Here is a 288,358-nt window from a genome sequence, read left to right as displayed (position 1 = left end):
ATGGAATGAGAGTGCCCACACCAGGCTAAAAAGGGTCCCCAGTTTAGAATAGTTTGGGGTGATTCCAGGAAGATTACTGACAGTACAGAATCAGTAAAGTCTCATTAGGAAAACAGAAATTGTGCTAAATAGTTCAAACAGAGAGTATTTACTACAAGGAACCCTTACAGAAAATGATCAAAGGACTGAAGGATCAAAAAGTTTCAAGTGAGGAAAACCAGAGAATGAGAACGACAAAAGCTGCTACAACCCCTTGGGCTCAAATAACAGAAGGGAGGAGAGGAGATTACCAGAATCCAGAACACACTGACTGCTAAAATGCTACGGACCGCTGCCACCCCTGAAACATCTCCATCTCTGCCTGAACCATCAAAAGCCACTGGGAACAGTAGTCACCTCTGGCCTCTGTTTTGGTACCACTGAAACCCAGGAGTCCCTTTGACAACTGGTGGTACTACCTGTGTGTGCATGCTAAGTCGCCCTTACAAGTAACTGTACCTGAAATAATTTAAACACTTACAAATTACAGAAATTACACCCATACCAGCTTTTTGACTCCAGCAACCAAACAGCAATTAACATACTCACTAATGATTCAAAAGTTTTACAATAAAAAATGAATCACTGTATTCCTAAAGGCTTATTTTTAGTTGGCCCAGCTATTTATTGCTAAGTATATTATAATTTAATTAATCTAGATTTTATGGTGTTCTCTAACTTTTGGATATTCCATATTTAAGACAAAGTCTAGGCTTCCTGAGTAGTAACGAATCCCTTGGTAGAAAAGAATCTGCCTGCCAGTGCAGGAGACGCTGGTTCAGTCCCCTGGTTTGAGAAGATCCCACTTGCCGGGCAATAATTAAGCTCATGAGCTACAACTATCAAGCCTGTGCTCTAGAGTCCAAGAACCACAGCTACTGAAGCCCTGCATGCCCTAGAGCTGGTGCTTAGCAGCAAGAGAAGCCACAGCAACGAAAAGCCTGGGCACCACAGCTAGAGAGTAGCCTCCTCTCACTGCAGCTGGAGAAAAGCCCACACATCAACAAGACCCTGCGCAGCTGAAAAATAAGCAAATCTATCAATAAAACTACAAAACAAAGCCTGGTCTATTGGGTATTAACACTGACGTCACAGTAACTCATAAAATTACCATTATATTCTAAGAAAATATAACCAAATAATAGAAATCTTTTATTCTTTAATGTATACAGTAACAAAAAATTCAGTTGATTGAAAAAAAAAACATTTTGTTTGATATATCAGGACATTTTCTAATATATAAAATGTCATCTACCAGGTGTAAATGTAAAATGATGCCCTACTTTCTAAAATTCCCATTCACCCATTGTGTAATATATCATGCTTCATGCTGTTTTACATTATGTAAAATAAACAATGAATACAGACTCTGGATTTTAATGCCTGAGGTGTGAAATTAGTTCTCTGCCAAGTGTGTTTTTGATCGTTAGAGATTTAAAACATTCAGAAGTGTGTCAGTCTGAGACACATTTCTTCAGTTCACTTACAAGAAATGAAAAGCAATCTAGATATTTAAAAGAAGAGAATGAGACTGTGTAATAGAATGCACTGTGTTGTGATTTTGCACACGGTCTTTGGTATTCATTGGATTTTATGCATACTACTCACACGGGCAATAAATAGTTCGCATACTCAGTTTTGCTAATTTTTCCTCTGAGGCTCCTTTACATTGCAGTTACCACAAATCCTCCATTATAACAAGATCATCTTGTTTACAAAAGTATAATCTCAAAAAACATTTGCATCTCTAATGTAATTAAGTACTTGTTCACATGGTAATACATCCCACCTAATCTTCTATTTACAAATTTCCATATCTGCACAATGAATAGAAATATTTTTGCGGTTAATAAAAATCATTGGGGACTTCTGAGCTAAGATGGTGTAATAAAACTGATGCACAGAATTTCCTTTCCCAACATTCAATTTAGTGAAATAAAAATAGCAAAACCCAGGAAAAATTCAGGAGCAGCAACTAGGCAATCTAATGCCATGAACCTCAAAAAACAGCAGCCTAGAGGGGGAAAAAAGATGAGGATCTGGAGCAGAGTGGCAGGTATTTTATAGTGAAGGACTTAGTCTTATCCCTCAAAAGCCAAACTGTAAGTTGTCTCTGAATACCTCCAAATCTGGGGAAAATGAACTGAGTGATATTCTGATGGGGAGTAGACTCAGATACAGAGAACAGACGAGGTCGCCAAGGGGAAGGAAAAATGGGGAAGGAATGGACTGAGGGTCTGGATTAGTAGATGCAAACTGAACAAGAAACAAAATCCTATTGTACAGCACATACGCAGTATGAAAATAATATAAAAAAGAATGTATATATGTATATAATAATCACTTCACCGTATAGCAGAAATCAATACATTATAAGTCAGTTATATGCTTCAATAAAAAATAAATTAAGATAAAAGAAATACACAGCCATTGATTATAATTTGTTGAATAAAATCACTGCCTCTCATGGAATCAAAGTGAGTCAACTCTGCTTTTGTTTATTTGAATTTTCTTTGTTTCCTTCTTAGTAAATTTGGCTACAGGTTTTTTAGGTTTGGTTATCTTTTCAAAAAAACAACTCTTGGCTTTGTTGATTTTTAATGTTTTTCCACTCTGTTTTATTTCTGCTAACTAGGTTTGTTCTTTTTCTAGTTCCTTGAGGTACACAGTTAAATTGAGATTTTTTTTCTTTTTTATTGTAGGTGTTTATTGCTATACACGTTCCTCATTAATGCTTTTGCTGCAGTACATGTTTTGGTATGTTATCCTTCCATTTTTATTTGTCTTGAGGGTTTTTTTTCCCCCTTTTGATGTCTTCTTTGACCCACTGGTTGTTCAAGAGTGTGCTGTTTAATTTTCATATATTTGTGAATTTTCCACTTTTCCTTCTGCTATTGATTTCTAAAATGGCCAACAGTTATGTGAAAAGATGCTCAATATTACTATCATCAAGGAAATGCAAATCAAAACCACAATATGTTTTGCTCAAAAATGGACAATGAGTGTTAGCAAGGATGCAGGAGAAATTGAAACCTTTGCACCCTGATGGTGGGAATGCAAACTGGCACAGCCACTGTAGACAGGAGCATGGAGATTCAATTCAAACAACTGAAACTAGAACTACCATTTAATTCAGTAACGCCACTTCTATGTATTCACCCAACAGAATTGAAATCAGGATCTCAAAGAGATATCTACACACTCATGTTCACTGAACTATTCATAACAGCCAAGATGTAGAAAAAAAAACTAAACGTTTATCAACAGATGAATGAACAAAGAAAATGTGCTATCTACAAACAATGCAATATTCCCAGACTTTAAAAAGTGGGGGAGGTGGCAGAATTCTGCAATTTGTGACAATGCTACCGAAAGCTCGGCCTCTTTGTACACCGGTGCCGAATCAGATCCTGGAGACAATTTTGGGTGAAGTAGACAAGGACAGCTTTATTGTGTTGCCAGGAAAAGCGTTTCAAGGCAGCCTGGATATAAAGTCATTTCTTCTTCTGGTGACCTTGCTCTTTTCTCCTAAAGACTTCAACTGATTAGAAACCTACCCACATTCTTGAGGGTAATATACTTTACTCTAAGTCCACTGATTTAAATGTTAATTATGCCTAAAAAAATACCTTCAGGTCAACATCTAGATTTGTGTTTGACAAAACAACTGCGTACCATAGCCTAGCTATGTTAACACATAAAATCAGTTAAGAGAGAAATAGTGTGAAGGAGAGAGAAAGGAAGAGACAGAGGTCACGAGTCTAGGGAAAAAATTGAGAATCAAAGCAGCTTAATAAAGTTTAATAGCTATTAGAAACTATAAGTAACAGGATATATATAGCTAACAATTCAATTATTAGTCTAGAGAAAAAAGGAAAGGACAGCCGACTCCAGTACTCTTGCCTGGAAAATCCCATGGAAAGAGGAGCCTGGTGGGCTATAGTCCATGGGGTCACAAGAGTCAGATACGGCTTGATGACTAAACCACCACGGAGCTGTTAAAAGGACCCTGGCTCCTTATGTTCATTCTGTCTTGGCTCTGTTGTCCCAGGTAACTGTCACCTAAGACACACCCATGACCACAGGAAGGAGGAGGGTGGTACCTGAGAACTCATTACTCTAGAGTCAGGCTGCCTGGAATTAAATCCTGGTTCCAACACTCACTAGCTGTTTGACCCTTGACAAGTTTCTTCACCACTCTATACTGCAGAGACTTCATCTATAAAATGAGAGATAATAGTACCTAACCCAAGAAAGTTGAATGGGTTATTTTATTTAAAGCACTTAGAATTAACAGTGCCTGGCAGTGGCAAGTGGAGAAGGCAATGGCACCCCACTCCAGTACTCTTGCCTGGAAAATCCCATGGATGGAGGAGCCTGGTGGGCTGCAGTCCATGGCGTCGCTAAGAGTCGGACACGACTGAGCGACTTCACTTTCACTTTTCACTTTCACTTTTCACTTTCACGCATTGGAGAAGGAAATGGCAACCCACTCCAGTGTTCTTGCCTGGAGAATCCCAGGGATGGGGGAGCCTGGTGGGCTGCCGTCTATGGGGTTGCACAGAGTCGGACATGACTGAAGCAACTTAGCAGCAGTAGCAGCAGAGAAAAAAACCTGATAAAATCATAGTAATAACAGATTTTAAAATGCAAACATATTAAAAAGATAAAAGTAAAGCAAATAATATGAAGGAGAAATAAGGATGATTCAAAATAAAGTTAACTGATGTCCTTTAAGTAGAAGGCTTAATAAATAAATTTCCATGGGGAGAAAAGAATTAACCTTCAAATCAAAAAAGCGTATCAGATTTCAGGAAAATCCTAGTTAAGTTATTGAACTTCAGTCAGGCTGGCCTTGGATTTCAACACAATATTTTATGCCATAAGCACAAGAACAATATGTACAGAATTCTATTACAACATGTAGCCATGATATTGCTATTGCTAAGTCACTTCAGTCGTGTCCTACCCTGTGTGACCCCATAGACGGCAGCCCACCAGGCTTCCCCGTCCCTGGGATTCTCCAGGCAAGAACACTGGAGTGGGTTGCCATTTCCTTCTCCAATGCATGAAAGTGAAAAGTGAAAGTGAAGTTGCTCAGTCGTGTCCGACCCTCAGCGACCCCATGGACTGCAGCCCTCCAGGCTCCTCCATCCATGGGATTTTCCAGACAAGAGTACTGAAGTGGGGTGCCATTGCCTTCTCTGAGCCATGATATTAGTCAAGTATAAAATCAACAGTCTGTCATTCTAAAGCACGAAAGAATCTATGGACCACAAAACTCATGAGCAGTTCAGAAACTGCTTTGTAAAATATATCAAAATGTAAAGCTACTTTTATAGAATGAATGAAAATAACAAACTCAGGGTTGGTAAAACAGTGTAAAAACAAGTGATGAACTGTGTCTCCATTTAAGTAGAATATAAATAAAAGCATATAGATTATGCTTATAGAATAGAATGTAAATGCCAGAAACCTGGACAGTATGAAAATAATGTTACTGACATATACCAGTAGATTAAAGAAAAATATTATAAAAGAAAACATGAGAGTACTAATTCCCCATCATCAAAAAGAAGTCAATCAACACCCTCTTGAATTGAAGATGTGGTTTTAAAAAGCCTCCAAATTCTTAATGATTTTCTTCATCTTTTTATTTAATCTTAAAAGGATCCTTTAAGAAGTAATGACTCAAAACATTTGAGTTTTAGCAAATTTTTTTTTTTTTTTAGAAATGGTTTATTTTCTGTTAACCAAATTTCCATTTTAAGAGTGTGTGGAAGAACAGCTAAAGACCACTCAGTGGTCGTTCCTACCCATTCAGTGGCCTAAGCAGTGGGAACTGCAGAGCAGTCTTCAGTGGAAGGCCAAGTACTCCAGTCTTCAATGGGGAGCTGCTGAATAGGCAGAGAAGGCAGCTGCACTCCTTTGGACCAGCCCACCACCTCAGGTTGAGTAGCAGTGAACTCTGGAGCTGGAGCAGTCCGTTCCGCCTGAAGTTCCTCCTTGGTTACAGCCTTCTCAGCTGCAGCCTGCTCTTCCATTTCAGTCTCTTCAGGGTCTGGAGTGGAAATCAGGCATGACCTCCCATGCGTGTTCTTGGAAGATGGTGCCACGCACAAACAGAACTTCTCGGCATAGCATCCACTACATCAGACCCACTGAGTGAGTTCCCTTTTTAGGATCTTACAGCAGGATACATCAACTCAATCTTAAAATAATACTTCTGTAGCAAGTATTACTATTAAATTCCACTCATTGGGCCAGAAACCCTTGTGGTGTTTTCAAAAAACTTGCCCCTCGTGGAGCACACTGCCTATACTTGTGAGTTCATTGGCCAGTGGCCTCAACTCCAAATGTTAACAATGTGCAGTTAGCAACTTCTTTCACTCCATCTTATTTTCATTTGCTACCTCTTGTTGTTGTTCAGTCACTAAGTTGTGTCCAACTCTTTGCCACTCCGTGGATTGCAACATGCCAGGCTTACCTGTCCTTCTCCTTACCTTATCTATCTCCTGGAGTTTGCTCAAACTCATGTCCATTGAGTTAGTGATGCCAACCACCCATCTCATCTTCTGTCATCCTCTTCACCTCCTGCCTTCAATCTTTCCCAGGGGTCTTTTCCAATGAGTCAGCTCTTTGCATCAGGTGGCCAAAGTATTGGGGCTTCAGCATCAGTCCTTCTAATTTGCTACCTCTAAATTCAAATAAAACAATGCATTTCATTCTTAAGATATCACAACATGATCCTGTTTCATGAAAAATATTTTTCAAAGCTTTCTTTCTAGCCTCTATTTATATACATACATAGAAAAATTATGGAATAATGTTCACTTAACATTGTTTGTTGGGGGTAGTGAGACCGGAGATAATATTTATCACTTTCTTTTCTGCAGTTTTTTTGAATTCTTAAATTCTTCATTACACAAATAAAAAAGCAATTTTTCTATGAAAAGAAGTTTTGGTATCAAATGACAAGAATGAGTTCCACGGACATAATGTCTTCTAGATATATACGAAAACTACAATACATTGACATAAGGATTAGCTTTTCAAAGGCATGTGTACCTTATTTCCAGAATTATATAATAACTGTCTTTCAGAGAAAAGTGAAAGTTCATAGCTGTTAATGATGCCTACCAAATCACTAAGCACTTAAAAATTACATGTTTATAATTCCATGCCTTGCATGCATACATTCTCAGTTGGGTCTGCCTCTTTGTGACCCTATGGACTGTAGCCCACCAGGCCCCTCTGTCCATGGAATTTTCCAGGCAAGAATACTGGAGTGGGTTGCCATTTCCTCCTCCAGAGGATCTTCCAGACTCACAGATCCAAACCCTGTCTCCTGTGTCTGCTGCATTGGCAAGTGTGTCCTTTATCACTGAGCCACTTGGGAAATCCTTATAAATATACATTTGTACACAAAAAATAAAGATTAAGTTTTGTTTTTTTTGTCTTTATTTTTGCATTTTGAACCATCATTCTGTTAGCAATCAAAAATAAGTCTAGTATGCAAATATATGCCTGGTTTTTTTTAAACACACGTAAAATTTTTGAAACATAAAACACAGAATAATCTTATATCATGATTTCTTTGAAGGAAGAAAATTAAAAGATATTTACATTTGCATCTATAAAGAACCTCTGGAAGAATACAGAATAACAGAGTTAGTAGTATATTACCTTAAATTTGTTAATCAGACATACTTCCATTTTCCCTCCCTATTCTTTTTGTCAAGATTTTTTAAAAATATCTAAAGTGATCAAAACCATTTTTTTCAACAATGCTTATTACTCAGACCTCCATGAATCTAAGTGGCAGCTGCAGTAAAGCAAAACTCTCTGATCATTCCTTCTAACCTTATTGGTTCTCTTGCTAGTAAAAAGGGTGTGAAAAGGGATTAAACTCTCAGTTACCCAAGAACCCTCTCAAGTGATGTTCAACTCAAGGTGTCTGGACTACAGCCGCCGACAACTGCCATAAGAGGGGGGAAGATGCACGTGAAAAGAAGGATAGAAAATTATGCACAAGCAAAGTATACATATAAATACTTCCTCTTCAAGCTGAAAGGGAAGACATAGAAATGCACATTAGGAAATAAATATTTAAATAAAATAATTGATTAATTATGCCCTGTTAACTCCTTATTTGACTTCAAGGAGGAGGATATATGATAAATATATAATAGTAATCTGGCAATTTTTTAAATTAGTTTGAAAGTGGGGACAGTAGGAGGGGAGAAGCAAATATTCTTTACATTTCCTCTACTTTGGACTTAGAGCCTCATTTTACAAACCAGGGCTCCGAAGTTGAGACTCAGAAAACTTAGGATGAAAAGACAGCAGTTACCTAGGCCATATCTTTCCCCATGTATTCACTCAATGTGTTACATTTAACAGAACTAATGTACGTTAAGCAGGAATGGCAGTCAAGCCACAATAAAAGCAGCTTTGTCTTCAGTCTGAATATTCTTTAAAGGAGAGCAGAATTTTTTTAAACTAATTTATTAAGCGATGGCATAGTGAGTCGTTTAGGTAAAGCAGGGTCTATTCTCAGAAACTGGGGGTACCTTAGCAAGGCCATTAATGAAGTGACTACAAAGATATATTGCTGGAATAATTGATTCGGATCATTAAGAAGGTCAAGTTGGACACATCAGTATTTCGTGATCCTATTAGTCAGTTAAAGATAAACTAGCACTTTAATAAGATTGAATTAAATTTATTGCTGTAACTCCAAGTCTTAATAACCATAGCCAAAATGCCGGTTGAGCCACAGAAAATTATCCTAAGTGTTTAAAAACCTCAAAACACTGTCCTGTAAATTAAATGAAATTCTTTTCATGTTTGTACCCAAGTGTCAGTGTCAATGTATTTATGGGTATGTCTGTATGTCTATACTGGAGAAGCAAACGGCAACCCACTCCAGTATTCATGCCTGGAAAATCCCATGGACTGAGGAGCCTGGTGGGCTACAACCCATGGGGTCGCAGAGTCGGACACGACTGAGCGACTTCTGTGTGTGTGTGTGTATGTCTATATGGAGTTAGAGTCTGAAAAATGGTGTATGGTATATATGAAAAATGATATAATGATATATGGCTTTATGACGATAACATATATGTATGATTTATAAAAATATACAGTCTGAAAAATCACTTATAAAAATGTATATATAGTCTGAACTGAAATATGATTTTCTCATTCTTCAATATAACTGAGTTCCTTTCTTTATGTTTTATAATTAGGCTTATTTCTTATCCCCACAAATAGAAAATTTTACTGTACTACAGTTTAGTTTTCCATTATTGTTTAATTAAAGGTAAGCAATAAAAAAATCCTTCGGGAGGGACTTCCTTGGTGATCCAGTGGTTAAAAATCTGCCTACCAATGGGATATGGGTTCGAGCCCTGGTCTGGGAAGATCCCACCTGCTTTGGAGCAACTAAGCCTGTGCACCACAGCTACTGAGCCATACTCTAGAGCCAAGGAGCCACAACTATTCAGCCCGTGGGCTGCCACTAATGAAGCCCGCGGCATAGAGCCCCGTGCTGCACAACAAAAGAAGCCATGACAATGAGAAGCCCATGCCTCACAGCTAGAGTAGCCTCCACTCGCCACGACGAGAGGAAACCAGCACACAGCAATGAAGACCCAGCACAGCCAAAAATGAATTAGTAGAATAATTAAATGTTAAAAAGCCTTAGAGAAAAATAAATTCTAATCAGTTCTTTTATCTACATAACTGATTCACATGTGTATCCTTTAGCTCAGCTGGTAAAGAATCTGCCTGCAATGCAGGAGACGATGGTTTGATTCCTGGGTTGGGGAGTTCCTCTGGAGAAGGGATAGGCTACCCACTCCAATATTCCTGGGCTTCCCTGGTGGCTCAGACAGTAAAGAATCCGCTTGCAATAGGGCAGACCTGGGTTCAATCGCTAGGTTGGGAAGATCCCCTGGAGGAGGGCAAGGCAATCCACTCCAGTATCCTTGCCTGGACAATCCCCATGGACAGAGGTGCCTGGCAGACTATACAATTCATGGGGGTCACAAAGTTAGACACAACTGAAGCAACTTAGCAGCAGCAGCGGCAGCATAGTGCATTTAACACAAAGCAGATAAAACTTGGGTTACCGATGTTATTACAATGTGGCATTCTGTTTCATGTTTCATATTGTTTGACTTTCTTTCTTATAATACCTGTTTAGCAGTTGTTAGATGCTAATTATAAATTCGAAGAACTCCCAATCATCCAAACAGACATGTAGACACTGATTTGTATTAAAATAGAAATTGTGCTCTTTAAGCTTTAATCATATAAATGTATAAACGTGAATGCTAATCTATTAATGTTCAAATTGTACAGATTAACATGCTCCTAATGTTATAACTCATGGGTGTTTTGAAAGCTAACCAAATTGAAAACACCACTCCTGACAATGCGAGGATGCTTTTGCTATTGCTGTTAAACCAGAGTCTTGTTTCTAAATATATATAACACAACAATTTGAAAGACTTAAAATCCTATGAAAATGTAGATTAGTAACACATAAATGACCTTCTAAATCTCTTTTTAAGCCATGCTCAATTGTTTATGAGAAACTGGTAATCAAAATATGGAAAAATGGAACACCCCACTCTAACACGTTGATTACAGCTCCTCCCTGATCTCTACCAACAGTCTAGTTTAGTTTATTTTTTTAAAGCTCATAATTTATATGAAAAGACACGGGTTGAAATGAAAATGTGTGGAAGAAAACAAGCCTCATAAAATGAAAGAAGTGCTGGCTTGCTTAAGGATGACACAGCATCTATCAGTAAAATGAAACAGCTGTCTCCAAAAACAAAGATAAAAGTGGAAGACTTCCACAAGGAAAAGGAGAGGGAAACCATGCTATCTCATTCGAACTCAAGAGTCCTGAAGACAAAGAAAGGTCAGTCATTGACGGGCACATCAGCTGTGGTAGAACTACTCACGCTGAACGCTGAGGTCCAGGGGGTCAACCTTGCTCTGAGTGGTTTCAGTCTAAATGCCAACTGCTCAGAGATCTTTCCCAGCCACCCTCCCTTATTTAGTCGCAACTCATTCAACCAGCCCAGCAGCACTATTATTTATCCCTCACCCTGTTCATTTCCTTCAAGGCACTTAGTACTTTACTATTTTTCCCACTGTTCCAACAGGGCAGGCTTCACTTAGAATTTGTCCACCACTATATGCGCAGCATCTCTCACACAGTGCCTAGCACACACAGTAGGCACGCAAAAAAACAGTCATTGAATAAATCAACAAATGTTCCACTGCAACAGAGAGAATACCAAGGCCCAACTAGTCCTAAAAAAGATGAGCTGTGACTCCCTAAAGATGGATTCTGGATCTTCTATCTCTCTTCCTAACTGACTTCTTAGTTACACTGAACTCATCATTGTAAAAAATGTTAACAGATTTTTTAACAGACTCACAAAATTCAACACAAAAATTCTTCTCCAAAACTAAAGTGCTGGTCTATGCCTCCAAGGAGACTCTATGAACCTGTAAGAGAGTTTTGAACTATGGGTACTAGTTTTTTTTGTATTGTCTGTATGCTAAAGACATTATAATTTGTTATAGAAAGAAATATTCATTTACTGACAAAATTTAGATACTTTATACTTATTGCAGAACCAAAAAGAAAATGTGCTGTGAACTACACTTCAAAGATAGATATAATTTTTCTTTTTATGCTGGTCATAGCAAACACCCTTTTCCAACAACACAAGAGATGACTTCTCACATGAACATCACCCAATGGTCAGTACTGAAGTAAGACTGATTATATTCTTTGCAGCCAAAGATGAAGAAACTCTATATAGACAGTAAAAGCAAGACCTGGAGCTGACTGTGGCTCAGACTACAAGATTCATATTGCAAAATTCAGGCTTGACTTGAAGAAAGTTGGGAAAATACTAGGCCATTCAGGTATGAACTAAATCAAATCCCTTATAATTATACAGTAGAGGTGACAAATAGATTCAAGGGATTAGATCTGGTAGACAAAGTACCTGAAGAACTATGGACAGTGGTTCATAACATTGTACAAGAGGCAGTGATCACAACCATCCCAAAGAAAAAGAAATGCAAGAAGGCAAAGTGGTTGTCTGCAGAGGCCTTATAAATAGCTGAGGAAAGAAGAGAAGCAAAAGGCAAAGGAGAAAGAGAAAGATATTTCCAACTGAATGCAGAGTTCCCAGAGAACAGCAAGGAGAGATAAGAAAGCCTTCTTAAATTAACAGTGCAAAGAAATAAAATAAAACAATAGAATGGGAAAGACTAGAGATCTCTTCAAGAAAATTGAAGATATCAAAGGAACATTTCATGCAAGGATGGACACAATAAGGGACAGAAATGGTAAAGACCTAAAAGAAGCAGAAGAGATTAAGAGGTGGCAAGAATACACAGAAGAACTGTACAAAAAAGGTATTAACGACCCAGATAACCACGATAGTGTGGTCACTCACCTAGAGCCAGACATCCAGGAGTGTGAAGTCAATTGGATCTTAGGAAGTATTACTATAAACAATGGTAGTGGAGGTGATAGAATTCCAGCTAAGCTCTTTCAAATCCTAAAAGATGATGCTGTGAAAGTGCTGTACTCAATAAGTCAGCAAATTTGGAAAATTCAGCACTGACCACAGGATTGGAAAAGATTAGCTTTCATTCCAGTCCCAAAAAGAGCAAAGCCAAAGAATGTTCAAACTACTGTACAACTGTGTTCATTTCCATCCTAGCGAGGTTAAACTTAAAATCCTTCAAACTGGTTTCAGTAGTATGTGAACCAAGAACTTCCAGATGTACAATTTGGGTTTCAAAGAGGCAGCGGAACCAGAGACCAAATTACCCACATTCATTGGATCATGGAGAAAGCAAGGGAGTTCCAGAAAAACATACTTCTGCTTCACTGACTACGCTAAAGCCTTTGACTGTGTGGATCACAAAAAAAATGTGGGAAATTCCTGACAATATGGGAGTAACAGACCACCTTCCCTGTCTCCTGAGAAACCTGTATGCAGGTAAACAGTTCAAACCAGACATGGAACAACTAACTGGTTGAAATAGGGAAAGGAGTCCATCAAGGCTGTTTATTGTCACCCTGTTTATTTAACTTATATGCAGAGTACCTCAGGGCTTCCAAAGTGGCTCAGTAATAGAGAATCCACCTGCCAATGCAGAAGATGCAGGAGATTCAGGTTCAACACCTGGGTCAGGAAAGTCCCCAGGAGGAGGAAATGGCAAACCTCTCCAGTATTCTTGCCTGGAAAATCCCATGAACAGAGGAACCTGTCAGTCCATGGGGTCGCAAAGAGTCAGATACAACTGAGCAGCTGAGCACACACGAAGAGTACATCATGTGAAATACCAGGCTGGATGACTCACAAGCTGGAATCAAGATTGCGGGGATCAATGTCAACAACATCAGATATGCAGATGATACCACTCTAATGGCAGAAAGTGAGGAGGAACTAAAGAGCCTCTTGATGAAAGTGGAGAGTGAAAAAGTTGGCTTAAAACTCAACATTCAAAAAACTAAGATCATGGAATCTGGTCCCATCACTTCATGGCAAATAGATGGGGAAACAATGGAAACAGTGACAGACTTTATTTCCTTGGGCTCCAAAATCACTGCAGATGGTGACTGCAGCCATGAAATTAAAAGATGCTTGCTCCTTGGAAGAAAAGCTATGACCAACCAAGACAGCATATTAAAAATCAGAGACATTACTTTGCCAGCAAAGGTCTATCTAGTCAAACCTATGGTTTTTCCAGCAGTCATGTATAGGTGTGAGAGTTGGACCATAAAGAAGCCTGAGCACCAAAGAACTGATGCTTTTGAACTGTGGTGCTGGAGAAGACTCTTGAGAGTCCCTTGGACTGCAAAGGAAGATCAAACCAGTCAATCCTAAAGGCAATCATACCCTGAGAAAAACATGATCCAAAATGATACATGCAACCCACTTTTATTGCAGCACTGTTTACAATGGCCAAGACATAGAAGCAACTTAAATGTCCATTGACAGAGGAATGGATAAAGATGTGGTACATATATACAGTGGAATATTATTCAACCATTAAAAAGAATAAAATAATGCCATTTGCTGCAATACATATTGACACAGAGAGTGTCATACTGAGTGAAGTAAGTCAAACAGAAGGAGAAATATATCACATTCCTCATAAGTGGAATCTTAAAAAAAAATAAAAAATTGATACAAAGGAACTTACCTACATAACAGAAAGAGACTCAGAGAACAAACTTAGAGATGCAGGGAAAAGGGGAAAGTTAGGGATTTTTGGAAGGTCATGTACACCTTGCTATATTTAAAATGGGTAACCAACATAGACTTATTGGAACACTGCTCAATGTTATGTGCCAACCTGGATGGCAGGGAGGTTTGGGGGAGAATGGATACATGCATATGTACAGCTGAGTCCCTTCACAACATTATTAATTGGCTTATACTCCCAATACAAAAAATGTTTAAAGTTAAAAAAATAGAATAAAAAATAAAGGAAAGTAACCCTGAATATTCGTTGGAAGGACTGATGATAAAGCTGAAGCTCCAATACTTTGGTCACCTGATGTGAAGAACTGACTTAGAAAAGACTCTGATGCTAAGAAAGATTGAAGGCAAAAGAGTAAGGGGGCAGCAGAGGATGAGATGGTTACCTAGCATCACCGACTCAATGTACATGAATTTGAGCAAACTGCGGGAGACAGTGGAGGTTAGAGGAACCTGGCGAGCTGCAGTCCACGGGGTCACAAACAGTCAGACACGACTTAGCAAATGAACAATATTTTTTTTAAACTTCAGTGTAATGACTATTTCAGTTTCAGTTAAATGTGTTTAATTAAAAAAAAAACTTCACAAAAAACATGAGTTAATGTACTTTCCCATTTAAAAATCATTGTGCCCTTATAGACAAAATGCAATAATCCTACTTAGAATACTTTGTTCTAATAGTCTATGCCATAAATAATAATAATTATCGGCTTCCTAGGTGGCTCAGTGGGTAAAGAATCTGCTTGCAATACAGGAGACACAGGAGCTGCAGGTATAATTCCTGGCTCAGGAAGACCCCTGGAGAAGAGCATGGCAACTCACTCCAGTATTCTTGCCTGGAGAGTCCTGTAGACAGAGAAGCCTGGTGGGCTCCAGTCCATGGGGTCACAAAGAGTCAGACATGACTGAAGCAACTGAGCACACATGCATGCAACTTAAAACATACTATCCACTAGGTATTTTATATAACTATTAATTCATAAAATTATCACAATTCTATGAGAGGATTATTTATAGCTCTGTTTTACAGTCAAGAAAATTGGAGGCTGAAATGAGTTTAAAAAAACTTTCTAAGGTCAAGTTGCCAGTAAATGGTACTATAGAGGCATTCCGATTAAAAAAAGAAAAACTAGCACATAATGAAATGCTGTGATGGGCCAAACAATAATCTCATATCAGAAGAAAAATATTTATCTACACAAAATACTGAAGAAAAATCATCAGCGATTTTTAGATACTGAACATATAATTTCTGCAAAGTGAATATCATAATTTTTCCACACTCTGTGCCTTGGATAGCTTTATTACACTTAGCCCAAAACCTATCCCATGCCTCTCTGCTTTGACAAAGCTCTTTTCTACGTTACAAAGTTCATATCGTAAAATGTCGTATTGAAGAAAGATGTAAAAGAGGATTATAAGTAATTTTCTTATTATCAATAAAATTCCACATTCCAAAGGTACACTGCAGACTCCCCTGCTGTTGGAAGGCTCACGGCACGTACTGTTAAGGTTATTACATCCCATAGATAGTCACGGTGTTCTGAAGGTAGATCCTGGGAAGTGAGAATAATTCAAAGAAAATGTCATTTATTTTCTTTGTCCTTCCTGTCTGCTGGGATTGAATGTTGATTTTTTTTTACCTATTTAATTGTTCCCCTAAGCACATCTGCAAAAAGATACATCATATCCTGAAACCATTATACGTTCATCCAAGGAGCTTTTTCTTGAATCCAACAAAATAGTTTTTTTTCATTTACGATCTAATGTGTCTGGAGTGAGCATTGGCTTTGTGTCCTTTCTAACAGATGACCATGAAGTCTGACACAGGTTGCTTAGCAACTCCTTATGCCCAGAAGTAGAAATAACTCTTTGATATACTCACTATGTGTATTTCTACTGATTTATTTCATTTGCGTTTAGCATGGGAGATCAAACAGAATCATTAGAATCCTACTAACACCCCCAAGGGTAGAAGAGCTCTTGGTCCACTTTAAGCTAAAGTACCCAGAGATCAAAACAGCTTATGTGGCATCACAGAACAGCACCGCGGAGCAAAAAGGACAATAAATACACTGTGCTGTCCATTAGCAAAGACAAGGTGTGTCCATTCTCATCAGTGCTGGCACTACACTGGTCTGTGAAACTTGAAAATAATTCTCAAAACTGTTATTTATAAGCTCACTTTTTTTTTTGAAATGATAAAGGACTGCATACTTCCCATTATATGGTTTGCTAAAAAGTCTTTGATATCCTGAAGGACAAGCCATTGTTTTAATGCATGACATAATATAATTCATCTTGCAGCAGGAACAATACTAATCACTTCACTTGTTTGCATCAACCATCACTCTTCGACCCTCATTGTATCTGATCCAATCTAAGCTCATTTATATTATTCGTGACTTGTTTATATAGAAAGAATTCAACCAAACACGCAGTGGTACTGCACTTCAGAACAATAATCCATGCAGATGAGTCCTGGGTCTTAAATCCAAAAAGGAAAAGCTTAAAAGCTTTTAAAATAGAATTTTGGAGAGGAAATATGTAGCTAGTATTATGACGTAATGAATGTGAAAACATACGATATTGGCAAGGATAAAGAATTTTAATACAGGAAACCAGTTAGGTTTTTAAAAGCCTACTGTTTTCAGCACGAGTTTTCAAATTTCAGTATTCTGGAAATCTGCAAACTTTTTTATACTAAATCAAATAACAAGTAGAAAATCTTTTTAAATGGTAAAACATTAGTATAGAAACCTCAAATTTATCAATATAATAACATCAAGGCAAAATTTACCCCATAACAAGACTAATATTTAAGGAGTTATTTTGTTTTACACAATTATTTAAACATCACCTAAGTGTCTATGAAATGGAGACTAAACTATAATAATCTATACAGTGGAATATAAACAGATAAATTTAACAATATATATAATGGAATACATTGCAATAGCTTTAATTCCTTTTTTCTTTTTTGTTAATTATGTAGATCTCTATAAACTGATATAGAAAGATTCCCAAAATAAATTGCAAAGTGAATAAAGTGTGGTGCGGTAGAATAGTTTGCTATTACATTTTTTACATTGTGTTCACAAAAGGAAGTTTTATATGTGTTCAGTTCAGTTCAGTTCAGTCGCTCAGTCGTGTCCGACTCTTTGCGACCCCATGAATCACAGCACGCCAGGCCTCCCTGTCCATCACCAACTCCCGGAGTTCACTCAGACTCACGCCCATCGAGTCAGTGATGCCATCCAGCCATCTCATCCTCTGTCGTCCCCTTCTCCTCCTGCCCCCAATCCCTCCCAGCATCAGTCTTTTCTAATGAGTCAACTCTTCGCATGAGGTGGCCAAAGTACTGGAGTTTTAGCTTTAGCATCGTTCCTTCCAAAGAACACCCAGGGCTGATCTCCTTTAATATAAGTGCAAATGTATCTGAGTGTAAATACTATAAATATGTGTGATATATTATATATAGTATCTCTAGAAGAATGTACAAGGAACTGGTAGTAATTTTTGCCCTTGATAATTGTATGTATCAGTGACATTTTTCACTGTACATTTATGCAAAACTTCAGAAACTCAAGGGCAGGGCCCCCAGCCCAGCCTGCCCTGTTGTCACAGGGGTGTGTGAACCCAGAGCCTCCTGTCTCACTCATATATACCCATTTAGCATTCCCTCCAGAGAGGGCCCTCCCGCCCCCAACCTAGGTAAATGCAAGATCCACCTTTCCCACCAGGGCTGCCAAAACTGGTCTGCTTTCCCCACCAGAATGATGTTGTTATTGTGAACCAGGGAAACAGGAAAAAAGGCACAGTCTTTATCCTCACAGAGAAGGCGATGGCACCCACTCCAGTGCTCTTGCCTGGAAATCCCATGGACGGAGGAGCCTGGTAGGCTGCAGTCCATGGGATCGAGAAGAGTCAGACACGACTGAGCGACTTCACTTCACTTTATGTCTCTTTATGTTCTATCCATGTGATATGGCAGAGATAGAAAGGTGGACTCTCTTTTTCTTATTGATAGAGAAAGAATACATAACACATAGTGCCCAACAGATCCCAACAGTAGCACAGGTTGATCAAGAAAGACTGAACCATAAAAATAAAACAAGCATGGGAAAAAAATCAGAATATTTAGTCCCACTAACCCAAACTCCAGCAAACAGAATTAACAAGACTTCAGAATATGAAAGAATAGCACTTTTCTATGAAATGTTATTTCTCTTAGATCTGAATTCTAACAACAAAGGAGAATTTAATAAGGAATTACTCTAAGTCAATGCAAAAGATCAAAACTTCTTTTAAATGAGCTAATAATTATGGCAACCCAGTAGCGCCGCAAATGTGCTGTGCTAAAAAAGAAACAGAGATAGCTCTAATGGAATACATTTCAAAGTGGGGTCCGCATAATACAACTCTCATGAGAAGTTGTCACAAGAGAAAGTTCCATGGTCAAATAAGTTTAAAATATTGTACACTACATTTTTTGCCAGAAAAAAAAATCACTGATGTATTGGAAACTCCGGGTGACTGATGTTGCTAGAAACTTGTTTCAAACTCCTTTGACCACAAAAATATTTTCATACATACACAACTATTAAAATTCCTGGGAATTAGTACTTCATTTATCCCATTTTGGGAAACACTTCTTTAAGAATATAAAGAATATAAAAGCACTTCTTTGATGACTTCCCAATAAGCAAACACATACCTTATCAATAAACCAGAAAGACTATTAGTAAAAGGCTATGATTAAACTGATTATTCTGCTTTAGTTAGTCAGATGAAGTTATTAAATAAGACATTGCAATGAACTTTCAAGAATAATTAACCTAATGTTAATCCATACGTAGACCACTCTTTTATTTACAACATAACATTTATCACTACCCTTTTTTTGTTTGTTTATTTATGTGCTTATTTGTTATTATCTATTTATTCCCACTACAATGTAAACGCCATAAGAATTGGGATCCTGTCTGTCTTACTCAGTGCTGTATCTCCAGCACTTTGAATAGCTGTTGTTTATACCAGTTTCTCAGGGCACATACTAGTTTCTCAACAAATGTTGACAGAATACTTGAATAAATCTAGTACTTTTCTCTTTGTTCCTTCAAGTCAAAAAAGGACTTCTCACTTTTTCTCCTAAGACAGGAGCAGTTAAAGGAATTTCTGCTTTGTTTTACTAGATGTGTCACCTTGAACAGGTCATGTCACTGCTCTACACCTCAGCCTCCCTGGCAATAACAACACTGTTGTGGCAATGAGTTAACATATACAAAGTACTTAGAACAGTGTCTACTGTATGGTAAGCCCTCCGTAAGCGTTAACTGTGATGGTGATGGTGGTGGTGGTGATGGTGGTGGTAATATGTTCTAAGGAAAAAGTCTTAAATTTAAATGAATTTGGGAAATGCCTGACATAAAATTAAACATATTTTATTTCATTTTTAACATCTTTTAATATGCATCTGTGAATCTTCAAGTAGACTCAATTAGAACAATACCAAAAATTGACCCTTAGGTTGTCTTTTATAGAAAACATACGAATACCTCCTAAAATACCAGCATTTCCAAAACACACAGTTTAGGAAGAACTCAATTAGAAGTCTTTCCATAAAGCAAATACATACATAAGACCTCACTCCATCCACCTCAGAACACATAGAAATTCCCAAGAATGATAAATTAGAAAATGAGTGGATGCGAAAGGCACCTAGATCCATGGTCCAATTTATTATTAATCTTTTACCTTACGCTATGGAAGTCAAACATGCTCTGGCTGTCAGTGTTGTCTTTTCCTGAAGCTCGCTGACATTATTCCCTTATCATGTTAGCAGTTGGCTGGATGGTTTCATTGAAGCTTAATGCTTGGGCTCTCATCTTCAGTCTTCTGCACCCTGGTGCTAGCTTGGGACTGTTGCCATTCTTGTCTCCCAGCTACCTTATTTTGCAAAAGATCTAAGTTAACATTCTTTACCACAGTCTTTTCAGTCAATGAGACTTCAAAGGATAAAAGAGAATTTTACCATGATCAAAAGAGTAAAGTTGTAGTAAAAGAAAATCTGAAGGTCTTTCACCTAACAAGCTGCTACATAAATGAAAAAGATTAACAGTTGATTTTTAATGCTGTTTAAAGGAAAAGAATTTTTATTTAAACACGTGAAAGTGAAGTCGCTCAGTCATGTCCGACTCTTTGCAACCCCATGGACTGTAGCCGACCAGGCTCCTCCGTCATGGGATTCTTCAGGCAAGAGTACTGGAGTGGGTTACCATTGCCTTCTCCAGGGGATCTTCCCGACCCAGGGATGGAGCCCGGGTCTCCCGCATTGCATGCAGACGCTTTACCCTCTGAGCCACCAGGGAAGCCATAGATCAAGAAAAAATTAGAATCCCAAGGGCCAATACAGGCACCCCCTGACAGGGAAGCAATGGTGATGAGTCAAAGCGTAGTAGTATGGTGTAGTAAAAACATGGGCTCTGGAGCATAATAAGCCTGAACTGGAAATACAGCACCACATCCTCCCAGCTTTCGGCCCTCTCTGAGTTTCCATATCACTATCTACAAAATTATAAAACACTATATAGATAATATTCATTGAACAATTACTTGGAGCCAGGCACTATTTTAAGTTCTTTATGTGGATTAACTCATTCATTCCTCATGTCAATGCCCTCTAGCCCAGGACCACCAAGAACATACCTTTGGTCAAATGAGGTTGGGTTTATTGACTTGTGACAATGAGGGAGACCATATATTAGGGAGAACTGTGAGGCATCTCAGTAGGTGGGTGTTAGAAAGGACTAGGATTCAGGACTGTATTAGTAATTTAGGGAAAGTTCAAAAGAGTGGAAAATAGCTTTGTATTTGACCCCATGATTTTCCATGGGGTCACAAAGAATCAAACATGACTAAGCAAGTGAGCACGCACACACAAACCTGTTTATGTTCATCAGGCAAAATGCCACAACCGAGCTGCCAGTGTCAAGCTAGCATCTAGAATGCCAAGCCCTAGCTGATAGAGCTGGGCCAGCTTCTGATTCTCAGGTGCTGCTCTCCTCTTTCTCATTTACAGCAACATTATAGGATAGGTACTACTTATCACTGGAAGAGACCCTGATGGTGGAAAGAGTGAAGGCAAATGGAGAAGGGGGCAGCAGAGGATGAGATGGTTAGATAGCATCACCAACTCAATGGACATGAATTTGAGCAAACTCTGGGAGAGAGTGGAGGTCAGAGAAGCCTGGCGTGGTGCAGGCCATGAGGTCGCAAGGAGTCGGACACGACTTAGTGATTGAACAACAAAAACAACAACTACTTATCTAGATTGTGAAGACGAAGAAATGAAGTTTACCTGACCATTAAGCAAGAGTGTGGAATTCAAATCCAGATAGGTGACAGGCACTATTCCTTGCGATCCATAACCAGCACTCCTAAACTCTGTACTATTCCACCTCTCAGTGTTAGTTATCACCACCTTACAGGATGGCTGTGAAGACTGCAGCCGATTCATGTAAACACCTGGCTCATGACAAAACTTTCATGAAAAGTGGTACCTCTTATTATTAAACAGAGAAACTAAAACATTCTTAATTTAGGTTTACTTTCAGTTGCACAGAAGGTCCTACTTTGTGGACTGAGCATATCAAGAGGAGCAGGAAATCTGACTCTAGGCCAGATTTTGTCACTAACACACCATGCAAGTATGAGCCACAAGACTTTATAAAACCATACAATGGTCTGTCCCCAAGGAGTTCTGAGTGTTTTTTTTAACAGTTGCCATTGAAGAGTTCTAATTGTTTGACTCAAAATATTTAATCCTGTTTCTAGAAATGCCCTTCTCTAAGTGTTCTCTGGAGGCAAGTAAAAATACAAATATAATGCATTTTTTATGCATAAGACTGGAGTCATTTTTTAAATTATCTTTAAATATATATACACATACAGTTTTCATTTTACTCTATTGGTGACTGCATATTAAATGTAAAGTCTGGCAGTGAGGGTCCCAATGCTATACTAGTGTCAGAAATAGGTACAAAAATATGGCATTTTTCAAATATATTCTTAAAAGCTTGATTTTCCTCTAAACAAAATTTTGTGTATATTACTAACTTAAAATTAAGAATAAGACAAAATTCACTTATTCTTTGATTTCAACTCCAGGCCCCTGGTGCATTCATAGTAACTCTGGCTTTTATTGTCTGTCACTAGAACATTCTAAAGTCCATTGTCCTTTATCTTACCACTCTTCCAAATTTAATTTTTCCTATTTCTCATCCTTATTCTCTATTAGTTAACAAAATAGTTCAGGTTGATTTGGTTTACTGATAATAAACCATTGTCTTAACCCTCCAAGATGACATATTTGCATATTTTCATTAAGAAAAAAAGATTAATAGAGGACTTCTGACATGCTGGACCATGCAGAAGCATGGCCTAGAGGAGCTACCCCACGCCCGAGGTCAGAGGCGGTGGCCGAGAGGAGCTACCCCAGTCCAAGGAGCTGGTGGCTGCGTGGGCACAGGAGGGCTGAGAGGAGCTACTCCACGTTCAAGGTCAGGAGGGCCGGCAATGAGGAGATACCCCTCATCCAAGGTAAGGAGCGGCAGCTGCGCTTTGCTGGAGCATCTGTGAAGAGATACCCCACGTCCAAGGTAAGAGAAACCCAAGTAAGACAGTAGGTGTTGTGGGAGGGCATCAGAGGGCAGACACACTGAAACCATAATCACAGAAAATTAGTCAATCTGATCACATGGACCACAACCTTGTCTAACTCAATGAAACTAAACCATGCCATGTGGGGCCACCCAAGATGGGCGGGTCATGGTGGAGAGGTCTGACAGAATGTGGTCCACTGGAGAAGGGAATGGCAAACCACTTCAGTATTCTTGCCTTGAGAACCCCATGAACAGTATGAAAAGGCAAAAAGATACGACACTGAAAGTTGAACTCCCCAGGCCGGTAGGTGCCCAATATACTACTGGAGATCAGTGGAGAAATAACTCCAGAAAGAATGAAGGGATGGAACCAAAGCAAAAACAATACCCAGTTGTGGATGTGACTGGTGATAGAAGCAAGATCCAGTGCTGTAAAGAGCAATATTGCATAGGAACCTGGAATGTTAGGTCCATGAATCAAGGCAAATTGGAAGTGGTCAAACAGGAGATGGCAAGAGTGAACATCAACATTCTAGGAATCAGTGAACTAAAATGGACTGGAATGGGTGAATTTAACTCAGAAGACCATTATATCTACTAGTGTGGGCAGGAATCCCTTAGAAGAAATGGAGTAGCCATCACAGTCAACAAAAGAGTCCGAAATGCAGTACTTGGATGCAATCTCAAAAACAACAAAAAGATCTCTATTCAATTCCAAGGTAAACCATTCAATATCACAGTAATCCAAGACTATGCCCCAACTGGTAACACTGAAGAAGCTGAAGTTGAATGGTTCTATGAAGACCTACAAGACGTTTTAAAACTAACACCCAAAAAAGATGTCTTTTTCATTATAGGGGATTGGAATGCAAAAGTAGGAAGTCAAGAACCTGGGATAACAGGCAAATTTGGCCTTGGAGTACAGAGTGAAGCAGCACAAAGGCTAATAAAGTTCTGCCAAGAGAACGCACTGGTCATAGCAAACACCCTTTTCCAACAACACAAGAGAAGACTCTACACATGGACATCACCACATGGTCAACACCAAAATCAGATTGATTATATTCTTTGCAGCCAAAGATGGAGAAGCTCTATACAGTCAGCAAAAACAAGACCAGGAGGTGACTGTGGCTCAGATCATGAACTCCTTATTGCCAAATTCAGACTTAAATTGAAGAAAGTAGGGAAAACCACTAGACCATTCAGGTATGACCTAAATCAAATCCCTTATGATTATACAGTGGAAGTGAGAAATAGATTTAAGGGACTAGATCTGATAGATAGAGTGCCTGATGAACTATGGAAGGAGGTTCATGACATTATACAGAAGACAGGGATCAAGACCATCCCCATGGAAAAGAAATGCAAAAAAGCAAAATGGCTGTCTAGGGAGGCCTTAAAAACAGCTGTGAAAAGAAGAGAAATGAAAAGCAAAGGAGAAAAGGAAAGATATAAGCATCTGAATGCAGAGTTCCAAAGACTAGCAAGGAGAGATAAGAAAGCCTTTCTCAGCAATCAATGCAAAGAAAGAAAGGAAAACAACACAATAGGAAAGACTAGAGATCTCTCCAAGAAAATTACAGATACCAAGGGAACATTTCATGCAAAGATGGGCTCGATAAAGGACAGAAATTGTATGGACCTAACAGAAGCAGAAGATATTAAGAAGAGATGGCAAGAATACACAGAAGAACTGTACAAAAAAGAGCTTCACGACCTAGATAATCACGATGGTGTGATCCTCACCTAGAGCCAGACATCCTGGAATGTGAAGTCAAGTGGGCCTTATAAAGCATCACTACAAACAAAGCTAGTGGAGATGATGGAGTTCCAGTTGAGCTATTTCAAATCCTGAAAGATGATGCTGTGAAAGTGCTGCACTCAATATGCCAGCAAATTTGGAAAACTCAGCAGTGGCCACAGGACTGGAAAAGGTCAGTTTTCATTCCAATCCCAAAGAAAGGCAATGCCAAAGAATGCTCAAACTACCACACAATTACACTCGTCTCACACGCTAGTAAAGTAATGCTCAAAATTCTCCAAGCCAGGCTTCAGCAATACATGAGCCATGAACTTTCAGATGTTCAAGCTGGTTTTAGAAAAGGCAGAGGAACCAGAGATCAAATTGCCAGCATCTGCTGGATCATGGAAAAAGGAAGAGAGTTCCAGAAAAAACATCTACTTCTGCTTTATTGACTATGTCAAAGACTTTGACTGTGTGGATCACAATAAACTGTGGAAAATTCTGAAAGAGATGGGAATATCAGACCACCTGATCTGCCTCTTGAGAAACCTATATGCAGGTCAGGAAGCAACAGTTAGAACTGGCCATGGAACAACAGACTGGTTCCAAATAGGAAAAGGAGTACGTCAAGGCTGTATATTGTCACCCTGCTTATTTAACTTATATGCAGAGTACATCATGAGAAACACTGGGCTGGAAGAAGCACAAGCTGGAATCAAGATTGCCAGGAGAAATCTCAATAACCTCAGATATGCAGATGACACCACCCTTATGGCAGAAAGTGAAGAGGAAGTAAAAAGCCTCTGATGAAAGTGAAAGTGGAGAGATAAAAAGTTGGCTTAAAGCTCAACATTCAGAAAATGAAGATAATGGCATCTGGTCCCATCACTTCATGGGAAATAGATGGGGAAACAGTGGAAATAATGTCAGACTTTATTTTGGGGGGCTCCAAAATCACTGCAGATAGTGATTGCAGCCATGAAATTAAAAGACGCTTACTCCTTGGAATGAAAGTTATGACCAACCTAGATAGCATAGTAAAAAGCAGAGACATTACTTTGCCAACAAAGGTCCATCTAGTCAAGGCTATGGTTTTTCCAGTAGTCATGTATGTATGTGAAAGTTGGACTGTGAAGAAGGCTGAGCGCGTAAGAACTGATGCTTTTGAACTGTGGTGTTGGAGAAGACTCTTGAGGGTCCCTTGGACTGCAAGGAGATCCAATCAGTCCATTCTAAAGGAGATCAGTCCTGGGTGTTCATTGGAAGGACTGATGCTAAAGCTGAAACTCCAGTACTTTGGCCACCTCATGCAAAGAGTTGACTCATTGGAAAAGACTCTGATGCCGGGAGGGATTGGGGGCAGGAGGAGAAGGGGATGACAGAGGATAAGATGGCTGGATGGCATCACCGATTTGATGGACATGAATTTGAGTGAACTCTGCGAGTTGGTGATGGACAGAGAGGCCTGGCGTGCTGTGATTCATGGGGTCACAAAGAGTCAGACATGACTGAGCAACTGAACTGAAGTGAACTGAACTGAAGGCATCACAGAAGCAAATGTCAAGCGATAGCTTTGGCCATATATAGAGAGAGGGAGAGAGGAAGAGCTCAAGCTAGTTCCTTAAGTAGAAAGTATAGGTAACCTATACTTTGATATTTCAGGAGTACTCAGTCTTCATTCTTACTTCTAGAAAACTATACATATGTTACATGTTTATGGACAGGAAAAGGAAGGCTGATTCTGTAATCACCAAACACAAAGACACACACTCGCAAATACAGTGTCATTGTTTGGCTTCTATGGGGTCAGGATTTAAAATTTTTCTTTTTGCAACTAAGTTAGTATGCAGTAAATTTTAAGTAATGAAATTAGTCACATCAACATGCTGTCAAAACTAAATAATATCTCAACTCTTGAAGGATTCCAAAAGGAAGAACTTACATTCCAAGAAATGTCTAGAATTTAGTTCCTTAAATCTGCTACCTGGGATGCCTCCTAAATTTAAATTTGTTCAGTTTGCCATCTATGAAAAAAAAAGAAAGAAAGAATATCAACCAATCCAAATTTCTAGATTCACTTTTTTGTGAGAAGTATGAACTTAACTACATTCATTACCATAAACTGTAATGATTAATCCTATAGAAGAGGGAACACTCAGTATTGTAGATAGAGCCCTGGACTTGTATCAGGTTGACTAAACAACTGACTGAGTTACATATCTGTAAACTGGGAGAGGTAGGGAAAAGAAGTAGTTCCCCAGAGTTCTGAAACTATTTTCAAAATTTCAAAACTATAATAGAATTAATGTATTTTTTCACAGTAAGTCTGCACTAAATACTAGAATTTTTTTACATGGTAGAATTTCATTATCTCAGGATGGTGTCATTGCTGAACTCATGCTAAAGAGATCAGTAGTTCTGTGTTCAGATTAATTTAAAATGAAAAACCTAATTATCATTTAAGGAGTGCTCTTGGTGAGGAAAAATAGACAAAATATTTCAAAATGTTGAATCACTGGAGAAAAATTAATTAAAAGAGCCTTTAGCAGTGAAAAGGTCAAGAACCACTTGTTCCAGACAATGTCTATGATATCTGCCTGCTTCAAAAATCAATACAACTATGCATCACTTTTAATATTTTTTAATTCTTTATATAAATTAGATGAAAAAGCAGGTCAAATTTTATTTAAAGCAGACTTAAAGTTGTTTGAAGATTTTAAATGTCCACATTCTTCCATGTCTATTCACAAGAGTATGTTTTCAAAAATGCTTATAGTCTAACAACTATAAACCAGCCTCTTTAGAATTATCTACTTACTAAATTCTTCCATAAAGGTATAAAGTTCAAACAGCAATAATGCCCATTTTAAATAAGATTACAAATAAATTTAAGAGATTTAAAACTAAAAATGTTGTTTGTAATCCTACAGTGATAGTTAAGGAAATGATGAACATTTTGACAATGGGCTTATCATTTTCTAGTACTTTAGAATTCAAAATATAAGCTCTGATTAGAAAAGTCTAAAATATCTTAAAGATCCTAAAAGTCGCCCTAACTCAAACACAAAGTATCAGCAACTATAGTCTGAACTGCAACAGTGAGTTTATGTGCTTTCTTTTGCAGTTTGTTTTGTTTTTAAGATTTCCCAAAGACACACACCAGTGTATTTGAAACAGGATCATCAAATCCTGGGAAAGCTTGGTCCTTCTTTCTTTTTCACAAGTACACAGTATGAAACATCAAGTAGTCTGGCTTCTATCTTCACAGAAGTACAAATGAAAAACGGTGGGACTGTAACCGTCTGGCTAGCTGCGTGAGGACAGTGTGTAGACTACGGGAAGATGAATGCTGGACTGTCATCTCAGCCTACCTACACAGTGCAACTGGGCGATGGCTTTGGTGACCAATCAGTTCATCCCTAGAATTTCAAGTACCTTAGGTATCATAGAATTCATCCAATCCAACCCCCCAATTTGTCCATGATAACCCAGAAGCCAAAGAAATGTAAGACACTTTTTTATAGTCCTACAACTAGTTGATGGCTAGATCTTAAATCCAGATCTCAATTCCTGCCCAATGTTCTTTCTACTACCATAAATTAGAAACCATCTTATTAACATGTTATCTCTCAGGAGATAACCTCTTGAGATTGTTATGCCTTAACATTTGCTCAGCTGCTGCCCTCGCCTGTGGGCTCTTCAGTGGAGGGTCTGCTCGGATGATGGCATGTGGTCATAGCCCTCTGACACCCCCAGTTTCGTTCAGATGTCTTGCTTCCCTGATCCAGGCACTTGAGACCTTACCACAGCTTCACCTCTACTCTCTCCTTCGAATGCGTAACCTGGTCACCTGTGGCTTTTGGCTTACCCTTGGTGATTCCCGCTAGTCCCCATCTGTTTGTTTCAATCCTCCAAAACGTTTAAGGTTTGCCACTCTTGTTATTGCTTTATTTTGTTTTCTTCTCAAGTAACTGAAGCGGCCTTTAAGACAGACTCTTTGAACCCAATCTTCTGTCTCAACCCTGAACAGATGGTTCTCAGGTCTGGGCAGAGCCTCTTCAGTCTATTCAAGTTACTGCTTTTCCTGCCAGTTCCTGGTTTCTGCTGCCCTCTAGTAGCCATTAGTAGCATGACAGGATTTGAAACAAGAAAGGCATATTTTTGTTGAATTTAATTTCTCAGTGGGGTTGTTTCAGTATCATGCAAATACAACCCGGGAAAAAAACAAATGATGTGTAGCTGGAGCCACCGCCCTGTGATTCCTCCCCCTCCAGGCCTGAGTCAGAACACGGTTTAAAGTGAGAGCTATAATGGGGCTAGTTACCTATACATGCAATAAATTCTTTTATATGTCAGTTTATTTGCCCCAATCTGATTTCCATCGATGGTTCCTTTTAAAAGTCCAACTCTTTAATCCCCTCACCTGTTCAACTGAAATCCTAGCATTAGGAACACAGAAAAAGGAAAAAGTGACCAAAAAGCAACTTAAATTCAATCAGTCCCACTTCTTCAGGGATTACTTAGATAAATTTGGTAATATAATGTTATATATTGCGACTATTTAAAATTACATTTTATAAAAATCAAAAGTACAAAAAAATACAATATTAAGTGCAATAGCTAAACATTAAAAAAAGAACTACAGCAAGAACCCCAAAACAGAGAGAGAAATGGTCTGAAACGTTAATTGGTGGTTAGTTTTTGTATTATCTATAAACATATGTAACATTTTGTAATCATAAAAGCTGCATCTGTGGGTAACTAAATAGTGGGTCACTCATGCCTGACTATAAGACTAAGAGAGTTAGATCTGCAAATAGAACTTTTGTGGCCTGTGCCAGTCATCATAGTGATGATAATGCCATTATCATAGCCAACGACATGGATAGTAGGAATGTGGGTGGAATAAAATGTTAGTGGCAAGATAAACCAGAGGGTCAGTCACATTCTTTGGTTGCCCTTCTGCCTAGAGTATCTCTGGGAAAGACAATCATTTTGGCCAATTAAGCCCACTAAATTTTTCAACAATGTACATGGGAACAACTTCAAAAGTGAGTGACCAGATGTTCCACTACTTTGAGTCTGCGGAAGCTTGACAAATTTACATGAATTATGTAAATTTTTTAAACTAAATGTGACCTTTTGTGTAGCTAGGTTGGTGAAATAGGCCAATCCATGTATGTAAAAAACCCTAAGGGGGATATGGAGTAGGAATCATGGTGTCAACTATCACAGATGTTTAAGATTTCCAACTAAGTATATATATTTCCTATATATATATATCCTTAAGATTTCTCTTAAGTATATATTGACAGTATTTACTGTCAATATCTTTCTAGAAAGTTTGTACCAATCTACACTGTGGGTGTGGGATAAATGAGACACTGTAGTTAATGTACATTTTCCAGCATGCTTGCTGCAAATGTTCTGCTTTCTTTGGTTCAAAAAAAGGGACGATCTATTATAATAAAAATGATCATCATATGTGCTCTTATTTTATTACTTCAAGCAAATCCTACTCAAATTTTGGCTCTTCCTCACTGTAGGTAGTAAATTTCTTACCACTCATCCATGTGCACCATAATTCACATATGCATAGTGAGAACTGCTACCCTGAAGTGAACTACTGAACACAATCAGAACATTTCAGTTTCCCTTGTTTTGGTTTCTAGAAGATATTTTTAGTAACAGTAAGTATTTGAAAGTATAATTTCATTGGCCCTTTTGAGTCCTTTTCATTGTACTCATGTCACATTTTATCAGTTGACTAAATACAGGCTTCCCAATATTTTTTAGTGGTAATTTCCACACACCCCATTAAAGGAAAAAATGCAAATTCCTCAAAAAGTACAAAGACTAGGATTCCTATTTCTTTTTTTTTCATTCAACGATTATTTGTTGAATATTTGATACATGCCAAGTATAATTCTAGGAGCTGGGGCTATAACAGTAAGAAAAACTGATCAAAAACAAAAATCTCTGACTCCGCTCTTTTCCTCCCTGGCTGCTTAAAGATCAGCTGCCATCGTGAAAGACACAGTAACTATCCAGACCAGGAAGTTCATGACCAACCGACTGCTTCAGCGGAAACAAATGGTCATCGATGTTCTTCACCCTGGAAAGGCAACAGTACGTAAAACAGAAATTCGGGAAAAACTGGCCAAATGTACAAGACCACACCAGATGTCATCTTTGTATTTGGATTCAGAACCCATTTTGGTGGTGGCAAGACAATTGGCTTTGGCATGATTTACCATTCCCTGGATTATGCAAAGAAGAATGAGCGCAAACACAGGCTTGCAAGACGTGGCCTATATGAGAAGAAAAAGACCTCAAGAAAACAGTAAAAGAAATGCAAGAACAGAATGCAGAAAGTCAGGGGGAATGTAAAGGCCAATGTTGGTGCTGGCAAAAAGTGAGCTGGAGATTGGACAACAGACTGTATCTGTGGTGATTGTGCAGATTTTTCATGAAAAAGAAAATAAACTAAAACATTTTCAGTACAGTTCAGTTCAGTTCAGTTGCTCAGTCATGTCCGACTCTTTGCGAACCCATGGACTACAGCACTCCAGGCCTCCCTGTCCATCACCAACTCCCGGAGTTTACTCAAACTTATGCCCATTGAGTCGGTGATGCCATCCAACCATCTCATCCTCTGTCGTCTCCTTCTCCCGCCTTCAATCTTTCCCAGCATCAGGGTCTTTTCAAATGAGTCAGCTCTTCGCATTAGGTAGCCAAAGTACTGGAGTTTCAGCTTCAACATCAGTCCTTCCAAGGAACACCCAGGACTGATCTCCTTTAGGATGGACTGGTTGTATCTCCTTGCAGTCCAAAGGACTCTCAAGAGTCCCCTCAAACACCATAGTTCAAAAGCATCAATTCTTCTCTGCTCAGCTTTCTTTACAGTCCAACTCTCATCTCTGACTCCCTTAAGCTTACATTTCAGTGATTAAGTATGTGTTATCTATATATCTTTTATACAAAGCTCTATATCTAACCCACCACAAATCCCATCAGCTTTCCCTTCAAAATATATCCAGATCCTGACCACTTTGCATGACCTCCATAGCTAATTTCTCTTCTCATCACTCTAAGAGTATTTTTGGCTGTTTTACTTGCTTTCAACTTCCATCTCCCTCCATCCCCTCATCACCACTCACATACAGAGTTTATTCTCAACATAGGAACCAATGTCACCTTTTAAACCCAAAGTGAAATTCATTGCTCTGTTGCTCAAAGCCCTCCTATGGCACTCCAGCTTACTTAGAGAAGAGCCAAAACTGTGCATTGGTCCACAAAGTCCTACAGAATCTGGCCTCCTGATACCTCTCTGACCTGATTTATCACTCTCTCCTTTGCTCATTTGCTTCAGTGATGGTGGCCTCCTTGCCTTTAACTCACAGGATATCTTTGTGCCTCAGGGCCTTTGCACATGTTACTACCGCTGCCTGGAATACTCTTCTCCAAATACCCGCAGGATTCACTCCCTCACCAACTTCAAACCATCCCTCAAATTTAATCTTCTTAGCAAGGTGTTTCCTGACCATTCCATTAAAAATGGCAACCTAGTATTCTTCCTGCCTTCCTAAATAATTTACTCCGAAGCCCAGAAAATTAAACATTCATGCAGGGTAGAGTTAAGGGGCAGCAAACCTGTGCAATACATAAGAATCGATGGGATGAGGAAGACATCAATGAATGGACCACGGTCAGAGGAAGCTTAAAGTCAGATGTCAAGATCTAAAAAGGAAAAGATGAGTAGAGAGTGAAGAGTTCAGCCATGAGGAAGTGAGGGCTGGTAGCAGCATCAGGAAACTGGTTATATTCAGCAAGAAGTGATCTAATACAAAAACATGTTAAAGGTAATGGCAGCCAAGTTTCTACTGGGGGAGAAGGGATTTACAAATGTGGAAAAGGAGAAAATTAAAATGAACTGTGGTGTTGGACTGGAGCTGGAAGCTAATATTAACTCATGCTTTCAGTATATTAGATATAGAAATAAACATGTATGTAAATGTGTATATGTATATGTGTGTATAATCATACATATAATCCCAGCTCTGTCCATTAAAAAGATCTAGGGGCAGCAAACTCTTATTAGCCACAAGCATATCTAGCACTCAGATCTTAGTTTCCAAATATTCAGTGTTATTTTCCACTTACAGTACTTTGGCCACCTCATGCGAAGAGTTGACTCATTGGAAAAGACTGATGCTGGGAGGGATTGGGGGCAGGAGGAGAAGGGGACGACAGAGGATGAGATGGCTGGATGGCATCACTGACTCAATGGACATGAGTCTGGGTGAACTCCGGGAGTTGGTGATGGACAGGGAGGCCTGGCATGCTGCAATTCATGGGGTCGCAAAGAGTCGGACACGACTGAGCAACTGAACTGAACTGAACTAAACTTCCACTTCCAGGGATCTTTTAAAGTGATTGATTACAGGGCAGGGCAGAGAAATTACAAGATAAACCCGAAGCATCTAACATGCTAGAGAGAAAGAAAGTGCACAAAGATGAGGTTTTGTCAAAATGACATAGATGTCAGCTTGAAAGGGACCCCACTGGCCAAATCTGGGAAAATTTGAACAAAAAATTAAATAACAATGCTAAAAAAATATAACCTGCTGAATAAAACAAAATTCATGAATTCACCTTGATATAAAGATTTAAAATAACAAATAAATGGAGAGAAGGGAAAGATTTTCTCTGTAGTAGAATGATGACTAATAAATGTAGTGAAACTAATGGACCATCATAGTAGTAATCAAGCAAGAAATATAGATAGATGCTATATCTAGTGGATGAAAGTCAATGCAAAATGGGACATTTACATACTCTCAAAATACCTGCTCATAAAATGCTTTTTTAATTACAAAAGGAAAAAGAGTAATTTTACAGTGGTGATGCCTACTTCTTAATGAAGTGATCAAAGTTAACGTTATCAATTATGAGACAAACTGAAATCGCCTATCACTTGACAGGATAAAATAAGAACACAACTTTACTTATGTTGCATTTTACCAAAAATGTATAATTGGAATCTAATCATCAGGAATCATCAGATAAATCCATATACAGGGACACTTTACAAAATGTTCAGCCAGAACTCTTCACAAGTGTCAAGGTTGAAAGTCAAAGAAACATCGAAAAACTGTGCTTTTTCCCAGCTTTATTGAAATATACTTGACAAATAAAATTCTAAGATATTTAAAGTGTGCAACATAATAATTTGATACACGTATACATTGTGTAAGGATTCCCCCATCAATGAAAAACTGTTTTTGATTGAAGGACACAAAAAGGACATGACAACCAAATGTAATACGTGATCCTAGTTAGAGTCCTATTGCATAAAGAACATTACAAGAACAACTGATGAAACAAAATGAGATGGCAGTAAAGGATCGATGCTAATATCCTAATTCTTATTGCTCTGTTATGGTTGTGTAGGACAAAGTTGTTCAGGAGTGATAGCTACTTCCTCTATGGTTCATATAAACAGTAGTTTCTTGAACCCTTTTTTCCTGTAAGTTTAAAGTAATTTCTAAATAAATATGTAAACAATGGCTTCCCAGGTGATTCAGTTGTAAAGAATTCACCTGTCAATGCAGGAGACGCAAGAGACATGGGTTGGATCCCTGTGTCCGGAAGTAGAAAATGGCAACCCACTCCAGTATTCTTGCCTGGGAAATCAACATGCACAGAGGAGCCAAGTGGGCTACAGCTCATGGTTGCAAAGAGTCGATGTGACTGAGCATCCGTGTGTGTTCCATGTAAACAGCATTGGGAATCCATCTAACACATTCCCCACTCTCTGTTGCATTTATTTTTCTCCAGAGCACTTCTCAACATCTGATACACAACACATTTTACTTACCACTGTTATCTGCCTTCCTCTACTAGAATAGAGGCTACATGGATTTTTGTATCACTTTTCCTTCTGTATTCTAGCACCTTCCACAGTATCTGATCCACAAATGATGTTCTATAGGTATGTGTTCAATGAATTGACTTTTCCTGTCCACAGGAGCAGATTGCCTGTGAGCTGTTGCTAAAGCAAGTACATAATCGCAGCACACCAGTTAGCAGGCATAGATCTGCTTGATGACATATATAGAAAAAGAAACTCTTCTCCAAAGGAAACACTTTCTGCAGAAATGCAGATACACCTATTCCTAGACAAACCTTGATGCACCATAAAGGACAGTTCAGCCCCTTAGAGCCACAGATTCCCAAACTCCTCCAATTTCCTTGGTAGTTTTGTGTAACAAAATGGCCCATGGCAGTTTTTTTCCAGAACAAAGAAAGAGTCTGCTTCTGACTCACAGATATAGAGATCTAACTAATGGATATCAGTGGGAGAGGGAAGGGGGAATGGGCAAGATAAGGGTAGGGGATAAAGAGGTACAAACTAGTGTGGATAAAAATAAACTACATGGATATATTGTACAGCATAGGGAATGTAGGCTGTACTTTACACCAACTTTAAATGGAGTGTAATCTACAAAAATATTCAACATCACTATGTTGTACACCTGGAACTATTGTAAATCAACTGTACTTCAATGAAATAAAGAATTAATTTTAAAAAGAAAGCCTGAAGTCTTCTTCTAAGTCAATTCAAGCTATCCCTTTTTTAAGCCAGATTTTTATAAAAAAAAAAGTTTCTGCACTTAAATGGACAATTAACTGTTTTCTACTAATCCCATCAAACTTCTCAACATTCTTAGAGCAAATTTAAGTCAAGACATCTTGTTCAAACATCTGTTGAGACTTTGAAGTGTACACTGGGAAAAGTCATATAAAATTTCTATTTGAAAGAGCAGTATTAATCTGAAATGTTTTTTGCTTTATTCGTATTTTCTTTATTAGTCATACAGTTCTCCAGAATTTCGTTAAATATGAGAATATTATGAGAGGCAGCAGGAGTATTACAGCATGTCTTATAAGAATATGAGTTTTATAGTCAGAAAGACAGAGATTCATTTCAGCTTTACCAATCATTAGCAGCATAATCACAAGCAGGTTATTTAAATTTTCTAAGCATCTGTTTCTTTATTATAAAACTGGTATGATAATGAGAGTGCCTACCTTATAGGCTAATTTAAAGATTAAAAAGTACATAAAGCACAAGGCCAGACCATTGTGAGGAACATAGAAACGTTAGCTTTTATTTTTTGTAAATGTCATTTAAATGTAAAGTCCATATATTAAATATAAATATGCAATAAACCTAATAAAAATATATATAATTTGTGTTTTTTCCTTCTAAGTTTCATTCTGGTAAACTTTATACATGCAGTCTCATTTCCTGTAACTCATATTAACACATCCTTGAAAAACATCATAGTGATATAAAGGTAAAAATGTAGCTTTGACTACATTGTTAATATGTATGGAAAACTCCAATTGTATGTAGAAATTAAATTATTTCAGCTTGAAATTGATTTGTAAGACATGACATTTCATTTTCATTTGCACATATTTTGTCTCTAACTGATTAAATAATTTCCCAAATCAGCTTGAATTTGTCATATCTGTTTATAGCTAAAGGTAACAGCCAAATTGTTTGGGGCTAATTTACATAGTAAGTATAGTGAAATTTTTATTTTATATAAAATATCAGGTATAAACATTATTTTGACAAAATGCTAAAGAAGTTAATAATGTAACTTAACTATATGATCTATGTATATTTGTATTCAAATCTCATTAAAATGTAAAAATAATTTAAAAAAAAAAACAAGTGTTACATGGGCTGCTTTTTTCTCTTTTTCAGGTAACATGGTTAACTAGTCTTATAATATCTCTGGTTTCATAAAGCTAGCACCAGTTTTTCCAAAATCACTTAACTCTAAAGTTGGATGAAGAAAATATTTCCAATCCTGGAAAATAAGAAAAAGTAGAAAACTCACACTTTCCAATTTCCATATGTACTACAAAACAATTGTGCGGTAGTTTGAGCATTCTTTGGCATTGCCTTTCTTTGGGATTGGAATGAAAACTGACCTTTTCCAGTCCTGTGGCCACTGCTGAGTTTTCCAAATTTGCTGGCATTTTGAGTGCAGCACTTTCACAGCATCATCTTTCAGTATTTGGAATAGCTCAACTGGAATTCCATCACCTCCACTAGCTTTGTTCGTAGTGATGCTTTCTAAGGCCCACTTGACTTCACATTCCAGGATGTCTGGCTCTAGGTGAGTGATCACACCATCGTGATTATCTGGTTTGTGAAGATCTTTTTTGTACAGTTCTTCTGTGTATTCTTGCCATCTCTTAATATCTTCTGCTTCTGTTAAGTCCGTACCATTTCTGTCCTTTATCGAGCCCATCTTTGCATGAAATGTTCCTTTGGTATCTCTGATTTTCTTGAAGAGATCCCTTGTCTTTCCCATTCTGTTGTTTTCCTCTATTTCTTTGCATTGATCACTGAGGAAGGCTTTCTTATCTCTTCTTGCTATTTGCTATTGCTATTTGCTCTTCTTGCGTCTTCTTGCTATTCTTTGGAACTCTGTATTCAGATGTTTATATCTTTCCTTTTCTCCTTTGCTTTTCGCTTCTCTTCTTTTCACAGCTATTTGTAAGGCCTCCCCAGACAGCCATTTTGCTTTTTTGCATTTCTTTTCCATGGGTTAGAGTCGGACACGACTGAGCGACTGATCTGAATCTGATCTGACTACAAAGCAATGGAAATCAAGACAGTCAGTCAGTTCACTCACTCAGTTGTGTCCAACTCTTTGCGACCCCATGAACCGCAGCACGCCAGGCCTCCCTGTCCATCACCAACTCCCGGAGTTCACTCAGACTCACGTCCATCAAGTCAGTGATGCCATCCAGCCATCTCATCCTCTGTCGTCCCCTTCTCCTCCTGCCCCCAATCCCTCCCAGAATCAGTGTCTTTTCAAATGAGTCAGCTCTTCACATGAGGTGGCCAAAGTATTGGAGTTTTAGCTTCAACATCAGTCCTTCCAAGGAACACCCAGGACTGATCTTTAGGATGGACCAGTTGGATCTCCTTGCAGTCCAAGGGACTCTCAAGAGTCTTCTCCAACACCCCAGTTCAAAAGCATCAATTCTTCTGTCCTCAGCTTTCTTTATAGTCCAACTCTCTCACATCCATACATGACCACTGGAAAAACCATAGCCTTGACTAGATGGACCTTTGTTGACAAATGTCTCTGCTTTTTAATCAAGACAGTGTGGTACTAGAAAAAGATATATACTGACAGATCACTGGAATAGATCTGAGAATCCAGAACTGAACACATACATCTGTGGGACAACTGATTTTCAACAAGGTTGCCAAGACCATTCAATGGGGAAGGAATAATTTTTTCAACAAATGGTGTTGGGACAACTGGATGGCCACATACAAAAGAATTGTTTTCTGGTATTACAAAATCTGGGCTTCCCTGATAGCTCACCTGGTAAAGAATCTGCCTTCAATGCAGGGGACCCTGGTTTGATTCCTGCGTCAGGAAGACCCCCTGAAGAAGGGATAAGCTACCCACTCCAGTATTCTTGGGCTTGCCTAGTGGCTCAGATGGTAAAGAATCCCACATGCAGTGCAGGAGACTTGGGTTCCAACCCTGGGTTGTGAAGATCCCCTAGCGGAGGGCATGGCAACCCACCCCCAGACAGAGGAGCCTGACGGGTTACAGTCCATGGGGTTGCAAAGGGTCAGACACGACTGAGTGACTAAGCACAGCACATTACAAAGTCTAACATTTCCTGTGCTGCGTTGACTTCTTTGAGCCTTGCAGGGCCCCAAAGTCTTAAGCATAAGATTCCTTGTTCTTGTGAGATATGCCCCCCACCCCACAGGAAAGGTTTCCCATCTGACTAGTTCCTCTGTCAGCTGCACCAGGTACAACACACTCCATCCTCAGTCTAATGGGCTTTATCTCCTTGCCAGTCCATGAAATTTAAACAAGCCAATCACAAACAAGCCAATGATCTCCCGTGGGAGCCAGTGATCACCTCATCCTCTGGATATTCCAAAGTCTGGCTCCCACAGCCTCTGCTTATCCTTACTATTCTCAAGTGCAGCCCCCATGTGGCTCTGTATGATATGCTGTGTCCTCTCTGGGGCTGCAAGCATGATTGATTGATAATCTTCTATTGGATTTCATCTGTCCAGTGCTAGATATTATGTGTTCAGCCATCTCATACTATTTATGATAGAGGATACCTCCCTCACCAACTAGATAAATAGTAGGTAATCAAAACATCTTTACCTAACAACAGATACCAAACAATTCAAACTGGATCAAAGTCCCTAAATGTAAAAGCTGAAACTATAAAATTCATAGAAAACACAGTATTTGACAAAGAATTCTTAAATATGACACTAAAATCATGAGCAACAGAAGAAAAAAAATAACTTCATTAAAATTCAAAGGATTTTTAAATATTTATTTATTTACTTGGCTGCACCCGCTCTTAGTTGTGGCACATGGGATTTTCAATCTCCGTTATGGCATGGGGTGGCACAGGGGATCTTTAGTTGTGTCATTCGAGCTCCTAGTTGCAGCATGGGGGATCTAGTTCCCGACCAGGGATCAAACTGGGGCCTCCTGCATTGAGAGTGTGGAGTCTTAGCCACTGGACCACCAGGGAAGCCCAAAATTTAAAATTTTTGTGCTTCAAAGTGAAAGTGAAGTCGCTCAGTCGTGTCGCTCCTTGAGACCCCATGGACTATAGCCTACCCGGCTTCTCCGTCCACAGGATTTTCCAGGCAAGAGTACTGGAGGGGGTTGCCATTTCCTTCTCTAAGACACCATTAAAAAAAATAAAAAACACAATATATATAATACAACAAAAGAAAATACTTTTAAATCACATATGTGATAAGGACCTTACATCTAGGTTATGTAAAGAATTATTACAGCTCATTTAAAAAAAAAAAAGAGAGAGAACCTGGTTTTTTATTTATTTTTTTTTTTATAAAAGATTAAATTTATTGGTCTTTTTGGGGAATTTGATGCATCATTGGTATATTACAACTGAGCCATTAATCTGGTAGCTTCATCAACATTAACTGGTACATTTTCATGACACTGCTGAGGTATCAGTTGTTTCTGCAGAGGTTCAAGGGAAAGGCCTTTTGAGAAGTTTGCCAGTTCCTTCTGTATATCCATAAAAGCTTTATTCACTCTGTTAACTTTTTCATCATTTACAATGTTTATCTTCTTAAGATTAGTGGTAACTGGTTTTGCTTTATTTTTAACCTTAAAGCTTTTTTGGCTGGCTATGTGGAATACATTCCTGGACTTCTGCCCTCTTAGTTTGTTCTTGGCCATTGTCTCTCACCAGGCCTCCGACACCCTTGTATAGCCTCTCAGGTTCCAGGTAACGCCATCTGCCAGAACCTGGTTTTTTAAATGAGCATTTCTCTAAAGAAGATATACAAATAGCCAATAAGCATATGGAAAGATTCTCAATATCATTAGTCAACAGAAAGTTTGCAAATCGAAAACAAAATGAAATACCACTTCACACCCACTGAGATGGCAAGAATTAATAGGTCAGATAATAACAGGAGCTGATGAGGATGTAGAGAAATCAGAGCACCCACACACTGTTGATGAGAATATAAAATACTTCAGTCACTTTAGAAAACATTCTTGTAGTTTCTCAAATGATTAAACACAGAGCTACCACATGACCCAGCAATTCAACTTTTAGATATACACCCCAGAGCAATAAAATATATGCCAACACAAAAACTTGTGTAGGAATACTTATAGCAGCATTCATCATAGTAGACAAAATGTCGGGGGGACACCCAAATATCAGTCAGTGGACAAATGCAAAAATAAAATGTAGTATATTCATATAATGAAATATTATTTGGCCATAAAAAGAAGAAGTATTGATAAATAGTACAGCTGTTGTTGCTAAGTTGCTAAGTCATGTCTGGCTCTTTGCAACCTCACAGACTGAAGCAAGCCAGCTCCTCTGTCCTCCATTATCTCCCAGAATTTGCTCAGATTCATGTCCATTGAGTCAGTGATGCTATCTAACCATATCATCCTCTGCTATTCCCTTCTCCTTCTGCCCTCAATCCTTCCCAACATCAGGGTCTTTTCCAATGAGTCAAATCAGGTGGCCAAACTGATTGTTCAGCAACAATCCTTGCGATGAATATTCAAGGTTGATTTCCTTTAGGATTGACTGGTTTGATCTCCTTGCAGTCCAAGTGACACTCGGGAGTCTTCTCCAATACCACAATTCAAAAGCATCGATTCTTCAGCTCTCCGTCTTCTGTATGGTCCAGCTCTCATACTTGTACGTGACTACTGGAAAAACCATAGCTTTGACTATATGGACCTTTGTCAGAAAGCAATCTCTGCTTTTGAATACACTGCCTAGGTTTGTCATAGTTTTTCATCCAAGGAGCAAGAGTCTTTCCATTTCATGGCTGCAGTTACCATCTTGAGCAATTTTGGAGCCCAAGAAAATAAAACCTGTCACTGCTTCCACTTTTTCACCTTCTATTTGTCATAAAGTGATGGGACAAGATGCCATGATCTTAGTGTTTTGAATGTTATTTTCACACCAGCTTTTTCACTTTGCTCTTTCACCCTCATCGAGTGGCTCTTTAGCTACTCTTCACTTTCTGCCATTAGAGTGGTTTCATCTGCATATCTGAGTCTGTTAATATTTATCCTGGCAATCTTTATTCCAGCTTGTGAGTCATCCAGCCTCATATTTCACATGATGTACTCTGCATAGAAGTTAAACAAGCAGGGTGACATATACAGCCTTGTTGGACTCCTTTTCCAATTTTGAAGCAGTCAGTTGTTCCATGTTCAGTTCTAACTGTTGCTTCTTGACCCACTTACAGGTTTTTCAGAAGAGGGGTAAGGTAGTCTGGTACTCCCATCTTCTCAAGAATTTTTCCCCAGTTTGCTGTGATCTACACAAAGGCTTTAGCATAGTCAGTGGAGCAGAAGTAGATGTTTTTCTGGAACTCCCTTGCTGTCTCCATGTTCCAAGGAATGTTGACAATTTGATCTCTGGTTCCTCTGCCTTTTCTAAACCTAGCTTATACATCTTGAAATTCTCCATTTAAGTACTGCTGAAGTCTAGCTTGAAGGATTTACAGCATAACCTTGCCAGCATGTGAAATGAGCACAAGTGTATGGTAGTTTGTACATTTTGGGGTACAGTTTGAAAAGTGTTAGTCGCCCAGTTGTCTCCAACTCTTTGTGACTGCCTGGACTGTAGCCTGCCAGGTTCTTCTGTTCATGAGATTTCCCAGGCAAGAATTTTGGAGTGGGTTGCCATTCCCTTCTCCAGGGGATCTTCCCAACCCAAGACTGAACAAGGGTCTCCTGTACTGTGTGATTCACTGGTAGCTCAGCTGATAAAGAATCAGCCTGCAATGCAGGAGACACTGGTTCGATTCCTGTGTCGGGAAGATCCGCTGGAGAAGGGATAGGTAACCCACTCCAGTATTCTTGAGCTTCCCTAGTGGCTCAGCTGGTAAAGAATCTGCCTGCTATGTGGGAGACCTAGGTTCCATCCCTGGGTTGGGAAGATCCCCTGGAGAAGAGAAAGGCTACCCACTCCAGTATTCTGACCTGGAGAATTCCACAGACTACAGTCCATGGGGTCGCAAAGAGTCAGACTCGTCTGAGCGACTTTCACTCATGTATTGCAGGCAGATTCTTTACTGTCTGAACCACCAGGGAAGCCTTTTGGTACAACTTAGATGAATCTTATGGAGAAGGCAATGGCAACCCACTCCGGTACTCTTGCCTGGAAAATCTCATGGACGGAGGAGCCTGGTAGGCTGCAGTCCATGGGATCGCTAAGAGTCGGGCACGACTGAGCGGCTTCACTTTCACTTTTCACTTTCCTGCATTGGAGAAGGAAATGGCAACCCACTTCAGTGTTCTTGCCTGGAGAATCCCAGGGAGGGTGGAGCCTGGTGGGCTGCCGTCTATGGGGTCGCACAGAGTTGGACACGACGGAAGCGACTTACCAGCAGCAGCAGATGAATCTTAAAAAAAACATTATGCTAAGTGAAAAAAGTTAGTCACAAAAGCCTCCATATTATATGATTCCATTCATTTGAAAGGCCAGAATAGGCAATATCTACAGGCAGAAGGTAAATTACTGGTTGCTTAGAGCTAAGAAAGTTATGGGGCAGTAGGATGATAATAGCTAAAGGTTACAGAGTTATTTCCTGAGGTGAAGAAAATGCTCTAAAATTGAATGTGGTGACAGTTGCACATCTCTGTGAACATATGAAAAATCATGGAATTATACACTTTATAAGGATGAATTGCATAGTATGCAAATAATATCTCAATAAAGCTGTTTAAAATGTATATTGGCTACTACCAGACGAGTACTACATTATATTCAAGAAGACTGACACAAATACACAGATGACTTATCTACAATAGATAGCTTGCTGTTTTTTTTTTTTAACTAAGCAAATTTGGTATTATTCCTTGCTTGGAAAGAATTATGTTTTCCTATAAAATATTTCTTGGTGCTAGTATATAAAAGGATTGAGTTGGATGATCCACTGGTCTGAATAAACACATCATTTTGTGTTTTTTATATTTTAAGCACAAAGCGGGGGACATGGACAGAATTTTTAGAATGTAAGCTCTGAGTAGAATGAACCTATTCTTTTTCCTCATTACAACTTCTCCTAGTTCTTGAAACCATCATCCCTCTTCTGATTTTATTATAATTGTCTCTTTGCAAAACTTAGAGCTACCTAAAATGATGTTCTATTTAATCTTCAAGAAGTATGGTGGGGTCTGGATCGACCACTATTCCATTTGGTAAACCCTGGCAGATAGCAGCCTTCTCTGGGGCTCCTCAAGAGGCAACTCAAGTGCTGCCCACAAAAAATGAGTAACCCTTGGTGCCTCCCATTCTGTCACACAATGATGAGCATGGACAAGGATGTGTTCTATCACTTGGACATCCTCAAGTGTTTCAGCACTCAGTCACTGCCCATTCCCCACAAGTGGCTTAGGAAGCTGTTGAAGGAGTTTGTGTTCCAGTCAATCAGGTAATACAGCCCATGCTCCAGGATTTGGAGTGAAGAGGTCAGGCAGAACCCTGGGCAGGCACAGATGGAGACTACATCCCAAAATGTCCTCCTAAATAAGTCATGGTTAATTTGTCCCTTCTGCAGCCACCAAGCTAGTGACAGGAAGATTCTTCTAACAATGCAAATGCATTTAAATTCTTGGTCTGGAAAAGTTTAACTGGATTTCAATCTCTTTACTATTTTAGAGAAAGTCCAATATTACATTTGCCAGTGAAAAAAAACTTTTTAAAATCATTTTTGAAACTGATTTCAATTCCTACAAATGTCCTAAAAATTCTATTTTAATTTTTATTATATACTTACTTATTATATCAATAATGACTATCAAGAATTTAAATGTATCACCACTTAAAAGTCTTAATCAATAATGGCATATGGCTATTCTAAAGGGAAAAAATTCTGATATTAAAAATGATATGCTCAGAAAACAAACTGAAATTTTTCATTAAGACATTTTAAAGGATTTTATTTAGAATTGCAAACAAATTCAAAAGTAATATCTTCTGTAGAATTTTCTATTCATTATTCTCCCTAAGTATATGTTACTAAAATGTAAAATTGATAATATAAATTTTTTCCACCAAGACCCATATAGATGCCTCAAAATGCTACAAAAATTGTCATTGCTTTGTCATTTTCCTGCCATTGACATGAAAAAATTTAGGAAAGCGTTAGTTTAAATCCAATGGCCAACCATTTTGAAGAAGCCCACATTAACAATATTTTCTCCTGCCCACATCTCCCCCATACTCCTGGACATTCTTGTTTATGTCTACTATTCCAATTTTCAAATCTATTTAACCTCTGGCCTTTATATGAATTCCCACTCCCATGCTGCTGTCTTGCTTTGAAATGTAGTCAAACTGTAATATGGCTACACAATCCTTTCATATTTTTCAATAATTTCTATTGATTATTATCTAGTCAATAGAAAATGCATCCTCCTTTTTTAAGAGTAAAACCATTTGTTATGAACTGAATAGTGTTCCCCTCAAATTCATATGCCCAAACCCTCAAAGTGACTGTATATGGAGATAGGGCCTTTAGGTAATGAAGGTTAAATGAGATCATAAGGGTAGAACCCTTATCTGGTAGGACTAGTGTTCTTATAAGAATAGGAAAAGACATCAGAGATTTCTCGTCACACACACACACACACAAAATAAAGTTCATGAAAGGGAACAGGGAGAAGGCAATCTGCAAGCCAGGGAAAGACATATTACCAGAAACTGAATTTCCTGGCACCTTGATCTTGGATTTCCAACCTCCAGAAGTGTGAGAAAATAAATTTCTGTTGTCTAAACCATCCAGTGTGTGGTACGCTGTTATGGCAACCCAAGCTCCACACTTGGTCTGTTACTACATATTTCGCTGTGTGATTGCATACTATCTTCTTTATTTTCTTCTTAGGGAGAAAAAACAAAAATGGAAACCAGAAACATCTCATCTCCAAAATGAATCCTTCCATTCATTCTGCCTTCCATCAAAACTCCTCTTTGTTTTTCTTTCCCTTCTCTCTGGTATCAGTTACTTTGGGACACAGAATTTTATTAGTCAGATGGTTGTTTGGGAGGCAAGAAATCAAAGTAAAGAGAAATAAAATTTAACCTAATGAAGGTAATTTTCACTCAGACAATAGTGAACTATGAAGAATTCTCCTTGCTCTTCACCAAAGCCGTCTCTATGGTGATGACAGCAGTTCTCTCTAGGTTCATTGTCACCCTCCCTCTGAGACTATTGGAATAACTGGTAGATTTCTGGACTTGGGCCTCCCATTTTTAGGGCCAATTACACTATCACCTTCTGTAATTAATTTCCATCTAGAGATAAGTGATATAATTATGAATTGGTAATATTTTTGTTTACTGGGGTATATTAAGTTAACAATTTAATTATATTACTGCTGTTTATATTTGATATGATTACTTTATGCCTGGAGATTTTATCTACACCCACTGTCTCCATTTCCTCATTTTACACTCATCCCTCAACCTATTCCATAGAGATTGCTCTTGTTGCAGTTCTCATGTTGACAAATTTGATGGTTGTTTTTTTTCTTTATTGAACTTTTCAGCAGCAATAGCACAATTCACTACCACCACCACCACTCCCTTAAAACAGTCTCCTCTATCCATGTTCAGTACACTACACTCTGTGTTACAGCTGGATCTTCTCAGTCTCCTTTTCTGTTCTATCTTCTCTACAAAGTCTCTAAATCTTGGAGTGCCTCCAAATCAGCACAGGACTTATTTTCTTTCATATCTGCACATTCTCCCTATGTTTCCTTAACCACTACCTTACCTTACAATACACCAATACGTTGATGTCTCATAAGTGTCATTACGTATATCTCTCCAGGTCTCCAGAACCACGTATCTAAGTGCTTACTTGATATTTCCACTTGGATGTCCAAGTAAATCAAACTGTCTATCTAAGCAGAATTCTTGATTTTCCCACAGATCTTGTTTCTTTCCAGGTTTCTGATAGATCAGTAAAGGGTATATCCACACAGTAGATGGCTAAAGCCCAAAAACTAAAGAGTAATCTTTGATCCTATTCTTTCTTTTCCTTCTTCAGTCAATCAGTCAGTGTTAGTTGCTCAGTCGTGTCTGACTCTGCAACCCCATGGACTGTAGCTCAACAGGCTCCTCTGTTCATGGGATTCTCCTGGTGAGAACACTGGAGTGGTAGCCATTCTATTCTTCAGTGGATCTTCCCAATTCAAGAATTAAACCTAGGTCGCCTATATGGCAGGCAGATTCTTTACCATCACATTCATCATCAGATCCCACTGCTACTACCTCCACATTGTATCTAAAATCTATCCTTTTCTCTCCATACCCATTTTTGTTGTTGTTGCTGTTTGTTCACTAAGTCGTGTCTGAATCTTCATGACACCATGGACTATAGCCCATGAGGCCCCTCTGTCTATGGGATTTCCCAGGCAAGAATACTGGAGTGGATTGCCATTTCCTTCTCCAGGGCATCTTCCCAGATCAGGGATCAAACCGTGTCTCCTGCATTGGCAGGTGATTCTTAACTGCTGAGCCACCAGGGAAGCCCCACCATACCCATTGCCACCCCCTTAATTCAAAGTCCACTATGTCTCACCAAGATTGTTTAAAGTGTCTTGTAACTAGTCTCCTTGCTTTTTTTCTTGCCTTCTTCCATCCATACTCCAAACAGCAATCAGATTATTCTTTGTAAAACAAAAAGTAGATCATTTCACTTACTGAATAAAAATCTATGATCAAAATAAAGTCCAAACTCTTTACCCTGGCCTGGCTCTTACTTCTTCTTCCACTTCTTTTTGTATCAATTTTCCCAAGGCTATACTCTGACCATATTGGCTTTATTTGGTTCCTCTTTGAAGCCTCAGGGCTTCCATGGTGGTTCAGACAATAAAGAATCTGCCTGCAATGTAGGAGACCCAGGTTCGATCCCTGGGTTGGGAAGATCCCCTGGAGAAAGGAATGGCAACCCACTCCAGTATTCTTGCCTGGAGAATTCCATGGACAGAGGAGCCTGGTGGGCTACAGTCCATGGGGAAGCGAAGAGTAGGACATGACTGAGCGATTAACACTACTACTGCACTACTGCAACCTCAGCGTCTTTGTACTTGGTAACACTTGTGGCTATAAAGCTATTCCAGCTATTCCCTTGGCAGCTTATTCCTACTATATAATTCCTCACAGAGAAATTTCCCTATGATTCGAATCAAAATACTTCCTACCCGTTCTGTGCCCTCTCTCTTTGTTCTCTATCTAGTCATCCTGTTCATTCCCCTCACAGTAATTATCACAATCTAACATATTTACCTGTTTATCTGTCTCCTCCAATGAGAAGAGGGGCATTTTCTGTCTACCTCCTTACATGTTCTCTCCCTATATCCACAGTTTATGTCACTAAATAAATACTTACTGAATAAGTTGATAGATGAATAAATGATTAGACACTATTCTGCACCTATACTCTAGTAACTGGTAAATTTGGAAATTCTTAGTTCATTCTCACATTGGCAGAGCTCAGAAAGAGAAACTTTTACAAGTGACTGATTTGCATTCATTGCTCATATATTCTACAAAGTTCTCAGAGAGTAACTGAGCTTAAAATTCTACATGTATTATATCCACCACCACATGTACATGTATACATACTAACTAGAACCAAGAAAGTATTTGTTGCTAAATTTATAGTTCATAAGCAGATCTGTTATCTTTGGGATCTAATTTATTTTCTAGGTTCCTTTTTAAATACCAGCTTTTATCATATTTATATTGATTTTATGTGTATAACTTTTCATATGATTTAATATCTTAAACTGCCACCAATTTCTTTTATATGTTATGATCTAACCAGCTGCTTATTAAACTACTTTGTCTTCTTCCTGTGGTAGTTTGCGCTGTTCACCAAACATTTCTGACTCTGCCTTGTAAACACATGGTCAGTTGCTCTTCTCTGCCCACTTTGATCTGAGACAATGCCATCCGACTCACGCTGACTAATGAGAGGAAGGAACAGTGGCAGGTGTCATTTTTGGTCTGATGGCCTAAGAATAACGTTTCCTTCCCACTGCTGTACTGATTGTGTCAGGTGACCAGTTACCTCAATTTCCCCAGAACTGAGCGATTCCTAGGACACAGGAGTTCCGGACGAAAGACCAGAACAATACCAGAAACACTGTTCTGGTTTGACTGGGTTCATTGGAAGCAGGGTTTTCAGTGCTAAGACTGGGAAATATCCAAAAAAATGAGAACAGGTGGGCTACCCTATGGTTTTGGAAGAAAATATTTGGTTGAAATTTCCACTAGCCTTGATTCCTTAGTGACTACCATGAACAGAACCTCTTACCCAACTCACAGTAAGCATGTAGCATAAAAGAAAAACAAATTTGGTTTAGTAAGCCACTGATATTTAGGAGTTTCGTTTCTATGTCATAATCTAGCCTATCCTGAAAAATGTAAAAATTAGTACCTTCCAGTCAGGTGCTGCCAAAACAATTGTTGTTGTTGTTCAGTTGCCCAGTCGTGTCCAACTCTTTTCGATGCCACAGATTGCCGCACGCCAGGCCTCCCTGTCCCTCACCTTCTCCCGCAGTTTGCCCGAGTTCATTTCCATTGCATTGGTGATGCCATCCAGCCATCTCAACCCTCAATCTTTCCCAGCATCAAGGACTTTTCCAATGAGGCAGCTGTTCGCATAAGACAACTAAAATACTGGAGACTGGGCTTCAGCATCAGTCCTTCCAGTGAATATTCAGGGTTGATTTCCCTTAAGATTGACTGGTTTGATCTCCTTGCTGTCCAAGGGACTTTCAGGAGTCTTTTCCAGCACCACAGTTCGAAGGCATCAATTCTTTGGCATTCTGCCTTTTTTGTAGTCAAGCTCTCACAACTGTACATGACCACTGGGAAGACCACAGCCTTGGCTACATGGACCTTTGTTGGCAGAGTAATGTCTGTTTTTTGACACACTGTCTGGGTTTGTCACCACTTTCCTGCTGAGAAGCAATCGTCTTCTGATTGCATGGCTGCAGTCACCATCCGCAGTGATTTTAGAGCCCAAGAAGAAACTGTCACTACTTCCACCTTTTCTCCTTCTATTTGTCTTGAAATAATGGGGCTGAATGCCACGATCTTAGTTTTTTTTTAATATTTAGCTTTAAGCCAACTCTTTCACTCTCCTCCTTCACCCTCATCAAGAGGCACTTTAGTTCCTCTTCACTTTCTGCCATTAGAGTGGTAGCATCCACCTATCTGAGGTTGTTGATGTTTCTCCCGCCATTCTTGACTGTGGCTTGTAAATCATCTAGCCCAGCATTTCTCATGATGGGCTAAGTATATAGGTTAAACAAACAGGATTACAGGAGACAGCCCTATTGTACTCCTTTCTCAATCATGAACCAATCAGTTGCTCCATACAGGATTCTAACTGTTGGTACTTGACCCGCATACAGGTTTCTCAGGAGATGGGTAAGATGGTCTGGTATTCCCATCTCTTTAAGAGCTTTCCACAGTTTGTTATGATCCACACAGTCAAAGGGTTTAGCATAGTCAATGAAACAGAGGTAGATTGTTTTCTGGAATTCTCTTGCTTTCTCTATAATCCAGTGAATGTTGGCAATTTGATCTACAAATGTGGCACTGGGTTCAGGCAATAGGTGAAGAGGAAAGTCTTTTCAGAGTCTGAAAATATGTTTGTCTAAAAACTATGCCATGGCAAAACATCTGGCAGACCTGTTCCCTGAAATAACTTATATAGAAGATTACATACCTAACAAACTGTGATCCTAAAGGAAAAGTTTGGAAAATGAAGTTTAGCAACACGTTCTTGTTGGCATTGCCTACATTCAGTGAGATATCACAGGAAAATGAGAAGCTCGTGAAAAGAATTGGCTGGTAAGAAACAGAAATATATGATTTAGAGAGAATGCAGAAATTCAGTGATTTGTAGTGTTGAAAGAGGTAACTCTCTTCAAACTCAAATAGTAAAACAGAGAATTAAAACTGATTAAAACTGAGCCTCTGGCAAATATCAAAGCTAAGGTTTGTGCATAAATTGAGTTGGCACCCAGTAAATACTTTCAGTTGGACAAAATGCCCCAAGGTAAATAAATTAAGGGTATGTTTCTGCTGTTGGAGTCTGATAAGTCCAAGGTACTCCAATTAAGGTGAAATACTAAGAGATCATAATGAGATGAGAGTGAGAGTAATAGAGAGAAGAAGGTGGTTAGAAAAAAAAGATATGTAGTAAACCTATCTACGTCTTTAAAAGAGCTGCAGGTGTGTGATAGGCATGTAAAAGTCACTGGAATCAGATTAAATGCCTATTAAGTTTACAAGAGCATTTTTCTGTCAGATAAATCATGAACCTAGACTAGAAATATGTGAGACCATTAGAGTCTTAGAACAACCCCTGGCCTCTAACTTTCCTCAGACAAAAAGCAGGTTCAAAAAAATTTACTAAGTACCCAGGGAGGGCATATTCTCCAGTATTTATTTTAGGTGAGACCAAGGGGAATACTGAACAGTACTCTTTAAAAGAAAAGACCTAAGAAACATAGAGAACAATGGACTGAGATGCATCTCCCAGAAACTAGAATTACCCAATCAAGGGACACTCCCTATCCCTAGGGAAGGGGACTCTCATACCATGGAGAGATTTCAGAGCCATAATGGACCAGAGACTGATGTGTGTTCCTACTCTTCTTTCTGAATGGGTATGTTTCCTGGGATTATCTGGTATCATACACGATTATATATTATATTATTGAGTATGTGGGAGGCAGAGAGTTCATCTCATAATTCTTAAGTCTCTAATAGGAGATATGTTCAGACCTAGCATAGAAAAAACTACACTCACTCCTTGCTGTAGAAACTATTATGCATCATGCAGGGATCAATCTCAACTTTGAACATGACCCATATTGAAAACTTCCCACCAAGGAAAACATGTCAAACTTCATTAAATTCTATTCAGTTAAGCCATGAAGATGTGGGGTATAATGGAGTGAATGTTTATATTCCCCCATAATGTATATGTTGAAGCCCTAAACTCCAGTATGATAGTATTTGATATGGGGCCTTTGGGAAGTGATTAGGGTTAGAAGAGGTTAGGAGTGGGGCTCATGATGGCATTGTTGTTGTTTAGTCGCTAAGTCACGTCTGACTCTTTTGTGACTCCATGGACTGGAGCCCGCCAGGCATCTCTGTCAATGGGATTCTCCAGGCAAAAATACTGGAGTGGGTTGCATTTCCTTCTCCAGGGAATCTCCTCAAGCCAAGGATCAAACCTGCGTCCCCTGTGTCTCTTACATTGGCAAGTGGATTCTTTACCATTGAGCTACCAGGGAAGCCCTCATGATGGCGTTAGTGGCCTCATAAAGAGACACCAGGGAATTTGCTGTCTCTCCCTCGGCCATGTCATAACATAGAGAAGGTTACCTCCCAGGAAGTGTTCTCACCAGAAACCAACCCTTGCAGGCACCCTAATCTCAGTCTTCCAGCTTCCAGAACGAACTGCAAGAAAATACATTTCCTTTGTTTAAACCATTATGTGTATGGTTTTGTTATGGCAGCCTGAGATGACTAACATAGGGGGATTTTTCTGTTTTAACAAGTATTATTTCCCTAATAAATTCATGTAGTCTAAATTATTTTTTAAATAGCTTTTCAGTTGGACTTTGATCCCAATGTCTCCTCTCTCAAATTCACATGTACAGTTATGCCAGATTAATCTTCCAAAAGCAAATCTCTAATTGTATCCATCATAAATGTTTCTCTTCAACCACCATATAAAATCCACTCTTATCTTTTCTTCTTTTCTTGATCTGTCCTCAACACACATTTCAGTCTTATCTCTGACTACCAGCTTGCATACCTCATGCTAAAAGCCTTATACCTTATATTCCTATTTATCACTATCCAAATATACCTTTTGTTTTCCTGTCTCCCACAACATATATCAAAAGCAGGTAAGAGGCATGAAACAAACACCAAAGTAATTAATTAAAGAACTGCATTTGAGTTCTCTTCCGTCTACACTCCCCTCCCCACTTCGCCCCCTTATCCTCAGCCACCTTCCCATAAATCACCAGGAGATAATGAAAGCTGTGGTAGGGAGAAAGGATTATATTTCCTCTTCCATAAGGCCTGACATTTTAGCACAGTAGTTAAGTTTGTGTGCTCTGGAGTTACCATTTCTGATTTCAAATTCCATTTCAGCAATTTGTGTCCTGTGTAACCATAATTTCCTTTAACTTCTCTACTCCAATTTCTTCATCTGTTAATATAGGAATAAAAATACTCAAAGGCAAAGTTAAGCTACAGTTAAGGCAAATTTAAGTCATTCCCACCAGGCTGTAGATTCTTAATACCAGATCATTGTGCCTGTGGCGTCAGGACTCAAATTACTGGCACCCCTTGATGAGCACAGCTGAAAATAGTGGCAAGAGGAAGGACTTTGGAGCTATGTAGATCTAGATTCAAATGCCTGCTTTTATAAGATGGTAGTGCGACTTACTTAACCAGCCTCCTTGAACTTTATTTTTTTGATATTGAAATTAGTAAAACAACAGCAGCCCAAAAGGACTGATGTGAGGATAAAAAGTGAGATAACCCATGTAAACAGCCTTGCACATTTAAACAAGAGCTCCCTTCTCTCCCCTCCCTATCCATTACAGAAAGCAGAGCAAAATTAATCCTGCTAATACCTTAAGCTTTACTTTTTATCCCTAGCAGTCTGATTATTCAATGTTTCTCCATGTTCTTTGTTTTCTAAGCTTTTCTTTCCTAACATACTATTTTATTAGGTTTGTGCTTTTAAGAAGCAATACAAATTAGCTAAAATGCCTTTCTGTTTTCTTTCCAGTGAACTAATTCTCACTGCAATCTAAAAAATAAACAGCACTGTATTTCTTGCAATTTATGATCTGTGATCATGTTTACAAATTGATATGCCAGCAAATACCAAACTCATTTTCTTCTCCTGGCAACATTTAGCTGAATTCAAAAATTACACTTATTTGAAAATCAACTTTAAAACTAGAATTAAAATTATATTTTATACCAATATGGACCAGCAGTATGATCTAGTTTTGTTTCCTTGTCTATGGACCTAAAAACTAGTAATAGGCATACAGTTCTTATTTCTCCATATAGTAATTTATTCTCACTATCCATTAGGCCCTTTGTTATATTCGCCTGCAGTAAGGAAACTAAAAGAAGAGGATATTTCACGCTCATAGTCATTTTGCTTCAATATGAAAAACATGTCTATAAATTTATTCATGACTATTAGGCACTGTGGGATTCTAGTAAGAGGGGGTACATCACCATATTATAGTGATAAACTAAAAACGCCTATATACATTATTTTTCTAGAGAAATTCAAATTAGTAACTTCCACGTAGAAACATCATATAAGGTATCTACATGGTAAACTGCCAGTAATTAGGGTTTTTCAATAGCTAGTTTATTGATGTTTCATATATAAGCCCTTGGGTATTTATAAAAAACATTCTATTGCATTTTATTTTCATTTTAATAACATATAAGCACTTGAGTTTCCACTTTTAAACATTCATTCAAAATTCAACTACCATCTACAAATTAAGTTGTACTATCACTCTGAAAATGTCTATAAATCAAAAGCCTCTGCAATCACATTATGTTCTATATATTCAATCAATGAATACTTGCAGGTATATTAAGTGCAGACACTGTCAGGCCCTGGAGATACAAGGATAAACAAAACAGACACAGACACTCTTCTCGGGGATACAAAGAAAACCTCGGTGCAACAATCAAGATGTGTGAAATGGGAAGTAGATTTACTTATAAAGTTTTTGTAACCATCATAAATATAGTCCGTGGCCATGTGTTACGAGAGACGCAAAGGGGAAAAGAATTGCAGATTTATTGAAAGTCACAGTGGATTTTTTTAACCTTCCTTTCTTCTCTTCATTTTAAGATTTTAAGATTTAAAAGATTTTAAGATTTAAAAGATTTTATTTTTTAGAGCAGATTTAGGTTCACAGAAAACTTGAGGGGAAGATACAAAGATTTCCCACATAGCCCTTGCCCTACATATGCATGAACCCCCACCCCCATTATCAACACCCTCCACCAAAATGGTACATTTGTTACAACTGATGAACCTAAACTGACACATCACAATCATCCCAAGTCCACAGTTTACATTATGGTTCAGCCTTGCTATTTATCCTATGGGTCTGGACACGCGTATGATGACACATATCCATCATTATGGTACCAAGCAGAGTATTTTCAGTACCTTAAAAATCCTTTGTATTCCATTTATGTATTCTTACCTCAACCCCTGGCAACTGCTGAACTTTGAACTGTCTCTACAGCTGTCTTTTTCACAGTATCATATAGTTGGACTCATACAGTAATGGAGCCTTTCAGGACGGCTTCTTTCATTCAGTAATATGTATTCAAGATTCTTCCATGTCTTTTCATGGGTTGATAGCTCATATCTTTTTAGTGCTGAATAATATTCAATTGTTATCGGATATACCACAGTTCAATCCTTGTACCTACTGAAGGACATCTTGGCTTCTTTCAACTTTTGACAATTATTATTTGACAGCTGCTATAAATATCCACGTACAGTTTTTCTGTGGGCACAAGTTTACAACTCTTCTGGGTAAATATCAAGGAGAGAAATATCTGGCTCCTATAGTATGTTCAGTTATATAAGAAACTGCCCCCCCCACACACACACACACAGTCTGTTTTCCAAAGTAGATGTACCATTCTTTCTGGATTCTTGATTCTGTTTCATTAATCTATGTTTTCTTTTCCAGCATGAGACAATCTTGATTACTATGGCTTTCTAGTAAGCCTTGAAGATGGGTACTGTCAGTTTTCCAACTTTATTCTCCTTCAATATTGTGTTGGTGATTCTGACTCTTTTGTATCTCCATAAAAGTTTTCGAATCAATTTGTCAATATCCACAAAAATAACTTACCAAGACTTTGATTGGGGATACACTGAATCTAAAGGACGTAAATACATGGCTGCATTGAATCCACAGCATATAAATGCATTGTTAGTATTAAATTATGAAGGAAAATTAAAATTTTTATTTTACCTTCATTTATTCCTTCTTCCATGTACTCCCTTTCCTTCAAGCAAATCCAAGTTTCTGACCTACATTATTTCTCTTCTCTTAAAGAACTTCTTTTAACATTTCTTGCAAGGCAGATCTATTGGCAACGAATTCCATCAGCTTTTGTTTGAGAGTCATTATTTCTACTTCACTTTTGAACAATTTTGCAGGGCACAGAATTCTAGGGAGGTGCATTTTCTTTCTCAGAACATTTAAAATACTTCACTCCACTCTCTTCTTGCTTGCATTGTTTCTGAGGGAAGCTAAATGTAATTCTCACCTCTGTTCCTCTACAAGTAATTGTTTTTCCTCTGGCTTCTTTTAGGATTTTTTTTTTTTTATCCTTGACTTTCAGTAGGTTAAAATTAATATGCCTAGGGATAGTTTTTTTGGCATTTACCTGCTCAGTGTCCTCATGGATCTGTGAGCTAGCTTATGACATTAATTTTGGCAAATCCTCAGTCATTATTATTCAAGTATTTCTTCTGCTCCTGTCTCTCTTTTTCTCCTTCTATTTCCGTTACACTTATGTGTGAAGTTGTTCCACACAACTTGCATATTCTTTTGTTTGTTAGTCTTTGTTCTCTTTGCTTTCCAGTTTCCAAGGATCCTATTGATATATCCTCTAGCTCAGATTTTTTTCCCTCAGTTCTGTCCAGTTTACATTTGGCCCATCAAAGGCCCTCTTCGTTTCCATTATGGTGTTTTTCATCTCTTGAGTTTATTTTTGTTTTTTTTGGCTGGATAGGGACTAAAGTTCTATGTTATTCAAACCCTGTTCTCTTTTCTGTATATAATACTGATTTTTTAGTTTCTAGTGAACAATTTTTTAAAAAGCACTATGTATAAAAATCTGAAAGCATGTTGGGGACTTGATTCTGTTCAGCTAAACGGGACATCATTTGTACTGTCGTCACCCTCAAGAGTTGTTCAACGTGATCACCTCCTCCCATTCTCTTTCCCCTCCCTAGATGTCCATTTCCTTCCTTCCAGTTGCCTTAGACTCTAAGGAAAAACAAAACAAAAAAGAAAATACTAGCAAACAGCTTAATAATAGTAAGAGGTTTTCAATTAGTCACTTTTTATTGAGTTTTTTATTCTACTAGGAAATATAAGGAGAAAATGAACAAATCTTTTCCTATTTGAGTCCACTCAGTGCCGTTTTAGAATGAGTTCAACATCAGCTCTCAAGAGCTAATTCTTCTCGCATTTTTCCAACCTTCGATTGAAAATACAAGATGGTACCTTAAACTCTGCCACAGTAGATGTATTAGTTTTCCCATTGCTCCTATAACAATTTATCATGAATTTAATGGCTTAAAACACAAATTGCTATCTCACAGTTATATTAATTAGAATTCACTGGACTGAATTCCTTTTTGGAAGCACTAAGAGAATTCATTTCCATAGGTTTTCCAGCTTCTTTGAAGCTTCCCACATTTCTTGGCTCATGATCTCCTTTCTCCATCTTTGAAGCCAGCAACATTGCATTTATTTTATCATTCTTTTATAGTCACGTTTCCCTCTGACTTTCCCCGTCAGACTCCCTCTTTCACTTTTAAGGATTCTTCAATTACACTGGGCTCTGAATAATCCAGGATAATGTCCCTATTTTAAAGTCAGCTGATTACCAACAGTAATTTCATGTACAATTTCACTTCTCCTTTGCCATATAAACACATTTATTCTTAGGTTCCAGGAATTAATTTAGGGGAAGGCATTCATCTGCCAACCACAGAAATCTGCAAACGCTACAAATCAGGATTTTCCCCTCTGGAGAGCTGGTTGTTAAACATTTACCTGCACACCACTGCTTCAAGAGGGAACATGAGGCAAACTCCTTATGAAAACAATAGGATTTAACAATTTAGCAATTTGCCAAGATTCTCCTAACAAAGTTGCTTTGTAATTTAAGATATTGAAATATACTATATAACAAGAAAGGATAAATTACTTTTTGACCAGTCTAAAACAAATTAAGTTTGTAGAGTATCTTTATTTAGGATGGATCATTATGGAGTCTGAAAATATTATATAGTATTAACTCTTTTCCTAGAAAATCTTTGGTTAGAAACAAACAGAAAAGCTTTGTATAGAATATACAAGCTGCTGCCTTTTAAGATTAAAAAAACAACAGCAGGAAAAAAGACCTGAGATAAATTTTTCCAGTGCTATTTATCATTCAAACAGCATCAAAAAATTCTTTCAATATCAGGCATGGATTAACTCAGTATCATTTTCAACTGGAGAAATGACCTACATAACAAGATTTTAATTCACGGAGTCATAATGCAAATCAGAGAGGGTGGAACATTATTATGGCATGCTATGTGGGCAAGCATTGCTTGAGCAAACCTAGGGAGAAACATAAATCACACTTCTTAGACTTATAGCTCTGGTATAAAAGGGGAGTCACCTTGAAATCAGTGATATTTACAATAAAAAATTACTGGATCAGATTGTCGGTAGTTGGATAAGCTTTTACTGAACAGTTCTTTTCTTTCCTTTAAGCTTTTTATAATATGGTTTTTAAGTTTCCCATTAAATTTCTGATGGAAGGAGAGAAAGAAATGAACTCTAGGCCTTATAATACAAATTATGTAATATTTAAGTAATACTTATTTTGCCAGGAGATATATTAAGCCTCTTACATATATTATCTTATTTAATTCTAAAGACAACCCTATGAGACATGTCTAGCAGGTTCAGGGAAATGAACGTGAAGTCACACTATCTGGATTCAAAGCTTGACTCTATACCACTCCCTAGTTAAATACAGCCCTGGGCATATTTTTCTGTCTTGTTCTCTCCACTTGTCTAAAAAAGTTGGTGGGGGAGGGGGTTGAGTAGTAAGTCAGCCTTCAGTTCAGTTCAGTCACTCAGTCGTGTCCGACTCTTTGCGACCCCATGAATCGCAGCACGCCAAGCCTTCCTGTCCATCACCAACTCCCGGAGTTCACTCAGACTCACATCCATCGAGTCAGTGATGCCATCCAGCCATCTCACCCTCTGTCGCCCCCTTCTCCTCCTGCCCCCAATCCCTCCCAGCATCAGTCTTTTCCAATGAGCCAACTCTTCGCATGAGGTGCCCAAAGTACTGGAGTTTCAGCTTTAGCATCATTCCTTCCAAAGAAATCCCAGGGCTGATCTCTTCAGAATGGACTGGTTGGATCTCCTTGCAGTCCAAGGGACCCTCAAGAGTCTTCTCCAACACTACAGTTGAAAAGCATCAATTCTTCGGCACTCAGCCTTCTTCACAGTCCAACTCTCACATACATACATGACCACAGGAAAAACCATAGCCTTACAATGTTATAATTAGTAAATGAAGTAATATATATTGTCCCTGGCTCAATGATGTTATCCACTGGTGTTATCAGTTTCATCTTGATATGAGATGCCTTCTTGTAACCCTTTCTCTTGTCTTTTTTTACCTTCTACCTACTCAAGAAAAGTGGAGATTTCCTCCAAAGATGAATTCTATCAATCACCCTAGAGGAAAGGGACAAGCTGCTACAATGAGAAACACTTATGTGTAATAAATATATATATAATTTCTATGTATATTTTTACTTGAAGTTTAAATTTCAAATTTAGAGGTTCTGTTTTGCTCTACAGTAACTGCTATTTGTTCAGATAACAAAGTTCCTGCGTGCCCTATTTGAGCATTTTTGAGAAAGTGGTAACAGAGTAGCATTCCAACATATTCTCTGATACCATTGAAGGAAAGCCTTGGATATATAAAAAATGCTTTCTGTGAATTATTTTAGTTATGCTGAGCATGCATTGCTTTTATAACTGGAAAGGAGAAAAATGGGAAGAAAAGAAAATGGATATCTTTTGGAAATGGTGAATATGGTATATGGACTTTGGGGAATTTTTTTTTTTTAATGAAAGGAGGACTCATCTAGTTTTATTTGTGCTTGTACCTAACTTTTCCTTCATTCAGATTCATCCTAATTAAAATGTTGTGAAATAAGAAAATAAGCTTGAAATGTCAGGATAGATGTTTTTCAGTATAAAGACGATGCTTTAGTTGGAAATTTTAAAAGACCTATTAAAAACGTATCCACTGGGGTTGATGACGTATAGCTCAGAGCCCTTTCACTAAAAGTGTTCAATATTTCTAATTCTGGTTCTCTGCCTCTGTCAAAAATCACTTGTAGCAACTTAAGGTTAGCCAGTCTAGACACCTGATGAATTGGTCCTTTATTCATTCACTTACCAAATATTTCTTGAACACCAACTATATGCCAGGTACCATTCCAGGTGCTGAGGATATTTCAACAAACAAAATGGCCAAATATTCTTGTACTCATAGAGCTTACATTTTAGTAGAGGAAGATATTTAAAAAGTAGTCATAAAGTTTTACTGCGGTAAAGAATCTACCTGCAATTCAGGAGACTCGGGTTTGATCCCTGGGTTGGGAAGAGTCCCTGGAGAAAGAAATGGCAACCCATTCTAGTATTCTTGCCTGGGAAATCCCATAGACAGAGGAGCCTGGCAGGCTACAGTCCATGTGGTCGCAAAAGTCAGACACGACTTAGCAACAAAACAATCTAGCTTTTACTGAGTAAAACAGGAAAATGTTGGTGAATATTGAACAAAGGAATATATTAAAGATCACTTTGGCTGCTGTTGTTAAGAACAGATTGTAGACAGGGAGACCCAGTTGAGAGGTTATTTATTACTTCATGTTAGATGATGGCTTAAGGCCAAGGTGACAGTGGGGAAATTATGTGCTGAAAATAGTGAGATTCTGGGTATTATTTTGAAGGTATAGTAAACATACTCAAATATAGTAGATACTGAGTGTTGAAGAGTTAATGAAGACTCTGAGGATCTTGGACTGAACTACTAAGGATGGCATTCCTATAAACTGACAATATTGAAAACAGTGGGACTGAGGACTGTGGAGGCAGAAATTGAGATGTTTACAAGTTCATATCGGACATCTTAAAGATGCCTCTAAGAATCCACATGGAGAGGTCAAGTGAATAGAGATACACATACACAAACACACATGAAAAGAGACCTGGTCTGAAAAATTACTTTTAACAGCCAAAGGATGGTACTTGAAAACATGAAACTGGATGAAGAGTTCAGATAGTGAAAAAGTCCAGTGTTTTTTTTCTTTGGTGCACTCCAATATTAAAAGCTCATGGAAACGAAAGTGTATCACCAACAGACTGAGTAGAAAAGCCAAAGTCGTACAGAAAAACAAGCACAGCATGTCGTTCTAGACAGTGAAGGAATATTTCAAGGAGTTGGGTAAACTCTATTAGGTCAAAGTGAGCAATGATAATCGACTTTTAAATTTAGAAACGTGGAAGTCAGTGATGCCCAAAACTGAAGCATTTTTAGTTAAGTGCTAAAGGTAAAACCTGATCAGGGTGAGTTAACAGACTTGAAAAAAGCAAAATTCAGTATAATTTTTGCTTGCTTCTTGTTTCACATACCCTGTTGTTCAGTTGCAAAGTTGTGTGACTCTGACCCCATGGACTGCAGCACACCAGGCTTCCCTGTCCTTCACCATCTCCCAGAGCTTGCTCCAACTCATATCCACCGTGATGCCATACAACCATCTCGTCCTCTGTCATCCCCTTCTCCTGCCTTCAATCTTTCCCAGCATCAGGGTCTTTCCCAGTGAGTCAGCTCTTCACATCAGATGGCCAAAGTATTGGAGCTTCAGCTTCAGCATCAGTCCTCCCAGTGAATATTAACGGTTGATTCAAGTACCTCCTGGGAAGCATCTGTCAATTCTGAAAATGGCAATTTTTCAAATATACAAATATGCTACCCAAGGCAACACCTATCCTGAAACACAGTTTTGCCTGGTGACCTCATTAAGATGAGGAAATGACAAAGTAATCTGCTGTATATTTAAATAAGCAGTACAGTAAAAGTATAATTCTAAACAAATTCATTCAAGGGTAAAAAAAATGGCATGTTATTTTTCCTGGCAGCATTTGTATCTGATGCAGCAACAGTCAACTTCCATTGCCACTTCAGTGTCTGTAACAGCAGTAATTGGATGTAGTTTCTTCAAGACATGTCTCATGCCAAATTTTACATTTTTGTGTGGGCAAGTCCAGAAATACTGATTAAATACTGATTAAAGAGTCTTAAAAGACAATTTTCTAGTACTAAAAAATGTAAGGCATTTATTTGGAAATACTTCATAAAATCTTTGTCTTTCAATTATTTAGGAATTTTGACTAAATCCCTGTATCTTTTCATAATTTTAAACCTTGAGGTGATTTGTACCAAAGCATCCAGAGTGGTTCCTGACACGGGTGGGAATGGGGCAATTTTGTGCACCAAGTAACATTTGGCAATGTCTGCAAGCATTTTTAGTTTTACAACGCGGAGAGAGAATGTCACTGGCATATATGGCAGAGGACAAGCACACTACTAACCACGCTAATATAAAATAAAAACCCACCCTACTACAACAATCTGACAGCTGACTCAGAAGGTCAACAATGGCAAGGCTGAGAAACTCTGAGGATAAACATTATTGAAAGACAAGGAGCTTGAAGTGGTCAATTCTACATTCAAGACTACCTGGGTTCAAACACAAAAAGATGCATTCAAATGCATTCATGTGTTCTGCTTTCATGGATACAGAGGGTCGACTGCACTGCGCCATTTTATATAAGGAACCTGAGCGTCTGTGAATTTTGGTATCTGCGGGAAATGGGAGGAACAGTGTTCCCGAAACAAATCTCCCAGACACCAAGGGGTAACTGATTCACATTTGACTAATGGAATGAACTTGAATAATTTAATCTTGATTTAATTGGTCTTGGTTTCCTTACTATTTAAAAAAATATTTGTTAAGTATTTGAGATAATTCACATGAACATTTAATTCAGTTCCTGACAAGTAAAATGTACCATTACTTTGTAAACACAAACTATGTATAACATAGACCTATATATTAAAATCTAAAATTGTCTCACTAAATTCCTGAAGCTCCTACAATGTCATGATCTACACACACCACGTGGAAAACTGATATATGACATGGCTAATTCTTGATTAGCCACCACTGAAATGTTCTGCTCATTGGATCAAAATTGCTAGCATACTTCCTAGCCTTTGAAAACCTGCCAAAACTCAGAAGTTCTCAAGAGCTCTTCTTGGCCACTCACTCGGTGAGTAGTGATGGAGTCAGATCCAACTACAATCCCCAGCCAGACCATGGCAACTGACAACCTATAAAATTTTCAGTAGAGAGAATGAATGACACAGTAAAAACCAGTATTAACAACAGCACATACTTCAATATCAGCCAGTAACAGAAATTCAGAGGTTTTCATCTCACCAATCCCAAAGAGGCTTGAATAATCTTCCAAATCTACCTTTCATTTATAATTCCAGTTCTTAAATATGCCCCAGCACTAACAACGGCCTGTACACAAAATGAAAGTGTCTTATTAGAGCTGCTTAAAGTCTTATTTTCAAGTTACATGAATACACGGAAACTCAAGAAATTCCTTAAATTCCAATAGTTTATTTCCCATCTCCTAAGTTATGAAGTTCAGAGTAGAGTTTCAGCATTAAATAATGACACATATCAAGTTTCAGACTATTTATTCATCAGTGTAAACCCCACCACAATACACCAACGTGATTTCGTGCATTTAGAGGGGAAATATTTCCTGGTTAAGTGGAAAATTGTGCGGATGGCTTCTGGAAGACCTTCATTCAAATCAGCTTTACAGTGAAATATTTCATTTAGAAGTCTGGACCTTCTTTCTTCAGTTTGCTGTAATCTACATTCACAGAGTAGAACTTGGAAAAGAAAAAAGATATTTTAGATAATCATATACACAAAGATGATATAGAAGTTTAAGATCATTTTTATTCAGCTTTATATAGTAACAATTATAGACATGAATTATTAAAAATATTTAACAATATAAAAGTCATTCAAACAAAGACGTTAAAATTCCAGTCCTTAATAATGGTTTTCGTAAGGTAAAAATATTCAGTCTTCGGTAAAAATATTCAGTCTTCCTCAGAAAAGCAGAGTCAGTATGATCTGTTGGAACTTATAAAAAATTCTTCTTTTCAAGGTGAATAATTATGAATTCTTCTGACATATACTTCCAATTGTTACATTTTTCCTTTCATTTCCATTAGGTACAGGAGTGAATCTCCAACAGAATGAGTATCAATTATTATCCTTATTTGGTCAGCAAAGTGCTATAATTTAGATGGGAAAGGTTTAAAGCAATAAAGATCAGCTAATAATATAAAGTCATGCTTTGTTGCATGTTTGTTTCTGTTAGTTTTTAGATACAAACTGGCCTGCTTTGATGGCTTTTCTTTCCATTTTTCCCTCTCTTTCACTTAGGGGTTTCCTTAATTTCCTAACCCAGAATGCATCAAAATCAAATTTATACTTTACCACCTTTGGCACAAAAGCTTTTAAATATATTTAAATGTATTTTGGAAATTTTTAAATTTTCAAAAATGTGCCTATATTCAACTTAATTTGAAATATATTTTACTATCATTTCTTTAAAAACTGCCTCTAACTCCCAATAATTAAAAAAAATGATTTATACTTGTAACTGCTCTAACAATCCTACTAAGGAAACAGGATTCGTAATAAGCCCAGACAAGGCTATAATCTTATGCCAAAGAATACTGAAGAGGCTATGCTATAATTACTTGAAAACTGTATTATTTAACTCCAAAAGTATCCGAAGTGCAGAATTCATCATCATTTTCTTCAGTTTTTAAACAAGAAGCTCATAGATCTGTGTCCATTGTTTCTTCAAACCCTTTTATTTCTTGAAACATACCCTAACTTCTTGATCTCTAATTGAAAAATTCTTAATTTGACTTTTAAAAAAATTCCCAGGTTGTGAAGCTTATCCTTGAGATACATATGTAGACGTTTATACACTTTATAAACATTAAGGTATGAATCAGTCATAAAGTAGTATTTTTTCTTCTGACAGTATTCTCCTATGAAGTAACTGAAATAAGACAGAGACTTGAAAGAAACCAACTGTTCATCTGTAACACACTAACAAAATGTTAAACAGAGTATTTATAAAAGGAACTGCAGGTTGTATTTTAAGAAATATTTATGGGCTGTTTTAAAAGATCCCAGGCACTATCGGCAGAATCATTTATCTTAATTATCACAACCTTACTCATTCTTTAGAAAAGCAGCCACTGGGATCAAGTTATCAAGTTGTCAGAAGCAGGATCAAGCTCCTACACCCAAGCAGAGTGGAAAGTTGACAGTATTTTTGCTAATTTTCTCAAAACTAAGCAGACTTCTGATATGTTTGCTTTATTCAGCTCCATGTACCAGTATCAGAGTTCTCTGTCAAAGTAATTTTCAAATCTGCTTTATTTTTCAGCTTCCATGTCCCCAATCCTTTTCTCAATTTAATGGTAGCTACCTCGGCAGTTTCTGAAACAACAGCTGGGAAGGCACAGCATATTCTGATCTTGGCTTCAGGGTATTTTATCCAGTTGAGAAATGCTGCTAGACCTTCAATGCTTAAATGCTATCTCAGCCTACTCTCTTGTATTAGTTAGCTTTTGCTAGAATGTGAAATAGCAAAAAATAACCACCAAATCATAGCGGCTTTCAAGAAAGGTTTATTTTTCACTCACATTATCTGCCTTTCTAAGCTCACTGCTCTGTTCTTTTCATTTTAATCTGGGCTGAATGAGAAGCCCTAACTGTCAATTTGGTCTCAGGAGGGAAATGGAAAAGAACAATGGACGAACCGCACGCTTGATTATAAGTGGCAGATACCACTTTCTTTGATTTGCCAGAGCAAGTCACATAACCAAACCTGGTGTTAAAAGGGCCAGAAAAAAATTCTCTTAGGTGAGAGGAAGTGAATGACAGAGAAAGAATAACCTAGCCTACCTCAGCGTTTGGGTTTAAGAGCAGTAGTAGACATCATCCATGCCAAGCTCCCAAGTTTTTGGACTTGGCTCCCTTCTATTTCTGCTTGCAAATGTCCCAATCCTTCTAAACTCATCTCTTGGCAAGTAGAGCCAGCAATAGTCTACTAACATCCTGTTTTCCAAAATCTTTTATAATGAACTCTTTAGGCACAAGGTCTGCTTTCCAAGTTATAGCAGGTGACACTTCAGATATTTTGCCATTATATGATTCCTTTTTCCAGGCTAATACCAGTATGTTAGCTATTTACAGCCCAATCTATGCCACACACATTAGATTTCTGCTGAGGCAACGTTCCATTTCCAGCTCACATGGCCTTATCCTGGCATGTGTTACCATATTCTTGTTGCTGCTGTTCAGTCACTAAGTCGTGTCTGATTCTTTGTGACCCCATGAACATTGTATTTTAAAACACTGGTAATCAGTTTCATTATCATAATCACCTGGGGAGTTTTCTGAACTACATACCAGAGATTCCAATATGCTCTTGGGGTGAGGGGACAAAGGCCTGGGGTTTTTTGGTTGCTGCTATTTCCTTTTTCAAAGTTTATTGGATGTGGAATCATTTTCTCCAGAATGGACTTAAATTTACAGAAGAGAAAAAAACAGGATGCTTGTGTGTCATTTTTTGAGGCAAAATGTGACACAAATTAAGATGGCTCACTTCAGGTTCACCAGTACATTTTTGTTTCTTGTAGAGAAATCTGTTGAAGATTTGGAAGCCCAATTATAATCAGAAGGTTGAACATAAGGCTTGGAGTCTGCAAAAGGTGGTAATTATTTTAAAAGCTGCTGTCATCAGTAATGACAGCATATTTCTGTAATAAGGAGCTATATCTGCCAAAAGGTCCTAAACACTCCTTGCTCTGGATACTTCTCCCTAACAGTGCTCAAAGAAACTGCTAGTTTTTGATGAAAGAGCCTGGCATAGTGGAAAATTCACAGCAAGTTATATACTTTAAGTGGGTAAACTGTATGGTATATAAAGGGCTTCCCAGGTGGCCCTAGTGGTAAAGAACCCACCTGCCAATGCAGGAGACATAAGAGATGAGGGTTTGATCCCTGGATTGAGAAGATCCCTGGAGGAGGACATGGCAACTCACTCCAGTATTCTTGCCTGGAGAACCCCATGGACAGAATAGACTTGTGGGCTACAGTCCATCAGTTAAGTCACTCAGTCGTGTCCAACTCTTTGAGACCCCATGAACTGCAGTACGCCAGGCTTCCCTGTCCATCATCAACTCCTGGAGCTTGCACAAACTCATGTCCATTGAATTGGTGATGCCATCCAACCATCTCATCCTCTGTCTCACCCTTTGACTCTCTGACAGTCCATAGGGTCACAAAGAGTTGGACTCAACTGAAGTGACTTAGTACATGAATCATATCCTAATAAAACTTTGACATGCCATGGGTTTTTTCTTTGTATATGCAAAAATTTACATTCTTTATGACACTGCAAGGATTTTTTCTTTGTATATGCAAAAATTTTACATGGAAGCATAGCATCTGAGGAATAAATGGTCTTAGATTTTCAACAAGGATAGACCTTATGGGCATCATGCTAAGTGAGGTAACTGAGACAGAGAAAGACAAATATACTGTATGATCATCACTTAAATAGAATCTAAAGAGTTTGAATTTGTAAAAAGAGAAAGTAGACTGGTGACTACCAGGGGATGGAAGATGGGGAAATTGGGAAGATTTTATTAAAGGCAGAAACTTGCGACTAGTACCTCAACAAGTTCTGGAGGCTTAATGTACAATATAGTGATGATCATCAACAGTATCACAAATTTCAGAGTTGCTAAGAGACTAGCTCTTAATTATTCTCAACACAAAAATGTGATAATTATGTGACATGATAAAGGTGTTAGCTAACACTACTGTAGTAATCATAGTGTAATACATAAATGCACCCAACCAACAAGCTGTACACCTCCAACTTACACAATATTACACGTCAATTATGTATCAATTACATAAATAGAGGCAAATAGCCTCAGTCCATGAAATCATTCTTTGGAGTAGTTTCACAAACTAGTTTTGCAGAAAGATGTCAAAAAGGTGTACCCAGAAAGTTTATGGTAAAATATAAGTTTCAACTGATTTTCACATCTTTCTACTAATTCTCACCTGAAATATGTCAACCATACCAAAAAGAAAAAACCACCAACCAAACCAGCCACTAGATTCGTTACTCAAAGTGTGGCCCATGGACCAAGACCATCAATATCATCTGAAACTTTATCAGAAATGCAAATGTTCAGTTTCCACAACAGATCAAGTGAATCAGAACCGCTGGGGGTGGAGTTGAAGAATCTATTTTTAACAACCTCTCCAGAGATGCCAATGTATGCCGAGGTCTGAGAATCACTGCACTACACTAAACAAGACTGGAGAAAATGTTAACCATACTATCTCTTTCTTTCCTTAGTCAAATTAGCAGAATTGAGACATTATCTTCATTTCCTACACAGACTCTAAAGCTTGTGAATAAAGTTCTTAAAAAGATATTTATTAGAAAAATATACCATTTTAATTTCACAGAACAATCTAGCAATTTCTCAAAGTTCATTTATAATAGAGTTTTACTTGCATCTCCTATTTCAAAAAAAGACCTAGTCCATGACAAAATTTATTAAAATACACTTTCCAACAATTCTGAAACAATTTTTAGCTTACCTTGTACTGATCATTAGGACCTAGTTTGTTCCAGGGTTCTGGGTTATTCTTTCTGTCCCAACTAGAAGAAATATATAAAACATTATAATTATTAAAGTTACAAAATACTATTTAAAATAGTTTTATATTCAAGAAGCTATCATTTTGAATAGATCAAATTCCATTTCCTATCAGATGAAGTAGTGTTATTTTCATTATAGAGTTGAAATAGAGAAAAGACCCCTAATAAGCAAACCCATGGAACAAGTTAGAAAAAGGTACAACACAGAGAGCCCCTTGGGGCAGTTATCCCTGTTCCTAACCCTGTCACAGAAAACTTTATTTTAAAAAAAAAGCATTCCCTACTGTAGAAAAACAGCCCCCAAAAAACACTCAAACATACTAGCAACCCTGACTAAGTGTTTTATAAAGTTACTATTATCTCAATCCTCACAACATTACAAAACGGGTACTGGCAGTTCTATTCAACCAACGAGAAAATGCAAGTCAGAGAAATCTAGAAATAATTTCATGAACCAAAAAAAAAAAAAAAAAAACAACAACAGTAGAACTGGGATCTGAACTGGGATCTGAATCTACGACAGCCAATTTCAGCTTCTTTCTACTACTTGACGCTGCCTCTCTAGAAAGATTGAGGCTCCTAAATCAGTTTGGTAAACCATCAAAGTTCTAAAAATTTTTAAACACTTACCTGACATCGGGATTGAACAATGCCAGGCGCGTGACATACAGTGCTGCTCCAGTCCCTCCTGCTCCAATAAATATGAAGAGGGGGATCAACTGGAAGCCAAAACAAAATACATGAGAATTAACAGTCATCTTCAAATACCTACATACTGATAAAAGTAAACAAAAAAAGACTACAGTAGTTTCTTCACTGATTCCCAAATCTCTAACCATCTTTTTATTTTTTAAAAAATTCTAACAGCTTTATTGGGATTTACATGCCGTAAAATTCATTAACTTCAACAACCAACGATTTCCAGGAAATGTATAAAGTTGTGCAACCGTCCCACAATACAGTTTTAGAACATCCCCATCACCCCAAGAATCTCTCTCAGGGCCACTGCTGCCACTCACACCCCCATCTTCAGCCCCAGGCAACCACTAATCTGCGTTCTAACTCTAGATTAACCTTCTCTTCAAACCACCTTTTTTATCTGGTCTTGAAATTTGAAAAAAAAGACTTCATTTTTAAGGAAGATTACTTTTAACTATATTCAACAGTTTAAAAAAAAAAAAGGAATTTCTAAAGGATGTGAAGATAATTCTGATTTAACGTGGAAAACGTTATACTGCAATTTTAAATTTTCTAAGAAACTATATCATCTTTTTTACCTAATAGTCATACATCACTCTCATTAAATTCCAGCTTCTCGCATGCTTGAAACACAAGCTCTTGGCAAATTATTTAAGCTTGCTTCTATACAGACGTTATGAAAAACAAAAATTCTGTTAAATAAAGTCTGAATGAGCATATAGAAGCACACCTACTATAAATACCGCTATTGCACATAATTTCTGGAAACGAACTGCTAGCACACTTAATGCAGTTAGGCAATCAGATTTAAAAATACAAATTAAAAGATTGCGTAATTGAGTTTTAGGACCACCGGACGTTGACGTGCAAGGGGAAAATACGTGAAATATTTCTTTTATATTTCTATATATATTTCTCAACGCAATTAAACTCCGCACTCCTAAAATATCATAAAATATCAAGACGTCAAGAGAAACTGAGGATTCCAAACTCAGAGACCTTCACATTTTCCTGAAGGCCTGGTGGTGCAATGAAGTGAAAACAAGGCTTTTAACAGCACAACAAACAGTGTAACTGACCTTTCCTGCTGTCTAACCCACACAGCGCCCAACTATCCGTCCTGGTACCACCGACCTGCAAAAGGACGCGCGCCCACCTCACTGTTCCAACATTTTCTTTTCCCCGAGAGTATCCCTCACCTCCCCCGTGCGAGGCCAAACCCCCACAATGCAAGGCGTGCAAGGTCAGAACTCAAGGTCCTGGGGCAACTAGAAGAACAGGACAGAGTGAGGCAAGGTCCAGCCCCGAGAAACCGTAAGGGGCTGAAGGAGGAAGCTCCTAGGGGACTGACGCAGCCGCCTACCCCCACAGGATAGACAAGGGAACACTGGAAGAGGGTTTAAGAACTCACGCTAGGATGCCTCTTGGCCTGACCGATGATCTGGCGGAGCATGGTTGCAACAGAGGCCTCGAGTCCAAACCGAGAGAAAAGCTAAGCCGCAAGACCGGAGGTTAAGCACTCACCGCACCTGGGAGGAGCGGACGTCCAAAGTCACTCAGGACCTCCTACCTGAAGGACCCCTGGCTCAGAGGGCGGCCTGCGGCAGGAGGGCCCGGATGCAGCTGTCCTGGATAATGCCTGTTTGGCTCAGACCCTCTCGCGTCTGCTCTAACCTGGCTAAATCAACAGCGTTCGACTGCAAAGCAAAACAGTCTCATTACTATGCCTTGAATACTTTCAATGGGTAATTTTTTTTGCGTCAAAACTAGAACCTACGATTGACTACACGGGCACTTTCTCGGGAGGCCTCGTGTTTGAAGAGGGGGCGGGCAGGCGGACGCTAGCGCCTTGAGCTCAGAGAGCCGTGTCCTTTAGCTAGACGTCCACGAGCCTGGTCCGCGCGCCGAGACGCTGGGGGCGCGTGTGCCGGCTGCGCGCCGGCCGCCCTGACAGCCGCTCGGGGAGCTGCGCGGCGCCTCTGGCTGCTGGGCGCCGGCCGGCTGGAGGGCAGGTCGAGTCTCTAGCCGCTGAGGTCAGCGACTGCGGTTTAAAACTACTGCAGCTGCTTCCTGTCCTTGACTGTCATTGAAGAGCAGAAGTTAGAAACTAGTAAATGACTTAAAGATGGCTGTAGTCTTGTTAATATGATCTGGAAACAGTTCCTGGTCGTCGCTTAAGTGTTCAGGGCTTCCGTGGTGGCTCCAATGCGGAAGACAGGTTCGATCCCTGGAACAGGAAGATTCCCTGAAGCAGGAAATGGCAACCCACTCCAGGTATTCTTGCCTGGAGATTCCCACGGACAGAGGAGCCTGGCTACAAAGACCTTTGCGACATTGCCACTCTCTCCTCTGCCTGGGTCTGAAACTGCATTCTAAAAATATGTTTCTATCGGTCTTGTCACTACAAATAATTTTTTCCGGTATCCCAATACTGGAATTCTCATTTACCTGTTTTTTCTTTTTCTTTTTTTTAACCCAGAAGTCTTCCCAGGCATTCAAGAACACTCTGAACCCCAACCTCATATGTAGCTTAAAGCATTAATCAAATGATCACACCAGTAATTGGACCTGGAAAGAAAGTCTCCTCCAAAAAAGTAATGGGAGACCTGAAGGAGAAGACATTAACCAAACGAAATGGAGGTAGATGTATAGACAGAGGTAATAGTTGTGACTGTCAGAAACTAAAGAGACTTTTTAAGAAGGGAGGTCTGGTTTGGTTGGAACTTGAATAGTAGAGGAAGCGGGTGGTGGGAGGATCAGATCTGTTGCACCAGTGGTCATTTACACAGCATGGGTTTTATGCTGAGAGCGTTAGGGAGTTAGGCAAAAGCAAGATGTGACTTTAAGTTATTGCTTTGTCTATGAAAATTGAATTACTGGAGATAAACATGAAAAATGGGGGAATGGTTAAAGGGCCATTGCAATAGTCCATGTTAGAAAATGGTAGCTTCTACTAGTGTAGGAAATGTGATGATGAAGAAGAGATTGCAGAGATATTTAGGAGGTAGCACCAAGACACTGTGATTGGTCAAACATGGGAGTAGGAAGAAGAGGGAATCCAGGATAGTTTCAGAGGTTCCATTCTAACTCTGGATTTTGATGCCAATTATTGAGATTATGAGAATTGGACCATAAAGAAGGCTGAGCTCTGGAGAATTGATGCTTTCAAATTGTGGTGCTGGAGAAGAGGTGGTGATTATTAAAATGACATGAAGCTTATGAAGACTGGTATCTTTTTCATTCATTCAGTAAATCTTTATTAAGTACCTACTCTGAATCTGGCACTGTTTTAACTATGGCAGCTGAAAGAAAAACTTGTTCCTCACTAATGGCGTTTACAGACTGGTTGGGAAGACAAACAGGAGGGAAGAGGGGCAGGGCACAACCTTTAAAAGAATGGTATAGCCTGAAGACATGACATAAATTGATTAGAATCAAATAGGTCCAAGATGGCAGACTAGTGGACTTCCACTAGAATTTGAGCCTCAGTATATGCTGGTTGTAACACATCAGCAAGCTGAAAGACACATCCACCGGCACCAAGATGGTTCAAAGGCTGACAATAAAAGATCAAAAAATGAGCAGCAGCCCAATTCCTGGAATTCTCCACCCTTTCCCTAAAATAGTTGAAGTAATCCTCCTATTCAAGCCCATGAAATTACTCCGCCTGTAGAAGCTAACCACATCACATTTTGCGACTGCTCTTGCCTTCTGAGATGGCCCACGCTCTGTCTATGGAGTGTGTTTCTCTCTAAATAAATCCGCCTCTTATCACTTTGTCACTCATTGAATTCTTTCTGTGATGAAATATCAAGAACCTGAGCTTCATCTGAGTCACTCCAGATAATGAGTGCAGCCATGAAATTAAAAGACGCTGACTCCATGGAAGAAAAGTTATGACCAACCTAGACAGCGTATTATTTGCCAACAAAGGTCTGTCTAGTCAAGGCTATGGTTTTTCCAGCAGTCATATATAGATGTGAGAGTTGGACTATAAAGAAAGCTGAGCACAGAAGAATTGATACTTTTGAACTGTGGTGTTGGAGAAGACTCTTCAGAGTCCCCTGGACTGCAAAGAGATCCAACCAGTCCATCCTAAAGGAGATCAGTCCTGGGTATTCCTTGGAAGGACTGATGTTGAAGCTGAAACTCCAGTACTTTGGCCACCTGATGCAAAGAGCTGACTCATTTGAAAAGACCCTGATGCTGGGAAAGATTGAAGGCGGGAGGAGAAGGGGACGACAGAGGATGAGATGGTTGGATGGCATCACTGACTCAATGGGCATAAGTTTGACTAAACTCCAGGAGTTGGTGATGGACAGGGAGGCCTGGCATGCCGCAGTCCATGGGGTTGCAAAGAGTCGGTCGGACATGACTGAGCAACTGAACTGACTGACTGACTGAGCTTCATTAGGTCCTAAAAACAGGTGTGTGATCTCAGTTGGAAGCTGTGGGTCTTGGCCGGGTTTAATTCTTGCACATGGGTTCAAAGCCTAATCTGAGGTGAATGGTTTCAAAACCATAAATAAACAATTAAGATAATTTTAGAGACTTCCTGTTAGTAACTCAGTTGTGTCTGACCCTTTGTTACCCTATGGACTGTAGCACGCCAGGCTCCTCTATGCATGAGATTTCCCAGGCAAGAATACCAGAGTGGGTAGCTGTTCCCCTCTCCAGGGAGGATCTTCCTGACCCAAGGATCGAACCCTCATCTCCTGAGTTTCCTGCATTGCAGGTGGATTCTTTACCATGTAAGCCACCAGGGAAGCCCATTTTAGAGACTAATAAGACAAACAAACAAAAAGAATAATGAGTAGAGGAGGACATGGAGGCATGGAGGAAAGAAGTTTATTTTAGTAAAAATGAATGTGGAAGATTCCTCTGAGGAGGTAATATTTGAGCTGAAACCTAAATGAAAAGAAGATAACCTGCTGAAGATTGGGGGAAAAACATTCCGATTGTCAATAAAAAACAGTTTTGAGGTTTAAAAAAATAATAAAATGCTCAAGGGAGGCCAGTATGGCTGGCCCATAAAAAAATGAGATCAGAGAGGTTATAAAGGTGTCTCTGACATTTACTTTATAAATTATGGTAAGGAGTATGATTACGTTAAAAGAAAAGATCGGCACAAAAATCATGGAAGATACTTAGATGTGAACACAGAAGCCCAAGATTAGTAAGTGTAGGTAGGCTTTCAGTAAAGAAATTAGAAGGGGAAGATCTCTTCTTGCAATATTTTATTTTTAATGATAACAATTGGTAATAAGTAAGTAGGCATACAGGAATGCCATTGCTAATAAGCAAAATCGGGTGACTCTTTTCAATGATTTAGTTTCTAGAAGTAACAATAATATAGGTAGTCAAGTGATGCCTTTGGAATCATTAACAAAGCAGGGTTGTGCTGTGCTTAGTCTCTTCAGTTCAGTTCAGTTCATTCGCTCAGTCATGTCCGACTCTTTGTGACCATATGAATCGCAGCGAGCCAGGCCTCCCTGTCCATCACCAACTCCTGGAGTTCACCCAAACTCATGTCGATTGAGTCAGTGATGCCATCCAGCCGTCTCATCCTCTTGTCATCCCCTTCTCCTCCTGCCCCCAATCCCTCCCAGCATCAGGGTCTTTTCCAGTGAGTCAACTCTTTGCATGAGGTGGCCAAGGTATTGGAGTTTCAGCTTTAGCATCAGTCCTTCCAATGAACACCCAGAACTGATCTCCTTTAGGATGGACTGGTTGGAACTCCTTGCAGTCCAAGGAACTCTCAAGAGTCTTCTCCAACACCACAGTTCAAAAGCATCAATTCTTCGGCGCTCAGCTTTCTTCACAGTCCAACTTTCACATCCATACATGACCACTGGAAAAACCATAGCCTTGACTAGACAGACCTTTGTTGGCAAAGTAATGTCTCTGCTTTTGAATATGCTATCTAGGTTGGTCATAACTTTCTTTCCAAGGAGTAAGCGTCTTTTAATATCATGGCTGCAGTCACCATCTGCAGTGATTTTGGAGTCCCCCAAAATAAAGTCTGACACTGTTTCCGCATCTATTTCCCATGAAGTGATGGTACCGGATGCCATGATCTTAGTTTTCTGAATGTTGAGCTTTAAGCCAAATTTTTATTAGTCTCTTAGTCGTGTCCAACTCTGCTTCCCTATGGACTGTAGCCCACCAGGCACCTCTGTCTATGGGGATTCTCCAGGCAAGAATACTGGAGTAGCTTGCCATGTCTTCCTCCAGGGGAATCTTCCCAACCCAGGGATTGAGCCCAGGTCTTCAACAGAATTGCAGACGGATTCTGTATTAACTGAGCTCCAAGGGAAGCCCAAGAATACTGGAGTGGGTAGCCTATCCCTTCTTCAGGGGATCTCCCTGACCCAGGAATTGAACTGGGGTCTCCTGCATTGCAGGCGGATTCTTTACTAACTGAGCTACCAGGGAAGTTAAATTTCATTTTTAAAAGTTTTTTTTTTGGGGGGGAGGGGCATTTGTCTTGGGAGTTATTAGTTTCTTGGCCAGGGGTTGAACCCAGGCACCTGGCAATGGAAGCATGGGGTCCTAAACAATGGAACACCAGAGAATTTTCTAAATTTCATTAAATATTAAGCAAAATGTCTAATTGTAAAAATCTATATTTTTCACAATAAAGTTAGAGGAAAGAGTCAGTGACCAATATTTAAGCAGAGATGGGAAGATTAGAGATGACAGTCTGGGAAAAGAAGCCATAGTAGAATATACATGATGTAAAAACAAACTTCAGCTTTATAAGTAGGATTGGTGTGTGTGGCAGATTATATTATGTACAAATTCTTGCTGCTTCTCCCTGGAAGGGGTATCACCTACTTGCCTCACTAATGTCAGGCTTGATAAGATGACTTGCATTATTTGCCAATGAGATGTGACAAGTAGTATTTGTCATGCACAGGCAGAAGCTTTAAGAGCTAGCATGTGCTATGTTCTGTCTTTTCATTCTGCCACAAGATCAGCAGTGTTGTAGACAGAGCCTTTCCTGTCATGCTGAAAACTACCCGCAGCTGATATGTTGCTGAGCTATGGTGGACGTGCATTGAAAATGAAAAAGAAACAAGTCACCAGGTTTGAGAGTAGCCTGTTACTGTAGCATAACCTAATCTACTGAGATTAGTACAGAATTTGGTTCCAAAACTGTGGAGGCGTGTTACGATAAAAACCCTAAAATATGAGCCATTGGATTCAGGACTCAGCAACAGGTGACAAAGTAATTATTACTAGAGGCTAGAAGGATGGCAGTCTATGTTATGCAATGCCAGAAGGTTTGGTGAAATAGTTCGAAATTAATTAGAAGGCAGTTAATGTCCCTTGGAGAAGGCAGTGGCACCCCACTCCAGTACTCTTGCCTGGAAAATCCCATGGACGGAGGAGCCTGGTAGGCTGCAGTCCATGGGGTCACTAGGAGTCGGACACGACTGAGCGACTTCACTTTCACTTTTCACTTTCATGCATTGGAGAAGGAAATGGCAACCTACTCCAGTGTTCTTGCCTGGAGAATCCCAGGGACGGGGGAGCCTGGTGGGCTGCTGTCTATGGGGTTGCACAGAGTTGGACACGACTGAAGTGACTTAGCAGCAGCAGCAGCAGCAGCAATGTCCCTAGTGAACTCAGAGCTTTCAGTGAAATGGCAGGCAAAGGGCTTGTAGCAACGTGCGTCAGTTACTATTGGCAACAATTGACACACTTGTAGTACAATAAAAAGAAGGACTCAGAAAGTAATTGATCAGTTTGCAAGCTATAATGTTAGAGAATGTAGCATCTAGAAAGTCAGAGAAAAAAGGAGGGGAGATTTGCTTCCGTGCAGATGATATAGCATGGAAAAGGCAGAAGGAAGGAAAGTTCACAAAGTGTATAATGTGCAGAAGGAATTGAAATGAATTCAGTGTGGTGGGAGCTTAGGTTTCCTAAGGAGGAGTTATTGGAAATGAAGTGGAAAAGATTAACAGATTTTTGAGAAGTTGAGATTTGGAACTTTATCTTTTAGACGGTAAAGATTTGTAAGTTTTATATATAAATGGGATAAAACAATGGCAGGATACTATTAATATATTAATAAAGCTGTTTTTCATTAAAACCATTCCACTCTGAGACATGTGTCCTCTAGATTTCCTGTTCCTTTGTTCTATTTAATTTTGTGAACAATTTTAAAATACCAAAATATTATTCAAACTAAATGCAAGTTGTTCAGTGAATAATTATAGGCAGTATATCAATAGCATACCCCAAAAGTATTTCTTTTGCATGGTTTCTCTGAAGATTCAAGCCCAGAAAATTCTGGAAAGTATAGTAATTATGTGTTGTTATTAAATGTGTGACAGTAAAGAAATAGCTTCTTTAGAGAAGAATAATTTGATAAGTGAACCATGGAGTACAACTATATTAATGCAAATTGAAAGCAGAATCTTATATTTTTTACTCTGTTTGCATTTAGCGTTTAATTATTTTTCTAGCAGATAAGTTGACAACCAGAGTTGTTTTTCTGAAAACACAAATACAAATTATACCTTCACTTATTAATAAAGATTCTGCAGTTATCCTTAATCTAAAAATAAATGTTCTTGTAATAGTATTGTGGTTGCTTAGCATAAACTGTATTTAATTATACAACTTCTATTGGAAAAATGAAAACATATTTTGTTCTGTGAAAGTTTACTTCCACTCTTATAAATCTGAAAGCCTCACATACAGTCATCAGTTTAAATTAAATACTTGAAGCATTTTTTGAAGCATTTTATGTACAAAATTCAATGAATACTAAAAAGTAAAGAAATGCTAGCAATTTAAAATCATGGTACTTCTTTTCACTGAAAACTTCTGGTTAAATATTAATTTTAGGAAAACAGTATTTATTAAAACTTTTGGAAAATTATGCCATACACATATATCTTTAAATTATATCTTTTTGAGAATAACTATGCTCTATTCTTCTGTGTTGCCACTTGTTATTTCTCTGCAGTTTCTATCTCTTCTATGAATCCACTCATTCAGTCATTTGTTCATTCATATATTCATTCTTAAACATATGTTAAGTACCTACTGCGTACTGTTCATCATGCTAAATGCTTAGGACAAGATGAATAACACAATGCTGTCTTTCCTTAACATCTTATAATCTAGTGGGATGGGAGTATAATTATTACAAAGCTGTATGGTAAGTGCCACAGTAAATACTGATATATAGCGTAGGTTACTTGGTGTATGAATTCATTTCTGGAAATGTTGAGTCTAGCAATTTCTACTGAAATATCCAATCAGAGATGTTTTGAACGCTGGCAGAAATACCACTAGAGTTCAAGAGAAGTTTGGTCTACAAGTACAATATAAAAGGAAAGGGCGTGCATGTGAGATTTATGGAAATTGATGAGCTTGGCTACAAAGAATGTGTAAGAAGGAAAGTGTAAGGAGAGAAGAGGGTCAGTGCTGTGATTCTAGAGAATATGCACAAAATGAGGACCAGGCCAAGCAGGAGGAGTTAGAACAGAAAAAGTAGAATGAGTCAGAAATGTAGGCTGATATATCCATCAGGGTTCAATCAGAGAAACAGAGCTTCTAGGATATATGCATGTATAATAAGAGTTTTATTATAAGGAATTGACATTATGCAATTGTGGGAGTACTGTTTCTAATTGCATCTTGAAGTCAACAGGAAGGGTAGTCAGGAAAGGAAGAGGACATGAGGAACAGAAGCAAAGGCATATTAGAATCTCTGGGGATGGGTGGAACCCATGAGAACAGAGCGACCACAATGGTCTCTCATTACCTCCAAACTCTCAGGCTTAATGATATGGGTGTCCTGCCAAAGACACTGGAGCCCTTTGTCACAGAACTGGACATAAACCTAGTTTAGGAATATAGAAACTAAAGGAGGGATTTGTCAAGAACAGGAATACTAAGAGGTGCCCTGGGAGATCTGCATTTCTGACATACTCCTCCTTACCCTCACTGAGTTGTAGCTTCCTAATTTCCTCTTGATAATCAAAGTTAATTACCGAAGTTAATAGAATAACCTCCCATATGGTTGTTGATTGAAGAGCCCCAAGTGATTAGGTAGCAGTCTCAACTTCCACTTTAATTGAATCATTGCTCTATGTCCTGATAGAAAACTTTTCTTGAAGCTAGGGCTTCTAGATTAGCAAGGCTCCAGTTGCAGAAGTGATAGGAATTTCACTAGTGGATTTTTAGGGAAAATAATAAGAGCCACTTCCATATCATCTTTCACTAGTGTCCTTCAGGGTCAATGCAGAGTTGAACTAAAATACTACAGCTGTTTAATATTGACAGTATTTCATACAGAAACATCTGTTTACTGGGCTGAAATATTTCTTCCTCAATTAACAAATCAAAGAGTGTGTTCCATGTAACCATAGGTGCTGGTTGGTTGAAAGGGGATCAGGTATTATTGCAGGAGTATAGAACACAGGCATCTGTAACACTTACTCATGCAATTTACTTATACCTTCAGGACCAGCTCGGACTCATCTGGTTTCCATTGGTGATAGAATGCTGCTCTGCATATTCAGTCTTATGGCTTTGTTGATCAGACAAAACCCAGTTCATGATGGATAACTTAGTTTGCATGGTAATTTGCTTCAAGGACTGACAGATCTGCTAGGTTATTTTTTGTTTTTGTTGTTGAAGTATAGTTTGTTTCACAATGCAGTGTTAGTTTCTAGAGTAAGAGTGATTCAGTTATATATGTATATAACTGAAATATATATATATTCTTTTGCAGATTCTTTTCCATTATAGGTTATTAAAAGATATTGAATATAGTTTCCTGTGTTATACAGTAGGACCTTCTTATTTATCTATTTTATATGTAGTATTAAGAGTCGGACACGACTGAGCAACTTCACTTTCCCTTTTCACGTTCATGCATTGGAGAAGGAAATGGCAACCCACTCCAGTGTTCTTGCCTGGAGAATCCCAGGGACGGGGGAGCCTGGTGGGCTGCCATTCGCTGGGTCGCACAGAGTTGGACACGACTGAAGCGACTTAGCAGCAGCAACAGCAGCAGCAGTAGCATGAGTTTGTTAACCCCAAACTCCTAATTTATCCCTCCCCCCTTTCCTCTTTGGTAACCGTAAGTTTGTTTTCTCTATGTGAGTCTGTTTCTGTTTTGTAAATAAGTTTATTTGTATATATATTTTTAGATGTCACATATAAGTGGTGAAACTTGTCTTTCTCTTTTTGCCTTGGGAGACTGACCCACAAAAACATTTGTATGGTTTATGTAAGAGAATGCTTTGCCTGTGTTCTTTCTATTCTCTGAGTTTTGTGGTGCCATGTCTTGTATTTGTCTAAAGATGAAAATCCATTTGAGTTTATTTTTGTGTGTGGCACGAGGGAGTGTTCTAACTTCATTTATTTACATGTAGCCATCCAACTTTACCAATACCACTTGCAGAAGAGATTGTCTTTTCTCCATTGTATATTCTTGCCTCCATTTTCAAAGGTTAATTGAGTGTAGGCTGTGGGTTTATTTCTAGGCTCTCTGTTCTGTTCCATTGATCTATATATCTATTTTCGTGCCAACACCATGCTATTATGATTACTGTAGCTTTGCAGTATTTTCTAAAGTCCGGGAGGGTTATATCTCCAGCTTTGTTCTTTCTCTTCAGGATTGTTTTGGTAATTCTGGGTCTTTTGTGGTTCGATACACATTTTAGGATTATTTGCTCTAGTTCTGTGAAAAATGTCATGGATGATTGATAGGGATTACACTTAATGTGCAGATTGCTTTGGATAGTATGGCTATTTTAATTATATTAATTCTTCCAATCTAAGAGCATGGGATATCTTTCCATTTATTTTAATCATCTTCACTTTCCTTTATTAATGTTTTGTAGTCTGCATATACATTTTTCACCTCCTTGGTCAGGGTTACTCCTAAGTATTTTTTTATGGTATTTTAGAAGGGACTCTTTAAAACTTTCTATTATTTCATTGTTTATTTAAAGAAATGCAACAGATTTCTGTATATTAATCTTGTATCCTGTTACCCTGCTAAATACATTACCTGAACACATTGCTGATTAGAGTATAAATTGGGACTACGCTTTGAAAATCTACTAAAGTTAATACTTGAATACAATATGGTCCAATAATTTACTCTGATGTAAACCTAACAGAAATGTGTGCTTATGTATGCCAAGACATGAACAAGAATACATATCAAACTATTATCTATAATAGCATAAACTGAAAAGAGCCAAAGTGTTTATCAAGGGTAAATGAAAAGTGAATTGTGGTATATTCAAGCACACAATTCTGGTATATTCCACAATGCAAATGAACTACAATTACAACAACATAGATTATCCTCAGAAAAAATATTAGTCAAAGAAATCAGAAACAAAATAACATACACTGTATGGGTTCATGTACATAAAATGTGAAAAAAAAATAGTTCTAGATTCAAGATAATGACTATATTTATAGGCCACAGAGGGTACTAATTGAGGGGGCTCAAGAGAGACTTTTTTGGCCTTGGCATGGATGATGTTTAAAAGGGTGTTTTGTTCCTTGAGCCTTTCATCTGTATGTTCATTTATTTTTCACTGTCCTCTGATATTTTCCAATAAGAGTTGCTTTTTTTTAACTGAGTTGTGTAGATTTAGAACAATATTGGGGGTTTGCTTATGTTCTGTCACTTGAAGACTTGATGGATTAAAAAGAACAGAAGGTATTATTTATGCATTCTTGTTTGTTTGAAAGCTTTGCCACCTTTTGAGTTGATGACACGAAACCTCCTGTCTCTAACTAACCTTATTTGTCTGTCTAACAAACAATGTTGTACACTTTGTGATGTTGCATCAGTGATGCTGTCTTTGCCCATCTGCTTTGCTTTCTTGGGACTTGCCCCTTGTAAAACTCAGCCCCTAAGAGTGCCATTCATATGCACTGAAACATAATTAAATATCTCAGCTTGTCTAAGAGATCTAATACACAGCTACTTAGCAAATATTGAAATACCTCTTTCATCTTCTCTCCAGGCAGAACAAATACTGATAACATTTCACAGTATCAGGTTAGTTTACAAACAAGCTGTGTTACAGTGTGGATGAACCATGAAAACCCTATGCTAGATAAAAGAAGCCAGACACAGAAGACCATACATTTTTTATTTCATTTGTATACAGATCCAGAATAGGCAAATTCCAAGAGATAGAAAGTGGATTAATGACTGCCACAGTCTAGAAATAAGAAAACAGGGAGTCCCTACTAATGGGTTTGGGCTATCTTTCTGTGATGATGTTATATATGTTCTACAGTTAGATAGTGGTGATGATTGTACAACTTTTGAGTATGCTAAAAGCCATGAATTTTACACCATGGAAGTGTGGATATTATGGTATGTAAACTGTATCTCAATAAAGATATAAAAACTCAGCCCTGAGCTAAGCGTCTTTTTAAAAAAAGTTAATCCTGTTATGTCTAGAGAGATGACTGGCTAGGGCACAAAGATAAAGTGAAAATTTATTTTCATAAAAATTTTTTGTGCATTAAACATTTTTTTACTGTGTGTACATATTATCTAGAACAATTAATTTTAAAATGTCAGTATTATTCATTTTTTATATATGTGGAAAGTTTTTACTCTGTAATACTAGAGCAGATCCTTGTTGCCTTGGAGAAAATTCTGTAGTCAGTATATTTTACATAATTTGAAAACGGTGGTTATCAATGAACCCTTTGTTAGAAAACATTGAGGTGGTTTTAGAAGTTTCCAGTCATCTAGAGTTGCAGTTGAAAATTCTGATTCTAACTTGATTTCTATTCCTTTGTAGATATTCTGTCTTTTCTCTTTAGAAGCATTTAGTATTCTCTTGAAGCTCAGATATTTCAGCACCATCTTTTTATATTTCTTCAATATTGTTTTCTCCTGAATATCTCTGAAAACATTAAGTATTGTGAGATAACATGAGCCATAGACTCTACAATGAATTAAGTGATCACAAATGACAGCTGTTTGGCTAGCTGCTGGCTCCAGCCCAACTCAGTATTTCTTATTTCATCCTAATAGTGATAAAATAATAATTTTCATTCTGCCATAGCAAACATTGTCACCAAAGGTTTGCCTTCAATAGGCACCTTATTCCTGGCTACTACATTTAATACTGTAAATAACATTTTTATCACTGCATCTGTATCTATTTTCCACTGTTAATAAATTGTCTGTGCTTCCTTGGTGGCTCAGTGGGAAAGAATCTCCTTGCTAATGCAGGAGACTTGGGTTCAATCCCTGGGTTGGGAAGATCCCCTGGAGAAGGAAATGGCAAACCACTCCAGGGTTCTTGCCTGGGAAGTCCCATGGACGGAGGAGCCTGGCGGACTACAGTACACAGGGCTGTAAAACAGTCAGACTTGACTTAAGGACTAAACCACAACAACAAATGAAGGCATCACTGCCTTTTGACAAACACCAAGTCAAATAATAAATCTTTAATTCTCATGGTTGAGTTTTATTTATTTATTTTCTGAACACCTTTCTCTAGCAAGCATTCATTTCAAAGAAGATTTTAGTAGAAGAAATGGAAACCACTATAAGTATTTTATACTGAAAAAAAAATTGGTACATGCAAAATCATTAGAAGGGCTGAAAGAGTGAAAGTCAGTAATCCAAAGAGGCTGTGAGTTTCACAATCGTACAACTGTAGCTATGATCTAAAAGTCAGAAAACAAAGTGGAGCTATTGTTGCTAATCTTTTCCAGAGCTCGTTCTCCACCATGACGTTATGCATTTGAAAATGGTGAGTAAATGCCAGAACGTAGATTCTACTTTCACAGATAACGGATCTTGTTTTGCTACTGCTACCGCTGAAAGAAGGTGGCCTCTGTCTCCTTTCATCTTCTAAATCTATGATGTACATGAGACCTGATATATATGAATTATATAATTGTCTTAAAGATTTTTTAAAATCTAAATCCTCTCATTTTGTTAGTTTTACTAAAATATTCATTGATTCTTGGTTGCCTCTATGTCTATATACATAGAATAGGAGGATTTGGTAGCCCGAATTTTTATATGTTGTCTAAATAAGAAGTCCTATTCACCTGGCAGATCAAAGAATGCAAGTTCTGTTTATAGATGTCCTCACTGTGCTCATTATGGTGGGCAGGAAGAAGATCAGTGATGTAGGGAGAGTACATGTGAGTAGGCTCTTTTTCATGATTTATGAGTGATTTGTATGCTGGATCTTCCTATATCTTATGACAGCTCATGGCACTGGGTTTATTATCCTTCTTTCTTCTGTAAACCTGATGCCCGTTCTGGTAATTTCTGGAATCAGACTTCTTACTTAATAAAAATATACTTGAAGTTATATTCTGGAGAGAAACACTGTTTTCAGGCCCTCTGCAAATAGATTTCTAGGAAACTTTTTTTTCCTTCTTATGAATTAGCCAGCCTATTATCCAAGTCTTAGCTCTTCTCACAGGCCTCATTATCTGTCATTTGAGGGTTATACAAGGACTTCTGAAAAAACTCATTTCAGTGACTCATATCTTTCACCCAGATGAGATTAAGTGCTTTTTAGTCTGGTGGGTTTTGTTGGCAATCTGAGCCTACCTCCATAACTGTTAACATTTCTTCTACCCTCAAAAGTTTGCTTGTGACACTCTGCTAAGATTTATGGCAGAGTTATGGCTTTTTGGCTTTATTTATATTCATTTTTTTTCTTGTGATTTCAGTGAAATCTGGGGAGAGTAGAAATGTAACTGACATGTTCCATTATGTTTTGTGAGCCAGATCTGTTATCTTTCAGTCTGTCAGTTCAGTTGCTCAGTCGTATGACTCTTTGTGACTCCATGGAATGCAAAACGCCAGGCTTCCCTGTCCATCACAACTGCCAGACCTTGCTCAAACTCATATCCATTGAGTTGGTGATGTATGTTATCCTTAGGTTTATAACAAACTGATTTCCACTTTTCTGGTTTCTTAAAATACTAATCAGGACCTACAGCTTTTCTCTCAAACCAGATAATACAATTCAACTTTTTTCATTTCTTATTTTACTTTCCCCACACACTCCATCTTTTTATCTCCAAGTATCTTGAATTTGGTTACAAATCATTTTGAATTATGACACTTCCTGAAAGCCAACTAAGGACCAGATGCCATCTTTGGATATTGAGAAAACAAGTGGCTTCCACTTGAGGGGGTTTCATGATAACTTCCAGAGAAGGTGATGGCACCCCACTCCAGTACTCTTGCCAGGCAAATTCCGTGGACAGAGGAGCCTGGTGGGCTGCAGCCCATGTGGTCTCGAAGAGTCGGACGTGACTGAGTGATTTCACTTTCACTTTTCACTTTCATGCATTGGAGAAGGAAATGGCAACCCACTCCAGTGTTCTTGCCTGGAGAATCCCAGGGATGGGGGAGCCTGGTGGGTTGCCGTCTCTGGGGTCGCACAGAGTCGGACACAACTGAAGCGACTTAGCAGCAGCAGCAGCATGATAACTTCATACAAACTTTATACATTTTTACTTTATACAAGGAGGTACAAGAAAGATACTGAAACGGGAAAGAGTTTACTAATATTTTACAATTTTGGAATGGAAGTTTCCTCAGTATGATAGAAAGGTTTGAGTGGGTACATAGCAGTGGTGGTTTGGGTCAGGGAACTAAAGGTTTAGAGAGATCAGAGGGTCAGAGACATTGCATTTTTAGCAGTGACGTGGAACACAGAAATATGAGGTTGCAATAACTACGGTTGTGGTGGAATGTCTTGAGGCATTCGAGGTAGCCCAGCTTTCATGGAATCTGACTAGTCATCTCTATTCCTCTATTTATCCTGGTCATTTGCTTATGTCCTTTCTTTGGTCTGGAATTGGCGTCTCTTTTTCTCTCTTCTCCAGCCCAGTTCAGATACCATGTCTGGAGCTAAATGAGACTTTTGGCCTTAATCTGGTGGTCCAGTGGTTAAGAATTCATTTGCCAATGCAGGAGACACAGATTCATCCCTAGTCTTGGGAGATTCCACATGCAACTAAGCCCATGTGTCACAACTACTGAGACCAAGCTCTAGAGCCTGCAAACCTCAGCAAGAGAAGCCACTGCAATGAGAAGCCCACAGACCACAACGAGAGAGTGGCCTGCTTGCTGCAACTAGAGAAAGCTGCACAACAATGAAGACCCGGCACAGCCATAGATCAATAAAATTTTAAAAATCAAAAAGAAAAAAAAAAGCTTTCTTTAGGAAGACTTCCCTTAGCATGTGTACTTTTTCTCTGGCAGCCTTTTCACAATAGGTAGTAATTACTCACTGACTTCGGAGAGAGCAATGGCAACCCACTCCAGTACTCTTGCCTGAAAACCCCATGGACGGAGGAGCCTGGTGGGCTGCAGTTCATGGGGTCACTAAGAGTTGAACACGACTGAGCGACTTCACTTTCACTTTTCACTTTCATGCATTGGAGAAGGAAATGGCAACCCACTCCAGTGTTCTTGCCTGGAGAGTCCCAGGGACGGGGGAGCCTGGTGGGCTGCTGTCTCTGGGGTCGCACAGAGTCGGACACGACTGACTGGACTTAGCAGCAGCGGCAGCAGCAGCAGCAGCTCCTCATCAACTTATTTGTATCCTCAACTATATCTTAAGCTCTGGCAGGGAAAAGATAACTTTCTTGCTGAAGGTACAGCCTCTATGTAATCATCCCCTAAACTGCACTAGGTAAGTATTTATCAGTTCTTCAAATTTAGTATTATAAAATTCAATTACAGTTCACAAAAGAATTCAACATGTTTTCTTTAAGGAATAAGCGCCCCTACTGTATTGCATGATTTGCTTCTTATATATTTCATTTACAGTCCTTCCTAACTCTATATTTTCCCATGTTACAAACATTACCACTCAATATGTATCTGGGGAATACATAAACTGAATCAGCTTTATTCTAATCTTACTTTCTCCTTGATATAGAAACATGTAAAAAGTATTAATACTGCTCAGATTCTAACATTTTAACATTGTTTTTAAAAAATAGCTAACCTGTATTCGAATAAACGTTGCATTTGAAACTGCTGAAGGACTGAAATCCAATTGTATATACCCTCCTCATATTTTTATGGATTTAAAAGTTCATCTTAAAAAATATATTATCTAAGTGTATGCAAAGCACTATTCCACATTCATGGAGACACACACACTGCTCTGTCTTCTCAGAAACAAAAACTGACCTATTTATTTGGACTGAGGGCCCAGCATCAGGGATTGGCAGGCAGAGGGTTTGGGAGGGCTCTCTGTTCCCGCTCGGCATTACTCGCCTCCTCTCGGCTCTCCCACGGCTTTGCGTTCGTCTTCTTTCGGCTCCTCCTCTCGGAGACACAGCCGAGGCGACTCGCGCGCACGCGCTCTCAGCTTCTGCTGCTCTTAGGGCCGCTCTCTAGCTCTTGTTTTTACTTCCTTCTCTTCAGAGCTGTATCCGGGTCGTTGTTTTCTCTATTGTCTTAGGCTACCGGCCTCGGACTGTGCAGATTCTGGGTCTTTTGTTGCTTTTGTTTGCGAGATAATAAAGTTTTTCTTTCCTTTATTTTTTTATCTAAGCGTTTTAACGGGGTAAATTAACTCAGGGCTGCCGGGTTGGCCGAGCTGCCTGGGCCGAAGGGCGCCTTTGGCCGGGGAGCGCCAAAGGAAGGCGCCCGAGCGGCCGGGGTCTGTTCTGCTAGGACCGGGGGGCCGGGGGGCGGGAGGGGAGCGGCGGGGCTGCACCTGGGGCGCCCCGGGCAGGTCCGCGGCGCCGCCCATTTTTAATAGCATCTTTTGGACTTATTTCCTTGGTCTCAGTCCTCGACCTCGGCGCTGCCTGTGCTATCGCAGCCTCTCCCTAGGTCTCCTCCAAACGACCACCTCGGATTCCTTAGTAAGTGTGTCGGAGGCGTCCGCGGGGAGACAGGTCCATTTCAGCCCTTCAAGAAGTCGGGGCCGGCGGGGGCAGGGCTGGGGTGGGAGAATCCTGTGGGAAGATGTACCCTCCGCGGACGCTCCCCCTCCACGATCCGTCGGAATGGACATAGCTTTTTATATTCCCTGGGCTTTGAATTTTTTATTGATTGTTAACGATGTCTTAGGGATTAGAGAGAGCAAGTCTCAGAAGCAAGATGTTCAAGAAGGCCTGTTTTGATTTTAGTCGCCCTGGGCTCGTACTTGCTGTGCCTTGCGGCTGAACCTGCCCATGGAGCTGGCCGGCCAGCCCCAATATTCCCACCCAACCTTCCACCACACCATTTGCTAAGAACTGAATTAAGACAAAGATTTGCACCACCTGCAGGAGGTCATCTGTACCTTCTTTCAGCGCCACAGCTCTCCCTCGCGCTTGGTGTGATTATGAATGACAATGTAATGTTTTTCTTTTAACAGTGGATCGCAGCTCCAAGAGGAGGCAGGTGAAGCCTTTGGCAGCTTCTCTGCTAGAAGCTCTCGATTATGATAGTTCAGATGACAGTGATTTTAAAGTTGGAGATGCTTCAGGTAAATGTTTATTTCTTGCTTCCCTTTTCCCAGCTCTTTGGAGTTGGGCTGATTTTCAGACGTTGCTTAAAAAGAATGGATTTTAATTAAAATGTCAATATAAAGTTAAAGCACATAAACTTTATTTTGTCGATTTGATTTCCTACATTTCCCTTAGAGCGTGTCACTGGATAATACTATCACTACTTCTGTTTTTGTTGCTATTTATCAGATAACTGTCAGAGAAGGATTTTCTTCAAAGATGCAGTAATATTGTAAATCACCTATACCTCAATAAAGGCTTCCATGATAGCTCAGTTGGTAAAGAATCCGCCTGCAAAGCAGGAGACCCCGATTCCATTCCTGGGTGGAGAAGATCCGCTGCAGAAGAGACAGGCTACCCACTCCAGTATCCTTGGGCTTCCCTTGTGGCTCAGCTGGTAAAGAATCTGCCTGCAATGTGGGAGACCTGGCTCGATCCCTGGGCTGGGAAGATCTACTGGAGAAGGGAAAGGCTACCCACTCCAGTGTTCTGGCCTAGAGAATTCCATAGGCTGTATAGTCCATGGGGTCACAAAGAGTGGACAGGACTGAGCAACTTTCACTTTCATACCTCAATAAACACCAAACAAAAAGACACAATGGAAAACAAAAAGACACAAGATACAGAAGTGTTTTCTCTGTTGTTTACTTAAAGATACATTTACGTTTCTTTGATGGACAGAATAGGGAAAAATCTAGAGGTAATCTTAAAGTAGAGTACCGTTCTGAGAGTAATAGGAGCCTTGAACCACCCAGGAAGATTTTGTCTTTTCAGATTGTTCGGCACCCTCTGAAAGGAGTTTTGCTTTTTGTCTATTAACTCCCTTACCAGCGCAAAATTGACAAAAGTAAAAAGTTGTACTTTGGTAGGTGCTGGACCTTGTGGATTGGGTCTTTAAAAATCTGAGCTACAAAGCATGAATGCTTGCTCATTTTATTTTGTGATTTTAAAAATAAACTTTTAATAAAAGTCCAACGGTAATATACACAACTGAAATCATATAGTAACATTGTACACAATTGAAAAATGGAAACATATGTTTTTCCTTTTATCTTTTGTTCATTGTAATTCAACAGACATATCTACATAAAAAATTTTCATTGCAGGAATCTGAGAAATACAAATTATGTTTAAATATTTTATATGAAAAATACAAGTACACATGAACAATAAAAATTACTTAATTCTACCCCTTTTGACAGAAATTTAAATCAAGTAACAAATTAAAGCCCTTTTGATTTTATCCTTTTAACAGTTTTAAATTATTCTTCTAGAGAATTTTCAGTGCTTAGTCCTATTTCTCTCCTGATTTTTTTTTCTGCCAGATGTGGTAGGAAGGGATGAAATTTGGTTGTATTGTGTTACTATTTTACTTTTAATAGCATCAACAGGCACAGTTTGCATTGTGATTTACCAACGACTTTTTGTTTCCATAATCTCATTTAATTTTTACAATAACTTTGGAAGAGATACTACTTTACAGATAACAGGGACACTGAGTTTAAAGAATTTGCATGAAGCCACTTAGCCTAAATGGATCTAATCCAGTTCTTAACGATTCTCAGCATTTTTTAATGCTTTCACTGCTTAGGCCCTGAAAGTAAATAAATGTAGTCTTAAATTGAAACTACTGTACTTACTTATCAAGGTGACTAATTGAGATTACTCCCAGCAATCAAAAATTGTAAAGTGTATGTTGTTTAATTTTTTTGCCCCTTTATTTCTCAGCTCTTTCATCTCTCACTTGGTTTACTGTTGTTTGGTATTTCCAAAGGGGAAAAAAAGGAAGGGAAAGAAGTAAAATCTAAACCTATGTCAGTGCTCTTGTTGAAAACTGTGCAGAAAGGAATATTCTTTGCTAGAATGCAACTTTGGTTTGTCGTGTTGAGATTGTAAACTGACAAAAATGGTTGGGTCTTACAAATTATGACTTACTAGAATACCGTTAGGGAAAAACTCCAAAGCTTAATTTCTTTTACGTATTCCATAATTAGTTTTATGACAGTAAATTCTGACTTTGCATATAATTTTTCTCATTTTATTTATTGAGATGTAGCACTTCTCTTTACAAGGGTTAAAATAATCTAATGATACAAATTGCTTTCTCAAAATAACTCTTGGTATCAAGCTAAATAGAGAACCCCTCACCTTGTTAAATTTTAATCATGGTTGATGTGAATTATCTGTTATTTGTGAAAGTGGTAGAATGAGTTTTGTTAGGATGATAATTTTTTTAGTCTTCTGAAACACTTAAAAATATATACTTTCAGTTGTCTAGTCTGCTATACTTGTAATTTCCTTCCTGGGCCCCAAAGGTCACAAATTTATTTGTGCAGCTCTTGTTGTCATAACTGAGAGTTTAGTAGAAAATAATTTTTTTTTTTAATGGGTAATAGTAGAAATTGAATTGTATTTTCCAGTCTTGGTTAAGGTGTATTGTCTCCCATTGCTGACATACTGGCTTATCTAGACTACCAGTGCTTCCTGTTTGAATCCTTTCTCTTCTCTTTGTAAGATAGTTGGACTCTTAAAGACATTTGAGTTATCACTGTTTTTCAAACATGTTGAAGTTGTGGAATCCCAACCCTACTTAGTAATAGGTGATTAACCTGGAAGTGGAAAAATAGTAACTGAATAGTAATAATCTTTAATAATAGTCTTTCTGATCATAGCTTCTTTCAAAGCAGTCTTTAGAAATCACTAACTCTGGACTTCCTTGGTGGTCCAGTGGTGAAGACTCTGCCCTTTCAATGCAGGGGTTGCTGTTTCAGTCTTTGATTGGGGAACTAAGATCCCATATGTTTCGTGGCCAAAAAAAGACCCCCACAAACTTGTTAAAAGTGACTAACTCAATGAACTGTTGAGTTTATTGAGTTAAAGACTTAATGTTACAATGGTTAGAGTGGTGGGCCTCAGTTTTTTAATTGGATTCTATGCCTCAATTTCTTCTGGTATTGACTACAAAACTTTGTGTTTCTGTCTGGCTTTAAGAATAAATATTGAAATTTCTGAAAACTGACTACCCTTGCAGATAGACATAATTTTTATGCTTCTCAGATAAAATAGAAAAAGGTAAAATTCAGAAAAGACCTGCCAATAAACTTGGCAAGTTATTATCAACAGTTAAGTGTTACTAGCTTCTACCTTTAGAAAAGTATGAACTGAAAAGAGACCATCTTTTATTTTATCTCTGATGTAAAAGTAGGACTGAATCTATCATTTTTGATTGAGGACAATACTAAATACATGTTTAAGTTAATCCTAAAATAATGTGTAAGCGTATCAGATTTATGGTGGTTACCACCAGAAGAACCATATATAGAAATGTTAGCTGGTACCCTATGAAATTAATCCGCTTTATAGGACTAAAGGCAGTTGATTATTGGCAGTTTCATAGTTTGGCTTAAAGTGATTATATCTGAGACTGTGACTTAAGACAGGGGATAGGAGACATTTAAAATAGGATTGAATCTGCCTGCAGTGCAGGAGACCTGGGTTTGATCCCTGGGTTGGGAAGATCCCCAGGAGAAGGAAATGGCAACCCACTCCAATATTCTTGCCTGGAAAATCTCATGGACAGAAGAGCCTGGTGGGCTACAATCAATGGGGTAGCAAGAGTCGGACACAACTTAGTGACTAAACTACCACATGTAACTGGAATGATGTTGAAGATAAATGCATGTACTACTTTTATTAAACAAGGTGAAATAGCAGTGCTGTGTCTCCCCAACCCTTAGCCAAAGTAAGATGGTTAACTTTAGCTCTTGAGCCATAGTTAGTTTTGTTGTTTAGTTGTTCAGTTGTGTTTGACTTTGTGACCCCATGACTGTAACCTGCCAGGCTCCTCTGCCCGTGGGATTTTCCAGGCAAGAATACTGGAGTGAGTTGCTGTTTACTTCTCTAGGGGATCTTCCCTACCCAGGGATTGAACCTGCATCCTCTGCATTGGCAGGCAGATGCTTTACCACTGATCCACCAGGGAAGCCCATCGTTAGTTTGGTTGGTCCAAATTGCCAGAAAGCAGTTTAACCGAAAGATTGAGACTAGATTTTGCCTTGGTAGTATTTTCTGCTTAATTGACTTTGGCTAATAATGAGTAGATCTGGTTTTTCATTAGGCGACTGTTGTTTTGCTTAAAAGCTCTTTGCTGGATGTTATGGTGAATTCACAAAGAAATAATGAATACTGGAATAATTAAATACAAAAGCAGATAGATGTTATAAAGCATGATCTAGTTCCAGTCTTTCAAAGGAGATGGGATGACTTTAGACTGGCTTGATTTAGAACGATTCATTGAGGAGATGAGAGTTGAACTAGGAAGTGAAAGAGTCCCAACCTGAGGGAAACATTAGGTGTTAAAGAGTGTTGAGGATGGTAAATATTATTTATATATGGAGATCAGAATTTGAATAAAAGAACAGTGGAAGAGACGAGCCTGAGAAAATAGAATGAGGTCAAATTGAGGTCTTACATGTCAGTAACATGTAACAAGTAACATGTAAGTAACATGTTACTTAATCTCAGTAACATTGGCGTTTTGTTTTGGTTAATTCTTTGTTGTGGAGGCTTGCCCTTTGTATTGGAGGATATTTAGCAGCCTCTCTGGCTTCTACTAACTGCCTTCAACATCTACCCTACCTAACTCTACCCCAGCCCTGCCCTTTTGTGGCAACCATTATGTCTAGTCATTGCCACATGTTTTCTGTGGGACAAAATTGTACCCACTTGAGAACCACCGGTCTAGATTTACCCAGAAAATATAAAGTGACACAACTAGAACTACAGCAAGCAGTAGAAGATGAGTTGTGTTGACTGGCTTTTTAAAAAGAGATATACTAGATTAGCTTACAGTGTCCCCAGGATGGTAACTGAATGACTACTAGACTGGTGATGTGTCTGTTATCTGTTGTATATGTGTATAATCCTAATTATTGTTACATCAGCTCAATAAACAGAATAGTTAAATAATTAAGATTGATGAGCAAAGATGATTCTTTATATTGCAAAGCTACCATAAAACTGAATCAAATCATTCTGATTTAATTATTAATATTTATTAACTGATTCTATTATTTAATATTTATCATGGGGAAAACTTAAGCATTGAATATTGTGAAGGGATTCTTTAAGGTTGATTTCTAATTTCTTTATCTGTAAAACATTTAACTGTCTGTTAGTGGAAATAACTGTTGCTTGGAGAGGTTTTGGTATATTGTATTTGAGAAAGGTTACCATTAATTTAGGGCTTCCCTGGTGGCTCAGAGGTTAAAGTGTCTGCCTGCAATGCAGGAGACCTGGGTTTGATCCCTGGGTCGGGAAGATGCCCTTGAGAAGGCAATGGCAACCTACTCCAGTATTCTTACCTGGAGAATCCCATGGACGGAGGAGCCTGGTGGGCTACAGTCCACGGGGTCTCAAAATAGTCGGACATGACTGAGCGACTTGACTTCACTTCACCTCACCATTAATTTAACTGACTAGGAGATAGGGATTTCAATTTTAAAGATTTTTTTTCTAATTAAAATTTTTTTATTGTAGAATTAGAATTTATTCTATTCTTATGTTCACAATAGCTGTATTTGAGATATCTGGTTTATTTCTCTAGTCATTATTGCTTTTTTCTTTTTTTTTAATGGTTGTAAGAGGGATGGACTTGGAACATTGTTTGAATTTGTAGGAATAGGAAAATTTTCATTGCAGTCTATAAAATACAATTATAGATAGCCCAGGACTCTGATTTTTCTCGTCATTATTACTAAATAATGCCTGTGACTAAACATTGTTTGTCTCCATCCCCCAAGTGCATATGTACCAAAAAGAAGTTATGACTAATCAGTTGAGTTATTTTTCAGAAATCAGAGAAAAGTAAAATTTGAAAATTCCTGATCCTCTGCAGTTGGAGTATGGCTAATGTGTCATATTTGGAGAATGGAGGGTTGGGTAAGCTACTAGGATTGAAATTTGTGGGAAAATCTCAGATTCTTCTAATAATGTTAGCAAATGTAAAACATTTAATTAATCTATTTAAGATTTTGCTTTCTATTCAGGCATGATAAGAAAACAAAAACAGATTCAAAGAGTACTTTTAAAAAGAATTTATTGGCATTGGCAAAAACAACCAAAACAAAATTGCAGAAATTCTTGACATTTTGAAAAATTTCCAAGTAATGTTTACCACAGTTGGATTGGTCTTGGTTTTGATCAGGAGTCCACATTTGTGCCTCACTTGATCATTTTTTTTTTCTATCTACTATTATGTTTTTACTGGTAAAAATTATTAGGAGTACTTTTTAATTAAGAAAAAATTCTACAAGGTTAATCCAGAAGAAAAGTACCTTTTCTCCATTTCCCAGCTCTCTTAATTATAATTAATTATATCTACTTATAATTAATTATAATTAATCTGCATTGCTTGCAGGATGTTCCAGTTTTCTTCAGTCAGTATGCACAAAGATCCGTCTTTGCCTCTGAAGCATTTGGTTAACTCTTCTTATTTTTTATTATATCTTTACCTGAAAATGAGCTTCACTGGTGGCTCAGAAGGTCAAGAATCTGTCTGAAATGCAGGAGACCTGGGTTTGATCCCTGGATCAGGAAGATCTCTGAAGAAGGGAATGGCTAGTATTCTTGCTTGGAGAATCTCATGGAGAGAGGAACCTGGCGGGCTACAATCCATGGGGTCGCAGAGTTGGAAGCTACTGAGCAGCTTTCACTTTACTTTCACTTTTATCTAAAATTACCTAGGAACTATTTTTTTTTTTTTTTAATCAGAGGTATTTTTTCTTGGTAGTTTGAGTCTAAGAGTTATGAGTGGTTTGGAAAGATCACCATTTTTTTTTTTTTTTTTTTTCACCATTTTTTTTCTTTTTTTTTTACCAGATGGGGAGCACGTCTCCTCCTCCCCATAAAATGCCTGCTTGTAACCACTCAGCTTTGTGGGGGGCTTTTGAGGACCCAGGAGGGTCAGGGACTTTATCTTATGTTAAGGCTTCAGAAGATCCAGCTTCAGCTAAGAGAGGCCCAGATCCCCAGCTTGCCCTTCAGGGCTCCCCATAAGAGAGGCCCAGATCCTCAGCTTGCCCTTCAGGGCTCCCCATTCTTTCTACCGCCCATCCTGAGACCCTAGGGATTGGAGGAGGGAAGTCAGTGGCCCTGGCCTCTGTGCTGGGAGCCCAGTGGGGAACCTTCATGCCTTATCTGTTTCTAAGGGGTTTTTTTTTTTCTTTTTCTTTTTTTTTCTTTAATAGAAAATTATTTAATTAGTATTTTTCTTTAATGATTTGTAGAGCTGTTGGACTTCCCCTGTTTGTAAGTGATACTGGGTCTACACTCTTCTTAAAATTTGCTTGCAAATTCAAAGATGTTTCCTGTGTTTGACATAAACTTATTTGATGATAAAATCTGACTGGAACTGATAGGGGTTTATTTGTAGTGTTTACTTATCATACTTATAAATCTTCATACTTTTCACTGCAGAAAGAGTGTATTTGATTATACTGTAGTACCATAGACCCCACTGGCGGTGTTAGTGTAATATATTGTGCATGCACCATGCTACGTTTGCAAAATCTGGGGAAAAAAAAATCTAAATTCTGAAACACATCTGGCTCCAAAAGTTTCAAACAAAGGATTGTTGGCTTACATTATATTACTCTTGTGGCCTTTGCAAGATTGTTCAGGTTGAGAATGCTTTTTTCACTGCAGTCCTGAATGAGATATAGGCAATGTATGATAATCCTGAGATTGACAGTACTTTTACAGGCTCCATCAGCATCGATTAAATGTTAGTCTGTGTTTTTTATGTGATTTAACTTTCAGGATTTTTCTTCATCAGCTGTTTGTAAAGGATTTCTGAGATATTTTAGAAACCAGATACTAATAACAGACAACTTTCTTTACTTTGAATGGCCAGGTAATTATAGAGGCTAATGCTGGTTGAGTTAACAGAAATAAAAATGGTGCGAAAATATGCATTTTTTCGATGATTTTATGATTACCCTTTTCTTGGTTATAGGTACAAAATATTCATCACCCCACAGATTTTACTATTGATGTTGGCTACAACCTGATTATTGACTGGTTTGTTTCCTACTTCTTCCTGCTCTCCTTCCACAAATATTTTAGATTCTTATTTATTTGATTATATGAAAAGAGGCTTGGAATGCTACTGAATAGTGTTGGTCTAACCGGGTGTGGACTGCCCTAGGCAGGAATGGATAGCACTTGCTAGGAAGCTTGTGGTCCTGCATGAACTCTTAATATCCTCAGCCTATCTTTTTAGTGACAACTGTGCTTGCTGTTGTCTAAGACGGATTAGTTTTTTTAAAATGCACTAATTTCTTTCAATCTAGGGGCTCTAGTAGTTAATGCCTAGAACCTTAGGAAAGTCAGGTGACTCTTTTGTTGATATGAACAGTATCCTAATAAACAAAAAAATTGATAACTTAAATCTTGCAACCTCTATTTTCTGTGCCATTGCTATTGTCTGTTTTTCCCTTGTGTATTTGGTGCTCCTAAATTTGATTGATAGATTAGAGATGTGGTACAAGTTGACGGTCATAAATACCTGGGTTCACTTTTGCTAGGTAAAGAGTGAGATAAATGAAACAGTTTTTTTTTTTTTTTTTTCTGGGTCAGATTTTTCTTGCTCTGAATGTGACTCCATCCTTGCCAGTCAGTGTAATTTATGAAAGAAAGATGTAAGAGAAGAAGAATGTAATCTGTATTATAAAGTTAAAATCAAGTGCTCAATTTAAAAAAAACACATTTACTTTTAGAAAAAAAAAATGCCTTTAAAGTACCAAGTATAGTGTGACGTATGACACAAAATAGTGGTCCTCGTTTTAAAGCATGTTTTAATTTAGAGATACATATATTCATCTTCATTGGTGCTATACTAAACTAGAATCATTATATCAACTTCATTGATTTATTATTTAATCAGGTTGGGAATGTCTACCATTCTTTGACTTAAATTTGTTTATATTGTTTTGCGAGTTATTCACAAATTTTGGTGGTTTCATTTGTGTCAGCGTTGTGTGTGTGTGTGTGTATGTATATACATATGTGTGGTTTTTTTTCTCATATTTTCAACAGATTCTGAAGGGAGTGGTAATGGAAGCGAAGATCCTTCAAAGGACAGTGGAGAAGGTTCCTGTAGTGATTCTGAAGAAAATATTTTAGAGGAAGAACTGAATGAAGACGTTAAAGTAAAAGAAGAACAACTTAAAAATTCTGCAGAGGAAGAAGTACTGTCATCAGAAAAACAGTTAATTAAGGTGGAAAAGAAAGAGGAAGAAGAGAATGGAGAAAGACCTAGGAAGAAAAAGGAAAAAGAGAAGGAGAGAGAGAAAGAGAAAGAGAAGGAGAGAGAGAAGGAGAAAGAGAAAGCAACAGTATCTGATAACGTGGCTGCTGCTGCCTCCACCACGCCAGCCACAAGCCCTCCTGCTGCTCACACGTGTCCTTCAGGCCCCACGGCCACAGCTGCAGAGGAGCAGGTCAGCGAGCCAAAAAAGTGGAACCTTCGTCGGAACCGACCACTTTTGGATTTCGTATCCATGGAAGAGCTGAATGACATGGATGACTATGACAGTGAAGATGACAATGATTGGCGACCCACTGTAGTAAAAAGAAAGGGACGATCTGCATCTCAGAAGGAAGGAAGTGACGGGGACAACGAGGACGATGAAGATGAGGGAAGCGGGAGTGATGAGGACGAGAACGATGAAGGCAACGATGAAGAGCATAGCAGTCCTGCCAGTGAAGGGGGCTGCAAGAAGAAGAAGAGTAAAGTTCTTAGCAGAAACAGTGCTGATGATGAGGAACTGACCAATGATAGCCTGACACTATCTCAGAGCAAGAGTAATGAGGTAGATCAACCCAATTTTTATGATATCTGTCTGTCTGGGGAAAAGGGAATTCTTCTCTAAACCGTTCTACCCATTATATTAAGTGGCTTCCTTGAAAGCCTGTTCTTAGCTATGGGAGTGAATGAGCACCCTAACTGTAACATTTATTCATTTGGTCAGCCCACTTTTATTGAGTATCTCCTATTTGTCACCGTCCTCAAGGAGCTCATAATCACCGTTCTCAAGGAGCTCAGTCTATACTTAAAGAAATATTTTTATGTCCATACCCTTGGGAAATGGTAGAGTTTTTTTGGACTGCTAAATGGTTCTGAGTGGGTTATGAAAACAAGATCACCTTCCTTTCAACTTAGTTGTATCCATATCTGCATAAAAATGTAGAGTACTTCTAAGAGTACTTTCAAGTAGAGCAACAAAGAATTTAATTGTCTCAGGCTTTTAGAGATTCATTTTAAAGGTAATTCCTTTTTCAGTTGTAGCACCCACCTGAATAGTCACCAGATCATTGCTTTAAGTGTGTGGAAGTAAATACAAATTATATATTTACATATGTTTAGCGAATAAGGTCTCTCTACAAAGAAATGAAAACAAACATTCTATGCTAAACAAACATTACTATCATAAAACTACAATTATGACTCAGTTCTTCCACTTGAAGTTCTACTACTGAAAGTTAGGTTTATCCATTGGGCCCAAGATGCAACATTCAAGACTCTTCAAACACATTTGTATCTCGTTGTCTGTGTGTTTATGTATATGTTTTTCTTCAAAAGAAAGACTGAATTGTTGTCTTACATGTAGATGTACCTGTTACATCACATGAAAGAACTATAATGATTGTCTGTCATTCCATTAATATGTTGATGGTCATGAAAATTCACTTTAACAAGCACTTAGTTTTTGTTTTTTCATGTTATTGAAGTAGATTAAACTGGTAGAAAGATTTTCCTTTTGTGCTTTATTTGTTCTTTTACATTTCTTCTGTTTACAAGTTTTACATAACAGTGATTTTCTATTTTAAGTTTCATTTGAAAATTTGATGTTTAACCAAAATAATATGTAGCAGATTAGGAGGTGTTAAATGTCAGCAGAGATGAAGCAGTAGTTGATGTTTTAGATTATAACATTGGTTAACTTCTAGGTTGCCCATTTTCCTAAGAAGAATGTTGCCTGGTTCCAGTGCTTTCCTAATTCCTATCTTTAGGTAAAGGAAAATCGTCATTTGGAATATAGTATACTATTCATAATGATGTAGCAAGACAGTCTGTATTTCCAGTTTAAGGAAACAGAAGTATGGAAAATCCAGTTGTTCGTAATTGATTTAAGCATGTATCCAATTTATTTTATAGCACTTTATGCTAATCTGTATCTCCTGACTAAGTTTACCTTTGGCAGTATCACTTTCTTCATTTTTCTTAGCATAACAATCACACAAGAGGCTGGCTAGTGATAGGGGCAGTATAAATTGGATTTATGCTAAGGTGTGAGGGAATGTCTAGAAATTTGCCATGTAAAATCTATGTAAATTATTCAGTTGTTAATAATCTGTACTACGTAACAAATTGCTTGAGAGATTGTAGACTATATTTTTTGATACATGTAAAGGTGACGTGCTGTTTAATTTTTTTCTACTAAACAGAAGAGATTTTGGTAAATAATGGGGCTTTATTTAGGTTAACAGTCCCTAAGGAATGAGATTCCAGAGCATTTCTTGGATAAGTGCTTTGATAAAGTTGTAAAGAAAGTTCTTAGAGTAACTAAATTAATCCTTTGTGTTAATTTATGTTAATTTTCCTTTTGCTCCACTCTGTATAGAAATGTAGGAGAACTTATGGAAGATTAATTTTCCCTCAATAATATTCTACCTGAAAGCTTGATAACTGTTTTTTTCCAAGACTGTTTTTCAAACTCCTCAATTATTTTTGATGATTCTGGTTCTACATAAATGTCATTCAAATTAATGTTAAATTTTAATAGAAAACTAATAAATTCAGTTTGTTATATATTTTTAAATTTCCTATTTGTATAATCTTGATTTTGTAAAAAGATGACCAAAAATAATCCTTGTTGTCTGACCAGTGTTTGAATTTTAATCTTCCTGGTTAATTTAGGTAGTGATACCTTGCCGAGTATTCATTAGTTAATACCTATATATCTGTATAGGTATTATACTTTTATATTTGAAGTTTTATTTTTCTATGCTTTTACTTTGTTTCAAATACTACTTTGTAGTAGAGATAGCTGAAAATATAGTTTTAGAATACATAATAGAATTGTATTTAGCCTATAAGCAGGCAGATTTTTTTTTCCCTTGGCTTCTGTCAGGTGCTTTTTTTAGGGCTGTGATATTGGGTATTATGTAAATGATGCCCAGGAACTTTTATAATTTTGAAAATGTTTAGGGGAATTTGACATTCTTTTTGGAGGCATTTTATAATTATTTGGCTCTTAATGGTCTTACCATGTGCATGCTGTAGGCCTTGAAATGCTCTAGAGCAGTGATTCTCAAGCTTTTTGGTTCAGGATACTCTTAAAAATTGAGGACCATAATTATTATTTATATAAGTTATATCTTTTGATATTTCCATTTGCAATTAAAACTCAGAAATTTTAAAAAACGAAATGTATAGAAGCATAGAAGTTGTTGGATTGGTGACACCATCCCATGTCATGTAACTTCTGGAAATATTCATCATATACCCATGAGAGAGAGTGAAAAGGCAAATATCCATTGTATTTACCTTTTAGAACCCTTGAAAGAGAGTTCCCTAGACCACAATTTTAGAACTACTGTTCAAGAATTGGGCATTTAATAACCTGCATTTTCTTCACGTGGGCATATCTTTGTCAGTGGCATTATGGCATTTTTGTGAATTTAAGTGCAATCTGAACAGGACTCTTGGAATATGGTTGCATGTCTTTTTCATCATTTTATTTTGAAGTTTCTGAGATTCACTAAGGTTTTACCTTTTAGTTTTCTGAAGTAAGTTTTTTTGGGGGAGGGCTGTATAGTATTTTCAGATAATGGTTCCCGGACTTTGAAACAGGCACTTTGGGTGAGAGTTAATATACGATAGAACATCATCTTAGTAGAAATTTTCAGGTGGAAGTTTTTTTTTTTTTTTTTTTCCTGGTAAAAGGGTCTGTTATGTTAAATGGATTAGATGTCTTGCCCTGTGAAGAAATAGCAGTTGTCATCTGAATTTTCCTAATTTTCCCTATTTTTGTCTCTTTGTATTTAATTTTTAGTAAGAAAGAGTCTGCAGTGATGGGTATCAACCAAAATTGCCAGTTAGTTTTGTTTTCTCTGCCTCTAAATGATAATATGTGTAGAGAGAAAATGGAATAGAGATACAATTAAGACATGTACTGTTTTTCTGAGCAAAATGGACAAACAGGAAAATAATAGAATTAGAGCCACCTATTGATGCTCCTTTTTCTGATCCATAGACATTTACTTATTTCCCACATGGGTAAATCTTTTTTTCAAGGGCTAATTAGTTGTTGTAATTCCACGGGAGAAATACAGGCAGAGTGCATTAACATGAGTAGCTTCTCAGTCATCAAACTCTGGTCATTTGCTCACTCTTTTTTTGATCTGTTACTTTTTTAATCTGGATGTGGTATTCTTAAAAAAAATGGATTTACCATAGGAAAATATTTAAACTAGCAGTGCTTATTGAGATTTATAACTTTCCTTTTGGGATTCCAAGGAAGATTCCCAGTGTAGTAAATGGTCAGCTCATATATCTCTTTTTGGACCATCTTCAAAGTACAGAAGAAAGGAGAATGGGAATGATCTTTTATTGAATACCTAGTACGTATCGGAACATTTTTGTCATATGTTTTCTTGTTAATTCTTACAAGAACCTGATGAGGTAGGTATTATTTTTGTCATCCCATTTTACAGATGAGAAAGGTTCAGCTTTGAAGTTTTGGGATGAAAATCTGGGCAGATTTTTGTTTTGATCACTGTACTAAAGTACTTTAAAACATGAGTTTTCTTTTTAGGAAATTTTAACCTTATTTGCTAGCCACGTGCAACACCCCACACTACTTTGGTTTTATAACGAAAGGAGTGAAGTATAGAATTTTACAGTGCTAGAATTCTCAAGAGAAATGACACTGCCTCCTTGTTAACTTTTGCATTATTTACTGATTTTTTATCTAGGTCAACTGCAAGTTTAGATTAATTACACAGAAAATATCTTGAAAGAATGTTATTAATTGTGACAGTCATGTCATTCAGATGTTATTTACAAATTGCTGTGGAAATTACTCTAAATGTTACCTGTGGATATTGGTCAGTTTAAAAGAATATAGAAACATAAAAATGTTAACATGAAATAATATATTTAATGAATGTGTGATATGGAACAATTAATTTTGTTTCCGAATATGGTTAGTTTCTTAAATGAAAATGTATAGACTCAGATGTCATCGTTTATTACATGTAATGCTAAGCCCAGTGCATTAAATGGCAGACATCATTATCTTGTTAATTTGCATTTAAAGTTGAAATTCGTAGTGCAGAAGGTTTAAATTAAATGGAGCACCCTCTTCCTTTTTTTTATTCCTGAATGCATTTTCCTGTCTCCTTTTATATTGCAGTTAACTAGGTGTTCACTAGGTGTTTCTTGACAAAAGGCTAATAGAGAGTCTGACTCTTCTGGCAGTCAGTCTGGATTCTTTTTTAGATGATTTTCTGTGCCTGTATACACCAGTTTCCAATGCAGACTTTCGTGGGTCTATCATCCAGCAGTTTGATGACTCTGGAAATTCTAGATTCCCCAGCACTAAAGGAATTTAGTCTGTAACTATGCCATCACATACATATTTGCCTATATGTTATCTTGAATTGATTTTTTTAAATTGTTTAATATGTGTATGTCTTGTCTCCCCTAGATAGGATTATAAGCTTGCTAAGTGTGGGAACCATTCTTACATTTTTAATACTCATATAAAATTAGTGATTACTTGTGGATTAATTTTACCTTTTTCCAAGTTTGAGGGGTCAGGCTATATCCAGCATGGCAAAGCAGATGAAGAGTTGGTTATAAGCTTGGTTTTATATTTACTTGAGAAAAGAGAATATGAAACTTGGAGAGAAGTGAAAAATTAGAGAGAGGGTTCTTATAGGGTCCTTTAACAAAGAGATATACTTCTCAAATGTGGTGCACTTGGGAATGACTAAAGTAATGGAGTATGCAGCATAATTTTGGAAATGTACTAAATGATTTAAGGTGAGAATTTTATTAAACTTACCTTTTAAATATGTGATTTTCTGATATTTTATTATTAGGACTCGCTGATTCTTGAGAAGAGTCAAAACTGGAGTTCTCAAAAAATGGACCATATTCTGATTTGCTGTGTTTGTCTTGGAGATAATAGTGAGGATGCTGATGAAATAATTCAGTGTGACAATTGTGGCATTACAGTTCATGAAGGTAATGTTGCTTTGTTTTGTTTCCTTTTAGAAATGACTGGTTGACACTGCATTTGTATAAGTAATATCAGCTATTTTACATATGTACTATGCTAATTTTTCTATAATATTTTATGATATTTAACCTGAAATAAGACATACTGAATTTTCAAATTATGATGGGTATTATTTTTTCAGATTAGGTTCATTTAAAATGTGTTTTAAAATAATCAGAGTAGATTATTACTGTATATAAATCATGATTTCTTTGAAGGTCAGTATTATGATATTTTGTTTCATGGCATTATTTCTAGTTTTTAACTGAAATTTAGGTATAGGAAAAAATCTAGTATGTTCGTTCAGTAGAGTGCATTTTTGAAAAAGGTACAGTAGAGTCTAGTGGTATAGTTTCTTCTTACATAGTTATAATTTTTAAGTTGAAAGGGGAATTTGTAGAGATCATCTTTTAGAATCTGAAATAGGATCCATTGTAATACATTGAAAGTATTTTTCCTGATTATGAATTTTGAACCTTTTTAATGTAATTTTTGTTGTATTTTATTTAAAATTTTTTATTTTGACCTAATTTCTGACTTGTGAATTTGTATGCTTTTCACTAAGATTTGCCAGATGGTGATATCTTGCTATGTATGTTTTTTCTCTCATATAAAAATTTTTCCCTCACCTCTCTGAGAGTAAACTGTAGACAAAATGTTCAGCTCTACCTCAAGTACCTTATTATGTATTTCTTAAGAACAAAGATCAAGGACATTCATTCTCTTACAAAGTCACATAATTATCAAAGTCAGGAAATCACCATTGGTAGAAAACTGTTATCTAGTCTATGACTATATCCACATTTTGCCACTCATCCCAATGATATTGATTCTAGCAAAATAAAATCCAGGATTATGAGTTGCATTCAGTTGTCATATCTATTTAGTTTCCTTTAATCTAGAACATATTTTGAGTCTTTGTGTTTCTTGCCTTTGACATTTTTGAAGAATACAGGCCAGTTCTTTGATAGGATGTCCTCAGTATTGGGATTTTCTTGTTTTCTCCTGATTAGGTTCAGGTGCTAACCTGATGCTTTTGGCAGAAGTACCTCAGAAGTTATCTTGTGCTCTCAATGTATTATATTAGGAAGCATGTAATGTTTATTTGTCCAGTTACTGATGATGTTATTTTGATCACTTGGTTGAGGAGGGTGTCTTCCCTCTGTAGTAAAGTTTTTTTTTTTTTTTTCCCTGTCAGTTAATTTTTTCTTATCAGAGTCATGACTACTACAAAACAGTGTTTCTGTGGCCTTGCCCTTACCTGCCTTTCTGGTATTGCCACCTCCTCCCAAATAGTTTTGGGTGTCTGGTGAGACTTCTGAGACTTGTGGGGCTTGGACTTCTTTAACCAGTCCTCTTGCCTTCATATGAAGCTCCCCGCCCTTGCCGCTAAGACTCACTGTGGGAATGTCTCCTGTTGCTGTAATTTATTCTTTTTTTTTTTTTTCCAGTAGTGTTTGTTTAGAATTTTCTGAGTGCTAGGCATTCTGTAGGTTTCAGGCATGTAAAATAAACAATATAGACAGTGCTGACCTTATGGAGCTTAATGTATAGTAAGAGACAGGAATGAAAATATAATACAGTAGTATATATCAGGTGGTGGTCTGGACTGTGGGGAAAAATAAAGCAGGAAAAGGAATATTAGGAATGCTATGAATGGGGGTTGTTGAGTGGGCAGGTGGAAGTTTCTATTTATAAAAGCTTATAAGGAAAACCCTCTTTGATAAGGTGATCTCTGAGCAGTGACCTGAGTAAGCAAGCCATGTGAGTATCTGGGGAAAGAGCACTCCAGAATGAGGGAGTAGTGAGTATAAAGATGTTGAAATAGGAACGTGTCTGGAGTGTTTGTATGATGACGTGGAGGTTAGTGTGGCTAGAACTAAGGGAGTGAGCTGCTTAGTGGTAGAGGCAGAGAGAGGGGCAAACCAGGTGGAGCCTTGTAGATCATAGATTTCAGATTATACTGAGATGAATATGGGAAGGCCCAGGTGAACTTTAAGCAGAGAATCAGTATGATATGATTTATGTTTTGGAAGAATCACTGCTGGGTTGAGAGCAGACTGAAGTGTGTCTAAAGTGGGAATCAGGGAGACCATTTTGGAGACCATAGCAGTGATCCAAGAGAGAAATAGGTTTACAGGTAGATAGTAAAAGTTTGGTTTTAAACTTTTAGAGTTGAGGTAAGATATAGGGGCTGGTGAGATAAATTTGGGACTGATCAGCCTGCAGATGTTATTTAAAACTGTGAGCCTAAATGTGCTTTCTAGGAAATAGCATAGTGCTTTGAGCACTTCAAGAGCAGTTGAGGAGCAGAGGGCCAGTGAGATTGGAGAAGAGCCTTGAGTAGTGACCAGGAGTAATGAAAAGTTTTCAGAATAGATTGTAATTGTCAAATACTGTTTTTAGAGTAAGATGAAACCTGTCTTATGGGAAATGACCCTAATGCAGAAAAACTCCAAGTCATTACCCGGCAATCATCCCAAAGAGTATGGGAAACAAGGCTTACAGACAAAATGCTTATGTCACATGGTTTATTAAATAAATGTAAAATACATAGAAGCAAGGGGGAAAATATGGGATTAGTTAACGTGGTATGTACTGTCAATTCTGCTACATTGTTCACATAGAACCAACCTTAGTCAAATGTAGGAGCGGACATACCAAGAATATTAATACTGGGGGCCATCTTAGAGGCTGCCTGCCACAGAGACAGAGATGCTAGTGTATGGATGGAAGGGACCAGTGGAAATGGAAAGTTAACAGTTGATGATGTCAGGAAAGAAAGGGGAACAGTTGCTGGAGCAAGTCCTTTGAGTAAAAGGCTATAAAGGATAGGATCCAACACAAGGGAAGAGATTTAATAGATAAAAGTTGGCATAGTAACTAGAGGGAAAAGAGAATATATGGGTACAGAGGTAGGTATGATGTTGGATGTGGTGGTTAGAACATGTGGAATTGAATGCTTATTTTCTCAGTGAAATGGGAAGCAGCCATTAGCAGAGTGTAGAGGTGGGGAGATGTTGGAGATTTGAGGAGTGAGAGGTTGGTATAAAATAGTTATTTGGGGGAATAAATGGATTAGGGAAATAACGTATGTAATACTGTGTGTGTGTGTATGCTTACATATTCACCCATGTTATATGTTGTGTGTATATAATATATGTGTGTATATATTACCAGACAGCAGTAAGGGACTACTTGAGATTGATTATAACCTTGGACCAGTCAACATGGTTGTGTGTATGAGTTCTTTTTGTTCTCCAAGAGAGTGGTTCAGATTTCTTGGAGAAGTTGCAGAATAGGTGAACATCACAAGTAGCAGCTGTGCTGCCCTTGTTTGTCGTGCTGATCACCACTGCTGGTCACAGATGTGTTACCGCTGCTTGTATGCATGACCGTCAGCGCTGATGTGAGATGCAGGCCTGACTAGTGCTGTTCGTGTTACTATTCATCATGCTGGGGGTACTGCCTCTACTTCATAGGCCATGGTTTTGACCATGGATGTGATATTTAAGGCTAGCACAGTGGTTTTAAGAAATTGAATTGATTGTTAACATTTAAAAACTGAAGATTTTATTTTACATATTTAGGAATTTGAACTTCTCTTGAAGTTCTGACAGCAGTTGGTTTTCACTTTTATGGTAACAATCTGGAGTGGAATAGGGCTGCTGAAGCCTATAATCTTCGGTTTGCCACTCTCTTCTGTTCAATCCCTCACTCATGTTTGATAGTTGCCTGGTCCTTAGAAATGTTTGAATGTATTTGAGGGTGATGTCTTGCTGCTGGGAGTCAGTCTGCTACAGCCTTGTGGTCTCAATGTCCCGCAGCTGTGATAGTAAAGCAGCTCTTTTACTCTAGCTGCTTACTTTTGGACTCAAGTCTGCATCTCCTGGGGACTACTACCCTGTACAAATCACAATGAACTCTCCCTTCTGACCTGTTATTTATTTATTGAAGTAAAGTTGCTTTATAATATTATATTAATTTCAGATGTATAAAGTATTGATTCAGTATTTTTATAGACTATAATCCATTTAAAGTTATTACAAAATAGTGGCTATATTTAGTGGCTGAACTGTACAATGTATCCTTGTTACTTATTTATTTTATATATAGTAGCTTGTATGTCTTATTCCCCTATGCTTATCTGGCCCCTCCCACTTTAAATGGATCCCAGGGTGTTTCATGTGAACAGTAAACCATTAGCTCCATTGATAATATGAAGGAGTGGCTCAGTAAGGCTTACCAGGGTATCTACACTTTGTTATTTTCAAGACTACCATTGGTTACATTTAACACCAGCTTATTCAGAAGGATCGAGGAGGGAAAACACAGCTTGCCAATAAAGCAGCCTCATGCTTTTCTCATTTGAGTCTAATTTGTAGTCGTCCCTAAAGCAAACAGCTCACATAGTGGGAGGTAACATCTTATGTGAGTACACATACAGAAACATATTTTTCAAAAAGATCAATGGTCAGTAATATGCAAACGCCCCTTGTACCCTCTATGCCTCTGTTAGCACAGCTCTCCCCTCCTACCATCCAGGATACATTCATGTACCATGCACTGCATTTTGGGTCCTGTCAGTGTCTTAATCACAAGTTTCTGTCTTTTGTATCATTTATGTTGACTTGTTGAAAGATCAAAGTGTTTTTAAAATGTTGTGTAGAGTATCCCTCCGGAGAAGGCAATGGCACCCACTCCAGTACTGTTGCCTGGAAAATCCCATGGATGGAGGAGCCTGGTGGGCTGCAGTCCATGGGGTCGCTACGAGTCTGACATGACTGAGTGACTTCACTTTCACTTTTCACTTTCATGCGTTGGAGAAGGAAATGGCACCCCACTCCAGTGTTCTTGCCTGGAGAATCCCAGGGATGGCAGAGCCTGGTGGGCTGCCGTGTATGGGGTCGCACAGAGTTGGACACGACTGAAGTGACTTAGCAGCAGCAGCAGCAGCAGAGTATCCCTCAATCTGGATTTGTTTTATTGTTTCCTTTGGATTAGATTCAGTTTAAACTTTTTTTTTTTTTGGTAAGAGTGCTATGATGACATTTCACATCCAGAGCATTTAATGCCAATTTATTACATTGTTGGTGATGTGCTAAGGTAGTGTCATCCAAGCCTCTCCATTTTAAAGCTATACTTTTCTCTTTATAGTTAATGAATACCTATAGGGTAATGACCTTGAGACTTTATAATATCCTGTTGCCTAACAGCCTTATACTTAGTGGTTTTAGCATCATTGACAGAGCCAGTTATGCATGTGGCTGCAGAATGGGGATTTTCTATCATTCTTTCTACATTTATTAGGCAACTCTTGTTTTGTAAAGAACCTCTCCCTTTTTATCCTTTTTCAGTATTACTGTGGTCTCATTATCATCTATAACCTGATTACTCTGATACTTAAATTGTCCAAATTTTACCAGTGAGAGCCCCTTCTGTCAGGCTCTTAACATACACACAAGTATGCAACATGCATTTGCATGTTTGCACAGTCCCCACCTTGCAATAAATAAATAAGATAAATTCCATGAGATTCCCCTCCCATGACTTACTTTATTTTACTCATTTCTTAATCTTGAGATTCTTTTCATATGAGTTACGTATGGGATATGTTACTACTTTTTAAAATGGTATATATTAATAGCTATAGAATGGATCAACCATAATGTCTTTACTTTTTTTTTGTTTCTAGTTTTCCACTGACATGTTAACAAATATGTGTGACATATATTAATGTCATAATTTGTACAGGATAGATTTCTAGAATGAATCAAAATATAAGTACATTTAAACTTTCTAACAAACTTTGCCAGATTGCCCTTCAAAAAGACTGTATTTATTAGTATTCTTCCAACAGTATACTATTTGATCACTCTGCAACATTGCATATTAGTAAGTTTTAAAAATCCTTTTGGAGACTATCTCTTAATTAAAATATGTGTTCCTCTTATTAGTATTGAAGGTTGGTAGTAATATATGTGGCCAGTTTTTTTTTTTTTTTTTTTTTTCCTATTGCTTGCTGTACAGTTCTCATGTCATTTCTTTATTTTTTATTTTTAAAAAAAGGTATTTTATTTTTGCCTGTGCTGGGTCTTCACTGCTGTGTGCAGGTTTTTCTCTATGGTGAGTGGGGGCTACTCTTTAGTTGCAGAGTGCGAGCTTCTCATTGCTGTGTCATCTCTTCCTGCAGAGCACAGGGTCTGGGGTACAGGAGCTTCAGTAGTCGTGGTCTTGGGCTCAGCTGCCGCACTGCACATGGGGACTCCCCTGACCAGGGATTGAACCCCGTATCCCCTGCGTTGGCAGGTGGACTCTCAATCACTGGACCACCAGGGAAGCCCTCTTTGTCATTTCTTAACCTGTCATTTTTCTTATTAACTTATTGGAATTTTCTTTTTTAGTAATGTTAATCCTTTGTCTGTTATGTGTGTTACAAATAGTTTGTATCCTTGCAAATACTTTTCCACCTTGTCCTGTACATTTTAACTTTGTGGTATTTTTCACTGTTTAGAATGTTCATTTTTTTTTATACAGTCACATATGTAGATCTTTCTACAAGTTCCAAAATGAATTTTTGTCTAAAATTAATGAATCCAGAAGAAGGGAAATTTTCTAAGGCGTAATGGGAAGCTAGTCTTGCTAGGTTTTGTGTTTTTGGTTTTGATTTTTAATCAGGTGCCTAAGTGACAGACTTCCATATTGTAAATTAACCAGGTCACTTTTCCTTAAATATTTTCATGGTTAAATATGAACTTCTTAAATGTTTTATTTTATAAAAAGCTAATTGTCCATCATAATGTATTGGGTAAGTGGGTAAGTGAAAGTTGCTGTCATGTCTGACTGTTTGAGACCCCATGAACTATACAGTCCATGGAATTCTCCAGGCCAGAATACTGGAGTGGGTAGCCTTTCTCTTCTGCAGGGGATCTTCCCAACCCAGGGATCGAACCCAGGTCTCCTGCTTTGCAGGTGGATTCTTTACCAGCTGAACCACAGATGAATAGTAAATAAAAATGAGGGAAGTATAGAACAGAGAGACGATAAAACATTTCTAACAGTCCTAATATCCAGACAACCATAGTTATTGCTTTGATGTATTTCCTTTATCTTTTTCCCTTAAAAGAAATGCTTAAATAATTATAATTTAGAGAGATCTTTAAGCTGAGATTTTGCTAAAAGATAGTTTTCCAAATGTGCTTTTTAAATGTATAACTGTCTAATTCTTTTTGGAGTACTTCATCTAAATGTAGATAAATCTCTTTTCTTTTGAGGTTGCAACTTGTCACTTAGTATAAACACCTTTGTGACAAGATCTTGTAACTGACTTGTAATAGTAGGGTACCCCTGACTGTGATGTCAGTTATCCTGATATATTGATTGCACTGTGTCTGAAGAAAAATGTCACCTGCATGTCATAGTACATGACAGAGCATTAGGTAGTATACTTGCCAACAATGTTTTAAATAAGGTCTCTAAGAGATATTCCTCCCACTCCCCCCCCCCCATTTTATTTATTTTCCAGTCTGCTATTAGCCTAGCCCTAGACTTTTTTTTTTTTCTTAGCATACGAAAAAATGTATCCTTAGCAGTGTTCACGGAGTAGCAGATGTTCAAGTAATCACCATTTGGACTTTATGTGTCAACTGCATTTTGTCTCTTTTGTGCCTTAGGATATATTTGTGATAGGTATCATGCATATTATAAGTTCTTTTCTCATCATCAGCAATATTACTCAGTTTACTTAAAAACTTTTAGTAGGTTTTATAATCAGAGTTCTAGTGATAGGATGTTAAGTACAGAAAAAAATGTTTTAAATAGCAAATTTTGTGTTCCTGTTTTTTTTGTACTGAGAGATAGGATAAATATTAAATACTTAATGAAGGTCAGGTAACTCAGCCTCAGTGATGTGGTTGGTCAAAGTTACACAGCTAGAAAGTAGAAGACTGTAGGTCTTTTGGTCCCCAGTGACAAGTTGAATGGGGAAAGTTTCCTCTGATTTGGACTGTACATATTTCTTTTTTTTTTTGGACTGTACATATTTCTTGAATAATTCAAAACAATTATAGACACATTTTATATTATTTTTCATTAAATAAGATTCACATAGGTTGTGCTACTCAGAGGTTGATATTAATTGTTGAGTCATGTCCGACTCTTTTGTGACCCCATGGACTATAGGCCTCCAGGCTCCTCTGTGGGTTTCCAGGCAAGAACACTGGAGTGGGTTGCTATTTCCTCCTCCAGGGGATCTTCCCAACCCAGGGACTGAATATGTGCCTTCTGCACTGGCAGGTGTATTTTTTTTTTTTTTTTAACCACTGGGCCACCAGGGAAGCCTTGATCATAATTTCAAGAAATAAAACATTTCTAACAGTCCTAATATCCAGACAACCATAGTTAGTGCTTTGATGTATTTCCTTTATATTTTTCCCTTAAAAAAAAAAGCTTAAATAATTATAATTTAGAGAGATTCTTAAGTTGAGATTTTGCTAAAATAATAGCAAACATGGTTTTCCTGTTTACCCATTTTAAAACATGAAAAACCTATATGAAATAGGTTTTATATATCTATAAATTTTTAATTTTCTACATATCATCATATAAAAAACCTTTTTTCCATAATCATATTGAAGGTGTACTTTTTGTATCTTTTACTCAAAATTAGATAGGTTGAAGAGAATAAACCTCATTTTATGATAGTTTAAATTGTTGTGTATGAAAGAAAGAAAAAGATGTTAAAATGTATTTAGTCTTTAATTTAAATGGATTAGAGTGGATATAAATGTTAGAATTTCAGTCTACAGCTCAGTAGACACAACAGATATGGCAGAGAAATATGGAAAAGTGGCAAGTTGAAGACTGTAAAGGCAGTAACACAGTGTAGATCATTTTTCAAGGGCAGTGAAGCTGAAGAAGAAATACTTATCCACTTGTTCATTGTTTTTGAAGCTTATGTGATACCAATGTTTAAAGGGACCCTTAGAAATCACTTCTGAGGTTTTTGTAGGTGATTTAATCATTGTTTAAAATCATTGTTTAATCAGATGTTTGTCAAATGTGTGGTGTATTCTTTAAAAATTAAAATTGAAACTTTGCTTTATTTTAAAAGAGTGAGCTGCTATGATTTACCTTGATATTGGTAAATGAGATGAGTAAAATGGATAGTCATTTGGAGGGTTTTTTAACTTGGGACTTCATGTGAATACTAATGAAAAAAATTGCCTGAAAAATATTATTTTGTAAAGAAAATAGTTTTTTTCCTTGTGGTATTACATAACTGAGAAATCAAATTCACTATTTTTTATTATTTTGTGATTTTTCTTCAAATAAACTATTTGCTTACTGTTATTTTTACTGAAAAATGTTCTTATCTTGCTGATAATCAATAATAACTACTCCCAAGAGGAAAATTTTATTTCTTTTTCATTTTATGGTTTATCATTTTAAAAATGTATATCCAGACAGAAGTGATAAAGGTAATAATTATTACTATCCACAATTAGATGATTTAAAGAAATTAATATTTTGAATCTTTTCTTGTACATGATAGTCTAGCTCCTTTAAAATTTTTAACATTCTTCTGTATGACATTTGGATTATGTTGAGGTTCACTGTTGTAAAACCTTTGAATAACATTTGTTGTTCAGTCGCTCCATTCACGTCCAACTCTTTGTGACCCCATGGGATGCAGCACGCCAGGCTTGCCTTGTTCTTCACCAGCTCCCATAGCTTGCTCAAACTCATGTCCATTGAGTTGGTGATGCCATCCAACCATCTTATCCTCTGTCGTCCCCTTCTCCTCTAGCCTTCAATCTTTCCCAGCATCAGGGTCTTTTCCAATGAGTCTGTTCTTCCCATCAGGTGGCCAAAGTATTAGAGTTTCAGCTTCAGCATCAGTCCTTCCAATGAATATTCAGGACTGATTTCCTTTAGGATTGACTGGTTTGATCTCTTTGAGGTCCAGGAGACTCTCAAGAATCTTCTCCAACACCACAGTTCAAAAACATCAGTTCTTCAGCAGTCAGCCTTCTTTATAGTCCAACTCTCACATCCATACATGACTACTGGAAAAACCATAGCTTTGACTAGATGGACCTTTGTTGACAAAGTAGTCTCTGCTTTTTAATATGCTGTCTAGGTTGCTCATAACTTTTTTCCCAAGGAGTAAGCGTCTTTGAATTTCATGGCTGCAGTCACCATTGCAGTGATTTTGAAGCCCAGGAAGATAAAGTCTGTGTTTCCAGTGTTTCCCCATCTATTTGTCATGAAGTGATGGGATTACATACTTATTTGTTTCACTTTGGGTATCTTTGGTGGTTGTGAGAAGACAGTTTTCATCAGGCTCCTGTTGTCTGTGGAGTGTTCAATCAGTTCCAGTAGTCACATGATCTTACATGGATGCATGGAAACTCACCTCCATGGTGAAACCTTTTGAGAGAGAATTGTTACTTACATATGTTTCTCATAGTGGTATTTTTAGTGGCTTCAGTTTATTGAAGGGTACTTTGAGTGCTCCTTAGAATTTGGCAATAAGACCACCCTATTAGGATAAACCTGGTCAGAATTATCCTGGGATGGTTAATAGTAGGCTGTTTGTAGAAGTGACCTACCTTGAGAGTAATAAATGTGTCTTAGGAGATCAGAGAAATGCCCAACCTAAAGATAATGGGCATAATTGGAACTATTAATAGAATTAGGTTGTTATCTATTTAATTTTTAATGTGTATTATTTTTCTAAAGTACAGTTTGTCATGAGAGCAGTATCTTCCTTTCTAGAATATGAGAGATAATATGAAGTTTGTGGTACATCAAGCACCATTTAGGTAAAAAAACAAAAACTATTTAGGAGTCATGACTATTGTAATTAACCAGGGAAGTACTGTTTATTATAAGCCACAATAAGGGTTGATGTCCTACTCTGAAATGTGAAGGATTATGCTACCCTTCTTTTCATTATTTCAGTTCTGGATACATTTTTACAGAAGATAGTAGAATTATAAATGTTAAATAGATCAGATACCTTGTATAGCTCTAGACTGGCTCAATTGTGAATGGAACTCGCTTGTTTATCTCTAAACTATTCAGATTGCTCAGTAGCCTTAATTTATGTATGTGTATGCCTATTATTTTCCTTTTACTAGTACTTACTTTGCATTTATGGTTGTATGAATTTGTGTTTTAACCAAATTCATACAAAATTAAATCAGAGGTTTTTGTTTGTATGTTTTACATGATCATGGTCTTTTAGATATATTTAAATGCTCAGTACAAAGGTAGCTTGAAAATATTTACTAATTAATGGTTCCTAGACTCAATAGTTCTGATTTCTGTATAGTGAAAACTCATATTTTAATGTGTTTTTTGTAAAAAAATTCTAAAGAACTGTAAAATTTTCCCCTTCTGTAATGCTTTCCAGTAGACCTAAACTTGTCATAAAGAGTTATGTCATTGCATACACTATGAAATGGTGAAAACATTTTTATAAAATGATTTCAGTTCTGTGTTTTGACTTTAATATCATTCTTCTAAACCGTTAATTTTCAGAATTATTCTCTGCTTCCTTTCCCTTTTTCTTTTGTAACTTTATAAATGTGAGTTTAAAAAGTAAACTCTAATCATACGTCTTTTTTTTTTTTTAGGTTGTTATGGAGTTGATGGAGAGAGTGACTCTATTATGAGTTCAGCTTCTGAAAACTCCACTGAACCTTGGTTTTGTGATGCCTGTAAATGTGGTGTTTCCCCTAGCTGTGAACTGTGTCCCAATCAGGATGGAATTTTCAAGGAGACAGATGCTGGAAGGTTGATGTCATAATTCTTTTGTGTTAATATATCTGCTTTATAATGCCTATGCTTCTATTTTTGTATTTATGATTTTCTGAGTTAGACATTTTCATTTGATTGCTTCTTTGTGTCTTTTTGACATAGAGTAAGTGGACAGGAGGCTACATATCAGGGCAAAGAGGAAGAAAGATCATTTACTGAGTATCTGCATTTGCCTTTATAGCCTATAATGCCATTTAATCTTAGGAATGACTGTATGATCAGAGAGATGGTAAAGTTGCCTATTTTATAGGTAGAAGCTGAGGCTCAGATCTTTACATAATTTTGAACAAGTTCATAGTTAAATTTGAACTCAGATCTGTTTGACTTCAAGAGTATATTAGTAAATAGAACCTATACAATGATTATAAAAGGGGATATTTAACTTAAAGAAGTACTAAGCTATAATAAACAGTAACCATAAAGATATAAAAGAACTCTGAAGAATAATACTGTAGAGCTGAGAGAGAGTTTCCAGGGAAAGACAAACTTGGAAGGGAGACACCTTCCCCAAGACTATGGTTCAGGCCTTGTTAGAGAAAGTGTAGTTTGAACCTGCTGGATGGCAGGGAAGTTGGCTGGTTTGCCTGGTCCAGTACCTGGCCTGTTCTTGGCAAGTGGGTAACTGGGCAGTGGTTTCAAGCCAGGAGTGTGTGGTGTCTAGGTTGAGAGGGCCACAAAAAAGTGATCTTCAGGCCATGTCTGCAAGGTCACTGAGGGCAGAGCACTGGTGGGTGTCCTTTTCCCATCCTGAAGAGAAGCCCCTTCCTCTTACCGTGCCTTCTGCCACTCTACTGAGACAGAGCCGAGGATCATGTAGATGGGAAGTGCTGTTGGGATTCTGTTCATTATTTCAAAGCAGATATTGAAGAGTGGATTTGAGCTGAGAGGCACTAAAAGGATAACTGGTCCAGAGAACTATGTTCTTTTCACTAGATTCACACTCATTTTTAGTATCACATTTGAACAGTTGTCATTGTTACAGTGTTGGCATCTTTCTTGTTTTTCCCCAGGAGACTACCAGTTGGGATGGGTGACTAATATAAGATTAGTTCCCAACCTTTTATGTATTATATATCACTACTTACCCTCTTCCCCCATGTAAGAGGGGGTACTCAATTTTTTATTTTACCAGATATGGATATTTCAGTATTTTACTAAATGTTTAATATTTTAATAAGAACAGTGAAATAACCTAGACAAATTATCACGATCATTTTTCATATTTAAAATTTTGAAATGATAGGATGCATTATATGCCAAAAATGGTTTTTTTTAACTTAATAAATTTTATTTTAGTAAAGTAAAAGCTATTTTTTTCATTTTTACCTTAATTGGTGGGTAGGCCCTTGAAAATATTGCCATACAGTTGGGATAGCACAGAGTCTATCATGGAATCTTGGAGACTGTATATTGAGGGTATCTAGGAGAAATGACTACCTTGTATATTGATGTCTAGGAAAATGACCAAAAAGTTTACTTCTTGTCCCTCATTGCTTATCCTCAAAATAAACATTTAACACATTATTTGATGTATTGAATTGAGTCTGTGGTTTGTGTCATAGACAATGCCATTATTTTATGCCTGGACTCACTTTGACCTAGAATTAGGAAATTTACTACAACATTAAAAGTGTGTGCTTTCAAGTTAGACTGCCTATATTTGTATTCTGGTTTTTTCTTACTGTGATTTTAGGCAAGTAATTTAACCATTTTATGCCTCAGTTTCCTAGCACTTTTGAGAGGATTAAATGAGATGATGAAACTGCTGCACTGAATATGCCAGCAAATTTGGGAAACTCAGCAGTGGCCACAGGACTGGAAAAGGACAGTTTTCATTCCAATCCCAAAGAAAGGCAATGCCAAAGAATGCTCAAACTACCGCACAATTGCACTCATCTCACACGCTAGTAAAGTAAAGCTCAAGATTCTCCAAGCCAGGCTTCAACAGTACGTGAACTGTGAAATTCCAAATGTTCAAGCTGGTTTTAGAAAAGGCAGAGGAACCAGAGATCAAATTGCCAACACCCATTGATTATCGAAAAAGCAAGAGAGTTCCATAAAATCATCTATTTCTGCTTTACTGACTACGTCAAAACCTTTGACTGTGTGGATCACAACAAACTGTAGAGAATTCTTCCTGAGATGGGAATACCAGACCACCTGACTTGTCTCTTGAGAAATCTGTGTGCAGGTCAGGAAGCAACAGTTAGAACTGGAAATGGAACAACAGTCTAGTTCCAAATAGGGAAAGGAGTACATCAAGGCTGTATATTGTCACCCTGCTTATTTAACTTATATGCAGAGTACATCATGAGAAATTCTGGGCTGGATGAAGCACAAACTGGAATCAAGATTGCCAGGAGAAATAGCAATTAGCTCGGTTATGCAGATGACACCACCCATATGACAGAAAGCGAAGAAGAACTAAAGAGTCTCTTGATGAAAGAGTGAAAAAGCTGGCTTAAAACTCAGCATTCAGAAAACTAAGATCATGGCATCTGGTCCCATCACTTCATGGCAGATAGATGGGGAAACAGTGGAAACAGTGACAGACTTTATTTTTTTAGGCTCCAAATTCACTGCAAATGGTGACTGCAGCCATGAAATTAAAAGACGCTTGCTCCTTGGAAGAAAAGTTATGACCAACCTAGATAGCATATTAAAAAGCAGAGACATTACTTTGCCAACAAAGGTCCATCTAGTCAAAGCTATGGTTTTTTCAGTAGTCATGTATGGATGTGAGAGTTGGACTATAAAGAAAGCTGAGCGCTGACGAATTGATGCTTTTGAATTGTGGTGTTGGAGAAGACTCTTGAGAGTCCCTTGGACTGCAAGGAGATCCAACCAGTCCATCCTAAAGGAAATCAGTCCTGAATACTCATTGGCAGGACTGATGCTGAAGCTGAAACTCTAATACTTTGGCCACCTGATGCAAAGAACTGACTCATGTGAAAAGACCCTGTAGCTGGAAAGATAGAAGGCAGGAGGCACAGGGGATGACAGGATGAGATGGTCAGATGGCATCACTGACTCAATGGACATGAGTTTGAGTAGGCTCTGGGAGTTGGTGATGGATAGGGAAGCCTGGTGTGCTGTAGTCCATGGGGTTGCAAAGAGTCGGACACGACTGAGTCACTGAACTGAACTGAAATGAGATGATTTCTGTAAACAGTGTAGTTTCTGAAACTTAAGTGTTTAATAAATATCTCCTTAGTTCCTCTGCTGCTGCTACGTCTACTGCTAGTGCTTTTTTGATACTATTCCATTTATTTAAGGTAATCTTAGAAAAGAAACTGCATAAATCCTTTCTTAATAACTTTTCGGTCCTGCAATTTGAAATTTATGGTAATAAATGGTTGTGAAAAAGTACGGCAGCTTTGAGAAACACAATTTCCTTTTAGGGAAGAGTATTTATTTTACCTTTTCTCTTGTCAATAATTTGAAATTTCTATTGAGAAACTATAAAGTAGCTCTGTTACTACACTAATATGTAATATATACTAATACACAATCCACAAACTAACTTGTAAAATTGTCTCTGATTGAAGAAAAGGGAGGCTTCTTTAACCATTGAGTTTTACTCAGATATATTTATATTGGCTTCTGTGGATCTTTCATATATGTAGACACCTCCCTTGTTGGTGTAGCCTGGAAAATTCTTTATGCTCTTTGAACATTTTATTTGTGTTGATGCCCATACTTACCTGTAGAGTACTGTGGGAATTACAGGTCTTGATACAGTTTGAAGGATGTAATACTAGCTTGAATCAAGAGCAAAAAAGCCATGAAGATTTGACAAGGTATTTAGTACTCTAGCTTCAAATGGAAAACAGATGAAAAGAAAGAACTATGTATGGAAAGAATGAAAAATTTTTGAAATTTTCTTCTATTACATAGGCCATTTAGACTGCTTTCCCTTCTGTGTCTGATGGGAGCCACATATACTACAATAGAAAATTATGCAGTTTAATGTGAGAAGACCATCAATACATTCTTATCATTGAATTTTTATTTTATTTTTTTCTTAAAGAGTATTTTATCCTGCCTTCAGTTCAGTTCGGTTCTGTCACTCAGTCATGTCCGACTCTTTGCGACCCCATGAATTGCAGCACGCCAGGCCTCCCTGTCCGTCACCAACTCCCGGAGTTCACCCAGACTCATGTCCATCGAGTCAGTGATGCCATCCAGCCATCTCATCCTCTGCCGTCCCCTTCTCCTCCTGCCCCCAATCCCTCCCAGCATCCTGCCTTAGTGGTATTATAAACCTGAATATAGGAAATATTACACATACTTTAATAGCATATCACACCTTATGCTGCAAGCATTTCACATACTTCTTTGTCACTTCCCCACTGCCTGCCTGGTGCTGTGTTCTTCAGTTCAGTTCAGTCGCTCAGTAATTAATTACTGAATGAATAAATGCAGGAATGAAAATAACTCCTGAAATGAGTTTTTTTAATGTGTTATAAAGACACCGCAAGTACAAAGCATTTCAAAATCAAGTTTGATCGATGAATGTAGTTCTTATGTGAAATGAGTTTTTGTGAAGTATTTTTCTACTTAGTTTGCTTTATTAAAATATGTAAATTTAAAAGAATGTATTAATAGCTTCTGTGCTAGAATGACAATTCTGACTCTTGTTTTTTTGGTGGTCTTATGGGATGCTTGTTTTTTGTTCCCTTTCCTGATCAACATCTGCCTTCAAAGCTCCAAGAAAAATGAATGATAAAGTAACAAGGAAGTTTATTCGTTTTTGATTTCTCAATTTGTCTTAATTACAAGGTTCTAAAGTACATTTAGTTAAACAAACGAACAAAAATCTATATACAACAGATATTAAAAAGGACCAAAATTATCTCAGCTGTTTGGTATGTATTTTAATAAAGACTTAAGTTGGCATCCTCATAAGTGTGGTTGTGGAAAATGATACACTTTTGTGCCAGTCACACTAAAATGGCAGTTTCAATCTGTAGTACTTGTGTGACTAGTTCTAAAAGATTTTAAGAAGGTCAGTATGAAGCAAGCAGTCAGCTGTTGGGTTTATCAAAGATAAACTCCTACAGAGTACAGCGGCATTTAATACATCAGTGGAGCATGAAAAAACTGCACAAATTAAATTGAGAAAGCAGCTGCTCGTTGAAGATGTGTATCTTTATATTGAACTCCACAGGATGCATTTGGGAAGTTGGATTACAACATTTTATCAAGAAAATCTCAAAACTTTGAATTTTCTTCCCAGTAAAAAAGGATAAATTTTAAAGATTTGTAACTATTTTCCCCAGTACCTCTATAAAATGATTCTTAGTCTTATTTCTTTAAGACTCATAGTGCTTCACAAAACAGAACCAGGTAGCAATCATAGCCTCTCAAGCTATGATAAAGTAAAATTTGTTGTTAATATTTTCACAAGGTTAAGAGATATTTGCCATCTCATTTTTACCTTCTTTCTTGCAGAGATGAGGGAGATCTGTTTACATTTCAAAATCTAGTGGTCCTGTATTTTGCATGGTTGTAAGCAAACAGAAAGAGTTCCTGATATATTTTATAGAGGTTCAGAACAGTTTTTAAAAAATGTAATTAGAATCAATTCCTACTTTTTTTTTAGTACACTGAAACTCTGAACATTTTGTTGTTGCTGTTGTTTAGTGTTGTAAAATCATCCAGACTTTAAAAATTATTTATTTGTGGGGCACATACATAGTACATAGGTTGTATGGTGATCTGATGAGCTGAATGAACTGTGACTTCCTTATATTATCACAACTCTTCTGTCCAGTCTCCTATCAATCAGTTTCAACCTAGGAAGAAAGAAAGTTAAGATGCACACCAAGAATTTTTTTTTTTTTAATATGTCCTTAAGGATTATCCAATAGCTTTTAGAAAAAAGTAGCAGGAAAGATCAATGTTATATAATTTATGCAGAGTAACTAACGTCACAGTTCTTAAATTAGGATCCTTAATTCTCAGAGTGCTTAAAATATTGTGCATACCTTTCCATGCACATGAAAATGTTTTGTTTCATTTGAATAGTGGTTTTGTGCAAATATTTAAGAATAACAGATAAGTGCAAAGTGCGGTGAATATTAAGTGAAAGGCAATTATAGTTGTTATCTCTCAGCTTTGGCTAAGCTGCTGGAAAAATAGTGCTTATTGCAGTCCCCTTTTCTGTAATTAAATGATATAATTATATAAGTGTTTAATATTCTTTAGTTGTATGTCTGAGGTTTTGAGACCCGGCCATAAAATTCTTGCAGTAGTTATTTGATATGGCAGATATATTTTATGTTTATTTTCCACGTGGGCATTTTATCAGAAGGTTTGATAACAAAATCATATCTTTTCTCCTTATAGATGGGTTCACATCGTTTGTGCCCTGTACGTTCCTGGTGTAGCCTTTGGAGATATTGACAAATTACGACCAGTAACACTAACAGAAATGAACTATTCCAAATACGGTGCCAAGGTGAGACAAACTGTATTTGGTTGTCTAAGAGAAAGTTTTACTTGTTAGTTTATATGGCTTTTTGCTAATATCATTATTAACTACAGAAATGCTTATTACTAATTATGCTATTGCTTGTGTGTGTGCTTAGTCAGTCTGTTGTGTCTGACTCTTTGTAACCTGTTTGGGCTGTAGCTTGTCAAGTTTCTCTGTCCATGGAATTTTCCAGGAAAGAATACTGGAATGAGTTGCCATTTCCTTCTCCATGGGATCTCCCGACCCAGAGATTGAACCCAGGGTCTCCAGAATTGCAGGCAGATTCTTTACTGTCTGAGCCACCAGGGAAGCCCAATTATGCTATTGGAGAGTACTAAATCATTTATAATTGACAGTAATTTCCCCAGAAAGCCAGTAATATATAAATTCTTCCATGTGTTTGTAATTTAGTTTAACCTGTGGGGAAAAATGATAGTTGATATCACTGTTGTTTCCCTGGCATTTGGCACACTGCTTAGTGTATAGTGAATTCTCAGATTAAATCCTTATTTTTAACCAGTTGGACTGAATACGAGCTTAATTTCTAACTTTACTTTTGAAATGAAATTTATGAAATTATGAAAAGAGTACATGAAAAACCCATTATTTTCTCAGATTTCAAGGACTGATTTTATGCCTACATAACCTGCCCTAGCAAATGAGTCTCCGTAGGTTATAAATTGGTTTTTCACTATGACTTTTAGATTATGAGTGATAAGATTACACACTTATTAATTTAAACTTAAGTATATAATTACTGCAGACATCTTTAGAATGGTAGAACTAATTAGGCACTGATACATATTCTCTTTCCATTACTGTCTGTTGGGCATTTGGGAAGGGAGTCTCTTGAAGAGCATTAGTAACATATTAAAGGTAAGGTGAAAAACTTAGATATTGTTGGAAGATTCTGATTTTAAACTTTGATAGTTTCTGCTGTTATATCCAGAATATCCTCCTTGGACTTTAACAATCACTCCAGTAATCTTTTGCTTTGGTTTGGGTATGCAGCTCCCCTCTCCAGAATTAGCTAAAGCTTCTAGGCCCTAGTATTGAATTTACTTTCCTCAGGTAACTGTACACTGTCTTGTTGCTTCTCTAATGCCTTTAAACTATAGTAAATAAATACTAATTTGTCTACATTTTCTAGTTGAGTAGAAGCAATACAGATTACCTAGTCCACCAGTTTTGGAAATGGAAGTTCCTACTTTTTGATAGCAGCTTCCATCAAGCATAAAAGGAACTGACTTCCATCATTTTCAATAGGCATATGTTGTTACCATAAATATAAATCTCAGAGCAATTAAAAAAAACCAGTAAGCAGATACTGCTTCATAAAACTGAGGCTAGCAGTGACCTCTGGATTAAAAACGAGTCATTAAATGTATAATTATCAGCTGATTTTTTTTTATCACCTGCTTTTGTGTTGAAGTATTACTAGGAAAAGGAGTAAAAAAATTATGTACTGTCTAGCTCATCTGCAAAATCAAACCCAATGTTGTGAGTTTTATCTTAGACAGCTCTCTAGACCACATTGTCTATCCATTTCCTAATCCTGATTACTTTCTTCCTTATGTTCTCAGTTGCTTCGTTCCCTAGCGTTGTAAATGATTCAGGCAATTGAGGAAGATTCTATTTTCTTTGTTGATTGTTCTGTAGTCTTTTAAGACTTCAGTGTCAGACATTTTTTCTTTGTGTTCTCTCAAAAGTCCCTTACCCAATTTCAGTTGGGTTTTTTGGTTTCATGTTTATATTACTACTTGTTGATATTTTATACCATATATATACTACTGTTAATAAAAAGACCTTTAACTAGGCAGCAGAATGTCAGGAGTTGGCAGTATTTTCACACCGGTGCCCAGAACACAGTTCTTGGATAACAGTGCTAATATATCAGTTTGGTACTGTCTAGCCAGTAGGTACTAACTGTTACAGTATTACAATGATCTTTTTAGCATCTATTGAAACTTTTTCATTTTTCTTTTTAAATGTTTCCCTCATATTTAATTTATATAGACTGCATTTATTAAGCAGTTCTTCCTTAACTGTCTGCTGATGGTCTTTCATAATTTAGCAAGTTTTTTTGTGAAGGTTCATATTTATAGAGTATATTTTGATAGTAGGTTTTTTTTTTTCCTTTTCTTCCTCTCCGTAGTTTAGTTAAAGTATTACAAAAATAAGTCAGGGTGCTGGAATTTGGGGTAATTTCAACAGTTTATACCTTTAGTTTTGCAGTTTTTCCTTTTATATATAGGAAGAATATAAATAATTGGTTATATTGTGTATTATTATTAATTTCACAAAATTGTTTACTTAAGATTGCTTCTGCTTCTCTTAAATATATTTTTAAAATGTGTTATTTCTTTGATTTCAATGTCTAGATCTTTTGGTGAATTTTCTCTGGCTTCTTATTCGTTTTCTTTAATTTTTTCAAATAGTATATTGTTGAAATAAGTGTAGTTTAATGGTTAAGAGCATGGTCTTTAAGATTATCTGGTTAAAGACTGCACTAACCTCAGTTTTCTCATGTGTAAGATGAGAATGACTGTAGTACTTCTTCCACATATTATTATGAAATAGTGTCAGATGACACTATAAATAATTATATATATTAATTCATGTAACGTGCTTAGAATAGTGCGTAGTGCATGGTAAGCCCTCAACTACTTATTGTTATAATCATTATTATATAAGTGGAATTTTGGTTTTGTAGAACTATATAGAGAATTACTTTTTTTCTTATAAATATTTGGCTTACCTAAGGTTTTTGTTTATATTGATATACTATTGGTACTATTGGTTCACTATTTGTATTTTGTAGAAGCTTTGAATGAGAATACAGTTTCTGTTCTGGGAATGTTTTCCCTCTGAGACTTTTCCTATTATTCCACTGTAGGAGTGTAGCTTCTGTGAAGACCCTCGTTTTGCTCGAACTGGAGTTTGCATTAGCTGTGATGCAGGGATGTGCAGAGCCTATTTCCATGTGACCTGTGCTCAGAAGGAAGGTCTGCTTTCAGAGGCAGCAGCAGAAGAGGTAGGTTTATTTATATCCATGGTTGGTGAATATGTTCATAAGACTTATTATGACTCCATTATATTCTCTAACAGGTGTGCATCTTAAAATAAATTTGTGAGTTTATTCTTTAAGTGTTTGTCTAGATCACTGGTCTGAAACTTTGAGTAAGCAATATATATGAATTTTTTCAGTCTTAAAGCCAGCCATACCTTTGGAAAACATGTTACAAATTTTATAATGAAATCTGACAGATAAAATGAAACATAATTCAAGGTGTTTTAAAGGATTATAATGTCTGCGTATCTTGTATAAGAATCTAAAATTATATTTTAGTAATAACCTTGCTCTGTTTCTCTTTAAGTAAAATCACTACCCTGTCTTCAGTACCTGCATTTCTATTTCTTTACAATTGTTTCTAATTCTAAAATTTTCCTACTAGAAATTTAAGCAATCAGTCATTTTCAAAGTACATTTTTGGAACTCTTCAGTATTCTCTCAAGGTCTGTGAGGTTAAAACTGTCTTCATAATAGTATGAAAATAATACGTACTTTTTTTGCTCTTAATTTTCTCACAAGTAATAGTGGAGATTTCCAGAGATTATATAGCATATAACAATATAAGCATTTGAATGTGGAAGCAGTTTTGAAAATCCAGCTGTCTTCTTTAAATCTAGGTATTAAGAGACTTGCGAAAATGTAAAACAGTGTCAATCTTCTCACTAAAAATTTTTATGTATGTAAATCTTAGTATTTTTCATTAAACTGTTATTTTTATTAACATGTACTGGGCTTATTGTTATTTTAAAATAAATGAATATTTTAAAAATTTCTCAATTTTAAATTCTAATATGGTAACTGTAACTCACATAAACTCTTTGCAGGTCTTCAAAACCTTTTACTACTGTAAGGGATCCTGAGACCAAGTTTTGTTTTCTTTGTTTTTTTTTAAGCTTTTTATATAAGTAGGTAATTGAGTGTTCTATAATTCTTACTTTATATTTGGAATAGATTTATGGAATATCTAAGCCTCTGTTGTTATGCTACTTTATTGGGTGAATTTTCAGTGTCATGTAAAAATATATTTTTTATGTTGGGCTTTCATCTTACTCCATTTTATTTCATAGGCAAGAAACAAGTGACAAAGATAATCTCATGAAGAAAAATTTTTGAGCCAATTTTAAGGGACATATTTTACCAATGAATTGATCCTATTTAGATTATAATTTGGGCACATGTATCTGGTTTTGTGCCAGTCTCTGATTATGATGAGTTGTATTTTGATTAATTGAAGAAGAGTACTAAAGGGACATTGTGCATTTTCACAGCTATTTGGTAGACCTATATAGAGGAGCAGTTGTATAATGGGGTCATGTAGATTACTCACTGGTCATAGCAAACACCCTCCTCCAATGACACAAGAGACGACTCTACACATGGACATCAAATGGCCAGAACCAAAATCAGATTGGTTCTGATTATATTCTTTGTAACCAAAGATGGAGAAGCTGTTTGCAGTCAGCAAAAACAAGACTGGGAGCTTATAGTGGCTCAGATCATGAATAAGTGGCTCCTTATTGCAAAATTCTGACTTAAATTGAACAAAGTAGGGAAAACCACTAGGCCATTCAGATATGACCTTTAGGTCAAATCCCTTACTATTATACAGTGGAAGTGACAAATAGATTCAAGGGATTAGATATGATAGACAGATCTAATCTGGAAAGCTATGGATGAAGAATCATGACATTGTATAGGAGGCAGTGATCAAAACTATCCCCAAGAAAGAGAAATGCAGAAAAGCAAAATAGTTGTCTGAGGAGTCCTTACAAATACCTGAGAAAAGAAGAGAAGCAAAAGGCAAGGGAGAAAAGGAAAGATATATCCATCTGAATGAAGAGTTCCAAAGAATAGCAAGGAGAGATAAGAAAGCCTTCCTCAGTGATCAATGCAAAGAAATACAGGAAAACAATAGAATGGGAAAGACTAGAGATCTCTTCAAGAAAATTAGAGATACCAAGGGAACATTTCATGCAAAGATGGGTATAATAAAGGACAGAAATGGTATGGACCTAGCAGAAGCAAAAGATAGAGATGGCAAAAGTACACAGAAGAACTCTACAAAAAAGATCTTCATCACCCAGATAACTACAATGGTGTGATCATTTACCTAGAACCAAACATCTTAGAGTGTGGAGACAAGTGGGCCTTAGGAAGCATCACTATGAACAAAGCTAGTGGAGGTGATGGAATTTCAGTTGAGCTCTTTCAAATCCTAAAAGATGATGGTGTGCAAGTGCTGCACTCAGTATGCCAGCAAATATGGAAAACTCAGCAGTAGCCACAGGACTGGAAAAGGTCAGTTTTCATTCCAGTCCCAAAGAAGGGCAATGCCACAGAATCTTCAAACTACTACACATTTGCACTCATTTCACATGTTAGCAAAGGAATTCTCAAAATTCTCCAAGCCAAGCTTCAGCAGTACGTGAACTGAGAACTTCCAGATGTTTAAGCTGGATTTAGAAAAGGCAGAGGAACCAGAAATTCAATTGCCAACATCTGTTCGATCATAGAAAAAGCAAGAGAATTCCAGAAAAACATCTACTTCTGCTTCTTTGACTACCCCAAAGCCTTTGACCGTGTGGAAAATACTTCAAGAGGTGGGAATACCAGACCACTTTACCTGCCTCCTGAAAAACCTGTATGCAGGTCAAGAAGCAACAGTTAGAATTGGACATGGAACAACAGACTGGTTGAAAATTGTCAAATCTGTATAGTGTCACCCTGCTTATTTAACTTATATGAAGAGTATATCATGCAAAATGCCGGGCTGGCTGAAGCACAAGCTAGAATCAAGATTGCCGTGAGAAATATCAATAACCTCAGATACGCAGTTTGTATCACCCTTATGGCAGAAAGTGAAGAGGAACTAAAGAGCCTCTTGATGAAAGTGAAAGAGGAGAGTGAAAAAGCTTGCCTAAAACTCAACATTCAAACAACTAAGATCATGGCATCCCGTCCCATCACTTTATGACGAATAGTTGGGGAAACAATGGCAACAGTGACAGACTTTATTTTCTTGGTCTCCAAAATCACTGCAATGGTAACTGCAGCCGTGAAATTAAAAGATGCCTGGTCCTTAGAAGAAAAGCTATGACCAACCTAGACAGCTTATTAAAAAACAGAGACATTCCTTTGCCAACAAGGCAAAGCTGTGGTTTTTCAAGTGGTCATGTATGGATTTGAGAGTTGGACCATAAAGAAAGGTGAGCACCGAAGAATTGATGCTTTTGAACTGTGATGTTGGAGAAGATTCTTGAGAGTCCCTTGGACTGCAAGGAGATCAAACCAGTCAATCCTAAAGGAAATCAGTCCTAAATATTCATTGGAAGGACTGATGCTAAAGCTCCAATACTTTGGCCACCTGATGTGAAGAGCCCACTCATTAGAAAAGACTCAGATGCTGGGAAAGATCAAAGGCAGGAGGAGAAGGGAATGACAGAAGACAAAATGGTGGATGGCATCACTGACTCAATGGACATGAGTTTGAGCAAGCTCTGGGAGATGGTAGAGGACAGGGAAGCCTGGCGTGTTGCAGTCCATGGGGTCACAAGAGTTGGACATGAATTAGCGACTACTGAACAACAACAAATCACTCAAGATGGTTGGCAGAAATCCAGAGAGATAAAAGAAGTAAGACTCAGCAGATCAGATAAATCTCAGTGAATATCTGCATCAGGGAATCTGTAGGTTAAGGTTATGACTTTACTTCTGGAAACTTTGAACTTCGTAGGCAGGATGGTTTTTTTGTAGCCATTTCTTTTAGAACTTGAGAGGACTTTGCCTTTTATACTGTGATAGTTTGGGTCTCTTTGTATAGTGCCATCCATCATTATTTTTGGTAGACAGTCGCTAAGAGTCAGACATGACTGAGCGACTTCACTTTCCCTTTTCACTTTCATGCATTGGAGAAGGAAATGGCAACTCACTCCAGTGTTCTTGCCTGGAGAATCCCAGGGATGGGGCAGCCGGGTGGGCTGCTGTCTGTGGGGTCACACAGAGTCAGACGTGACTGAAACGACTTAGCAGCAGCAGCAGCAGCCATTTAATTAATGAAAATGTGTGAAGCAGCCATGTATGGGACGGCAGGTATAATGGGGTCCATAGTGATTTAGAGATTGCATCTCCACATAAAGGCATTCAAATTAAAACAAACAAAATACAGTATTACATTGAATAAATAGTTTACAGTTTGTGGTCTGAATATCTATATATCTGTGAGCTAATCTGGGGAAATTTACAGAGAAAGTTAGATAAATCATGATGTGGAAACAGGTTTTTTTCCTTGCCTTGCTCCCTCCTTTGATTGATTAGGTAGGAATTCTGGATTTTGGAATAATGAAGTGTGATTTTTCTCTCCCCATCTTGTTAAATGAACTCTTCTTTGGGGAAATGATTTAAAGCATATTTGCAGGTATTTGTGGTTTCTTCTTGTAAACAGTTATATAGTTGAAAAATCAACTATATAAAGAATATATAAAGAAACCATATAAAGAATTTTGAATAGGGTTTTAAAATACAAGACTTGGCTTGAATCAATATCAATGAACTTTGCTCTTGTCAGTAAACGTCTTGTTAAAATGAACTTCTTGGCTACTTCTCCTGGTTGTACTTGTGTAGATTAAGATTTATGTAATGCATATTTGATGAAAAAATAAATTTTAAATCAAAATAGATGTGCTGTTTGTAGGTATGTCTTGTCTTCTGTTTCAGTTTTGTGACATTAGAGAAAGCACTTTTTTTTTTGTCTTTTTTAAAGACTGTTTTATTAAGTTGGATATCTTACTTCTTGATGGGTGTTTTATACAGGCAGTCAAAGAAAGGTTGAAAAAGAGAGTGAGTACTTTGGTTTCATCCAGTGACATCATAACCCTAGCATACTTTTTACGTCTTTTTATAGCCGTCTGCCATAGTACTTTATCCTATTAGTGACATCTATTCTATTGCTTTTGACCCATTTTGTGAAAATTCTAGATTATTTAGAATATTTAACCATGTTATGACCCTGCTTGCTCAGACGGTAAAGCATCTGCCTACAATGAGGGAGACCTAGGTTTGATCCCTGGGTCGGGAAGATCCCCTGGAGAAGTCAATGGCACCCCACTCCAGTACTCTTGCCTGGAAAATCCCATGGATGGAGGAGCCTGGTAGGCTACAGTCCATGGGGTCGCAAAGAGTTGGACACAACTGAGTGACTTCACTTCACTTAATGACAAAATATGTCTTATTGTTAAAACCACACTATAAAACAGGCCCAGTTATGCTGATTGCAACTTATGTTTCATATCATATAGTTAGCCTTAAGATTCCTTATCTTTCACTTAAACCATCTGGTAGTTTCTTCTATGATAAAGTATGATTTTGGTACTGTGAACATTGTTATAATCTGTTACCATGTAAAAAATTCTCTTTGAAATAATGTGAAATTATGTATCAATTTTTTTTCCTACAACCTTTGGTTTAATGCATTGAAATCATTCATGAATTAAATTTCAAAGGCTCAAATTAGATATTTGGCACTGAACTGATGCCTTAATATTGCTAGAAGAACCAGGATTGGTAAGAATAGCTCTTGTTGGATAAAATATTTTTAAATGAATTAATGAAGAAGTTACATTCCTTAAAAGTAGGTATTTTGTATGAGATCTTCAGTAATATTTTTATATGGCTGTTTTAGGCATTATTTTAAAAATTATTCTGGATGAATTCTGACAGTTACTCAGATCACTTTCTCTCACACTCCATATCTAATCTATTAGCATATCCTGTCTTCAAAGTGTATCTAGGACATGTTCAGTGTTATCTTGCTAAGTTCATTGCTGTGCCCTAGTCCAAGTCTTTTTTTGTCAACTGGATTAATAACCTCCCAGCTCTTTCTGGCCTTGTCTTGCTAGAGCAGAGGGTGGCAATTTTTTCTTTTTACTATAAAGAGCCAGATAGTAAATATTTTAGGCTTTGTGGGCCTATGGCTTGTGTGTAACTATTTAACTTTGCCACTGATTATGAAAAATCCATAGACAATATATAAACAAATGAACATGGCTGTGTTCAAATAAAACTGTATTTCCAAAAACAGGCAGTGCCAGATTTGGCTTTTAGGTCCTGCTTTGGTGTCAAGCCTTTTCATAGAGAACAAAGGACATTTTCAGTTGTGGCTAGTATTATCCCATTAAAATCTAAGTTGGATCTGGTCACTCCTTTGCTTAAAACCCTTCAATGGCTTTCCATCTGATTCAAACTAGAGGCCAGTTTCTCTGCTGGTCTATAAGGGTCTGTGTGATCTGGCTTCACATTACCTCTCTGAGTTTATCATTTCCCCTCGTTCAGCCTCATTGGCTCACTTGTTGCTCCTTGAATGGATGGCCAGGTGAGCTCCTGCTCTGGGCCTCTGTATTTGTTTCCTTGCATGGGCTGCCTTTCCCCCACATGGCTCATTCCCTCACTTTTTTTTCAGGTCCTCATTCTATATCTACTGCTCACTGTGGCTTCTCTTGGTCGCCCTGTCTAATGTTGCAATCCTCCCACTCCCGTAACAGTTTCTATTCTCTTTTCTGCTGCTTTCTTCCCTTTTTAACTAACCTAACCACTGTCCAGTATAGCTCTAGTAGTTTTCTGGTAGCATCTTTAGGAATTTCTAGGTATAGCACCGATATCATATGCAAACAGTGACAGTTTCACTTCTTTTCCAATTTGAATTCCTTTTCTTTTTCTTCTGTGATTGCTGTGTCGAAGACTTCCAAAATAACTATGTTGGATAAAAGTGGTACAAGTTGCCATCCTTATCTTGTTCCTGATCTTATAGAAAAATGCTTTCAGCTTTTCACCCTTGATTATGATGTTAACTGTGGATTTATCGTAAATGGCCTTTTTTTATGTTGAGGAATGTTCCTTCTGTGTCCACTTTCTGAAGAGAAATCATAAATAGATGTTGAATTATGTCAGAAGATTTTTCTGCATCTATAAAGATGATCATATGGTTTTTATTTTTCGATTTGTTATTATGGTATATCACATTGATTGGCATATGGATGCTGAAAAATCTTTGCATCCCTGGAATAAGTCCCACTTGATAATATGTATGATTCTTTTTATTTTGTTTATTGTCTGTCACTTTCATTAGGACATAGATTCATAAGGACAGGGATTTTTTGTTATTATTTTTCACTGTGTTCTCAATGATTAGAATACAAGTTGAGGGACCAATCCCTTTTATCATTCACCTTGTATGTGATCAGCTGTTTAGCATTTAAGGTTTTTTTTTTTTTTTTTTTCTTTTAAGATTTCATTAAAAAAAAATTCATAAAAAAAAGGTCAGTTTTTATTCCAATCCCAAAGAAAGGCAATGTCAAAGAATGCTCAAACTACCGCACAATTGCACTCATCTCACACGCTAGTAAAGTAATGCTCAAAATTCTCCAAGCCAGGCTTCAGCAATACATGAACTGTGAACTTCCAGTTGTTCAAGCTGGTTTTAGAAAAGGCCGAGGAACCAGAGACCAAATTGCCAACATCTGCTGGATCATCGGAAAAGCAAGAGAATTCCAGAAAAATATCTATTTCTGCTTTATTGACTATGCCAAAGCCTTTGACTGTGTGGATCACAATAAACTGTGGAAAATTCTGAAAGAGATAGGAATACCAGACCACCTGACCTGCCTCTTGAGAAATTTGTATGCAGGTCAGGAAGCAACAGTTAGAACTGGACAGGGAACAACAGACTGGTTCCAAATAGGAAAAGGAGTTCGTCAAGGCTGTATATTGTCACCCTGCCTATTTAACTTATATGCAGAGTACATCATGAGAAACGCTGGGCTGGAAGAAGCACAAGTTGGAATCAGGATTGCCAGGAGAAGTATCAGTAACCTCAGATACGCAGATGACACCACCCTTATGGCAGAAAGTGAAGAGGAACTAAAAAGCCTCTTGATGAAGGTGAAAGAGGAGAGTGAAAAAGTTGGCTTAAAACTCAACATTCAGAAAACGAAGATCATGGCATCTGGTCCCATCACTTCATTGGAAATAGACGGAGAAACAGTGGACAGAGTGTCAGACTTTATTTTTTGGGGCTCCAAAATCACTGCAGATGGTGATTGCAGCCATGAAATTAAAAGACACTTACTCCTTGGAAGGAAAGTTATGACCAACCTAGATCAGATCAGATCAGTCGCTCAGTCGTGTCTGACTCTTTGCAACCCCATGAATCGCAGCACGCCAGGCCTCCCTGTCCATCACCAACTCCCGGAGTTCACTCAGACTCACGTCCATCGAGTCAGTGATGCCATCCAGCCGTCTCATCCTCTGTCGTCCCCTTCTCCTCCTGCCCCCAATCCCTCCCAGCATCAGAGTCTTTTCCAGTGAGTCAACTCTTCGCATGAGGTGGCCAAAGTACTGGAGTTTCAGCTTTAGCATCATTCCTTCCAAAGAAATCCCAGGGCTGATCTCCTTCAGAATGGACTGGTTGGATCTCCTTGCAGTCCAAGGGACTCTCAAGAGTCTTCTCCAGCACCACAGTTCAAAAGCATCAATTCTTCGGCGCTCAGCCTTCTTCATAGTCTAACTCTCACATCCATACATGACCACAGGAAAAACCATAGCCTTGACTAGACGAACCTTTGTTGGCAAAGTAATGTCTCTGCTTTTGAATATGCTATCTAGGTTGGTCATAACTTTCCTTCCAAGGAGTGAGCATCTTTTAATTTCATGGCTGCAGTCCGCAGAGACATTACTTTGCCAACAAAGGTCTGTCTAGTCAAGGCTCTGGTTTTTCCAGTGGTCATGTATGGATGTGAGAGTTGGACTGTGAAGAAGGCTGAGCGCCGAAGAATTGATGCTTTTGAGCTGTGGTGTTGGAGAAGAGAGTCCCTTGGACTGCAAGGAGATCCAACCAGTCCAATCTGAAGGAGATCAGCCATGGAATTTGTTTGGAAGGAATGATGCTAAAGCTGAAACTCCAGTACTTTGGCCACCTCATGGGAAGAGTTGACTCATTGGAAAAGACTCTGATGCTGGGAGGGATTGGGGCAGGAGGAGAAGGGGACGACAGAGGATGAGATGGCTGGATGGCATCACTGACTCGATGGATGTGAGTCTGAGTAAACTCTGGGAGTTAGTGATGGACAGGGAGGCCTGGCGTACTGTGGTTCATGGGGTCACAAAGAGTCGGAAACGACTGAGCAACTGAACTGAAGTTTTCATTAAGAAGAGTTCTAGAATAAAATTAGTTTTCAGATCATCATTTTGTGTATGCTGCTGCTGCTGCTGCTAAGTCGCTTCAGTCGTGTCTGACTCTGTGCGACCCCATAGATGGCAGCCCACCAGGCTCCCCCGTCCCTGGGATTCTCCAGGCAAGAACACTGGAGGGGCTTGCCGTTGCCTTCTCAAATGCATGAAAGTGAAAAGTGAAAGTGAAGTCGCTCAGTCGTGTCCTACTCTTAGCGACCTCACGGACTGCAGCCTACTAGGCTCTTCCGTCCATGGGATTTTCCAGGCAAGAGTACTGGAGTGGGGTGCCATTGCCTTCTCCCATTTTGTGTATAGTGAATTGCAATTTGGTTTCCCATTTATTTTTATTTGATTTCCTATTTATCTACAGGCATTGTCTGAGGGTATTTCCTTGGTACCTTTTCTTGTGGTATTAGAATAACTAACTATTCATACATGTGTCTCTGTCTCTTTGGTTTGCATAAGTTGCTCACTACTTCCTCCAGCTTGGTTACTTGTTAGCAGATAGATCATTTTCACTTTGGTACTTCTCTAAGAATCATTTAACTTTTTTTGAAGTATGACTGACTGTAAGAAATATAATTTACTTGGAATTTATACAGATAATCAACTGCTCCAAACATTTACATGAGCCATATTATTAGATGTTTATGTTCTTGGATAAAATTATTTTGATTCTTAACTATTATTCATTTAGTTGATGTGTACTTTTTATACTTTTGTTGGTGTTGAAAGCCTTATTGATTTTTTTTTTGTTTGTTTAAACTGAGAATGTTGATGAGCCTGTTTCTCAGTACATTATGTAGTGTTCTTTCTCTTAATTCTTAATAGTAGGTGTAGCTGTGTGTTTGCTTATTAACTGGTTTCTGATATTGTGAATTATGTTACTGATTACAATAACTTCTTTAATTTTCTGGCAATTTCAGAGCCACATGTGGAGTCTACTACCAATGTGCATGTGACTTTTATGATAAGTATTTTGTTTGTTCAACTTTTTGATGTTGTACCTTATCTAGGCTTTTGGAAGCAAGTAATAGAATACTTAGCTGTGGTAGCCATGTGTTAACTATCTCATGACAGGAGACCTAAACAATAGTAGTTCTGGGGTTGTTTCAGAAGCTCAATGATTAAGTCTTATTTTATTCTTCTATTCTACCAACATCAATATGCTTTTCTTTTTGGTTCCTAACCTTGTTGTCTCATGGTCTCAATATTGCTGGAATAGCTCTAAATAAGCACTGTGTTCTTTCATTATATAATTCAAAACAGAGGAGGAGGGGAGAGGGTTCTCTTATCATTAGGACTGAAAAATTTTCTCATATGTTCACTCCAGTAGATTGTCCCATTATCTCATGTGTCAAAATAGTCATTATGGCTATTGTTAGCAGTGCGTGAATTGGTGAAACCTGACATTTTCCGTTTCTGTCAGAGAAAATGAATTTTACAAAAAGGGAATATGTTGGAAGGGAATGGCTTGGGGAGTCAGCAGCTAACAAACAGTTTGCTACAACCAGCCTAAGAAGTTGGCAGTTTATTTCCTTTCACTGTAGCTCAGCCATATACTTAGATCAAATGAAGTAGTGTTTTTATCAGGTATTAAAAGAAGGAAAAGAAGAATCAGTTATTTTGAATAAAAGAAAGAAACAAATGAAAATTTCACCATTTCCATTTTTCCCTTCCTTGCTTCACAGTAGAATTCTGATGTTCTGGCCTTTCTTTTCCCTGGGTTTGATCTGTTACCTGATCTTTGCTTTTTAAGAGTGTCATCCCCTTTCCTTCCAGCCTGCCTCATCATAGTGGAATTGGCTTCTCAGTAGTCCTTCCTTTTCAAGACTTTTTTTCTGATTGTTTTTTTTTGACATTAATATTGGCTTTAGTTTTATAATCTTACACAGAGAACTTTAAGGAATATTCTGTATGTCTGGGTTTCATCTTATTTTTTTCTACTTCGTTTTTCCCTTTGTTTCATTATTCACTCTCACCTTCTAAACACACACACACTACAGTCCTTACTTAGTTTTTAAAATTAATAATTAAAGCTTAATTAAATTATCTTACGCTTTGCATATTTTAATAAGCCACCTCAAATCTTTTTTGAATAAATAAAAAATAACCTGTAGGATAAAAACACACCAGTTCTGTTTTTATTTTTTATTTATTTTTTTTTACCAGTTCTGTTTTTAATAAAGAGTTTATATCATTATTTTTCAGTTAACTTTGTGAGTTTTGTGTCAGTGTCTAAATTTGATGTCTACCATAAGACCGTATTTTTATCTGCTTATAAACCGCAATTAAAAATAATGAATTTGGGATGGTGTGACTATATGTAAGGAAATAATAAAATATAATAAATGCAAATGGATAATTCCTATGTGCAGAGCTGATTATTAGGACTTTTCCTATATAAACATATATTGCATAAGTTGAACTTTAGGCTGCCAAATAAATTAACATAGGTTTTCTTTTTGTTTTAACAGATATGGTTAAAAAATGAAAAGTAGAATTGAATACTTTAAAGTATTATATAATCATTAAATCATATGTATTTTCCTGCCAGAAAGAAATATTAATGTCAGATTTTAATGAGCTTAATGTAAATAGTTAATACCTAATGTTTTTGTAGAATCTGATGCCAAAGGATAATTTTACTTTCATAAAGTGTTATTTTTCTGTTAGCTAGATTAGTATTAATTTTTATATAAAAGATATAGATAAGGATAATATTCTAATGATGGGTAAAGAAACTGCTTTATTTTTTTAATAAATATAATTTACATAAAATTCTTATTAGATTGGTTTTAGACCACCATATTTTGTATATAATATGTATGAGTTTTAAGAATTGTCATAAAAGTGAAAAGTGAACAAGTGATAAATGCTAAAAATGGGGGGAAAAGAGACCTTTAAAAATGAGATCAAATTGAATACAGATTCTTAGAATAAGATCTCAATAAAGTTAAGTTGGTTACTTTCAGTTTTTATAGGAAAGGGTACTAAACAGCTGTACGTATGGTTTTGTTTATGGTTCAGAAAATATGTACATTGTGAAATTTTTCTTTTTTGGTATCTAGACGTGAGTCATTTGTGCATTAGTGTATTAGTGTAGTGTTAGTTGCTCAGTTGTGTCCAACTCTTTGCGACCCCATGGACCATGGCCCACAGTCTCCTCCGTCTATGGAATTCTTCAGGCAAGAACACTGCAGTGGGTTACCATTTCCTTCTCAAGCATTTGGGCATTGAATTTGCATGAAAAGTTTTCATCTGTAAAAGGTTCTAGAAATTTCAAGTACTAGATTCAAGAAATTAAGAAATCTTGCTTAGATTTATTGTTTTTATCCTTTGGTCTTCATCTTCTGGGAGTTTCAGACTTGAGTACAAGACTCCTTAAAAAGTAAACTAAAACTGTGTGTTAAATAGTTAATCATATAGTGTTTGCAAAGGCATCACAGTTGAGGGCTGAATTATATAACTCAGCAAGCATTTGTGGAACGTGACTGTCAGGAGTAAGTCTTTATCAAATTCATGTTCTAAAACTGAGTTGTTTTGTTAGGAGTGACCTAAACTTTGTTTACAAACAGTGAAATTTATATTCAAACATAACTTCATAGTACTCAGTTCACATCAGTCAGTCATGATTGAGGGCCTATTCATATGTGCAACAGACACTATAAACTCTAGGTTTGGGGGTGGAGGAGTTTGTCAGGGAGCATAAAAATAGCTTTAAGTCATGTGGATGGGGTTAGATAGTAAACACAATGAAATGTTAAAAAGTCTTACAAGACAACATTAAAAGATGTCACAGGTGCCTCTGATGGACAAGAAGTGCTGTAAATACAGAAATAAGAAGATTCCCTAGAAGAATCAGAAACTTCAGTGGACCTTCTTGGCCTATATATCTCTTGCTGCTGCTGCTGCTGCTGCTAAGTCGCTTCAGTCGTGTCTGACTCTGTGTGACCCCAGAGATAGCAGCCCACCAGGCTCCCTGTCCCTTTGAACTATTTAAGGATTACAGATTAATGCTTTTTACTGTCATTCATTCAGCATATTTATTCAACAGGTATATTGAGCTACTGTGTATTAGGCTTTGCTGTGGAGCCTATAGAGATTAACATTGAACAAAATAAACTGTTCTTAAGGTAGCTTACATTTGAGTGGCAGGTTGGGAGAGGACAGATAGTGAAAAAGTTTACCAGAAAATACCAATACTTTTGAGACAAACGAGTAATCACTTCTCTGTCTCCCAGACTTAAGGGTTTATCCTCAACTCACTGCTATATTGTGATACGTATTATGAAGAAATACAAAGCAGGGTAAAGTATGTACGGACTAAGGGAAGTAGGACAGTACTGTTTTATATGGGGAGATCAGAGGTGGCTCTCTAAGAAGGCGACATTTTGTGGAAAAAATGTAAGGAAAATGGTAGGGAGCTTATGTTTATTTGAGAGGAGAGCGTTACAGGCAGGGGGAACAGAATATAGAGGCTCTGAGGTAGAAACATGCTTGGTTTGAGGACCAAGAAGAACTGGTATGGCTGATACAGAGGTGGGGGCTGGTGTGTGGTAAGAGGAGAGGAAGGAGGTCATAGAGGCAGCTACATCATGTAGGGACTGGAAGAACATGAGAATGACTTTGGATTTACACTCTTGAGTGAGATGGAAAGCCATCAGATTTGCATAGAGAACATGTGAGTCAACTGATGTTTAGAAGGACCACCCTGATGGTTGTGTTCAGTATAGACTATAGAGAGGCGAAGGTGAAAGTAGAGAGAACAAATAAAATGGTTTAAGGTTTTAAGGATAGAGGTAATAAGAAATGACAGATTTTGTAGATATCTGTTGAGAGATTGTTGAGTAAACAGAGAGAGAGAGAGGAAAAGGGTGATTTCTCTTTAGCCTGAACTTCTAGTTCAGTCGCTCAGTCATGTCTGACTCTGACACCAGAGAATGCAGCACACCATGCTTCCCTGTCCGTCACCAACTCCCGGAGCTTGCTCAAACTCGTGTCCATCGAGTCGGTGATACAATCCAACCATCTCGTCTTCTGTCATCCCCTTCTTCTCCTGCTTTCAATCTTTCCCAGCATCAGAGTCTTTTCCAGTGAGTCAGTTCTTCGCGTCAGGTGGCCACAGTATTGGAGCTTCAACTTCAGCATCAGTCCTTCCAATGAATAATCAGGACTGGTTTCCTTTAGGTTTGACTGTTTTGATCTCCTTGCTGTCCAAGGGACTCTCAAAAGTCTTTGCCAACACCACAGTTCAAAAGCATCAATTCTTTGTCGCTCAGCTTTCTTTATAGTCCAACTCTCACATCCGTACATGACTACTGGAAAAACAATAGCTTTGACTAGACGGACCTTTGTCAGTAAAGTACTCTCTGCTTTTTAATATGCTGTCTAGGTTGGTCATAGCTTTCCTTCCAAGAAGCAAGCATCTTTTAATTTCATGGCTGCAGTCACCATCTGCAGTGATTTTGGAGCCCAAGAATATAAAGTCTGTCACTATTTTCATTGTTTTCCCATCTATTTGCCACAAAGTGATGGGACAGGATGCCATGATGATTTTCAAATGTTGAGTTTTAAGTCAGCTTTTTCACTTTCCTTTTTCACTTTCATCAGGAGGCTCTTGTGGAGCTTCTAGTAGAGTGGAGTTATGGTTTACTGAGGTAGAAAAGATTTATTGAAAGATTATTAAATCTGCAGGAAGAGCAGATTTATTGCAGGAGAGAAGGAAATTGAGGACAGTTTTGGACATGTTGAGTTCAAAACGCCTATTAGGCCTGTAAGTGGAGACATCAGGTAGGTAGGTGACTATCAGAATCTGAAGTTTAGGGAAGCAATCAAGGCTAAAGATACAGATTTGGGAGTGTCAGGGTATAGATAGTATTTATGGTGAGATGACTAGGTGAAATTACTTAGAGTATAAGAGGAGAAGGAGATGGGAAGAGTTCTGATGACAGTCATAGGGCTACCTCGGCATTCAACAATCCCAAATTGAAATTTGGGAAAGTAAGGCGAAATCTACCAAGGAGTCTGAGGCAGAGTTATTAGTGAGGTTAAAAAAAAAAAAAAAAAAAACAAAGACAAGTGTTTCAAAGAGAGAGTAAACAAGTTGTGTCAAAGGAATAAGGTTAAGACTGAGAAGTGACCATTGGGTTTGTCAAAATGAAGGTCAGTTTTGACTTGAGAGGAGCTATTAGAGAAGTTGAGACTAGTTGAAAACTTAGGAGTGGAACAGAGTTAAGACAGCTATATGGGCAGGGCTTTAGATTTTTCCTTTTAAGGGGGACTTTGAAGTGACCTACAAATGAGAGCCCAGGGAATGTCTTTTAAGTATTTTTAAAGGATATTACAGTGTTTTTAGTATGCCAGTAGAGAGAAAAAAATGTGCAGGAGGTAGAATTGCTGTAGGGAAGATGGGGTGGAATTAATTGCAACTGAAGGTCAGCCTTAGATAGGAACATTGGGCAGTTTATCTCCGGTAACAGGAGATTAGTCAGAGGATATGTGTAGACATGCAGATAGGTTGAGGTATGCAGTGACTGGAGGTTGTGGAAGTTCTCATTTAATTGCTTTTCTCCTCTCTTCAAAACCTCTCCAGTGGAATAAATAAGGCCATCATCTGCAAGTTAAGAATAGAGAGGAGATATTGAAAGTTTGAGAGATGAAGCTGTTCAGTGATTATCTATAAAAATGGAATGGAAATTAATTTGGGAATGTGTTCAGATGCTCTGATGTAGGTTAAAATAGGGGAAGAGTTGGGTTTACCTTGCTTTAGGTTTTGTCAAGTGAAGCTAGATGAGGAAGAGAGGAACAAGTGAAGAGAGGACTGCAAACAAGGAGTTAATTGATGGGCCATGAAATAATCAGGTAAAGAGGGCAATCATGTGTATGGGACTCTGGGGCAGTCAGAGGATAAAAGTCTGTACATTGGAGATCTGAAAGGTATTAAAAACTTGTTTGAGTCTGAAAAGAAGTGATCAGGAAAGATAAAAGATAATGCTCAGAGAATACTTGAGAAATTGCATTATGGAAAGAGTTCAGAATCTAGGTACAGTCATAGGAATTAAATGGCTGAGGTGAGGTGGAAACAGATGGTGTTGTAACTGAGAAGATAAACATGTTATGCTCCTAACTCATGATAGTATTTACACTTTTCTTATTTCAATAAACAGTTTTATGCAGATACCAATAAAACCTCTCTACTTTTCTTAAAAATACTTCATTTTTACAAGTGCCAGTTGGGTCTCAATGTACAAGATTCCTAATAGTTTCTTTCAGCTTATAGTCCTTTGAACTGTTGAATCAGTATTAGTCAGGGAGCTTTGTTTGGAATAAATTGTTTTGGTTTTAAGATTCTAGAACAAATCGTGAAATTCAGAGGTCCACAAGCTAAATGTGACCTGTAGATACATTTTGTATGATAAGAATAGTGCAATAAAAAGATAACTTGAGTTGATGGGGCATTCCAGTTTGTCACGGGTCCCCACCATTTACCCCACATTCCGCTTTTCCCCCTACTTCCATCATTATTTTTGTCTTATAACTTCCCAGCATCTTTACATCCTTTTACTCATTTATGTTTACTGTTAACTGTTTCTCAAGGCATTCACATTTAGAACTCTTTGCCTTAGACCTACTGAAACGCAATCTCCAGAGCTGGGATTTTGTTGTTTCTATTTGGAAATGTCCTTAAGTAAATCTGATGACAGACAGTGGTTGAAAAAGACAGCTTTTACTTACTAGCAGTGGATCTTGGTCAGCAACTTAACCTCTCTTGTTTTCAGTTTTCTATCCATAAAGTTGATATTAAAATAATAGAACTTACCTCATGTGGTAGTGATGAGAGATAAATGAGACAGTATGAAAACAGGCACTAAGCCTGGTACATGGTAAATGTTTAGAAAATTTTTTTCCCTTTCCATTTTCTACTGGGAATAGGATCTTGAAAGTTTCTCTAGGCAAGTTGAGGGGATAGTCCAAGTCAACCAGATTATTAATTAGCACACTATTTTGAATGGTTTAATAGAATTGAATAGCCAGTAACTTGAACAAGGAAGACGTTATGGTCTTTCTATGATTCCAGATTGATTTTATGTTCAGGGGAGTTTGGTTCCAGGGACCAGGTGCCTCTTACTTATTGCTTCATATTCCTTTAGTTTGTTGTACTTTCTCGCGTGGTCAGAGATGGTTTATCACCACCTTGCCTGGGTTGTACCCCATTGGTAGGAAGGAAGAGAAGGTGAAGAGTGGACATTTCCTATCAAGGGTCTGGTTAAGAAATTTCATAAACTTCATTGGCTGGAACTTATCATATGGCCATACTCAGCTGCTGAGGGTCTGGATAGAAATTTTCTAGCAAGGTCATCATATATCCAGAAACTCAGAAAGATTCTACTACTAAGGGGAAAAAGATGAGGATAGATGTTAATGGATAGTGGTTGCTTGGTGTATCTGTTTCATTCTCTAAAAAAAATTAATCCCTTGGTCTTGATAGCCTTAGATTTAGGATTTATTGTCCCCAATCCCCAGTCATGAAACAAAAGAAAAATTACTTGGGCTACTTCATCCTTTTCATGTGTCTTTTTGACCAGAAATGACTGGTCTTTTCATTAGGTCAGAGTCTTGGTTCTAATGCTTAACTGACCTATGCAAGCATGAATCCTATCTCTGATATCTCAATTTCAACATTACCTACTACTTTAAGACAGTAGAATGGTTCTTGAGATCATTTTGACTATAGTTCAATATATTCTTTATTTCCACTTAGTCTCTTCTATTGCCAGCATGTGTAGAGCACGTTGTGAGAAAGCAGCTGTGTATGAGTGTGAATGAGAGAGAGAGAGAGAGAGAGAGAATCCAGTCTCCTTTCTACATTTTTAAAATTTATTTCTGTACCTATATGAAGTAATTATTATTAAAGCTGTTTTGTTAATGAGTTAACAGAGACCCAGAGATAATTAGCAACTTGTTTAAAGCCACAAAAATCTTTAATTGGTGGGGCCAGGTTTTATTGTCCAAGTTTTTATATATCCAGATTCTCTAATTACAATATTCACAGTGCTATATTGTAACATCTGTGGATATCATACTAAAAAGTTGCGTTATATACTTTGATGTTTTTAATGTTAAGGACACTTTGGTTTTACTATATGATGATTTTTCTTTTTGTACTTCTCATTTGTTTCTACTTTTGTTAGCATCATCAGTTCTCTTTGGGTTGTAAAACCCCACCTTACTAAGAGACTCTAACGTAACTCAGGTAAAAACCGTATGAGCAGCTTATCTGTTTTTCTCTTTGGGACAGACCTGAAGAATGAACTACTTGTTACTTTGCTGGCTAGTCACATTGCAGAATGCTTTTTTTTTGCCTACATATTTACAATTTTTTCCTATTTTTGATAGTAGATTTCCTTTTATGTTTTTGTATCCTATTATTTATGAATATGTACCCATTAAGGTAGTACCATAAAATGAGACTGTGAGACGGCTGTGTTTCCATTTGAGGTTTTAGAATTTTGTAAAGAGTTAAAGAGAATATCTGAAGTGTTTTATTGACAAGGCCTGGCCTTTTTTTTTAAACATCTTATTTTGTATTAGGGTATAGCTGATAAACAAACAATACTGTGATAATTTCTGGTAAACAGTGAAGGGACTCAGCCATACATATATGTGTATCCATTCTCCCCTAAACTCCCCTTCCATAAGGCCTGGCCTTCTTAATCTAGTTTTTTCCCAGGAAGAGTTTGCCTGTGCATTTCCCGTCAGTTAGAAATGCCCTATTGTTGACTAGTCTTATATTTTCTAGATATGTTGTTGTTTTATAATATTAATCTATGTATTAATAACTTTAATGATGGTTTCTACCTATGCCTATTAATATCTTATTTGTTTTAAACAGTGATTTTTTTTTAGGTAACAAGTATAACTTAATGTAATGCCTAAGTTTTGATTTCAGTATTTTTTAAATCCACAAGGCTGTATAAAGAAAAAAAATTGTTAATTTGAATTTGGTATATAGATTAAGTTCCTAAAGCAGCGATTTTTATCATTATATATAAAACTTAATTTTGTAATTTATTTTTAGGAATAACCAGCACTGTGGTATATTCTTCAGAAAGGAAATATTATCTCTTACGGCTTTTTTTAAAATGGCCCTTTGGAGTAAAAGTGTTCATTTCCCCCTCTCTGTTTTTTTATATAGGATATAGCAGATCCATTTTTTGCTTATTGTAAGCAACATGCAGATAGGTTAGACAGAAAGTGGAAGAGAAAAAACTACTTGGCTCTACAATCCTATTGTAAAATGTCTTTACAAGAGAGAGAGAAGCAGTTATCACCAGAAGCACAGGTATGAGACTCATTCCAAAACTTGTGTTTTTTTTCTTGCAAGGGTATGGATTTCAGGGAATTCCCTGGTGGTTCTGTGGTTAGGACTCTGTGTTCTTACTGCTGAGGGCTCCAGTTTGATCCCTGGTAACAGAGCTAAGATCCCACAAGCTGTATAGCCTGGCCAAAAAAAAGAAGTTAGAAATTTAAGATCTCATGCATCTTTGATATATGATGTATAATTGTGAAATTTGGTTAGTGTAATTGTGAAATTATCTAGAAAGTGGACTGTCATTAAGGTAAACGGAGAGTATAGTTTGTGGTTGAATACATTACTCATCATCTAGTCTCAACAAAGCAGTCATTTATAAAACATGTTTCTAATCCATTAAAGAATGTGGCTTAGTGGAAATTATTCTGTCAGTGCAATATGTTGACCACATCTTTTTTTCAGTCTGTTCTAAGATTCATATGTGCAAAGACTTTGATTAGTTTGCCTGTCATGAAATATATTTGTATGTAAATTAAGTAAATTTATGAAGGCTAGTACAAGGCTAGTTGAGAAACCTCAGCTTAATTATACTAGTTTTTGACAACTAATCATAGGCTAGGGCAGTTCTTAACTAGGGGTAGACCTAATTTATCATAAGCCAAGAATTATGCTGTGGATATTAAGGACTGTGGATAGATATAATTTGCCTCAATAGAGGAACTTCTGATCATCCTTACTCTTGCTAAGTATGGAAATAAAAATCATAAGTATGTTCCACTTTAATATCTTTTAAAATTTGTGTACGTTTCTTTTATAGGCAAGGATCAATGCCCGGCTTCAGCAGTATCGTGCCAAAGCAGAACTAGCTCGATCCACCAGACCCCAGGCCTGGGTTCCGAGGGAAAAATTGCCCAGACCACTCACTAGCAGTGCTTCAGCCATTCGCAAACTTATGCGGAAAGCAGAACTCATGGGAATCAGTACAGATATCTTCCCAGTGGACAATTCAGATACTAGTTCTAGTGTGGATGGAAGGAGAAAGCATAAGCAACCTGCTCTCACTGCTGATTTTGTGAATTATTATTTCGGTCAGTATAGGCCCTGATGCATGCACGTTTTCATTGAGAACAGTTTGCTGATAGAAATATTTGATACACTGTCAATGTTTAGAAATTTACTAGTCTTGCTACATATATCAAGTATGTTTATTTTCCTAATAAGTTGTGGATTGTTGTAAAATGCTAATTTAATGTATTTGTGAGTAGAGTTAAAAGTGTCTAGGTTTATCCATGTGGTCCTCTCTATGGCTAGCTTCTTCCTTTGTGTATTTTGTATATCAGCTTTTATTTTCTTCTAAACTAAAATTGGATATTTAATTTAACTAGAGAGAAATATGCGCATGATTCAAATTCAGGAGAATATGGCTGAACAAAAGAATATAAAGGATAAATTAGAGAATGAACAAGAAAAGCTTCATGTGGAATATAATAAGGTAAAACAAACAACGTAATGTAATTACATCTTACTGATGATTCCTTATGTTTCATTTTGAAATTCCTCTGGAGTTTCTACGACTTGTCTGTAATTCTGACCCCTCGTTATCTTCATTACCGTCACTAACACTGAGTACTTTCTATGTGCCAGGCACAGTTTTGAGCATTTTTACTTGTGTTAACTCATCTCATTCTCACTTCAGCTTTATAATGTGGCTTATGATTTCTGCTCCCTTTTTCAGAAGCGTAAACTGAATCCTAAACAGGTGAAGTAATTTGCCCAGGTTCGCAAAGGTAGTCAAGGCATAGAGTTGGGGTTTGAGGCCCAAGTCTGACTCCATTTATCTTTCTAAGTTATAGAAAACTTTAAAACTTACTTTTGAATTACTGTTTTTCTTAAATTGTTTTGTTACTTTTGATAAAAAAATCTCCTGATTAAAATTTCTCTTCTATATCTTCATTCTAAAGATGAAGAAGTTCATGAAGAAATGTATAAAAGCAAGTTGTGACTAAATGTGAGATAATAAGTAACATAAGAAAAATCTGGATTGACTTTTGTTTCTTTTGGCTGTGCTGGGTCATCTTTGGGTACGAGGGCTCAGTAATGCGGCATGTAGGCTTCTCTAGTTGCAGAGCTCAGGCTCACTTGACCTGAGGCATGTAAGATCTTAATTCTCCAACCAGAGATCAAATCTGCGTCCCCTTCATTGAAAGGCAGATTCTTAACCACTGGACCGCAGGGAGGTCCCCAGGATTGACTTATTGATATATATCATTTTCTTGTTGGAAAAATGGTGGGAGTGCACTTTGATACACTCATAAGGGTTAATTAGTGTGTCTGTGAAATTATATAGTAAACTATTATAGAATATGTAAGTATCATTATTAGTAAAATGCTAACATAAAATGTTTACTTTTTGTTGGTGCTTCTTAAGTAGTTGGAGACTTTCATTTTTCAGTGTATTGTGACTTGAATGTGTTAAATGTATGTGGAATAGAAATGTAGATATTTTGGACATTGATAAATTATTTACATTTTCAAATATGTTACTGAATATTGTAATGGTCTACTAATTTGAATTGTTCACATTATAGCTCTGTGAATCTTTGGAAGAACTACAAAACATGAATGGAAAACTTCGAAGTGAAGGACAAGGAATATGGGCCTTACTAGGCAGAATCACAGGGCAGGTTAGTTTCTTTCCAATTGCTCTCTCTTTCTCTTCTTGCTTTCTGTATGATTTCAAAGATTGGATCTCTAATACAACTGTCACTTCACTAACTGAAGAATTCTGTTTAATCAGGGCCAACTAATCCTCTGGGATAATGGTGTCTGCCTGAAATGCATCTAGAGCTTTGCAAGCTGCCTACTGAGAACTTGTAGCTTAATATGGTTGTTTTAACAGCTATCTTGTTTGCAAAATTTTTTCATTTGCTCTAACTGATTGACCTGTCATTTGTGATGAAGCTAAGATTTGAAGCATGAGTTACTACTACCATATTCTTCTGCCTCTATGCAGCGGTTTTAGATTCCTTGCCACATTTCTTCTGTCCTATTCTTGTGCTATAAGTAGTTGTTGTTTTTTTTAATGGGGGAAATGTAAAAGGAAAACTGGAATTTTTTTTCATGTTGATGGGTTTTGAACTTATAAGGAATGGTTTTTGAAATTTAATGTTAAAGTGTAGTTTTTCCCTTCATTAGTTTTATTTTAATTATGAAAGAAATTACTTTATCCTTGAACATATTGAGCCTATTAAAGTTCTTGGTATTGTAAAGAACAATCATTGCCAAATGGATTTCTTTGAATGCTTTTTTTAGTACTGTGTATTTAATTCTTAAATTAATAATTCATTTGAATAATTTAAGTTATTTTTTTAAGGATAATGGAGACTCGCTGTGGTCTTTTCACCATGGAAATAGTTTTATTTGTGAAGGAAGGTTTTTAAAGAACAGATATTTTTTGTGGTACTTATTTTAAAGGTTTATAAAGAGCCAAATTCATTATATAGCTTGTGTGGACACATTATTTTAGAAAGTAATACATACTGATATGTATTATGCCATGCTAGCTTTGAAGATGCTTCTTTTGTGAAAAGGGTGTATGTGGCATATAGTATAATGAATAACATAAGAGGTGAGGATGAGTAGTTATGTATGCACAGTTGACCTTTGTTTCTATTGATAGGCTGTTGGTGAATATTTGGAAGATTATAGTGTTTTATATTTTATATTTAGTGAAATTAATATTGAATACAAGCCTATTAGTTTATTTGGCAAGCTAGCATTATCTTTTGGCCAGATTTGCAAGTTTGTCTCATAAGAATCTATTTAGTATAAGTTATGAAAGAGCAATTTAATTTATTAAATCACTTGAAACAGAAGCACGTGCATTTCTGTGTGCAAATGTAAAATACACAGGAGAAGTAGAATTCGTTTGTACCACTTGCAGGACACTTTTTTTCCGGTTGGTTGAACTGATGCGGGCCCACTGGGCCACTGAGAAATGACTTTGATAGATGGTTGCTGTCTGAGAAGCTAGTATACTACAGATTAGTAGAGACCCAAAGAGAATCTAATTCACTTTGTGAAGAGTTTGGTCCAATAAGATAATTTTTCTAATTAACCTTTGGAGCACCAGTGTAGCTGTGGTGTTTAAGAAAATAAACGGCCTCAATACTCTTTTTGTCGTGTGGTTTTTTTTTTTTTTTTTCAAGTTCTTGAATTCTTGTCCTTGTCTTTCACTTTTAAAGCTAAAGTAGGAGTTTAATTTTCACAATGTTTTAGTGGTCCAGAGAAAATTGGTGAAAGTATGTAATTATAGGCTTCTCACAGCAGTGACTATGAGACAAAAACTCATTTTAGTCCTTTTTGCCAGTGTAAAAGCTTTAAAACATTTCCCCTCAAGATCCTAGCATATTAGTTGACTTGAACGGCACATAAAGAAAAATGTTGCTTTATATTTTTTCTCTGAAAACAAAATAAACTGCATTTGTTCAAATCAATAGAAGTTGAACATACCGGCAATTTTGCGAGCACCCAAGGAGAGAAAACCAAGTAAAAAAGAAGGGGGCACACAAAAGGCGTCTACTCTTCCTGCAGTACTTTATAGGCAAGTAATGAAATTTTGACAGATTAATACAGTATATTTTTAAATGAATACTTTTTAGTAGCAAGATGCTTTAAATATTTGTGAATGAATTATGTTTATATCAGAATTTAAAGTCAAATGTGTTTGAAGTTCATTTTATTAATACCTTCATCAAAAATACTTCCCAGACTGAATGATGATAGGATAGAGTCGCTCCTCTTTTAATGAAAAATCACTTTTTGTATACTTTAAGTAACTGGGGTTATATGTGCACAAACTCCATGGAAACCCCTCTTTAGAGAATTAGAAAGTGAGTTTTAAGTAAGGTACGTGATTATTTTCTTAAATAGTTAAAACAGTGTGTTAGATAAATGGACATTTATATTTTATTTTGCTGGAGTGAGTTTTAGAGGTTTACATGTGTTTTTAGGTAGTGTTGGATATTATAGTTTGAATTACTGCCTTTGTACAGTGGTAGGGGTGGATAATGAAGATAAGTTTTAGATTTGAATCTGTCTACATTTTTTTTTTCTCTCTGTGCTCAGTTGTAGTAATTTCATTTCCCCAAATATTTTTGTTCTTTTTTTTTTTTTGGCTCAGTATTTTACAGTCTTCACCATTGTAACAGTTTTATATAGTTATTAAGATTTCTTTCCATACCAGTAGGTTTGGATCTTACTTTTTTTCCATGTAGCTGATGAAACTCATTGAGAAAAGTTTAGAAGATGCAAGTATGTTTGTGTGTATCCATACACACACAAATCTGTTCACACACACAAGTAAATATGCTTATGTAAGTGTATACATATTCTCCCCACAATTTCTTTCTTTCTCAGAAATAGCAACAACAGTATCTGTCTCAATAACTACTTTCTCTTCTAGCTTGGAGGCTTTCTCCATAGGTAATAGCAATTAACTTCCTTGAAATGTGGGACAAGCTCACTAGTATCTATACTGTACTTTATAAAGACTAGCACTGTCACAGTCTAGCTTTTCCAGATAAAACTGTTTCATTTGAAACCGTCAGGCTTATTACTTATGCTTCTGACTTTTCATCACTAACAGCTCATTTTTGTTTCAGGATACAGTTTAGTAATTTTTCATTTTTACTTTGAGCAACTTTGAGACCAAGTATTGATTGGTCTTTGTTGTATATGTATATATTTGATTTTTTTTCTAAGGTTATTTAAAATTCAAACATCATTACTTTTTCTGTATACTTATGGATTTTTTAGGATCTCAACTTTTTCCTCACCCTTCACATTCCTAATATAAGTACACCCTGGATTTGTAGATCATGGTGTTTGTGCTCTCAGGAGTAGTTGACCTTTTGCACAAGAAAAGTTAGATTTCTTAAGAACAATCAAAAATCTAAAACAACAGCAACAATAATAATAAAACTTCCAGTTCTTTATAATAAATATCAATTGGTATATTTTTAAGACTCAAAGTCTGATTCTGTAAAAAGACTTAACATATGTAGCTTATTTACACGTTGAAGGTTCTTTGAAAGATTTACAGTTAATGGTAGAAAATAAACAGAATTTCGTTTGTAAAGTAACTTCTTTGTAGTTTTAGAGAGGTAGAAAATTGAAAACTATTTTTGTTTAATATTTGTTCCTAGAGAAAATTTGGTCTGATGTTACATGGGCTTTAAGTAATAAAGAAGATTAAGATGATGTTAGAATAAATACCTAACATATGCCCTTCTCTGAATAGTTTGACTCCAGCAAAATTTAAATTTATAATAGATCTAAACTATTCTACATTCTCAAAAGTATTTAGATTCTTGCCATTATAAAAAGATATGTGTTATTAAAAAAAGTATTTGATTTCAGTTGAAGAAATATATTAAGTTAAATCACAATGAAATTTTGAAAATTTAAAAATATGCCATAAATTAACTATTCACTATGATAATTATTATTCTAATCCTTTATTGCTGCTGCCTTTATCAAAGTTGTGGAATTTGTAAGAAGAACCATGATCAGCATCTTCTTTTATTGTGTGATACCTGTAAACTGCATTACCATCTTGGATGTCTGGACCCTCCTCTTACGAGGATGCCAAGAAAGACCAAAAACAGTTATTGGTAAGTAAACTGAAGAGCATGTACATGTTAGAACTGGTGTTGCTCTTAGTTTCAACAGTATTAGATGAAGTATTAGAACATATTTGATGCATAATAAAGTTTTCAGTATATTTTTAATTGAAAATTTTATAATGTTTTCCAATAATATTGACATATTGGCATTTAAAAGTTGTGTATATTAAGGTTTGCAACATAATGATTTAATATATGTATACACTGTGAAATAATCACCACAATCAAGCTAATTAGCATATTTGTCACCTCACATAGTTATCATTTTTTGTGGTAAGAATACTTCAGACATAAATGTTTATTACAGTATTATATGTATAGAGATGTAGCAAATTTTTTGATAAATGAATTTAAGTTAATTGAGGCTATTTTAATATCTTAGCAGTGGTTTCTTAAGGCGTGAATTCTGTTTAGTGTGTTTATAATTCTCTTTATTATAACATTTTTTCAAATTCTTTATTTTTGTTCTTTATTAAGAATTTGCCTCCATATTCATGCTTTAAACGTAGTTTAGTATTTTGTTTTCAAATTAGTGTCACCAAAGGCTTTACTTGTGGCTAGTTGTGTATTAAAATTCAACCATTCTTTGTAAATCTAGAAACATTTGACTTACGTTTTTGAATTTTTTCATTAACTTAGGCATGTGGAATCACTACAGATGTTTGATAAAAGTTTATGATACTTATAAGTTTTATTCTTTCCTTAATTTTAATCCAAGGGAAAGACAGATGTTCAAATTCTAACAGATTGATTCTGTATAGGAAGAATATAGGTCACGGAGAGCTTTGGAAGGCACATGACTATTCTTTTTATACAAATTTTACATGACTAGACCCCAATCTTAAATGATAATCTGTACAAAAAGGTGTTTATTTATCAAATACATTAAAGCATATTTTCTGACCTCATTGTTTTATTGCATAAACCTACGTCTGTCCATTTTATTAAGAATCTCACATTCTTTCACCATTTTCACATGATTACTTTTTCATGAAGTGAAGCGGAAGTCTCTCAGTCATGTCCGACTCTTTGCGACCCCATGGACTATATAGTCTATGGAATTCTCCAGTCCAGAATACTGATGTCTGTAGCCTTTCCCTTGTCCAGGGGATCTTCCCAACCCAGGGATTGAACCCAGGTCTCCTGCATTGCAGGTGGATTCTTTACCAGCTGAGCCACGAGGGAAGCCCAAGAATACTGGAGTGGGTAGTCTATCCCTTCTCTAGTGGATCTTCCCGACCCAGGAATCAAACTGGGGTCTCCTGCATTGCAGGTGGACTCTTCACCAGCTGAGCTATGAGAGAAGCCCTTCTTTTTCATAGTGCTCTTTTATCAATTTGCCTGGAGACAGTCATACTGGTCAACTCTTTTCAAATATAGTGGGATGTATTACTTCTGATTTGTGAGTGCTTTTGAAACCAGAATTTAAGAGAAACTGCTGTCACGTATTAGAATATCAGCAGTGTTAATAAGTATCCTATGTGCGTTTCTAAGTTGAAAACCAGTTTGGTAGTCTTCAGGGCCAGGGAACTTTGTCATAATCATGGATGTGTTTTAGCATTATTGTACAATGACGTTGTTTTTCTTTAATAATAAAGATTTTTAAAAGGGCTTCACTCCATTTTTTATATGTATTTATTTAGGTATATTGGAGAAGGAAATGGCAACCCACTCCAGTATTCTTACCTGGAGAATCCCCATGGACAGAGGAGCCTGGTGGACTACTGTCCATGGGGTCGCAAAGAGTCGCACGTGACTGAGTGCCTAAGCACACAGCACACATAAACAATGAAATTGTTTCCCTTTAATAATAAAGATTTAAAAACCTCCCTAACATAAGTTGGAGTGTATCGTGCTAAGGATCAAGAATATATAGCAAACTGAGAAAAATCTCTTAGTATTTCAGTATGAAGGTAGTCCTTTGGCATAAATTCCTAACATGAATTTTCATTATTATTACTTTAAACATCCTATTTCTTAGGATCTTGTGTACCAGTTATGGTAGCAGAGCTGCTTTTTCATATTTTAAAGGCTATTTATAAAATGAGGACTATAGTGTTTAACAGATTGTTGAAAGAGCTGCAAATAGTGTTTTCATCTGTATTGAGTTTATGTACTACAAGTATCGTGTGGCAGTTGCCTTGAAATAGAAATAAATTTCTGCCTTAGCAGTTAGATATTTTTTAGATTTTTCTGAGTTGTTCAGTGTTTTGTGGTTTTCAGAGCATAACATTTTTGTTTATCTGAGTGCTCTAAAGCAAGTTTCTTTGTCACCTAAATGTATTAACCTTTGGTGGGGATGAGCTTGAGAAGCTAGAGACTATCCTGACAAGGAATATAGTTACAAACTGAGAAACAAAAGAGGAAACAAGTCACTTAAAAAACAAACAAAAAAGTCCCTACAGTGATTCATTCTAAAAAGATACTTGTTTCCATATCACAGAAATGCGTGTATGTTAAAAATATTTTTATTTGATGTTAATCTATGAATCCAAAGAATAAAGTGCTTGGTTTTTAACAACAGTTATATAAAAATCTTTAGTAACTAGTGATAATTGACTCCTACTGGTCAAATTTTTTAGTGTTAAAATTTTTGCTTAAATGGAAATTTTAAGATATTAAAAGTAATACCTTAAATTTTAATTGCATGTTACCAATAGAAAATTCTGAAAGAGATGGGAATACCAGACCACCTGACCTGCCTCTTGAGAAACCTATATGCAGGTCAGGAAGCAATGGTTAGAACTGGACGTGGAACAACAGACTGGTTCCAAATAGGAAAAGGAGTACGTCAAGGCTGTATATTGTTACCCTGCTTATTTAACTTATATGCAGAGAGTACATCATGAGAAACGCTGGGCTGGAAGAAGCACAAGCTGGAATCAAGATTGCCAGGAGAAATATCAATAACCTCAGATATGCAGATGACACCACCCTTATGGCAGAAAGTGAAGAGAAACTCAAAAGCCTCTTGATGAAAGTGAAAGAGGAGAGTGAAAAAGTTGGCTTAAAGCTCAACATTCAGAAAACAAAGATCATGGCATCTGGTCCCACCACTTCATCGGAAATAGATGGGGAAACAGTGGAAACAGTGTCAAACTATATTTTTTGGGCTCCAAAATCACTGCAGATGGTGATTGCAGCCATGAAATTAAAAGATGCTTACTCCTTGGAAGGAAAGTTATGACCAACCTAGATAGCATATTTAAAAGCAGAGACATTACTTTGCCAACAAAGGTCTGTCTAGTCAAGGCTATGGTTTTTCCAGTGGTCATGTATGCATGTGAGAGTTGGACTGTGAAGAAGGCTGAGCGCCGAAGAATTGATGCTTTTGAACTGTGGTGTTGGAGAAGACTCTTGAGAATCCCTTGGACTGCAAGGAGATCCAACCAGTCCATTCTAAAGGAGATCAGTCCTGGGTGTTCTTTGGAAGGAATGATGCTAAAGCTGAAACTCCAGTACTTTGGCCACCTCATGCGAAGAGTTGACTCATTGGAAAAGACTCTGATGCTGGGGGGGATTGGAGGCAGGAGAAGAAGGGGACGACAGAGGATGAGATGGCTGGATGGCATCACTGAGTCGATGGACATGAGTCTGAGTGAACTCTAGGAGTTGGTGATGGACAGGGAGGCCTGGCGTGCTGCGATTCATGGGGTCGCAAAGAGTCAGACACGACTGAGCGACTGAACTGAACTGAACTGAATAGTGCATTTGTATTAGCCACACATGATACTTTGTATTTAATTCTGTTATTGGAGTTCAAAATTTAAAGCTGTTAAAATAAATACTAATTTGGTATAAATACAGTGCTAATGAGTGAGAGGTATGAATTTTTACAGAATTTTCTCAGTTGGTATATTCAGCACAGCTTGCCATTAATTAAGATGCAAGGATATTATAGCTGTGACAAATAGAGTTGGTCAAAGAATGACTTTGATTTTCTGGTGTCACAATGTATATCATTTGAGGAAAAATCATGATTTCCTAAGGAAAACTATCTTTTTAATCAGTACTGGGCCTCTTACATTCATTCACATAAATATATGGCAGTATTACATGTGTTTTTATGATACTTATTAGGGATACATGAAATTGCTTTGGACATTTTACATATATTGTTGTGTCTCTTAAAGGAATGTATGTGCTTTTCTGTATGTATGGTCATTATATGACTATGGTCACATGTTCCTGTGTACATTTTCATATATTCTAAACATATACCTGCATTTTGTATTTAGAGAAACCATGGCTAATGCTGGAAGGTAAAAATAAATGTATGAAATAATATTTTTTTCTTTATGTAGGCAGTGTTCTGAATGTGACCAGGCAGGGAGCAGTGACATGGAAGCAGAGATGGCCATGGAAACCTTACCAGATGGGACCAAACGATCAAGGAGGCAGATTAAGGAACCAGTGAAATTTGTTCCACAGGATATGCCTCCAGAACCCAAGAAGATTCCAATAAGAAACACGGTAATTTATTCCCTAGTAGTCATAATAACCCTTACAAAACTCTGAGGTCAAAATTTAAAGGGTGAGAAAGACAAAGGGCAAGCGTATACTCAGTAGCCAATGAAAGAAATATATTGCTTTTGGTTTTTCTTAACAGTTTACTGTTTTATATTATGAAATATACTATACTAGTTACACCTGAGAATGTATAGTTTACATATTCAATGCAAAGTACAATAATAATGAAGATCTATTGTGTTCACAAACCCACTTTAAAGATAGAACATTACCAAAACCTATGAAGTCACCTTTGAATCCCTGAGGACTCACTTCACCATCCATGTAGTCTAGAGATAACCTCCTTTCTCAAGTTTGTGTCTTTTATTCACTCCATTTTTTATATGTATTTATGTATGTATATTGGAGAAGGAAATGGCAACCCACTCCAGTATTCTTGCCTGGGAAATGCCATGGACAGAGGAGCCTGGTGGGCTACAGTGTGGTGGGGTCACAAGGGTCAGACTGGACTTAGTGACTAAACTACCACCATCGTGTGTGTGTGTGTATTCATAAGTAATACATAGTTTTGCACAGTGTGAATTTTGTGTAAATTGAGTCAAACTGTTTTTTCCCCATTATTTGATACTTTGACCAACTTTACCTTGATTGATTCATACATGCTGATATGTGTAATTGTAGCTCATTTATTTTCACCAGTATGTCATTTTTTTATTGAAAATAGATCATTAACAGTTCAGTTCAGTTCAGTTGCTCAATCATGTTCGACTCTTTGGGACCCCATGAACTGCAACACGCCAGGCCTCCCTGTCCATCACCAACTCCCAGAGCCAACCCAAACTCATGTCCATTGAGTCGGTGATGCCATCCAACCATCTCATTCTCTGTCATCCCTTTCTCCTCCTGCCCTCAATCTTTCCCAGCATCAGGGTCTTTTCAAATGAGTCAGCTCTCCACATCAAGTGGCCAAAGTATTGGAGTTTCAGCTTCAACATTAGTCCCTCCAGTGAACACCCAGGACTGATCTCCTTTAGGATGGACTGGTTAGATCTCCTTGCAGTCTAAGGGACTCTCAAGAGTCTTCTCCAACACCACAGTTCAAAAGCATCAATTCTTCGGTGCTTAGCTTTCTTTATAGTTAAACTCTCACATCCATACATGACTACTGGAGAAACCATAGCCTTGACTAGACGTACCTTTGTTGGCAAAGTAATAGTTTGGCAGTTTTGTTTCCACTTTTTTACTTATAGTAATTTTATTTATTTATTTTTAGCTCTGCGGGTATTTATTGCTATGTGGGCTTTTCTCTAGTTGTGGCAAGCAGGGGCTACTCTCTAGTTGTGGTGTGAGGCCTTCTCATTCTGATGGCTTTTGTGTTGCAGAGCACATGCTCTAGAGTTCACGGGCTTCAGTTTTTGGCTGGGCTTGTGGTTCCCGGGCTCTAGAGTGAGTGAGTGAGTGAAGTCGCTCAGTCGTACTCAATAGTTGTGATGCACAAGCTTTGTTGCTCCATGGAATGTGGATCTTCCCAGATGAAAGACCAAACATGTGTCTCCTGCATTTGCAGGTGAATTCTGAGCCACCAGGGAAGCCCTCCATCTTTTCGCTTTTATAAACAACCTCACTTTAAATATTATTCTAAATCTCTTCTGCAGCTTGGTAACAAGGAGTTAGGGTATATAGCAAAGCATGGATTTGCTTAGTTACAGGATATTGGCACCCAGTTTTGCTGGGTAAGTGCAATATTTTCCAAACCAGGTTACACTTACACTAGCAATGAGTAATGTTACTTTTTCTGCCAAACTTGGTTTGTCCAGTGTTATAATGCTTTCCAGTGTGATATATGTAAATAGTAGAGGCATTTTATTTTGCATTTCTCTCAATACTTAGTTGACTTAGAGCATCTATATATTTTTGGTTGGTTGTATGTACAAATCTTATTCAGCTTTTCTATCAGGTTGTTAGCCTATTCTTATAAAAAATTCTCTCAGGTCAGAGTTTTAAAAAGTTTTTCCAGAAAACATTTATGTTAGTTATTACCAGGTGCCTGGGAGCTCTACCAGCCTAAGGCCATTTTAATAAAAGTTTGTCCTGTGTGTCTCTTCCACTACATGAATATCGTTAATTTCTACTCCAAAGCCATGAACAATGGCTTGCAGTTATGAATTCTTAGGGGAGACATTTTTCACTTTCTTACCTTGAGCCAAGGCAGGCACATTTTACAAATCTGCCTATCCCTAAAGGAGATGTAAATATACTTTTAGGGATAGTTGTCAAATTCATCTGTTTTGTTGTCTGTTTGGTTTTAGTCTTAATTTTTTCTTTCCCTTACGGTAATAGTTTTTTGAAAAGTTTTTTTTTTTTAATCTGTAGTATCCATCTATATTATAATCACTTAAAAGATTTTAAGAGAAATAACCTAGATTATTTCATTCAGTTTTGTGTTATAGATTCATTTGAAATTGATGAGGCGAATCTGGGAATTGTTATCTTTTAGATAATTGAAATATGTAGTTTTGGGTGCTCTAAATTGATCAACTTGAAATAGTTTTTCTTATAATTTCCTCTAGTTTAAAACATTTTTTAGATTTCACAAATATATTTTGTTTACAGATGAACTAGAGAGAATTTTATTTCTTTAAATAAGCCATTTTATTTCTATTTCTAAAATATTCTTCTGTAACTTTTGATGCTATTATCTGCAGCTGTTCTTAAGATCTTAGAGAAAAAGCTGTTATTACTTCTTATGTCTGTGTTTGCATAGATTATCTTCTTAGGAAACACTTTTTCTAGTTTCTTTATTGTTTGAAGAAATCTTTAGGAATGATATTACCATTAACTTTGGAGTTATCATATAGAGGGAAATTTTGTACATATTATAGTGATATTTGTGTGTCCATTATTTAAGATAAAACAAGATTCCATTTTTTTCTGATTTACCTGTCTGCTTTTTAGCCTAGAATTACAAGAATGTTTTTGAGTTTTCCAGTTTAGTCCAGTGCCTTTCATGAAATTCTTTGTCTCTAGTTTCTTTGTGTAAAAGTTCATTTTACAGTAGTCATATTATTCTGTCAAAATTTTGAAGAAAATTTTACCCTTGTGACATAGAGGATTCATGACAGACCTTAAACTTCAGTTTCTCATTTCAAAATAGTATCTCACTCAGTAAAACAGTTCAAATGATCATTTGTTCTCCAAGTTTCCATTTCTGTTAAATTTATTATGTTCCATTGGATTATAGTGATAGCACAATTTTTAGAAAGTAGTTTGGGGTTCTTTCATGCTAGTTGAAATGATTTCATCTTCTTTCAGAAACCCATATTGTGGGGTGTATGAATTGATATTCTGTTAGAATGATTTTATTTTTTAAAAATTAAGACTTTATAGTATAATTAAGTGGACAGAACTTTAATCTCTTATTTTGATGTCTGTCTCTGTGGAATTGTCCAAGAACCATCGAAAATAAAAAATGATCAGAGCTGCTATAGATTGAAGTTCCATTTTTATTGATTAGTTTCCTTATCTTCTGTTATTAATTTCTCTCCTTTTATACTTTATAAACATACTTTATAAATATACTTTATATCTTTATGTTTAAAAATAGCATCATGGTAGTAAGGGAGTAAAAGGGAGAAGGAAGGCCTTCATGTGTTGGAGTGTTTGTAAATACTAGTGTGTTTCTGGTAATAATTTAACGTCTTTTTATCTATACTGCTAACGAATCCAACTACTTTATTATTTTATATTTCTTCCTATTTTTCAAAGGTAGGTAAATCAGAAGTGGATGTGAGTATGTTTACTCTTACATAAAATAGTTTAATAGTAATAATACCTAACTTTTTCTGAGGATTGATCATATACCAGACACTGTAGTAATCCTCCATCCTACTCCCCCTTAAAAAAATTAGTATTTAGGTATTATAACTTCTTTATTACTCAGGCACAGAAACCTGCAGTAATTTACCTGTGATCTTACAGATAGTAAGAAGAATAGGAATTGAACCCAGATAGCTGGCACCCCACTCCAGCACTCTTGCCTGGAAAATCCCATGGACGGAGGAGCCTGGAAGGCTGCAGTCCATGGGGTCGCTGAGGGTCGGACAGGACTGAGCGACTTCACTTTCACTTTTCACTTTCCTGCATTGGAGAAGGAAATGGCAACCCACTCCAGTGTTCTTGCCTGGAGAATCCCAGGGACGGGGGAGCCTGGTGGGCTGCCGTCTATGGGGTCGCACAGAGTCGGACACGACTGAAGCGGCTTAGCAGCAGCAGCAGCAACTAAATTAAGAAGTAGTGTCTTTTCTGAGGTCTGTAGAAGAGCATTTAGTTGTGGTGCAAATGAAATAGTTGTAAAAACATTTGATCATTAGATAACATAGTTGGGAATGTGGTACTCTCATCTGGTACCAGAATGGTCATGTGTCTTTCCACAGTATAGTGTTAACCTATGAGCAGCCAGACACATATCCACTTACTGACTCTCAAAACTGAGTTCCTTCACATTAAATATTACATTTAACACTGTTTTTCTTTGTACTTTCAATTGGGTGTGAACTGTTTTCCTTTTCAAGCTTGTGCAGGAGTGTTGGCAGCCCTCTTGTCAATCACAGTATAATGCTGTAGAAGTTAATAAAACATTTGCAGATTATTTTACCTTCAGGAAATTGATATTTTAAAAAATCAGAAAAGAAAAAATTAGAAGCAGCAAAGCAATAAGTACACTGATGGCGTGTGTATATGTGAGCTACCAGTATATGTTTATTTTACTGTTCTCTATTTTGGTTTGTATTTTTTCTACCGCATTGAGTACTGTGCAACCTGCTGTGGGAAAAAAGGAGTATTGAGTGAAATTGGAGAAGTGCATGGCGGTTTTTTTTACATTTTTTTCCCTTTCCTAACTAGTTATCCCAAATTGAACCTAAAACATTTGGCTTATTGCATCTCAACTTTTTTGATTAAGCAATGAATATCTTTTTGATTTGTTCACTTGGTTTGATCACTGTTAAGAAAGATGAGCCCATAGACTCAGTCTTTGTGCTCCAGTGCCTCTTTGGTGCAAAACAAAGCTACTACTAGAAAAATGGCATCCACTTTTCCTGCTGACAGGCAGTTGCCATTTGTCATGACCAAAGGGTGCAACAGGGAGTAGAACACTTTGCTAAACCTTACTTTATTTTTATTATTCGGATACTGAAGAAAGTAATTTTTTATTTCATTCTACTCTGATTTCCTTAATAAGAATATATAGAAATCTGAAAGGATGTATCATGTTTTGAGACAGTAGATTTAATAAGATCTAGACGCTTTTCAAAGCAAGTAGTCTCAGTACAATTTTTTTCTATTAGAAATATTTTCTACCCAAAGATCATAAAAAGATTAACCAGAAAAGTTACTTGAAAAAAATTATAGCGGTAAAGATTTAGTGTTTTTTTTTTTTTAATGGGTTAAAAGAGGTATTTGTATAAGAATGGAGATAGTATACTTTCAGAAAATATCCTTCCTATAAAACATGGAGATTCTGTTTTGTATTTTAATGTTATCGCATATTTAATTGCTAAATTATCAGTGTTTCTGAAATTCATCATTCTGAAAGAATAATTTTTTAATTGAGTTTTAACTATAAATGTAATATGAATACTTTTTTTTGTTGTAAGAAGTTTAAAAATCCAAAGTCTGTTATAACTCTTTTCCCAGCATTCTCTTTCTCCAACCTAATTCACATGCCTTGAATCTATCTTTATTAGAAGAGTATATATTTTGAACTTTGATTATTTGACATTTCTATAGGTGTATCTGTCAGAGAACAAGAAAAAAAATGATGAATGAGTCATACAGAAAAGTAGTATGGAGATGGTTCAAGACACATAGCATATAATTCAAGTATTAATAAATAAAACAGGAATGATCTGATTTTATAAAATTCTTCACATATGGTTTCCTGCTCCAGAGATAAGACTTTGTAACACTTCTTCCATTGGCTCATAAATATCCCATCTCCAGTATTTCAGTGTCTTAGTAACCATTATTCTCTATTATTACTGGGTACAAATAGGAGGAGTAAGTTTAAAGAAGGAAGAGGGTTGAAAAGCATATTTTAATAAACTTTACTATTCTTTAGTATGTATTTAATATTTATTCATTTGTCATAGCTATTCTATGAATTAGTTACTAATATCATTGCCATTGCTAATATCACTGCCAAAGGAGAAACCGAGGCAAAGAATTTAAGTTACCTAAGAACATACAGCTTCAAAGTGGTAGAACCAAGAATCAGATTTAACTACTAGGTCCTGAGCCCTTTAATTACTTTATTAGGCTGCCTTTCTAGACAAGATCCTTTCCTGGACTTTGCTGGGCTAGAATCACAGGACCTTCATGGTTCCAGCAGCTTAGTAACTAAGGATTTGGTCCGGAGAATGGAAGGCATTCTATAAAGAATTTTGGCCTTATACCACAGTTGAGGGCCTAAATGTCAAGAAAAGATCACCATAGATTGAAGGAGCTCTGCTGAACATCAAAGACTGTCAGTGAAATCATCCTGAAGCACTGAGCAGAGGGTAGGAGCTGACATTAGATCAGAGAACTTTGGTGAAGACCTCAGCCTGAACACCACTGGTAGTAAGTGGGTAGAAAAGTTAGTATTTGTGGGAAGGTCTGCAAAACCTGTCAGGACTGTGAAGTGGGAGCTGATGTAAAGGTCTGCAGGGCTGCTGCATCTGAAAAAACCAAGCACCTGAGCCCTGTTACTTCTTGAGGAAAACTGGCCTTCACTTTACTTATCTGCTTCAAATATGAGGTGCTGTCATGAAACTGTACAGACCAGGATATTGTGGGAAGTGTGGTTTCAGCCTTAGACTGCATAAACAAGGAGGTGGTAGTGTTGGTGGTGTGTCTGCCAAATTGACCACAGACGATCTAGCATAATAACCTACTGCAGCTTAATGTAGTGATACTTCGCATGTGGTACATGCCATAGAAAGTAACACTTCCAGACTCCTTCCCCCACCCCACTCCTTACTCCCTTTTCTTTCCACCTTTAAATGTAAAATGACCATACTTCATATATTGTTTTCCCTTTGATTCTTACATTACATAAGACAATGTAATATCTTTCAACTATGACTTTTTATTATAGTACTTTTTTTTTTTACTAATTTCAAATAGTTTCTTTTTCTTTCTTCCACCTTTCAAGTTTGTGTCTCTGTCATTGAGCCAGAACAACTTGTAATACTGTTGACCTTGTGGGTTGCTGTTTTACTGATAAGTGATACATTTACTTTCAGTCCTTTGGACTGCAAGAAGATCCAACCAGTCCATCCTAAAGGAGATCAGTCCTGGGTGTTCATTGGAAGGACTGATGTTGAAGCTGAAATTCCAGTACTTTGGCCACCTAATGCGAAAAGCTGACTCATTTGAAAAGACCTTGATGCTGGGAAAGATTGAGGGCAGGAGGAGAAGGGGATGACAGAGGATGAGATGGTTGGATGGCATCACCGACTCAATGGACATGAGTTTGGGTCAGCTCTGGGAGTTGGTGATGGACAGGGAGGCCTGGCGTGTTGCGCGGTTCATGGGGTGGCAAAGAGTCAGACACTACTGAGTGACTGAACTGAACTGATCAGACAGACTGTTTTACGATTTAATAATATTCTAGTTTTAACACTTAAGTGCTTTCTCACACCTTTAGAGATCCCAGTAATTCTGTAGTTATTTTATCTTCTTTGATTTTGCTTATTTTCAGCTTTATCTCACATCATGTAGAAGGTAGATAGTGACTTGTAATGCATACAACACAATTCTCAGCCTCAGTGGTTTGATCTTTAATTAATTTTGTCCTCTTAGGTAAGCTTTCAGAGTGCAGTAAAGATGAACTTTTGTTTGCAGTATATAAGAACATGAATTGAAGTTACGTTTTCTTCACAGTTGTCAAAATTGTAGGGAATTACCTTTTACGTGAGTGCTTTGGTCGTATTTATTCCTGAGTTGAATAGTTCTTTATATTAAGCAGTAAAAATTGGCTACATGGATATCTCAGTCTTTCCATGTTTTGTGGTCTTTGTGACTCCTTGTCCTACTCTTGAACCATGATCAGATTAATTTTTCAACATATATCCATTGAGCAACTAATGAGGTAAGGCACTGGGCAATAGATGTTGAGTAGAACACTAAAATGAAGACATGGTCTGTGTCCTCAAAGAAGTTTATTGATAGAAAGTTGACTCTCAAATAATGTAATATTTTATAAATTAGAAGGTAAAGTGTCCATATGAGGGGGACATTAAATTACACTAGCAGATAACATGCTAACTGAAATGGAAGAGGAAAGACAGAAGATTGAGATAAGCAACAAAGACGACAACTTGACTATTATTGCTGTCAATAGTAGGAAAATATTCTCCTGAGAAAGTCCTTACTTTCCACTGCTGAAAACCTTGGTATTAAAGAAGTTGAAATTTTTAAAGTAACAGCAAGCTGAACACGTGTAAAAGCTTTGGATACTTTAGCATAAAATTTAGTGTATAAATTTTGAACCACATACAGTTATCATTTAACACCTGTGTCTTATCTTTCTTACATGTTTTTATGAGCATCTTGATGGCTGGCAACAGCTCCTTGCATTAGTAACTGTAAAATTTTAAATAAGTTAATTGGATCAAATCTTAATAGCTAATGTTAGTACAGATTTACTTATCAATTAAAATTATTGATGATTAATGAGTTAAAGCACCTTCAGCAAAAAGCCTCTTAATATTTCAGTTATTTAATTTTTTCATATAAATAGATGTGAACATTTTTTTAGGATAGCTCATTTCTCTTTAAATTATTCCTGTGTTAAGGAAATTTTGATCATTAGTGTATTGATTGAAGAGGTGTTTTTTTTTTTTGAACTTAAATAACTTTCTTATATTTATTTAGTTGAAAATATCTTATATATAGATATGACTTCTAATTATGCTTGAGAAAATAATGAACCATTGTAACTGTAATGGTATTTTCCTCTCTAGGACAATTTCTTTGTAGCATTATTCCCTTTAAAAGATAAATGGTAGAAAATCAAATTCTTGAGTGTTTTAGATAGCCTCAAAACCTATAAGATAGCATGGTACGTGGTGGAAAGTTCCTGGACTAGCACATGGTAGATTAGAATTTTAGTCCATACTCTGCCAGTAACCCTTTGTGTGACCTTGAATAAGTAATTTACTTATCTTGTTTGCATTCAGTATCCTCATTTATAAAGTAGATGATCTGCAATCTTTTCTAGAACCAAAGGTCTCTTTCTAAATTTCGGAATTGTATTTATTTTCTATCCCTAAGACTGTCTAGGAGGGTTAAAATATACACATTGACATTCAAATAATCTGGAAATTTTGGTAATATTTTGTAATTATATTTTAGAGTTTTTAGTTTTGTTTTATTTTTAAAGATCACATTTGTTGGTAACCTTTATCTTTTCCCTTTCTGGATTATACCTTTGTTATAATCATTGTCTCCTTCTGAAAAAATTGTGTGAATGATTCCAAGAAAGTGGGTCAGCAGATGTGTAGGATAACTTATTTTCATGATTTTATTTAAAAGAAATTTTTAAGTTCTCCTTTTGTTTCGTTTCCAAGGTAACATTTGATTATTTTACTTAGCCAGGTTTATATTGACTTCTTCATGATAGTAACTTTCCAGAGATAAAATATGAAGAACAACAGAATAACTCTCTAAACACTTTATGAACTTGTAAACATTGACACACTTTTTGCCCTATTACTGGTCTAAGGCTGGGTAGGCAAGAGTGAGGTGGGTGCCGAAGGAAAGAATACAGTCAGATTATGTCACTAATTAAATTTTGAGAATTCTTATTCAGTTTATTTTTAAAGAAAGGAATGAATAGTTTAAAAATAAGCTATTTGCCTTTCTTGTATTTGTAATTTATCTCTAAATCTAAGACTGTCTGCTCACAACCTTCAGCTACCTTATAAAATATTTCTGATACACTGTCTTACATATAGTCACATATGTCGTATAATTTCTTAAATATTTTCTCTGAGACCTCTCTCCTCCAGTTCTAATGTGAATTTTTTTTTTTTTAATGTTACCCTTGAACTCTGTTTCATCATCATCCTGGGAATTCCTTTTAACCTTTGAAAGATGGTATTTCCTGTTGCTTGCATTTCAGTTTCTTTTTTTTTTTTCACTTAGTCCCTTATCTTGTTGGGGCAACTCTTTCAATGACTTATCAAGTAAAGATTAATAAGAGATAAGTTTTTTGAGATCTTATATGTCTAAAAAATAAGTTTTATAATTTCATTACTTATTTGGCTGTGTATAAAATACCACATATTTTTTTAAGTATTACTTGACTGGCTCCTGGCTCCCAGTATTGCTTTCTGCATTTCTTTTTTTCCTTCTCTTGAAACTCTTAAGATTTTCTCTTTCTCATTTAAGATGACCGTGTACTTTCATTGTTTCTTTTAATAGCAAATTTCCTTAAAAAACAGCAAGTATTCTTATTTCATGATTACAAAAACTTCTTTTACATCCTTATGAATATTATAATTTTTATTTATTTTTTCTGTATTCTGCATTTGGTTTCCTTATTTCTATTCATGTTCATCTTTTTCACGTTGAAGCTTTCAGATGCCTAGGAATCTTTGGAGTCATCCACTCATATTTTGTTTTAAAAAAGGTAATTAAGTTCCTACAGGGCTGGTTCAGAGAAGGCAATGCCACCCCACTCCAGTACTCTTGCCTGGAAAATCCCATGGACAGAGGAGCCTGGTAGGCTGCAGGCCATGGGGTCACTAAGTCGGACATGACTGAGGAACTTCACTTTCACTTTTCACTTTCATGCACTGGAGAAGGAAATGACAACCCATTCCAGTGTTCTTGCCTGGAGAATCCCAGGGACAGGGGAGCCTGGTGGGCTGCAGTCCATGGGGTCGCACAGAGTCGGATATGACTGAAGCGACTTAGCAGCAGCAGCAGCAGCAGGGCTGGTTAGCCCAGTGTTTCCCCCAAAGGTTGATTTTATGATCACAGAGCTTTTTCTTTGGAAACTCCCTAAATGTCAGTATCTATAGGTTTTTTCCACATTAATTCAGTAGAAGTAGTCTCTCTTCTCCTAAATGATAGGTATAATTTTGACTGTCAGGATCCTGGACAGGTGAGGAGAAAGGGGCTAAGGCTCTCATGGTTTAGAAAGTAGAATGCATTAATGCTTCCTGGTTTCTGTTTGTTACCTCATTGCTTCCTTCTCTGTGCCTGAAAACCCCTTGTACAGAGTCTCTCTGGTTCTTTTTCTCCAGAGAATATACCTCCTGTGTCCTATGGGAGAGGGGTAGTCTCTTAACTGCATAGAAAGGAAATGAAATCCTATATCTTCATGTTACTGAAGTTTCATCCAAAGTAGCATTTTATTTCTTAATATTTAAAAAAAATGCATTTATTTTTAATTGAAGGATAATTGCTTTACAATGTGGTGTTGGTTTCTGCCATACATCAAAGTGAATCAGCCATTATTATATGTATGTCCCCTGTCTCTTGAATTTCCCTCCTGCCTCTGACCCCATCTCCCCCCTTTAGGTTATCATAGAACCCTGGTTTGAGTTCCCTGAGTCATACAGCAAATTCCCACGGGCATCTATTTTACATATGATAGTGTATATGTTTCCGTGCTACACTCTCCATTTGTCCCACTCTCTCTTACCTGCCCTGTGTCCACAAGTCTGTTCTCTGTGTCTGCATCTCCATTGCTGCCCTGCAAATGGGTTCGTTGGTACCATCTTTCTAGATTCCATATATATGCATTAATATTTGATATTTGTTTTTCTCTTTCTGACTTACTTCACTCTGTATAATAGGCTCTAGGTTCATCCACCTTACTGGAACTGACTCAAATGTGTTCCTTTCTATGGCTGAGTACTATTCCATTGTATGTATTCACCACAGCTTCTTTATCCATTCATCTGTTGATGGACATCTAGGTTGCTTCTATGTCCTAGCTATTGTGAATGGTGCTGCAGTGAACACTGGGGTAAAGGTGTCTTTTTAAATTATGGTTTCCTCAGTAGTGTGAGTATGGTCTCAGTGTGTTTGCCCTCTGATGCCCTCTTGCAACTATGAACAAAGCTAGTGGAGGTGATGGAATTCCAGTTGAGCCATTCCAAATCCTGAAAGATGATGCTGTGAAAGTGCTGCACTCAATATGCCAGCAAATTTGGAAAACTCAGCAGTAGCCACAGGACTGGAAAAGGTCAGTTTTCATTCCAATCCCAAAGAAAGGCAATGCCAAAGAATGCTCAAACTACCACACAATTGCACTCATCTCACATGCTAGTAAAGTAATGCTCAAAATTCTCCAAGCCAGGCTTCAGCAATATGTGAACTGTGAACTTCCTTATGTTCAAGCTGGTTTTAGAAAAGGCAGAGGAACCAGCGATGAAATTGCCAACATCTGCTGGATCATGGAAAAAGCAAGAGAGTTCCAGAAAAACATCTATTTCTGCTTTATTGACTATGCCAAAGCCTTTGACTGTGTGGATCACAAGAAACTGTGGAAAAATCTGAAAGAGATGGGAATACCAGACCACTTGACCTGCCTCTTGAGAAATTTGTATGCAGGTCAGGAAGCAACAGTTAGAACTGGCCATGGAACAACAGACTGGTTCCAAATAGGAAAAGGAGTACGTCAAGGCTGTATATTGTCACCCTGTTTATTTAACTTATATGCAGAGTACATCATGAGAAACGCTGGACTGGAAGAAACACAAGCTGGAATCAAGATTGCCGGGAGAAATATCAATAACCTCAGATATGCAGATGACACCACCCTTATGGCAGAAAGTGAAGAGGAACTCAAAAGCCTCTTGATGAAAGTGAAAGAGGAGAGTGAAAAAGTTGGCTTAAAGCTCAACGTTCAGAAAATGGAGATCATGGCATCTGGTCCCACCACTTCATGGGAAATAGATGGGGAAACAGTGGAAACAGTGTCAGACTTTATTTTTCTGGGCTCCAAAATCACTACAGATGGTGACTGCAGCCATGAAATTAAAAGACGCTTACTCCTTGGAAGGAAAGTTATGACCAACCTAGATAGCATATTCAAAAGCAGAGACATTACTTTGCCAACAAAGGTCCATCTAGTCAAGGCTATGGTTTTTCCTGTGGTCATGTATGGATGTGAGAGTTGGACTGTGAAGAAGGCTGAGCACCGAAGAATTGATGCTTTTGAACTGTGGTGTTGGAGAAGACTCTTGAGAGTTCCTTGGACTGCAAGGAGATCCAACCAGTCCATTCTGAAGGAGATCAGCCCTGGGATTTCTTTGGAAGGAATGATGCTGAAGCTGAAACTCCAGTACTTTGGCCACCTCATGCGAAGAGTTGACTCATTGGAAAAGACTCTGATGCTGGGAGGGATTGGGGGCAGGAGGAGAAGGGGACGACAGAGGATGAGATGGCTGGATGGCATCACTGACTCGATGGACGTGAGTCTGAGTGAACTCCGGGAGTTGGTGATGGACAGGGAGGCCTGGTGTGCTGTGATTTGTGGGGTCGCAAAGAGTCGGACACGACTGAGCAACTGATCTGATCTGATCTGATCTGATCAGTAGTGTGACTGTTGGGTGATACGGTAGTTTATTCCTAGTTTTTTAAGGAATCTCCATACTGTCTTTAATAGTGACTGTATCAATTTATGTTCCCACCAACAGTGCAAGAGGGTTCCCTTTTCTCTACACCCTCTCCAGCATTTATTGTTTGTAGATTTTTTTATGATGGCCATTGTGATTGGTGTGAGATGATATCTTACTGTAGTTTGTCTAATAATGAGTGATGTTGAGCATCTTTTCATGTGTTTATTAGCCATCTGTAGTTTCTTTGGAGAAATGTCAATTTAGATCTTCTGCCCACTTTTTGATTGGGTTGTTTGTTTTTCTGGTATTGAGTTGCATGAGCGGCTTTTATATTTTGGAAATTAATCTTTTCTCAGTTGTTTCATTTGCTGTTATTTTCTCCCATTCTGGGAGTTGTCTTTTCATCTTGTTTGTAGTTTGCTGTGCAAAAGCTTAAAAGTTTAATGAGGTCCCACTTGTTTGTTTTTATTTCCATTACTCTAGGAGGTGGGTCATAGGGGATCTTGCTGTGATTTATGTCATAGAGTGTTCTGCCTGTGTTTTCCTCTAAGTGTTATATACTTTCTGATCTTTCATTTAGATCTTTAATCCATTTTGAGTTTATCTTTGTGTATGGTATTAGGAAGTGTTCTAATTGCATTGTTTTAAGTGTAGCTGTCTGGTTTTCACAGCACCACTGATTGAAGAGATTATCTTTTCTCCATTGTATATTCTTACTTCCTTTGTCAAAGATAAGGTGCCCATAGGTGCATGGGTTTATCTCTGGACTTCTATCTCATTCCATTGGTCTATAGTTCTGTTTTTGTGCCAGTACCATACTGTCTTGATGACTTTAGTTTTGTCGTATAGTTTGAAGTCAGTAAGGCTGATTCCTCCAGCAACATTCTTCTTTCTCAAAATTGCTTTGGCTATTCGGGGTCTTATGTGTTTCCATATGAATTGTGAAATATTTTGTTCTAATTGTGAAAAGTGCCATTGGTTATTTGATAGGGATTGCATTGAATCCAAAGATTGCATTTGGTAGTATAGTCATTTTCACAGTATTGATTCGTCCAACCCAGGAACATGGACTATCTCTCCATCTGTTTATGTCATCTTTGATTTCCTTCGTTAGTGTCTTACAGTTTCTGTATATAAGCTCTTTTGTCTCTTAGGTAGGTTTATTCCTTGGCATTTTATTCTTTTTGTTGCAGTGATAAATGGGACTGATTCATTAATTTCTTTTTTTTTTAATTTTATTTTATTTTTAAACTTTACATAATTGTATTAGTTTTGCCAAATATCAAAATGAATCCGCCACAGGTATACATGTGTTCCCCATCCTGAACCCTCCTTCCTCCTCCCTCCCCATACCATCCCTCTGGGTCGTCCCAGTGCATTAGCCCCAAGCATCCAGTATCGTGCATCGAACCTGGACTGGCATCTTGTTTCATACATGATATTTTACATGTTTCAATGCTATTCTCCCAAATCTTCCCACCCTCTCCCTCTCCCACAGAGTCCATAAGACTGTTCTATACGTCAGTGTCTCTTTTGCTGTCTCGTACACAGGGTTATTGTTACCATCTTTCTATATTCCATATATATGCGTTAGTATACTGTATTGGTGTTTTTCCTTCTGGCTTACTTCACTCTGTATAATAAGCTCCAGTTTCATCCACCTCATTAGAACTGATTCAAATGTATTCTTTTTAATGGCTGAGTAATACTCCATTGTGTATATGTACCACAGCTTTCTTATCCATTCATCTGCTGATGGACATCTAGGTTGCTTCCATGTCCTGGCTATTATAAACAGTGCTGCGATGAACATTGGGGTACACGTGTCTCTTTCCCTTCTGGTTTCCTCACTTTCAGATTTTTCATTGTTAGTATGTAGGAAAGCAAGTGATTTCTGTATATTGATTTTATATCCTGTGACTTTACTTAAAGTTCATTGATTAGCTCTAGCAATTTCCTGATTGTATCTTTTGGGTTTTCTATGTATAATATAATGTTGTCTACAAATAGAGTTTTACTTCTTCATTTCTGATCTGGATTCCTTTTATTTCTTCTCTGATTCCCTTAGCTAGGACTTCCAAAACTTTGATGAGTAAGAATGTTGAGAGGGAGCATCCTTGTTTTGTTCCTGATCTTAGAGGAAATGCTTTAGTTTTTCACCATTGAGAATAATCGTATGTGAGTTTATGTGATTGTAATATAGTTAGGGATTTTATTTTTCAAGCGTTATCACTGTTAAATGCCCCATTTCCACCTGTAGAATGATAGCTTTCGTAAGCTCAGTAAGTGTGTACATTTGATTTCCACAATGTTGTAGGTGGAATACTACCCCTATCCCCACAAAGATGTCCATCCCCAGAGCATTTTTATGTGTTACCTTGGCAAAAGGGGCTTTGCAGATACGATTAAAGTTATGGATCATGAGATGGGAAGATTAAACAGTATTATATGGGCTCAATTTTTTGTTGACTATGATGGCTACTCCATTTCTTCTAAGGGGCTCTTGCCGTAATAGTAGTAGTCATAATGGTCATCTGAGTTAAATTCACCTAATGCAGTCCATTTTAGTTCACTGATTCCTAAAATGTCGACGTTCACTCTTGCCATCTCCTGTTTGATCACTTCTAATTTGCCTTAATTCGTGGACCTAACAGTCCAGGTTCCTGTGCAATATTGCTCTTTACAGCATTGGACTTTACTTCCATCGTCAGTCACATCCACAACTGGGTGTTGGTTTTGGTTTGGCTCTGTCCCTTCATTCTTTCTGCAGTTATTTCTCTACTGTTCTCCTATAGCATATTGGGCACCTACTGACCTGGGGAGTTCATCTTGCAGCGTCCTTTCTTTTTCCTTTTCATACTGTTCATGAAGTTCTCAAGCCAAGAGTATTGAAGTGGTTGCCATTCCCTCCTCCAGTGGACCACGTTTTGTCAGAACTCTTCACCATGACCCGTCCGTCTTGGGTGGCCCTACGTGGCATGGCTCATAGTTTCATTGAGTTAGACAAGGCTGTGGTCCATGTGATCAGATTGGTTAGTTTTCTGTGAATGTGGTTTTCATTCTGTCTTCCCTCGATAGAGAAGGATAAGCGGCTTATGGAAGGTTCCTGATGGGAGAGACTAACTGAGGGGGAAACTGGGTCTTGTTCTGATGGGCAGGCGGGGGCCATGTTCCCTTCCTGTTGTTTGACCTGAGACCAAACTATGGTGGAGGTAATGAAGATAAAGGTGACCTCCTTCAGAAGGTCCCATGCACACGCTGCTGCACTCAGTTCCCCCATCCCTGCAGCAGACCACCGACCCATGCCTCCACCAGAGAATCCTGGACACTTACAGGTAAGTCTTGGTCATTCTCTTGTGGGAGATCATGGCATCTGGTCCCATCATTTCATGGCAAATAGATGGGAAAACAATGAAAACAGTGAGAGACTTTTATTTTCCTGGGCTCCACAATCACTGTGGATGGTGACTGTAGCCATGAAATTAAAAGACGCTTGCTCCTTGGAAGAAAAGTTACGACCAACCTAGACAGCATATTAAAAAGCAGAGACATTACTTTGCCAACAAAGGTCCATCTAGTCAAATCTATGGTTTTTCCAGTAATCATGTATGAATATGAGAGATGGACTATAAAGAAAGCTGAGCGCTGAAGAATTGATGCTTTTGAACTGTGGTGTTGGAGGATAGTCTTGAGTCCCTTGGACTGCAAGGAGATTAAACCAGTCAATCCTAAAGGAAATCCTGAATATTCATTGGAAGGACTGATGCTGAAGCTGAAACTCCAATACTTTGGCCACCTGATGCAAAGAACTGACTCATTGGAAAAGACCCTGCTACTAGGAAAGATTGAAGACAGGAGGAGAAGGGGACAAGAGAGGATGAGATGGTTGGAAGTCATCACCAACTTGATGGATGTGAGTTTGAGCAAGCTCCGGGAGTTGGTGCTGGACAGGGAAGCCTGGTGTGCTGCAGTCCATGGGGTAGTAAAGAGTTGGACACAACTGAACTGAAAGTAAGAGGGAGATGTGACTATGGATTATGAGTCAGAGATATGAGCCCTTTGTAGGTGGAGGAAGGGATCCAAGGAATGCTGGCAGTCTCTAGGAGATGGAAAAGCAAGCAAAGTGATTCTCTTCCTAGAACCTCCAGAAAGGAATGCAGCCTGCCAACACCTTGATTTTAGCCCAGGAACACTTAGGGTATATCATTGTGGTTTTGATACACATTTCTTTGTTGGCCAATGACACTGTTGATATTTTAAAACAAAAAGAAATGATGCAGCCCCTTCTACCTTTCTGTTATCTGTCCTGTATTACATAGTGCAAAAATGATGTTGTAGTTGGACTCTTAAACAAAGGAAAAGTGACAGATTATAGATCTGTTGTAATTATTAATCTGTGTCATTATTGCCATCATCCCTCAATTTTAGCTCTTATGATCTAAGAAAGTAAAACCTAATGTGATAGTATGATGAAGTTCTGGAAAAGTACTCTGAGGAGTAATTAATTGAAAGAATATTCACATAGTTACTTGATTTTGCTGCCCTTGTTACTTTATGATTATTTTTTTGGTATGTTTATTAGCTTAACAGATGAATGAACAGAGACTCTTAACATAGTAAAGACCTGTTCATTTATCTTTAAATATTTAAACTTCTATTACCTGAATGCTAGGATGTTTGGAGAGTAAAACTGGAACTGATAATTAGAACTGTCTTATATGGAACATTCTGCCTTGTTATCTGGAATAATTATGGCTTTTCTGCATTGAGTAGAGATTATATGAGATAATATTTGATTTTAATTTTAAGATTCATGTGTGTGAAATAATCATGATTAAAAGTAGATTCATGTGCCCTCAGTATGTTGTGGGGTTTCTTTTCTACATTTCAAATCCAATTGCCGTCTTTATCCTCACAGTTACTTAGCAGCCTGGATATCTAGGTATCATGCTTTCATTACAATTCCAGTATCTTTCCTACCTCCTTTGTTATTTTAGTAATGTGTTTGCTACTGTCCTTGATTCTTTTATCTTCTCGCCCATCTGAACTCTTTCTTTTTCCATTCCTTCCTGAGGGTCACCAGTGTCACATGTAAGTGTGTTCCTTTGAGAATTGTGTTTTCCAGTTTTGTTAGGCATTTTCTCCATACCCATCTTTAAGGTGAATGTAGTTTTACATCAACTTTGATCATTATTAAGAGTATAAATTATGACTGATACATAGGCATACTTTGAATTTTAGAACACTAGTTTTGATTAAAGTTTTGTGCAGTATGTGACTTTATTTTTATGCTTCACCTTAGTTGCCCTTTCCAAATTTATAAATAATTATACATTTAATTATTTGTTCTGAACCCAAATGGACAGAGGCTGTCCCGTTCACCACTATGTGCTGGTTACCTACTACGGTAGGTACTTGGTGGATATTTCACCAATGAGTTCTTTTCCACTGTTGCTATGTATCAGAAGCTTAGTATACTTTGAAAGAGTCTTTTCCCTAGCCTTTTATGGTTAAGAAGGAAATTAGTTTGTTTCTGCTTGTATGTATTAATCATATTTCATTGGTGAAACTATAGAATTACTCGAAAGACAGCCTTCCCTTTAAGTATCTTGTTATTTAGACATTTTCTCTGCATTTTTTTTTTTAATGTAGAAACTTTTCACTTGCTTTTAGGCAAGGAAATTACTTTTGAAGAAAATATAAATTAGCTTACCCGTGTTCCTTTTGAAGTTACTTTAAAATTGATGTTTGTACTTTTTGGCATATTTTCTAATAGCTTTAATGTAACTTGAAAGCTTTCATATTTTCTTTTCGTTTTCTTTACACTCTGTGTCATCTAGTGACTTTTCATCTTTTATACAAGTGCCAAAGGGACTTGTAGGGACTATCTTTCCATACTCTTATACACAATGTATCATCTTCTACTCTCTTTGAAGTTGTCAGATCTTTTTTTCTGTCTCATACATTTTTATATTGTTTTATGTATCTCCTTTTTTGGAAAGATAAATGCAGTAAAATGTCAAAGTACTTTTTAGCAGCTTTGACTGAAGCCATATTTTTTTCAGAATTCACCTTTTCTTATAGATCATTATTCTAGAAATAGACTTAAACACGTTATTAATCTGTTTTCCATTTTACTTCACAAATCAGTAGTCTAAGTGGTGAGCTTCATTTGAAAGATAATCAAATATCTGAGAGTTTGCTTTCGTTTGATTTTAAAATAGTTTTACACATACACATATGTTTTACATCTGTGGTATAGTCTATTTAACAGAGAAACTTTTAAAATCTGGAATGTGTTTTTCATACATACAATTTTTAGATGCTAGTTTAGTAGAAATAATAGAAGCGTTGGATTCAGCCCTATTGAAATGACTAAAGGCAACTAGGCATTCATTGCCCAGGTCTTAATTTATTTGTTATCTTTATGCTAATCAGATCAGATCAGATCAGTCGCTCAGTCGTGTCTCTTTGCGATCCCATGAATCGCAGCACTCTAGGCCTCCCTGTCCATCACCAACTCCCGGAGTTCACTCAGACTCACGTCCATCGAGTCAGTGATGCCATCCAGCCATCTCATCCTCTGGCGTCCCCTTCTCCTCTTGCCCCCAGTCCCTCCCAGCATCAGAGTCTTTTCCAATGAGTCAACTCTTCGCATGAGGTGGCCAAAGTACTGGAGTTTCAGCTTTAGCATCATTCCTTCCAAAGAAATCCCAGGGCTGATCTCTTTCAGAATGGACTGGTTGGATCTCCTTGCAGTCCAAGGGACTCTCAAGAGTCTTCTCCAACACCACAGTTCAAAAGCATCAATTCTTCAGCGCTCAGCCTTCTTCACAGTCCAAATCTCACATCCATACATGACCACAGGAAAAACCATAGCCTTGACTAGATGAACCTTTGTTGGCAAAGTAATGTCTCTGCTTTTTACTATGCTATCTAGGTTGGTCATAACTTTCCTTCCAAGGAGTAAGCGTCTTTTTATTTCATGGCTGCATCACCATCTGCAGTGATTTTGGAGCCCCCAAAAATAAAGTCTGTTTATTTTTTCCCACTGTTTTTCCCACTGTTTCCCCATCTATTTCCCATGAAGTGATGGGACCAGATGCCACGATCTTCGTTTTGTGAATGTTGAGCTTTAAGCCAACTTTTTCACTCTCCACTTTCACTTTCATCAAGAGGCTTTTGAGTTCCTCTTCACTTTCTGCCATAAGGGTGGTGTCATCTGCATATCTGAGGTTATTGATATTTCTCCCGGCAATCTTGATTCCAGCTTGTGTTTCTTCCAGTCCAGTTTTTCTCATGATGTACTCTGCATATAAGTTAAATAAACAGGGTGACAATATACAGCCTTGACGTACTCCTTTTCCTATTTGGAACCAGTCTGTTGTTCCATGTCCAGTTCTAACCGTTGCTTCCTGACCTGCATACAGATTTCTAAAGAGGCAGATCAGGTGGTCTGGTATTCCCATCTCTTTCAGAATTTTCCACAGTTTATTGTGATCCACATAGTCAAAGGCTTTGGCATAGTCAATAAAGCAGAAATAGATGTTTTTCATTTTGATTAATTAATATAGTTCTGGGAAGACAGGATTTTGTATGGGGGGCTTTAGATATCAGAGTTATTTTTGAGTTTATTATCAGACCCAAGGGGACCTCTGAAGTACTAAAGAGATAATAATAACCTGTGTGTCTATCATAGATCCTTAGAAGAAACCTAGGCAAAAAATTTTTTGGCGAACTAAACCATGCTTAACTCACCTTGACTCACTTGGAAGAGAGCCACGGTGGGTGTCCTTCAGTCAGCTAATCTTATTCAGAAGCCACGGGCTGCTTCTGTGCTTTTGCCTTTTGGAAAGGCATCATTTTTGTTTATTTCCAGGTGTATGAAATAAAGAGAACAAGGTCTAGGCAGAGCTTCAGGATTTTCCTTATTTTGAATCTGCCATTACCTATGAGAAGGGTGTTACAGAAACATTTGTCATGTAAAATGTAGCTTTTATTTTACCTTTTTAGGCTTGTGGTTATTTTAATTTATAGTGTTAAGTGAAACAGGTCATGATATTCTTATTATTTTTCACCTGTTTTCCAAATCCAGTTAATATAAATTAGGTAAAAATAAACTGTAGTCAGTTGACAAGAAGGGAAAACACTCATTTTTGGTGATCACCATTCCATCTGTTGTATGCCTGTAGCCAACAGAAACAGATGGTGCTTTGTTCACACATTGTTTATGTATATAACGTTTTTCTTTTGAATATTTTATGAGTTTTAATATATGATTGTTTTTAATGTATTTTTTAATTGGAAAACAAATACTTATTTTTAAGGAAAAAAAAATATATGCTGTATATATATTTCATTGAAGCATTTTGAACAGCTGCAAGACAGCCCTGACATTTATTCCTCAGCATAAATCTGAAGCTATTTTAGCCTGACAGAGGTTTTCAAGGTTTAATTGTCCTAATTAACATTGAATTTTGAATTTTGTTAATAAATAGCATTTTATCTTTTTATATATAAATTACATAGGAAGGCATTCTTCGTTTTGTCTAAACACTTGTGGCTTCTTTATTGTCATTTGTCATCAAAAAGGTGTGTCAGACTTAGAGAAATCAGTGTGCAAATGACTATGTGAAATCCATCTTAATGATATCAAAGATGTTGAGACACTGTCTTTTAGTTTTAAATTTAGTTCATTTGTGAAATGAATCATTCTAACCTTGGGAAAATAATCATACATCTGACTTAATTATAAATTAAAATAACCCAGAATTAAAATTTGTTAAGTTTATTGGTCTAAACAAGTGAAGTTATTGAAATATTTATTTATTTCAGATGATGTGCTTTTAAAATGATGCCTATAGTTACAAGTGTTTTATTCTTTCCTAACTTAGATACATTGTCTCTAATATTATGCCACTCTTTGTGGGTGTTTTTATCACCTCCTGTTTTCAAGTAAATGTGTCAAAGACAGGTAGAGCCAGGTGATCTAAGCAGCTCAGATTGTCAGTTTTCCCTGAGCAAGTAAAGTTCTTAAAAAAATAACAAAGAAAAAAATAGGAATGTGTTAAGATGTGGAATGATTTTCAGACTTCCATTTACTTTTAAGAGTGTAATAATTGAAAAGGAACCTCAATTTGGAAATAAAGTTTGAATCATTTGGAATGTCTAGATAATATATTTGTTCTAAGTTCTAAAGCACCTTCTTAAATATTTTTTTTTCCTTTTTCCGTGCACTATGTTCTCCCTTCTGCTTTATCTTGTTTCTAAAGTAGTGTCAGGCTCAATGTATACCATGAAATGACCACCTGGTTATGAATACTTATGTACATCTAAGATGGGGCAAGATCTTTGATTATTGAAACTTGTTGGATGAGGCAACCTTTTTTCTTTTCCTGTCATTTCTCCTTCTTTTTAACTCCCCTTATGTTTTTGATTCACTAGAGATACCATGTTTAACATATTTTGTCTGTTTTGTTTGTAGACTGGTGTGAATTGCAACAGTTGCTGACACTTCATTAAAACTAGGGGGCAAAAACCCACTACTCTCAGTATTTTCTTGGTTTAGGGACTTGATATTGTGATGCATTCTGTTTGGATTAAATCCTCTTATTCTTAATTTTTGGAAATGCTAGTTTATATCATATTTGCTAAAGAAGCTTGCTATAAATCACTTTGGTAATGGATCATGTTAGTCATTGTATGTATAGGGTACCAAATTGAGTAGAATATAGAGTCAGCTTGAGGTATTGAGGTCTCCACTCCTTTGGGTAGACTTGTCTCCTTTGTCTCATTCACTTTTTTCAAAATGTAAGAACTTTTCATTTAGACATAAGAGTGTTACAGTTTATTTAACTATCAAGGGAGAATAAGACATTTGCTTTCTTTTGATAGTTTTACTCAACTCTATGTGGAATTAAATTATTAATCTTGGATTTATCATGCAAGAAAAATCACTGAATTGAGAGTTGTGAGACCTGGGTTTGAAGTTCACCTTCGGTCAGTTATCAGCTGTGTGATCACAGCTGATCAAGTTACTTCCGTGACCTGTTTTCTCAAAACTCTAAGATGCTATAATTTCATGTTGCTAGTAACAACCTTGTTTTTCTGGCTAGAAATTGTTTATGTTGGTTTCTTGTATTTAGTTATTTAAAATTACTGCAGGAATACGTAAATGATTACCTTCTTGTAATATGTGCACTTAAGTTAAAATCACTTAGATAATTACAAATGTTTAGTCATTTAAAAATACTGCTTTCATAAAATATAAAACAATTTATAAACGTAGAGATACGTAACTGTAGTTATGAGATAGGATCAGTGTGACATTATTTATACTTTATGATGGTAATTGCAGTATGGGTGATAGCTTACAGTGAATGAGGTCAGACTTGTTATCTCCAAAGAAGATTTAGCTTCAGGACCAGGGACCAGGCTTGATCACTCAATAGCTTTTGTGTAGCAGAGTTTTATTAAAGTATAAAAAGTGAGAGAAAGTTTCTGACATAGACATCAGAAGGGGGAAGGATAGTGCCAGAAACTCACTAGTCTTATCAAGGCCTTATATACTTTTACTAGACCTGCTCCCACAACATACATCTTAAATTAACAAGATTAGAACTAACACTAGAAAGGTCTTAACAGACCCACTCCCACAATATATGTCTTAAGATAACAAGATTAGTCAGGATGTTCTTGTTAAGGAGAAACTTGGCCTTCAGCAAGATAGATTGTTATATTGACTAAGACAAAGCTATGTAGGAAAAAAACCTTTGTCCTTTTCTCCTCCTTGAGAGCCCTGGACCCCTTTCTCTTTGAGGGCTCTGGACCCCTTCCTCCTTGAGGGCCCTGGACTCCTTACCAACCTACCTAAAGATTAGCTCTTCCATGGGTATGTAAAGCTTCCAATTGATGGAATCAAACCAGATGTTTGAAAATTTGAAGTATTAATCAGAAATGGTAAAAATTATATATTTTTAAAAGAACTGAGAATATGAACTTGGAGCATTGACATATATACTTTAAAAATTAATTCAGTGAGTAGATGATTCAAAAACTAGATGACTCAACAAAAGATGGGTTGAATGAAGAGAAATATAGAGATGTGTGAAGGCCGTTTGAACATTCTTTAGATGTTCAGAGAAGGCAATGGCAACCCACTTCAGTACTCTTTCCTGGAAAATCCCATGGACGGAGGAGCCTGGTAGGCTGCAGTCCATGGGGTCGTGAAGAGTCAGACACGATTGAGCGACTTCACTTTCACTTTTCACTTTCATGCATTGGAGAAGGAAATGGCAACCCACTCCAGTGTTTTTGCCTGGGGAATCCCAGGGACGGCCGAGCCTGGTGGGCTGCCGTCTATGGGGTCGTACAGAGTCAGACACGACTGAAGCGACTTAGCAGTAGCAGCAGAACTAAAATAAGTAATTTGAATATTTTTCCTTTAATAGTGGTTATTAATTTTGATCACCTTATTGAAATGGCTCTATGCATAATTTTTGCAAATTGAAAATAGATTATTAGAGAAGGAACAATAACTTACCCTTTTTGTCAGTGTTATCATTTGTATTATCTGGTATATTCATTTGTAGTTTCAATCCAAATACTTATTTTATTTAAACAAATTTATTGAATTTCTATATAATATGCATTATATTAAGTTTAATTGGGTCTGAAAAGATGAATATGACATGGTCCTTACCAGTTTTGGAAAAAATTGTGTAGGGGGGCAGAATTTGAAGCATAAAAGGAAGGAATGTCATAGAGGGGAAAGATGACTATACAAAGAGCTAGCCATAAGGTTTTAATTAGGACTTGGGTAAGTGTTGTCAGTATTAAAGGCTGTTTTCAAACTTTAATGTGTATATGACTTACTTGAGGATCTTGTGAAAAGACAAGTTCTAATTCAGTATGTTGTTGTGGGCATGAGATTCTTCATTTCTAACTCCCAGTGGATGCCAGTGCTTATGAACCATGATTCGTATTTTGAGAAGCAAGGCATAGTACTAATTCTTTGGAATTAAAAATAGATGTATGTGTGCTCAGTCACTCAGTCATGTCCAGTGTGGATTGCATTTGAAACCCTTCCCTGGGTACAGTTTCCTTTTTCTTCCTAATTTCTTCTATAATATAATCAAAATAGACTGATTGAGAGTGTAAGTGTAAATGAATATGTTGTCTTTAAATTTGCTTATTTTGAATGACTGATTATTTAACTCTTGGTCATCTGTTGTTGTTCAGTTGCTCAGGTGTGTCTGATGACTTTGTGACCCCATGGACTGCAGCTGGCCAGGCTTCCCTGTCATTTACTGTGTCCCTGAGTTTGCTCAAACTTATACCCATTGAGTTGATGATACCATTCAACCATTTCATCCTCTGTTGCCCCCTTCTCCTCGAGAAGCAGATTAAACAGGATGTGGGTTCTAAATAACAAGTGACTTAGTACTGTGGCAAATTGAAATGACAGTAATTTAGAATTGTTTGGTCCCTACTGTAACTTGAGAATAATGTTCCTTGATCTCAGTAGTCAGACGAAGCAAGTTTTGAAAGTGGTGCCTCCTTTCTCTTCATTCTCTCTTAAGAACAGTGATCTTCACGTGAGAATTATAGATCTCCAGAGTCTGTGCTACATGGGTCGAGATTTTTAACATATGGACTGCAAATACTGTTGTACTTGTATTACTTTAAAACATACAAATGTTGTCTTTCACATGGTAAATGTGTTCTGAAATACAGGATATAAGTTTCAAGAGTTTTAAGTAAATAAGCTCAAGCCACCTGTACCATGTTTTAGTTCATTTTATTTTAACCAGGATTGGGAGACATCTGAACCCTTTGCCTCCCTTGTTGCATAGCTGTTAAAAGTTGATTCTTGTTACTCTGACGTGTTTGTGCAGCACACACGCACACACACACACACACAGAGGCATGCAATAGATGTATTGTAAGTCCAGGGTTAGCTCTAGCAGTCATACTTGATAAGTTATGAAAGTTTAAATGTTCTTCATAAATCATCATAGTATGACATCTATGGTGTTCATAAATCTTCAAGCTAATTTTGTAGCTTATTTTTCTTATCAGATATCTGTTATTTAAAAGTAAAGCACTGTTACTATAGGCTGTACTTAATTTGTCATGTTTTTATTTTCTTATATAAATTGTAACAAAGTGTAATAGAGCAGTACGGCATTAATTAGAAATGCTGCTAACTTTCCAAGTGCTTAACCTAAGCAGTAAAAATTTATTTTTACTGTTAATTAAATATTGGATATTTTTGTGGATTTTTCTTTCTTTCTTTCTTTCTTTTTTTAGAGAACCAGAGGACGAAAACGAAGCTTCATTCCTGAGGAAGAAAAACATGAGGTTGGAATAAGTTAAGCATATTTTGCATAGTCTAAACTTTGAGAAACTTCCTTGCTTAAAATTATTTCTGTTTTCCTTGTATCCTGATTTTATATTTTGTTTCTTCCTTGTATGACAGGAAAGAGTTCCTAGAGAGAGAAGACAGAGGCAGTCTGTGTTACAAAAGAAGCCCAAGGCTGAAGATTTACGAACTGAATGTGCAACTTGCAAGGGAACTGGAGACAATGAAAATCTTGTCAGGTAAGCTGGATGCTGAGACTTTAGGGGATTAAGGTTCCATCCTAATCATTTTCTCATCGCAGATAAAATGGGGGGGAAAATCACAGTATAGGACCTTTCTTAAAATCTTGAGTGAAAAAAGTACTTCAGAAACAAATTTCATCCAATGTGCTACACATGGTTATTCTCTGGATTTAGATTTAGTTAAGAGTGATAATCTGGATTTTGAACAAGAGAATTAATTTTCCCTTGACATGAGAAGTTGACTGTGTCCTATAGATAGAGGCCACAAAAATAATTTGATCTAAACTCTTTGCGCTAAGGTTATTATGTTTTATCTCATAAAGCAATAAAATTACTGAGTTTTGTTAGCATATAAAAGTTGATAAGTTTTTTAGCAGTAATGTTGACACGAGCTTTGTTAGTACTTTATCATTTTTCAAAAAAAATGTGTTAAATGCTTCTCTCTTATGAAATAAAGAAAGGTGAAAAGATGGCCTAGTTAGACATTTTTTGTTTTCTGTTTTGTTTTCTTGTTTCTTTGTTTTGTTTTGTTACTTTTTTTTTTTTTAAATCAGACATGATTCTAATCAGGAATCTCAGGTGATATGGCATAGTGGCTATTCCTGAGGGTCCAGAGACTGCTAATTTTAGCCATTTGCTGCCTCTCTTGCTGAGATGATGAAATGCGCAAAGCTTTCAGTGAGATGAAGCAGTGGGTGGGTGAGAAAAAGGAGACCTTATCTAAAAAGAGGTATCCTCTTTCAAAGGACAGTGACACAAAGAATTTTTTAGTATGTTATGGGAACACTTTCTGGTTTCCTTCAAAAATTGTCTTTTGATAAACCCCTGACTAACTCATGGCATAGAAATTAAATGATTCAAAAATTATTAATGTGTATTAATACCTTTATAAGATTTTAAATATTTGCTTCCAAAATGATGTCATTTGTTTGTCATTAGAAGTATAATTTGCTTGTTTTAATTTCTTAAATTAGAGGCATGTGGTTTTAAATTTCACGACTTTATGCCGTCATTGAGGTAGAAAAAGAAAAAGTATAAATTCCAGTGAAGAAATACAGAGTGCTTCAGCAAACTTGAAAAAGTCTGTAATATTAAACAACTGTTTTTTTAAATAGTTTATGTAGAATATCATGAGAGCTTTCCTGGAGATTAAGCTTATTTAAGTTTGGGGTAAATTAGTTCTAGTATCAGAAGAGACCCATGAGTAATTCTCATCACAACATGATCTTCTGTTTTATATAAAAAAAGAAATCCCAAGCATAAGCATAACATACTGGAATGCATAAAACAACAAATAAATAAAAGAAAAAACATAAAAGCACTCTTACATAATGAACAAAAATTCAGTCTAGAATTGAGAGTGGCATTGTGGGGCATGATCATTTTGAAGCAATAGTTAAGAGAGCTGGTTATTCTTTTTATAACTATTAAAATCTATGTAAATATCTACCTCCTATTTATTTTCTTAAAATAGTAGGCTGATGCAGGACTTCTTGTATAGACTCTACATGTTTTTGTCAGGTTTTTATTTTAAATTATTTGGTGATACATTTGAAAAAAAAGAACCTAAGAAGTAAATACAATTTTCATCTTAAAACCCACTTTATAACAAGAGTGTCTCCAGGACATTGTTTTATAGTTGTCTTAAAAAAGAAAAAATAGGTATCACCTTTCTTTGGTTCTTGATAAACATTTTTATCTATTATTAGCCTTTCCTCTCATTTATTTAATCAGTTCCTATTATAAAATTTTCATCCTCACTTGCATTATTATAACATTCCAGTGTCGGATTTTTGTGAAAGTCTTCTGGAAGGTAAAGATATTTTTGTTACTCGAGAAATGATGGATATACAAATCTTCCTCCCTAGTTTTGCCTTGTTAACAAGATAATATCAGATTTTCTGCAAAGATTTTAGAGGTAATGAAGAGGGAATTAAATGTTTTATAAACATTATATATTAATAATGTTCTGAGAACAAAATAAGCTGGATATAAAGCCTCACCATAAAATGTTTTATAGTTATGATGTGATTGTTCTTTAAAAATACATATATATTTTATCTACATTTTATACACACACACACACACACACACATTTAGTTTAAACACATTGCTCTTGGGTTAAAGAAGAATTTTATGTAGAATTTCATGTGTTTCAAGAGGTATGCTTATAAGCCAATATCTACCATTTCCCCTAAGATCTCTTTTATTTTGTAATGGTACCATTATTGTTTGCAAACCCCTCTCCCCAAAACCCACACTTTTATGATTAAGTTGCATCTTAAATATTATGTACACATGCTATTTTTTTAACTTTACTTTTAAGACATTTTAATTAACCTTTTTTTCCCTGAAGATATATTTCAGTGCTTGATCATAATACTTATTATATATGTTTATTAAGTCTTCTTATAAAATCAAACTTCTTGGGTCATAATTTAATTATTAATATTATATTGAATATACTGTATTTTCTCAGGTTCCTCTGAACTAATGTACATGACTCACTGGAATCGGCTGTTTAGCAGCTTTGATTTTGAAACCACACTTCTCTATGTAATTCAGGCTATATAAAAAATTCTTATGATGTTCCTGGCTTTTTCAATTATTTGTAAATATGTATATGTTAATTTACATGTATTTTTTTTTAATATCATGAGGAAGTTGCATTCAATTTGTCAGTTACCTGTAATAGTAGGTTCCAAATGTGATTTTCTGTTTTGCCTTTTAAGTTTTCTCAGGTCTTTGACAAGTAATTTAGAATTTCTTTGTCTTGGTTTTTTCCTCTCTTGTACATGATCACAATCATGCTTTATAAGCTTTATGAGTTATTCTGTATAAGATAGTAGGGAAGTGGTATTATTAATACTTAGTAATTCAAAGAATACATGTATGTGTGCTCTGAAATAAGGGTTCTAGTTGGTAAATATATTACATTAATAATACTAATGCATATTTTTTTACCTTTTAGAGAGTGTGCTTGTCCTGTTTTTGTGTATGATTATTCTTGCAATAAGGGAGACAAAAAATTTGAATTTGTTGAAACATGGTCCCTAAAATGATTTGACCAACTGTTTCTTCTAAACATGGGAAATATGAAAGTTATCAGTGTCTTAAGGATGAAAAATGGGTTTACATTATTATATTGATTAAAAAAAATAGTTCTTCCTTTTTTGCCATCTGCTTTTTAAACTTAATTAAAATTTAACTGGAAAGTTTCCTATTGAAAATATATTTCTCTGTGTTATTTAGTGCAGTTAAATGCTAAAGGGCAAATTGAAACTGTCTTCAAATTATGAGGTCTTTGGGGATATTTATCTTTTTGCTCTGAATGTTCCTTGTTGGAGGTACTTTTGAGCTCTTAGTGATATCTTACTTGGTTTTGCTTCCTCAGTTCCTGGGACATTTAATTCTCAGTAAATGCGTGGCAAATGAGTGACTTTGCCATATGAGTAGTGACTGATTATTCTTTGCTGAATTAATTTAAAAACATTTAGTATTCTAATTTGTTCCTAGAACAAATTGTTCACTCAGTATATGATAAAATGTTTAAAAGACTTAATAAAGGAGGATTACTTTCATGTCGCTAAAGAGCAGTGGTTTTTTTCTGTGCTTTAGGTAAAGGACTAGGAATCACAAATTTGAAATGTTAGTTGATATATTAATGTAAAAGTAGAAATAAAGTGATTATTCTTCTTGAACATATTTTATTTTCAAAAGATAGATTTTAGAGGTAGGTTGGCTTTTGTTCTCTACACATCTTTATCAAACTATCAAGTTAGGAATAAGACCAAAATTTTAGGCTTCAAATTTTAAACTCAGTGGGACACATTTTATTGCTTAATGGGAGATAGGAGAGAGGAAAAAGGTCTCCTAAAACTAAGATCCTTAAAATCCATTAGTCCTCTTAAATAACATCTTTAGTTTTATCTTGTATTGTGGCCATTACTTAGAAGCATTGAGGGTAGGAAGTGAACTGTGCAGGTGTTTTATTTTTATAGCTAAGTCTATACCATTAACTGTTTACTATATGCTCTTCCTTATTTGAGTATATGGCAAATTATATAGGTATTGAACCATTTTGGTTACAAGGTTAGGATGTTTATTTGGTCTGTTAACACTGTTATTAGCACTTTTATTTATTTGGCATTTTAAACATCTAGCTTCTGAGTGCCATCCTCAAAACAATTTGATGTCATCATAAGTTACTAGGAACACAAACACAAATTCATATTTATCAATTATTTCAAATATTGGTCTCTGTGATAATTCAGATTTTTCAATTTATAATTACCTTTCCTGTTTTAGCTTGTTGGAGGTTTACAGATTGCCTGGGTCATAGTAAGGGGTGTTTTATTCCCCAGAGATTCGGTTAGACTAAGAGCAGATCTTATTTATAACTCTATGTTCACAGAATGTAAGATCACTTTAAATACTAATAGATTGTTTTAAAGTACTTAAAAAAAATAAAACTAAGTTTCATTTCTCTTAAGAATAATTGATTACATTTGATAGATTGCCTAAAATATTTCATACTGTTCATGGGGTTCTCAAGGCAAGAATGCTGAAGTGGTTTGCCATTCCCTTCTGCAGTGGACCACATTTTGTTAGAACTCCCCCCGACGACCTGTCTGTCTTGGGTGGCCCTACATGGCCTGGCTCATAGTTTCATTGAGTTAGACAAGGCTGTGGTCCATGTGATTAGATTGGTTAGTTTTCTGTGATTGTGGTTTTCAGTCTGTCTGCCCTCAATAAGGATAAGAGGCTTAGGGAAGCTTCCTGATGGGAGAGACTGACTGAGGGGGAAACTGGGTCTTGTTCTGATTGGCAGGGCTCAGTAAATCTTTAAACCAATTTTCTGTTGATGGGTGGAACTCTGTTCCCTCCCTGCTGTTTACCTGGGGCCAAACTGTGATGGAGGCAGTGAAGGTAGAGTTGACCTCCCTCAACAGGTCCATTGCATGTACAGCGACACTCAGTGCCCCCAACCCCGCAGCAGGCCACCTGACCCACGCCTCTGCCAGAGATACCCAGACACCCACGGGCAAGTCCGGGGCAGTCTCCTGTGGGGTCACTGCTCCTTTCTTCTGAGTCCTGGTGCACAGGTTTCTGTTGTGCCCTCCGAGAGTCTATTTCCCAGTCCTGGCAGCTCTATGGTGGGGTTAATGACAACCTCCTCCAAGAGGGCTTATGCCATACCCAAGTCTGCTGCACCCAGAGCCCCTGTCCCTGCAGCAGACCACCACTGACCGGTACCTCCACAGCAGACGCTCAAACACAGTTCTGTCTCAGTCTCTGTGGGGTCCCTGGGTCCTAGTGCACATATGGTTTGTTTGAGCCCTCTGAGTGTCACTGGCGGGAATGGGGTTTGATTCTAAATGCATATTCACCCCTCCTACCATCTTGCTGGGGCTTCTGCTTTGCCCTTGGATGTGAGGTATCTCCTCACTGCTGGTCCAGCAAGTGCAGCCGCCCCTCCTGACCTTGGGCGTGGGGTATCTCCTATCTATTTCTGCTTTATTGACTGTGCCAAGCCGTTGACTGTGTGGATCACAGTAAACTGTGGAAAATTCTGAAAGAGATGGGAATATCAGACCACCTGACCTGCCTCTTGAGAAATCTGTATGCAAGACAGGAAGCAACAGTTAGAACTGGACATGGAATAACAGACTGGTTCCAAATAGGAAAAGGAGTATGTAAAGGCTGTATATTGTCACCTTGCTTATTTAAGTTATATGCAGAGTACATCATGAGAAACTCTGGGCTGGAAGAAGCACAAGCTGGGATCAAGATTGCTGGGAGAAATATGAATAACCTCAGATATGCAGGTGACACCACCCTTATGACAGAAAGTGAAGAAGAACTAAAGAGCCTCTTGATGAAAGTGAAAGAGGATAGTGAAAAAGTTGGCTTAAAACTCAACATTCAGAAAATGAAGATCATGGCATCTGGTCCCATCACTTCACGGCAAATAGATGGAGAAATAGTGGAAACAGTGACAGACTTTACTTTCTTGGGCTCCAAAATCACTGCAGATGGTGACTGCAGCCATGAAATTAAAAGATGCTTACTCCTTGGGAGAAAAGTTATGAGCAGCCTAGACAGCATATTAAAAGCAGAAACGTTACTTTGCCAACAAAGGTCGTCTAGTCAAGGCTATGGTTTTTCCAGTAGTCATGTATGGATGTGAGAGTTGGACTGTGAAGAAGGCTGAGCGCCGAAGAATTGATACTTTTGAACTGTGGTGTTGGAGAAGACTCTTGAGAGTCCCTTGGACTGCAAGGAGATCCAACCAGTCCATCCTATTGGAAATCAGTCCTGAGTATTCTTTGGAAGGACTGATGCTGAAGCTGAAACTCCAGTACTTTGGCCACCTGATGTGAATAGCTGACTCATTTGAAAAGACCTTCATGCTGGGAAAGATTGAAGGTGGGAGGTGAAGGGGACGACAGAGGATGAGATGGTTGGATGGCATCACTGACTCAATGGACATGAGTTTGAGGAAACTCCAGGAGTTGTTGATGGGGGAAGCCTGGCGTGCTGCAGTCCTTGGGGTCACAAAGAGTCGGACACTACTGAGCGACTAAACTGACTGACTAAAATATTCAGCATGATTTATTTTGATTATACACTTTCTAATTTATTATTTCTTATGTAGTTTATCACACAGTGATCAGTCTTAATGATAAAATTTGCATATTTATGTAGGAATGTCAAGTGATGGTGCAAATGTATATTATTTGGATATTTATAAATTAGAAACAAATTGTAAAATGATTTTTCTTCTAATAAATTTCAAATTATTAAAAACATTTCCTGCACAAAGACATTTCTGGTTAATCTTCTGTTTCTATTCCTTATTTTTACCAACAGTTTCAAGGATAGGTTTTAATGTTTTGTTTTGTTTTATAACCCTGAGTCAGTGATTGGTGTAGTACAAATTGCTGTGTTCTAAAGGATTGTTTCCAAAGCTTGGAGATCTAATATTTCTTTCAATTATATGTAGTAAAATGTATCCCCTCATGTCACCCTGATGTCCTGTGTGATATATCTCTTCTTGAAGTTCACTGCTGTTAGTGCTGTAATATTACTTGACTTTGCTCTCTTGCAAGTATGGCCATCTAGAAGGCAGAGTCTCTGTTTTACATATCCTTATAGCTCCCCTCTTCTTACTCCAAGTCACTGAGCAAAGAGCGCCTCCCTGTGGTAGTTGATGGCTTACACACTTCATAGGAGGTTGCGTTACAGAATCATTGGCCAGATATTAAATCTTTCTAATTTTTATTTTTAATATAAAATAGGCTTAAAATATTATCAAAAATCTGATATAAAAATCTAATTTTACATAAAAGGCAAGGATAAAGTAGCATATCAAGATGTTGAAAGACATATAGACTTCCTATAACTCATAGCCTGAGGAAATGTGCTAATTCTTTAACAAGATTCTCATCAAAAGGGAAGGTAAGTGTAGCATTCTAAATACAAACTAATGAAGCATTTGCAATTATTTGAAAATTTAAACAGAGGAATACAATTATGACCTGAAATTTCCTTTTCTTAGGTTTTTAACTGTTTAAAACACTTTTACATTTACTTTTTGAATAATCATTATAAGAAATAGTTAATAGAAACAGCTTTTCAAGGAAATTCTGATATGAATACCAAACAACATCACCTAATGCATAAGTAAAATTAAAATTGAATAAAATTCAGAAAAGTATTTCTGTCATATTCTGGAGAGTTTAACATCATTATATCCATATTTTGAGAAAATATTTCTAAATTTTCATTTTGTTTAACAGATAATTGATTTTTAAGCTTTTTGTAAAAAAAAAACCCAGTGAGGTCTACTTTAGTTTTCAAAGTTTATTATAATTTTTGAAGATTGGTTACTTATTTTTTAACTTAAAAAAAAAACAAAAACTCTGCTTAATTGAATCAGTTTAATACCAGAATTAAAACTCTATAAGAATGCCAGCATTTAATATATGAATAATGCTAGAATGTATAAAGAAATTAGCCTGAGCACTGATTAACAAAGATATTTTTCTTTCTATTTGTAATCAAAGATTGGAGAAGGAAATGGCAACCCCCCCAGTATTCTTGCCTGGAAAATTCCATGGACAGAGGAGCCTAGCAGGCTATAGTCCATGGAGTCGCAAAGAGTCGGACACGACTGGGCAACTTTCACTTTAATCAAAGATAAGTAGGAAAAATGCAAACATTGCAACTATTTAAAGTTTCATTATGTGTCACCCTATCTGATATATTTTTAAAAATAGATATTTTGACAAAATATGATCTTAATAATTTTGATGTAAACAACAGACATTAAAATTCAAGTAGGAAAAATGGCTGTATCTTATAGAAGTCTAGTTACATGTGATTTGTTCAGTGTTTTTAAATCCAGACTCTGTAAACTACTTAGAGAAACAATAATTAAGCTGCCCAAAGGTTGTAAATTCTGAATTAATGATGAAACGAGATGAAACAGTTTCATAGGAACATTTCTATAAAAATTGAAATATTTCACAGAAATATTTCATAGAAATATAAAAATGTATTCATAAATTGTCTTATCTAGTTTAGGTTTCAGGACAATATATTTTCCTATTTGCTCAAGCTTAGAATATATAGGAAGTAGTTTCAGAATTGCCAGCCCCAACCACTGCAAAAATAAATCTATTAAGTTCAGTAGTTGCTTGTGTATGTGTGTGTGTGTGTGGTTAAAGTTACAAACAGTGAAATGCATAAATGTTAAATGAATAAATTGGTGAATTTTAAGAAAAGCATGTAATAAAAATTTTTATGATGCGCGTATGTAACCCCCATTTCTATTAAGATGTAGAACAGTTTTTTTCACTCTCAAGAGCTGTGCCCTTTCCTAGTCATTCCCTCTTCTCAAAGGCAACCATTGCATTTCTTTCCCCTAGAAGTTACCTCTTGTAGAACATATAAATGGCATGTTTAGTTTTATTTGATTTCAGCCTTTTTAATGAATGTGTGAGGGAATGGCACTGTGGTTTTAGTTTGCATTACTCTGATGTATAATAATGTTGAGCACATTTTTATATGCTCACTGGCTGTTTGTATATCTTCCTTTGTGAGCTAATTATTTTGCTCATTAAAAAAAAAATTGGGTTGTATGTTTAGTATTGAGTTTATATGAGTTTTTAATATACTCTATTTTGCAAATACATGTTTTTCAGACATACAATCTTTATCTATGGCCTGCTTATTCATTTTTTAATGGTATTAGAGAACAGAAATTACTAATTTTACTAAGTTCAGTTTAGCAACTTTTTATTTTATGATTAATGCCTTTGTGTCCTATCTCAGAAGTCTTTACTTAGGTCCAGGTCACAAAAATTATCTTTGTGTTCTTCTAAAAGCTTTATGATTTATCTTTTATACTGAGATTGTGTGGTTCATCTGAAGTTAATTTTTGTTTAACTTCAGGTATAGTTAAGGAAGGTTTGTTTATTATCCCATGTGGATTTCTAGTTTTCTAGCACCAATTTTCTAAGAAATTTCTAGCAAGCATTTCCTTTCTGCATTAAGTTGCTTTGGTTTCATTGTTAAATATTAATTGACTTTTTAAATGAGGGTCAGTTTCTAGACTTTGTATTCTGTTCCATCAAGCTATGTACATATTTCTAGGCCAGTACTAATGTCTGGATTATTGAGGTCTTATCGTAAGCTTATTTGTTATTTGGGATCCTTTGCATTTTCATATGAGTGTCAGAAAGAGCTTTCCATTTTTATTAAAAGGAAGAAAGCCTGGATATGATACCAAAAAAAGCACAGGCCAGCAACAACAAAAAAAATATACATTTTAGACTTCATTGAAAATTAGAAATGTCTGTGTCAAAGGAAATTACCAACAGAATAAAAAGGCAACCAACAAAGCGTGAGAAAATATTTGCAAATCATGCATCCAATGAGAGATTGATATCAAGAGTGTAAAAAGAACAACAAATCATTTACAACAATGAAAAAAACTGATTAAAAATGAGCAAAAGACTTGAACAGACATTTCTCCAAAGAAATTCTCCAGTTATTAAGCATATGAAAAGATGCTATACATTAATCATTAGTGAAATTCAAAGCAAAACCACAATGAGATACTGCTTCAAACCCATTAGAATGACTATTATCAAACAAACAAAAATAGAAGATAACAAGTTTGGAGGAGGATGTGGAGAAAAAGAAATTTCACTTCTAGAGAGTGTATACCCCAAAGAATTGAAAGCAGGAGCTTAAAGAGATATACATTCATATTCATGGCAGCATTATTGCTGTGTGCTTAGTCGCTCAGTCGTGTCTGACTCTTTGTGACCCCATGGACTGCAGCCCAACAGGCTCCTCTGTCCGTGGGGATTCTCCAGGCAAGAATACTGGAGTGTGTTGCAATGCCTTCCTCCAGGGGATCTTCCCAACCCAGGTCTGCGTTGCAGGTAGATTCTTTACCGACTGAGCCACCAGCAAAGCCCAAGAATACCAGAGTGGGCAGTCTATGCCTTCTCTAGGGTATCTTCCTGACCCAGAAATTGAACGAGAGTCTCCTGCATTGCAGGCAGCTTCTTCACCAGCTGAGCTACCACGGAAGCCTGGCAGCATTAGTAGTAGTAGTCAAATGGTGGAAACAAACCAAGTGTCTATTAATAGATGAATGGATAAACAAAATATGATATATACATGTTGTTATTGTTTAGTCACTAAGTCAAGTCACTATTTGCGATGCCACAGACTCTAGCCCACCAGGCTTCTCTGTTCATGGTGTTTCCCAGGCAAGAATACTGAAGTGGGTTGCCATTTCCTTCTCCAGGGGATCTTCCTGATCCAGGGATCGAACCTACGTCTCCTGCATTGGCTGGTGGATTCTTTACCACTGAGCCACCAGGGAAGCCCTCAGGATATATTTCAACTATAAAAAGGAAGGAAATTCTGATACATGCTATAACATGAATGAACACTGAAGACTTTCATGCTGACTGAAATAAGCCAGTCAAAAAAGGACAAATGTATGATTCTACTTAATACGGGATGCTTAAGAGTAGTCCAATTCATAGAGACAGAAAGTGGGGTCATGGTTGCCAGGAGCAGGGTGACTGGGGAGTTAGTGTTTGAATAGGTACTGAGTTTAAGTTGTGTAAAGTGATAAATGGTAGTGATGCTTGCACAACAGTGTGAATGTACTTAGTGTGTCTGAAATGTACACTTAAAAACGGTTAAAATGGTAAATCTTACATATATTTAACCACAGTGTTTCAAAAGAAGCCTGCTGGGATTTTGATTAGTTTTGTGTTGAATATGTGGATGAATTTGGGGAGCATTGATATTGGGAAGCATTAACAGAATTGTTTCCTGATGCATGAACTAGGTATGTCTTTACATTTGTTCAGATTTTCAGATATCCATTATTTTTTCATCAATGTTTTTATAGTTTGCATTGTAGAAGTCTTACATGTTTATTATTAAATGTATTCCTAAGTATTTAATGTTTTTGATGCTATTGTATAAGAAATTATTAAATAAGATTAAAAAAAAAAACCTGTTTATGCAGGTGTTGAGAGTTGCCTGGTGTTGAGGTAGTCAGTCAGGATCAGAAGCCAAGCTGATCATTATGGTTAAAAACAGAAGGCTTTTGCTGTTTAATGGACCCAGGGACTGGAGTGAAGAAGAAGGGAAAGGGCTAGGAAATTGGAAAATAGAGAGTCAGTGGCGAGAAGTGTTAAGACCTCTCAATAAGGAGATCTTGGCACAAGTAGGTGTACAAGCAGTGTTTCCGTCTAGCTTTTCCATCCTTCACAGATGGAGACCTCAAAAGTTGTATCAACTTTACAATCCTGGGATAAGGCCCTCCTGGGCTATATATTTGGATTTCATTTGCTAGTATTTTGATAAGGGTTTTGTGTCTCTATTCATTCATGTAAATATTATTCTTACAATTTCTTTTCCTAAGTCTTTATCAGATTTTGTTTTTCAGGTTATACTGGCCTTCTAGAAGATGTTAGAAAGTTTTCTATTTTTTTTTAAGTATTTATTGATTGATTTTTATTTCTTCATTGAATTTTCATTGAATTCCTCAAATGTAACCATCTGGACCAGAGTTTTCTTTCTTTCTTTCTTTTTAAATTTAATTTTAATTGGAGAATAATTGCTTTTACAGTATTGTGTTGGTTTCTGCCATACATCAACATGAATCAACGATAGGTGTACATATGTCCCACGTCCCCTCCTTCTTGAGCCTCCCTGCCACCTTCCATCCCATCTTACCAGCTTCATTGTCACAGAACACTGGGTTTGAGTGCCCTGTGTCATGCAGCAAATTCCCACTGGCTATCTGTTTTGCATATGGTAAGGTACATGTTTCGGTGCCGCTGCTGCCAAGTCACTTCAGTCGTATCCGACTCTGTGCGACCCCATAGACGGCAGCCCACCAGGCTCCTCTGTCCATGGGATTTTCCAGGCTACTCTCTCCGTTCATCCCCCCTCTCCTTCCTCAGCTGTGGCCACAAGTCCGTTGTCTAGGTCTGTGTCTGCATTGCTGAGTTGCAGATAGGTTCATCAGTACTCTCTGTCTAGATTCCATATATATATGCTAATACACAATATTTGTTTTTCTGACTTATTTCACTCTTTATAATAGGCTCTAGGTTCATCCTTTGCTTTAGAACTGATGTGTTCCTTTTTATGACTAATACTCTATTGTATATATGTACTACAGCTTATTTATCCATTCATCTGTTGATGGACATCTAGTTTGCTTCCATGTCCTAGTTATTGTAAATAGTGCTGCAGTGAACATTGGAGTGTGTGTGCCTTTTCCAGTTATGGTTTCCTCAGGGTATATGCCCAGTAGTGTGATTGTTGGGTCATATGGTAGTTTATTCCTAGTTTTTTAGGGAATCTCTATACTGTATTCATATCAATTTACATTGATATGGCTGTATCAATTTACATTCCCACCAACAGTACAAGAAGGTTCCGTTTTCTATACACCCTCCCTAGCATTTATTGTTTGTAGATTTTTTTGATGGTGGCCATTCTGATTGGTAGGAGGTGATATACCTCATTGTATATTGATTTGCATTTCTATAATGAGCAGCGTTAAGTATCTTTTCATGTGTTTATTGGCCATCTGTATATCTTCCTTGGAGAAATGTCTGTTTAGGTCTTCTGCCCACTTTTTAATTGGGTTGTTTGTTTTTCTGGTATTGAGTTGAATGAGCTGCTTGTGTATTTTGGAGATTAATCCTTTGTCAGTTGTTTCATTTGCTATTATTTTCTCCCATTCTGGACTAGAATTTTCTTTGTTGGGACGTTTTTGGTAATTAATTTCATATTAAAAAATCTTTACTTATTTATCATTACTTTTTATTTCTTGACTGCCCCATGCAGCTTGTGGGGGTCTTAGTAACCCAACTAGAGATTGAACCCACACCCACTCCATTGGAAGGACAGAGTCTTAACCACTAGACCACCAGGGAAGTCCCTCGATTTTTAAAATATTTAGATAATAGAGCTATTGAAAACTTTTTCTTTTGTCTTACCTTAGTTATGGTAAGCTGTGTTTTTCAAGCAATTTATTGATTTTATTTCCATTGTCAGTGCTTCTTTTCTTGAGTATGCTGATCTTTTGGATGGGCACTACAACTGTTTGCTTGAGACTTCCCTGCTTCCTATACAATTTCAGATCATATTCTCTTTCTTCTAAGACTAGGTCTCGGTATTTACTTCTTTCGTGTATCCTTCCAGACGTATATGATCCCATAATGATGTTTTTCTTACTTTGATTGACCTTGGGATCCACATAAAATCCCACATCATGCTATTATCCAATTCCTTGGAAATTATCTATGAATTACTTTTTCACTAGATTAAGTGAGGCCTTCCATTTATTCATGATGATTCTCATAGTCTTCTACAATATGGCACAGAAAATTAATCAGAGTATATTTACTGATACACTGCTAAGTCTGTATGCATTTCAGCCTTATACACTGAAATACTGTCATCTCTTTGAGAACAAAGACTTTTCTTTAGGTCTTAATTGATTTGTTTTTTCATTTTTACTTATTAAAAACAAACTTTAAAATAGTATATACTTGTAGCAAACAACAAAAAGCATAGGTAAATAAGGATTTCTGATTGACTATGATTACTTCACTGAGAATTAGACCTCAGTTAGTCCAAGCTTGTCTCTTACCAATTCTAGCAAGTTGCTGAATCTCAGAGGGTCTCTGTTTTTTTATTTGAATAGAAAAGATGTCAGGCTATATCATCTCTGAGCTCTAACAGACTACCTCTGATAATCATATGTGATGTTACAAGTTCCCAAACCTATACTAAATTACATTCCCTCACAGGCTGTCCTGTAAACACATACTTTCAGAATCTCTTTCTAGACTATCCTGTACCTATGTAGAATATATATATATTTTTTGAGTAAGTCTCTTAGAGTGGAAGTCATTCTTGTTGACTTTTCTCTCATTTAGCTAAAGAGACTGGAAAATAAGTCAGTTCCCTTGGTACAGCCTACTTCCTTTGATAAAGAGCAAATATTTTTTCTTTTTAAAAATAACTATATTGAGATTTAATTTTCATACTGTACAAATTCAGCCATTTTATATGTAGACTGTTACAATTTTTAATAAATGTATAGAACTGTTCAGCTATCAATAGAGTGCCATTTTAGAAAATTTTCCATTACCTCAAAAAGTGCTCTGCTTATTTACTGTCAATCCTAGCTCCCACCCTGCCCTCAGACAACTCCTGCAAATATTCTCTTGTCACTGGTTCTTCATAGCCTGTTACTTTCCTGATCCATTTTTTTCATCTTCATATTACTCTTACGGGCTTCCCCAGTGGTCCAGTGGTTAAGACTCTGTACTCCAAATGCAGGTGTCATGGGTTTGATCCCTGGTTGGAAGAAGATTCCATATGCCATGTATCCCATATCCCACGCTCACCCTCACCCTCAGAAAACCACTGCAAATATTCTCTTGTCACTTGTTCTGCATAGCCTATTCCTTTCCTAATCCATTTTTTAATCTTAATATTATTTTTACATGTGTTTGATTAGATAAGATTAGTTTTTGTTGTTTTTTCTGCAAAAAAATTTTTTTAATGTGCTAAAGGCAATAAAGATTCTTTGCTGGAACAAACTTTAGTCAGGTTACTGTACTTTCTCCAAGTTCATCTGTATGTTTCCTTATAATGTCCAGTTTTAGCAGGAACCCTGCTCAGTCAGTTTAAGCAGAACCTCTCACCCTTGATGTCTAATCACCCTAGGTATCTGATCTGGTTCCTCAGTCTCTACCATTCTGATCACCCAGGCATATCTTAAGAAAAAATTCTTTCAGGTCAGTTTAGCCAAAACCCCCTTAGCACTGATATTTCCACTTATTAATTTTCTATCTATTGATCCCCACCATGTACTTTTTCTATAAATTCCATCTTGGCCATACTGTATTCAGAGTTTGGCCCAGTCTTTCTGCCCCAGTATAAAATCCCAATTCAGTGGTTCCTAAATCTGTCATGATGGTCCTAAATAAAGCCTGCCATACCATCTTGAACACCTGTCATTGAATATGTTTCTTCTTTAACAAAAGAATTTAATGAAATAGATACTTCTAATTAAAGTGAATCTTGTATGTGAAAAACTTATCCCATTTTATTCCTTCTTCAGCATGATATTTTACATTGGATATTTTTAAAGCAAACCTGATAAATTTATGTGAAAAGCCTAAATGTTATTAAATTTCAGAGTCTTTCTACATTTTGGGAAACAGTTTTATATTGGAGAAGGCAATGGCAACCCACTTCAGTATAATGACCAATTAAAAATGGGTATTTATAGCCAGCCACCTGATTTAAAACTTGTTTCTGTTATTTGGGAATTCTGCCTTTATGTTCTCTGTGGTTTGGTTTCTTTATCTGTAAAATAACCATAGTCAATAGTACCTAACCCAGAGGTTGTTGGAGGATTAATTGAGATAAATAGAAGTAAATGGCTTGGCACAATAATTAGGGAATTGTAAATACCCTATATATGCAAACAACTGTAATAAACCATTTATATAATGCTTATATGGACCAGATACCATATATATATATGTACATGTTGAATCATTCAATCCTTAAAGCTACCCTATAAGGTGAGCAGTACTATTGCTTCCATTGAATTGTTGGGGCAACTAAGGCATAAATAACTTCCCAAAAGAAAGTAGTGAAACTGACACTCAGATTCAAACAGCCTGTGCTCTTAGCTCATACAGACTCAACATAAATTTACATTTCAGCTCCCTGGTAGAATAAAACTTGTCTTTGATAAATGTATTTGTTTCAGGCTAAATGATGACATCCCTTTTGGGATCATATCTGATGTTTCAAATTTTGGTTTTTTTTTTTAATTAAATTTGATGTTCTTTGAGACTAGTGCTGCAATCTTTATTCTTCCAACTATACTATTTGATTTTCTTTGATATTAAAAGGATTTATTAAAATTACTACTTTTTGTTTTTAACTTTAGATGTCATATTCTTCATTTGTACTTTATATTAAATGAGAGGCATAGGACTCAATAAATGTGACCTTTGTAGATGTTTATCTCTGGGACTTTTGTTTTTAAGGAAATATGCTCTATCCTTTTTTCAGGGGCAAGTTACATCTTTTACAAATAACTTTCAGGTTGAAGGGTATATGAATGTATTTACATTGTATTTATGTTATATGTATACACATTAAAATGGTATATGTGTACATACTTAAATCGCATACATAATGTTGCATATATTAATTGAAGCTGCTGTTTGTGAAAATGTGTGATGCATCTTATCTTTACCATTTTGGTCACTCGTCATTTTGATTGTGGTCATCTGTTTACTAAATGCTTTTGTAGTCCCTCTGTGTTGTCTTGAAGAATACAACAGCATCATTCTAACAATAGACTGAAGAAATCTTGAGTTTATAGGCACAATGATGTGAAATTTTAGAGAGGTGAGTATTTGTATTAACCACCAGTTGTGGAAAAAAAAAAAAAAAAGATCACAAGTGCAGTATATTTGCATTTGGTAGATTAAATTTGAAAAACAGATTTACCTCTGTTGTAGTCAGCCTTTTAATTACCTGTGATCTGAGGGTTTTGTTTTTGAGAAGAGAGATTATTTAAATGAATAGAACAATACAAGTTAGTAGATGAAGAATTGTGGTCCCTTGAAATTCAGTGAGCAAATAAGAACGTTGTCATTTCAGAATCTTTGTAAAATAAATGTTAATTTGTTCCCCACTTGGGAAGTTTTGCATCATTTAGTTGATTCTTTAGCATACATAAAACTGAGACTTAAATCTCAGAAATACATAACCTCAGAATTCTTTAACCTTAGGGTGATCTTGTTCAGTTTTAAAATGTACATATGTGAATGTGTGTGTATTAGCTATAACATTGTTGTATTTGAACAAATGTTTTCATATTTATATCTCTGTTTTTTGAATAAGGATAAAAGTAAGTTATCAAACCTCATTTTTCCCTTATTTCACCCTATTCACTTATTATTTAGATGCGGTATATGTCATTATTACAGCTCTAATTTTCCACATAATACTGTTAACATATATGAAGAAATTATTGATTAGGAAAGCCAGGAATATAATTTTCTTGCTTATTAAGGACAGTCTCTCTCTGGCAGTGATAGTACATTGAATGTTTATCTTAATAGGCTCAAAAAATGAACCTCACTTGAAAACTTCATTAGATAACTAACCAGGCAAAATGATGGTGGAGGGTATAGGACTAAAACTGAGAGTTTGAAGACTGTGTCACCTTGAGGATGCAGACAGCTTTTCTGGAAACCATCTATCTCATTTATAAATTAAGCAATGTGTTAGATATATTTGAAGATAGCTTTTAATTTTCACGTTCTGTGATTTCATTATATCATAGACTAAAGGATAAGAGAAGGAAATTCAGAAATGAAAAATACCCCGCAGTCTGCGATTTTGAACAATTTACAGCACAAACCTCCTACCAACAATGCTATTTTTTTATCGTATTAATCCATATTATTTTTCTAATTTTGTTGTCAATTATATATTTTATAGCTCATAGCTTACCAGAGCATATGAATTAATTTTAAGGCAGCCACTTTTCATTTTTTACTAATTGAGATGTAGGTTTGTGAGAAATAGTTTATAGTAGAAACTGTTTTCTTTCACTTTGGAAAGTTTTTTATTTTCTTAATTCTATAAAATAAAATTTTATAGATTGAGCTTTTTTAAAATATACTTTAAATATATTAATATAAGTAATCTATTCAAATATTAGTAGATTAAAATATTACCTGGGTATTTATAGCATATCTCATTTACTGTATCTTTATAGTTCTTAATTGATTTACATGTATGATATATGATTTCTTTTCATTTTAATTTCTAAGAATATTCCTTTTAATTGTTTATTTTAACCCTTTTTGTGAAACAGTTTCAGTTACATTTATCCTAAACTGAAATGAGTTAAGATTAACCAACTGCTGAGTTAACTCTTTCTATAACAATGCAGTTAATAATATTTAAAATTAAATATAGTATGCCTGTGTACAGCAGGCTCCCATTTAAATGGAGTTTTCTCTAATTCTGGCGTTAGTTTCTAGACTGAACTCGTGTATTATTAAGAAAATATGCAATCAGGAACTAGGTTGATAATGTGAAAAGAGTTGGTAGCTGACTTTTACCACTGCACATAAACAGCGCAGTTATTCTGAGTCGCAGTATCACTTTCAGTCAGATAACCACTAAAATCACTGCACTGTGGTTTCTGAAAATGCCATAATCCTTCAAATGCCACATTAAACCGAGAGAGAAAACCGTCAGCAGTGCCTGCACGGTTATGTAGAAGGATGAGCCGTGAACCAAGTGAAAAGATGTTCTGGAAGAACAGTAACCTTTCCCTTGATGTGTGCATTTCCCATTACATTTTTGACACAAAATGTTGCAGAATGATTTAATGGTGGCATTTTGTTTTGCTGACTCCTTTTTTTCATTAAAAAGAAACCAAAGTTTAGGATGGGAATGTAGGGGAAGAGTGACCAAGCACTGAATTCTATTATAGGAATCTGTTTTCAAAATAAATAAGTTAAATTTTTTTTAGTAACATGACTATTACCCCTTTACATTTTATGTTAACTGTGATACACAAATCATTTAGTTCTATTATATCTTTAAAGCAGTGTTTTTATTCTTTCAAGTTAATTTTTTTTGTCCATTTGTCCTCCCCTCTCCTTTTTTCTTCCTAGTAACTCTTGGTCAGAAATGACACGTCAGTAAATCAGGGCAGCTTTGTTTAGTAATTACATAGACCTTACCTATTACGTGTAACCAGAAAGTATCCTACTTTTTATTGTCACTTAAATGTGTATTATTAGAGCTGATTTTATAGGCTCACTGGTCTAAAGATCAATGCCTGTTAACTTTGAGAGGGCACATTTCTGTTGGGAATGAAGTCATAAAGTTGTCCCACGTAAAACTTTTTTGCCCTGTGGAAACATGCTGAGAAAAGGAAAGTAATTTACTAAAATATAGTTTGTAACACTTGTACAGCATTGGACTCTGTTTTAGAGTTGATATGGAGTGCCTGGATATGGGCCCCATCACACAATAATTTAAAAAACAAAACCGAAAACCTTGGAAGTGTATTTTGCACATACATATCTCTTAATAGCTCACTTTTGAAAAAAGATACATCAGATAGTATTTGACTAAACACTACTTTGGTTCCCCTGAATCCCCGGGATAATAGGAATATTCATAAAAGGTGCAATTTCAACTAAAGAAATGGAAATTTAACTTGAAATTTCTCAATCTGCCCGTTTTCCTAGCTGGCTTTAGTATGAGACCATCACTCTTTATGAACTCTATTGTCGATTGTATTTAGTTGCCTGACGGACTTTAATTCTGCTGCTCTTTCTTGCAAATGTCTCAGAATGGGAGGATTTACATTGAGTTCAACAGTTCTTTGTCTTCAGATGATTATATAGATCAAAAGAACTAATTAGAATAATATGCAGTGTGGATATAAATCCCTATGTTTTCAACTAAAAATGATTTGGCATTTTGTTAGTGATATAATTAAAGTATGCCTTACTGAACAAGTACCTTTCTTTTGCTTTCCTTTTTTTTTTTCACTTTCTTCCTTCCTTTTTTTCTTTTTTCCCTCCCTCTTACCCTCCTTCACTTTCCCCTCTTCCTTCCTCCTTTCTTCCTGCCAACTCTCCATCATTATGACTGGAAAGCCACAGAAATTTCTTATGTAGAAATAATCAGTTTTCTGAAAATTCTCAGATAATAGGAACTGGTAGTATAGGATTACCCAATAAGATAATTGTAAAAAAAAGAAACAGTGGTAGCCAGTAAAGCCAATGGATTTGTAAAAGAATGGGTAGGTTTAAGCAAGTAGGGAAAAATAGAGCAAGGCTTTCCAGAAGAGAAGAGATGCTTTGTGAGCATTCTCAAGAAGATGGGAAGTCCTTTTGTGGCAGAGTTCTGGGCAGAATTATTTGACCTAAAATACCACAATTTATGATTGGGGGATTGTAACATTACATAAAAGTAAGATTAAAAAAAAAAAGATACTTTATAATGTGCTATTTTGCATAACTATTACCATAATATTTTCTAACATTGTAGTTAAAAATAGTTACAAAATTTAAACATGTTCATGAAGAAACTGTATACATACATTATACATACATATACATACAATTCTGGGAAAAACAAAAAACATCAGTATAATAAATGTTTGGCATATACAGATAGCCTTTTATTTTGGAGATACTGGCATACTGGATTAGAGCATATTTGTTAACAGATTGTTTTTTAAGTATTAATGCAATATATGTTGTTTTTAATTGCTTAATAAGTGTACAAAGAAACGTTATTTTCACTTTGTTTCCTCAAAACCCTTTCCATTTGAGGTAACAGACATAGTCAATTGGTGTATAATCAGCCATACTTCTTTCTTCTAAGTGCAAACGAAATATGCCCCAATATTCAGGGCGTATTGGCTGGCTTCCTCCCTCTCTCCCTTTTAAAGCTATTGTAGGCTTTACTCTGAAATGTCCCTTTTTTTTTTTAAACTTGAAAACACATAGTGGACTTTTTCAGTAAATATAGAACTAAACCAGTCTTTTAAATAGCAATAAAATAATAAAATAAACCATAATTTATTAATACTTATCTATAAATGGAAATTCATGTTTTTTTTGATTTCTATCTCAAATTGAGTTTGCTAGACCAAACTGTATGTATGTATTACATTTTAATATATATTATTGTATCTTTCCCAATATACATAATTGTTCGAGGATGTTATTGTGTAAGTTTTTTACAATTTGGTTGATAGAAATTGACAGTTTTATTTTATTTTGTGACTGTGTTGTTGAGTTATTTATTCATATATTGATTAGCCATCTGGATTTTCTCATCCATGTGTTGTCTTTCCATATCCTGTGCCTCCTTATTGAGATATTTTCTACTTTTTTTAAAGGTGAGTTTATCACATATTTTTAGTGTAGATTACAGGCCTTTTCTTTCAGGTATTTTGTGTGTGTGTGTTTCGCTTGCTAATGATACTTTTGGCAAAACAAGTTTTACTTTTTATATGTTATGATATTTATGTCTGAAGAAACCAATATGTGTTATTATGACATAACCAACTAATATCTCATACATTACCTAGTCAGGCAGTGCATATATTTGTCTTTGCCCTTTGGATGATCTATGTGCAGTTTTGCTTGAAATATTTTTAAAGACCTGCAGAGATACTATGTCATTTAAAAATAGTTTTATTTTATATTTTTGTATAGCATAATATAAAATGTTAGTTTGCTTTACTAGTATATGTCAAATTCTTTTGATTTAAAAACAATTTGTTTTCAGAGACTATTTTGTAACTTTTTAAATATTGAGAATGCATATTTTCAAGCTCCTTAAAGCTTCTTTTCAATTTTGTAACTTTTTATATAATGTTTTGGACCTTATTAATAGTGTTTGGTGATTGGACCTTGAGGAAATTGAATTTGTGTTTGGTGGTTGATTACAAAGGCAAAATTATAGTTTTAATTGAAGAAGTCACTGATAAATTCTGAATTGCTAAATTCAAAGACATTTTAATTTTCTAAGTACTCTTCATTTTTGTTCTTGTTTCAGCATTTAATAACATTGGTGACGAACATTCCTTCTTAAAGCTTTTGTTTTTCCTATTTCAGTGTTTTACTCTAGTTCCTATCAGTGGCAGAACAGTGGTTAAAATGCTTATGTCTGGGGCCCAAATTATTTGGGTTCAAATTCTCCGCCAACAGTTATTAGTTTTGACTCTGAGTAAGTTATATAATCTCTGTGCCTTCAGTTCATTTCAGTCCCTCAGTTGTGTCCAACTCTTTGCAACCCCATGGACTGCAGCACACCAGACTTCCGTGTCCTCCACCATCTCCGAGAGTTTGCTCAAACTTATGTCCATCGAGTCAGTGATGCCATCCAACCATCTCGTCCTCTGTCATCCCCTTCTCCTCCTGCCTTCAATCTTTCCCAGCATCAATCTTTTCTAATGAGTCAGTTTTTTGCATCAGGTGGCCAAAGTTTTGGAGCTTCAATCCTTCCAATGAATATTCAGGACTGATTTCCTTCAGGATGGACTGGTTGGATCTCCTTTCTGTCCAAGGGACTCTCAAGAGTCTTCTCCAACACCACAGTTCAAAAGCATCAATTCTTTGGCACTCAGCTTTCTTTATAGTTCAACTGTCACATCCATACATGACTACTGGAAAAACCATAGCTTTGACAAGATGGACCTTTGTTGGCAAAGTAATGTCTCTGCTTTTTAATATGCTATCTAGGTTGGTCATAGCTTTTCTTCCAAGGCACAGACATCTTTTAATTTCATGGCTGCAGTCACCATCTGCAGCGATCTCTGTGCCTTAGTTTCTTCATTTATAAACTGAGAATAGTAATTGTTTCTACCTCATAGAATTGCTGTGAGGATTAAATGAATAGAAGGAGGTTATATGCCTTCATTAACTCCCTCTTAGTCTGTTATAGTAACCAGCACCATCAATAGTTTGAATGTCTCCAGTCTCCATCTAGTTGTCTAAAGAATTTGTTCACATTGTACTTAAATTTGTCCAGAAGCTTCTTGTTTGTTACAAGGTAAATCCAGAGTCTAAAACATGGTCTAAGGTCTTCCACACCTGACCTCGGTCTTTTTAGTCTTCATTTCAGTTATTCACAGTTTGGAATAACCTAGTTCTCCTTCCTAAAACTTTCACTTAGTTTCATGCCATCTTGCTTCACCTTTAATTTATGTTACATTAGTCATTCAGTCGTGTCCAACTCTTTGTGACCTCATGGATTGTAGCCTTCTGGGCTCCTCTGTCCATGGGATTCTCCAGGCAAGAATATTGGAGTGGATTGCCATTTCGTTCTCCAAGGGATCTTCCCAACCTAGGGATCGAACCTAGGTCTTCCACATTGCAGGCAGATTCTTTACCATCTGAGCCACCAGGGAAGCCCCAACTTTAACTTGCTCTTATCTAAAATGATCTCCTGTTTTTCTCTGGAATGAGGACTTCTCAATCATTTATATTTAGTCTGTATGTCTTGGTCAATTCATGATTCTTAGTGTGTAAGTACCATATCTTTAAAAAATATTTTTAAATTTTTAATTGGGAGATAATTGCTTTACAATGTTGTGTTGGTTTTATTTTATTAGTGTAGGGCTAGACAAAACAACCAACAGAAAGGAATAAAAATTCCAGAAAAAGGCTTATGCACATTAAAAAACCTCAATAATTGTATCATTTTAAAATTCATTTAATTTTAATTGGAAGATAATTATTTTATATTATTGTGTTTGTTTCTGCTATACATCAACATGAATCAGCTGTAAGTGTACTTATATCCACCCCTCTTGAACCTCCCTCCCATCTCCCAGTACCATATATTGATATTTAAGTTAATTTTAATTATTCCAGTCCCAGGCTCTCTCCATGCTTATCACATAGTATGCCCTTTACATAGATGAAGAGAATAGAGAATCTATAGATTTTAATTAAAGTCATTCATATTTAATATTTTAAGAGTAATATTCATCAGATATTACTGGGAACTTGGCTTAGTTAATGTCATTTTTATATACAAAATGTTCAAACCTTATTTAGATTGGGATGGTAGTTTTCATCATACTTTAATGTAACTTATAGTAATTCCATTCATTTTTTCCTTCATGGCTGTATTGTTCTATGAGTTAAGATACTTTTAAATTCTTAAATGAGTTTTATTACCCTCACATTCCTCTGGTGTTTCTAAGGATAGTTCCTACTTCATTGACATCTGAATTTTCTTTAATCTGAAAATATGTGTATTGTTAATTTTTGCTAATTTTAACTGCTTGGGCAATACAGAGTCAGTTAAGTTAAATCAGATTAGGTCATAATACAATTTTAGTCAGAGTAGAGGAAATAAAACTGTACTTTATTTTGTAATTTGTAACAGTCTGAATTTTCTTTCCATTTTAATCTGGAAGAAAATTAGTAACAGTTTGAGAATTTCTAATTTGGCTTCCTGGGGTAATTCCATGGCAATAAAAGACACTGGTTCTTTCTTTCCTTTTTATTTTTTTTTGGTTTTGTTTGCTGTTTCTGTATCGGTACTTGGGTATAGTACATAGTTCTTTGTTTTGCGCCAGTGACTGGCGTCCCAGGCGTCTTTCCCCGTGCAGTTAATCCTTTCAGTGGCTCTTGCTGACTTGGATTATGCCTATGAGCTACCTCTCTGGCCCTTTTTACTCTCCTCACTTGGTAATTAATCTCTAGATTATTTCATTCCTGTTAATATCTTCATTTGTCTGTGTGTGCCTGTGTGATGTGCATAGTTACGTTTATAAGACTAGCTCTAGCACTCTTTTCTGTGTTGGGTAAGAATTTTAAATATGTAATTTAAAAAGCAACTATGAATAATTTAGGAAAATTATGATGATTTCTGAAAGTTGAATGGAAACAAAAGCAAAAGTAAAAAAATAAAATATACATCTTTAAAGTCATTCAGGGTAATTACTGTTTGTAGAACATAATTCTTTAAGTTTTAACTTCTGGTAGAATACTGCTTGTTTCCTTCAGTATAACACTTAACTTTGTAAAATTATCATTGTTATTAACTTGAGAAAGAAATTTGTATTGGTTACACAAACACACAGATGAATACACACAATAGTCTATTTTCTAACTTGACTGTTTTACAAATTGTCAAGTGATTCAAACACTGACAATTAATAAGAATAACAATATTTGTTATTTTCAGACATTTGAAAGTGTCTGATTTGTAAATATTGTATATTTTATATGTAATTCTACGTTTTTTGTTTTGAGGTGAGGAAAAATTTAATTTTGTCCTATTTCAGTTGTGCTGGCTTTACATGTGCTCTTATTTTTATGATAACCTTCCTCTTTGGATTTTATCACAAGGAAATATTCAAAGAAAAGTATTTAAAGAATATTTATAGCCATATTAATAGTAGTAAAATTATCCATACTCAAAATACACAAATCCCAGAATAAAAGCAGCTTAAACATGGTATGGGAGGGGAATGATAAGTATAGCAAATTAGTAGAACAAAAAATATGTATCTTTTGTAGATTACAAGATAATTACATGGGAATGAAGAAAAGTATTTTAGAATATAAGTATATGCTCCTCAGTTGTTACATAACAGATACCTAGAGATTGGAAGGGAGCAAGAAATAAGCATGCTATTTTTTTTTAGTATGGTAGGATTGTGAGTAAAACATTAAAAAATTTTTACAAAGTTTTAAGTTACTTACACTTTAAAATACAGTCCTAATTGACTACACACACAAAAAGGCTAATTAAATATTAAAAAAAAACATGACTATGATTAGTTGGCCTAAGCCAATAAAAATCTTGTGCAAACTTTTACTGAGAAACTGCTAATTCTAGGGAAAACATATTTAAGTGAAATATAATAAATATAATAATTCTTCCTCAAAGAAGATACTAAAAGTGGCTCAAGTAAGTTTTTTGTGCACATTTTAACTTTAGTTAGTTAAGAAACAAACTTATAAACAGAGTGAAAGTATATGTCTACTAGGATATAAATAATTCACTAATTGGTTCATATGTATATTTTTTTAACGTACCTGATTATTATAAATCAGGTCCTCAGTGTTATCTGGCAGTCCTTCCATATTTTCCTAGTCAGCTTGAACTTTCATTTCTGAGAGTGCCTGTGTCCATTCTTCTCATGCTCCTTATCTCATCATCTTTTCTCTTCCTTCATATTTATCAAATGACCTTGTCTCCTGCTTCACATACAAAACAGAAACCATCAGACAGAAATCCCTAAACTTTCTGACACGGAAGCTATAACTTACTTACATCCGTAGGCTTCTGTCTTCCACCACCCTTTGCTCTCTTTTCATAACAGTTTAGTAGAAGAGGTGTTCCCTTTTCCTTCTGAAACTATCATGTCTACCATCAGTGCCCCCTGGATCCCAATCATCATGACTCTGATTATTTCCTACTCTTCTGTAATTATCTTCAATTTCTCAGTTGATTCCTTTCCTTTAGCTTTCAATTCATGGCATTCTCTTAGATATTCTATCTCTCTGGATTGTTGCTGTTGTTCAGTCGCTGAGTTATGTCTGACTCTTTGCAGCCCCATGGACAGCAGCACGCCAGGCCTCCCTGTCACTCACCATCTTCTGCAGTTTGCCCAAGTTCATGTCCATCTCTCTAGAGAGTCCTTTTGTGGACATCTCTACCTTTGCACTTGTTGCTCTTCCTAAACCTCTGTCCAAGTTTCTTTTTTTTTTTTTTCCATTCTACACAGTCCTTGGTGATCTCATCTTTGATGTCTTCTTTCTTTTAATTCAGAATACTCCCAAATTTTTAATTCTAGCCAGACTCTCCACTTAATTTCTGATTGGTATAGCCAAATGCCAGCAAAACATTTTTCTGATATACTCTTTTAAAAATCTCCTCTGTACTTCTTCAAATTTTATTCCACGTATTCTCTCCCTGATAAATTCCTACTACCTTGTAACACTTGCTTTAATCTTGTTAGTGTTTACTCTTGTTAATCCTTTCCTTAGCCTGCTCTCTCCTACTAATCAAGCAAAGATAGTCTGTCTGCCTATATGTTTTATTGACCGTTTATTGCAGGCCTACATGCTAATAATGCTTGTTACTTTGTATTAAATCTCTCCTGTATAGAGTCTTGACCCTCCATCAGACTGTGAATTTAATGAAAGAGTTATACTTTTATCTCAAGTGCCAGAATAAAACTTGGCATGCTGTAATCTTTTTGTGATTATTTGGACAGACAGCTTTTAAAAGATCATTTGGTTAGTGTGAGTTAGGCTTAGGACCCAGACTTCTTGACTTCAGTGTTCATTATCACACTGTTTCTACAGGTTCTATTATTAACTTCTTATAATAATCCTACTCTTTATAAAGACACTATGATAGTGCACAGTTGTGTTTTTACATGCCCTACAAACAATATTATTAGTTTTAATAAAATGTTTATACTTTTTAACACTTTTATTCTAGTATCTGGACTGTTGATCATTTTAGGTTCATTTTAATTTTGGAGAATATAACTCCATCTGGATTAACTGCACAAATCTTTTCATTGTTTAAGTACTTACTGGAAATAAATCTTTTGCAGTGTTGTGTCACTGTACATCGTTGAGTTTCCATATTTCCCTTTTGTGACAATAGCTACTTTATTTTATGACATTTTATTGATTTAGTCTGGTCACTTGAATGTAAATGGTACAAAAAGTTTAATTCTTCATACATTTCTTGAGCTTTAATCTTCGCAGTCACATCTTTTTAAATTCGGCACCCATTATAAAAGAAGTGTTATGTCCCATATATAAAATTGCTCACTTTGAAAACTTCTTAGATCTTCTTGTTCTGATGTTTGTTTAGCCATCGTAGAAATCCCTGAAAACAATTTTTGGTAACTATGTGTGATTTATTAATATCAGATAGACATGTTATCAGTGGGCAAACTTTTAAGTCTAATTAAACCTCTTTTTTTTTTTTTAACTGGTAAGTAATAACTTTCTATATAAATAAATATAAGCACATATGTGCATGAAATATGCATAACATTGCTTCCTTTACACCTCATTGCTTACCCTGTAGTACTCTTAGAATTAAAGTTTGGGAAATTCCCTGGCAGTCCAGTGATTAGCACTTGGTGCTTTCCTGGCTTTGGCCCAGGTTTAATCCTTGGCCAGGAAACTAAAATCCTGCAAGCCATGCAGCTTGGCAAAAAAAAAAACAAACAAAAAACCAGAGAGTTTGATTTGCAATTAGATTGTTTTCTTCTTGAGTTTTTATTTTTATCAATTACAATTTCGGTATACATTAACTTTATTAGTTAGTAGATCTAGAGTTAGAACGGAGAAGGCAGTGGGACCCCACTCCAGTACTCTTGCCTGGAAAACCCCATGGGCGGAGGAGCCTAGTGGGCTGCAGTCCATGGGGTCGCTACAGTCGGACACGACTGAGCGACTTCACTTTCACTTTTCACTTTCATGCATTGGAGAAGGAAATGGCAACCCACTCCAGTGTTCTTGCCTGGAGAATCCCAGGGACGGGGAAGCCTGGTAGGCTGCTGTCTATGGGGTTGCACAGAGTCTGACACGACTGAAGTGACTTAGCAGCAGCAGCAGCAGAGTTAGAAACTAGAACACAATAAGTGTTCAAAAGATTCGTTTACTGTTAAATTGGATTTTTTTCCTTTAAAGCCCTGCATATTAAAGAGACAGAGAAAAATTTCTTGTGCTCTTTGTTCCCTTACATGTATTATAATTATCTGAAAATTAAACTGTCAATTCCAGAGTTTATTACCTGTTTCTAAAACAGTGGGATTTCTTAGCAAGAATATTGGAGTGGGTTGCCATTTCCTTCTCCAGGGTCTCTTCCCAACTCAGGAATCAAACCTGCATCTCCTGCTTGTCAGGGGAATTCTTTACCTAAGATTGAACCACTGGGTTCAGTACCTACTTGCATTTGCCCAAATTGCTTGTTTTGATATTTAATTTATGTTAGGCAAGGGCATGTTGTTATTTAATCAAAGTTTGTTTTATTATACTGTTATTTTAATTCTTTGGTGAATTAAAGTGAAAATTTTAGGAAAAAAAAGAAGTGAATAACTCGTTTCCTCAGCCTTTCTCTCAGATATACTGTATCAGTTATATAATTCCTTATGACTTTCCTTTGACCCTTATCTGAATATTCCATGGTTTCTTTAAAAGTTGAATATAAGAACTCCACAAACAATTTTTAATGAGGTACTTAATGTTTGTCTGTTTTCCTAAAATACTTTGGCAAGTTTGAGAAAAGTGAAGGTAATTATTACCTTCTAACTATACTATTAAAAAAGTGATTATGACTTAACTTTAGTATAAAATTGTTCATGCATTCTGTGTGTGTATGTGTGTGTGTGTGTGTCATTTTTCAGTACATAGATAATAAATGAAGCCCATGATCTTAAGTGTCCTAAGTGTGATCTAGCCAGTTGAATACTGTGAGAATTGATAGACTGAACTACATGAAAGTAACTTTTTAAGTGTATTCTCTCCAGATAATAGCAAGTGGAGGAAGAATTCTGCTTGAATAAAACTTGTTAGGTCGTCTCTGTAGATGCTTAGTAAATCAGATGGACACAGGCCCTGCTACACAAGGAAAATAGGCCTAGGAAAGACTAAATCAATGGGATTCAGTCACATCCAAGAGAAATTACATGTCAGTAACTTGCTTTTTAAGTGACTGAAATCTTCCAGACCCATTTCGTTTGTCAGTTACTCATTTGAGTCAATAATTAAAGAATTTTAAAAATTGCCTTGTTGTGACGTGGCCTTTAAATGTAGATCATTTAAAAAGGAAAGTTGAGTTTCTTATAGTGAGTATATTAAGCACTCTGACCAAAAAAATTTTTTGATTGTGCTTTTGAAGCTTTCATTTGTAAAGAAATTATGGGATCTATTTCCCTCCAGTTCTTTTAATAATAAGATTCTTATGTTTAGTCTCATCAAATTCATTTTCTAAACTATTTAATATTAAGGAAATTAAAATCCATTTATTTATTCATCAAATTGTCATTTGGAAGATATATAAAGGCATAAGACTTTATATGGGAATGGGGATGTTTGTAAAAGGATGAGGGAGAAATTTCCATATAAACGAAGGTGACATTTGACTTGGATCTTGAAGTATGAGTAGGTTTCAGAAGATTGTGATAAGAGGTACCAGATCCTTGAAGAGAATGAATATGATTAAAGACATAGAGCACATCATGAGAAATGCTGGACTGGATGAAGCACAAGTTGGAATCAAGATTGGCAGGAGAAATATCAATAACTGCAGATATACAGATGACACCACACTTATGGCAGAAAGCAAAGAAGAACCAAAGAGCCTCTTGATGAAAGTGAAAGAGGAGAGTGAAAAAGTTGGCATAAAACTCAACGTTCAGAAAACTAAGATCATGGCATCTGGTCCTAGCACTTCATGGCAAATAGATGGGGAAACAGTAGAAACAGTGGCAGACTTTATTTTGAGGGGCTCCAAAATCACTGCAGATGGTGATTGCAGCCATGAAATTAAAAGACTCTTACTCCTTGGAAGAAAGTTATGACCAACCTAGTGAAAGTGAAGTCACTCAGTCATGTCTGACTCTTTGCGACCCCATGGACTCTAGCCCACCAGGCTTCTCCATCCATGGAATTTTCCAGGCATGAGTACTGGAGTGGGTTGCCATGACCAACCTAGACGGCATATTAAAAAGCAGAGAGATTACTTTGCCAACAAAGGTCCATCTAGTCAAAGCTGTGGTTTTTTCCAGTAGTCATGTATGGATGTGAGAGTTGGACTCTAAAGAAAGCTGCTGCTAAGTCGCTGCAGTCATGTCAGACGCTGTGTGACCCCATAGATGGCAGCCCACCAGACTCCCTCATCCCTGGGATTCTCCAGGCAAGAACACTGGAGTGGGTTGCCATTTCCTTCTCTAATGCATGAAAGCTGAGCACCGAAGGATTGATGATTTTGAACTGTGGTGTTGGAGAAGACTCTTGAGAGTCCAAAGAGATCCAACTAGTCCATCCTAAAGGAAATCAGTCCTGAGTGTTCATTGGAAGGACTCATGTTGAAGCTGAAACTCCAATACTTTGGCCACCTGATATGAAGAACAGACTCATTTGAAAAGACTGTGATGCTGGTAAAGATTGGAAGTGGGAGGAGAAGGGGATGACAGAGGATGAGATGGTTGGATGGCATCACCTACTCAATGGACATGAGTTTGAGTAAACTCAGGGAGTTGGTGATGGACAGCGAGGCCTGGCATGCCACAGTCCATGGGTCGCAAAGAGTCAGATGCAACTGAACTGAACTGAAAGACATAGAGTGGGATCCTGTGAGTCATTTGTGATGTAGATTGAAGGTAGATTGGGGCCTGGATTCATGCTAAAGACTTGGAGAGTAGGGTAAAGAAGCTGCCTGCCCATGCAAGAGACGTAAGAGATGTGGGTTTGGTCCCTGGGTTGGGAAGATCCCCTGGAGGAGGGCATGGCAACTCACTCCAGTATTCTTGCTGGAGAATCCCATGGACAGAGGAGCCTGGTGGGGAGCACCCCATGGGGTCCAAAAGAGTCAGACACTACTGAGGCGACTAAGCACTTAAGTACACACAGTGGGGATTCACTGAAGGTCAGAGATAACAGGGAGAATAGTACTTTTATGAGGTTGATATTGTGGTGACCTGTGTGATGAATGACCAGTTTGGGGGCCTCGAACTTAGACTGATGGACAAATAAATGGAAAGGATTCAGTACATGCAGGGGACGTAACTCCACACCAGTGTTTACAGCAGATAATTAGCCAAAAATGAGGAGGCAAGGAAGAAAGGGGTGTATTAAACCAAACTCTCCTTTTCTTTCCTTTCCCATTTTTTTGGCTGACTTACGATGTCTACACTGTTCTCTACTATGTTATTCTGTACACTTGAGCTTCTTCATTGTTTCCTCTTTTTCCCTGGCTGTGTTTCTCAGTTCCAATGAGGCCTCCTTGGATTCCAATCTGTTTGCCTTGGCTGTCCACTTTTTTTTATTGCTAGTAAAACTGGTATAACTGCATTCTTTAGCTCTAATATATGTTGATTCCTCCAACTTTCTGGTTTATTCCTTGCCTGATTAAATGACCTAAACCTGAACTCCAGTCACTAAAGGAAGTCCACCAGAATCCTCCCTGTCTGAGCAGGCCACATGTTCTCCTGCTTCTTCATTTTCTCCTGAACCCAGCTGTTCTTTGTTTTCCGAATAGCACCACTCCAAGGTTGTCTTGAATATTTGCTGAATCATTTAGGGTAAAAGGGTCTAAAATTTAAAATTGAATGCTTTATACTACTGTTCTTGGGAGTTACTTAGTCATCCCTAACACTAAGGATATTGCCTTTGTGCCTTAGACCTAGCTTTATAAAAAACAGTGGTTTAAGTTAATGTCAGTGGTTTAAGTTAATGTCTTTAGAACCAAACTGATGCTGTATAATACATCACGAAGAGATTGGATTTTAAGGAGGAAATTCAAAAATAAACTGAGTCTTGTGAAGGAAGCTATACTTGAAATTTTTTTTTTAAGAATGGTCTTCTGTTAGTAAAAATTGGGAAAGGGATGTTTAATGTTCAAAATATATGTAATTGGATAATGCAGGTAGACCAGCTGCCACTGAATCTTTCTTATTAGAATAGTATTCTGATAAAATTTGGGTTGAAAAGAAAATGTTTATTCAGTATATATTTTTTCCTTTATAACTAAGCTGATGTGATGATTTGATTAGACATGTGGAGTGGCTAACTTGCCTCACACATTTAGTATTCAATGATGACATTTATTGATTTTTCAAATCTATATTAAACCTTCAAATAACTTAGTATGATTTATAAATATTTTTGTTATCTGTGTTTGAATTTTTAAATTTTCTTTCTAAAATAAATGCATTATAGACTAGTAAATTGTAAAAAAAACAGAAGCCTGAACATGGTAACCATTAATTACATAGTGAAGTGTGGTATTTCTGGAGTATGCAATTTTAGAGTAGTAAATGTTATAATTTTTATCATATATAGCAGTGAAATATTTCTCACTTCACACATTTATTTTTCAGTAAAATTTATTTTTTGTAATTTTATACTCATTATTTATTGCAATGTGTTAATATTGTTAACTTATACATCAAAGGGGTTACTCAGTTATTTAGAAAGACTGGTATTACACCCACAGCTCTGCTACTGGTTAGATGAATGACCTTGAATTACGTTACCATTATAGTCATTTTCTCATCTATAAAATGAAGGTCTCAGCCTCATGTTTTCTCAGATTTTGTAACTCATAGTAATTTCAAAACAAATCCTATACAGTTCTGAAAAGGATCTCACTGTCAATTTGGCACTTGAGTCATCTGCTCAGTATCACTACTTAAGTAACAGGCAAAGAGCCCCTGCCAGGAAAGAAGTGTGTGAGTCACCCATTCCCTCTAGAGGCTGCTCTGATCACTGGCAGTTTCCTTCTCCAAGTCAGCTAAGGTATCTCTTCTAGACAGTTTCAATCATTAGAATCATATAAAACAAACATTATCTAACTTCTAGTGTTAGAAACCAACAATATTGTTTTCTGATTTTTCTTTTTCTTTTTTTAAATCAAACATCCCGTTTTATCTGTTCTCCTGTAACAAGGTTTTGATTTGTGGTGTTTGTATAGATTTGTATAGTTTTGGACATATGGAATAGACATAGTAATTGGAATTAGAATTTGTAGATAGGATATGAATGTTGGAGTTGATGGATTTTGAAGTCTAGATAATAAAATATAAGAAAATCATATTTTAACATTTTATTAATAATTGAACCCTTAAAGTCTTTATGAACTAGAGATCAAAATAATGCTAGTGTTAAAATAATGCTTCCTATATCCCAGATCCTCTTCTCTGCTCTCTGAATGTATTATCTCATTCAGTTTTTAACAGCAGTCGTATGAGGTGTGGACATCTCCATTTTGGAGATTAGATAACTATTCCAAAGATATATTGAAACTGTGTTATATAAATTGTTATTAGAATATAGTTTCTTCCTTTCCAATACACATACTACTGTAGTGTTTGATAAATCTAATATTGTTCATGTTAATTGCTGAGTGTTTAGTTTTATATTAGTTTATAGAGTATTTATTAAGGGCCAATGTGCTAGTGTTTTCCATAGTTGATCTCATGTAATCCTCAAGGCAACTCCAAATTAGACAGATATTCATTTTACCCCCTAGTTTATGACTGAGGAAACTGAGAAGTTTTAACTTGTTCAAGACCACAAAATAGGTAGAACAGGAAGTAGTAGAATTCAGTTTGGAGTTTAGGCAGTCTTGAATGTGTTGCGAATGCTCTAATCGTTAGGCATCCTGCAGACCAGACAAATGCTTCTTTAGCGTATTTGCCTTCATTGGGGCAAAAGTAGATGTTTCTTCTTGGTCAGCAATTCCAACTATACAAGAAGCTTGCTTCAGGGAAGCCCTTTGAAAATATTTAATTCCCTTTTTTCCTACATTAATTTGTAAGTAAACTTATTAGAAGCACATGGAATAAATACAAAGTCAAGGCTTAACCTCTGATATAAAAGACCATATAGTAGTCTTCTGTCCTAGGAAGGTAGCACACAGGATAAGTCATATTACTTATTCTGGAAATTAAGTGAAGTCTTAGAATGGAAGAATATTAGTGATAGCTTTTTAGTGTTTTCAAAGTTAAATCTAGTTTAATTAGAATTTAAAGCAGATGTTTATGTTATCTAGTGTTTCTATACTCAAATTCCTATCAGTGTCGAATACAAATACATCTTTGGGTTGTCTGCTAGTCTCCATTGTATTTACATGTAGGTTCAAGTTAAATGTGCTTCTGTGATAAATGATGTGGTTGCTTCCTCTTGCATTATGCTTATCTAGTAGTGCTTAACCTGCTGACAAAGCGTTTCTCAGAATAACAGGTTTAGAATGTGCTTAAAGCTCATCACTTGCAGACTGAAATGCTGAGAAAAGTTAGCACATGTGACTATTCAACAAGGGAATTCAGCTCTTCCTGTCTGTTTCCTTGTTATTCAGTGAGGGACTTCTGTTCATTCTGTTTACTTCTCATATGTTGATAAGTATATTTCTCTGAAAACTATGTTTCATGTTATATTCTTTTTTTCTTGTACAATTTTGTTTTTCCTTGCTTTGGAAGTATTCAGTTTGGCATGGGAGTTCTTCAGTAGCACTTTGTCTGTGATTGTGCCACTTTTCACTTTCTTTTTCTCAGTAGAACTTAGAAGCATTAAACACATCTCTCTAATAAATATTGAAATGAACTTTTTCTGTGATTTGTGACTAGTTGGCAATTTCACCTCATATACACAGATGTAAATATCTGAAGAGAATGATAAAATTTTGTTTACCACAATCAAAAAAGTTACCTCAAATTGCTAGGCATCTAAAATCACTCAGAAAGTTTATTGATAGGGAAATAAATACAAGAAACATTGATGAAAGTTTTGAAAATAAATACAAATGAATGACTTTCGAAAATTTGGTCAAAATTAGTGTATTTATAATCAATGACCAGGTCTTTACAATGACATGTATTGTGTCACTTGTTGCACAGATCTACTCAAATAGCTAGTTAGGGATATACTTTTCATAATTGTAACAAAGCATTTCCAATATAGTCTTTAATAAAAGAAGGCAGTGGAGGCCCAGGGAGTAAGAATCTGAAAATTTCCTCCCTGAGACTCTCTACTTGAGTAGAACCAGTCCTGTACTGTACTGATTACGTGTACTTGGTTTTAGCATAGTTGCATGCTTTCTCAAACATTACTAAATTGCTATATTTGATGAGAAGATAGCAAACTGCTATTTTTAAAACATTTGTTGATTGAACTACATATTTGCTTGTATAAATGCAAGCCCCTCATCATTTTTATGCTTTCTCTTTTTGTTTAGTAAGGTTTATTTTGACAACTAAAAGCAATAAGAGTAATACAAGAGGCTACTCAGTGTTTCTAATGATAGAATAGTTCCAGTTTAACTAGTAAAAACCTTTGCAAGATCATGGCATTTAGATTCAGGGCATCTGTCTGTTTGAACCAGATCATATGTTATTTGAATCTACCATGGTTATTTTTAGTGTGTTTCATAAGACATAGTGCAGATCTGCTGTGATCTTTAAATGTTAATGTTCTTTTCTTATCACTTTACTGTGTAGATACCCTTCATGAGACCCAACTCTGCCACAGCTCATCCTCGGAGGCAATCCTGGAAACCTCTTTTATAAGTGTGATTTTTTAAATGTGGATAACCCTCTCAATAGAGTACATAAAGTAAAGGAGAACAGCTCTCTTGTCCTTCCCATAAGCTTATCACTGCAAAAAGTTGCCTTTGCTTGTCAGGTTTGAATAGAATGTAATTGATTGGTTTGTTACTTGGACTGACAAGGCAGTTAATTTGCCTCTATGGATTTTTTTTTCTCTTTTTTTTTTTCCCTTCTTTAACTTTTTTTTTAATCAGAAACATTTGATATGTACATTGTTGAAAAATACTAGATAATGTCTTGTCAGAATTGTCCATTAAGTAATGTCTTCCCCTCTTGCTTCTTTGGCAAATGATATAGTGTTTGGACTTACTAAAGAGTTGTGGAAGCCGGACTTACATGCAATGTGCTACTCATTGTTGTTGAACAAATCAAGTAACAAATAAGAAAGACAATGCATTCCACTAGTCTGCTGTTCTGTTTCATCCAGCTAATACACATATTCATATATGAAACGCTACATTGGGAAACAACTGTAGACTATATTAAATGTTACTTTTACTTATAATAATTCAGCAAAAATGAAAACTTGTGAAAGAATATGCCATTCTAGTTTTGACTCATTAGTTCTAGTGTGAAAGCACTAGTATTATTAGCATGCAGTTTTTACAACTTCAGATTTTAAATAAATAAGATATATCTGTGTTGATCTCTAGATATTTTTAGTAACCAAACTTACCGAGTCTTCATTGACTTAATACAAACTTTCTCTGTTTGGTTTAATTTTACTTTTCTCAACCATAAATATGAGGTTACAAAATAAGGAGAGAGATACAAAGCTTATTGACTATACAACCTGCCAAATGAAAGATCTTCATCAACATCTGTATCTTTCCAAAGGTTTGCAGAATTAAAATTTGATCTTCAAGCTTTAATGATCCTGTTTTAAGTCAACGACAGAAATATGTTGAATATTTCATCACTTCATCTTGAACTGATTTAGAAGAGACTCTTTGCTGAAATTGAAATGCATATTTACATGTAAATTGTCAACACGTCTCATGGAATTACCTGATTTATAGATGTGGTTTGGGACATCTTTTCAGGTATAGTGGCAATTGAAAATAGTTTAAACATTAGAAATAGAGTAGGAAATGTTACAGATAATCAAAAGCAAGTGTCAATATAAAGTTGCTATATGCTAGTAATCTATAGTTATACTAAGGAACCATAATTTATTGGATCTGTAGTAAAAGTAGAATGTATATAAAATATGTATAAACTGAGATCATCAACTTATTGAAAGACCTTGTAACATTGGAGGAAAAATATTAATAACCTGTAGCAAAACCAGTAGGCTTTTTTTTTCCTTAGGAGAAGGACTCACTGTTTATTGCTGTATAATCTTAAGAAAAAGTTGGTAATGATTACTGTTGCTGAATTTAAGAAAAATGGCAGATTTCCATTTCCTTAAAAAAGAAATGGCTAATTCATTGGGACCTGATCCTCCTTTGATACATGATGAGAAATTACCAGTGGTCATTTTATTTTAGACTTTTCATTTTGAAAAAATAATTAAGTCTTATGCTTTTGATGTCACTGTCAATCAAAATCCTTTCCACCTTTTTCTGTTTGTAATAACATACTGTCTTCATTCTCTGTCTTACTTTAATACTTCTGTGGTAGATATCCTGTTCCATATTTGGTGCTAGCCCTAAGAATCTTGGTCATAGATCACAAATAAAACACTTTTTCCTAATAATCTCCTAGACACTCTTATATTTCCAGGGAACAGAATTAACCCTTTTCTGAAATTGGTCCAGTTGTTATTCAGAGGAGATATTAGTGTATACTTAAGGGGATATACACTAAACTGTTCATATTTTACAGACATATATAAGAGAAAACAGCCAAACAAGTGAATGATGGTTCATTGTCACATAATAGGGAAAGGAAAGAAAACACTGAAATATCAAGGGGTAAAATAAATAACTCGGAGATACAAGAAGAATAACATGACAGTATATAGCAGTGGTTCTGAAACTTTGTAGTGTATCAGAATCACAGGAAGAATTTGTTTAAAAGCAGACTGCTCACATACCACCAGTCTTCTTTTAGTCCTCTACATTTTACTCCCTCCTCCTCCTCCCTGCAGTTCCTGAATAAGTGGCTCTGGGATGAGGCCAGAAATTTTGCTTTTCTAACAAGTTCCCAAGTGATGCTGCTGCTGCTGGCCAGGGACATCCTTTGACAACCATTTGTATATAATATTTTTTAAAAGAATCATGGTGTTGTGCTTGACATCGATTGATTGAATGTGGCTTTAATCTCATTAAAAGGCCCTTAAATTTGCAAAAATATTTATTTCTAGGTAAAAGGGATTGTGGTAATTCTATTTACAACACATGCAGTATAACTTCTTTATTATACGTAAGTTCAATTAAATAGGTGTTTATTTTATACCTGTTACAGAGATAGCCGTATTTTAGGCACAGAAATGAATCAAGGCGCATAGCCTTTGTCCATAGTAACTTTGTTAAAATTTGAAATTAGGATTATGTTTAACATGAAAGCAGAGATTAGCCTTAACCTTAATCCATTTTAAGTTTGTAAATGAAATTTTTTTATCATTTATATATCGTTATTCATGTGTTTGTTTATCTGATTTTGCGTTTTTAATAGTAAAAATATATTGATGATAAATAATAAGAATATTCACACTCACTATCCTATTTCCCTGTTTTTACATCATACACTTAAAAGTGAAAGTGAAGTCACTCAGTTGTGTCCGACTCTTAGCGACCCCATGGACTGCAGCCCACCAGGCTCCCCCATCCCTGGGATTCTCCAGGAAGAACACTGGAGTGGGTTGCCATTTCCTTCTCCAGTGCATGAAAGTGAAAAGTGAAAGTGAAGTCGCTCAATCGTGTCCGACTCTTAGCGACCCCATGGACTGCAGCCCACCAGGCTCCTCCGTCCATGGGATTTTCCAGGCAAGAGTACTGGAGTGGGGTGCCATCGCCTTCTCCCATACACTTAAAGAGATCATTATTTTTAAATACTTAATATTCTTTATTTGACAAAACTTACCACTGTTTCACTTGTTTCTCAGTATGGGAATATTTTTATTAATATTTCACCAAAATCTTTTCAAGAAATTCAGAAGGACTCTGCAGCAGAATGATATATTGACATCATTAATTTTTCTTTAAGTTTTCTGAAATCATTTCAACAATTAAAACTTGTTTAAGAGACTCAGCTTTAGAGTTGCATGATATATGAAGGCAGAAATTTTTTCCTACTTGTCTGAGTCAGCACTTTGTCAGTTTACATAACACTAAGGATTGTGATTTAAAATATTTCTGATCTGGACATGCTTTGCAAATACTATTTTTTTTTTTTTTTTAATTTAATAAACATGTAGGCCTCTTTCTCCCAGTACTCAGTCTTAAGACTTTCTGTAGGTCTGCTAATAAGATTCATTGCTGTTCAGGTACATAAGATACAATGAAGTTGGATGCTCATGCTGGGCTTTGTAAATAAAATGAGATTGACCCCCAGCCATTATGTCATTTACCTAATTTATGTTGTAAAATCAAGATCTACACTATTGATTAGAGAATAATTAGTTAATTATGAGCAGAGAAATACAAAGTTATATGGGACTTGAGCATAGCAGGTTGTACTGCTGAAAGATTTCCAAGGGCATGAGCAGATGGAGATCAGTTTATTAAAGAACGAAGCAAACGTGTTTCAGGTATGAAAATGTCTCATCGTTCTCTTGTGCTGTGAAGAGGAACTTGACCTTATTGTGCATTTTCATGTGAATTCTTTTGTTTCATGTTTTATTTTTTTCCTTTCACTTTTAATCTTATAACTTGGCTGCTGCAGATGTAGCAAGCTGAATTAACTCCATTATTTAAGAGAAATTAAAAATGAATTTGGATTTCAATAATTATCCAAATGTTTTTTCCAATTAATATACTTAATGTGTAAAGGATATTTTTGTGTTTCCTACCACTCATTCATTCATTATTGCATGTGATGGAAATCTATAGTAGCATTAATAAAAATATGTTCAAGAACTCCATATTAGTCATTATATGTGTAATATGTTATAATAGGCATTTTCTAATTATTTAGAAAATGCTCATATAGGTTATTTGCACTAAAAGGGTTGTAAAAAGGAATAAAGTTTGCCTTTGCCTTTATTGATATTAAGTGTTATTCTAATATTGGTAGAATGCATCATTTTGTGCAAGCTTGTATTATTTTAGAGGTGATTTAACTCATGGGACACAAACCTGCATTTTCTCCATCTGTTAAAATGAATAAAAGAAATAATTGGCCACCGTTCAATAAAAGAGTCTATCACTACTGGTTAATATCTTTGTGTAGGTGTTCTAACTGCTAGTAAGATTTTATGTAAGTAATCTTATATTCAAATACAATTCTTTTGATCATTCTTATATAGAATTTTTACATAGAAGTGATGAAAAAGGAAGAAAATCCAACCCACAGTTCTCTTGATACTTAATTGTGTGTGTTCCTTTTTTTAAGTGAACCAATGTAATAGTGTACATTTTCAGAGTCAGTTTTGTTTTACTCCATATAGACTTGAAAGGGATCTAAATCAAATGTTCATTGACATAAAAAATAGCTATGATTATGGATCATCCTAGTTATAATACATGTACATCACTTTTCAAGTCCCATGTTGTAGATTTCTGTTCTTCCTGAAATTTAGCTGATCATCTAGCTATAAATTATATATATATATATATATATATAGGAGGTACACTTAACTTATTTTGGTTAGTTTTTGAAAGTAGTTACTTAGTGTACTTTCCCAATAAAATTATCAATTGGAAATTAAGGGAGTTTAAGAAACCCTTTGGAACACTAGCCTGTCTCTTAGGTGTAGATGGAAATGTTTCTTTTTACTTATATGCATATTCTCAGTAATCAGACAAACACATGATTGATTGCTTCTATGGATCACAGGACATATGAACATAAATCATTTTCTTCCTCTTCTTTGTCTAGGGTGCTATACTTAACCGTATGCTAAGTAAGTATTTTAAATACATATAGAACTATGTTTATTTGGTCACTGTATTTTGTTAGATGAATGTGTAAAAGACTATATACATATAGCTGCTTTACTGTTTAAATCTGTATCCATTATAAATCTGATGAGTAGAAAGTTGTATTTAGTAAGAATCTAATTAATCAGGTTTCCTTTTATTATAAATGGGATTTATTTTATCTCACTTAAAATTGTAATTTTAGAATGTCCTATAATATGTTAATGTGTACAAGTTTATTAGATGTTTCGAGGATATTCTTTAGGTATCCAGTTTGCATTTTATTAAAAAAAACTTTGTGTTTCTTTATACATTAGTTTTATATTATCTTTTGCTATTTTAAGACATTGTCTTTGCATTTAATATATGTGCCATTGGTATAATAGTCTGTTTTTTTAGCATAGACATTTGTGTTATTTAATAAAGTATATTGTGTTATATCAGTATGCTTTTGTGGGTCAATGACTGCTTTTTTCACAGTATTTATTATTTTGATAAATATGTTCCATATTATGTGTTGCAGTTATATATTTCCAAGTATATGTCAGAATTAGATGTAGCAGTCATAATAATTGAATCAGTAATTACTTCAACTGTTTCAGTTTTTTGGTAGCGGAATGATCACAGATCCTTACGAGTTTCTGATTTTTGAGTTTTTAAAATGATCTAAATTTGTAACCTAAGCCATAATTTGTTGGCTGACAAAATTTGCCAAAGTTAAAAAAGTGGTATGTGTGTGCGTGAAATAAGTAATTCACTATTTTTACCATCTAAACTGTTCTTTGATTTCTAGGATTCTTAATGGTATCTCTTACATTAGTTTATAGTGAAGTAATTCTTGCAAATTCTACTGGAGTTCACTTGTATCACTCAGGATATTTTTGTTACCACCACATGAAGCTATAGATATTTTCAATTAAATAGTTTAGTATAGAACAAATATATTTTTTTCTACATGGAAATAATTTTAGTCATTTTTAGAAAGCACTTATACTTATTTAGTAATAGTTACGATTTCAAGATTTGGGTTATTTCTTTTTCTGTTTGCCTCTCCTGGATTTTGGCAGTTCCTAAGTGTATTAACTGCTTCTTTTTGCTATTAATACTTAGTCTTGGAATTGCAGTTTTTATTTACTAGTGAGTGAGCTATAACTTCAGAGAATTCCTATATCACTCCCTGATTCTAACAAGTAAGTTCCTCCTTTCCTCTTGAACCCAACACTAATACATGTGTTCTATATGTAAACTAAGTCATTCTAAAAAGTATAATTAATGAAGGAGTCAGTAAGGATTGGGTAATTTCCAAATAGCATCTACTCAATATTATCTTCTAACAAATCTAACATATAAAATCTTTTCCTTTTGCATTTTTTATTGAGCTGAAAGATAGCTTGAGTTTACAGTTAATTGAAATCAGCTACAAATCTGAACTACTTCAGTGTCACAAACTTGTTCTTAATTTATTAGATTGAAAGAAAGAAACTGAAAGTGAAGTTGCTCAGTCGTGTCCGACTCTTTGCTACCCCATGGACTGTAGCCTACCAGGCTCCTCAGTCCATAGAATTTTCCAGGCAAGAGTACTGGAATGGGTTGCCATTTCCTTCTCCCAGGGATCTTCCCGACCCAGGGATCAAGCCCATGTCTCCCACATTGCAGGTGGACGCTTTACCGTCTGAGCCACCCGGGAAGCAATTATTAGATTGAAATATCTGTGTATATACACATCTTTATATTCATATACCATGAAGGTAAAAGGTAATGAATTATGATTTACCTCTATATTCATATAGTGTTTGATTCTAGTTGTACACTAGAAGTCATAATTTGCAAGTTTACTGTGGCATGGACTTGTAAAGATACAGTAGTTAGGTTGTAATTTAATATGAACTAGGAAAACAATACTATAACTCTTCACTATCAAAAGCCTAGATTATTGGCAATCTAAACTTGCTTTAAAAAAACCTAAATTAAGCAAAAAAGACTATAGTTAACCAAAATTGAGCCCATGTACTTAGCAGCTCTCATTTCCATGTTCTTTTAACTGTCAATTTGCACAGATTTGAGTGATCTGTTTTCTGAATCCACAATGAATTATTGTTGGGGAGATGCTACTTAAATAACACTGACAATATCAGAAAGTAGTGACTGATATTTTTCAAGCAAGTGAGGACCTAAAATAGTTGAATACAACAATTTAGACAGTATGGCAGACTGATGATACTCATTTCCAGACACACAAGTCTGGCACAACTGTTAGACATGTAGCAGTATCTGTTACTCGTGTTTGTGACCCGGGGATGACAAAGATAGAGTAAACCATATCTAACAGATTTTTCTTGATGAAGCAAAGAATGTGATTCTCCTTGAATTTCGCATTGAAGATGACTGAAATACTAGTTTCCGTGCTTGAAGGAGTTGCACTCTTAGCCATCTAGAAATCTCTAGCTTCTCATAACTCAGAAATGCTTATACTCTGAAGGGTCCTGTATGTGTTTAATGTAACTGGAACCTTAACTACTGAAAGGTAAATAAGCTCAATTGAGAAGAACATAAAAGTGTACAGGCTTGCTATTTAGTTTTATGTAATGTTTGATGTTAGCTATTTATTATCTATTATATTTTCTTAATAATAGAAAAATAGGTACTTAAACATTTTAACTACTTTTAAATATATTTTGGATAGTTGTATAATACTGGCACAACAAATAAAGTACCATTTATTATTCCATTTGATTTGATTTTTTTGTATAGCTAGAATTATTATAATAAACATTTTTATTCAAGTCCATCTCTTGAGTCTAAGCAAAAGTTTTTGGAAAAGTACTGAAGTTTGTTAGGTTTATAAGAAGAAAGTTGTAGAGGAATGCATACATAAACTTCAGACATAGAATTTTGTTTTAGACTTCTTTATACCTGAATAGCTTAGCTAATTTGCTAAATTTTTTGAAACTCTTGATTCCTGAAATGGGAGATAGGGTTTTGTAGAATGATATGAAATTTTTACTATAAATATAAATTTATAGTTCCCTTTATTGTGAAAATAAATTGCTTTTCTTTGCATGTTGTTATCACAGTAACTCCTTCCCCTTTTTTTTCTAACAAAAGTTATTGAATAGTTATTTTGTACTTTATTTAAGTAACATAATTACTTAAATATGTTGTCTGTAAAATATCCTCTTTGCTTTCCTAGTTATAAATTCCTCAACTTTTTATGTTTTAAATCAATAAGGGTAACTTATTGATTTATAAGTTTATAATGTATAAGTCATTGAGAATATGACAGATTGGTTTGGAGAAAATATTATTTTTTTAACTTAAAGGAACACAAAATGAGGAATATAATCCTTTCTATAAAATATATACAACTTTGTTATTTGTTGTTAAATTTTCATCTTGTTATTCCAACTGATGCAAAATTCATTTTGAAAAACACTGAAATAATACAGATCTTTCTTCATTGTCAGCAGGATGAGATTGTCTGAAACGAAGAATAGGTATGGTAGTTTTCTTAGATTTTGTACCTCATAGGTGGCAAAGACACTATCAAAACATTTGTTAATAAGCTTTAAAATGTACTTAGGAGGTACTTTGAAAACCCACATGCACTGAAAGTAGCAGGTAAATTTTTGAGAAAATTTGTATTTTAGAAAATAACATAAAATTCCGAGTATGGTTTTTATTTGCTATAGATTATGTTAGCATGCTGCAAACATTAGAAATTGTTTTTAGAATCGACCTTAACTTAGAGAGTGAGTGATAAGATACACAAATCGTATAGAATTAAGCTTAGTGTGGCATAGTAGAATTCATTACATTTAAAATTTTTTAAAAATACTCATAATGTATTAGATTGAATTCAGTCTTTAATTATATGTATCTTGTATTATTAAATATTTTAAAACTAACAGGCAAGTGATTATTAAGTTCAAAATTGAAAATGTTAATATTAGTTTTGAACACATGGCTATACACATCAATTTATTCCTATGGTCTTAACATTTCTACCATCAATGTGTTCTAAATGATATTTGTTTTGTTTGTTAATTTTGTTGTTTTGGTATTTTGTTTTTCCTAAAACATTTATTTCAGGTTTGGATTGTCTTTTTCATAAACATTAATTCAATAATCTTATTAGCTAAGGATAGAATTAACAGTGTTACAATTGAAATATATAGTAGTTTACTGGTTTTTTGTTTTCTGAAAAGATGTTTTTTAATATTATTTAGATACACCATAAATCTGTTTACCCTGCAGGTGTGATGAATGCAGACTGTGCTACCATTTTGGTTGTTTGGATCCTCCTTTGAAAAAATCTCCTAAACAAACAGGCTATGGATGGATATGTCAGGAGTGTGATTCTTCATCTTCTAAGGTAAGAGGGGAAAACCTGTAAGAAAAAGTCTTGTTTCTGTTTATTTTGATAGCTTTTCTACATCTCACCATCAGCTTCCTCAGTTTAAAAATAATTGGAATATGAAGGACCAACATTTTAATCTGATGCACTTGAAGAAAATATTGCTTTGGTGATTTTATTGCCCTTAAATTAAAGAGTAAAGAACTCTACTGAAGTATATAAATTTTCTCTATGAAATATTTTAGCTGTGTTGTGTAGCATGTTAAATAGTCATCTAGTAACCAAAACTTGTCATCTTCTTCTTATTTATCACCCCTAGGGAATAACCAATAAAACCCAATTTAATTTTATACATGACTCATCTTAATATATAATCAATATATTATGAATTTTTATAATGAGTGTTCTTTGAGAAAACTGTTTTTATATACTAAAATTTTGTATGATAATTATTTTAGATAAGTAGAAAGGATGAAATACCTAAAAATTTGTTTCATAGTTTATCTCCGAAAATAAATTATTGAAATTATATCTTTTGAATATCAATATTATAATCTTAGACTTCTCTGGTAGCTCAAACCTTTAATTGTGGTGATCAGCATTTTAAGATTACTATGTGTTTTATTTAAAATGTGTGAGTGAATAGCTGGACTCCTGATGCTTTGACTCACTTGACAGATATATTGAATATATTTGAACTAAGACAATACAATTAGGTTAAACAAATTATTCTTCTTTAAATAGACAACAAAAGCTGACTGTCTGTTGTAATATGAACTTCAAGCCATCTTTCCTAAATGCCACTTCAGTGCATTTGTTTTTCTTAGGGCGAATTAAAATTGACACTGAATTACTGTCTGATTATGGAATCAAAAATACTCATTTTATCAGTTAAAATGATTTACTCAAGCTTACCACAGATGCCATCTGTAAAAGCTTTTGTATTAAAAATTACAGAAAAGCACTTAGCTATAGGGAAAAAAAACTCTTTATTGTTTTCTCAAATAATGAAATTTATTAAAATTTTACATATTTTATATAATGGTTATTAAAATAGAATATTATGCATTTTATTTAATAATCAAGCTTTTTACTCAAGGTTTTTCAACTATATATCAAAAAATAATTTTCCAGCTATTAAGACCCATATTTAAGATGGAGCATATTTAATATCAGTAGTTTATTACATAATTTTAAAATGCTTTCTAGAAATTATATTTAAGTGAAAAAATAATAGTGTACTATAGATTTTAAATAATCATCTTATGGGACTCTTTGTGATTTAATTTTTCTAAGTGTGTTTTTTGTTTGGGATTTTCTTCTACCCTCAAAAAGTAATTAGGAAAGCAATTTTTGAAAAAACATTAAAAAAAAAAAAAAAGAAAAAACATTTATTGCATTTTATAAATAAGTCTTTTTGTGTACATTCTTTTAAAAATGTTTTATACTACTCTAATTATGTAGCATTGTATTAAATCCAGAGTGCCTTTGTTAAGTTATGTAGTAACTTCATTAATGAACATTGAAAATGCAAGGGGATGTATTTCTCATATGTTAGGAATATATAAAATTAATATTTTGTAAATGCAATAGGCGCATGCCAGTAGCCATTGAGTTGTTCCCGTATCTTGTTTTTCCCTCTCTTTGAGAGAATAAGATCTTTGAACTCTGAATGGAAATCTCTTAGTAAGATACGTTGTTGAAAAGTTGCATTGCACTTGCTGTACTTTGACCTGTGATTGAATGAACACCAGATGTAAACAGCCAGCATTTCCAAACTTTCATCTAAATATGGTATCTCACTGCTGAATGTCACAGCAGTTTATTGTAAGATTTACAGCAGTGAAATGGATTTATATTTTTATCATATCAAGATGAATATTATATACTTCTACTTTTTTCCTATGAAAAATTAAGCAATATAATAGTTAAGCTGAAAGTTGTGTTAGCGTTAGTTGCTCAGTCGTATCCAACTCTATGGGAATCTCATGGACTTTAGCCTCTGTCCATGGAATTCACCTGCCAAGAATACTGGAGTGGGTTGCATTACCCTTCTCCAGGGGATCTACCCAACCCAGGGATTGAACCTGCATCTCTTATGTCTCCTGCACTGACAGGAGGGTTCTTTACCACTAGCACCTCCAGGGAAGCCGAATTCATTCCTTTGGATACTTGTGTTAAATCAACTCTGTTTTGCTCACTTTGAAAACTTTCATTCCTGACCAGCAGGTAGTAAATTTCTGTTTACATTTTCTCGTGTGAGGTGTTGACTAGTATTGGGTTCCAAGAAGAAAACATTGATAATGTCGGGTTTACAATTCAGTAAATTGCTGCAGAAACTCTCAAACTAAGAAAGCAGTATATTAACATCTGTCAAAAAATTAGTATCATTTGGGGGCCTAAAAGAAATCCAGAATAAAAGTTGATATGTTTTGCTTGTCCTTTATTCTCCTCTGGCTTTGGTGGAATGATATTTTTTAGTTAATACTAGGTATATTTGCCATGTTCATATATTATAATGATATGAAAAGCTAAGGTAGAAATAGTTATTGCCAGGAGAAAGGAATCAGTTGCCAATAAATTTAGGTGGGGGCAAGTGAGTATAAAATTGTTAATAGCCATAAATACGTATATATGATAGGATTATTAATCCAAGAAGTCTTAACTTTATTATAAACATTTGACTCCAGTGTAGTAAATTATTGTATAAGGTATGGGTGTGTAGTTGAAAATGTGCTTGAAAATGCATTGCACTTATACATTATTTAACTGTTAAAACATTGTCTCTAAATTTTTGCCTACTAGTGGAAGTTCTAAAATACTGCCATGCATACTCTGAGCAACATAATGTATTTATATATGACTTTGTCTTTGAAGTAATGGGTTTTCTTTTTCCGTAAGCTTTATGAGAGCAAAAATCTTCTGTCACTAGTCCTGCCTATTGCTTTTAATTTCACTTTCACAGAAATGAAATTATGTAAACACAAAAGTCTAACAAGATTCATCATATCTCAATCCATGATATAAAGTTCTAGCTCATGAAAGATAAAATATACCCAAGTATATTAAATTAATAATAATATATAATTAATGATATTGATTTAATAACAATTTACCTAACAGAATGATTTTTTAACTGAGATATAATTGACTTCCATTATGTTAGTTTCAGATATACAACATAATGATTCAATATTTGTATATAAAATTACTTTTATTCTATCCAAACCCACAAAGTATGATATAAGACTGTCTCTGCCTTATCAGTCCTTCATATCTAGGTCACTGCTGCTGATAGTCGCTTCAGTCATGTCCAACTCTTTGCGACCCCATGGACTATAACCTGCCAGGCTCCTCTGTCCATGGGATTCTCCAGGCAAGAATACTGGAATAGGGTGCCTTTCCTTCTCCAGGGGGTCTTCCCGACCCAGGGATCCAACCCAGGTTTCCCTCCATGCAGGCAGATTCCTTACTGTCTGTGCCACCAGGGAAGCCCATAGGTAATCACTAGGTTTCATGAAAAATGACCATCTACACGGGCTCAGATATAAACGTTACATGTAACACACATGGAGAGACAAATCTATACACATACATACAAACACATGCACAAAACATTTTCTTCTACAGATTATGCTTCAAAGATACTTAACTAAGGCAGTAGCTACCCAGGACAATGTGACGTGTTTGTATTCAGTGGGGCTAGTTCATTCCTACCAGTTACCAGCATTAGGTTTTTCCCCTTGTGCTTTGCTATGTTGTGAAAATACTGTTGCCATTGAATGCTGTATACCTGGAAAATCAGTGCATTTTGTTCTTACTCCTCTGCCTCACCCATCTTTTATTTTTTCTTCCATCCTTACTTTCATCCATTCTCCCTAGCCAAATACCTGAATTCATCTTCAGGTTTTCTTCATCCTGTCCCAAATAGACAGTCAGTCACTTGCTTGTACAAGGACTAGCTTGTACATTTGCTAGTCACAGAATCTTGTACAGGTGTTTCCTTAAATATATCTCCAGTTTTTCTTTGCTCCTTTTCTCTACTGTTATTGCTTTTATTCTTAGATTTGTTGATGTGGTATTCACACGGATTGATTTGCAGATATTGAAAAATCCTTGCATCCCAGGGATAAATCCCACTTGATTATGGTGTATGATCCTTTTAATGTATTGTTGGATTTGGTTTGCTAGTATTTTGTTGAGGAGTTTTGCATCTATGTTCATCAGTGATATTGGTCTGTAATTTTATTTTTTTGTGATATCTCTGTCCAATTTTGATATCAGGGTAATGTTGGCCTCCTAGAATGAGTTTGGGAGTGTTCCTTCCTCTGCAATTTTCCAAAAGAGTTTCAGAAGGATAGGTTAATTCTTCTTTAAATGTTTGATAGAATTCATCCGTGAAGCCATCAGGTCTAAGACTTTGTCTGTTGGGAGTTTTTTAATGGCAACTTCAGTATCAGTATTTATGATGGGCCTGTTCATATTTTCTTTTCTATTTCTTTCTGGTTTAGTCTTAAGAGATTGTACCTTTATGAGGATTTGTCTATTTCTGCTAGGTTGTCCATTTTATTAGCATATAGTTGCTTATTGTAGTCTCTTACAATCCTTTGTATTTCAGTGGTGTCCATTGTAACTTCTCCTTTTTCATTTCTAATTGTATTTATTTGAGCCCTCTCCCTCTTATTCCACGTTAATATAGGGCACAATTCACTAGTCTCTCTTTTTTAGGGTATACTTGATATAGATCTCAACAACTGCTTTGTACTAAAACACCCCAAATGAGGATATTTTGATAGGGTTAAATGAACATGAATAAAATCCTTTTGAAAGAATATATATATTCACCAGTGCCACTGAGGATTTAAATACACATCTTATATTTTACAGTGACTGTGCCAGTTATGATTCTAGCTTTTCATCCCTGTTCATGCTGTGTTTTGTGAAAAGCCAAAGGGTATACATGACAGATCATTACCTGAGTACTACAAAATGAGCTGCCTTAGCTTGAGACTTCCATTTGGTTCACTCTTATTTCATCTTTCTAGTACTCTTTTTAGTGGTAATAAGTTGAATTCATATGCATGAAAATCTCATCTAAATCCATATGTAAGATTTTCTGGAACTGCAAACTTATGACACACTAGCTCAGGCAAATGCGGTACTTTTTGATAATCATTTGTGTTAGAAATCCCTGAGTAGGGAAGTATGCTTTTTTTTTTTTTTCAATTTTTGTTTCATTTTTCACTTTTTTTTTTGCATTGAGCAGCTAGAATTCTATAACTGAAATTCTTGTGTCAAAATGACATGTTGAATATTTATTAGCAAATAAAATAGTCATTGAGAATTTTGATTCTTTAAGAACTGCACAGAACAATCTCTCCAAGGAGTATCTTGCCACAATACATTAAACAAGCACATTTAATTGAACCTGGTGATATTGAAAATTGAATGTCTGAGCTTTATGTATTATGAAGATTTATGAAAAATATAAAATTAAAATGAGTTATCCTTTAAAGTTCTTCTAAATTTGAATTGTATAACTGACCCATAAAAGAGGACTTTTTAATATTTTTGCTATTCATTTGACCTCTGGGATTTTATCTGGCATTAGGTTAGATTTTAAGTTTCTAAATTTAGCATGGTTGACAGAGAAGTCATTTTCAGGTAAAACTTATACCGCTTAACCATCTTAATTCAGTATTCTTCTAGAACTTGTATGATGTTAGTGGTTATAACAATATGTTTTTTCAAACTTTCCTGAGTTTTTATTTTCCTTTTTACTGATACAGTTATGTAAAGTCTAGAGAAAAGTTGTTTACATAGTATCCTAAATTAGAATCCCATAGAACAATTCTGGTAGTTTGTAGACTTACTAAAAGTCTGAGAATTAAAACTGGTTATCCTTCATGATAGCTAGAGTTAAATATTTAAACTTCAGATTTCCTCTTTGCTAGATTTCCACACACTTCCAGTAGATCTTATACCTTAACCTAGGCTAAATTCAGGCAGTTGCTGGTTACTCTAGAATTTTCCCTGGCAGGCATAATTGTATAAATGTCTTTTAAGTCTTAATTTGTAATAGAGTGCTTCAGATAATATTTTTATCAAGTACTTTGAGACTCGTAGCAGTGTTTTGTGATTTCGATAAAAAGTAATAACCATTAATAATTCTAACTATAGTTGGTAAAAAGTGAAAGTGAAAGTTGTTCAGTCAGTCATCTCCGACTATTTACTACCCCCTGAACTGTAGCCTGCCAGATTCCTCTGTCCATGGAATTTTCCAGGCAAGAATACTGGGAATGGGTAGCCAATCCCTTCTCCAGGGGATCTTCCAGATGCAGGGATCAAACCCGGGTCTCCTGTATTACAGGCAAATTCTTTACCATCTGAGCCACCAGGGCATTAACAATCTTTGTTTTGCTGAAAATTGTTACTTGGTAAAAATATTACTTGAAGATAGGGTTCATAAGCATGTCTAGGACAATCAAGTAAACTGCTTTTTGAGCCTGCAGTAATGATCAATAAAAAGTTCAGTTTATTATATCAACATTCAATTTAAACAAATAAAACAGTAATTTTTTTTAAGCGCAATACCAACTATAGTAGTGTGCTTTATTTGTTTAAATTGAACATTTATGTACTGAACTGAACATTTTATTGGTCATTATTGCCTGCTCAAAAAAATTGTTTACTTGACTGTCTTAGACATGTTTCTGAACCCTATCTCCAGATAATATTTTTATCAAGTAACAATTTGCACCAAAACAGATTGTTTATGGTTATTCTTTGTAACAGAATTGGAATCTACACTGATCTGTTAATTCTGTAATCTAGGATAATTTTCATGTGAACTCTGCAGTACACATGAATCACACTGGCATATCCCAATAAGTATGGTCGGGTAATCCTTAAGAACCTTTGCAAAAATAGGATTTCTTTCCTCTGGTAAAGTTTGTTAGTTTTTATGACATACATTTTTATATATCTCAGCATCATATTTACAGAAAAAGAAAATGATTAGGACCTCTAAAATACACAAATGTTTTCTCTCAATATTTTGAAAAATTGGAAAAACTAAATCACCTTTTAAGTTACACGTTCTACAAACTTGGAAAACCAAGCCATTTTCTAATTCAGATGGTATGTGGGTTTGATATGTTTAAATAACATGCTGTGAACCCTCTAATGGAATACTGTATGATGAGAAACTGAATCAACCAAGATAAATAAAGTGCAGTAGGGTGCCATATATAGGAATATCATTTAGAGATCACTAACTTCATTCTATCCTTTGGTTTCAAAAAATTTTGTTTTTATTTTGGAGGAAAAGTTACCTACTAAAAATCTGGTGGCTAAGCTGAAGGATATTTCATTACAACTTTTAACAAGTTAGTAAGAATATTTTTACCTTACTAGCCCAGCATTTGAAACATTAATTTGGGGTTATGTAATATACCAAGGAGGAATGAAGAATATATTAATTATGTAAACTTACTATTCTAGTATTCATGTATAATGTGAGTGTGAAAGACATTGTTCATTGCAAACTGATGGTCTTAATTGAATTAAGCAAGCCCATTCTCAGAGTTGTGAAAGGAACACCTGAATAATAGGAAAGGCTTAAATTCTAGCTTCAAAAAACAGAGAGATCATGTATTCTAGATGTACATACAGTTATATTTATATAGTTACTTTCTTCTAATTTAAACATTTAGTTTTACCATTTCATCATTTTATAGAGTTACTTATTTCTTGAAGAATTGTCTTTCTAACCTATGTATTGTGGTTTCAGAAGTAACCTTTTGCATAAAACTTCAGTTCAGTTCAGTTCAGTCGCTAAGTTGTGTCTGACTCTTTGCGACCCCATGAGTCACAGCACGCCAGGCCTCCCTGTCCATCAGCATCTCCCGGAGTTCACTCAAACTCACGTCCATCGAGTCAGTGGTGCCATCCAGCCATCTCATCCTCTGTCGTCCCCTTCTCCTCCTGCCCCCAATCCCTCCCAGCATCAGAGTCTTTTCCAATGAGTCAACTCTTCGCATGAGGTGGCCAAAGTAGTGGAGTTTCAGCTTTAGCATCATTCCATCCAAAGAAATCCCAGGGCTGATCTCCTTCAGAATGGACTGGTTGGATCTCCTTGCAGTCCAAGGGACTCTCCAGGGTCTTCTCCAACACCACAGTTCAAAAGCATCAATTCTTCGGGGCTCAGCTTTCTTCACAGTCCAACTCTCATATCCATACATGACCACTGGAAAAACCATAGCCTTGACTAGATGGCCCTTTGTTGGCAAAGCAATGTCTCTGCTTTTTAATATGCTATCTAAAACTTAGACTTCTTTAAATCTAAGCTAAGAGAATTAAGGGAAGCCTGGCATGCTGAAGTCCATGGGGTCGCAAAGAGTCGTACATGACTGAGCTACTGAATTGACTGAAGAGAATTAAATGTATGAACTCTGATAGCTAATGAAATTGAGTTCTGATATCAAATATATTTTAAGCATTCTAACCTTGATTTTCTGCTAGAATCCTATCAAGATTAAAAAGAAACTAAAAATTAAGGGTTAGTGTCCTGTGTTACATTGGCTATGTTACATTATAACACTCATTTTTTAAAATTAAATTTATTTATTTTTAATTGAAGGATAATTGCTTTACAATAATTGTATGGTTTCTGTGGACCATCAGCATGAATCAGCCGTAGGCATACCTATGTCTCCTCCCTCTTGAGCTTCCCTCCCACCTTCCTCCCCATCCCACACATCTAGGTTGTTACAGATACCTGGTTTGAGTTCCTTGAGTCATACAGCAAATTCCCATTGGCTGTCTGTTTTCCATATGGTAGTATATAAGGTTCCATGTTGCTCTCTCCCTGTGTCCCACTGTCTCCTTCCTCCCCACTACCCCATGTCCATAAGTCTGTTGTCTTACGTCTGTGTCTCTGTTGCTGCCCTGCAAGTATCAGTACCGTCTTTCTAGATTCTCTATGTATGCACTAGGCACATACCCTGAGGAAACCAAAGTTAACACACTCATTTTTGACATTCTGAAATTAGAATGTGTATCTACAAGTAGCTTGTTTCTTTAAGTGATAATATTTCTTTTTTCCATAAAAATTTGCCATGAGGTTCAGAGTTATAAACTGAGTCATTGTTGAGTAAGAAAGTAGAGTAATTTAAAATGTACAGAAAGTTGAAGTATGCAGTGTGATGTAGAGGTAAGAGCTTTATACGCTTTGAAAAGAAGCAAACTGAGTTCAGATATTATTAATAACTATTTACAATGTTTGTGACCTTCAGCAAGTTGCTTCACTTAATGTGAGTTTCAGGTTGCTCATTTGTGAAAAGTTTAGTGGCAATATTTAGAATTTACTTTATCAAGGTGTATGTGGTCAGTAAATAACATGTCTTCTTAATGACTTCTTAAAAATAAGCAGTCATTTTAGCTGTGGAGAGAAGGGTTCAAAATCAGCGATAATGTTCTGATTTTTCAACTGTAAATTTTTTTTTAAGTAATCTGAAGAGCAGTTTGCTGTGTTTTATATTTTATCTTTACACATTCCAAGTAAAAATTTTTTCTTTTCTCAGAGTTCTACACTAAATAGAGTAAGGTCATGTCTAAGACATAACTGATACAGGCAAGAGTTCTTTTTTAGGGAAAAGTGTTTTTAACCAAAATCATGTTTTGTTAATAGGTGAAGAAATATCAAAGAAATTTCCCATAGACTGGAGGAATATTATTTCCATGTCAAGGTCATGAAAGCTATAAACTTGAAACTGAGATGAAAGTAAAAAGTAAATAAAATTTAAAAGTAGCAAACTACTGAAGATAGTTGTAAGATAACTTATGAATTTACTTTATCAAGGTGTATGTGGTTTGGTAACAAAAGACTCATCAAGCCTAACAAATAGCTTTTAGAGAAATAAAGTAAAAATGTTAGTCACTCAGTCATGTCTGACTCTTTGCAATCCTATGGACTGTGGCTTACCAGGCTCCTCTGTCCATGGGATTATCCAGTCAAGAATACTGGAGTGGGTTGCCATTTCCTTCTCCACTGGCTCTTCCTGACCCAGGGATCAAACCTGGATCTCTCAAATTGCAGGGAAATTCTTTACCATCTGAAGCATCAAGGACAGGCAACATACCCTTTTTTCACATAAATGTTGCCATACCTTTAAGGATGGAAATGTGGGGAGTTCTGGGCCACCATTTTTACATTCCTTGTGGCACCTGGAAATTAAAGTTATTAACTTTTAGGGCAACTGTGTAAATACATTTAGAATTCCGTAAAATGATTATGTGCCTTCAATATGTCTCACAAACATTTGTGCCAAAAGAAAGCTTCCCATGAAGTAAATAAGTAAATTAGTACTCATTCTCAGATGCTACTAATGCCTTTCTCTCAAAAAGGTAGAATTTCATACATGCTTTATTTGTTTAAGTTAAAGGGCAGTGATTTATACATGTAAATTCCTAAGAACCCTGACTTGACACCTCATACCTTTCTCTCTCTCTCTGCCACCTGCTCCCCTGATTCTCAGTGGAAGAAACCATTAATAATATACATTCTTAATAATAGTTTATAAATGTCTGTATTTGTTTACCTTCATGTAACTTTAAAAGTAGAATATCTCTTCTGGGAATATCAAATATGCTAGTCTTAAAAAAAAATTCTTGAACTTCTGATTTTGATATTATAATTTGAGATTTTCATCACTTGTCAATCTGCCTAGCCCAAATTTCAGTGATTTCCCTTCAAAGTATAGCCTACAAACATCTGCATTAGGGTCATCTAAAGTACTGTTAGGGCTTCCCTGATAGCTCAGTTGGTAAAGAATCTTCCTGCAATGCAGGAGACCCTGGTTTGATTCCTGGGTTGGGAATATCTGCTGGAGAAGAGATAGGCTACCTACTCTAGTATTCTTGGGCTTCTCTTGTGACTCAGCTGGTAAAGAATCTGCCTGCAATGTGGGAGACCTGGGTTGGATCCCTGGGTTGGGAAGATCCCCTGAAGAAGGGAACAGGCTACCCACTCCAGTATTCTGGCCTGAAGAATTCTGTGGACTGCATGGGGTCACAAAGAGTCAGACATGACTGAGTGACTTTCACTTTCACTTTCAAAGTACTGTTAAATAGGCAGTGTGGAGGGCCCATGCAGATGTGCTAAATCAATATTCCTGGAATGACGCCCAGCAATCAGCATTATTATAAGCACCACAGGTGATAATTATACTTACTTACTAACGTTTAAGAACCTCGGGTCAAAGAACCTTCTTTGACCCTAATTTCTTTTAAATTCCTTACACACAGTTTTGTCTCTGAAGTATTCACTTATTGTACCTACAGAATATCATTCATTCTCAGACTTTATTCTTCTCTAATGGGACTTTCTTTCAACCTGACAAGCAGGTTCAAGATAGACTGAGTTAGGTTCAGTACTGTAGTATCTGTAATATTCCCTTTCTTCTTTGCTCATTCTGGAATTGTCCAGCAGTATCTCAAGGATCTTCTCTGAGCTATCGATTCTCTTTGTCCCTATCAATCTTCCTGTTACTCAGCTTCATATTTTTTTCTACTTTTATATAGCTGTTGATACTGTTGTACTTCTTTTTTACAAACTCCTTCCTTGCCTTTAGGTTTCCCTGGTAGCTCAGACAGTAAAGAATCCACCTGCAATGTGGGAGCCCTGAGTTTGATCCCTGGGTTGGGAAGATCCCCGGGAGGAAGCAATGGCAAACCCACTCCATTTTGGGTTCTCTAAGGCAAGGTATTCTTGCCTTAGAGAATCACCATGGACAGAAGAACTTGGTGGGCTACAGTCTGTGGGGTCGCAAAGTCGGACATGACTGAGCGGCTAAACACATACATCTTTGCCTTCAGTGCACCTGTTTTCTTCTGGTTTTCTCTCCCTTTTATCAGACTTTTTTTTTTGCCTTTTGATAAGCTTCTTTTGCCTGTTCTCACTGTCTTTTCTCACTCTGCAGGTGATAGCATCCAAACCTAAGGGTCACTACAGTACCAGTTTTGCTACAGGAATACCTGGGACTTAAGATTAATGATCCATCTACTTACTTTATCTGGGTTAATGTTAATCAAGAGAGAGAAAGTTTCTATCTTTTAAAATATTATCTTTCAATCTAATAATTAGGACATAATGTAATGATAAATTTATATTACATTTACAAAAAATAAGTGTTATTTGGCCATTTCCATTATCTTATAGTCTCCATTTCAGAGAAGGCAATGGCACCCCACTCCAGTACTCTTGCCTGGAATATCCCATGGATGGAGAAGCCTGGTGGGCCCTCCATGGGGTCACTAAGAGTCGGATACGACTGAGCGACTTCACTTTCACTTTTCACTTTCATGCATTGGAGAAGGACATGGCAACCCACTCCAGTGTTCTTGCCTGGAGAATCCCAGGGACGGGGGAGCCTGGTGGGCTGCCGTCCATGGGGTCGCACAGAGTCGGACACGACTGAAGCGACTTCGCAGCAGCATAGTCTCCCTTTACTATAAAGCTTGAATAGAATATGCTTAACTGGAAGAATACACAACAGCTTGATCTCCAGGTGAAATATTAGTGTGAAGATACGATTAAATATAATTGAGGTGTCAGACTGTATTTGAGTTTTGTTTAACTTTAAAGCTAGAGAGTAGTAATTCAAAATAGCAAATTTTTAGTGTAATAAAACTAATATCCTTTATATAAGTCTTGCTTTAAAAAATTCATGTTTCTTACTCTTTTTTTTCTCCTTTTTTATTCTCTGGCTCTACTTTTCTGAAGAAATTTGAAGTCAGAAAAAAGAATTACATATCTTTTGTGTGTTTTAAAAATTTTTTTACAGATGTAATGCATGGTTTTTGTAGAGTATTTGGAAAATTTTAAAAACAGAAAGAAAAATACTAAAAATTACCTGCATGTAACTGCATTATGTGACAATTTCCCATAGTGTTAAATACTCTTTTCTAATGAGATTTTTAAAGTACTGTACAGTATTTTTTTGCTCAGATAGACTCAGTGTAGTTTATGAGTCAAAAAAATGAACATTTTAAAAATAAAAAAGAACACCCTACTAGTAATATTAGTAATTAATATTCATTGAGTACCTCTATGTGCCTAGCATTATGTAAGCACTTAAAATGTATAATCTCATTTAATCCTCACTATATGATATATTACTGGTTTTATGGTAGTTACTATTTTTCAGCCCCTTTTTGTAGATTAAAAAAGATGAGGTTCAAAGAAGTTGGGTTTTACACAGCAAATATGTGGTATAACAGTGATTCAAACCCAGATCTGCCTGATTCAAAGCCTTGTTTTAGAAATTTGATTCTCTATTCCTTGTTGCAAGAGGTTCTCAAATTAGATTTTGTCCTGAAGCCACTTTAGATTTTCATCATATAGAAACTCAGTTAATTTTTTTTTTTTTTACAAATAAACACTGGTAGTAATAGGAAAAGGAAAAGTGTTTGTTAAATGGGATCTGTTCCGATCTTTTTAATGAATAGGAGACTTAAGGTAATTCTTAAATAAATAAATTAAAGATGTTTCCCCTATAAAGTATTAAAAGATGGACTATAATTCCTCAAGGCCCTTTCTTTATAAAATTCAGTGAAATAAGTGTCTATGTTTAGGGAGCTGCCGCTTGACAACATAGATGATTTATGTGGTCCTGGCAGAATCTAATCTACTGTAGTTGGAGGGAAGTGAGGGAAGGGATCTAAAAGTGAAAAAAAAGTTTTATTAGGCATTAAGCACTGTGTTTTAGCTGAGTCAAATATTACTGCCTAATGTATGTCATGAGTTGTAAAAGTCTGAAAGTCTGTACTGTAAAGAGAAACTAAAACCAACCACGTGCAATCGTTTTGCAAAGATAGTTTACGAATATTTGGATTTGTACCATGTAAGCCACTTTATGCATAAACTGGAAGGTTTTGTATATTTTTTCAATGGTAACGTAATTTTACAGTAAAAAATCTTATTCAAAAACAAATACCTTGTTTGTCGGTAGATCAAAACTATTTATTATGCAGTTTAGACTCATATGGGTTAGTTCTTTTGTTAATTTTTTTGTTGTTCTTTAACCAAAAAGTATGAAATTGTTACCTCATCTATAAAATGTTTAAAAATGTTTCATTTCGTCTTGACAGATAAAGATCCATCTATGTAGCTTTTTGTTCCACTGTATCTTGACCTGTGATCTAGCTCAGCCATCTACATTCTTTTGTGATTTCAGACTTCTATAGGTTATTTTAGCTAGCTTTAATAAAATTTTCTCTTTTTTCCTTTGGACCATATTCATATGCTAAATTTAAACTCTGGTCACCTAAGATGCAATCTATTTTAATGTTTTCTCTGAAGGTTTCTTAAAGGTTTATGTTGCAGTGTTATATTGTCATTGAAGTTAAGTTGGTTTTTTGTTAAATGTACCTTTGATAATGGCTACAAATGATTATCTGCTTCGCTGGTTTGAAAACTCTTTAAGGTATGCCTATAGAGGTTAAAATTTTTTAAGAATCACTTTGAAAAGTTCAAAATGCATCAGAGCATTTTTTTCAGTTCACTTTTGTGTTCCTGAGGGACTCGACTATTTTTTCAACTTCTAAAGACAAAAATAGTATTCTAAAATTCTGTTTTTAAAATATAGATTAGCAGATATCTGTGATCCAGTTTCTGAAGCATAGATATATAAGGTGTGTGTGTGTACATTAGTCACTCAGTGGTATCTGACTCTTTGTGACCCTACGGACTGTCTAGCCTGCCAGGCTCCTCTGTCCATGGAATTCTCCATGGAATACTGGAGTGGGTTGCCATTTCCTTCTCCAAAGGATTTTCCCAATCCAGGGATCGAACCTGAGTTTCCTGCATTGCAGGCAGATACTTTACCATATGAGCCACCAGGGAAGTCAATAAGATATATAGATAATAAGAGGATATATAGTAATATATATAATATAATATAGTCTAAAGCAAATCATGAACATGAGATGTTTCAGCATTATTTTCTTATTTTAATGCAACTGTTTCAAGAAAAAAATTGTTACTTAAATAACTCAATTCAAAGTTTATTCCAGGATCCAGTCATTAGTTTACTTACCATTAAAGTCAATTTATCTCCACTTGATGCCATTTTAGGATTATGAGTGAAGTAGATATTTTTAGAAAGTTTTATTTTCTCTATTGAAGAAGACAAAGTGATATATAATTTAGACATCTCCCAACCCTTTCCCTGTGACATTTAGTGAAGATGTGGAAGCTTTACCCTGTTTACACCATAAATACTATATAAAGTATAATCTTATTCTCCTTTTCTCTTTGACTGCTGCTTTTGAGTTCTGCTACTCATGGTCTAATTTTTGCTGTGAGATAAACTTTTGTTTATTCATGACTGCGGTTCCCAAATCCTCCAGTTTTCTCTTTTTTCGTAGTCTTTCACCTCTTCTTGTTTTTCCCAGACTTAGTGAGAACAGCATTTGGAAACATGACATTCTATATATTTATCAACTGTATTATGTTCCTTCATCAGTAAAAAGCTCCCCTAAGATAGAAACCTCCCTCAGTCAGTTCAGTCACTCAGTTGTGTCTTAACTCTTTGCAACCCTGTGGACTGCAGCACTCCAGGCTTCACTGTCCATCACCAACTCCCGGAGCCTGCTCAAGCTCATGTCCATAGAATCAGTGATGCCATCCCACCATCTAATCCTCTGTCATCCCCTTCTCCTCCTGCCTTCATTCTTTCCCAGCATCAGGGTCTTTTCCAATGAGCCTGTTCTCATTCACATCAGGTAGCCAAAGTATTGGTGCTTCAGCTTCAGCTTCAGCATCAGTCCTTCCAAGAATATTCAGGATTTCCTTTAGGATTGACTGGTTTGATCTCCTTGTAATCCAAAGGACTCTCAAGAATCATCTCCAACACCACAGTTCAAAAGCATCAATTCCTCAGTGCTCAGCTTTCTTTATAGTCCAACTCTCACATTTGTACATGACTACTGGAAAAACAATAGCTTTGACTAGATGGACCTTTGTCAGCAAAGTAACCTCTCTGCTTTTTAATATGCTGTCCAGGTTGATCATAGCTTTTCTCCTAAGCAGCAAGCGTCATTTAATTTCATGGCTGCAGTCAACATCTGCAATGATTTTGGAGCTCCCCAAAAATAAAGTCTCTCACTGTTTCCATTGTTTCCCCATCTATTTGCCATGAAGTAAGGGGCCAGATGCTGTGATCTTAGTTTTCTGAATGTTGAGTTTTAAACCAACTTTTTCACTCTCCTCTTTCACTTTCATCAAGAGGCTCTTTAGTTCTTCGCTTTCTGCCATAAGGGTGGTGTCATCTGCATATCTGAGGTTATTGATATTTCTCCCAACAATCTTGATTCCAGCTTGTGGTTCACCCAGCCCAGTATTTCTCATGATGTACTCTGCATATAATTAAATAAGCAGGGTGACAATATACAGTCTTGACCTACTCCTTTCCCAATTTTGAACCAGTCTATTGTTCCATGTCCAGTTCTAACTGTCGCTTCTTGACCTGTATACAAGTGTCTCAGGAGACAAGTCAGGTGGTCTGGTATTCCCATCTCTTGAAGAATTTTCCACAGTTTGTTTTGATCCACACAGTCAAAGGCTTTGGCATAGTCAATAAAGCAGAAGTAGATGTTTTTCTGGAACTCTCTTGCTTTTTTGATGATCCAGCAGATTTTGGCAACTTATTCTCTGGTTGCTCTGCCTTTCCTAAAGCCAACTTGAACATCTGGAAGTTCACTATTCACGTACTGTTGAGGCCTGAGTTGATGAATTTTGAGCATTACCTTGCTAGTATGTGATATGAGTGCTATTGTGCGGTAGTTTGAACATTCTTTGGCATTGCCTTTCTTTGGGATTGGAATGAAAACTGACCTTTTCTGGTCCTGTGGCCACTGCTGAGTTTTCCTCTTGTTCGTTTCCAAGGCAAACCTTTCAATAGCACAGTAATCCAAGTTAATGCTCCAACCAGTAATGCTGAAGAAGCTGAAGTTGAATGGTTCTATGAAGTCCTAGAAGACCTTCTAGAACAAACACCCAAAAAAGATGTCCTTTTCATTATAGGGGACTGGAATGCAAAAGTAGGAAGTCAAGAGATAACTGGAGTAACAGGCAAATTAGACCTTGGAGTACTTAATGAAGCAGGGCAAAGGCTAACAGAGTTTTGCCAAGAGAACGCACTGGTCATAAAAAACACCCTCTTCCAACAACACAAGAGAAAACTCTACACATGGACATCACCAAATGGTCAACACCAAAATCAGATTGATTATATTCTTTGCAGCCAAAGATAGAGAAGCTCTATATAATCAACAGAAAGAAGACCAGGAGCTGACTGTGGCTCAGATCATGAACTCCTTATTGCCAAATTCAGACTGAAGTTGAAGAAAGTAGGGAAAACCACTAGACCATTCAGGTATGACATAAATCAAATCCCTTATGATTATACAGTTCAAGTGACAAATAGATTCAAGGGATTAGATCTGATAGACTATGGACGGAGGTTCCTGACATTGTACAAGAGGCAGTGATCAAGACCATCCCCAAGAAAAAGAAATGCAAAAAGGCAAAGTGGCTGTCTGAGGAAGCCTTAAAAATAGCTGAGAAAAGAAGAGAGAAATGGAAAGATAGACCCATTTGAATGCCAAGTTCCAAAGAATAGCAAGGAGAGATAAGAAAGCCTTCTTCAGTGATCAATGCAAGGAAATAGAGGAAAACAATAGAATGGGAAAGACTAGAGATCTCTTCAAGAAAAATAGAGATACCAAGGGAACTTTTCATGCAAAGATGGACACAATAAAGAACAGAAATGGTATGGACCTAACAGAAGCAGAAGATATTAAGAAGAGGTTGCAAGAATACACAGAAGAACTATACAGAAAAGATCTTCATGACCCAGGTAACCACAATGGTGTGATCATTCACCCAGAGCCAGACACCCTGGAATGCAAAATCAAGTGGGCCTTAGAAAGCATCACCATGGACAAAACTAGTGGAAGTGGTAGAATTCCAGTTGATTTATTTCAAAACCTGAAAGATTTTGCTGTGAAAGTGCTGCACTCAACATGCCAGCAAACTTGGAAAACTCAGCGCGAACCTCCCTAATAAGACCAAATAGAGTTCGTTGCTTTTTTTTTTTTAATAACGCACCATGGCAATTTGAGGGGTTGTGGCATGGAAATCCTGCAGTCTGAAACAGACACCGTTAAACAACATTAAATAAAGAATATAAAAGGAGACAACAGAAATGGTCATATCTGTTCTCTATCTTAAATGTGTGGACTATCCAGACTACTATTTTTAAAAGGCTGATTTTCCTTTTTAGTCCAGTCCAAGTAAATTTTGTCCCTGAGTTCAACAAGATCCCCATAGAAAGCAACTTATTTTTTTTCATTCCAGTACCTTTAAACAAGCTCTGATGAATTTTCTTCTTTTGGGTGACTTGCAGCTTTTCCAGTCTTCTGAGGTATTATTAATAATAGTTTTCTTTTTTAATATAGAAAATCCACTCCAATTTAATGTGAAGGTTTCAGACTCTCAAGCAGTTCAGAGTTTCTCCTCTCACCAGCGTCCTGCTTTAAGCTGGGAAGTCTACAGTTTGAAAAGGGCACATCCTGGACTTTGACTCCTGTGCCTGCTTCCTTTTGTGAGGTTTTAGTGGTTCCTCACTGCTTAGGGCTTCCCTACTGCTGTTTCCTTGAAGTGAGAGAGGTGTTCTTCAGTGGGCTACATAGAACTCATTTTCTGAAGTTTTTAAGTCTTTAGTCTTTTGGCTCCTCCCTGATTGGCATAGGCACACTCCCACTAGACTGTCCCTGTTTGGCTGGATCCCTTTCTAAACAACAGAGTCTTGCTCTCTTTCATGGGTCTTTCTCATTTGTCCTGTAAGCTAAGAAGAGCAGTCATTCCTCCTGCAGCACTGCATCTTTGCTGCTCTGCCTTTACAACTAGATAGATGCTCATCTGAGTGTCCCTCAAAACTCCGAGGGGACAGGGTCTCTGAATATGCTTCAAAAGCATCTCCCACCAATCTCAGTGTCCTTGGGACTCCTAAGAACAAACACTCTGAATACTTTTCAGAAAGACTGTCTCATATATTGACTTCCTATGGAGTATATCTTTTAAAGAAATCCTTACTCTCCAATCTCACTTTTCCTCATTCTTCAAGCTGCTCCTTTGATGAATCTTTGTATGTATGAGTCTTTGAAGACAATACTTTCTAAAGTATATTATCAGTGAATATTTTGAAAACATGAAATTTTAGACTTTTTATGAGAGACTGAGAGAGAAAATTTCACCTACCCTTTATTTAGTCATTTTGTGTGAGAAGGTCAAATCATTCTCAAATCATCATGACTCAAAACCATCATTCTTTTTTCTTAATTTGTCCACTTCTTCACTTTCTGCCAGTTTCTTCTTCTCAAGACCCCCAGAACATCATCTTCTTTCTGATTTTATCTACCTCTCCTTTTTGAAGCTATGATTTGGCATTTTAATGGATACTTTTAAAAAACAGAGTCCTCTGTTATAATTCATTAACTTTCTCTGCATTCACTATATTGTTTCATCTTAAATGTGTTGTTTTTTTTTCTTCTCTCTTCTGCCTAAAAATAACTGGAGGAATTTGTAGACTTAGACTCACTACAAATTTTATGGTTCCTAAGTTAAACCAAGCCTCATTGCTGTTTTTTATGAGTTCCTTATCAGATTTCTTTTAGCAGTTATTTCCGATATTTGCCACATTTGTTAAGTCTCAGTTTTATTTACAGCACCCTCATTTTTTTCTAAATAACTCTGTCTCTTACTTTACTGAGGAAAAAAGGGGCCATAACCTTATCTTATCACATCCCAACCTTAGAAAGTCTTTTGTTACTTTCAAAATACCTCAATCTCTTATTTCTTTTCTTTTCAGAAGAAAAATACATATGTCACTTACTTTTGTTCTTTATTCCAAAAATCTTTCTCTTCAAAATCTAAGTTTCTGTTTTCATCAAGGCCCCCTACAAGGTTTTTCCAATCAGTCCTTTGAAAGATCACTTGTCACCTGTCCTTCCAAGTTGCAAAACTCAAAGAAGCTCTTCATTGCCCACTGCTCTGTGGTGGACGGTGAAAACTGACAGACGTCAGAGTTTTATCCTGGACTTTCAAGGCTGTCTATAATCTGGCCTCATGCTAATATTCCAGATACATCTGTTCCTGTCTCACTGTCTCTCTCCCCTCTCCCCACTCCCTTCCCTCTCCCTTTTACAGAGATCATCAGAGTGTCATGTTTGTTTGTTTGTTTAGTGATATATTCAGCTAAATCCTAATTTTCCAAGTAGTCTTTAGGACTAAACTAAAATTCTTTTGCATTTTGCTAAACTGTTGATTTGACATTTGGTAGATGTTTCTTTGTATTGTTATTCATCTTTTTATGTCTTGGCTCTCCTTACCAGCTACATTGCAAACTCTTAGAGACTATTTTTTTCATAATTTTTTTAAGACCGGAACCTGAATGTTACACATGATTTTTCCAAAGATAGATTTAAAAGCACTCCTGGTAGTGCTTAACTGCTAGCTTGTTTCCTATTTGTTGTCATTGAAATTATTTTTTAAACTTTCATTTTACTGAATGGCAACAGAAGTGGTACAGATTCTAAGTTTTGCCTTAGATGCCCAAGGCTATTTTTTTGAGCAATAAATGGATGTCTGAAACATAAATTTCTTCCAGTGATGACCCAAATATGCAGAAAAGACCTAGAATAAGAGACATAAGACAATGTCTCTTCAGCATGTTTAAAATACTGTCCTTTCTTAGAATTGTTTCTGTCTAGGTCAGTCAACATTTCTGTTAACATTTTAAAGTGCCTATTGATAATGGTAAATTGACTTGAAATAGAGATAACAGTTTTTAGTTAAAAAGAAACTGTCTCCTCCAGAATGAAGAACACCAGAGTTCTCTGAGATTTTAAAGACAATCTGAAAGAAAATGTCCATTTCAGTATTTTGTATAAATATTTGATAAGAAGTGTAACATTTGATAAGAAACAGTAACTTTTATTTATATAGATATGCTCTTTGTCTTGATGGACCTACCAATAAGTCTGCAATAAGAACCTCATTTTGTTGAATAAAAATCTGTGTAATATTCAGAAGGTATGCCACATGCTCTCCCAGGTACCTGAGACATACTAAAATAATCAGACATAAATGTGGCCCTTAAAAAGTTATGTTCTGGTAGGATAGATAACACGCGTATAAATATAATTATAAGATTTAAAGTGTTAAATGTCTTTAGAAGTTACAGATAAACTACTGGGAATTAGAAGACTAGAAACATTGCTTTCAAAAACAAATTTTTTAAGATTCACAATAAAAAAGATTATGAATAATGTGTCATATGAATGGAATTACAAAAATTAGGTTGGATATGGGCTTCCGTTATAGCTCAGTCAGTAAAGAATCTGCCTGCAATGCAGGAGACCTGGGTTTGATTCCTGGGTTGGGAAGATCCCCTAGAGAAGGAAATGGCAACCCACTCCAGTATTCTTGCCTGGAGAATCCCATGGACAAAGGAGCCTGGCAGGTTATAGTCCTTGGGGTCCGCAAGAGTCAGACACGACTTAGCGACTAAACCAAACCAAGGTAGGAATGTAAATCAGGATAGACAAGGTTATGCAGCACACACAGAAAAAATACAAAATTTTTATTGACCTAACACAAATTGATTTCTCATGGAAATAACATGTCAATACAGTTTGACAGAGCAACTCTGTATATCATAGTTACTTGAGGACCCAAGCTGATGGCAGTTTATTTCAACATATGTGCTTCACGGCACTGTAGAAGGAAATAGAGCAGATTATAGAATGACCTTTCAAATCTTGTCTGGAAATTGACACCTTGAACTCCATCTTATGGTACACAAATTCCTCAAGTTAAACCTAATGTTAAGAGGCCAGATGCTACCATGTGCTAACATACTTCAAAGGCCTTTTTGGTATTTGAAGCAGCATAGGGAGAATCCAGGGAAAGAAAGAATATATATACAGTTCGTACAGGGAAACTGCGTAATAATTTGAGAAGCAGTAATTGTACTACTAATAAATGCTAATATGTTTAATTTTTTTTCTTTTTGCTTTTTTTTTTAAATAGACTTTTTTGGAGCTGTTTTCGGTTTACAGAAAAATGGAGTGAAAAGTACAGAGTTCCCTTTATGCCCCTCATTCCTGCCCCTACACCTGTAATATGTAAAACTGTAGTAATAGTTTCCCCTGTTATTAACATTTGGTATTAGGGTGGTACACTTGTTACAATTAATGAGCCAATATTGATACATTATTACTAACTAAAGTCCATAGTTTACATTAGGGTTCACTCTTTATGTTGTATATTCTATGGGTTTTGGAAAATGTATGATAGGGTATATCTACCATTACAGTATCATAGAGGATAGTTCCGCTTCCTGCAAATCCCCTGTGTTCCACCTGTCTGCCCTTCCTGCCCTCCCCCTAAAATCCTGGTAACCACAGATCTTCATACTGTCACCATACTTTTGCCTTTTCCAGAATGTCATATAGTTGGAATTACATAGCACATAGCTTTTCACATTGGCTTCTTTCACTTAGTAATATATATTTAAGTTTTCTCCATGTTTTCTCATGGCTTGATAGCTTCTTTCTTTCTTTCTTCTTTTTTTATCCTTTACATTTTAGGTTCACAGCAAAATTGAGTGGAGTACAGAGTTTCTGTATACTCCCTGTTTCCACAGATGTGCAACCATCCTCCCCCGCCTGTGACATCCTGCATCTAGTGGTACATTTGTTACCATCGATGAACCTCCATTGATACATCAGTACTACCCCAAGTCCATAGTTTACATTAGTGTTCACTCTTGATTTTATACATTCTGTACATTTTGACATACGTATAATGAATTATATCCATCATCACAGTATCATGCAGAATAGTTTTATTACCCATTATGCTCCACCTATTTACTCCTCCCTCCCTTTTCCAAATCTCAGGCAACCACAAATCTTTTTACTATTTCCATAGATTTGCCTTTTCCAGAATGTGATATAGTCAGAATCATATAATATGTTTGGATGTACCACAGTTGATTTATGCACTCACCTATTGAAGGTGAGAAAGTGTATGAGTACAATTAGTTTGTTGTATATACAGCAGTCTTGGTTGCTTCCAGGTGTTGCAATTTATGAGTAAAGCTGCTATACACATACATGTATGGGTTTCTCTGTGGACATAAACTCATTTGGGAAGAACCAAGGAGCATGGTTATTGGATCATGTGGTAAAAGTATTTTAGTTTTGTAAGAAGCTTTGCCAAACTGTCTTACAAAGCAACTGTACCATCCTGCATTCCCACCAATAATAAATAAGAATTCTTATTGATCCACATGTTTGTTAGCATTTAGTATTGTCAGTGTTTCACCTTTTAGCAATCCTAATAAATATGTAGTGATATCTCATTATTGTTTTGATTTGCAGTTCCCTTGTGACATAGATGTTGAGTGTCTTTCATGTGCTTATTTTCTATCTATATATCTTTTGGTGAGCTGTCTCTTCAGATCTTTTGCCTGAATCTTAATTTTGTTTTGTTTTTATTGCTGAGTTTTAGAGTTCTTTGTATATTCTAGATTCTTGTCCTTTATCAGATTTGATACAAATCTCAGTGTCTCTGAGTTTATTTTGTTTGTTCATTTTTTTCAGATTACATATATGAATGAAATGATACGAGTATTTTTTTTTCTCAATATGATTTGTTTCACTTAGCATAATACCTTCAAGATATGTCCATATTTTCGCAAGTGGCAGGATTTCATTCCACGAAGAAGGAAATAGCAACCCATTCCAGTATTCATGCCTGGGAAGTCCCATGGACAGAGGAGCCTGGCAGGCTATAGTCCATGGGATTGCAAGAGCTGGACACAACTAAGTGACTGGACCACCACCACCACATATATAATCAACCAGTCTTTGGCAAAGGAGTAAAAGCAGTTTAATGGAGAAAATGTAGTCTTTTCAGCTAATACATTTTTAATACAAAGCAAGTGGTTGGGAGTTTAGATGGATCCATAACATAAAAGGTTATAAATATCTTATGAATTTGTAACCACTGAAGTTCTCTTTGGTGTCCTTTAGGGGATGTTAAGGATCAGAAGAGGAGATATCATTTAGACCAGTGATTCACCAGCTTTTTTTTCAGAGATTTATTGTATATAGGTTGTTACATATAACCTAAAGATTTTACAAAAAGCTTGCTGATAATTTTTGTTCTTTTCTTTTTACATTAAAAATGCTGATCAGTTTCCACTAAATTGATTTTACTAGCACTTATATTATTAAATAATTTGGAAAATGTTGATCTGGTTAAAATGCTTTATTTTACAGTTAAGGGAAGTGAGACTCAGAAAAGTAATCTCATGTGAGTCTCAGGGTTATTCAGCTAGTTAATGGCCGAGCTATGACCAGGTTAGTGCCAGTTAGTACTTTTTCTCCAGTCGTTTATTTATCTATCACTGAGCACTTCAGAAATAATTTTATATTGTCATTAAATCTGCTTAGTGATTAAAAACAAGTTTAGTGCTAAAAATAGATGTCTAAACTCATTTTGCAGAATCATGAGTAAACTCAAACTATGGAAGGGTCCACAGTGATTGATTAGATAGAGCAACACATAGTCCTCAGAGTAAACTTTGTCAGGGACTGAACACATTCTCGTGTTATATGAGTACTTGCATGTGAGCGAGCTGGTTTGTGTATTGTCACAGGAATCTTCCCCATCTTCACTTGACATACTCTTGTAAGCCTTTGAACTTGATTTTATTCCTTCCCATGCTGGTAGTTGCTCATTATTTCTTCTGAAACAAACAGTTTCTGAAAAATTAGTCTCTTACATGTACTGGATGTCCCTGTACTCTTAGTCAAAGGCTCCCTTAAGAATAGACTTGAAATCGAATTGTCCAGATAACTGTGTAAACTTGGGCGTGTGACTTAATGTCTCTGTACCTCATTTCCTCACTTTAAAATGGAGACGGCAAAAAATAATACCTACTCATTGAGGTTTTTTTTTTTTTTTTTTAAGCTATTTTGTTGGTGGTTTAGAATCAGGTAACAATGACAGTGAGCCTAATCAAATACCTAATTCACTTGTCTGTTTAGTTGCACAGGAAAAAGAAATGAAATGGTTTTTCACTAAGATAAAGATGAAATATATACATTTATGTCCAGTACTTCTGAAACACTGAGAATAGAACATCCAGTGTAGGTTTTTTTTCTTTCTCTTAATCTGAGGACCATTTAAAGTTATTTTAATAGAATGCAAGCTTTAACTGTATTTCTTTAGTATTCTATAAAATTTAATTTTAATCAGATGTTAAATTTTGTATATTTTTCACAGTATAGACACATCTTTTTTTTCCCCCCTTTGAATCTCCAGCTTTGTTAAGGAGCAACAATTTCCTGCATTGGTAATGTTAAGTGTAACTTTAGTTTTCAATTCATTGCTGCAGTTATGTTTCCAGAGCCTGCTGTAAGAGATAAACCCATTGCAAATGAAAGCAGCATTCATTTCCTTCCCCCTCAGGCCACACAGAATTGATTGAGGTAATAAAATGACAGCACATTGTAATATACTGAAGGCTCTTTAATTCGAAAACCAGTTCTAGCCTGATTCAGAGCTTGTTTAAAGCTAATTTATAGCTTGCATAATTTTCAGCTGGCCGACCAAGGTAAAGGATGATATATGAAAACTGATAAAGAATTAACTTACAATACATTCAGAGCTGTCTTGTTAAAGTCAACCGGTATTAAAAAAACACAGGTAGCGGGGGGCAGGGGAGGATGGTGGGAAAAAATTATTGGTAATCTTTTGCTTTACGTAAGTAACATTGTTGACAACAGTTTAAATTTCCCATCATCTTATTTCAAACCTAGCTTCTTGTCCTTTTTTTTGTAGAATCAGTTCTGTCTGCATTTCTTAAAGTCCTTCATTGTTCATCCCATGTTAAGGTCAGTGTGAGACTAAGTGCAGGTAGCAGCTATTGCAGCTTCCAGTGTCAGATCTACTGTATGCCACATGGCAGTGCTGCGGCTAAATAGTTCTGTCTGTCAGCATTTTAATTACAGATCATCTTTTAAAAGGACAAACTGAAAAGAGTTAGAGCTCTTCATTTTTATTTGAGCTGAAAATTCCGGATTAGGCCTTTGCCTTTATGGGCTGTTTTTGTCCCTGTATTCTAGCATATTTATTCACTATCCTGTACTACAAATGAAGCCATGTTTTCAGAAATTTCATGTTAGCATTCACAAGTGAAAAATGAATTACGTTTTCCTTTTTAATGTTTAAATCTTTTCAGTTCAGTTCAGTCCAGTCACTCAGCTGTGTCCGACTCTTTGTGACCCCATGAATCACAGCACGCCAGGCCTCCCTGTCCATCACCAACTCCCAGAGTTCACCCAAACTCATGTCCATTGAGTCGGTGATACCATCCAGCCATCATCCTCTCGTCCCCTTCTCCTCCTGCCCCCAATCCCTCCCAGCATCAGCGTCTTTTCCAATGAGTCAACTCTTTGCATGAGGTGGCCAAAGTATTGGAGTTTCAGCTTCAGCATCAGTCCTTCCAATGAACACACAGGACTGATCTCTTTTAGGATGGACTGGTTGGATCTCCTTGCAGTCCAAGGGACTCTCAAGAGTCTTCTCAGCCCCCACAGTTCAAAAGCATCAATTCTTTGGCGCTTTCTTCACAGTCCAACTCTCACATCCGTACATGACCACTGGGAAAACCCTAGCCTTGACTAGATGGACCTTTGTTGGCAAAGTAATGTCCCTGCTTTTGAATATGCTGTCTAGGTTGGTCATAACTTTCCTTCCAAGGAGTAAGCGTCTTTTAATTTCATGGCTGCGGTCACAATCTGCAGTTATTTTGGAGTCCAGAAAAATAAAGTCAGCCACTATTTCCACTGTTTCCCCATCTATTTCCCATGAAGTGATGGGACCAGATGCCATGATCTTTAGTTTTCTGAATGTTGAGTTTTAAGCCTACTTTTTCACTCTCTTCTTTAACTTTCATGGAAGAGGCATTTTAGTTCCTCTTCACTTTCTACCATAAGGGTGGTGTCATCTGCATATCTGAGGTTATTGATATTTCTCCCAGCAATCTTGATTCCAGCTTGTGCTTCCTCCAGCCCAGCGTTTCTCATTATATACTCTGCATATAAGTTAAATAAGCAGGGTGACAATATACAGCCTTGATGTACTCCTTTTCCTGTTTGGAACCAGTCTGTTGTTCCATGTCCACTTCTAACTGTTGCTTCCTGACCTGCATATAGGTTTCTCAAGAGGCAGGTCAGGTGGTCTGGTATTCCCATCTCTTTCAGAATTTTCCACAGTTTATTGTGATCCACACAGTCAAAGGCTTTGGCATAGTCAATAAAGCAGAAGTAGATGTTTTTCTGGAACTCTCTTGCTTTTTCAATGATCCAGCGGATGTTGGCAATTTGATCTCTAGTTGCTCTGCCTTTTCTAAAACCAGCCTGAACATCTGGAAGTTCACGGTTCACGTATTGCTGAAGTCTGCCTTGGAGACTTTTGAGCATTACTTTACTAGCATGTGAGTTGAGTGCAATTGTGCGGTGGTTTGAGCATTCTTTGGCATTGCTTTTCTTTGGGATTGGAATGAAAACTGATGTTTTCCAGTCCTGTGGCCACTGCTGAGTTTTCCAAATCTGCTGGCATATTGAGTGCAGCACTTTCACAGCATCATCTTTCAGGATTTGAAATAGCTCAACTGGGATTCCATCACCTCCACTAGCTTTGTTCATTGTGATGCTTTCTAAGGTCCACTTGACTTCACATTCCAGGATGTCTGGCTCTAGGTGAGTGATTACACCATCGTGATTATCTTGGTCGTGAAGATCTTTTTTGTGCAGTTCTTCTGTGTATTCTTGCCACCTCTTCTTAATATCTTCTGCTGCTGTCAAGTCCATGCCATTTCTGTCCTTTATCGAGCCCATCTTGGCATGAAATATTCCCTCGGTATCTCTAATTTCCTTGAAGAGATCTCTAGTCTTTTGCATTCTATTGTTTTCCTCTATTTCTTTGCACTGAGAGCTGAAGAAGGCTTTCTTATCTCTCCTTGGTAATCTTTGGATCTCTGCATTCAAATGGATATATCTTTCCTTTTCTCCTTTGCTTCTCTTCTTTTCACAGCTATTTGTAAGGCCTCCTCAGAGAGCCATTTTGCCTTTTTGCATTTCTTTTCCATGGGGATCGTCTTGATCCCTGTGCCCTGTACAATATCATGAACCTCCATCCATAGTTCATCAGGCACTCTATCAGATCTAGTCCCTTAAATCTATTTCTCACTTCCACTGTATAATTGTAAGGGATACTTGATTCTAAATATACATCACCTTCTCAAACCCCCACATACATTCCTACAGACGTTCCCATACACAGCTCTACACATAGCCCTGCACACACTGCCTGCATAGCCCTTTATAAGACTGTGTCACTCATGCTCCCTGTATGTATGCATATACACTCCACACTAAAACAAAACTTATTTTCTTATCCTTACTATGTGTGATGTACCCTATTTTATTTTTTTCTATTAAATTTCACCTTTAAAATAACTCACTAAAGTCACATGTCATCTAGACTAGTGCATGCTTGCTTTTAGAGTAGATCCTGAGTTCTCTTATCAGCCTATGTTTTTGCTAGGTGTCTATGTATATAAATACAGATTCAAAAGAAAATATATTTAACCTAAAAGGAAGTAACATTGGCTAACATTCATAATTTTGTGTAGATATTTTTCAAACTTTTGTATTGTGATCTTTTATTGTTCAGCAATGAAGAGCTATATATATTAATACATTTCCTTTTATTCTTTACCATGCAATGGACAAACTACAAGAATATTCTATGTAGAAGTTTTTAAGGAAACTAGAAGTTTAAGCAAAGAAGTTTAAATGATAGGATTTGAAAGAGGTTCATACAATATTTCTCTACTTTATGATAAAATGAAGGACTTTGTGCTAGTAGAATAGCAATTGGTTACTAATTTTGTCATTATCTGAAGTTGTTCCAACTACTTACTGACCCTGAGAAATGTCTAATTCTGGGAAACATTTCTGGTATACAGTCAGTCTTGTCATATAAATGTCAAGAAGCCAATAACTGTTTTCTCTTATGTGTATTATCTGGGAGTCAGCCTCTTTTTTTATATGTCAATTTCTGTAAAATTGAAATTGAGTAAAATATGCCTCTGAAGCATCGGTTTATAGTCAGACCTGGATTTGAATACCTACTTCTTCATTTAGTAGCTTTGGTACTCCGGGGAAAATTCCTTAAGCCTTCCGAGTTTGTATTTCCTCTTCAGTAAAGGTAATACTGTGTAGGCAAGTTCTGAAGATCAGAGAATAGTATTAATATAGGTGTGTAGAATGCCTAGCATAATTGTTGTTGTTGTTTAGTCGCTAAGTTGTGTCTGACTCTTTGCAGCCCCCTGGACTGTAGCCTGCCAGGCTCCTCTGTGGAATTTCCCAGGCAAGAATACTGGAATGGGTTTCCATTTCCTCTCAAGGGGATCTTACTGACCCAGGGATCAAACCCACATCTCCTGCATTGGGAGGTGGATTTTTTTTACCACAGAGCCACCAATGAAGCCTGCCTAACATAATTACTGGCCCATTACATATAAATGGTAACACATACCTTCATAATTATTATTATAGCTATTAACACCATTGTTAATCTATTTTTTTTTACAGTTCTGTGAGTAAAACAAAATTATCCTGTTGCATACATGTTTGATTTTTCATAACCCAGAGATAAGAGATATCAAACAACTTTGAGTAGGTCTTATATGATAGTTGTCAAAAAAGACTGAGAAAAATAGAATCGTATTAATTTGGTTATAGGTTTGCAGCCTATGGTTTCTAGATTTATATGGAATCATATATGGAAATAGTATTTCACAGTTTTTCAACAGAGGTTTTTATGAATACTGTATTTTTTAGTGTCTCAATGTTTAACTCAGGCTCTTAGTGTTGAATTTCATTTGATATAGAATTATTGCTAATAAAAGAGGTCAGTAAATACTGAAATGTGTTCAGACTTACCTAAACAAGTAAAAACTGCCTTTAAAATTTAGTTTGTTAGAATTATAAATTATTTACCCAGGGAAAGAATTGATTTCCCAAGATACTTGAGGAAAACACCAGTTTTCCCTTGAGTGTTATTCATAATAGTTTGCTTCTCATTCATGTAAAATAATGGAATCTTAGAATTTAAATCTAGAAGTGACTTATAAAGTTATAGGTAAACTGGTAAATTCTCTTAGATCTCTTTTCCCTTAAGGCTATCACTAGTTAAGAAATCTGGAGTTCCAAGAGGTTTGTGAATGAATTGTGGAAGACTTAATGATAAGTATCAGTTAGGACTTTGACCTTCTGTCTTCAAATCCTTCGGTTTTCTCATATATAGTGCCAGTGTCCAGTGTTTGTTTACATACATTCATGGTAAATGTCTTACGGTGCTTATGTAATTCCCAAGTATTATATAATTTCCATGATTATCTAATTGGGCTTATTGTTTGGAGTATGTACATAAAATAAAAATATTTTCTTACCATTTTAAAATTAAGTTATGTAAAAATTTCCTATGCACTGTGTTATATAATAGTCTGAATTTTATGAAGAGTGTAATCTGATGCATGTTTCTTTCAGTAAATTTAATCTAGGTACAGATTTTATTCTTCAAAATTAATCAGCTTCATTTTGTATCAGTGTAGTAAGGGAACCTCTGATTGTGGTTATTTTTTGTTACTTTTTTTTAAAGGTTAGTTTGAAATTATTTCTAGCACTCCCGGGTGGCACTAGTGGTAAAGAACCCGCCTGCCAGTGCAGGAGACGCAAAAGGCTTGGTTTCAATTGCTGGGTTGCCACGATGCCCTGGGGGAGGAATAGCAACCCACTTCAGTATTCTTGCCTGGAGAATCCCATGGACAGAGGAGCCTGATGGGTTAGTCTGAGTTTGCAAAGACTCAAACACGGCTGAGCACCCAAACATAAGCATAAGTTTTTATGCTTATATCACTTTATCAATGATATTGCTGTTTCTATGTAATACTTCCTTCTCCTCTCAATGTAGTCTCCTCAAAGTTAAAACTACTGCTTCATGAAAGAAAAAAAATACTCAACATATTTTCTTCAAGTTATCAGACGATGAGAATTACTTGTCTGTACAATTTTTGGTGGTTATCTTTTGAATATCGAGATATCAGAAATGGCAAAGTAAATGAATAATTTACTTATAGCTTCACTGTTTATTTTTACATTAGGGTTTCTTAAACTTTTTTTATTTTGATGTGGATAGGGATTGTCTTACATACACAGAATCTCAAGTAAGGCAAGGTTTTATTGAATTTTCTCCAAAGTATGCTACAGAGAACAGTGTTAAATTTATTATCAATACAAAATCGTGAACCACAAACACACTATCCCAAACACACAAAACTGTAGATTTTTTATTTTCTCAGTAACTTTAGGTATCCTCAGATTTAAAGCTGGTACAAATACTTAATGCCCCTTTCTGTTCAAATAATGATACAAATAGCAATTATTCACTGCTCCATAATGAATCATTTTTATCTACATCTTCTGTCTGTTCCATTTATATAGAATAAATATTTATGTTTTCTCATTTTTCTCAGCTAAGAGATACAGATAAAATAGGTTTGAAGTATCAGCTATAATTCATTTTTGAAAAGAAAGGCCTTAAACTGATATTGTATGGGAGAGAAAACCATCTCAATCATTTCAGCAGCAAGCTTATAACCAAGATAACATCAGCATTTTCCTTCTTGAAAATGTAGCTTCTATATATTAAAGTAAGGAAGCAATATTTTATTAAAAATAGTATCAGAAGCTCAACCTATCATCACAAACCTTAAAGAAGATCCTGTTATGATAGGGGAAAAAATAATAGTAAGATTTTGTTTTAGTCACATGCTCACTATACAAGATCATCAAAAAACTCCTAAAATTCAAAAACAGCAACAACAAAAAAGTGAAATAAAATAAAAGTGAAAAAAATAGTTCTTATGTTAATAGTTCATATTTTTCTATTTGGACATCTCAAAGCCAAATTATTATCCTACATAAATATACAGTGATAAAACAGTATTAATAACTTAATGGCTAGTTGACTATCAAAAAAGTTATCAGCTTGAAAAATCTATAATTTTCTTTTCTGCTCATGCACATGATGTAGCCCTGTAATTTAGTACTCTTTACATATTTTTGTAATTAAATATTTTTCTAGGAGAGGAACAAGCTATATAACTCTTGATCTGCATTCTAAAAATTAGAAATTAAAAGGTGTTATGTTAGAAATATTTGACATCCTTTGTGAGTTCAGCAATTTCTTGATTTTGACTTGATATTGCCTTTTCCTAATGAAAAACACAGTTTTATTGAACTATGGCCTATATACTAAAATACGTCCTTAGATAATGTTTTGAAGATGATGTGCTATAGTAATTTATAAATTAAATATATAAATTTCATTTAGCATAAATGCATTCTATAAGTAACTATGTAACATCAATTTATTTTGACTACTACATTTTTCATATTGTTACATACCTGTTGTGTAAGGAATTAAGTGACCAGTTACTTTAGGAGCTGTGTTTTAAGTATATTAATTATTTTGTTCCCATTATGCAGGTAATATATGTTCATTATAGATAATTTGAAAAATTCAGAGAAATGGATAAAGAAAACAAAAGTCATACCATATTTCCGAGGGATTATCATTGTTGGCATATTGGTGTATTTCTTTCTAGAGTTTTTCTTTCCTTCCTTTTACAAATATTTACTGAACCTGTTGTAAAGTGTAGGGCCCAGTAATAGTTACTAGGAGCATCCTTGAAAGGATATAACCCCTGTCCTCTTGATACTTGTAGTTTAAAAGAGAATATAGACAAATGAAATGAAAACTTTAGAAGAAGTTTTGAAAGAACTCAGTGTGTTAGTCACGTCAGTCGTGTCTGACTCTTTGCAACCACATGGACTGTAACTCACCAGGCTCCTCTCTCCATGGAATTCTCCAGGCAGGAATACTGGAGTGGGTAGCCATCCCCTTCAGGCGATCTTCCTGATCCAGGGATCAAACCTGGGTCTCCTGCTTTCTAGTATTATTTTAGCATATTTCACTGGAAAATCTAGGCTTAAGACAGTATGTTTATGACATAGTTTCTAGGGCTTTACAGTCAAAATGAGTATTCCTCTAAGAAGAATTGTTACAAATGAACTTATTTACAAAACAGAAATAAACTCACAGACTTTGAGAACAAATTTATGGTTGCCAGGGGAAAAGATGGGAAGAAGGGATAGTTAGGAAGTTTGGGATCAACTTGTATACACTGCAATATTTAAAATAGATAACCAACAAGGTCCTACTGTTTAGCACTGGGAACTCTGCTCAGTGTAATGTGGCAGCCTGGATGGGAGGGAAGTTTGGGGGAGAGTGGATGGATACATGTATATGTATGGCTGAGTTTCTTTGCTGTCCACCTGAAACTATCATAATATTGCTAATCAGCTATACTCCAACACAAAATAAATTTTTTTAAATATGAGAATTCCTATAATAGAATATTTATATGTTACAGAATTGTATTTTGAAAGCAAATAATTTTTGTGTGATAGAAGACTTTGAAACTAATACCAGAGGAATATGAAATAGAAAATATCTTAACTCTTTCAAAAAGAATCTCTTCATTTCCTTTGAAATGTTTTAACACTTCCCAATCAAGATTTCCAGACCAATAACCTCAGATATGCAGATGACACCACCCTTATGGCAGAAAGTGAAGAAGAAATGATGAAAGTGAGGAAAGTGTAAAAGTTGGCTTAAAACTCAACATTCAGAAAACTAAGATCATGGCATCTGGTCTCATCATTTTGTGGCAAATAGATGGGGGAACAATAGAAACAGTGACAGACATTATTTTGGGGGGCTCCAAAATCACTGCAGTTGGTGACTGCACCCATGAAATTAAAGACGCTTGCTCCTTGGAAGAAAAGTTATGACTAACCTAGACAGCATTTTAAAAAGCAGAGACATTACTTTGCCAACAAAGGTCCGTCTAGTCAAGGCTATGGTTTTTCCAATAGTCATGTATGGATGTGAGAGTTGGACTATATATATATATAAGAAAGCTGAGCACTGAAAAATTGATGCTTTCAAACTATGGTGTTGGAGAAGACTCTTGAGAGTCCCTTGGACTGCAGGTAGATTCAACCAGTCCATCCTAAAGGAAATCAGTCCTGAATATTCATTGGAAGGACTGATGCTGAAGCTGAAACTCCAATACTTTGGCCACCTGATGTGAAGAACTGACTCATTTGAAAAGACTCTGATGCTGGAAAGATTGAAGGCAGGAGGAAAAGAGGATGGCAAAGGATGAGATGGTTGAATGGTATCAGCAACTCAATGGACATGAGTTTAAACAAGCTCAGGGAGTTGGTGATGGACAGGGAAGCCTGGCATGCTGCAGTCCATGGGGTCGCAACGGTTGGATACAACTGAGCAACTGAACTGAACTGATGACCCGCAAAGTCCCCTAATTTTCATGCTACATAAATGGCAACTCCTTCTCAATCTTCTTAGCTGAGTACTCCACCTGTGCCCAGTTTTATTTCCATGGCTTAGTCCATAGGACCCTTTTCTGTCTGTATGCCATTCCCTTGATGAGTGCATATAGTCTCTGTAAGTTGGAGACTTCCAGATATCGAATACTAGCCCTGAACTCTTCCCTCACAATCTAAATTCATGTATCCTGATGTTTGCCTGACATTCCCATTGGACAGCTAAAGATTGTCTCAAGTTTAATGTTGCTGAAATACAATTTTTGTTTCCAGATCATTCTTCACTCCCATAATAGCTTACTTGTCTCTTACTCTTTCCCAACTCACTACTACCATTTATGTGTGCCACAAACAGCAATCAGTTCTAATTATTGTCTTTTGTTTATTCCTCAATTTCTCCCTCATAGCCTGTCCTGACTCAGAACCATGTCTGAGTCATTCCCACCACTACTACAGTGCTCCAAGCCACCATCATTTCTGATTTGTATTGTTGCAGTTGTCTTCTGCCTTATTTTTCTATTTTCATTCTTAGCTATAACCCTATCCTTCTTTCTCTATATAGCAACCAAAATAACCTTAAAGCTCAAAATCAAATTATGTTACTAGTATTAAATCCTTCAGTGGCTTCTCACTGTAAAGGGAATCAGCCTAACGTTGCATCTCCTGCCACAAATACTGGTGTCCTACCTGCTGAGCTCTTCTGTACTGTTAGGCCCTCGCCCTTGTTCCCTATGCCTGTACATTCTCTTTTCACAGGCTAGTACCTGGCTGGCATCTCAGCCTGAATATTACGTCTATAGTAACATTCCCTGACTGCATTATCTAAGGAAACCTGTGCTCACACACATTGTATTCTTTTCCTTTGTTTTTTCTACTACATCAAAATGTGAAATTATCTGCTAACAGTTTATTCTGTTTCCTGTTGAAATATAAGACCTATGAGGACAAAGACATACTGTTATTTACCACTTGTTTCTCCACCTTCTGGAAAGGAACCTGGCAGATAGTGAATAGACATTTACATATTTGCAGGTTAATAAACAAATAGAAAACACTTCTATATTACAGGTTTAAGTAATTCTTAACATTGCAGTTACTACCAGCATTGAAATACTAAAATTCTAGTTAGAAAAGGAAGCAAAACTGTTCATTTTTATTCTGGTAAAAAGGAAAAGCACTTTCTCCAACCAACTTTCTCAACTTTCAAGCCTGGTTTTTGGAAATGTATTTTAACTTCTTTAGTAATAATTGCTGGCTTTGTTTTGAGCACCTACTATGTTAACACATTTTATTAGTAAATTAAATATTTTATTAGTATAATTTTTATGCATAATCATATTTCTGATCCCCAAAGTGTGTTTTTTTCAGGTTAGTTTTTAGTTTTTTTTATATTTTACATATAAGGAAGCTGAGACTGAGAGGTCATGTGCTTTTCCCAAGGTCACACCAATAGTAGGTGTCAAAGCAGGACTGGGATAGTTTTGTCTGAGGCCAGAGGTATATACATTGTCCACTGTGCTCTTGTAGATGCTTTGGATAAGAACACACAATTATTTTACAATGTAAGATCACGTTGATTCTTAGAATACCTAGGTACACACAACCTCACCAACATTTTTTGTCTTGCTTTTAGGCATGCTATATTTTTACCAGCATTTAATTTAAAATCATACTGATTCATTATGGTCAATACTGGCTCATCATGACAAACAGTTCCAGACAGCAGCTTAGAAGACTTGAATTCTGATTCCAGCTCTACTATTTAGTAGCTGTGGGATCCTGGGGAGGTCAGTTATGTGCTCTAAGAATGGCTTCTCTATCAGTAGAATAAATAGAATGGATCAAACGATCCATCCTCTAGAATACCTTCCCTTCTGTCTCTAAAATTTTATGGCTCTTTATAGAGAAAAGTGGTCTGGAAAACCAATGAAATCTATTTAACTTAGCATCTGACTTATTTAATGTGAATTGTTTATTTTAATATATTGATTTGCTCTTCTTAGAAATACACATAGCAAGCAGTATTCTTTCTTTAATCAGTCTTAAAATTTACAGAGGTAATTAGAGGAATATGGATACAGAACATAATAGTTGTCTATTTAAATTGTTGTAGTCTGTTACCTACCGTTGATCTTCCTCATAAACAGAGGTGCTCATTGAATTCTGTTTATGTGTTTCAGTTGATTCTCTTGATATTTCCAGGTATAAACAAATAGAGGTGGTTTTATCATATCTTACAATTTTATACTTCATGGCATTCTCTTCTAATTGTGTTGACCAGTATCTGCAAACAAGATTAAATAATAGTGGTATATTTGTCACCACCTTAACTTGGTTGGATTGTTTCTAGTTTGTAGTGCTAGTTTTTGAGCTGAAAACATGTATGTTATTTTAAGAAAGTATAACAAATAAATAAGTAAAATATAAGTGTTGAAAATAACCTGGAAGTTGTAGAAGTTTAATATGATGCCACTCATATAAAATGTTAAAATATGGTATGAAAGCATACCAATGAGTGATGTCTAGTTCAGCATATTGGTCACGTCTGGTAAAAAGGAAGGAAGAGGAATGTATTGGGGAAGAAATATCCAGGGGGTTTCAATAGTTATAGCTAAAAGTTATAGCTATGATTATTGCTATGTTTGCAATATTTTATAAACAAAATAATTTGACTTTCTGAAGAAACATAGAGGTGTCTGTTGACAAGGAATAGAGAAGGTAGGAGGCATAAGTTGAACTCAGTTTTACAATTCACGTCCATAAGTTTTCTGAAAAAGGATCAGCTGTTTGTTCTCCTCTCTACCCTGAACATATGCACAGCATGTAGTAGGTATTCACTTAATAATTTTTGATTGAAAGAATAGAAGAAAGAAAGAGAGGAGGACGTTTTTCATTAGTTTTCCCTGTTCCTTCTTTCTTCTTATTCTTTTATTGTGCGTGCATGCTAAGTCACTTTGGTCACATCCAACTCATTTATGACCCTATGGACTGTAGCCTACCATGCCCTCCTCCACGGGATCTTCCTGACCCAGGAGATTGAACCAGTGTCTGTTATATCTCCTGCATTGGCAGACAGGTTCTTTGCCACTGGCGCCTACACATCGTTAATTTTTTTTAAGCAAATCTTAGTTTAAATAACGATGTAGATTTATTTTGTATATTAGAAGCCCACTTTTTGTTCTGAATGTAGAAAATGTGATCAAGCTTTCCATATAACTTTACAGAAAACAACCTATTACTTCATATTTATTGAGCTGCTTGTGATGTATAAAATACATAATCAAATTAATTATGGGGTATACTACTTGTGTGCTGAGTCCTAACAATGATTCATGCTAGGCTACATTCAGAGGAGGCAAAATGGTATCACAGTTTCCAATGCCTGCTGTTGCTCAGTTATATTCTGCTTTATCATTCTTTTGAAATTAGATATATCATATATCAACAAGACACTTCAAACTGTGGTGAAATTCAGAATATACAGCTTATTTTTTAATTTTAAAAGAAAATTGGAATTAAAAGGTCACACTGTTTATGTATTTTCTGTCTATGATAAAATGCATGATAGTATCTTTAAAAGTTAACAAAAGTAAAATTGTCTTTTAAAAATGCTTTCATATTTCAATGGCGAATTAGAGATTTGTTTCCTGGGTAACTGTTGAACACCTGTATTGTGAAAATTAGCACTTTCCAAATGTTTAATGAATTTGATTGAACAATATGGTTGCCACATAATGTGGCTATGAGATCATTAACTTTTATGTTAAAAAGTTATTTTATATTTAACTTTATAATTTAATTTTCCTTAAATGTTGTATTTTGTCAGCTTTATATTCAATTTAATATTATACCAGCATTTTCTTTTGATACCCTTCAATTTGAACTCTCAACATTTCCAAAAACTTCCAAGAGTCCTTCACAGACCTACCTCTGTAAAGGCTTGTGATCCTTTTTCTTAAAAATAGAGACTATTTTTTCTTTGTGAGAAAGTAAGCCTTTGTGTTGATATCTGTCAAAGAATTGAGAAGGCCATGGACCTTGATAATAAATCTTCTTTACACAGGCTTATTTGAAGACAAAAGAGCAGCCATCCCAAGGTAATGGCAGAATTTTATGTTTCTCAGAAACTGTTTCTTGCAACATTTTCCCAGTACCCCTTTTTGTTCTCAACCATTTCTATATCTTCATGAGATTTAGGAAATATAACACAATAAATCCTAATATTGTCAGATTGCTTGAAAAAATGAAAAGGCAAGTGGTATGTTTATCAGGATTTCTATAAATAATCTTCAAGGTGCACAATGGCTAAACTGTTTTGGATTTAAAGATTGCTTTTCAGTCATTTCTGCAAGACAGATTTAAGATCTTTTTGTATGACTGAGCAATTAATGTGATCAGTATCTGTTGGACAAAAGATGAATTATTGGTATTTTGGAAATATAAGTGAGGTTTAAATTTACTGATCATGAGCAATTCTACTTGTCTGGAATACTGGAAGGAGAATTCTTTGGAGTCAGACAGCTGCTGCTGCTGCTGCTATGTCACTTCAGTCGTGTCAGACTCTGCGCAACCCCATAGACGGCAGCCCACCAGGCTCCCCCGTCCCTGGGATTCTCCAGGCAAGAACACTGGAGTGGGTTGCCATTTCCTTCTCCAAGGCATGAAAGTGAAAAGTGAAAGTGAAGTCGCTCAGTCGTGTCCGACTGTTAGCGACCCCATGGACTGCAGCCCACCAGGCTCCTCCATCCATGGGATTTTCCAGGCAAGAGTACTGGAGTGGGGTGCCATTGCCTTCTCCGGGAGTCAGACAGAGCTGAGTTTAAATCCAGGTCCTCTTATACTTTTTGGTGTGTTACCCATGGTAGTTCTTTAATGTCTTTAATTCTCAATTTTCTGGATGGGAAATAGGAATGATAATACTTACATTGCCTGGCACTTGTGAGTATTAGATACAGCATATGTGAAAACTCTGTATTTAATAAATACTGAAAAAGTCAAAACTACTATTTGTTTCCTGTGCAGTTATATAGTAGGGTAGTTATTCATACAGTAAAGAGATATTGAGACTGTGATATAATAGAAATGACACTAGCTTCTGAGGATTCTGTGGTTAGCAAGACAGAGAAAATCTGCTGTCATGGAGATTACACTGTAGTGAGGGAAGACAGATAATATATAAAATAAGCAAGTAAATGGTTATTTCATTGTGATAAGAGTTATGAAGAACAGTCTGGTTGGTGGAGGAAAGGCTGGTTCCATGTGCATGATGTCAGAGAACTCACTAAGACTGTATAACAAAAACAGAACAACTTAGGCATATAAAGTTAAAGGCAGAGAGAACAGCTAGTGCCATCTGTCCAGGGATCAAAAGGAAGACCAGCATGTTTGGAGCTAACATAACCAAGTTGGAGAACTGTTGAAGACGAAGCCAGAAAGGTGGGAGGGGCCAGATTTTATAGGATTTTATAGGCCATGGCAGGAGTTTGGATTCTAGTCTAAATACAGCACTCCTGGAGGGTTTCAAGCAAAGGTGGGATGTGATAACCTCCATGCCTTACAAAAATTGCTGCCTGTTATATGGAGAATCGGTTGTACAACAGTAAAATGGAAGCAGTTGATTAGGAAGGTATTAGAGTAATCCTGGCAGGAAATATGGAATGGAAATACTGAAATTGTATTATTTGTGGTAATAGAGACAACAGGAGTTGGCTCTGGAGTATGAGAGAAAGAAAAGAATCAAAGAATGACTCCTAGAGTTTGTATTTGAGCAACTGAGTAAATTACAGACCAAGAGAGGTATAAGGCTTTTGAGGGAGGTTGGCAGTGCTTGGGGAAAGGCAATCAAGTTTGGCTTTGTACCTGGTCTGTTTGAAGTCCTTATTTAAAAGTTCAGTGAAGATATCAAGTAGCAGTGGACATATGACCTTACAACGTGGAATATATGCCAGGCTGAAGGTATAAATTGGAGAGTCAACATAAAATAGATGGCATTTGAGGCCCTTTAGAGCCATCTCCAGTTAAGAGTAACAGAGTTCTAAAAACATTGATAAAAGGAAGTTAAAAGAAATAAGATATGGGGAAAATTCAGAGAACTAAGAGAAGAAAATTAGCAAACATTCCAGTGTTGTATTGGTAAGGATGCTTTAACTGCAAGTAATAGAAAATGTAACATTTTAATATTTCATGCTTTGTGTTGATATATTCAGAATTAAGACTATTAGATGGTTGTAGGGTTAATTAATCTAAGATGTTTCTTTGTCTTCTGATGTTATCTGTGTGTGGACTTTAGGTTTACCTCTCCATCTTATCCTCCAGGTCTGAATGTATTTGTCATTTTTAGGACGGGGACAAGCTTCTCTGAAACTTTTAGGCTGTTTTAGTGAAATGCTCATAGCCTTGTACTTTCATTGAACATGTCTTAATTGCTATTATAGTTAGTAATCATTGTTTTGGACAGAGATTAAAAGATTCACAAGGCTCAGAATCTGCCTTATATATCAGTTTTGGGGGATTTTTTTCTTATTAGCACCTATCACAATAATGGACACACAGTTGATAATCAGGGGAAAGTGTATGAATGGCTTTTGTAGCTCTCTGAATGATCTTTTCAAATGTCATTTTATCAAATATTTTTTCTAATGTTTTATAGTGTTGATCATGGAATATTGAGAAATAGTTTATACTTATAGAATAACTAATTGGTCATAGAAAACATCAGTTAAGTAAATACATTTTCAGGTAAGCTTTGTAACTGATTTGGTACTTGCCACAAGGCCTACTTTTGGCAATCATTTACAAGGGTATCAGTACTTGGTTTTCATTATGGTAACAGTTTAAAGCAAAGAGTTTAAAACATTGAACACTTTTCTTTTAAGAGCAAAATAGTGTTTATACAATTATTTTGAATTCAGAATGTAGAAAATGTGGCTGTTATATTTGATTCTGTCTGATATGAAGTACCACAACTAGAGAAAATTTCTATGTGGAATTTTCTAAAATGTTATTTTTTTTTGAAGCAAAATTAAACTTTTTTTCACTCATGAAAAATTAATGTGCCATAGGAAATGTGTTACTTGGATGTCTAATGAGCTATTAATTTCCAATAAAACTGAGAAGATTAATGGATTCACTCTAGGGAAAATAGCATTCAACTTGAAATAGAGACATTTGCAGCAACTTAATCTGTTCCCTTGGGAGTAAAGTTTTAAAAAATCACTTTTAAGCATAAGTTTATTTCTCAAAGAGGTAGTCCTTTAATGTTGACTTAATAAAAGAGTAGTCAGTGTAAGTTACATTGAGAAGCGTTTGTTTCAAAGATGCAGAATACCAATCATAGAGAATGAAGGAGGATATATTATTCTGATGCCATACCCCAACTCTAGACTATAACTCATTCTTTTTAAAAAAAAAAAAACTCTCCTTATGTATTGTCATAGTTCAGTTTTTTCTCTTTACATTTTATGCCTGATAGACTTTAAATTATACTTTCTGCATTGCACTGTAATTATATGACTGCCTATCTACCACATTGGGCTTCCCTGATAGCTCAGTTGGCAAAGAATCCGCCTGCAGTGCAGGAGACTTGGGTTCAGTCCTTGGGTTGGGAAGATCTCTTGGAGAAGGGAAAGGCTACCCACTCCAGTATTCTGGCCTGGAGAATTCCATGAACTATATGGTTGTAAAGAGTCAGACCCAACTGGGCAACTTTCACTTTCACTTTTCTAACACATTGGAACACTGGCTCCTCTAGGCAGAAGACATTTCATTCATCTTGTTATTTCCAGTACCTTTCCCAGTGTCTGACACACAGTCATTGTTCAATACATTTTTGCAAGACAAAGAAAGGAAGGATTTCTAGGAATAGAACTTACTTCAATACTTAATATTATCTTTAAAAGATAAAAATGTTTAATATGAGTCAAGGGATGAAGAGTCTTGTAAAATGAGAAGATTATTTTACCATTAAGAGTTGAGTTTGATTCTCATGGTTCTTATTAAACTTCATGAATCCTCAAAACACTACAATGAATTTCATGTGTGAAACATAACTCAGTATCTCTGAATGATTTTATGATTTTACTAGCAAGCAGTAAATACAGTTTACTAGTTTACAGTATGGAGTCTGTAATGAGCTGTCCATATCACAGAAATGCTGAAACTGTTACTCATAACTGATAACCTCTATATATTATTTTGGTGAGAAACTTTACAGTATTTACAACATAAGTATACTTATTTCTAAATCATCTAACAAATATCATTTATCTGTTTGCTTATCTGTTCTTTTTGTGTTGAGACAAATTTGATTTTAAAAGCATTGCAAAAACATGTACGGTGAGTATGAAGCACCCAGCTTCTTTTGATAACTTCTTATATAATAGGACAGTTATCAAGTCTAAACATCAAGTTATATAAATAACATCATTTTCATTATGGGAGTTTGTGTTACCTTTCACTTTTTGAATGTCTTCTATCTCTTCTCTAAAATAGCACTTTAAGATTGTGATATTTCCATTTATATAAATTCTACTTCTTTGACAGTGATTTGATACATAGTCTAGGTAAATAGTAACTATAGGGCTTGACTAAGCAAAAAACTTTTTTTAATTGAAGTATAATTTTTTTTTTTACTTCTAAAACTTTTAACTTGGATTTTTTTCAAATTTATTTATTTTAATTTGAGGCTAATTATTTTATAATATTGTACTGGTTTTGCCATATATCAACATGAATCCACCATGGGTGTACACATGTTCCCCATCCTGAACCCCCCTCCCATCTGCCTCGCTGTACCATACCTCTGAGTCATCCCAGTGCACCAGCCCCAAGCATCCTGTATCCTGCATCGAACCTGGACTGGTGATTCATTTCTTATATGATATTATACATGTTTCAATGCCATTCTCCCAAATCATCCCACCCTCTCCCTCTCCCACAGAGTCCAAAAGACTGTTCTATACATCTGTCTCTTTTACTGTCTTGTATAACAGGGTTATCATTACCATCTTCCTAAATTCCATATATATGCGTTAGTATACTGTATTGGTGTTTTTCTTTCTGGCTTACTTCACTCTGTTTAATAGGCTCCAGTTTCATCCACCTCATTAGAACTGATTCAAATGTATTCTTTTTAATGGCTGAATAATACTTCATCATGTATATATACCACAGCTTTCTTATCCATTCATCTGCTGATGGACATCTAGGTTGCTTCCACGTCCTGGCTATTATAAACAGTGCTGCGATGAACACTGGGATATATGTGTCTCTTTCCGTTCTGGTTTCCTTGGTGTGTATGCCCAGCAGTGGGATTGCTGGGTTATAAGGCCATTCTATTTCCAGTTTTTTAAGGAATCTCCACACTGTTCTCCATAGTGGCTGTACTAGTTTGCATTCCCACCAACAGTGTAAGAGGGTTCCCTTTTCTCCACACCCTCTCCAGCATTTATTGCTTGTAGACTTGGATAGCAGCCATTCTGACTGGTGTGAAATGGTACCTCATTGTGGTTTTGATTTGCATTTCTCTGATAATGAGTGATGTTGAGCATCTTTTCATGTGTTTATTAGCCATCTGTATGTCTTCTTTGGAGAAATATTTATTTAGTTCTTTGGCCCATTTTTTGATTGGGTCATTTATTTTTCTGGAATTGAGCTGCAGGAGGTGCTTGTATATTTTTGAGACTAAGTATTTGTCAGTTGCTTCATTTGCTATTATTTTCTCCCATTCTGAAGGCTGTCTTTTCACCTTGCTTAGAGTTTCCTTTGTTGTGCAGAAGCTTTTAATTTTAATTAGGTCCCATTTGTTTATTTTTGCTTTTATTTCCAGTATTCTGGGAGGTGGGTCGTAGAGGATCCTGCTGTGATGTATGTCGGAGAGTGTTTTGCCCTATGTTCTCCTCTAGGAGTTTTATAGTTTCTGGTCTTACATTTAATCTTTAATCCGTTTTGAGTTTATTTTTGTGTATGGTGTTAGAAAATGTTCTAGTTTCATTCTTTTACAAGTGGCTGACCAGTTTTCCCAGCACCACTTGTTAAAGAGATTGTCTTTTCTCTATTTTATGTTCTTGCCTCCTTTGTCAAAGATAAGGTGTCCATAGGTGCGTGGATTTATCTCTGGGCTTTCTATTTTGTTCCATTGATCTATATTTCTGTCTTTGTGCCAGTACCATACTGTCTTGATGACTGTGGCTTTGTAGTAGAGCCTAAAGTCAGGCAGGTTGATTCCTCCACTTCCTTTCTTCTTCCTCAAGATTGCTTTGGCTATTCAAGGTTTTTTGTATTTCCATACAAATTGTGAAATTATTTGTTCTAGCTCTGTGAAAAATACCGTTGGTAGCTTGATAGGGATTGCATTGAACCTATAGATTGCTTTGGGTAGTATACTCATTTTCACTATATTGATTCTTCCGGTCCATAAACAGTGGTATATTTCTCCATCTGTTAGTGTCCTCTTTGATTTCTTTCACCAGTGTTTTATAGTTTTCTATATATAGGCCTTTAGTTTCTTTAGGTAGATATATTCCTAAGTGTTTTATTCTTTTCATTGCAATGGTGAATGGAATTGTTTCCTTAATTTCTCTTTCTATTTTCTCATTATTAGTGTATAGGAATGCAAGGGATTTCTGTGTGTTGATTTTATATCCTGCAACTTTACTATATTCATTGATTAGCTCTAGTAATTTTCTGATGGCATCTTTAGGGTTTTCTATGTAGAGGATTTGGGGTTGCAAAGAGTCGGACACGACTGAGTGACTGATCTGATCTGATCTGATGTAGAGGATCATGTCATATGCAAACAGTGAGAGTTTTACTTCTTCTTTTCCAATTTGGATTCCTTTTATTTCTTTTTCTGCTCTGATTGCTGTGGCCAAAACTTCCAAAACTATGTTGAATAGTAGTAGTGAAAGTGGGCACCTTTGTCTTGTTCCTGACTTTAGGGGAAATGCTTTCAATTTTTCACCATTGAGAATAATGTTTGCTGTGGGTTTGTCATATATAGCTTTTACTTTGTTGAGGTATGTTCCTTCTGTTCCTGCTTTCTGGAGAGTTTTTTTATCATAAATGGATGTTGAATTTTGTCAAAGGCTTTCTCTGCATCTGTTGAGATAATCAAATGGCTTTTATTTTTCAATTTGTTAATGTGGTGTATTACATTGATTGATTTGTGGATATTGAAGAGTCCCTTGCATCCCTGGGATAAAGCCCACTTCGTCATGGTGTGTGATCTTTTTAATGTGTTGTTGGATTCTGATTGCTAGAATTTTGTTAAGGATTTTTGCATCTATGTTCTTCAGTGATATTGGCCTGTAGTTTTCTTTTTTGTGGCATCTTTTTCAGGTTTTGGTATTAGGGTGATGGTGGCCTCCTAGAATGAGTTTGGAAGTTTACCTTCCTCTGCAATTTTCTGGAAGAGTTTGAGCAGGATAGGTGTTAGCTCTTCTCTAAATTTTTGGTAGAATTCAGCTGTGAAGCCATCTGGACCTGGGCTTATAATTCTTTAATTTAATATTAATTTACAATATTGTGTTAGGTTCACATGTACAGCAGAGCAATTTGGTTATACACATATTTATACACAATAAATTTTTTATGCCTATTATAGGCTATTAAAAGATATTGAATATAGTTCCCTGTGCTGTAGAGTAAATCCTTTTTGTTTATCTATTTTACAAATGGTAGTGTGTATCTGTTAATGCCATACTCCTAACTTATCTTCCCCCTACCCCTTTCCCTTTTGGTAACCGTAAGTTTTCTATGTCTGTGAGTCTATTTCTATATTGTAAATAAGTTCATTTGTATAGTTTTTTTTTAGATTCCACAGGTTTTATCATATGGTATTCATCTTTCTCTTTCTGCCTTATTTTGCTTAGTATGATATTCTCTGGGTTCACCCATGTTGCTGCAAATGGCATTATTTCATTCTTTTTGTGGATGAGTAATATTCCATTGTATATATGTACCACTTCTTTATCCATTCATCTGTTGATGGACACTAATGTTGTTTCCATGGCTACTGTAAATAGTGCTGCTATGAGCATTAGGGTGCATGTGTCTTTTCAAATTTGAGTTTTGTCTTTTCTGGATATATGAGCAGAAGTGGGATTGCTAGATCATAGGGTAACTATTTTTAGGTTTTTAAGGAACACATACTATTTTCCGTAGTGGCTGTACCAATTTACATTCCCACCAGCAGTGTAGGAGCGTTTCCTTTTCACCAAACCCTCTTCAGCATTTAGTATTTGTAAACTTTTTCATGATAACTATTCTGAACTGTGTGAGATGATACTTCAATGTAGTTTTGATTGGCATTTCTCTAATAATTGGCAGTGTTGAAAATCTTTTCATGTACTTGTTGGTCATCTGTATGTCTTTGGAGAAATATCTATTTAGGTCTTCTGCCCATTTTTTGATTGGGTTGTTTTTTTGTTACTGAGTTGTATGTTGTTGTTATTTAGTCGCTAAGTTGTATCTGACTTCCTGCAACCCTGTGGACTGTAAACTGCCAGACTTCTCTGTCCATGGAATTTGGCAAGCAAGAATACTGGAATGGGTTGCCATTTCCTTCTCCAAGGGTCTTCCTGATCCAGGGATCAAACCTGCATCTACTGCATTGGCAGGCCAATTCTTTACCACTGAGCCACCAGGAAGCCCTGAGTTGTATGAGTTGTTTGTATATTTTGGAAATCAAGCCCTTGTCAGTCACATCATTTGGAAATATTTTCTCCCAGTCCGTAGGTTGTTTTTTCATTTTGTTTATGGTTTCCTTGTGGCTCCAATGGTAAAGAATCTGCCTGCAATGCAGGACACCTCATTTCAACCCGTGGCCAGGAAGATCCCCTGGAGAAGCGAATGGCTACCCATTCCCTTCTGGAGAATTCCATGGACAGAGAGGAGCCTGATGGGCTATATATAGTCCATGGGGTTGCAAAGAGCTGGAAACAGCTGAGCAACTAACTCTTCTCTTTTCTTGCTGTGGAAAAGCTTATAAGTTTGATTAGGGCCCATTTGTTTATCTTTGCTTTTATTGCTTTTTGCCCTGGGAGATTGACTTAAGAAAACATTGGTACAATTTATGTCAGAGAATATTTTGCCTGTGTTCTCTTCTAGAAGTTTTATGGTGTCATGTCTTAATAAGTCTTTAAGTCACTTTGAGTTTAATTTTGTAAATGGTGTGAATGACTGTTCTAACTTTATTAACATGTGGCTGTCCAGCTTTCCAAACACCACTTGCTGAAGAAAATGTCTTTCTCCATTATATATGTCAGCTTTGTTGAAGAAGACTAATTGACCAACGGCATACGGGCTTATTTCTGTGTTCTCTTTTCTGTTCCATTGATCTCTGTCTGCTTTTGTGCCAACACCATGCTGTTTTAATTACTGTAGCTCTATAGTGTTGTCTGAAGTCTGGAAATGTTATACCTCCAGCTTTGTTCTTTTTTCTCAGGATTGCTTAGAACGACTTTTGCTGTGCCCCATAGATTTTGTATGGTTGTGTTTTATTGTCATCTATCTCAAGATATTTTTTATTTCCTCTTTGATTTCATCATTGACTCACTGATTTTTTAGTAACATTTTGTTTAGTCTCCATGTAATCATTTTTCCCCCTTGTTTCTCTTTCTGTTATTGATTTCTATTCATGTCGTAGTTACAAAAGATATTTGAAATAATTTCCATCCTCCTAATTTATGGAGGTTTGTTTTGTGTCCTAGTATGTAAAGGATATATTTATCCTAGAGAATGTTCCATATGCACTTGAAAAGAATATATATTCTGGTCTTTTTAGATGTATTATCCTAGAGATCTCAATTAAGTCTGTTCTAGTGTGTCATTTAGGATCAATCTCCATTGCCTTATTGAATTACCATTAGTTTGTCCCTTTATGTCTGTTATTATGTATGTATTTAAACACTTCTATAATGGGTGCTTATACACCTCTTCTTGAATTGATCTTTCTATTATTATGTAGTCTCCTTTATCTTTCTTTATGGCCTTTGTTTTAAAGTCTGTTTTGTCTGATATGAATATTGCTACTTTTGCTTTGTCATTTCCGTTTGCATGAAACACCTTTTTCTATCCCCTTGCTTTCAATGTATACATTTTCTTCCCTAAAGAGAATCTCCTGTAGGCAGTATATTGTGGGTTTTTGTTTTATTATCTAGTCTGCCACTCTGTGTCTTGATTGGAGAATTTAGTCCATTTACCTTTAAATTATTTATTGATAATTATTTATTGCCATTTTAAATCTTGTTTTCCAGTTGATTCCTTTGTATTCCTTCTTTATCCCTGTCTTCTTTTTGTTTTTCTCTTGTGGTTTGATAGTTTTCTTTTCTATTATGCTATAGTTCCTTTCCTTTTGATTTTTGTGAAGTTCCTGCATGTTTTTGATTTGTGATTATCCTGGTTTTCAAATATATTAACCTGTAGCTTACCTACTTGCTTTCAACTGGTAGTCATATAAACTCAAATATTCTAAAAGATCTACATTTTTCTTACTTCCCTCCCTACATTTTATGATGTCCTATTTTACATCTTAATTTTTATCCTTTTGCTGCTCATTGTAGTTATAATTACTTTCACAGAATTTTTTCATTGTTTTTTATTGTTAATATTTGCACTGACTTATTTAAGTAATCTTCAGTCCTTTTATTTATTTGCCTTTAATGTAGATACTTCCTTCTTTTCCATTTAGTGAAGACCTTTAGATATTTCTTTTAGGATTGGTTTAGTATTCATAGAGCTAACTAACCTCTAAGTTCAGTTCAGTTCAGCCGCTCAGTCGTGTCCAACTCTTTGCGACCCCATGAATTGCAGCACACCAGGCCTCCCTGTCCATCACCAACTCCCAGAGTTCACCCAGACTCATGTCCATCGAGTCAGTGATGCCATCCAGCCATCTCATCCTCTGTCATCCCCTTCTCCTGCTGCCTCCAATCCCTCCCAGCATCAGAGTCTTTTCCAATGAGTCAACTCTTCTCATGAGGTGGCCAAAGTAGTGGAGTTTCAGCTTTAGCATCAGTCCTTCCAAAGAACACCCAGGACTGATCTCCTTTAGAATGGACTGGTTGGATCTCTCCAAGGGACTCTCAAGAGTCTTCTCCAACACCACAGTTCAAAAGCATCAATTCTTCAGCACTCAGCTTTCTTCACAGTCCAACTGTCACATCCATGCATGACCACTGGAAAAACCATAGCCTTGACTAACCTCTAGGGTAGCTCAAATGGTAAAGAATCTGCCTGCAATATGGGAGGTGGTGGTGGTTGGTGGTTTAGTTGCTAAGACATGTCTGACTCTTGCGACTCCATAGACTGTAGCCTGCCAGGCTTCTCTGTCTGGGATTTTCCAGGCAAGAATACTGGAGTGGATTGCCATTTCCTTCTCCAGGGGATCTTCCCAACCCAGGAATTGAAGCCAGGTTTCCTGCATTGCAGGCAAATTCTTTACCAACTGAGCTGTGAGGGAACCCATGTTCAATCCTTGGGTTGAGAGGATCCCCTGGAAAAGGGCATAGCAACCCACTCCAGTATTCTTGCTTGGAGAATTCCATGGACAGAGGAGCCTGGCAGGCTCCAGTCCACGGAGTCACAAAGAGTCAGACATGACTGAGCATCTAATACAACAATAATAAGTAAATTAAAAAAAAAGAATTTCTCAGATACGCGAAAACTAAAAGAATATATTTTTATATATTTGTTAGAGCAGGTCAGGGTTTCCCTGGTGGCTCAGACAGTAAATAATCCATCAGGAAGTACAGGAGACCTGGGTTCAATCCATGGGTTGGGAAGATCCCCTGGAGGAGGATATGGTGAACCACTTCAGTATTCTTGCCTGGAGAATCCCAATGGACACAATCCTGGTGGGCTACAGTCCATGGGGTCACAAAGAGTCAGACACAACTGAGTGACTCTCTCTCTCTCACACATACACATCAGGTGAGCTCCATATCCCTCTACTCTGCCATCTTGATCTCCTCCACCAAAATCCTTTTAATATTATATATGTAAAATGCCTGCATTAAACTTCTCATCATATTGTAAAGGATAAACAAAATGCTGTCACATATTACTGAAGAAGTCACTTCTTCCACAATGGCCAATTCCAATATCAATGGTTATTGCTTATATTAATAAATATAAACATGCTACATATAAGTTTTTTCCAGCTTGTATAAGGAACTCATTTATTGCTGAATAATTTCCAGTCATAAAACAGTGCATGTGTGACTGGAAAGTTTAATGAGTCAGTCACTGATTTTTATACAACCTAGAAATTTCTTAGCTGTGGAACTGTTATTTTACTGATGAGCTTTTTTACCTCAAACATTTTTAGACATTATTTTTGCCTCATTTTTGCTTGATGAAATTTAATCTTGTATGTGTATGTTTAGGACAGAAAAAAATCAAACAACATAAATTTAGAAATCTCTCTTCTCCTTGAATACCTGTGGGAAAAGTAAAAATTCATATTTATTATCTTAAATATTAGCACATTTAGGATTTTTGTAATGTTACATTTAGTGAATAATAGATAATTTATGCAAAAAATACTTTCTGAAGAGCCTCTTAAAATGTTATATCTTAATATAACATAATCTTTTAATTCATACACATTGGATTTGTGCTGTTCTCATTTGAAAATATATTGCCCCATTATAGAATTTGATTTCTGGTGTACACTTTTAAGCTTATTTCCTAGATATTAGAAGCCTACCAGAGAAGGAAAATTTATTATCTTTAAGATTATAAGTTCTGCAGGGGTTATCAGACATATGCCTTATACAAGAACTCATCTGTCAGAGAAGAAAAGAATATGATTAAAATTTCTAGGCCCAGCAGGTTAGCAACCTGCTAAATACCTAAAAATTCAAAGTTGTGTGCTTTTTTTAATGTTTATGGGAAGATATAAGCTTATAGAATTAGGTTTATACTCATTAAGTGTCTGCCCTAACTCACACTTACCATCCATCATTCATTTTCGTTTTTTTAATTCGATTTTGCCAGACTCTTATCTTGCACTTACTGTTTTCCATCTCCTTTTAATATGCCCTCCCCAAATGGCTGACCCGTCCTTAGGGCCTTTCTTCCCAGGTCACAGGAATTCTCTCGATCTCAAATCATACATGGGAAATCCAAAGCCTTATTTTTAACTATCCCATTTCCAGGCCATCAAAAAACACCACAAGGAAGTTAAAGGTAACAAGAGAAACTAAAGATTTAGAAGGACAAACCTACTCAACTAAAGATTTAGAAGGGCAAACTTAACTAGATCTCCAGAATCACAGATGGAGAGATATGATGGTTAATAAATGAAATAAATGAGATATAAAATTCATATATACTCACACATGAAATTAGAAATTTATTACCATCCCTTTGGGGCTTCCCAGGTGGCACAGGGTTAAAGAATTCACCTGCCCATGCAGGAGACACAGGTTCGATCCCTGGGTCAGGAAGGTCCCCTGGAGTAGCAAATGGCAAACCTCTCCAGTATTCTTACCTGGAAAATTCCATGGACAGAGCCTGGAGAGCTACAGTCCATGGGGTCGCAAAGAGTCGGACATGACTGAGCACTCATTGTCCTTTTATGTATGTATTATACTTGCTATTAACATAAAGCCCATGAGTTTGTAATATTAGGTAATATTAGCATATTAGATAATATTACAATATTAAACAATATTTAACTATCTTTTGTTGAATCACTAAGTAGAGAAAAAGGTAGAAATTTATAAAATAGCTCCATCTTATTTAGCAACATTTATGTTTGAACTAGGTTCACTGAGAACTTCCCAGGTTACTGTAATTTTACAGTGTAGCCATAGACTTTCTAATTAAATATGCAACTTCTGTCATAAGAAAAAAACCTCTTTTGCTTTTTACTGTAAATTTAATTAAGCATTTCTTGTAAGTTCATTTCAGTATCTTTATCACGGCCCACTAAAGTTAGGATTCAGTTGTAAAATGGTAGACTAATTGCCTTTTGTATTAAATGAAATAAGAATCTCAAATATGCAACGTCAGGAAATTTAATTGTGGTCTTCAATTGCTTATTCAATGCATTGGAAAACTGAATGCCAGAAGAACAGAAAAAAGGGCCAAAGGTTATTAAATGTAGCACATCACACACATTTTGCACTTTACTTAATGATCCAAGTGTTTATTGCCATGAAGTAAATGCACCATTTTAAGAATTATGGTGGAATTGTAAAACGTTAAAAACTCTAATTAATTTTAGTCTGAAGCATGCAGCATGCTCGTTTTTGCCTAAAACATTTTCATTATCATCAGAATTTTTTCAGTTATTAAGATAAATTTTTCCCATTGTGCAGCACTAGCATATTTTCAGTATTAAAAGCATAATCTTAAATGCTGTTGAGAGTTACATCTGGTACGTTTTAAATAAGTAAAAGAGTAATTTTTGACCACAGATTAGAGTATATTATATATTGCTTTTCTATACTTACTCTACAATTAACAGCTTAAGTGTATCTTCATATTTTTTACTGGAAGTTTTGGAAGGATCATAGTTAAAGCATACAGATAATTTCAACTATTAATTTGAATCTGATTATAGAAACTCTTCTGATTAAAGGAATATTTAAAATCTAAAGAAAATATCAAAAGATAATAGAAATATTTTAGTGCTTAGTTGTACTTTCTCACTTTATTTTACAGTTCCCACCATATGTCTTTGTCTGCTGCTATAAAATGAAAACAGCTGACATCATTCTCTTTGAAAACAATCTCCCATTATGCTTTCTTATTTCTGGAAATAAAGCTTATATTTTCTGACTGTGAGTAGAAATGTAAGAAAAATGCCTGGAAGCACAGACAAGAAAATAAAAAATTAATAGCATCATCATAATAAACAGTTGAGGTACTTAAGAAAGGAATTTTAAGTGCAAAAATGGAAAGCATAAACAATTTATTTTAGCTGTATATTTTCAATGTAGAGGCTAAAGTAACCTTGAATTTTCTTTTACATAAAATCTTTGTGCATAAATCACCCTTACTTTGAATTTAGAAAACTTTCATCAAGTATTCATTTCTATTTTGTTTTTTAAATCTTTTTTTTATTTTAAATAATTTTAGACTTACCAAAACTTAGGAGTTTCCCTGGTGGCTCAGAGGGTAAAGCGTCTGCCCACAATGCTGGAGACCTGGGTTCGATCCCTGGGTTGGGAAGATCCCCTGGAGAAGAAAATGGCAACCCACTCCAGTATTTTTGCCTGGAGAATCCCATGGACGGAGGAGCCTGGTAGGCTACAGTCCACGGGGTTGCAAAGAGTCAGACATGTCTGAGTGACTTCACTTTCACTTTCAAAAGTTGCAGAAATAGCACACATAATTCCCATTTGCCCTTTATCCAGCTTCCTACAGTGTTATTATCTTCTACTGTTTAATTCTTTTATAGAGTGTTTATCTGATGTTTTTTGTATTAGACTGAGGTTCATGCATTGCTGGGAAGGATACCACAAATCAGAATTAACATGCCCTTTGTAAAGCATCTTACCAAAGGGTTGATGTTAATATGTGTTACTGGTAATGTTAACCCTAATTATTTGGTTAAGTAATGTTTGACAGATTTCTCTACTCTAAAGGTACTCATAAAGTCATTTTTAAAGATGAAATAATGGGGAAAATTTGTCCCTTTGAATAATCCAACCTTTAAAAGAAATCATTTAAAACTTGACAGTCTGTAGCATAAATACAGAGTCATCTTTATTCATAGACTGTAATTTTGAATCTAGGTACTACCTGAGCATTAAGAAGTCCAGTTGCTAAAATAATTGCTCTTTGTTTGGAGTTGGTTACCTCAAGAGAAAGGAAAAGCGGGATGGATAGGTTTTATTGACATTAATTCTTTCAACTATTATGAGAAAAAGTCAAATTTGTAAATAAAGGGAAATAGAAGGCTACCTCTTCCAAATTGATGCTGCAAGCTGAGTAGTATTTAAACAGACTCTTTTGGGTTTTATGGGATCTAGCTTAGATGAAAAATGGCACCGTTTTTACTTATTTTCTGTTTGAATGACTCTCTTAGTCTCATGTTGCCACCTGGAGCATGAGTCCATAATTACACGGTCCCTCTATGCCTAGAAATTAACATTCTCCTCACTCCAACAGTTCTGTCAGTGTACAAAGAGCAGGGAGGTCAAGGAATCACGTGTAATGATTTGGCATTACGAGTGTTACTGTTACGTGTGTGTATTCCTGAAATTCCGCATGTAACAGCAGATCTGCAAGGTTGCTGTAATCACATGTTTTCTGGAGTATAAATTAACAGGCTTAAACATTAAGAGGTAAACCTGTCTACTTCCCAGTAGCCCCAAAGGGTACATTTTCTTGTTGGCTGCTTCAGAATACTTCATGAAACAAATGTCAAACTTGTCAGGGCTGTCACTAAGAAAATGATCCTTGTAGCAAGGGTCTTCTTTCACTGGGAAACAAACAGATGTCTTATCTTAGAAAAGAGTGACAAAACCTGCCATCTATCAGGAGAAATTTTTGTCAGCCTTTATTAATCCGGTAGCGAAGAAATACTTCGGTAAAAGAGCTTCCTTTCTTTGTAGTTTCATTCATTACACAGTCATTTGTGAATGATATTTGATTTGCTGCCTGAACTATTTTAATGATTTTATTAATTTTGAACTGTTGATAAAGTTCTTATAAAAATTGACAATGTAACGTTAACAATACAAGTTAGCACTTCTGGAAAAAAAAAAGACAACTTCTAAAATCATTTCTGGAGTTTTATTATATCTAATTCTGATGTTTTATTTATAGTGATTAAAATCTATTGCTGTTAGTTTTATTATTTTGGTGATACTATACCACAGCAATTATGTTGTGTGGGACTCTTATCAGTGGGACTAAATGCCTTCTCTACACTTCCATAATCCTTTATGGAATCTATATCCAGATTACAGCTATTTTTATCCAAAGGTAGAAGAGATTGTATCTTGCTAACTTACATAAATAGTTTAAAGGCATAGAAAGGCAAGATATTTTAAGACAGACTCTCATCATAAGAAACTTTTGTACCTATGCTGAACAGGAGGTACTATTAGACATGCATTTATTAGCTATACTTTATTCCTAAGAAAAATTCAACAAAAAGACTGACATTATATAGTGAAAGTGACGTCACTCAGTCGTGTCGGACTCTTTGCGACCCCATGGACTGTAGCCTACCACGTTCCTCCATCCATGAGATTTTCCAGGCAAGAGTACTGGAGTGGGTTGCCATTTATGGAAGTAAATATTATAGATAATTCCGAGTTCTCAGGGGAAAACTAGGTAACCACCTTGTTAAACCAGTAAGTCATATTGCTGTGAGGACTTACTAGACCGTTCACATGATAAAAGCTCCATTTTTTTTTTTTTCAAAACTTAAAGACTATGAATTTGGTAAAAGCAATTTTGTCTAATGTTGCTTCTAACGTTTTTGCTCATTCCTGTTTTCAGTACTGTTTTAGTAAACTCAGAAGTGTAACCACTAGATAAGGAAGGATATTTTGCTTTTCCAAAGCACACACCTCTTATTCATTCTTTATCCCAGTATTTAAAATAGTTCAGGAAACGTTTATGGAACTCCACCTAGATACTAAATATGCCCTGTTAGATGGTAGGAATATAAGATAAAGATAAAACCTTGCCTTGTGCAACATATAGACACATTCAGTCCTACCTAGTAAAATCTTGCCACCTTTACCTGCTGATGTAACACTTTCTGTCAGTGTTCCACCTGAAGAAGACAGTGGAAAATATGGAATAGGATTTGGTTTTTATTAGGTTGTAATTAAAATGTAATCTCTGTTTGAGTTAAAGTGTTAAAGTGGAAACTGCGTGCGTGTGTGCTAAGTTGCTTCAATCGTGTTTGGACTTTGTGACCCTATGGACTGTAGCCTGCCAGGCTCTTCAATCGATGGGATTCTCCAGGCAAGAATACTGGAGTGGGTTACCATGCCCTCCTCCAGGGGATCTTCCCAACCAGGGATCAAATCTGCAGTTCCTGCAGCTCCTGCATTGCAGGCAGATTCTTTACTACTGGGAAGCCAGCCACCAGGGAAACCCAAAAACTACCTGTTCATTAACAGATTTTCAATAGTCAATTCAACATTCTATCTCTATTCAGTAGAGAAAATTTGAAAAAACAAAAAAAAACACTCAGTGGTTGTTATACGTAGAAAAATACATTAAAATTACATCACCTAAATTGATATTCAGAACCCCATCCTCTCTATCCAACATATCTATAATTATTCAGTCTGACTGATAATATTGATAACTTTTCTACTTTTCTGGTATTGACAAAGGCTAAATGACAGTTGCTATTGAAGTTTAGAGACAGTGTCTATAAAGGAAGCTTTCTCTACCTTAATATTTATGGGCAAGGATGTGGTCTTTCATGGAAAACATAGATATATATACACACATCTTGATTTGCATTTACTTAATAAAGTCAGTTTAGTAACCAAAGCTCAGTAATTATTTAATTTAATTGAATTTGGTTTTATAAGAAGATAAAGAGATACAGGGTTATATGTTTGGTGATACTGATATAATTACTGTTGTCCACAGATGCTTAAGAAATTAAGATACTCATACTTTAACTTGTGAAGAGTTAGACAATGCGTTTTACTTCAGTTAATAAGAACAAAAGGCCTTTCAGGAATACTAGGAAAGCAAGACTGCTTCGTACTTGGGTGTTACTGAAAGAACATAGATGATGAGATGGATTATAAAGTGTAAGGTGACATATTTTTCCAGATTCTCATTCATTTATACTTTGGAGGTCACCATTTAATATTGAACATAAGATGTATTTCATTCCTATGGAAGCAGACATTATGATGTCACTTTATTTATTCACCATGTTCCACAGGACCCTGCTATGAATTATGAAGCCACCACTCAGAATCGAAACTGTAGAAGATGTAAGCATTCTATTGCCTGACATGCCCATTTTAGAGTTTCCTATTTTAGAGCTGACTGATTTTCAGATAACATATGGTGGTCCAAGTAATTGGGAAATTGGCAGACCTGTCAAGAAAGTCTGCTGGATGAGACAAAAATGCCAATGTACATCAAGTGTCTCAGAAGTTACATTTACTATTTTTTTTATCAAATAGTGAAGTAAAAATATCTGATTGACCCCTAAAAAGGATATTTTTTTAGTGGCAAGTGTTTTCAAAAGTAATTTTTAGGTCATTGATAAAATAAGTTGCTTTTAAAAATACATAGAAAAATTTAGCTAACATGTAGTATAAAACAGCATGCACTGTAAATATTTAAATGTTACATAATTGTGCCATTTTGTTTATAGCCTTTTCCCTAGTATTACTGGAATCATGATAGTTAATTCTTCAGAGAAATAAAGTTAAAGTGTATGAAGTATAAGTGATTAAATGCTCTAAGGTTTGTATTTTAATGTTTTCCCAAATTTATTTCACAGGAAGATGAAAATGAAGCTGAAAGAAAAAATATATCTCAGGAGCTCAGCGTGGAACAGAAAAATTCAAAGAAATAAAGGATTTTCTGTAGTGTTTTGAGAAGTTTGCAACTTATGTAGTAGCAGATGAAATTTCTAATTGTAAAATGTTAAACTGTAAAATCTAATTTGCAAAATGTTCTCAATAAAGTCATTGAAAATGAAATGGGACTTTGCATTTGGAATTTGTATGCTTTTTTAGAGCAATTTAAACATTTGTATAAAAGACCTTTAAAATATATTTTTTTAATTCTCTAGTGAATTTGAGAATAGAGACAGAATTTCCTCTTATCTGTAATCCAAGTGTTATCACATGTGAATGACCTAAAAAAAACAAACTCTGAAAGTTTTTTTTTTTTTTGCTTGCAAGTCTGTGTTGTCTTTTTCAGGAACCTTAATAGAATTCCAATTATTAATATAAAGAAATCCAACATAGTTCAAAAATGAACAGGAAATGTTTGCAATTGAAAACCAGCAAGTGCCACAGGATGAAATATCATTTTCTGATTTCATCAACTTATACATCACATAATACTCTGGGATTGCAGGTAAAGGCTGAAAAGAAATGGTAACTTAACATTCTCTGTGACAGAAGTAGTACCATGATTTTGAATTCACATGATATTTACTAAGGACCTAGTATGTGCTTAGGCCTTACACATTTTTTCTGGACATTTGTTCCCTACTTGTGTTTCTTTGGCTTAGGAGTTTTCTAAAATTCCTTTGATTCCTATCTTTCTCAGAGTTCTCAGTAACCAGACATATTACTTTTCCTGATTCTAATTCCTAAGCTATCATCTGCAAACCTCAGCAGGAGGAACAAATCTACTTGCTATTTGCAGAGCCAAGTGTTTTTTGGCAGATGCCTTTGTTTGATTATTTAAAGCAGAGTTTCTTAAAATGAGAAGCAAAACTTTGGAAAGCTTATAAGAACATGCCAGCACACACTGCTTCCCTGTGAGAATGGGGTCTGTGTATTGTACTTACCCTGGAGCGATGGTTTTATCACAAGCATCTGAGGAGCCCTATAAAGGTGTGGCAGTGGGACAGGCTGGCAGCTATGATCATAGCACACCAAAGTGGGGAAAACTGCAAGTAGGCAAGATAGAACATTCACTGATGTGTATAACCTCAAATAATGGGTATCAGGAAAACAGCTCTATCCCATACACTGGACTCCCTGGGTGGTGAATTCTGAAGCAGACGTTGAGCCAAAGAAAAGCCTGAGAAGGCATGTCAGAGTCTGAAGAGGGCCCTTGGAATAAGCAAATACAATTTGACTCCTCCCTTTTTT

The 288,358-nt window shown here is 36.2% G+C and overlaps 3 protein-coding genes, 1 non-coding gene and 1 pseudogene across 12 annotated transcripts; 2 read left to right on the top strand and 3 right to left on the bottom strand.

Moving 5' to 3' along the window:
• Positions 1-6,263: 6,263 nt before the first annotated feature.
• On the bottom strand, positions 6,264-6,413 carry LOC138987662 (small nucleolar RNA SNORA62/SNORA6 family). The gene has a single exon (XR_011464046.1). It is a non-coding gene; the product is annotated as a small nucleolar RNA SNORA62/SNORA6 family (small nucleolar RNA).
• A 24,363-nt stretch (positions 6,414-30,776) lies between these two features.
• LOC102278492 (small ribosomal subunit protein eS24 pseudogene) lies at positions 30,777-31,183 on the top strand (annotated as a pseudogene).
• An 8,525-nt stretch (positions 31,184-39,708) lies between these two features.
• On the bottom strand, positions 39,709-40,126 carry LOC138987551 (ribosomal biogenesis factor-like). The gene has a single exon (XM_070368819.1). The coding sequence runs from the start codon at positions 40,067-40,069 to the stop codon at positions 39,767-39,769; it is 303 nt and encodes a 100-aa protein (XP_070224920.1). The 5' UTR covers positions 40,070-40,126; the 3' UTR covers positions 39,709-39,766.
• A 22,943-nt stretch (positions 40,127-63,069) lies between these two features.
• On the bottom strand, positions 63,070-70,452 carry NDUFA4 (NDUFA4 mitochondrial complex associated). The gene is made up of 4 exons (XM_005909285.3): positions 70,293-70,452; positions 68,813-68,901; positions 68,122-68,182; positions 63,070-63,287 (listed from the first exon to the last, which is right to left on the bottom strand). The coding sequence occupies exons 1-4, from the start codon at positions 70,332-70,334 to the stop codon at positions 63,231-63,233; spliced, it is 249 nt and encodes an 82-aa protein (XP_005909347.1). The 5' UTR covers positions 70,335-70,452; the 3' UTR covers positions 63,070-63,230.
• Positions 70,453-87,317: 16,865 nt separating this feature from the next.
• Positions 87,318-287,230, top strand: PHF14 (PHD finger protein 14). Of its 9 annotated transcripts, none has more exons than XM_070369783.1 (19): positions 87,319-87,766; positions 88,264-88,374; positions 97,493-98,268; positions 103,568-103,712; positions 115,389-115,548; positions 121,924-122,035; positions 124,947-125,084; positions 144,544-144,690; positions 145,478-145,748; positions 146,046-146,152; positions 147,249-147,344; positions 149,160-149,263; positions 151,203-151,334; positions 155,651-155,819; positions 182,747-182,797; positions 182,916-183,037; positions 228,788-228,905; positions 286,459-286,510; positions 287,029-287,230. In XM_070369783.1, coding segments are annotated over exons 1-19 (2,814 nt in total). In that variant the 5' UTR covers positions 87,319-87,765; the 3' UTR covers positions 287,031-287,230. The 9 variants fall into 9 exon arrangements, with proteins under 9 accessions (XP_070225889.1, XP_070225888.1, XP_070225890.1 ...); XM_070369785.1 differs by lacking the exon at positions 286,459-286,510 and adding an exon at positions 267,637-267,670; XM_070369784.1 differs by lacking the exon at positions 287,029-287,230 and adding an exon at positions 267,637-267,670 and having other exon boundaries at positions 286,459-286,493.
• Positions 287,231-288,358: the final 1,128 nt, after the last annotated feature.

This window comes from Bos mutus, chromosome 4 (assembly GCF_027580195.1).
Source record: "Bos mutus isolate GX-2022 chromosome 4, NWIPB_WYAK_1.1, whole genome shotgun sequence".
In the NCBI taxonomy this organism is placed as follows: domain Eukaryota; kingdom Metazoa; phylum Chordata; class Mammalia; order Artiodactyla; family Bovidae; genus Bos; species Bos mutus.
The sequence above is the reverse complement of the archived record's forward strand: the minus strand, read 5'-3'. Positions and strand labels throughout refer to the sequence as shown.

Excerpts from the sequence above, each read along its gene's own strand:
- LOC138987551 (XM_070368819.1), bottom strand. The coding sequence starts at position 40,069 with ATGGCCAAGAACAAACTAAGAGGGCAGAAGTCCAGGAATGTATTCCAC.
- NDUFA4 (XM_005909285.3), bottom strand. The coding sequence starts at position 70,334 with ATGCTCCGCCAGATCATCGGTCAGGCCAAGAGGCATCCTAGC. Across the intron at positions 68,183-68,812 it reads TTGTTCAATCCCGATGTCAG|TTGGGACAGAAAGAATAACC; the intron begins GTAAGTGTTTAA and ends TATTTCTTCTAG. Across the intron at positions 63,288-68,121 it reads GTCCTAATGATCAGTACAAG|TTCTACTCTGTGAATGTAGA; the intron begins GTAAGCTAAAAA and ends TTCTTTTCCAAG.
- PHF14 (XM_070369782.1), top strand. Across the intron at positions 146,153-147,248 it reads TTCATGTGGAATATAATAAG|CTCTGTGAATCTTTGGAAGA; the intron begins GTAAAACAAACA and ends TTCACATTATAG. Across the intron at positions 149,264-151,202 it reads CTTCCTGCAGTACTTTATAG|TTGTGGAATTTGTAAGAAGA; the intron begins GCAAGTAATGAA and ends CCTTTATCAAAG.